The 245,458-nt window shown below is 53.2% G+C and overlaps 70 protein-coding genes across 70 annotated transcripts; 38 read left to right on the forward strand and 32 right to left on the reverse strand.

Annotated features, from left to right (window-relative positions):
* Positions 1–398: 398 nt before the first annotated feature.
* BU26DRAFT_135194 (kinase-like protein) lies at positions 399–1,725 on the forward strand. The gene has a single exon (XM_033819736.1). The coding sequence runs from the start codon at positions 664–666 to the stop codon at positions 1,426–1,428; it is 765 nt and encodes a 254-aa protein (XP_033689243.1). The 5' UTR covers positions 399–663; the 3' UTR covers positions 1,429–1,725.
* BU26DRAFT_514209 (uncharacterized protein) lies at positions 1,399–1,788 on the forward strand. The gene has a single exon (XM_033827785.1). The coding sequence runs from the start codon at positions 1,550–1,552 to the stop codon at positions 1,751–1,753; it is 204 nt and encodes a 67-aa protein (XP_033689244.1). The 5' UTR covers positions 1,399–1,549; the 3' UTR covers positions 1,754–1,788.
* A 3,625-nt stretch (positions 1,789–5,413) lies between these two features.
* On the reverse strand, positions 5,414–6,308 carry BU26DRAFT_401806 (uncharacterized protein; the record flags this gene model as incomplete). The annotated part of the gene is made up of 2 exons (XM_033822807.1): positions 5,414–5,776; positions 5,841–6,308. Coding segments are annotated over 2 exons (831 nt in total), but the record flags the coding sequence as incomplete, so codon positions are not given.
* A 2,342-nt stretch (positions 6,309–8,650) lies between these two features.
* Positions 8,651–10,798, reverse strand: BU26DRAFT_600019 (uncharacterized protein). The gene is made up of 2 exons (XM_033835141.1): positions 9,142–10,798; positions 8,651–9,071 (listed from the first exon to the last, which is right to left on the reverse strand). The coding sequence occupies exons 1-2, from the start codon at positions 10,789–10,791 to the stop codon at positions 8,868–8,870; spliced, it is 1,854 nt and encodes a 617-aa protein (XP_033689246.1). The 5' UTR covers positions 10,792–10,798; the 3' UTR covers positions 8,651–8,867.
* Positions 10,799–14,564: 3,766 nt separating this feature from the next.
* BU26DRAFT_558951 (uncharacterized protein) lies at positions 14,565–15,428 on the reverse strand (the record flags this gene model as incomplete). Its single annotated transcript, XM_033832627.1, has 1 exon — positions 14,565–15,428. One exon carries the CDS (start codon positions 15,426–15,428, stop codon positions 14,565–14,567), a length of 864 nt encoding a protein of 287 aa, XP_033689247.1.
* A 1,657-nt stretch (positions 15,429–17,085) lies between these two features.
* On the reverse strand, positions 17,086–18,784 carry BU26DRAFT_514217 (uncharacterized protein). The gene is made up of 2 exons (XM_033827786.1): positions 18,755–18,784; positions 17,086–18,692 (listed from the first exon to the last, which is right to left on the reverse strand). Exon 2 carries the CDS (start codon positions 18,305–18,307, stop codon positions 17,243–17,245), a length of 1,065 nt encoding a protein of 354 aa, XP_033689248.1. The 5' UTR covers positions 18,308–18,692; positions 18,755–18,784; the 3' UTR covers positions 17,086–17,242.
* A 1,691-nt stretch (positions 18,785–20,475) lies between these two features.
* BU26DRAFT_558953 (uncharacterized protein) lies at positions 20,476–21,109 on the reverse strand (the record flags this gene model as incomplete). The annotated part of the gene is made up of 3 exons (XM_033832628.1): positions 20,476–20,720; positions 20,779–20,863; positions 20,933–21,109. The coding sequence occupies 3 exons, from the start codon at positions 21,107–21,109 to the stop codon at positions 20,476–20,478; spliced, it is 507 nt and encodes a 168-aa protein (XP_033689249.1).
* Positions 21,110–22,466: 1,357 nt separating this feature from the next.
* BU26DRAFT_500036 (uncharacterized protein) lies at positions 22,467–22,949 on the forward strand (the record flags this gene model as incomplete). The annotated part of the gene is made up of 1 exon (XM_033826462.1): positions 22,467–22,949. One exon carries the CDS (start codon positions 22,467–22,469, stop codon positions 22,947–22,949), a length of 483 nt encoding a protein of 160 aa, XP_033689250.1.
* An 849-nt stretch (positions 22,950–23,798) lies between these two features.
* Positions 23,799–24,622, forward strand: BU26DRAFT_135285 (uncharacterized protein). The gene has a single exon (XM_033819738.1). It carries the CDS (start codon positions 23,915–23,917, stop codon positions 24,515–24,517), a length of 603 nt encoding a protein of 200 aa, XP_033689251.1. The 5' UTR covers positions 23,799–23,914; the 3' UTR covers positions 24,518–24,622.
* Positions 24,623–25,079, reverse strand: BU26DRAFT_135284 (uncharacterized protein). The gene is made up of 2 exons (XM_033819737.1): positions 24,964–25,079; positions 24,623–24,912 (listed from the first exon to the last, which is right to left on the reverse strand). The coding sequence occupies exons 1-2, from the start codon at positions 24,993–24,995 to the stop codon at positions 24,729–24,731; spliced, it is 216 nt and encodes a 71-aa protein (XP_033689252.1). The 5' UTR covers positions 24,996–25,079; the 3' UTR covers positions 24,623–24,728.
* A 2,600-nt stretch (positions 25,080–27,679) lies between these two features.
* Positions 27,680–28,490, forward strand: BU26DRAFT_500038 (uncharacterized protein; the record flags this gene model as incomplete). The annotated part of the gene is made up of 2 exons (XM_033826463.1): positions 27,680–28,141; positions 28,194–28,490. The coding sequence occupies 2 exons, from the start codon at positions 27,680–27,682 to the stop codon at positions 28,488–28,490; spliced, it is 759 nt and encodes a 252-aa protein (XP_033689253.1).
* Positions 28,491–29,305: 815 nt separating this feature from the next.
* BU26DRAFT_500039 (uncharacterized protein) lies at positions 29,306–30,662 on the reverse strand (the record flags this gene model as incomplete). The annotated part of the gene is made up of 3 exons (XM_033826464.1): positions 29,306–29,994; positions 30,046–30,339; positions 30,392–30,662. The coding sequence occupies 3 exons, from the start codon at positions 30,660–30,662 to the stop codon at positions 29,306–29,308; spliced, it is 1,254 nt and encodes a 417-aa protein (XP_033689254.1).
* A 222-nt stretch (positions 30,663–30,884) lies between these two features.
* Positions 30,885–32,135, reverse strand: BU26DRAFT_558955 (uncharacterized protein; the record flags this gene model as incomplete). Its single annotated transcript, XM_033832629.1, has 1 exon — positions 30,885–32,135. One exon carries the CDS (start codon positions 32,133–32,135, stop codon positions 30,885–30,887), a length of 1,251 nt encoding a protein of 416 aa, XP_033689255.1.
* A 1,289-nt stretch (positions 32,136–33,424) lies between these two features.
* BU26DRAFT_582722 (uncharacterized protein) lies at positions 33,425–34,268 on the reverse strand (the record flags this gene model as incomplete). Its single annotated transcript, XM_033834535.1, has 3 exons — positions 33,425–33,671; positions 33,734–34,041; positions 34,110–34,268. 3 exons carry the CDS (start codon positions 34,266–34,268, stop codon positions 33,533–33,535), a joined length of 606 nt encoding a protein of 201 aa, XP_033689256.1. The 3' UTR covers positions 33,425–33,532.
* Positions 34,269–35,296: 1,028 nt separating this feature from the next.
* Positions 35,297–36,383, forward strand: BU26DRAFT_600024 (uncharacterized protein; the record flags this gene model as incomplete). The annotated part of the gene is made up of 2 exons (XM_033835142.1): positions 35,297–35,698; positions 36,105–36,383. 2 exons carry the CDS (start codon positions 35,297–35,299, stop codon positions 36,324–36,326), a joined length of 624 nt encoding a protein of 207 aa, XP_033689257.1. The 3' UTR covers positions 36,327–36,383.
* A 1,533-nt stretch (positions 36,384–37,916) lies between these two features.
* Positions 37,917–38,396, forward strand: BU26DRAFT_558958 (uncharacterized protein; the record flags this gene model as incomplete). Its single annotated transcript, XM_033832630.1, has 1 exon — positions 37,917–38,396. One exon carries the CDS (start codon positions 37,917–37,919, stop codon positions 38,394–38,396), a length of 480 nt encoding a protein of 159 aa, XP_033689258.1.
* A 605-nt stretch (positions 38,397–39,001) lies between these two features.
* BU26DRAFT_415965 (uncharacterized protein) lies at positions 39,002–40,179 on the forward strand (the record flags this gene model as incomplete). Its single annotated transcript, XM_033823139.1, has 2 exons — positions 39,002–39,591; positions 39,645–40,179. The coding sequence occupies 2 exons, from the start codon at positions 39,002–39,004 to the stop codon at positions 40,177–40,179; spliced, it is 1,125 nt and encodes a 374-aa protein (XP_033689259.1).
* Positions 40,180–47,906: 7,727 nt separating this feature from the next.
* On the forward strand, positions 47,907–49,856 carry BU26DRAFT_500044 (uncharacterized protein; the record flags this gene model as incomplete). The annotated part of the gene is made up of 3 exons (XM_033826465.1): positions 47,907–47,995; positions 48,106–48,156; positions 48,479–49,856. The coding sequence occupies 3 exons, from the start codon at positions 47,907–47,909 to the stop codon at positions 49,854–49,856; spliced, it is 1,518 nt and encodes a 505-aa protein (XP_033689260.1).
* Positions 49,857–50,254: 398 nt separating this feature from the next.
* BU26DRAFT_558961 (uncharacterized protein) lies at positions 50,255–51,688 on the reverse strand (the record flags this gene model as incomplete). Its single annotated transcript, XM_033832631.1, has 1 exon — positions 50,255–51,688. The coding sequence occupies one exon, from the start codon at positions 51,686–51,688 to the stop codon at positions 50,255–50,257; it is 1,434 nt and encodes a 477-aa protein (XP_033689261.1).
* A 2,723-nt stretch (positions 51,689–54,411) lies between these two features.
* On the reverse strand, positions 54,412–55,874 carry BU26DRAFT_546572 (NAD(P)-binding protein). Its single transcript, XM_033831846.1, has 3 exons — positions 55,655–55,874; positions 54,960–55,562; positions 54,412–54,913 (listed from the first exon to the last, which is right to left on the reverse strand). The coding sequence occupies exons 1-3, from the start codon at positions 55,826–55,828 to the stop codon at positions 54,803–54,805; spliced, it is 888 nt and encodes a 295-aa protein (XP_033689262.1). The 5' UTR covers positions 55,829–55,874; the 3' UTR covers positions 54,412–54,802.
* Positions 55,875–60,039: 4,165 nt separating this feature from the next.
* On the forward strand, positions 60,040–63,594 carry BU26DRAFT_514223 (uncharacterized protein). Its single transcript, XM_033827787.1, has 3 exons — positions 60,040–60,289; positions 60,369–60,841; positions 60,919–63,594. Exons 2-3 carry the CDS (start codon positions 60,396–60,398, stop codon positions 63,329–63,331), a joined length of 2,859 nt encoding a protein of 952 aa, XP_033689263.1. The 5' UTR covers positions 60,040–60,289; positions 60,369–60,395; the 3' UTR covers positions 63,332–63,594.
* Positions 63,595–64,132: 538 nt separating this feature from the next.
* Positions 64,133–66,402, forward strand: BU26DRAFT_558964 (uncharacterized protein; the record flags this gene model as incomplete). Its single annotated transcript, XM_033832632.1, has 3 exons — positions 64,133–64,251; positions 65,181–65,727; positions 65,779–66,402. The coding sequence occupies 3 exons, from the start codon at positions 64,133–64,135 to the stop codon at positions 66,400–66,402; spliced, it is 1,290 nt and encodes a 429-aa protein (XP_033689264.1).
* A 6,099-nt stretch (positions 66,403–72,501) lies between these two features.
* Positions 72,502–74,718, reverse strand: BU26DRAFT_500048 (uncharacterized protein; the record flags this gene model as incomplete). Its single annotated transcript, XM_033826466.1, has 7 exons — positions 72,502–72,865; positions 73,111–73,177; positions 73,638–73,798; positions 73,843–73,962; positions 74,018–74,329; positions 74,364–74,578; positions 74,665–74,718. The coding sequence occupies 7 exons, from the start codon at positions 74,716–74,718 to the stop codon at positions 72,502–72,504; spliced, it is 1,293 nt and encodes a 430-aa protein (XP_033689265.1).
* A 5,064-nt stretch (positions 74,719–79,782) lies between these two features.
* BU26DRAFT_135448 (uncharacterized protein) lies at positions 79,783–80,662 on the reverse strand. The gene has a single exon (XM_033819740.1). It carries the CDS (start codon positions 80,478–80,480, stop codon positions 79,896–79,898), a length of 585 nt encoding a protein of 194 aa, XP_033689266.1. The 5' UTR covers positions 80,481–80,662; the 3' UTR covers positions 79,783–79,895.
* BU26DRAFT_135423 (uncharacterized protein) lies at positions 80,608–81,483 on the forward strand. The gene has a single exon (XM_033819739.1). It carries the CDS (start codon positions 80,845–80,847, stop codon positions 81,292–81,294), a length of 450 nt encoding a protein of 149 aa, XP_033689267.1. The 5' UTR covers positions 80,608–80,844; the 3' UTR covers positions 81,295–81,483.
* A 190-nt stretch (positions 81,484–81,673) lies between these two features.
* BU26DRAFT_500050 (uncharacterized protein) lies at positions 81,674–85,708 on the reverse strand (the record flags this gene model as incomplete). Its single annotated transcript, XM_033826467.1, has 7 exons — positions 81,674–82,461; positions 82,715–83,219; positions 83,398–83,727; positions 84,005–84,252; positions 84,432–84,914; positions 84,964–85,559; positions 85,698–85,708. The coding sequence occupies 7 exons, from the start codon at positions 85,706–85,708 to the stop codon at positions 81,674–81,676; spliced, it is 2,961 nt and encodes a 986-aa protein (XP_033689268.1).
* A 1,416-nt stretch (positions 85,709–87,124) lies between these two features.
* BU26DRAFT_514228 (uncharacterized protein) lies at positions 87,125–88,403 on the forward strand. Its single transcript, XM_033827788.1, has 2 exons — positions 87,125–87,607; positions 87,692–88,403. Exons 1-2 carry the CDS (start codon positions 87,286–87,288, stop codon positions 88,294–88,296), a joined length of 927 nt encoding a protein of 308 aa, XP_033689269.1. The 5' UTR covers positions 87,125–87,285; the 3' UTR covers positions 88,297–88,403.
* Positions 88,404–92,476: 4,073 nt separating this feature from the next.
* BU26DRAFT_558971 (uncharacterized protein) lies at positions 92,477–93,004 on the forward strand (the record flags this gene model as incomplete). The annotated part of the gene is made up of 2 exons (XM_033832633.1): positions 92,477–92,745; positions 92,794–93,004. The coding sequence occupies 2 exons, from the start codon at positions 92,477–92,479 to the stop codon at positions 93,002–93,004; spliced, it is 480 nt and encodes a 159-aa protein (XP_033689270.1).
* Positions 93,005–97,833: 4,829 nt separating this feature from the next.
* Positions 97,834–98,464, reverse strand: BU26DRAFT_558974 (uncharacterized protein; the record flags this gene model as incomplete). Its single annotated transcript, XM_033832634.1, has 2 exons — positions 97,834–97,947; positions 98,003–98,464. The coding sequence occupies 2 exons, from the start codon at positions 98,462–98,464 to the stop codon at positions 97,834–97,836; spliced, it is 576 nt and encodes a 191-aa protein (XP_033689271.1).
* Positions 98,465–100,340: 1,876 nt separating this feature from the next.
* Positions 100,341–101,107, reverse strand: BU26DRAFT_514233 (uncharacterized protein). The gene has a single exon (XM_033827789.1). The coding sequence runs from the start codon at positions 100,945–100,947 to the stop codon at positions 100,474–100,476; it is 474 nt and encodes a 157-aa protein (XP_033689272.1). The 5' UTR covers positions 100,948–101,107; the 3' UTR covers positions 100,341–100,473.
* A 100-nt stretch (positions 101,108–101,207) lies between these two features.
* BU26DRAFT_135666 (uncharacterized protein) lies at positions 101,208–102,216 on the forward strand. Its single transcript, XM_033819742.1, has one exon. It carries the CDS (start codon positions 101,356–101,358, stop codon positions 101,860–101,862), a length of 507 nt encoding a protein of 168 aa, XP_033689273.1. The 5' UTR covers positions 101,208–101,355; the 3' UTR covers positions 101,863–102,216.
* A 2,133-nt stretch (positions 102,217–104,349) lies between these two features.
* BU26DRAFT_582730 (uncharacterized protein) lies at positions 104,350–104,813 on the forward strand (the record flags this gene model as incomplete). The annotated part of the gene is made up of 1 exon (XM_033834536.1): positions 104,350–104,813. A coding segment is annotated over one exon (464 nt), but the record flags the coding sequence as incomplete, so codon positions are not given.
* A 1,100-nt stretch (positions 104,814–105,913) lies between these two features.
* On the forward strand, positions 105,914–106,311 carry BU26DRAFT_380685 (uncharacterized protein; the record flags this gene model as incomplete). Its single annotated transcript, XM_033822571.1, has 2 exons — positions 105,914–106,139; positions 106,190–106,311. Coding segments are annotated over 2 exons (348 nt in total), but the record flags the coding sequence as incomplete, so codon positions are not given.
* Positions 106,312–110,490: 4,179 nt separating this feature from the next.
* Positions 110,491–111,709, forward strand: BU26DRAFT_500054 (uncharacterized protein; the record flags this gene model as incomplete). Its single annotated transcript, XM_033826468.1, has 4 exons — positions 110,491–110,712; positions 110,796–110,903; positions 110,953–111,229; positions 111,309–111,709. 4 exons carry the CDS (start codon positions 110,491–110,493, stop codon positions 111,707–111,709), a joined length of 1,008 nt encoding a protein of 335 aa, XP_033689276.1.
* A 1,948-nt stretch (positions 111,710–113,657) lies between these two features.
* On the forward strand, positions 113,658–118,044 carry BU26DRAFT_558977 (uncharacterized protein; the record flags this gene model as incomplete). The annotated part of the gene is made up of 4 exons (XM_033832635.1): positions 113,658–114,752; positions 116,380–116,957; positions 117,195–117,471; positions 117,574–118,044. 4 exons carry the CDS (start codon positions 113,658–113,660, stop codon positions 118,042–118,044), a joined length of 2,421 nt encoding a protein of 806 aa, XP_033689277.1.
* Positions 118,045–118,963: 919 nt separating this feature from the next.
* Positions 118,964–119,310, forward strand: BU26DRAFT_558978 (uncharacterized protein; the record flags this gene model as incomplete). The annotated part of the gene is made up of 2 exons (XM_033832636.1): positions 118,964–118,981; positions 119,035–119,310. 2 exons carry the CDS (start codon positions 118,964–118,966, stop codon positions 119,308–119,310), a joined length of 294 nt encoding a protein of 97 aa, XP_033689278.1.
* Positions 119,311–119,914: 604 nt separating this feature from the next.
* BU26DRAFT_558979 (uncharacterized protein) lies at positions 119,915–120,310 on the forward strand (the record flags this gene model as incomplete). Its single annotated transcript, XM_033832637.1, has 1 exon — positions 119,915–120,310. The coding sequence occupies one exon, from the start codon at positions 119,915–119,917 to the stop codon at positions 120,308–120,310; it is 396 nt and encodes a 131-aa protein (XP_033689279.1).
* Positions 120,311–123,343: 3,033 nt separating this feature from the next.
* On the forward strand, positions 123,344–123,849 carry BU26DRAFT_582734 (uncharacterized protein; the record flags this gene model as incomplete). The annotated part of the gene is made up of 1 exon (XM_033834537.1): positions 123,344–123,849. Exon 1 carries the CDS (start codon positions 123,448–123,450, stop codon positions 123,847–123,849), a length of 402 nt encoding a protein of 133 aa, XP_033689280.1. The 5' UTR covers positions 123,344–123,447.
* A 415-nt stretch (positions 123,850–124,264) lies between these two features.
* Positions 124,265–125,090, forward strand: BU26DRAFT_135713 (uncharacterized protein). The gene is made up of 2 exons (XM_033819743.1): positions 124,265–124,418; positions 124,474–125,090. Exons 1-2 carry the CDS (start codon positions 124,375–124,377, stop codon positions 124,967–124,969), a joined length of 540 nt encoding a protein of 179 aa, XP_033689281.1. The 5' UTR covers positions 124,265–124,374; the 3' UTR covers positions 124,970–125,090.
* A 40-nt stretch (positions 125,091–125,130) lies between these two features.
* Positions 125,131–125,978, forward strand: BU26DRAFT_500060 (uncharacterized protein; the record flags this gene model as incomplete). Its single annotated transcript, XM_033826469.1, has 4 exons — positions 125,131–125,204; positions 125,352–125,449; positions 125,517–125,603; positions 125,656–125,978. The coding sequence occupies 4 exons, from the start codon at positions 125,131–125,133 to the stop codon at positions 125,976–125,978; spliced, it is 582 nt and encodes a 193-aa protein (XP_033689282.1).
* A 1,514-nt stretch (positions 125,979–127,492) lies between these two features.
* Positions 127,493–128,564, reverse strand: BU26DRAFT_135729 (uncharacterized protein). Its single transcript, XM_033819744.1, has one exon. The coding sequence runs from the start codon at positions 128,288–128,290 to the stop codon at positions 127,646–127,648; it is 645 nt and encodes a 214-aa protein (XP_033689283.1). The 5' UTR covers positions 128,291–128,564; the 3' UTR covers positions 127,493–127,645.
* A 669-nt stretch (positions 128,565–129,233) lies between these two features.
* Positions 129,234–130,123, forward strand: BU26DRAFT_500061 (uncharacterized protein; the record flags this gene model as incomplete). Its single annotated transcript, XM_033826470.1, has 3 exons — positions 129,234–129,444; positions 129,497–129,864; positions 129,968–130,123. 3 exons carry the CDS (start codon positions 129,234–129,236, stop codon positions 130,121–130,123), a joined length of 735 nt encoding a protein of 244 aa, XP_033689284.1.
* A 1,477-nt stretch (positions 130,124–131,600) lies between these two features.
* Positions 131,601–132,555, reverse strand: BU26DRAFT_135774 (uncharacterized protein). Its single transcript, XM_033819745.1, has one exon. The coding sequence runs from the start codon at positions 132,381–132,383 to the stop codon at positions 131,829–131,831; it is 555 nt and encodes a 184-aa protein (XP_033689285.1). The 5' UTR covers positions 132,384–132,555; the 3' UTR covers positions 131,601–131,828.
* Positions 132,556–133,716: 1,161 nt separating this feature from the next.
* BU26DRAFT_582742 (uncharacterized protein) lies at positions 133,717–134,634 on the forward strand (the record flags this gene model as incomplete). Its single annotated transcript, XM_033834538.1, has 1 exon — positions 133,717–134,634. The coding sequence occupies exon 1, from the start codon at positions 133,783–133,785 to the stop codon at positions 134,632–134,634; it is 852 nt and encodes a 283-aa protein (XP_033689286.1). The 5' UTR covers positions 133,717–133,782.
* Positions 134,635–137,082: 2,448 nt separating this feature from the next.
* On the forward strand, positions 137,083–138,614 carry BU26DRAFT_514239 (uncharacterized protein). The gene is made up of 2 exons (XM_033827790.1): positions 137,083–137,867; positions 137,914–138,614. Exons 1-2 carry the CDS (start codon positions 137,116–137,118, stop codon positions 138,416–138,418), a joined length of 1,257 nt encoding a protein of 418 aa, XP_033689287.1. The 5' UTR covers positions 137,083–137,115; the 3' UTR covers positions 138,419–138,614.
* A 1,178-nt stretch (positions 138,615–139,792) lies between these two features.
* BU26DRAFT_135813 (uncharacterized protein) lies at positions 139,793–141,420 on the forward strand. The gene is made up of 5 exons (XM_033819746.1): positions 139,793–140,164; positions 140,214–140,499; positions 140,546–140,943; positions 141,035–141,333; positions 141,392–141,420. Exons 1-4 carry the CDS (start codon positions 139,993–139,995, stop codon positions 141,238–141,240), a joined length of 1,062 nt encoding a protein of 353 aa, XP_033689288.1. The 5' UTR covers positions 139,793–139,992; the 3' UTR covers positions 141,241–141,333; positions 141,392–141,420.
* Positions 141,421–141,447: 27 nt separating this feature from the next.
* BU26DRAFT_558984 (uncharacterized protein) lies at positions 141,448–142,914 on the reverse strand (the record flags this gene model as incomplete). Its single annotated transcript, XM_033832638.1, has 1 exon — positions 141,448–142,914. The coding sequence occupies one exon, from the start codon at positions 142,912–142,914 to the stop codon at positions 141,448–141,450; it is 1,467 nt and encodes a 488-aa protein (XP_033689289.1).
* A 1,335-nt stretch (positions 142,915–144,249) lies between these two features.
* On the forward strand, positions 144,250–145,737 carry BU26DRAFT_558985 (uncharacterized protein; the record flags this gene model as incomplete). The annotated part of the gene is made up of 3 exons (XM_033832639.1): positions 144,250–144,463; positions 144,520–144,891; positions 144,956–145,737. 3 exons carry the CDS (start codon positions 144,250–144,252, stop codon positions 145,735–145,737), a joined length of 1,368 nt encoding a protein of 455 aa, XP_033689290.1.
* Positions 145,738–149,842: 4,105 nt separating this feature from the next.
* BU26DRAFT_500067 (uncharacterized protein) lies at positions 149,843–150,319 on the forward strand (the record flags this gene model as incomplete). Its single annotated transcript, XM_033826471.1, has 1 exon — positions 149,843–150,319. The coding sequence occupies one exon, from the start codon at positions 149,843–149,845 to the stop codon at positions 150,317–150,319; it is 477 nt and encodes a 158-aa protein (XP_033689291.1).
* Positions 150,320–151,930: 1,611 nt separating this feature from the next.
* Positions 151,931–152,539, reverse strand: BU26DRAFT_558987 (uncharacterized protein; the record flags this gene model as incomplete). Its single annotated transcript, XM_033832640.1, has 1 exon — positions 151,931–152,539. The coding sequence occupies one exon, from the start codon at positions 152,537–152,539 to the stop codon at positions 151,931–151,933; it is 609 nt and encodes a 202-aa protein (XP_033689292.1).
* A 3,958-nt stretch (positions 152,540–156,497) lies between these two features.
* BU26DRAFT_135828 (uncharacterized protein) lies at positions 156,498–157,477 on the reverse strand. Its single transcript, XM_033819747.1, has one exon. It carries the CDS (start codon positions 157,143–157,145, stop codon positions 156,582–156,584), a length of 564 nt encoding a protein of 187 aa, XP_033689293.1. The 5' UTR covers positions 157,146–157,477; the 3' UTR covers positions 156,498–156,581.
* On the reverse strand, positions 157,250–158,790 carry BU26DRAFT_135832 (uncharacterized protein). Its single transcript, XM_033819748.1, has 2 exons — positions 157,850–158,790; positions 157,250–157,800 (listed from the first exon to the last, which is right to left on the reverse strand). Exons 1-2 carry the CDS (start codon positions 158,675–158,677, stop codon positions 157,354–157,356), a joined length of 1,275 nt encoding a protein of 424 aa, XP_033689294.1. The 5' UTR covers positions 158,678–158,790; the 3' UTR covers positions 157,250–157,353.
* A 3,578-nt stretch (positions 158,791–162,368) lies between these two features.
* BU26DRAFT_558989 (uncharacterized protein) lies at positions 162,369–162,875 on the forward strand (the record flags this gene model as incomplete). The annotated part of the gene is made up of 1 exon (XM_033832641.1): positions 162,369–162,875. One exon carries the CDS (start codon positions 162,369–162,371, stop codon positions 162,873–162,875), a length of 507 nt encoding a protein of 168 aa, XP_033689295.1.
* A 2,016-nt stretch (positions 162,876–164,891) lies between these two features.
* BU26DRAFT_582773 (uncharacterized protein) lies at positions 164,892–165,788 on the forward strand (the record flags this gene model as incomplete). Its single annotated transcript, XM_033834539.1, has 3 exons — positions 164,892–164,894; positions 164,969–165,311; positions 165,685–165,788. 3 exons carry the CDS (start codon positions 164,892–164,894, stop codon positions 165,786–165,788), a joined length of 450 nt encoding a protein of 149 aa, XP_033689296.1.
* A 236-nt stretch (positions 165,789–166,024) lies between these two features.
* Positions 166,025–167,033, reverse strand: BU26DRAFT_500071 (uncharacterized protein; the record flags this gene model as incomplete). The annotated part of the gene is made up of 2 exons (XM_033826472.1): positions 166,025–166,392; positions 166,451–167,033. 2 exons carry the CDS (start codon positions 167,031–167,033, stop codon positions 166,025–166,027), a joined length of 951 nt encoding a protein of 316 aa, XP_033689297.1.
* Positions 167,034–169,420: 2,387 nt separating this feature from the next.
* Positions 169,421–170,428, reverse strand: BU26DRAFT_135886 (uncharacterized protein). Its single transcript, XM_033819749.1, has 2 exons — positions 170,011–170,428; positions 169,421–169,835 (listed from the first exon to the last, which is right to left on the reverse strand). Exons 1-2 carry the CDS (start codon positions 170,336–170,338, stop codon positions 169,519–169,521), a joined length of 645 nt encoding a protein of 214 aa, XP_033689298.1. The 5' UTR covers positions 170,339–170,428; the 3' UTR covers positions 169,421–169,518.
* An 8,189-nt stretch (positions 170,429–178,617) lies between these two features.
* On the reverse strand, positions 178,618–179,828 carry BU26DRAFT_558992 (uncharacterized protein; the record flags this gene model as incomplete). Its single annotated transcript, XM_033832642.1, has 2 exons — positions 178,618–179,024; positions 179,078–179,828. 2 exons carry the CDS (start codon positions 179,826–179,828, stop codon positions 178,618–178,620), a joined length of 1,158 nt encoding a protein of 385 aa, XP_033689299.1.
* Positions 179,829–182,020: 2,192 nt separating this feature from the next.
* On the reverse strand, positions 182,021–183,498 carry BU26DRAFT_546587 (uncharacterized protein; the record flags this gene model as incomplete). The annotated part of the gene is made up of 2 exons (XM_033831847.1): positions 182,021–182,700; positions 182,751–183,498. The coding sequence occupies 2 exons, from the start codon at positions 183,496–183,498 to the stop codon at positions 182,021–182,023; spliced, it is 1,428 nt and encodes a 475-aa protein (XP_033689300.1).
* A 439-nt stretch (positions 183,499–183,937) lies between these two features.
* BU26DRAFT_514245 (uncharacterized protein) lies at positions 183,938–184,639 on the reverse strand. Its single transcript, XM_033827791.1, has 2 exons — positions 184,306–184,639; positions 183,938–184,260 (listed from the first exon to the last, which is right to left on the reverse strand). Exons 1-2 carry the CDS (start codon positions 184,597–184,599, stop codon positions 183,964–183,966), a joined length of 591 nt encoding a protein of 196 aa, XP_033689301.1. The 5' UTR covers positions 184,600–184,639; the 3' UTR covers positions 183,938–183,963.
* A 7,766-nt stretch (positions 184,640–192,405) lies between these two features.
* Positions 192,406–193,014, forward strand: BU26DRAFT_558994 (uncharacterized protein; the record flags this gene model as incomplete). Its single annotated transcript, XM_033832643.1, has 3 exons — positions 192,406–192,637; positions 192,698–192,845; positions 192,897–193,014. 3 exons carry the CDS (start codon positions 192,406–192,408, stop codon positions 193,012–193,014), a joined length of 498 nt encoding a protein of 165 aa, XP_033689302.1.
* A 2,190-nt stretch (positions 193,015–195,204) lies between these two features.
* On the reverse strand, positions 195,205–196,945 carry BU26DRAFT_546589 (uncharacterized protein; the record flags this gene model as incomplete). The annotated part of the gene is made up of 3 exons (XM_033831848.1): positions 196,027–196,945; positions 195,660–195,759; positions 195,205–195,525 (listed from the first exon to the last, which is right to left on the reverse strand). Exons 1-3 carry the CDS (start codon positions 196,938–196,940, stop codon positions 195,205–195,207), a joined length of 1,335 nt encoding a protein of 444 aa, XP_033689303.1. The 5' UTR covers positions 196,941–196,945.
* Positions 196,946–201,182: 4,237 nt separating this feature from the next.
* Positions 201,183–202,816, reverse strand: BU26DRAFT_558997 (uncharacterized protein; the record flags this gene model as incomplete). The annotated part of the gene is made up of 2 exons (XM_033832644.1): positions 201,183–201,928; positions 201,991–202,816. The coding sequence occupies 2 exons, from the start codon at positions 202,814–202,816 to the stop codon at positions 201,183–201,185; spliced, it is 1,572 nt and encodes a 523-aa protein (XP_033689304.1).
* A 3,453-nt stretch (positions 202,817–206,269) lies between these two features.
* On the reverse strand, positions 206,270–207,565 carry BU26DRAFT_558998 (uncharacterized protein; the record flags this gene model as incomplete). Its single annotated transcript, XM_033832645.1, has 1 exon — positions 206,270–207,565. One exon carries the CDS (start codon positions 207,563–207,565, stop codon positions 206,270–206,272), a length of 1,296 nt encoding a protein of 431 aa, XP_033689305.1.
* A 6,705-nt stretch (positions 207,566–214,270) lies between these two features.
* Positions 214,271–214,670, forward strand: BU26DRAFT_514247 (uncharacterized protein). The gene has a single exon (XM_033827792.1). It carries the CDS (start codon positions 214,313–214,315, stop codon positions 214,571–214,573), a length of 261 nt encoding a protein of 86 aa, XP_033689306.1. The 5' UTR covers positions 214,271–214,312; the 3' UTR covers positions 214,574–214,670.
* A 2,851-nt stretch (positions 214,671–217,521) lies between these two features.
* BU26DRAFT_600048 (uncharacterized protein) lies at positions 217,522–218,260 on the forward strand (the record flags this gene model as incomplete). The annotated part of the gene is made up of 2 exons (XM_033835143.1): positions 217,522–217,770; positions 217,901–218,260. 2 exons carry the CDS (start codon positions 217,522–217,524, stop codon positions 218,141–218,143), a joined length of 492 nt encoding a protein of 163 aa, XP_033689307.1. The 3' UTR covers positions 218,144–218,260.
* Positions 218,261–219,704: 1,444 nt separating this feature from the next.
* BU26DRAFT_559000 (uncharacterized protein) lies at positions 219,705–221,157 on the forward strand (the record flags this gene model as incomplete). The annotated part of the gene is made up of 3 exons (XM_033832646.1): positions 219,705–219,783; positions 220,281–220,839; positions 220,899–221,157. 3 exons carry the CDS (start codon positions 219,705–219,707, stop codon positions 221,155–221,157), a joined length of 897 nt encoding a protein of 298 aa, XP_033689308.1.
* A 489-nt stretch (positions 221,158–221,646) lies between these two features.
* BU26DRAFT_582785 (uncharacterized protein) lies at positions 221,647–223,258 on the forward strand (the record flags this gene model as incomplete). The annotated part of the gene is made up of 2 exons (XM_033834540.1): positions 221,647–221,807; positions 221,871–223,258. Exons 1-2 carry the CDS (start codon positions 221,654–221,656, stop codon positions 223,256–223,258), a joined length of 1,542 nt encoding a protein of 513 aa, XP_033689309.1. The 5' UTR covers positions 221,647–221,653.
* Positions 223,259–226,340: 3,082 nt separating this feature from the next.
* On the reverse strand, positions 226,341–228,637 carry BU26DRAFT_582787 (uncharacterized protein; the record flags this gene model as incomplete). The annotated part of the gene is made up of 5 exons (XM_033834541.1): positions 226,341–226,993; positions 227,235–227,552; positions 227,740–228,056; positions 228,124–228,372; positions 228,560–228,637. The coding sequence occupies 5 exons, from the start codon at positions 228,635–228,637 to the stop codon at positions 226,411–226,413; spliced, it is 1,545 nt and encodes a 514-aa protein (XP_033689310.1). The 3' UTR covers positions 226,341–226,410.
* Positions 228,638–236,467: 7,830 nt separating this feature from the next.
* Positions 236,468–236,997, reverse strand: BU26DRAFT_600049 (uncharacterized protein; the record flags this gene model as incomplete). The annotated part of the gene is made up of 2 exons (XM_033835144.1): positions 236,468–236,580; positions 236,640–236,997. 2 exons carry the CDS (start codon positions 236,995–236,997, stop codon positions 236,468–236,470), a joined length of 471 nt encoding a protein of 156 aa, XP_033689311.1.
* Positions 236,998–237,988: 991 nt separating this feature from the next.
* BU26DRAFT_410465 (uncharacterized protein) lies at positions 237,989–238,659 on the forward strand (the record flags this gene model as incomplete). The annotated part of the gene is made up of 3 exons (XM_033822932.1): positions 237,989–238,111; positions 238,166–238,341; positions 238,392–238,659. Coding segments are annotated over 3 exons (567 nt in total), but the record flags the coding sequence as incomplete, so codon positions are not given.
* Positions 238,660–245,458: the final 6,799 nt, after the last annotated feature.

Raw genomic sequence — 245,458 nt, forward strand, 5'->3', positions numbered from 1 at the left:
CTTCGCCCCTCCGATGCGCGCACACTCCTCCCGCGACGTTCAACTCCGCCGTCACCCTGAGCGAGCCTCTCCCCAAACCCCTCCTTCGTCCCGAAAACGTTGCACCGCCAACTGCTCCAACCTACGCATAAGAACATGAGTCGCCGTTTGCCATGGCGGAAAGACAACAAAGTTGTCCGACCCAGGAAGCTCGTCGCAGTGAAAACAACGTCCTATCGGAGGAGGGCTATTTGGAGGAGAATGCTGCTTTAGAAGGCAAAACAAAGCGAGCGCAGCCACGCTGGATCTAGCTGCATTCTAAGCTGTAGCGGTGCGGAGAGTAAGCTGCGCGATGCTTCTTACGGCCTTATAGTCTCCAGATTGGCATTTTTCGCGACCTTAGTGCAAGCTGAGGGTTCAATTCACAATACATCATGCTCAAGTATAATAGCGGGGCAATGCAGATTCTGGAATTGCGATATGTTTAGTCCGCCTGTACCGCTTCGACTAATCTAAGCTCCTACCGACAGTGGAGAGCTCGCTAGGAGAACGGGCAAATTGACTGCGATCCCCTAAGGCCGAGTGCTTCTCAACTCTACGTTTGAGTAGCAGTGCTAGTTCTAGCCATTATTAAAACACCTATGCAACGATACAAGACGAGTTTGTTCCGGTGAGCAACCCCTCATGCCAAGACGAGTTGTTCCGGTGAGCAACATCCTGACACGCGACGTTCTTGCATTCTCCCGTCTCCTAGCCTCGCCCTGTCATCGCAGTCACCGTCGTCCACTACATGGTTTCCGTCAACCGTATCCTTCGCTCCCACCGCATCATTTCCATCAATCGCATCCTCGCTACTGCCCTTATCGTCAAAGGCGCCGCCGCATCTTCTCAGCCAACGTTCCCCGCCCCAACCGGAAGCCATCCAGACGTCTTCATGATATCCCAACAACTATGAATGATCACCAATCTCTACCAAGGGACTGGGACCAGCGAATTCTTGGCGTCGGAGGTTCTGCTATTGTGTCTTTGCACGATGACACCACTGTGCTGAAGGGCTATGTTGCGTGGCTAGATGGCCGAATAGCTGCCTCCTTTGAAGAGTGTAGCGCGTCGAAGCTCTCGCTGGACCGGGAACGCCAAGTTTTCGAAAGATTGGGGTCACACGAAAACATTTTGCGATATTATGGCCTGGTCGAAGTTCAACAAAGCATACACTCCCTCCGTCTAGAGCGGGCATTACACGGCAACCTCCGATCTTTCATTCGAGTAAACGACCCAGTCCCATTGCCACAGCGGCTCACGTGGGTTGCAGACCTCGCGGCGGGCCTCGCATACATACACTCTAAAAAGGTGTTCCACTGTGATTTTAGTTGTCGCAATGTTTTCTTAACAGGAGAGAATGCTGTTAAAATAGGCGACTTTGGGGGGGGGGGGGGCAAAATTGGATGACCAAGAGCCCTATGCCGCTGAAGAGCCTTGGTATGAGCTACCTCTCCGTGGGAGATCCTGGGAAGGGAGACCTTATATCAAACGAGAGCTTTTTGCTCTAGGTTGCGCTATATACGAGATTATGGCGTGGAAGAAGCCGTTTAACGAGTTAAATAGTGAAGAGGTGGAGAGGTGCTTTGCTCGGGAAGAGTTCCCCGATATTCGCAATGTATCTTGTGCTAGCGTCGTTCAGAAGTGTTGGGATGAGGAATTCGAAAGTTCGGAAGATGTAATGCTCGCTTTACAAGCTGTACCAGGTCCTGCGATAGATACTGTGAATCCATAAAGCTTATCATGGTTGAGGGTCATTTACAACCAAGATTCATTAAAGACAAATCTCCAAAGACAAAACGAAAATGTGTACGTCTTCCTAGATTCCTAACTCAGCGTATTCGTTGCATGAGTTCTTGCTTTCGGTGGTGTTGATACCAATTTCGCTCTGCACCCTCTTAAGTCTCTTCCAGCTCTCTCTCACGCATACGGCGACGGACGGTGTATGGAGACAGCAATTACCGTGCCTCTAGCATTTCCGCATCTCCGGAAGCGAAGAAAGCTCAAAGAGAGGCAAACACGAATACTCGAGCTTTAAACCTGGAAGAAGACGCCTGCGATAACGCTGGCGACGTCGGCGCCAGCATTGGGATATTAGAGGGTGAAGGCGTTGTTTTTGAGCCACATGCCTGCGTTTCAAGTCCGCGACGTCCGGAATGGGGATAACGAGAAAGTCTCCAGAGGCATGGAATGTGGGGCCACAGCTTTTCCGACGAATAAGAACTCCCTAGATGGCCGCGATAAAGGATGGAAAGTGAAAGTAGACGAATGTTCAGAAAAGTCGAGACAGATATCCGGCCAACAAGCTTCCAGAGAATCCATGGTCCAATTTCGAGGTGCATGGCGCGACCGGGGCACCAAGAGACGACGGGGCGCATGTGAGTTCCAACCGCATGGCATTACTTCACACTGCTACGCGAGGGAGTGACCGACTGCGTGGGCAGGTGGATTCCCAATGTAGGAGCATCTGGGATCGTGATATCAACCGGCGGAACGAGTTTGTACCGCCGGATATTAGTTTGCGAGGGTGGTCTCGATGCAAGCATGAGGCTATTAGTGTCCCTGGTGGCGTGCGAAAGGTGGCAGATCAAGCTGGTTCTGTGGTACGCTAACAAATTCATTTCGGAATAAGGAAGCAGCACCGACTCGGCCTCGTGCATGACGGTTGAAGTATACAATTTACGTGAAGGAGTATGCTCATCTGCGTATCATCAGCCTCAATATCGCCTTGCAATGCTAGAAGATCAAGCACGTACCATTATCCACTCCCTCGCCATCAAGCCTTCAGCGCTTCCTTCAGACCCAGCCATGCCAAATCCCGCTGAAGCGTCAATAGCATACCTCTCCGACGCTCCGCTGTGTATCACTCGCCATCTCCTTGCTAGCCATGATGAGGTCGAGTAGACGCAGCCCGGAGGTAGACGTATGCCAGAGATACACGTATGCCGCAAGTCCAGCAGCGACCTGGGCAGGATCCGTTTTCTCTTTGGCACTTCCGTCGTTGGGTGAGTAGCTCCCGAAACACTTGGCGGAGGGAGGTTTGCTTCGACTCAATTCGATATTGCGCCGAGACTCCGTGCGCGCGCAGATACCTGCCTGCCTGCTATAAGAACGATCTTGACCCTGGAGTACAAACGCCATATCAGGTTAGGCGGATTCCTTCCACGCGAGTGGAGTGGCGAATTAGAGTAAGTGGTCTGGATATACGGAGTTCCACGGCCTTTTCCTTAACTGGTAGAAGACACCTTCGCCTGGCTCTGCCTTAGTCGAGAGGGGGATAATTACTAAGATGGGAGAAGAACCGTCCGTCCGTCCGTCTGTTGCACGGTGCACCCACTTCCTAGCGTTAAGCTGCGTGTTTGTCGTTAGGTCGAGTGTGGAGCATGAGTTGTCGTTATGGAGTAGTTAAGTTAACTTCGCACCGATGTGGGACGAGGATGCTGGAAAGAGTGCTTGGACGGGGAGAGTGTTAACCGCGAGAACGAGTACGACGAGAAACAGTGCGGCGAGAAATGCAGAGACAACTTTCCACGCAAGACGAATCGGTCCGTCCGGACTGGCAAAGACCCCGACAGGCACTGAAGCAGAGCAGCAACGCAGCTCTTCTCTCGCGTCTTTCACGTCTGTCCCTTAGCACGCCTTCCCCACAAACCCGCAAACCCGCAATCAACGAACACCTTTCGATTGTCTCCGAGCTTCTCCACTGCAGTAACTCCAGTTCCCTCCCTCCTGCTGTAACGTTGACGTTACCGTTGCATATAGAAGGGAGAGACGAGAAGAGAAGGGAAGGGAAGAGAATACGTACGCCATTTTGAAGTTCGTTTTCGTACTCATATCAGACGGATGCAGAAGTCTCAATTTGCTTTAGCCGATGCTTGAAGGGCCGTGTGCTGACTGGATTAGACTAAACTGGGCCATGAATGAGGGCGTCGCGTCAACGAGCGTCGATGAAGCCGTCCGTCAGCGCTCAGCTCAGTGCCTGCCAGGGTGGCGTGCAATGCCAAAGTCCGACCAAGGAAGGCTCTCGGTTGAAGCCTCAGTTGTGTTCCTCCTCGTCTCTTTCTTCTCTTCACTGCGGCCGCGATTCCCAATCGCAATCCGGCAATACTGGAGCTACTTGAGTGTACCGGCCGCTTGTCAGTGAGATCGGTGGGTGACCTGACCACCATCGCATACATACCCGCCCAAGCATAACATGGCCGCAAGACAGACGGTACAACAAAGCAGACAGACTTCCCAGCAGTGCTCTTGCCTCCCAGAACATCCTAAGGTCGTTGGCTGAGCAATGCATAACACGCGTGGCTTTCGAAAGACAAAAGGAAAGGCATGTGAATTGAGCTTTCTCAACCACGGGTCTTGGAGCGGGGGCGATTCTGTGACCGTGCCATGCTAGACCTGGGGACGCCGGAGAGGAACTGTTTACAGGGTAAGCGCGTGATGCCGTATGTCTTGGACGTCTGAAGAGTATGCGGCGCAAATTGAGCTGGGTACTCATCTTTCTATTCGAGAGGTACCGGTGCTGCTAAACCACTACAGTGCCCGTCCATCGCCGACTCTTGCACCTGCAATGAACAACTCTCTATGCCCTAGCTCTGCTGCTCGACGAGTACTGTGCTTCCTCCCCCCAGCCATCCCAGTGTCCCCAGACCTACTACAACTCTCGCCAATTCCGTTCTGCCACCATCCACATTGTCGCAAACGACGATGAAAAGCCGCTCTCTAATAGTGCGGCTGTCGTCGTCGTTAGAGAAGCTCGTAGCCGGAGGGCCAATATATCAGTTGAGGCGAGACAGCGATCGATGCGGCGAGCCTGAAGCCCGAGTCCGGCGCTTCCACCTTGGACGACGGCTTGTCCTAACTCTTCCTTTGAGCGCGCAACATCCATTATCACGCCGCATCCCGCCATAGCAGGAGGTCTCGGACGGCCCTGCGCTCGTGCCTCAGGGGAAAGCCCGGCCGGACTCGCTCTGGCGTGTAGACCTGACCACGGACGGAGGCGATGTGTAATGTGAAAGCTGGTGGAGAGGCGGTTTGCTCGTCGAAGCTGGCGAGACGTTGGTGTCGATGCCTTGATAGCATTGCTCCACAATCTCCATCCTAGCTCCTGACTTCTTGATGATGCCACCCTCAAGTGCTGAACCGATGGCGACGGTGCCGTTATCAAATTCTGCCCAAGCCAAGCTCACTCGTTGAATCCACTGTCCGACTTGGATTCACTGTCCGATTCAAGTTTCGGCCGTTTCTTCGACGGCTCCGAGGCCGTAGACTGGGGATATCGAGGGGTATCAAACTGGAAGGGCGGCGTAGCGGCAGAGGACCCCCCGAGCGACATGGTCTCGGCAGTATGCGCAAGGGGATAGGGGTATGACTTGGTGCGAGCTTTGGCGAATAGTGGGAGGGCCTTCTTGATCGAGTCGAGCCGCTCCGTGACGGCAGAGTTGACGATGTTGCGGAGAAAGCCCCGTGCCTTGCAGACATCATCCTCCTTCCTCAGCGAGAAGTCGTCCACATGCTCCATGTAGTGTTGTGCGCCTTCACGCCAATGGACCCAGAGCTGGGCGAATTCCAGGTCGCTCAGCCACGAGAAGTGGCACGCCTCCAGCACAGACGGGGTGCGATTGTAGGCGACGCGGTAGAGGTCCCAGAGGCAGTTGACGATAACGGCGCCGTCGCGGGCGGCTTGGTTCTGGGCGTCGTGCAGGTTCTCGTTGGCACCGGGCACCTTCCACTGGGCGGTGAGGAAGGGGAAATACATGTGCTAGGTGAGGCAGTAACTAGGCGGTGTTAGCACTAGCTGCAGCTATCAACGGGGGGCGCGCGACGTGCCTGTCGAGGATGCTCTCCTGCTCTGGGCTGAAAGGCGCGGAGCAGCGAGGCATGGCCTTGTTGGCATCGCTCTGCCTGATATAGCCAATACACGTGTCTGGGCGCGGCTGCGACAGATTGCCCCAGGTCTTCTTGATGTCCTTGCTCGGGGCGGGAGGGAGGAAGAAGCGATTCAGGTTGATTTCGTTCTTGGACACGATGAGCTCGACCGGCGCCACCCTGTCGTCCATTTCGGCGGCGCCCACGAAGAGCAGGTATGGGGCGAGCTTCTGGACGCCAGTGTGCTCATTCTGGCTCGCGGCGAATCGCCTGCGCGCAACCGCCTCCTTGGAGTTGGGCGAGACGGGGACATCGGGGTTGCGTGGCCGGCGCACGACATTGCTGACGTGCGCGCCGAGCTCGGCAGGCAGCGGCTGGGCGGTGTCGACGGCGATGCGGTATGCCTCGAGCTTGTTGCGCTTGTCGAGGGAGTTGTCGGTGCGCGTTGGCGACGGTGGCCGCGAGCTGCTCATGGCTTCGAGGTGGCTGAGGTTGGCGGCGGTGAGCGGCGCGGGGGTCGGCTGCGCGGCAGACGCACAGCTTTCCGAGAGGGCGCGCTTGCGCTTGGGCATGAAGTCGAGGATGCGGCGCGAGGCGAGGGCGAAAGAGGCGGGGATGTGGATGAGGATGAGGACTGGTGATGTTATGTTGTGGTTGTGCCAAGAGATCGGAGATCGGCCCTACCAGCAGCCGTTCCGTCCCGTCTCCCGTGCGCCGACCCAGCCGCCAAGCTCCAACGCCAAAAGTCCAATGCGCAACAACACGGTGAGCCTTTTGCGAGAATATTCTGCTGAAATCTGCTGACCGCGAAATACGTCTTCGTCCGTAGTGCAGCGATGGCGATTCGAGACAAGGTGGAGTCTCAACTTGGCGTGCTTGATGTAGCGGAGCGTATTCTCACGGTAGGGGTTCGTATGGCATGCGGAGGCGGCCAGCAGCGAGCCACTTTCGGTCGACGTACGGACCGGAGAAGTTCTTTCTGAAGCATGCTGTCGCTATGAAAATGATATGGTCCGTATGTAAGGCGGCGCTCGGTCTGCTCGGCTATGCTGATCCTCCTTATTGCGAAGGGGGCGTCGAACCTGACGGTAGCCATGAGTACGTAGATGGTCATGTGTAAGCTCATGAAGGTGGTGTCAGGCCCAACCCAAGGTGTAGTAGAGGAGTGATTGTGTCCTGCTGAATGCCCTGCGAGCCCAAACGTAAGCATGAATTGGGACTACAACCGGGAGAGGGAGGTGGCGTCATGGTCGGAGATCGCGAGGAAGTCAAGAATTTCGCACGGCCATGGAAGCCACAGCTGGCGCAGATAGATGGGAGGGATTGAGGTTGGCAGACGAGGATGTGTGGGCCAAGTGGCAGGCAGGGGTTTCGAGGGCACGTCAGCCGGGGCTCTGGCGTTGAGAGAAAGTCTCGTTCCTTTTCTAGTCTACATCGAGATCGCCAGCGTGCTAGTAAGCGCCTGCAAGATCATCGATTATTATGCAGGTAGACAAGACCACGGTTAATGCGGACACTGACCCTGATAGTTGGTTACTAACAACAGTGCTGGCACGAGCCCGAATACCTACGAGACCACGGACGATACAGGAGCGTAGACTGCAGACTGCAGTGCAATATGCTGCAGATTACCGACGTTCCGAGCAGCCCCTGCGCGGACTGACGCTTCGGACTTCCCCATTGTCCAACGGCTACGGCGAGATGAATCGACGCCCTGGAGAAGAGAAGACATGGCTCCCGAACATGATAGAAACCTGTCATGTGCCGCGGCTGCATGCGGCCTGTACGTACGCGCGTCTGATGTGCCGTCCAGGTGAAATAGATCCGGAGGGTCTGTGCGATCGGTCATCGGTCCAGTTCATTCCAGACGACTCGATCTAATGGCAGCTGGTGGGTGCAAGTGCGGTGCCTTTCCTGGGCGGGCGTAGGACGCTGAGATGTTTTGCTAGGATGGTAGGTATGAACTACTCGGACAAACCAGACGGAGTGTAAATCGAGAGTAAACGCCGGAAGTCCAAGGTGATCACTGAGGGCAGTGACAGGTTCCGATGGGGGTCGCCAGTCGACCCAGAGGAGGCCGACGATGAGGGCGAGGAGCGCCGATGAGAAGGCCGGGGAAAATCGAAGTTCCGAGGGCTCGCTGAGCAAGGAGCCATCGCACCGAAAAAGGCCGTTATCTACGCCCACGGTGGAAGCGGTGATACGTGTCTAGAACGGTTACTGCTTTCACTCATGTGCTCCTTTGGTACTGCTCGAGCGTGCCGTTGACTATCCGCCAGTCCTCACTCTTCGGGCAGAGATGGGCAACTCCGATGTGGTAGGGATGATTGCGGTGGGGCCCGTGTAGACGACCGGACGGGGCCCCAGGTGAGAGGGTCGTGATTGAGATCATTCTGCAGGTAGGCGCCTTCAAGCCATCCGTCCGCCGCCTCGTCCCCAGCCAATTTCGACGTATATCAAGCGCATGATCTGAGAATCTCGACGGAGGCCTACTTAACGCGGCCAGTGGTATCCTACAGGTCAGAGTGTGTGAGTTTGGAGAACTTACTTACTTTATGTAAAGAGGCGAATAGAGAATGTTACAGGTGAGCATACTCGGTCGCCAGGAAACTTGTCGCCCAGGCGGGCGGTGGGCAATCCAAAGGCGCGCTATTCCTATTTCGGACTAAGAACAGCGGCATGAGGTCCCTGAATCTGCCCTCCCACACGCATAATCACGCGGAAAAATAGCATTCGGGTAACTGCAAATTACTAAATAGCCTATAATAGGCATCCAAGGGCTGGGAGTGACGGTTCTTACAGCACCATCTGGAAAGAAGAATAGGAGTACCATGCATACCTCACACTGCAGCCACCCCAGCGATACCATCGGTTCAAAGCGCGTCGAGACAAGAGCCGGATAAAAGACATGTTCGAGTTGCAGTACTCTACGTGGAATGTGATTTTTAGCTTGTCCACGTGCAAGCAGCTCATTCTACTTGAGTCTACTTCTCTTCCCTTCTCTTCGGTGCCTTTCTCGTCGCTGCCCTTTCCTTCGGTGACCTTCCCTTTGCTAGATTTTTCTTCGCTGCTGCTGCTGCTGCTGCTGCTGCTCTCTTCTCTTCCGCTGCTGCTCTTTTCCGCTCCGCCGCTGCCCTCTTCTCCTTCGCTGCTGTCGCCTTTGCCCCTGCTACTAACTGCTGAAAGTCCTGTCACGAGACGAATTAGCATGTGATTCTTAAGGCGATCTGTATGACAGCCACCGACAGAGTAACATACCCTTACACCCTCGCGAAACCTCTCCACAGGTTCCGTGCCGCCCAACTGCTCGCTCAGCCCTCTCTTCACCTTGTCCTGAACTAATGCGGCAACGGCGTTCACCCACTGTGGTGCGTACTCGACTACCTCTTCGTTGGTACTGTCATTGTTCTCATATTGGCTGATAACCACGCGAATCCAGGAGTCGATGTCGGACCAGCGCAGGAAGTGGCCGCCAATAACGAATGTCGGCTTATGGGCAAGTCGAAAGACAAAGTGAATAGTCCCAGCTGCGAAACAGACAGTCTGCCCGGGGTATACCACCTTGTACCGTAGCTTTGTGGAGACGTGGCCGCCGAACTGGCCCCTGAAGGTAGCATTTTGGGTGATCCATTCGCGCCGCTCTTCCTCGGTGGGGTTTGAGATCCATCCAAAGCCGACAGGACTAGATCCGGGTTGGACGGTGAGCCAGGAGTTGTATCCCATGGCATCTGTGTGGGTGATCGTGTACATGTCGCCCCAGGCAAGCAAAATCCACTCCTCCTTCTCCGTCCAGAGTCTCCACTCTTCTACCGACGATGAGCTTCTCCCTGCAGTCCGGCGCGAAGTGACAAAGTCGCGGATGCAACTGAGCAGGGCACAATTGGGTCCGGTTAGAAAGGCCGGCAGGGCATTCTTGAGCGGTGACGCCATGTCTAAGCAATTGAACTCGCTTTGACCATTTTTGGGTTCGCAAAAATGCTCCTTGACCTCTTGGAGCGTCCAGATTTCAGCAGAAAATTGCCCCACCTTCAATGAAGGATTCTGAACACTTACTTCCCGATCTTCCAGGCAACCAAAGCGGTCGAATAGCTCGGTGAAGGGCTGACCATCTCCTTCCTGCCACTGAAAGTTTTGTTGTCCGTGTGTAACAATTGGCCCACGAAGACGGTTCCGTGACTCCAGAAGTTCTTTCGCTTCAGCCCCAGTGAGGTAATAGATTTCCGGTTCAGGGCCCGAAGTCTTCGGGAGCGTGCTCAATTCCAGTAAGTCTCTCATAATCTTGTTATTCATCCTCCCAAACGTAGCTGACTCCAGTGGAGGTCCTGATGAGGTTGCTCCTTTCAACCCCAGCCGGCCCCGGATCCGGACCACAGCTTGCTCTTTGAAGTCCTGCTCTTGTTCGGCACAATGATCTGGAGGAGTGTGGTCGTTGCGGCTGGCAACGTGCGAAGGGTGTACACGTCGGACTTTGCGCAGAGGCATGGCACCATCAAGATCGTCAAGCGTCCGCTTTGCAGATGTAACAGGGGCGTTGGCTAAATGTCCGATCGCTTGCATGGCGAGTTGCTGAGTATGCTGTGGACAAAGTTGCGGGATGAGATGTTGCAGGTTCTCCAGGAATTCGGGGCTTGGGCTCCAATTTTCCATCAAGCGTCGAGCGGCGGGCGTGCAGGAGCATGGCTGTGGATCGGCTGCGTCCTGCTCAACGTGGGCGGTGTGTTCTGAGGCCCTGGCGGTGATGCCCTTCGGAGAATTCCTAGTGGTTTTGGATGGCGGGGATGGGCCGGACGATGGCGCTCGCTTCGCGGAACTGCGGGCGGGCTCTGTGGGTGCTGATTGTCTTTGATGGGACACAATGTCCTGTGCGTGCCGGGAAGCTCGGCTGGCGGTTTTGCTAGTGGCGGCCATGGTTGGCGGAGGGTCGAGGCGGAGGGTTGACCTGTAGGGCTGCAGGTCTTCGCTCGCGAATGCCCGCCAAGCCTTAAGCGAAGCCGCTATTTATCACCCCTGGAGTCCTGCGTCACGACACAACTACCACCAACACTTCTAGTACCGGCGTGGGGGAGGAGCCGTGGTGCGTACTTAGGCACCCCAGGGATGCTCGACATGGCTGACAATGCAGCAGAACAATTCGCCGTCCGTCTCGAACATGTTACACCTGGCAGCCCGGCGCTCGCTGTCCGTGTTGAGCCTCCGCCCGCGTTCCGCATCCTCGACTCCTTCCACTCTGACCATAGCACAACGTAGAGCGTGGGTGAGGGTACTGCTCGCCTCTATACATGGCATTTGGTAGCCGGGGGTCGCCCCCGTTGGTTCCTGCTCTACCGCGCTGGCCAGGTATGGACTGCCTCCGCTACCCGGGCCGAGCCCAGCAAGCCGTACGTTCTCACGCCCGTTGCCGCGATTCTCGACCGCCGTCGCTCTTCCTCACTGGAGGAGTGCACCTATAGCTTAACAAGACTCTGCGGTATCACTCCCCGTCTCGTCAGGTTACCTTGGAACCTCCTCTCCATCTTCAAATCTCACACTCTCTCGCTCTTGGGCGCACGGCACGTCTTTGCGTCGTCGTCGAATACTAGAGACCTCCGGTCGACATCGCTGTGTGGACTTCCGTCATGGGCGACAGGGGACCCGCTATCGTTTGTAGACATAGAGGACCGCGCTTTACGGCTTGTAGACTAAGCATTAGAGGGACCTAGTGAAATGCTGCTGTACCACATCCGATCTGCAGCCCCTGACTGCCAGCAACACCATGCCCCAGCGAGAAGCGAGGAGAACTCAAGTTCGTTGATACGGGTCGGGTGCGAAACGAAACGTGGTCGCGACATATGATTGGACAGAACCGTCTATCGTCGTGGATGGATCGCTCGTTGTGGTGCCTAGAAATTAGGGTTTCTGCTTTTCCCGGGGCATGGTAGATACACCGTAATTCTTACTTCCTATTGGCTGGCGAAACTTCAATTGGCGTGGTAATCCTACTTGGATTACTCTTTTCATGCCCTACTCTGGGCGGGAATATGCTCGATGCGGCGCAGTGCTGGCGGAGGGGCGGAAAGGTAAGTGTGAGTGTAAGGGTGTTCGTCTCTGTGGGGGAGTGTTGACTGCGAATTAGAATTACACGCTCGTGACGGGGCTATGAGATTGGCCAAAGCCAAGGTTTCAATTTCAGTTTGTGGGTCCAATACGCTAGATACGCCAGAGACGACGGATCGAGGACAGGTATATACTAGGTACGGGATGTGAGTTCGCCGCACCCAGAGGTCTGTGGCAATGAGATCGTGTTGGCAGGAAGACTAAAAGGGAGGGATTTAAGCACAACCAGCGATCACGCATTGCGCATTGTAGAGGGGTTTTCACATCCTACTACGAATTGGCAGCAGCGCTCGCAGTCCTACGTCGTCCGGCGTTGTTGTCCTGACTTGTCGATAACCGCTGAAGGTATGGCAAAGCGGCTCAGATCTAGAAGACAGTGGAGTAGCTCTTGTATTCGTGACAAAATGGACGAGAAACGCGGGGGATAGGTGATGCGGTCTGGGTAGCGAGTTTTGTGGTTGAGCTCGGCGATATGGGCGTGTCAAGGGAAGGAGAAGGGGGAAGTAGAGGTCGTGGGGGTAGTCTACTGTGTGATGGGGTCGCTCGATTTACGAGGTTATGCTGGCTCTCCTTGAGCTTTGCCATAACGACTATCGGGCTCGATGCAACGTGTATAGAAATAACGCTGAAAAGCCAGAGCACGTTAACGAGATTGCCAAGGGCGCTATTCCCCGTTTGGGAAAGCCCCGCGTTTCGCTTCGGCCTATCTACGCTTCAATCCGCTTCGTACTCTGAGTTCCCCATCTCCATTGTCTCTGTCGCTATTCAGTGTAGCTGCCTCTCAAAGCCCTCACTTCTCTAACCTGGCTTGTCTCTTTCCTCAAACTCTTTATGCTCAGCCCCTCTGCCTATCTGTACCAGAAATTTCTTCGCCGTCTCCACCCGTATAGCACATTCTATGTATGTCTTTTTATTGTTGATGCTGACGAAGACAAAGCAGAGCGGCAAAGAGCAGTCAAAGAGCGGCGGAGAGCACTCAAAGAGTTTCACCATGTCCGGACATCGGGATCGGGGGAGGGTCGTGGCTCGTCGCATACAACGCTCACGGCCAATCGGGGCGGCGTTTCGCGATATGGAGTGTGTGGCAACGAGAGAATTTTACGGCAATTCTCTTTGCCGTTGTACGGCCCAGCGAAGGCGTTGAAACAGCACATCGTCGTCTTGTATGCTTCCGGATGGCCAGTTAGGCTGATTTGTGCAGTCATCGCAACGAATTGCACTGACGATCTCCGCGCAGTCTTCCCATAGTCGTGGTTCCTCATGCCGTGGGCCATATTCTAGCTCGATATAGCCCCAGAGAACTGAACATGTTGGGCAAGCCCCTTTCCTCTTCGCATGCTGATCCACTGCTCCTGCAAGATGATCCTCCATGATGCGTGGTTTCTTGGGAAGCGCAGCTAGATCAGTGCTGTTCAGCCGCTTTTCCTTCAATAGATCCAATTTCCCAACCTCTTCAGCTTCGAGTCGGAATTTATGTCCGCTGGGTATGCGACGCGATCGTATCTCTTTGAGCTTCTTATTAACGTCTTTCATTCCGAAATCTGGCGCCGTCCCGCCGGTTACACCGCATGACGCACACAGGACAACGGTAAGTGGGCGACAGGGTCTCCCTTTGATTGGTTCGGGAAGATCGTCGTTTAGCTTGTCCAGCCTCTTTCGGATGCTTTTGCCGAGTGCTTCCCGAACCGCTTCGAACGTTTTCTCTCCAGAATACTCCGTAACAATTTCTGTTCGTAGTTAGCAAGCAATCTCTCTCGTATCTCTCATGACTTACCGTTTTGGCAGACCCAAAGAGACATCTCAACAAGGATTTCGTAAAGGGTCTGTGTCGGGATGACCGCCGGTGATGATTCACCCCCTTGTTCAACCCCCTCTTGCTTGCACAGCGTTTCAAGCTTCGGTCCAGTGTCTTGCAAAGCCACTTCAATATCCAAAATCGAGATTGTATTCCCGGTCTTTTCGTCGGTGTGGGATGTGCCCACGTTTTCTGCCCTGGCGTATTTGCTAATCTCTTGGGTGATAGGCTTGATGAAGGTCCGTACTTCCCAATCGGCTCTCGAGAGCAATCGCTTTCGTACTAGCACCGTCAGCTTGATAATAATGGGATAAGCCTCTGAACCTTACGTGATATTAGCAGCCCAGGGGCTAACGCCAACATACGGGAAAATGCATCCAGACTTTCCCGGACCAATCGCACCCAGTCAACCAGTGGTCCAAGTCTCCCCGGGATCAATGTCATCATTGTCTTCTTGGAAATGGTCTTTGAATTGAATGAGTATGATGCCTTCCGTCCCGTTGTAGTGCGGCGCAGTTCAAATGTGAAAGATGTGTTCCATTGTGTCCAAAGCAGAGACTGCCCCTGTGCAGCCATCCTAGAGATGTCGCAAAGAACGACGAGAGCGCAGTGTGAACGGTCAAGCGCAAGCTACTATGACATTTGTAGACGATCTCACATACTTGTTTGCCTTAACATGCGGTTTGGCTACCCAAGCAAATAGCACTTGCTGCAGTATCCTTTGTCCTTGTCTTATCTACCTCTGAGCCAAATGCTCTCCACGCAAATAGCACTTGCATCCCTTTCCTTCGCCTCAGATCCAAATGCTCTCATCATCTGTGAACACGCGGTAGACCTTGAACACTCCTTTCCGAGAATCAAACTTCCGAGACTCTGCCTTCCGAGCGCCCGTCTCATACGTATTGCCTGGTAAGCGAGAGCTGGTAATGCAGCTGTAGCCGGAGCCCGTAGATCCAGAGAGATCCTTGATGACTTGATGTCGAATCGATTCGTCGCAATCATCCTCGATGCCCTCAACCATGGTGGGATCGAGGTACCAAACACCCTCAGGCTCGGTAGTCTTCGCATCGATCTTCACGAACACAATAATTCTCGTGGGGTGCCAATTCTCCTCAGCCGTTGTCGACTGCTCAATGTAACCACATTGGTTGCCATACAATGTTGGGGTCATGGCTATATCATTTTTGTCCACAAGAGCGAAGACATCTCGATTAAGAGGTAGCGCGCCGTCTACGTCCGCTCCCTTTTGTTCGCAAGAAACGGGTGCGAGCCAGTCCTTGGCAGCCCAAGGAAGACCCTGTAAGGACTCGGCATCCGGCTCGGGGTATTCAGGGTATTCGAAATTGTTCATGTGGAAAACAATCCGGTACCATGCGCTCCCTATCCTTCCAAGGTCGAACGTAAACCCAGGGTTAAAGAGGTAACAGAGAAGCCAGTCAGAGAGCGGTTTGTTTTGATCTTCCTTGAGACGGTTGAAAATCATTTTGGATATTTTATCGCGAGGGCTGCTTCCTTCGGGTTCCTCCGCCTTGGTAGTGATCGAGATATCGGGCGGTGTGCTGTTCACATCATTGTGAACGTCGCAGAGTTCTAGGTTGCGTTCGTCGCGTAGGTTGCGCAAAGCCTGAGGCTGTGGAACCGCCTGAGGTAACGGCATGTCTTTGTCTGGATGAAGGACGCGCTCCGAGACGTAGAGAGGCGTCAGGTCAACTGGTGGGGGTGGGGACGTCCGGACAGTAGTGGTAGTGATGGATATGCGCAGTCTGTGCGTTGCGGGGAAGGGAAGGTTATGTTAGGTAGAGCGGTATATATAAGTTTATGCAAGCTAGCATCGACAAAGCAAACTGCGATAGTGCACGATGCTAAAACCTGTGCTGCGTTGTGCCGTAGACGCAAACATTGTGTACGGCGCCAAAGCCGGATGTTGAGTTGAAGTCCGCTCAGTGCCCCTCGAGCTTCTTCTCTTTGTATCCGGAGCCAAAGGATGCAATCCTTCCGCTCTTTCAGTTATGACGCCTTTATATATCCGCTAACACTTTGCCTCGATTAGTATCGAGTGGAAGAATGCATCCGCATATGCTCAGTGGCCCTCGAGCTTCTCCTTCCTGACTCGGCGGGTGTACACCCACAGCGATGCACCCAAGTCACCCTTTCGACTCTACCGGCGCCTTTTCTCGCAGCCGCCAAGAAAACAAGCGTCGAGACCACCTCACCACAACCGTCAAACGATCCTATCCCAAACTACCCATCTCAAACCACTCACCCCTATCGGCGTCCGTCGACATTACCGCCGTGCTTCGCGAGCCTGTCGTCAGCCATCGTCGTCTCCATCCGGCCGACCAGCAGTCCCCCATCCAGCCGCCGCATCCCAAGCATGGACAAAACGGGCCTTTGATCTTTCTTAGTCGTCGTACTTTCTCTATCAATTCCTCTTTCTTTATTAGTGTACTGATCTTTATCGATGCATTGTTCTTATTCTTTACCATTATCCCTCCCTTCATCTTCATAATCCTTTCCACAGCTAATAAGACTACTATTCTTTCTCTTCATTACCGCTTTCTTCTATACTATCGGGTCTTGAGTCAGGATCGCGTACGTATTCTCTTCTCTTTAATGCGGAGCACCGAGGATAGGGTTGTTGCCGTAAAATTCTCGACTCCTGCATCGTGCCCGAATCCTAGTGGTAGAACCGCACATAGTGCATGCCCATGTGCCCATTAGCGCAGCGCCTCGTAGTCCTGCTCCAATTTGTTATGAGCCTGTTGTAGTCTCGCGTAATCTTGGATGTCGCACTGTGGCTTCGAATCGCTGGCCGGGTGGGCGGGATTGAGGTTGAAATCGTCGTATCGACAGTCTTGCATTGTTGAATTGTGCTATATTTGGGCTGTTCGCGTGAGAGAATAACTGGAGGAGCAATAGAGCCGCTGCAAGAGATTTCAGAGGTATCGTGTTGCTGGCGATGGGACCCGACAGCTTCATGAGCTGACCAATCGGAGATCGCATAGCTCCGTGTGAATGCTACGTCACGTGATGACAACATACTTACAGAGCAAACACACACCCCCTAGAACAATTAGGCAGATATATCGCCCTTTGGCATCCAATTAGAAGCGAAATGCAATAATACAACTTGTGCAAGGCCGAATACGCAACCTGCGCCGCAGCATACCTACCCCTGACTTTTCTGTTAAATCTTTCGCAACATTCGAGGTGTATTCTGTGTCAAAGATAATACAGTCACTGAAAGAGAGCAGAAGGAACCCGATGTGAAATGGGCTATTGCCGCAAGCTTGATTGGTTACTACAACCGTTTCCTCATCTGGGACTGCAGTAAGAATTGCACCGCCCCACGCGATCCGTGTCGCTCCCTTACGATTCCTTGCTCCCATTCGCGCCTGCATTCGATACCAAGAGCCTCCTTCCATCTATCAGAAGGCCATTATCGTGCAGGAGCCTCAATGCCCTGCCTGCTTACGTAGTAGAAGGCGGCAGAAAGCTGTACTTAATGCGGCGGTTCGAGGGCTCCTTTAGCTGCTCGTCTTTCTCCCGAATAGCTTCAACTTCCGTGAGAAGTCCTGCCAAGGTAGAGTGCGGAATCGATATTTCCACATTATCCGCGGAGTCGAGCTCTAGCGCGCCGGCGGGACACAGATCAGAGAGCTTGAGCCGGAACGCCCCGGGCTCGACTTGCCCATCACTGCTGCGGAAGGAGGTTAGGGGAGTAGGTTGAACGTCGACACGCACCCTGCCCTGCTCCTCGTACTTGCGGACCCTGTATATCTGGTACATGGCCTTCTTGGACTGGGGCGGGCCATAATGGAGTTTCCAGACAATGATGGTGTTGATATTGCCTTCGTACATCGTGACCCAATGCTTCACCTTGTCTTCAATGCTGTCAAGTTGCTGGGAATATGCGGTCTCGCTGACTACGCAAGGGCACCAAGAGGCGTTTATGTTAGAGTAGATTGAGCGATCGGGGCACAGCTTTCCTTTTGTACGCGGACCCGGCCGAGTAACACCGCCCCCGCCATTAAAGTTCAACGTGCGGAAGAGGTCGTGCGCGACGGAGGTTTCTGGGAGCTCCTGGATGGTTTGCGTTGTTGCGTCTTTGAGCGCGTCCATGCTTATATTGATCCATGTTTCGTGCGGAATAGTGGCCATCTTGATAATGAGCTGGCATGTAGTCGCGAGCCAGGAACAGCGGAGCTTGTCGTAGACCCAACCGTGCAAGCCTGTATCAGCTTTGATAGCAGTCTCGAACGCGTCGTATTCGTCAGATGTAAGCGGGATAATGATATCTTCGGCAGGGCTGTCGTAGGTGCCGTCACGCAGCTGGCGGATGAGGTTCAGTAGATTTTCAACCGCCGTGGTGGGGTGCTGAGGTTGGGAGAGAGAAAGTCGGCGAGGTGGGGAGAGAGACAGAGGGCTTGGCGGGTCTACTACGGTGCACGCTCCAGGCTCCGAGTGAACGGGTGCCCCTCCGGAAAGCTGATTCTGCATCTTCAGAGAACTGCTTTCGTCGCGATAATGGGTCATGGAGACAGATCAAGTTTCGCGGTGAAATTCAGGTCATCCAGGAAGGGTGTGTGGGCCCTGGTTGCTGCGCCGACTGCTTCCGGAGCCCCCTCTTGCTTCTCCTTTGTATGGAGAAATGATATCGAAGCCGGCTTTCAAAGAAATCGCCCTTGATTTGCTGTGCTAGTTACTTCCTTGCACCTCCTCTTGCCTGCCTTAGCTGTCAGGTGTAACCTCGCAATATAGGAGTACTGGTCTTCGATGACGGTAGCGTCCAGGTTGCTTCATCCACTGCGAGCGACGCGTCTTGCTTGCCCTTACTATCAGAAACGATATGGGATTTGTCTTCTAAGATGGGCACCTCAGCAGTAGAAAGGCTTTAGCGTGACTCGTGGACTGGGCACTTCTAATGAGTGAGGGTTAGCATGGACTCGAAGATATCGCACCGAATATATGGGCGCACTCAACTTGGATGTAGGGGCTGAGCAGGCTCAACAGTAGTGGTTGCAGTATCTGTGTGGGGCGTTAGAGGCAAAGCAAAATACGATATAGCGTAAGCGAGCGGGGCGCGCACGGTCCATGACAGGCTTGGCAAAATGTAATCTTGGCTTGGGCTACATTGCACGGTCTATTGCTCTGAAGAAACAAGAGGGCTTAAACTAGAGTAATGCCACGCCTTTAATCTAGCTCTTTAACATTCTTACTAAAGACAAGGCTATATCCGAGTCCAAGTCCTGCCGCATGATAAAGTTTAGTGGCTAGTGAATTATACTAAACTAAGTCTCTAGTGTTAGAGTACAATCGCCAAGCTTCCTAATCGGGCACTAGCGCCACTGGCGCTACAGAGATTTCTTCGATTTCTCGGAGCTATATACACTTAATACAATACACCTTATCCTAATATGCTATATTCCTTAATTTTCTACTTCAATATCTAGTACTGTATCCTTAGGCTAAAGTTGGCCAGTTAATTGATAGCTCTACCACGGATCGTTTAGATCGAGAGAGCTAAGGTTTCCTACCACTCTATTCAGCTTTGACTGGTTCCTAGCCGAGAGCCCTGCACTACCGGAGGTGTAAATTTGGACCAGCCGTTGGGATTCCTAATAGGATAACTGATATAGCTAGAGTTACGCAGTTGCGGTATAGAATAGGATGGCCATGAAGTTAGTGTATAACTGGATCACGGCCCTTAACGAATGTCTGGGACAAGAACTATTATCACGATAGCGATAGCGATAGCGATAGCGACAAATCTGTGAATAGAAGGCAGGCATGCAGGTGCTTAATAGGGTTTGTAGTGCCGTTACAACGGAAGAGTTCTTCGACGTTTACTAAAATTGCGGTTTATCTAATGCTGAGCAAGAGACGCAATTAACGTAGGTTTGAATAAAACTACCCTACATCGTGGGCACTAGCTTCGGGCTCGAAAACAAATCTGCCGTTTGTCCGTTCTTCTCAACTCGAAACTCGAATAGCCTTTCGAGAGGTGGTGGTCGGGGGGTAGAATCTTAGAGCGTTATGAATTGAACTTTATACCTTAGGGCTGATGCATTAAGCCCTATACTTGAGCATGCACCAAGCAATAGCATAGTGGTGAACGGCAGAGCACAATTCCCCGAGATATGCGTTTTCCATCGGCTTTGGTAGTAGCCGCTGGGGCATGTACCCGTACGTTATGAAATATAACTTTACAGTGGTTAGGATTTCGTCTCAAAGTAACTAAAGGAAGAAAGAAAGAAACAATCAACCTGGCTACCATTGTTCACTTATGTAATAGATTGACCGAGTCCTTGCATAGACTTGAAGCCACTTTACCACGCATTAGTTAACACCTCAACTCTAAATCTCGTCTCCTATCCAATATCAAGTATACAGACGCCCTCTTTCCAAGGTCGTTCTAACATCAGACATGCGCGAACATCGTGACAATACAATAAGGGAGTTAGAGACATCTACTTGTTCACACGCCTCACGCTTCCCTTTGAGCATTGAGAACACGGGCACGGTCCTGGACTCGACCCACGAACTCCAATCGCCAAGTTAACCAAGTGATCGCAGCTGCCTCAAGTCCAAACGGCGAGCAAAATCTTTAAAACAACCAGAGTAGATTCGATAACGTGCCTATCCATTCCTTCTAGGACTCCCTTGCACCACCCTTACTGCTACCCCGCGTCCTACCCCACCCCCTACCACGAGCTGCCCCGGCCCCTCGCCCCCTTTCTGACCCCAGAGACCGCCGACCTGGGACAGGAGCGTTTCCGCGCGTCGAGATCGGATTTCTCAAAGATAGAGGAGAAGGCGATCCAAGCTTTCGGGATAACTGCAAGGGCGAATTTCCCGCCAGAGAGGGCGACGGTGTCAGGGATCTGCGAGCGACCGACGTGGGCGTAGATGCGGATGCAGATCCGATCTTCGGTCGGTTCGTCACGGGCTTCGGCAGATCAAGCAAGTCGCAGAGGTAGTCGAGGGAGCGCTGGTTGGTCTGGAACGTATTCGGACCTCGCTGAAGATGGTGGTGAAGAAGATGAAGCGACGACGCGGATCTGGGAGGGCGGGCTTGAGAGCCTGGCAGAGCTAGAAGAGGGTGTGGTTAGCCAGGAATTGGTGGATGAGACGACACCTTGCTGCTCACGGGATGCATACCTTGGCCTGGGAGAACAGTGACTCGACCTTCGAAAACGCTGCCTCGGCCTTTGCTATCTGCCCAGGTCGAAAATGAGTGATGCGGCGACTGATGTGGTAGAACAAACGCCAACCCGAAGCGACAAGGCGCCGAGCGGTGGTCGATGCATGCTGCTCTTGCTGCCTGGCTTGGGCCATGAGATGTCCGTTATGCGTATCGGTGGCATATAAGATAGGTTTCAGGGATGAGGTAGGCTGGGCCGATGCACATGGTGTAGGAGTGTGACGGCACATTGTAACCAAAGACGCCTGATGCCGACAGTGTTGATGCGCGATGACAGGACGCAATCCATAAGCCCGATGCTCACGGGGTACTCGCACGGCGGCGGTAAAATTCGATGAGCTCAATCGCCCAGCATAGATGGGAGATGGCAGAACGAGATGATCGAGCGAGGTGCTCGTAGGTACGGTGCACAAGAGAAAGATGAGCCCGACGAGCCTAATTCCGATAGCGTAGATGCATAATGGTAGGACAAGATTGATGAGCGCGATGTTTGACGCTGGCTTGCGACGATAGAGGAGAGGGGTAAGCCTAGTAGTCAGTATTGACGCTTGACGGCAAGTGGAGGTGGCTAGACCTAGCGCGCATTTTCAAGCGGGAGGCCGGATGGGACAATGCTCGCGGTGGTGAAACGCAATAGCGCATGGCGTTGACGACTAATCCAATAGTTGAGGTATTCGTGCGGGTTAAGGAACGAGACGAAAGAGTTCGGTGCTCAGCGTCCACGCCGATAGCGGATGAGATGATTGAGTCCGGGCCCATTGTTTACGATGAAGGCGGATCACACTGGCCAACCTGTTGCTTGTGGCGTTGAAGCGCGACAGCGGATAAGGGCGACGAGCCCGACGCTCAATGTGGGCGCGTGACGGTGGAAGAGATTGTTGAGTCCCGTGTTCGCAGTTTCGAAGCGCGAAGGACCGCGTATCGGAGTGGGGAGGGTACTCGCTCTCAGTGAGACCGCAGAATGGAGCCAAACAGACCGGACCGGCTGCATCGGGGGCGTGGCAACTCATTCAGACGAGAAAATACCTTCGATCAGTGATGGCGTCTCGGGCTTCGTGCTCTTACGCCTAATGTCGGAAAATGACGCCGCATCTTCGCGGCGTTTTTGGCGTGTCGTGCGCAGGGACGGCAGGAGAGGGAGGCTGAAAAGCCAGCTCCTGCTTTGATCCAGCGATGTTCCTCTCAAGCAGTCGGTGGTCCATTTCATGTTCTTGCGTATCTGGGCACCTGCAGCTGGGCTTTTTGGGCAACGGGCATCATAGCGCCCAGGACGCCTGCATCAGCCGACCAGTTTCAACACTTAGATGCAGGACAGATGACGCGGATCTCGCTGACATGATCGCTAGATAAGGTCCTGAAGGCCTCTGAGGTACAATGAGGAGATGAGCTCCGCCATTCTCAGTCGCCTGCTTGGTTGGTAAGACCTCATACACATTCGAACCCTTGCCCTGTTGGGAGTTAAGGAGGCTTTGAACAAGGGGACGTGAAACGATGTCTTCTGTTCCTAGGATTGTGCGGCGCCACTGGTTTTTCTTTTCGTTGCGGAAGGCAACAGACACGGGCCTCTGTTGTCCCTCTCAAGGAGCTGGAATCGAGCGCGTGTATCCTCCGCTTCCTGGCCTTGGGAGGATGAGGCGGATTCAGAGGAGAACGTCTCCGCCCGCAAGCACACCGTTGACAACGAGAAAGGCGAGCTTCCGCGCGGGGCAGGGCAAGCATCAGGGCGCAGCGGTTTCGAGCGCAATCGCTGGCGAACGATACAATCAAGGCGTCACCGTAAACGAGGATCCTCCGAGGGGAGCAGCGCTGAAGCTACTGCTGTTTGGTAGCCAAGTGCTACAAGTGGGATCCGCTAAGATTGGTGGCCCAAGCCTTGTTCTCCAGCCGAAGGATGCTGCAAACACAGGGATGGAAGAGATGGACCAAACGAGAAGGTGCGTAGCGAAAGCACATGCTACGGAAAGAGGCGCATAGTAGGAAAGCTGACACCGCTTCTCTGTTCCCCTGGTAGTTGATGGTGCACTTCCAGCAGGCGGCGTCCAATCGTGCGTTGATGCCCTCCTTAATTCGTCAAAGAACCAAAGGCGTACCGAACTTGGCCGTCTCCGCCTGACTCGTCAAGCTCGGAAACAGCGTGCTCGGCTAGCCCGACGGCTGGCGTGAGAAAGTTGCCCTTCGGATTAGAAAGTTGGATCTCGCTCGGCGATCCTTTGCGGTAATTCTCCAACAATACGGAGGAAGGCCAGCGCGGTGGTACGCGTGCTGCTCAGCAGCATGGAGCGGGGCGGAGCAACCTAGAAAGGCATTCAGTTCTTTGCACGCGAGCAATCGAGCACTAGCGGCCGACGAGAGAAGTTATACTTATTGTGAAATGCACAGGGCCGTTGCACTTTACTAACGGCTGTCGAGATATCATTCCAAACTCCGACGTGGCTTGCCGTACGCGTCCCGGAAGAGGGGAAGAGAATAGCAGGGAGAAATAGTGAGGAAATAGAGAATAAAAGCGAGTGCCGTGAATTGGGAGTGGCATCTATAAGGAGATGCTCAAAAACGCTGGGATTTATCTCCAAATGCGCTCTGGTTGATCAAAAGCTCCACAACAGCTCCTGAGTGAAAAAGAAAGCCCAAGGCATGTCTAGCTGAGACTGCGCATGCGGTCTTTGACCTTGCACATGCTCTCGAAGCTATAGGAATCTCCGCTCGGCGCCACGCATCGCACAGGCAGCCCGCGGGATTGAGACTACGCTAGATCGACCGTTCGAGCAGCCCGACTCCGTTCTCATGGGGACTTTAGATCAACGTGGGGGAAAGGCGGAGGTGAGTCGCTCTCCCGCAGCGTCCACAGCAGCGTAAGCTAGTTGGGCTCGAGCCGAGAATACCTGCCAACACAGTACTCACGCCTTCAACTAACGCTCCCACGCGACACCGCGCGCCAAAACATGGGCATTACTGCGCCGGCCAAAGTTCTAGAAGTCGAAGTAGTCGCCGATGGCGCGCCCGAGGCGATTCTTGACGTCTGCATGGGCAACTTCGGTTTCGTCGCGGGTCGATGGTCCCATCTGCTCCATGGCAAGTACGAGGTCCGTTTCGATCTTGGTGATGCATTCTTGCCACTCATAGCCTTTGGCGTCCGTCTTGGACTTGAGGTCAGATGCCGGGATGCTGTTGAGAACGCCCTGGGTCTCATGGACCGTGGTGATGATGGACCGCAAGCTCGAAAAGAGATCGTCAACGCCATGCTTGTTCTGTCGTCCAATCAAAACAGGAAACGGGCTATTAAGTCCGATAACGCGGAAACAGTAGATGTATCTGCGATAGGCTGTGCACTGCGGGTGGATGGATTTAAACAGGCTGAGAACAGGGGAAATCTTCCTGAGGTTGGGATGGATGCGCACGTGAGAGCGTGCACCCCGCAATCCATTTTGGGAAATCAGCTGCCCCCGCGCCCGCGAAAAATTGCTGCAGCCACGCATCGAATGGGGCGAAATGGAGACCGGTGCGCCCAATGCACGCTGGGCAGAAAAGAAATAGCCAGAGGTTGATGATAGACGTTGCCTGCCGTTTGCATTGACCTAGGCATGACCCTCAAGAACGACTCAGGCTGGGATCCTGTGAGCCGCGTTCCGCGGCGTCCCCGATGGCCTCGTATGCAGGCGAAGGAACGCGTCCGAAGGAACAGCTCCGAGCATAAGCCTGGGTCCCACCACCCCCCATATCTATTCAGCTGGCCGATGTCCATGGGGCCAGAAAGCCTCACCGGCGCGCGGGGATCGTAGTGAAGCATCGCGTCGGACATGAATTGCCAGAGGCAGTAATCGCAGCGAGGGGAGAAGCGCATTGGAGAGGGATCCCAGCAAGAAGAAGGGTCCGCATCGAAGGGGAGAAGGAGCATCGACACCCGCCTGTATTCACAAGGTGGGCAGACTGCCAGACCGTGCTGTTGTTATTAGCAATCAGTCGTCCCAGGGAGAGGTGTGAGTTAGTGTACGTCGTTTTCAGTGCTTCCGCCGTCGACGCCATGCGCCGGTCTATTCGCCTCCGGCGTGGAGGCGCGGCTTCGAATCTTGCTGATGGAAAATGTATGCGAGGGATGTGGACTCCAGGGCTGCCGTGGCAATCTGATGTCATGGCAGCATGGCAAGGAACGGCAACCGCCAAGATCTATCGTATGCATAAATCCGTGGAAATCTTTGAACCCCCTCATTTTCAAGAAAAGACGCCTTTGTCTGCAAAGTTCTCTTCAACGCTTTGAAGAATTCTCTTCAAAATTTGAAGGATTGCTCTTCAAGTTATAGAGGAGTCCTTTAAATTTTGAAAAGAAAATACGCAAGTATAAGAAACTTTGCATTTTCTCTTCAATAACAAGCTATTTTTTCTTCAAATTTTGAAGAACTCTCCTCCATATACTGAAGAATGAACCTTCAAATTTTGAAGAGAATCTGAGGGGTGGTGTTTTGTGCATCCTTTATGAAGAGGGTTTCTTCATTTCTTTGAATTTCTCTTCAACGCTTTAAAGGATTTTCTTGAAAATTTCAAGAACTCTTCTTCATAACTTGGAGAATTCTCCTTCAAAATTTGAAGAAAAGATATCAAAGCTTGAAGAAGTTGATCTTTCACGGCGCGCGCAAAATCGTGAGGAAGCCGCCAAGATTTCCACGGATTTATGCATACGATAGATTGGCTCGCGCTTGGGCCATTTCAACCTTTCGTCGTCCCAACGCACCAAGCTTTGCAGCCATCACCACACTCGTGGTGCTCCAACCCTAACCCTTTGCCATCTTAATTGCGCCTGTTTTGCAGCATCTCCGCCGCCCAGGTTGAAGTACGATGAGGTGCTCGCTTTCCGTAGTGCCCCGGTCAACAGCCGGCAGCGTCTTCGCCGGGCTGCCCAGTTTAGCTTTAGTTTGCTCCCACGGTCATACGCGTACCTCTCCCCAAAGCGCGTATTCTACAAGATGTCAGGAACGGAGAGGGCGGGAAAAGCCTGAACGAGAAGCTTGACCGAGACTGGACCGGGGTATCCTCCAGCAGCAATCTGTAAGGCGTTTCCTGGCGTCACGCCAATCAAGGTCATCGTTGGCTTGGACATGCTGCACACTTCTGAGCATTTGCCTGCCAGCAGGTCGACAATGGGTTGGCCCTCCTTCCGCCGCATTCCCCGGGCCGTACTCACGCGTCAGCAGATTGGATCGTGCCATTAGGCGTCGAAGCGCATCTACGTCTCCCGAAGCACATCGTACAGATGCTCCGCTGCCCTGTCTGGCAGCAGCGTGGTCCGCCATGACCTCAGATCCCAGAAGCATTTGAAGTGTCGCCGGGGCCGTCGCACAACGGATACACGCGGGACCCAGTAGGCGTCAAGGGGCTCCGTGGCACTAAGGAACGTGTAGGCGTGCGTGGGCCAGGCGTTGACAGCGGAATAGCCTGGCGGGCATCCGCGATAACGTTCTGGACAAGGTGGACGGCTTTGGGAGATAGCCAGATGATGGCGAGGCCAGCGGCGCGGCGACTCACCTGCAATCCGGTGCGCATTTTGGCCCTCGACGCCGGCGGCGATGGATCAAGCGCCACGAGGCCACACAGCGCTTCTACTTCGAGCCCCTTCTACAACCGCGAGCGGTACGCGCGCCTCGTCCGACTGGTTGATCGTTTGCCTGGCAGCTGCTCTTCCTCAGCTGACTAGCTTTCGTTACATTTGTTACTTTTCTCATCTCCGCTATATTACTAGTACCGCGCGAATGTTTACGATATTGCTCACCGGCCGGTCGAGCTGACTGGAAGGATGAATCACAGTGTTCGCTGCACGCTCACTGCCCCCCAGCTTACCCATTGAAGGCATTCGTATGGCGCCGGACCGGATATGAAGTCCTGGTGAAGCTCGGTCTCAATACAGGTCTTACGCCACGCTAGCCAAGCAAGGCCTCTTGAATTCCTAACCATGAGAATTCTCAACTAGGGCATGGAAATCCAGCAGAGGTAGCCTTCAACCCCACGCTCACTCGGCACTCGGGCTTACCCAGACGTTCAGTCCTCTTATTGCATTACGATAGCCCTGAGTCGCTTCCACTCTGTACTTACCCCCTCCCACTCCTGTTCCGTCTCGCAATACTTCTCATCCGCCTCCTTCTCATTCCGCCTTGCCGCCGCTAGCTGAGCCCGCTTCGCCTCCAGGTCCTGCTTCTTCTGCTCGACCTCAGTCTTGACCTTCTCATTCCGCTCGACGAGCTGGGCATGGTTCAAATATTCAACGCCGAACCTTGCCTGCATCTACTTGAACATCTTGGCACCCTCGTCAGCCTCATCGATAACGTCCTACAAAAGCGCAAGGGATTTCGCGATTTGTTTGACTGTAATCGGTGGTTCGACGGCCATAGGTTTGGCAATGTTGTCTTGGGTTGATTTGACTTCTGCACGCGCCGTCTTGAGTGTCTTTCTTGGCTAATGCAACCGCCGATTGAAGGGTCCGCTTCCGCGATCAAAGGTTAAGTGCCAGCTCTGCCGTCGAGACATCAGGAGGCAATACATAGCCACCCTGTATCCCAACTTTCGACGAAGATGGTGCGGAGAAGGGCGAATGCTGGCCAGAGTCTTGAAGGGCGCCGTGCATGGTGGTACCCAGATTGAGCGAGTTGGAGGAGATGGAAGTGATGTAGCTCGGCTCGCTATGTACATATGCGGAGGCAAATGACGATGTAGTATCGTGGATGGATAGCACTTGTGCGGAGTCTCCAGAGGGTTCGACTGAGAGCCGATGGCGCTTGGGTTCGCGGCGAAGGGAGACGTTGGCGAATGCAGTTGGAGAGATAGTGGCTGTTAAGGCTGCGTTTAGGCATTTTAGCACGCTGGCTGCGCTCTGTGCCAGAGGAAGTGTACACTACCCGTTCGGAGTTTCCCTCATTGTTGATGCTGCTATCGTCGTAGTCGTCGTCATCCATGCTGGGGAGCTCGGTGTGAAAATTGCGTCCGTAAGGTTCACCGAACGAGTCTGGTTCAATACTAGGCCCTTACCTAGCAGCTTTAGCTTCCTGCGGATCTCTTCATCTGGCTCTTCTAAATCTTCTGGAGGCTCAAATGGCATATCTCCGTCGTCTGCCTTTGGCTCCTCACTACCCGATGCATGTTCGCCTCCAGCTCCTGCTCTCGCAGCTCGCACGGAAGCGAGTGGGGTATGTTCCTTGTGTTCCTGTTTCTCCTCGCTAGGCGATGTGTCTTGCGTAGAGCGCGGCGAAAGGCGATAGAAGGCGTGCTGGAGGTCCGAGACCTGAAGGTACCGTTTATTCGCTTGCGGCGGCGAATTCGTCGAGAGTCGACCAGCGGGATATCTGTGAAGGCTTCTCAAGGAGTCCGTGGCTTGGGGACAACATGCTCCGGTTCGGCAACCAGTGCCGGCGTGCGCTTTCCGTATCTACGGAGGGACGCTGCGAAAGGAGAGGCCGCACAAAGGCGCCGATTTCTGGCGAGGAAGGCATGGGGCAGCTTCGGAAGGATCCATGGACAGCATACTGCTGTCAATGACGAGGAGCAGCAGCTGCCAAGTGCTACGGCGGGGCTAGTGGGGGTTGAGGTGGCCAGACTGGTTTGGATCGCGGCTGGTCGACTTAGCCCTACTGTCAAAGTTAATCACAATCGCCATCGCTGAGAGCTTGAGGCGCAGATGGAGACATAGGCCCAGATGCAGATGTGTCTTACTTGTTAGATTTAGTAAGGCAAGTTACGCTCAGCTCGTTTGTGCCGCGCCCCTCCGTCCTCGTGCGATGTATTACCATACAGTGCCCAAAGAAACGAGGGGCTGGCGGCTGATAGAGTGGTTTCAATGGGTATATCCCAGGCGAGGGGGTGACTATGACGAGAGCAGAAGATTTAGCAGGAAATGGCGAGTGACGCCCGAATGACCGGAGAAGCGCAAACTGCGCATGACCTTCAAGAATAAGGACAATTTTGCCAAAAGAGAGAAGGCGTAACACGACCAGCAAGAGGTAGTTTAGACTAAGCAAGTAGCGGCTCACGGACAGCAGGCGGGAGCGCTACAATTTCTGGTCACGAACCGGGACATCTGGGAATGGAATCGCTGCGCTAAAAGATGCATGCTTACCAGCACCCAGAGATGCAGCGCCTGAAAATGAAGAGAATCTTACTTGAAGGAGAGTTGCATGAAAGGAATCGCGGGATCGCCTTTCTTGCCTGCTAGTCGAAGAAGCGCCGTACAATACAACCGTTCTACCCCTCATACCCCTGCACATTCCCCGCTTGCATGTCATTAGGAAGGGCCCCTAGCATCCTGTCGCACTCTTTCCACCACTTTCTCTTTCCCTCGAAGCTTTCGCCTTTGATTACACCCATCTTCTCCACAGCTTCCGCCACTTCGTCCCCAGTGTTGGTGAGAGCAGTGTTGTAGCAATCTGCGCTCGCTTTCGAGCCCGAACGACTTGAACAATCTGTCGATAAAGCGCATCACCTTCGCGTATGTCTACCTTGTCCTGCTCGTGCGCGTCGCAACGGAATGAAACCGGGCATTCTGCGCAGACACCAGGCGGCATAGGATTTTGATGCGGTTGTTCATCATGATCTTCAAGCTCGATATAGCCGAGGACTCTTCTGCATGTCGGACATGGGCCCTTTCGTTTTGTGTCTTGATCGATTGCCCCTGCAACGTGTTGCCGCATGAAACGTGGTGGTCTGAATTCTGCATCTAGATGCTTGAGAATTTTTTCGGCATCACCGTCGGCGCTGAACTCCTCGTATTCTCTTGGATCTGGGGTGTTTTTCGGGGTACGTTTGTCCCAGATGAGTTTGAGCAAGGCACCAACAGGTTTCGTAGCTGAAGTATCATTTCGCGCAACCGGTTTTGTCCCGCCTGTGATGCCGCACCGCACGCACAGGACCACCGTCGATGGTCGATAAACATCCTTGTTGTGGGGGTTGTGTCCATTTAGGACATTGAGCTCATCACGGATACTCCTCGCGAGCCGCTTTCTAACGGTATCAAAGTCCTTCTGCGCTGGAGGGTGCTTGACGAGTTCTAGAAAACCATAAGCTTTTTTTCCTGGACAGAAACATTGGATGAGCGTACCGTTTTGGCATTTCCAGACACAGGCTTCGACGAGAACTTCGTACGGCGTTTGCGTAGGCACCTTTAGTGCACTTGTAGAATCAGCTCCAGGCCATCTTGAAAACTCCGAGGTCGTAGCCGCGAGCCGGTCTTTTATGTCTTGGATGGTTCCATCCACGGATGTGTTTTTGGCCGCTGGCAGTCCCCCAAGCCCGAGCGAGACTTCCGTTTCAACGATCTCTTTAATATCCACGAGTAATGGCCGAATAATCTTCTCCAGCTCCCACTCGCATCGCTTATAGAACCTTTCTCGCACTGTAATTAAAGTTAGCAAGATTAGACGGATGCTGGAAAGAACTAATCTTACGCGTTGCTATCATTGGCATGTCATTGTGGAACATGTTGTTGAAAGTCGATGTCCCCTTCTCAATTCCTTCTAGCCTGCCGTCGAGACACCTAAGTTGTCTAGGGATTGCGGCATGTATAGTGCTTTCGCCAGCTGGTTGCGAGTTCCAGAACCAGCGCCCGTCTCTTTCGGAAAGCTCAAGTTGAAGTGACTGCTCCGGCCATGTGGTCCAAAGTAGCTCATTCTCGGTATCACGAACACGCCCGTACTTGCGAAGAACGGATCTCATCATGCTATGCTCGGAGATGCTCCAATAACGCGAAAGGATTCAATTTCATTTATGTAGATTTTATCCCCAGCCTGTAAGTTTGCTCGTGTACAAAGAGACTAGGTTTGCACCCTGCAACATACTGCTTGGAGCACGTTCTATTCAATTCTGCAACACAGGGTCCGCACTATCACAATCAATGTAAGCGTTTCCATGATACAAACATGGTGCGCAAGGTTCCCGAGTCTATTGCTCCTCTACCCAAATACGCTCATCATCCGTAAACACCCGATAGGCCTTGTACGTGCCTACATGTCCCTCCTCATGGTCGTGAGGCAAGCCAGCACCAGTATTATGGCCATCACTTTCATCCCTTGGCTCGCATAGACCTAGCATTGCCCGTGTATTGTCACCCCCCTCCTTGTAGTCGCATATGGCAGAAAGGTCGATACAGAAGAGTCCATCTGACTTGGTCGTATCAGGATTTATCTTGAGGAAGACGATGATTCCAGTAGGACTCCACTCGGTATGAACTTCTTCGCTGTCCTTGGTGGGTGAGAAGACGTTGTCGTCAGTAGGCCGCACCTCAATGTAGCCAAGCTGGAGACCAAACAAGGTACTATCCGAAGGCCCATTGATCTTCTTGAGCGCAAATATATCTCGATCAAATATCATCCTGTCATGCGTGTTCTGACTATGGTCTCCGTCTGCTGGTGCTAACCACACTTTTGCTGCTGGAGGCAAACCATCATCCGGGGCGTCGAAAGCGTAGTCTGCGGTTTCATAGAGATTGTCCTCGTGGAACGCAATTCGGTACTGCAAGTCCTTACTCCGGGGAAGAGTGAAGAATATGTATTCGTCAAACAGCCATGATAGACAACCCCACTCAAACAGCTTTTTCTCGAAGGCCTTCTTGATTGTGTCGATGAACAAGTCGCGCCGCATTTCCTGGGGTCGTTTTGGCTTAAGGCCCTCTCGCATTTGGTTCTCGTTCTCCATTTCGCACCATTTCGCCAGCAGTGCTTTCCTTCCAGAGCACCATTTCGCTAGCAGTGCTTTCATTCCTGAAGGTTCCTTTTGCTCTTCCAAGCGTGGCTTGAAATACTCGCTACACAGCTCCCAAAATGCGGTCCAGCAGGCAACCCATTCGGATGCGTTCCATTCCTCTTCCAAGCGTGGCTTGAAATACTCGCTACACAGCTCCCGAAATGCGGTCCAGCAGGCAACCCATTCGGATTCGTTCTGTGGGCAGGTGGTTATTGCTGCCGGCGCAACTTGCTTGAATCCCTCGTAGAAGAAGCCTCGTTCTTCGTCAATTTTCTTGAAGATCTTAAGGTAGCTTGCTTCCAAGTGAGGCTTCCAATCCTGGTAGTCCTCGGGCTTTTGGTCGGTTTCCTGGTTGGCCTCGGCGCTTTGGGCGGCTGATATCCTACTGTCGAAAATAAGATGAGATATCTCCACGATGGACGGAACTCGTCGAGGAGCTGATTGAGACATGGCGGGGCTGCTGAAAAGAGAGCTTCGAAGAGTCGAGGGAGTGAAGGTTGTTCTCTGAGTAGAGGTTGAGCCTGGAGTTTGCGGTGGGCTCTTGGATGAAGCGCTGCTTGACTGGGATGGAGGGTAGAAATAGCCTTTTGTACTCTCCGAGTCAAGACTAGGCCTCGGCTGGAGGCTTTTTACTAGAGGAAGTGATTGTATCTAATCCGTGCGCACCGCTCGAGCTGTCTGGAGTGAAGCTCAGCAACCGATTGCGGGATATGTTAAATACTCGAGTAAAGCAAGGCGATATTCAGAGGAGCGTTGTACACAAACTTAGAAACAAAGAACATGATTCCTCGACAATCCCATGCACAACTGCAACGACGATTCACGTACGGCCATCAATGCGCTTCGCTTCATGCTTGTTCGGCAAAAGAAGTCCAGCCGTGGATTTTTCGGTTGCCTGTTTTTGCGCTTTATCCTATCTGCTCGACTCCTACTCGAGCATCACTTTCGCGATCAAACTCGAGACGAGAAATTATTGTGGCCAATCGGAGAGCTCACATCAGCTCTCCAGCCAGCCAGAGCTTACCCATCCACAACTACTCCCCACGTGGGCAATCTCTGAGCAGCTCTAGTGGGACCGATCTCCTCCACCAATCCCTCCTGGGCTGATGTCGAGGCCTCGTTACCAACCGCCAACTGGAGCCCTACTCCGCGCTTCCCCATGCGCAGAATTCTTCTTGCGCACCACATTCTTCTTTATTCTCGTGCTCGCGCGCTCAGAGACAAAATGCATTGTGGCTCTACTAGCCAATCTCCTCCTGTAGCAGGCCAGTGAGAGTAAGAGGACGGATGGGGCGCCGATGAAGCACTGATTGGGGACAACGTTCTCGAGCCTAGGTTGGAGTACCTGAGCTAGCACATGGACTTCCAGGCCAGCGCGCGATGGAATGAGCCCAGACGCCAGCCTCGAACGCTCCTCGGAGCCGCCCTCGACGACCCCGAAGCATGGAATTCTTAGCGCTCGCCGAGTGTGTAGCACTATGGCATGCACCTGGTTTGACGAATTCTGAAGCTGAGCTAGGTGTTGAGGATCGTGCTTGGGAAGAGTATATAGGCGTCATTTATACCTCCACTAACCATACCTCCTACGCCATCGAAACGGCTTCGGCTCATAGTGATATGGAAAGACGGAATGGCCATGCCGCGGGTGCTGCTCGAACAGATGGGCAGAAAAGAATTTGCCTTCTCGTTACCCTACTTTTCTTTTTCTCTTATCCTTTGTCCTTCCGAAGCGTGGCGCACGGCCGGCTTGCGCTACGAGACATGCCCACTCACCCTCCACCAGGGCAGCTCACCACTTCACCGTCTCAGCCTCTTCATATTCCAGCTGTAAAAGATGGCCGCTTGCGCTAGCTCTGCCTCACCATGGCAGCCGCCCAGTCAAAGCGACCCGCGCCCGCACCTGGGCATGAGCTCTCCTCGCCGCGCAAGCGCCGGGTAACGTGACCGGCCGGCGCAAGGCAGGACTGGGACCTGCTGAGTGCTTTGCTAGAGGACCGCCAGGTAGGTTACCGCTCTGACCGGAAGTTCAGCACATCATGCTAACGGACCACAGCGGCTCTTCCTGGCCGAGAACAGGGACACCGACGGCAGAGTCGAGATCACCCCCAACACGGCCGAGAACTTCCGCTTTCTGGTCCCTTTCTTCGCCCCAACTGCAGAGCATGCGGGAGACGAGCGGAACGCGTGGCCTAAGTCGACGCCTGAAACGCCGCCTGAGCTTCCCTCCGACAACCTCCCGACGACGCGGCGCATCGCTCCCGCGCACTCGCTCCGGCCGTCGCGGCACGCATCCATTTAGGTGCGCCTCGCCGCGCTTACGGAGGGTCGGCTTGCTGGTGACCCTCACGTCCCGAACCTGCTCAATCACGAGCCTGAGGCTTTCTTTGCCGCCCGCGCTCTGTCCCCTCCCCCTGGCCCACTCACGTGCTGCAAGGCCGCAGCATTGAACCTGGCGTCCGGCGCGTCGTCATGGCGTCGGTGAGGCATACCGTGGCCGAGAGGTTCAAGCCCTCGCAGCGGGAGCAGTCCGCATCGCGCTCTCGCAGGCACTAGCACGGCGATCCAATTCACTGACCACGCCATGTGCTCATTCGGAGGCTTCGCTATCCCTTTATTCGCAATTGCAGCGTTTTCAGGATTCAATTCGACGACTATACCATCTGCTCATTCGAAGGCTTCTCAATAGGATGCTCTATGACGTGACGATTCACAGATTCATTGCCTTCATCGCCTGCTCATTCAACGGCTCCTGGCCTGCCTACTGGATTCGAAAGCTTTACGATTCACTCGTTCAACGGCATGATGATCATGCATCTGAAGGCTTCCGACGTTCACCCCTTTGTACGCTCACTTGGTTCCTTGTTTCCAAGTACTGGACGACTTGTTCTGGGCGACGGAGAGGGCATAAGCTCTACTGCAGGTTAGGATTTGATCAATTTTATACATGTCCGCTCGCGCGCTACCGACCCTGGGCCTTATTATCGATCCAGAGTTTCATCGTGGTGAAGAGCATTGAAAGAATCACCTCTATACAGGACTCGTGCTGCGTTCTCAACGTCTGCGGTGGAACGTAACACCGCGCGCACATACGCAATATCAGCCTCGCACCAAAATAATTGACCTTTTTTCCAGCAGCTCTCTGAACTCCACATGATAGCGCAGACATTTTTTTTCATCGCAAACTTGTTGACAGCTGGGCAGCCACACTCACCGAAAAGATCTCCCACTGCATCTCTTCTTTCCCCCTTCCTCATACGCGGGCTTCCTCTGTCTCCGCGCGATCGCATCAGATTCAACAGCTGCCCAATGGCAGCGTCCTCGCAATGGGGCGGTTTGGTATGGGTCGCTTTTATTTCCGTCATTTTCCCTTGCGATGTGAAAAAAGAACGTTCACTAACCTTCGGTCTGCTTCGTAGAACGAAAAAGCCCCAGCCCCCAAGGCCATTCACCACGACGTCTACGCACATCGCCGCTCAAACGCTAGGTTGTCGTAGATTTAGAACGCGGCTTTACCGGCTTCGCCACGCCAGACGCCGTGACTCCGAATATTGGGACAAGGGTGCATGGGAACATACAACGCGCAGTCGAGAGGCAGAGAGCGACATGGAATCATGCCGGAGTACATGATAGCGCGGACGGACTGCCAGCAGTGCACGGACAACGCGGAGGGGATGCTCGGATGGAGGAGGTCAACGACTCTACCTCATCAAGAGCTTTCGCCGGCACCTCAGCGAGGAGTTTTGTGGCAAACTGGCCCTCGCTCGGCATCCCCCAGTAGCACCTGTCGGGGCGAATTGCAGGCCGCTTATCGGAATCTGGAGGAACCACACCCCAATAGGCCCCCGGACGCCTCACTGTCTCCGGAGATCATCCAGCTTTTCGTAGACACTGAGACGCTTTACGAGAATCTGCAATCGCCTCGCCCGAGACAGGCCGAGCAGTGGACTTCGGCGCTGCGCACACTGTCAACCAACCTCAATATAGTCATGAACCGGGGAAGGTTTGGTTCGTGCGTGAGTGTCTTCCGGGCCCTCGGGCTATACGTTGCGGGGCTGGAGGCGAGGGTAGCGTCAGGATATGCAGCAAGAGGCGAAGACGTGCTGTGGCATTGCACACGCTGCTAGGCAAGTTCGACACTTTCTCGAGCGAGACGCGAGAGAAGCGGCATGTGGCGTACAACGGCATTGTAGACGTCAGGGCCAATCTCTAGAGGCTTTCAGAAGGCCAGACCTTTGTCTACGACGCTGTCGTCAAACAGCGCCAGCAACTTGGCCATGTCCGCCCTGAGGTTATCTGCAGCCGACATGACGCTGCGGAGCGTTCGCGCCACCTTTACGACCAAACGGTTGAGCAGGGCCGCAGCCTATATGACCGCACTCTGGTGCCCGAAGAGCAAGTCGCTATCTGTACGAACAGCAGGTTGAAGAAGCGCACCGCACACAGCAGTCCATCTCCACCATCCACGACCGCTGGCTCCACTCGCAAGCCGCCTACGCCCGCGACAGCGACTCAAACCCGCGTGCGCTTCTCGGCGACGACTTTGAGGCCCGCCTCACCAACGACATATCGGCTGCCCTGAGCTCGACGCTCAACTCTATCATCGCATCCAACCTCGGCCTCCTCCGCAGAAGCGAGCTCTAGACCTGGTTTTCCTACCAGCCACTCGCACAGTTTTAGACCGCCCTCGACGAGCTCAAGAAGACAGCCCACGCCAACGTCCTCAAAATCAAGCAGAGCAATGCCAAACTGCCCGATCCCAACCTTGCGCTCACCAGGCCCTCCGAAAAGCCGCCCAACTCTCAGACGTCCAGTCCCACCTCGCAGACGTCAACGCCCCGCTTTCCAGCACAGCGGCTGCGCTGCAGACCGCGACCGTCGAGCGCGACGCGGCGAAGGTGTCTTCGGAAGAATAATGAAGGGAGAAATGGAAGGGAGCTTCCATGGATGAATGGGTGGATGGGGATGGAAGAAAGAGCAAGGCGGAAATGGCAATGGGTTACGGAGATGGCCACGGAGATGGAACACAGAGGATGGGATGCATTATGGGAGTCGATGCGGATGCGAGGCGGCACAATAATAGCTGCACGCGTTTCTCCGTTTCTCCTGTACTGCGTGTGGGTCGCGTAGCATGCATATGCTTGCTTCTACCAATACACAGGCCGACAAATAGCCAACGCCGCCAGCCATGTTGCCCACTTGTCCATTGCGGACCCCGTCGCCAGGCTAGTATGCGTCCATGTTAAACGGAGCGGACGGCGGGGTCGTCGCGGACGGGGAAGCGCGAAGGCCGATGGACGGGATCCGCATAGTGGGCTCGGATGCACCGGGCACAGTAGACATGTCCTGCGAAGCGTGCGTGAGAAGCAGCGAAAGAGGAGTGGGCGCGGCCTGGCGATGTACCGAAGTCATGGACAACCACCTCCACCTGCATGTTGGCAGCCATGTGGGCAGACGCGGAGGCGGGCGAGGGCGCCGTGTGCTGCGGCTTCTTCTGGCAGGCATGGTATTCTAGCAGCGGGGTCGGGGGGCGTCAGAGCCATGCTCGCTGCAGTCGCCCGCCGGCATGAAGAGGCAGCGACCGCAGTACGTCTGGAGGGCGGCCAGTGGTGTCAGCGGTGTCAGTCGTGGCAGCGGGCCACGACCAGGGCAGAGGGAGACATATGCAACGGTAGCTGCGGAACAGATGACGCTCGGTGAAGCGTCCATGACCCGCACCGAGCGTGCCAGCACGAGCTGCACTCGGCGGCGTCGAAATACGCGTTGGAGAAGAGACGAGCAGCGGCCGTGGTATAACCCAGCGCCAAGCAAGGTGAGCCAGGGGAAGGCAGGGAAAGGGGATTGTTGAGCGCATCGCGACGGTACCAAGATGGGACGCTGCGTGCGCCTGTCTCCTGGTTCTCCTGCTTATCTATCGCCCTCCCAATGCGTCCACGGTGCGCGAGAGGTTGCTTTGCCTCTTCCAAGGGCATGCAGCGCCCGCTGTTTGTGCGTTTCTGCTGTAGACGATGCTGTCTTTTTAATTCCATGTCCTTCGTTCAAGCTCCCTTGTCTGCTCCACTACTCTGTCGCCGTTTTCCTTCCGCACAACTTCAAATTTCTTCAATTTTTCCAACGTCTCCGTCAATATCTCCCGGCTTCCGCAGTCAGACGCGCCGCGCCTCGAGCTCACGCTCTCGATCGCGCCCCTATTGTTGCGGCGCAGATCTATACCTCCAACGCTGCCGCGGGACAATGCTTCTGAACGAGCAGTGCCATCGTACTGCCACTATCTCGCTACGGGCGCCGGTTCTGACGACGGGACTCGCTGGCTGTTGCATATTCATCAAGAGGACGAGTTTCGGGGAGCTCGCGTCCACTTTGTTGAAGAGGTCATTATTACCCCAGGCAGTAGAACTGTTTAAGTGCAGTCCCGCGCTAAAGAACGGGCTGAGCCCCCTACTACGCTTACCGCTCAAGAAAGGCAACGACTCCGTCGACGACGACAACGAGGAAGCAGTCGTCCTAGCGTCCAGGCCCGTCTCCCGAAACTTCCCTGTGCGGCCTATTCGACTCACGCTTAAACCTGGTCGCAAGCAGACGACCCCAGTCTCCATGCCACGACGCACGGGAGCATCGAACCCTCGTCGCACCGTCGATCCTGACGTCTCTGCGCAAGAACGCTACATATTCAGGCCTTCGGATTGTGGAGGCGCTAGGCCTTCCTGGGCTTAGACACTCCAGCAGACAACACCGAAACCTCAGACAATCGCGTCACGCATCGCTCACATGAACCAATGTTCTGGAAATTATATTAGTGTGAGATGATGCTGAAGGTTTATCCGGGAAGCGTGTCGTCCCAACAAGAGCAAGAGAACAGGGGTTGAGATTCGACCACAGCCGCAGCTCCATAATTCCGTTATCGGACACCGCGCACTTGCGTACACAGCTGGCGAGCCATCTACGCCACATGCCCATTACGCCCTACTGCGAATTTGGCTGCCTGGCATTCCCTCCCGACATGAGGGCCGGCGAAGTGTGGGAGATCATGCATCATCTGGTGGGGTAGCAGGGTTGCCACGTGGTCGACGCCTTGGCATCGGTTGCTGCTCAGAAAAAAACAACAACGAACAACAACAAACAACAACGCGGCCGGATCACACATCACCAACACCGCCGCTCCCATCGTCGTTGCTCGCGCATCGCATCGCAGCCCATCACACATGAACATCGCCGTCTGGATTGACAACGTCGATACGCCTCCGGCTGCCCAGGCGCCTCCCGTCGTCCCATTCGATAACGACAAGGAAAACGCGCGCCCCGTCAAGACCAAGCGCCTTATGAACCACGATGCAGACATCACGCCCCGTCCCAACAAGCGCCGGCGGGATTTCGATGGCGCTCCCCACTTCGCACCTCCATCCCCTGCCCCTCCATCAGAATCGTCCTCCGTCTCCGCCTCCGCCTCCGACGTTTCGCTCGAATCGCACCAGAGCGGTCGTCTGAGCCCGACCAAGCAGCTGATGATGCTCGAAGACCTCGAGGAGGACCCCGTTGTCTTCTGCAGCTTCGACGATACCATATACGAAGAGCCTGCAGATGTTTTCGCCATGCGCTGCGCTGCGCAGCGCTTCGCCGATGGGGTGGGCATACTTGGGTATGATCAGGATAGCCTGCGCCTCGCTACCGCGGAGCTCTCCCAGATGGATCAAACGCGCCTTGGCTTTCCTTGGGCTATTGATCCGCATCGCAATACCATCGGCACGACGCCTGATATCGCCGCGGTTCAGACGCTTGTGCACATGGCGCGCAGGCGCGATCGCAACACGAGCACGTCCGAGGATCAGTGGAACGCGAAGGTGCAGCTCCCGCTGCTGGAGCTCGCTCTTTCGACGAGCAAGCACAAGGAGCAGCTCACCATTGAGAACGTGTTAGTTTTCTCCGCCGTCCCGCAACTACGTAGTATGTACTAACGACCACCAGTAAAACAGCCAAGATCGAGCCCAAATCTCTCGCCCGCGACACCCTCCCCCGCCGCGTCGTCGACTACGTAATTGCTCTCGAGCAGACCGAGCACACTGGCCGAGCCTGGGGCCGCCTGCGAAAGCACCCCGAGGCCAAGATCAAGTCATGGAACCACACAAGCACGGCGCGCCGCACACCCTTCGCCGTCAACATTGAGACGAAGAGCCCGACGAAGGCGTGGACCGACGGAAAGCCCCAGATCGCCATCTGGACAGACGCCTGGTTCAAGCGGCTCTCGTTCATCGGGAGCCCTGGGGAGCTCTGGCCGGCGGTGCCGCTGCTCATTGCCCAGGGCCATGAATGGCACCTGCTAGTCGTCTCCAAGAGCAGCGTGCAGATCACGATATGGGAGCAGGTTGCGATTGGGAGTACGCGCACGTGCTTCGATGCGCTGAAGGTGGTTGCCGTCCTCCATTGGCTGATGGAATGGGCTGAGACGGTCTGGCGGCCCTGGCTTCTTGCCCTGGCAGACCAACCTAACATAGGCGGCTGAGGTTCGAGAAGCGTTCGTGTTTCCGACCTACCGCAATACTACAAAGGCGATTCATTTAAGTCGAGAACGAGGAAAAGACGGCGCTGAACGATGCGGCAGGCATTCGATGGCAGTTTTGGAGGAGCCCCCGCCGATACCGAGCCGCGAGACTCCTCGACAACCCGCTCCATTAGGCCCGTTCCCTCTCAGACAAAGCGGGCAATATCTCGCCATGAGGCAACCTCCCCGTTCCGATCGTACCTATCCACCTCGCCGTCCCTCCATCAGCACCCGCAACCCACAACGGTGGAACCTCATCCCAGACATCTCGCCACGCCCACGAATTCGACGGACGCGCAGAAGACAACTATCCGTCCCATAGCTGCTCAACGAGGCTACACGCGCATCATCGCGATTCCACAACTGGCTAGCTCAGGCACAACGAGGGGCGGAAGGAGATGGTGGACAGAATTGCAGGGTACCGTGTACGGAGAGTGGGCGGACCCCTTGCAAAACAATAACAGGCACGGAGCGAAGAGTCGAGACAGAACGGACACGCGGGATGCGAATGTCAGCAGCACCAAGCTATCCGTCGATGGCTAAGCCAGAGAGGAAAGGAGTTGAAGTTGGAGAGCCGCGAGGTGTTCTAATGAACGAGAAGCTGGAGGCGCGTGAGGTAGTTGGACTGCGCTGGGGCTGCGTTGGATGAAGCTTTGGTTGGGGAATGTCCCGGCATATCGATACATCTGTGTGCGGGATGAGATGGTACTCGCAGCATTCCATTCAATGCAAAGCCCTTGGATGGAGCACGTCTACACCCCTTCCTCTCTTTCTTGCTTAAACTTTGAGTACTAGCAATCGATGATGCAGGGTTGCTTCTCGTTGTCTATTGGTGATTGGAAAAATCCAAGTGCGGCTTTAAATCCCCGCTCCAACAGCGAGGCTTAGATCCTCAAGAGGCCTAAACAAAAAAAATAAGCTATTCCAAACCCCCATAGACCGGAGGTAGTAGACAACACCTCCCTCCGCCTAGTTACAGCATTCATAAACCATAAATCTTACAAATCGCCTTCCAACTTCTTTAACCCATCATTACCGCACTTCCAAGATTTGAAACGAAGAAATGTTTGCTCTCTGCTAGCTATTTAAAGAGTAGAGCACCGCTGAAATCCTGCTGGCGGAAAAGTCTGATGAACGAGCTTTCTGGAGACGGATAAAAGGATGAAAGGATGTTGAATGGCGGCGATGGAGCGGGGAGAAGAGCGAGGATCGGTACGCTGCTAGACGCAGTGTTTTGAGACGCTGGATGCGATGGGGTGGATGGGGGAGGAGTTGGATTGAGCGAGCTCTAGTTTTGACTTATGAGGGGATTGGGGGGTACGCTCTTGTTTTGGCATATGAGGGAAAGGGGATTGAGGGTGGGTGTATCAGTTGGTTGGAAGGCGAAGGCGATGTAGGGCTGGCTGGCTGGAAGATGGATTGTGTGGAGGTTCCTGGGATAGGGGGGAGGGAAGAAAAGGAAATGCTTAGGATGCGGTAGGGGCTCGAAAAATATTAGCCAGTAGCGCGGCACGTTTAAGTACTTCATCCACTGACTGTAAGAATGCAAGCCGTGGGTTCGACACCTGCATAATAGCTACGTTGTGCGGCAACGTGAATATTACTCTATCTAAGTGCACGCTAGAGTTTCCAACCAAGGTTGAATTTCTATTGCCCTTTAGAAAGTCGTTTCAGGGATAGAACTCAAGCGGGGGCAAATGTCTAGTGCACTACACCTCGCTAGAGACGAGATCCCCCACTTCATTTACGAATATAACCGGGCATCAAACCCTTTCGTAGTGTCGAGTATAATAGCATCTTCGACATATTTAACTCCAAAGTTGTTAGTGGTCTCCTATGTACGCATGCGTTCTGAAATATACGGAGGGACATGAAAATCGGCAGAGCGATGTCGGAAGCCGACAGGGTTAACAGGACTGAGGGAGTTAGGCAGGTAATAGATTGGCCCGTCCATCCTGCTTGAAGGTAGTCCAGAATGGTGGAAACTTGTGAAGAGTCTTGATACTTTGAAAGCATGTGCGAGTCCGACATAGTTACTGAGATTGGTGAATTTCGAAAAGTGGAGATGAGCAAGAAGCTCCGGATGATGCAAGCTTATATTGGGCACTAGGAACAGGGATTAAATATGCGAGGTGTGCATGCGCCCTGTCTAGTCTTGTAATTGAGGGGTGAGGTTAAGTCATAAATGCCGCAATCCTACATTTCCGCGTCGATATCTTGTTGCAGGCGGAGTGGAGTCCTCAATACCAAGTGATGCTAGGGCCGGAATGGGTAGCGGGTTAGTCGTAATTGCAGTCGTGACCGCGGTGGTCTAGCGCTGAGTAAACCAGCCCGACGCCTCGGAAACGGGACATGGGAGTTGAATCAGTATAATGGTGGCCTGATTCATGCGACGTAGTGCCTAATTGCGGCAGGTTGGGGTGCATCGGCGCTCTGGTGTTCCCAGTGTGCTTCAGTGACCGATGGCAATTCTGCAACCACCCCTCTGGGCATTGAATAGACTAGAACATGCAAGACAACTCATCAAAACTTCCGCGCAGCGTTCTTTCAGTAATGGAGGCATGAAGTCTTGAGATGCTGAAGTTTGTCGCGAAATATGATCATCGCGGACCAGTCCTAAGCGCCAGTGGGGCGATGCCATTTGACACGGCGTTTCGGACGAGATTTTTTGACGCAGTGAATTTGGTGAGCCAATTCTTGCAAACCTGCTGCTTGATTTACGAGCATCCGGCCATCTTTCCGAGATTTTGATAATGGGTGGAAAGAGTTGCGACCCCTGGAGAGGCCAAAGGTCCACGAAGACGCAGTAACGGAGCAGAAATCTCTTACTAAGGATACGATAGGCTTCTTTCCTGGCGAGTATAACGAAGTCTTTTACCTACAGTGGTACCGGACCGAAGTGCTATGAAAGAGTGGCCCCACCCACACTTCCTTGTTCCTCTTCCTCATCTTCTTTTCAATTTTCTCTCGTTCCATTCGCATGGCTTCGTGTACAGTATCTTCAAGCTTCCAATTTCCTATACTTCTAACGCCCAGATGGATAGACAGGGTATCACGATCCCGTCGCAAGCTGGCTGAACTGCTGACTCCTTGTCAGCTACATATTCACTGAGCTTCTATTGAAGATACCCAATATCAGTAGTGGTGAGCCCTTCGTCTTTTTGACGTGATGAGAGGATCGCATCGCTGTAACGATTCCTAACATTTGATGGGGAGTTGGAGGTCCATATGGGTACCCTGTTATGGCAGTCTCGTTGCGCCAGTGGTAAGCATCTCACACCAGGATACGTTCAAATATCCATAACAGGTCAGTCTCCGCATCTTCCGCTCACTACAGCTCCTAGCAGAGGAATAGGCAACAATCCAGCGGCATGAATAACTGGGTAAAAAGGAATGCGGTGACCGTTTCGAACATCAGCTGGATGTAGGGAGTAGAGATACGGAAGGTTGGTGCAAACGGATATGTGCCTAAAGCATGGCCCTTCACGGACCTAGGAGGATGTGAAGTGCGGAGCGCCGCATACCCCTTATTGCCCGTCAGATGAGACTTCCTATAATGCCAATTGGAGCACAGTCCACGAAATTCGCAGATGTGGAATACCACGCAGAGCAGCAGTGTCTGGGATAGAACGGGGCTCAGTTGTTATTAGGGATAACCCCTTAGTGACAGAGTAGTGTCGCGGTCGTAGAATGTAGAACTGGGTCTGTCAGCAGTAGCGCCAACAGCGACGTTCCGAAAGATGATTCTACAACGCAAGGCAGAATCCGTCGACAGCCGACACGTCTCATTGTGCCCTTGAAGGCGGCTTCTTTACAGTTAGGCGCCGCTAACTGGACACTGTGGCCTGCCAGGGACTGGAGGCAGGCGTCCCCACGAGTTCTCCAAATCGGCAATCGAAGCGAAACGGCAACCTACAGGCTTCGACTCGGCCTTAGCGAGTGCATCTAGGATGCCCGCCACTCAAAGTCCAGCTTGGTAGGCGAGAAATCGATGGTTGGCGGCCTGCGCATGCCAGATTGTTGTGAAGACCGATAGAGAAATCCACGCCGTCGAGACCTGACAGCTCGACACTCGTCTCTGGTCTGATCTTAGCTCGTCAAACCTTGCAGCATGTCGAGCACGGAGTAGGCGGCGCAGTTGGGCAGAGAATTAGGGGGTTAATAATGACTCGAACGGGAGTATCGCGCAGGGAGTCGCATTCTAGACATCTAAAAGAGAGGATCACTTCATCCGAATGCACGCAAACGAGCATGTTCGTGATTATCGGTGTGCGCCTAGGTTTTACAGCATTGGGAGCTTTGCTTAAGGCGCTAGGGAAGGCGCCTTTACTACGTTACGATCTTATCTCGTGTGCTTGTACGAATGGCTCGACTCCTAGATGCAACTGCTTCTTCTCCTTGCAAGCGATCGCCAATGCGCCTATAAATGGCTGTGATTGCGCTAATACTGTATGCGAGAAGTCTAGCACTTGGGTTATACAATTTAACGTGAGCGAAACTCCTGAGACTAAATACGGTTCGAATTTCTAGAGGCCCTAACCGTCCGGCCACACCGATGGACGCATGGAGGTAGTCTAAAGATAGTAGGATTACCAGTCTCGTCGCGTTCGATGAGCTTCAAACCCTCCTAACGTTGAAATCCTGCCAGTGCCTGCTCGGGATAGGACTCCGGCTTCGATTTGTTGATTGACATGGTTCGGTCCTGGGATTTTCCGGGTAGGTCCAGTGTGCTTTGTGCAGTTCCCGCCTTCTCATAACTCTTGACTGACCATTTGGACTTCGGGAAGGAGAAAAACACCGAGACAGACCTGGACCAGAGCGATGAGCTCGATGTCGATTCCCAAAACTTCCAAGAGGGTACGGTTACCCAGCATGTCAATAACAGGGCGTCTTATACTCCAGCCGCATCATGCCGATGTCAGAAACATGAATGCCTTGGGGGCAAGAAATGCCAACGCAGTGGCAACCCGTTCGGCTGCAATTTCGTAACAGACCGCACTCGTCGCGCCAACAGGTCTCTTTCACGAAAAACGGCACGTCCCTCAGGACGCCGCGGCGCAAGCGGTGCGGGATCATTAGAAAGAGGGATGCGGGGTTCGCTGGCTCTTTTCCGGAGACGTATAGCTGGCATGTTTCTTCTCAGTAATCTTGCATGACGGAATCCTTTAGTAGAGTCATCTGTTCTTCTCATATAAGCTGGTTGATTTAGGAGATAGAAATTTCGCGGGCCCACCTGCTAGGTTTAATGCAATGACTGAACGAAGTAAGATCCAAAAATAGGGCCGTACGAGCCTGACATGAACTAGTCGAACTCGCCATACGTCAGTAGAAATGGTATATGGCCAAGCCTACAGAGCTCGTCCTGTGGCTGGCGAAGAACCTAATACGAACAACCTCGCTGAGAATTCGTAAAGGAGCAACCTGTAGTTCAAGATTAGCATTGCCTAAAGCCCTAGATCTGTACTTCATGACCCATAGTCCACCTTGTTACCATGCAGTGGCAAATGGCCCATCTCTGCAGATAGTTCGTGCGATGGCACTCTCGGATTTCCTCGTCGGGATCGCTACGATATCGGGAGTTATCGAAACAATGAGCATGTCGGTGTGGAACCAATAGTCTCAGACTTCGGCCGAAGACTCCCAAGCGGACGGTGGCAGCCAGCGGTGTACTGCGAAATCGACACCTAGTGCATCGCCGAACTTTCGCTCCGAGTAAGCAACTGTCCGGAACGGTATCACAATCGCGACGGCTTCAAATGGCACGTCGCAAGCGAGAAAGGCTGATTCGAAATGGGTTCCAAGGATCGAGAAGTTGCACACTTTAGCTGGTATTCAGCGGCGGGAACCCAGACCATCCTATCGTCCTACCCACAACCGCTCGCTCGATTTCGTTCGTCAGCCCAAAGAGGAAAAGCCAGTGCTGTTGGGGTATTGCCTGAAAAGGGGGATGGAGGAGAGGCGGACGTCAATCAGGGAACAGTGAGAGAATTTGCTGGTGCCATGGTTGATTTGGGTATTTTTGAATGCGAGTAACTGGGTGGAATTAGCACGAGAGTACTTGAAGCGCGCAGTGCTTTCGGTCGAATATTATCGCGACTGACTCCGGATTAACCGGTATAGATGTACTCCGCCCCGTTCACAGTATGCGAGCACATAGCAGGCACTGATGAACGGGGCGCGAGACATTTGCTGGCGGCAGATGGATGACGATATTGAGCGAGCGAGCCCAAATCATGGAATGGTAATGGCCCGTTCGGACTTAGAATTGCAAAGCTTGATGATGACTATTCATAGAGAACTCGAGCGGTTGAGTATACCGCCCGTCCTCCTAAATTCTGAGAAGCGGTAAGACTACCTGCGGAGTGGTAGTCTGTCGAGCGAGATGCCTGCTTCATAGGGTCTCCAAGCTATTGTTAGATAACTCGCTCTCACCATTGAATATCGGTCTTTGACCTGAAGCGCCGTACACTTTACACGCCGTTACTACGGCAAGTGACAAGATGCAAAACACAGTATTCGACTACGGATACGAAGGGTTCCTCATTCCGAAGATGTGTAATGTCGTATTCGTCCACGAGCGTATCGAATCTGTCATTTTGAATATAACAATGCCGCAATTGTATGCAAGTACGAAGAGCTCACTGAGGGGGAAGTGCGTAGCCTTGGAGAGTGTAGGGTGATGTGAAATTTCGTTGATTCGATCGGGCTCAAGTTCAACTGCCAGGCTCCACACCATCGCGATTTTCCGATTATGTAATGCTGAAATCCCACCGGCTGGACAGGTAAGGAGGTGTGGGTCGAAGCCTGCCATGCAGGTTGATACCGCATACATGCTGAGTAGGGCACCCTTCGGGCATGATATTCCCCCACCTCTTTTCGTGAAGCGCAACGGCGGGACACAATTGCAAAACGTAGCTGTCTGGGGCATGCGCCGCGCGAGAGTAAGACCCTTTGGGCGTTGGACGACGGCGTTGTTATCATGCAGGCGGCGCTAGAGGACTGACCTGGCCTTGTCCTACTCTCTCGGCGTGTGTCTGGGGTGCTCTGATACTAACGGAGTTGCGGAAGAGCGCGGGCGTGAGGGCGTTGCACGTGGACCGGCATGGGGCAATCCTTTAATAGCCATAGACCAATAACATCGTTCGGTGCTACTTGAGCCATATGTGAGACGGTGCGCGGATACAGAAAGCAAGCTGTGTTCTGTTTCCACTCGCCATCATGGCCATCTGGAAGCTGGATGACAACGGCATCGGGCTGCGAATATTGGACGTCGAAACGTCGCTCGCGCGCTCGGACGAGATCGCCAATCGACGAATCGTGCGCTTCTTATCGCGACTCTTGACGAACAAGATAGCTTGCTCCTGTAGGATATAGGTCTTCTGATGCCGGACGGAGCCTCTGGAAAGAATAGTCTCTGCATATATATGGAAGGTCGAAGTTGATCGGACGACGTGAAGTAACTTTACCGTGGGCTCGTCATGGGCAAATTTGGGGTAAAACAAGCCGAACATGATGCCAATTTGCTGCTCTTTCTTCTATGTCGATCGCGTCGCGTTGTCCATATACGCAAGGCCTTGAAGGGTGACATCGTGAAGCTGGTTCGCCAATTGCGGGCTCACAGCGGCGGTCCGGATGGAGCGCAATGACGCACGGGAGACACGGAGAAGCTGGAGATCGACGTGGACAAGATGCCGAAGTATAGTCCCCGCGCAAAATTGTTGTCCGAGGATAGTTGTGATGACGAGATAGTGAGCGCTGATGAAGTGACGTCTTCCAGGTGAGGTTCGATATCGACGCCACCGCCACATGCACTAGCCACGCTCTACGCCCAAACAGGCAATCCGTTGCCCCATGCCAGCTGAGCACATGAGATACTTATTTCCACAGCGCCGAACTCCATGTTACAAACCCGTTGAGGAACTTGCTTCAGCCTTTGATGTAGGTGCATCCTCTATCCGAAGTATACGTCGCCGTTGAAAATTACCTGAGCATCCTGCAATGGGGAAATTGGAACATCCCTGCGGAACCGAGGAATAATTTTAGAAACCTGTTCGTGAACAGGGGATGCGTCGAGCCGAGCCGAGAGATCGATGCACCCCAACTTTCGGAATCTCGCTTTCACGCATTCCACACTGCATGAGCGCAACTTCCCTTTATTGACAACAACAAAACGTGCGATCCCACCCTGTTGACCCGTAGCAAGTGGAAAACTGGATTTCTCTTTCCTATCATACGGCAAGAAGTTACTGTGTTGTAGCAGTTCAAGTTCGAAAGGGCTCCAAGGGTTCACATCTCGCCAAGCCGCTAATAATAGCCGAGGTTCATCCGTCGTCAGGACTCGAACGTCAGCACCGACCTCATCATCGTCGCATCAACGTCCGCCTTCCGGCCCATCGTCCGTCTTCTCGACCTCCCCTATGCAACGCAAGCGCGCCCGATCCGAATCCGACGCCGACTCTCTGCGCCCCCCCAAGAAGCAGAAGCCGGCGGCCTCCCCGCTCCCGCCCCAGCCCCTCACGCGCGAGAACCTCCGGCGCTGGGAGCAGCTCTCGAATACCAGCTCTGAACCCGCTACCTCTCCCATGCCCCCGTCGTCCGCATCCAGCACCGGCCCCTACGACGAAGACGACCGCCTTCATGCATACGGTATACGCGTCAACTCTACAGCCGCCTTTCCACAACTCCTCCGCGAACACATTGACACCGTCATAAAGAAGCAGCGGGAGAGCACCCGTTCTCCGGCTGCGAAGAATGCTGCGCGCGCGCAGGCACGAGCGGAGAATGCGAACGAGTCTACGGGAATCGGCATAATGGTGAACAACCTCCTGTTCTGCGGCGAAGCGGACGGCGGCGAGAAATACATCGAGCGCGTATCAGAGGCCCTTCTGAACCGCAAGTATCTTCCTCCGGCACCCGAGCCGTTCATCGCGAATCAGTACGGCGCCCTCACGCAACCGAAACCAGATACCGCCATGGGGTATATAACTACAAGGGACGCGCAGGCTGGGGGCGTGGAGTCGCCATTGAGCGCTGGGGAAGAGGTGGTGGTGCTCAAGGATCCGCTTCTTACCGGGCTCCACTTCCCCTTCCTGACGTGCCAGTGGAAGAGCGCGAAAGGGAGCCAGGGCCATTGGCACGCGCAGCGGCAGAGTGCGCGCGATGGCACGGCGATCGTCAATTACCTGCACACCTTCTACACCGATGCCGGGGTTACTCCGTCGGTCGTGGACACGTGTCATTGGTCGTTGACATGCGACATGCATTCCGCCGTCCTGTGCGTGCACTGGCGCACCGAAGCTGACGGGAGCGCCGTGTACCACATGCGAAGAGTGCAGCAGGAGTTCCTGAGCGCCATCGAAGACGAGGAGAATACCGGTATAGCCTGTCTGCGGCATCGGCTGCGCAGCGTGCTCGACTACGCTCTTGGCCCGCGCCTCACCAGGATCCGCGACGCTATCCCCCGGCTCAAGGAGGCAAAGACGCGGAAGCGTACGACCCGAACACCGTCTACGCGCTCGAAACCGTCTCAGCCACTGGGAGACCCCGAATGCCCACCGCCATCGGACCCAGGATATGGTGGTAGTCTGCCTCCTCCATCGCCGACATGTTCCCCGGAGCCGAAACGTGCCAGACCTTGACCATAGGAGGGATCGCAAACACCATTGACACGAACACACGCCCAGCTTCTCCCGACCGCCATAGAAAGATCCAGCGGCGCCTAGTCGCATGGCTCGCCCGAACCCCTCGCCGATTGAGTCCCGCTGCAAGCCCTCCGCAGACGTGGCCTCGGCTTTTCCTCGGTAAAAACGGGAGGGACCCGCTCCCGCTGATGACAATCCGACCTCGGACTATGTCAGACCCAGGAAGCGGGGTTTCGAAGCTCAGATGCCCTATGGCACGACACACTCCGGCGGGAAGACAAGGGCATCGGGCACCGTAACCCCGCGCTCCTTCGCGACAACAGCTCACACATCTGATGCTCCCATGGGCGGCGAGTGCAGCGCAACCGTTGAGGCAGGAGGAAAGCGCCGGTGGTCTATTCAATTGAAAAACTATCAATGAATCCAGAACGCCAACGATATTCCCCAACAAATGCCATGAACGTGACGCCTTCCTTGAGCTGATTTGTGTTTATGCCATACCTGACCACAGTCTCACCATGACTAGACTGCAACCCAATGTTGTCTACGTGGTGCGCCGATACAATTCCTCCAATGATATCGCCAATGGTCGCAGACAGTGGTAGGACGGCCACACGTTTCAATTCTTGCACCTTAATTTCGGAGAGGAGCGAAAGCGGATCCGCATGAGAGACTCCCGGACAACCTTCTACTGCATCCTCAACTGCATCCTCAACTGCATCCCGAAATTCTGTATGTCGAGTTATATCTCTTCCGAAGAAATCCGTCAGAGCGCATGAGACGTTCTCCAACTCTTTCTGCAATTCCAACCTGCCCGCTGCTATCAGCCTTTTCATCTCATACGCAAGCATGATCAATCCCGATGCAGGGACAGAGTGGGAAAGAAGAAGATCCGGTTGAGTTAAGGTCTCCTCTCGAACAAGAACTGATGGTACATGATTGTTTGCGGACAAGAGCATGAGCAGAGCCCAGGAGTAACTTGTGAAGGAAGTCGTTATAACTCTCCGTTCAAAGTTCATAATATTGGACAAGATCGCTACTCGATCCGAGACGACCCGGCTGTCACAACTTTCCAGATCGAGAAAAATTTGGTGAAGGTGAAGGTTACGAATACTGTCGATCTCTCGTCCTCGATCCGTGCCCAGGCTCATACTTTCGAAAGTTTCGAAGACTCTGTCGAATGAAGTCCCGGAAAAGATGGGACCACTAAGGACCTGCGCGGCTTCATGGAGTGCGTTTAGGGATTCGTATACGGAGTTCTTGACCGAGGTATCTTCCTGGAATCCTTGACCCAGTTTGAGCTCAGAGAGGTACCACCTCAACATAGCTGCGATTGAACAGACCGATCCAACGTACAAGGGATAATCTTCTCCAACAAGCTCTATACCAAACGCACTGCGGAACGTTTTCAGCCCCTCAGTCGACAATGGTATAAGAAGATGCATGTCCATATTCGCCGAATGTCTTTCCTGGTAAACCCACGCCCTTGTGAACCAGCGATCTCTCCGGATAGCTCTTAGCAACCGAGTTAAGCATCGTATTTCTCGTTGAATTGACTTCAGCCCATATCCAGCAAGGACGCTTCTTCTGTAGTCGGCAAACTTTGGATCGGCTTGAAGTTGATACAATTCGAGGCTGAGTAGTCTATCGGCTTGGCTTGCAGACAGCTGGAAGCTTAGAAGGCCAAGTTTGAATTCCGCCTGGTGGAAAATGATGTGGTTGCACTGCAGATGGGTTTGAATATCGACAGGATCGTCCTGGTTCACACATTCTTGATCGATCCAAATGAGCGATGTCCCCTGAGAAATCGCAAACGCGATCGCCCTCATCAGAACTTTGGCGGGACATCGAGGAGCCCTAGGAGGATTGCCGCGTTGTCTGACCAGGATTGCGGGCGAGTGCAGGGACCGCTCGTCCGCGTTCGAGCCGAAACTGGTGAATGATTCCCAGCAATAAGAGACGACAACGTATCTTCTTTCTCCAGGATGGTCCCCTTTTTCTGTCAGTTCGCAGGTGACCTCTGGGTATAAGTCGCTGTATTGTTTCAAATGGGGTATCTTGAGGAAGCGGAGATTCGTGTGTGTTTCCTGGGAGATAACATGGTTCGAAAATCAGCCAAACGTTGAGGGATTATCCTTTAGATCTATGTGTATGTCCGCTATTGTGAGATCGATATCTCGCTGCATATTTGATGTCGTGATGTTGATAATTGAATGTGGCAATTTGTTTTCTCCTTTCAAATGTTTTGTGGATGTGAGCTGTTGCTAAGCGAATATTTAGCGTGCTATTAGTATCCCTCACCTCATATTTTCCAGCACGGTAGGTTTTCCGGCACAGGGGAAGGGACGTTAGTAACAAGGCAGAATACACTTTTCGCCAGAATATGAGGCTATAATCCAAACGGTGTAAATTATATTTTAGAGCAGTGCAAGTGATAGCGACGTTCAAGAGGATGCTTGGGGAGGAGCATGCGCACAAGCTGACCAGCATGAGCAACCTGGCGCCCGGGCGTCGACGTACCCACGGCTAGTGGAAGGCGGAAGTGACACCGATGCAAGTGATAGAGACCAGAACGAGGGTGCTTGAGGCCGAGCATCTAGGCACTTTGATGGCTATGGGTAATCTTGCGTTCACGCTTAAGTCCCAAAACCGCGACGAGGCCGCGCCGTTGATGGAAGCATACTTGCAGTTGCTCAAACGGATCCGCCAACCAGTATTATTACCTAAAATTGAGCTGCAGTCACTGGGAAACGTATGCTCTAGCTATACAAGTCCGCGCAGCTCTCGCGTATGGTGTGGTTGTGAATGGGCAGCGGTTAGGTTGCCAGATGCTTGATGTAGGCGGCAATTGAACGATGTTTCGATAACTCCGATAACTCCGGCGTGTGCCCGGCCCGCTGCCAACAAGGCTTCTGCAGCTGCTGCAACGCCCGTCCCATCGCGATATTTTTACCTGGAATTGCGCTAGGATTGCTTGGGGATGTGTGCGACGGCCCTACAAAGCCGTGCAGCCGTCGCGCAGGGCTTGGTTGTGGGTGGGCGAGCGATGCGATGCCCTGCGATCACTGAGGCGGGTCGGAGTTCCAGCCCGCCTTCGGCCACCGCGGAGACTGTCGCAAGCAAGGCGATGAGGGTGCAGGTCATTAGGCGTTCTGAATAACATCTATAAGAACGGTCGAAACTGAGTTATCACTTGGTGCACTGATCTCTAGCTTACCGAACATGTGGTGTAGAACTAGGTGGAGGAAGAGAAGAAAGATAAAAACGGCGGCAGCAGAAGTTTCATACTGTACCTGGACCGAAGTCGCAAATCCCAATGCTCGCAAATCCCGACGCTTGAAGCTCTTCAGGATCTTCCCTGAGGCTACTTGAGCACAGTTACTTCGTCTCCATAGGACTGTTCCCTGTGGTTGTTTCATCGCCGTTGGTGACGGTTCGGAACGTTGTCACCGCGCCATCGGTCCCGTCACCCAGTATCTTGCGAGCGCTCGGGCGTGTGTCTTCATCACCGCCAACGTTTTCTCCATTCACGTTCTCACCCACAGCGTCTGCCTCATCCTCCTCTGCCATCCACATCCCTAGCCTCTCCAGCGGTCCCAGCATCCGGACTCGTCCATTCAGTCTCGGAAGCTGTGAAGTCCCACAACATCTTAACGAGCAAACGGGTAGCGTGTAGAGGTCGACCTGGAACTCGCCGTCTATAATACCGTCAATATATGAGACGCTTCACTCCACGCTCGGCATCGTTCTTGGTGTAGATCTCGCGGCATGCATCCTCATCACTGGCAACGTTTCTTCTTTGTTCACGTTCTCTCCCACAGCGTCTGCCTCATCCTCCTCTGAGCCGTCCGCGTCCCCAGCCCTTCCGGCTAGACGGCGTAGAACGGACGTACCTCGTCAAACTTAAATGTGTGCGCGGATCATGTACCGCTCAACCGGCGAAATTGGTCCACGGCATTGGGTTCGGCGGACCGTTCGAGCGCTTCGGCTGTGGAGCAGGACGGCGAGGGGATTGGGGACCATGTATGTCCAGTCGTTGAGGGCGCTTCCTAACTGCTAAACGTCAGACACAACTTTACGGCCTCAGGCGAGCATCCGCAGCCCACGTACCTTATAGCCAAATGACGGAAATGCCAAGGCGCCGGCACGAAGTTACCCGGCTCTCATCGAACTTCAGGCCGAACACTCAATCTTTTTCGAGAAAACCCCACAGCACCGAGCACCAGTGCGCTCGCAAGCGACAGGTCTCTCCCTGTCTGTCTGTCTCTCCATCTCCCTCTCGGTCAAAACGGACGCTAACCGATGTTGCAAGCTGCCAATCGTGCCCACCGCCGATTTTGAATGCGCTGAGGGCGGGGCAACAGCCCAGCTCTACGCGCGCGCCGCTAATTTCGCTCTCGTCTCGAACAATGGAACCCAATTGGGATTCGTATTCTGCTGCCGGTCTAACCGACTTTTTGGCCCTTTTTGGTACCTTGTCGCGTTGTCACGTGCACTCGCGTGTGGCCGATGGCCTACAGCCTTGCTATTTTTTCCATGAGCAACGCCCTATGATGAATGAAAAGGCGCCTTGTGGTGTAAATGCCAGAAGTTTACACCTTGAACAACACCACAGACGCACAAACCGAGAAGTCTCTCGGCTTACCGCTCTTAATGAACGTGAATATCATCTGCGTGAGGAGCTTCTGGCCATGGTCATGATCCAATGGCCGGACACTAGCCCCAGTGCTTCAGGATTCCTCGTACTGCGCATGACAGATAGAAGGGCCGCCAAAGCTCTCCGTGGCATGTTCACCTGTGGTATTTCATGAGCCATGCGTTGTCTTTCCCGCGCGAATACAGAAATTCTTCCGAGCTATGTGTGGTCCCTCTGACAACTTCTCATTCCAGCCTCATTCCTCATCAACGATAGGTGATATGAAACAACCACGCCATTGTGATGCTTAGTAAGAGCCTGGCTTAGTAGAGACCATTCCACCATCTGTGAGCAATACGCAACCGTTAATATAGGCACCTGCCCGAGACGCCAAAAACAGCAGAACTCCTGCGATATCCTAGAAAGAGTTAGCCTTAGTGTATTTAGTTGGAATGCACACGCACCTCGTCATCGCCAGCTCGAGTAGCAGGCAGCCACGAGGCCGGGTAACTACCTGGAAGCTTAGGATCCGGATCCCGTGGGAAATCGTTCTCGTTGATCTCAGTAAGGAACAAGCCCGGAGCAATAGAGTTGGCTCGAATGCCGTATTTCGCAAACGCCGTTGCGATATTCTTCGTCAGATTAATGAGCGCAGATTTGCTTGCATTATACATGTAGGCGGGTTCTTCACCGCGCCACAGGGCGCTAGAGCTGCTGTTCGTGATGAACTGGCTTTGGACGAGTCCTTTCCATTTACTGTCAGGGTGCTCGTTACCAGCGCCCAGCAGTTTCAGAAAAGCAATGAAGGTGAAGTATGATCCGGCGATATTGGTAGCAAGGCAGTTGTCTGCGTCCTCCCACGTCGTCTTCTCCCACAAGTCTTGCGCCACTTGTTCCACCGTCGTACCTTCCGGGCGCGGAATCAGACCAGTGGCCTTGCAGAGCACGCCTGCGTTGGCAATGAGGAGGTTGATGAATGGTGTTTGTTTCTCGATTTGTGCTGCGGCAGCTTGCAGAGACTCTTTCTTGCTGCAGTCGCATACGATAGGAATGAGGGTTTTGTTTTTCTAGACACTCATTAGATCACGAAATGGAAAGGTTCCCTCAGCAATGTTAAGGAAAAATGGGTTTCTGGTAGAGCTAGTAAGGGGATACGCACCGCAGCGGCTGCAACCTCTTTTAACTTGTTTTCTCGGCGACCCAGAATGAAGACCTTGGCAGCGCCATTTTGATCAAGAGCATGAGCCCAAGTGACGCCAATACCAGAGCTGCCGCCGGTGATTATGGCGACCATGCCATTGACGTTAAAGAGCGAAGCAGCGTCGAGACCCATGTTGTATTCACGTGTGTAGCTGAGTGAGACACCAAAAAGCTTAAAACCTAAGAGCACCAAGATATAAGGCCAAGGTTCTGGGACAATAACGATAAATTCCCGATATCTCGTCCCGTGGTTAGCGCCGCATGCCATAAGATAATCATGCAAGTAGAGGCTATAATGGGGAAGTAACGGGTGGCTGAAAAGCTGGGGCACCGCTCATTGGACCGTGGAAGCGTCCCTTGCATCTTGCTTTGAAATCATATCATGCTTTTCGGTCCTCCGAATACACCGAGTTCCCGTACGCAACAGGCTCCCACCTGTTGTACTGCTCATTGGACCATGAAAGCGTCCCTTGCATCTTGCTTTGAAATCATGTCATGGTGACAGGCGGCGTAGCATATCTCCGGGTGACGGAATAGTGGTCAAAGACGGCCTGCAAAGCTGAGTCGAGTCCTTCTCGGTGATTTGAGCGTTTATGTGATCAAGCGCTATGCCCATCTCTGGGTGATGGAATACTTCCTGAGCGGCATCTGGTGATGGAAGTCAGCGGTAGCCCGGGCCAAGTTCCGTGACACCTACCTAGGCCTCCTGCCTATTCGATCTCAATCTTCCTGAGGGACGCACTGCTCGATTGTACCGTCTGGAGGTATTGAAAGGTCAGGCGCGCAGCACACCAGAGACACCAGCTATTGTCACTCGGAGCTTCGGGCCTTCAAAAGAATAGAAGCGACATTGGATTGCGACCAGAAAGACGTCGCACCGGGTGGGACAACTCAGGTTTGTAACGCTGAGGTAATGCCGTAGAGGCGGCGCCCTGGGGGTGTGTATGGTGGTTGTGGGTGGACATGGAAAAAAAGATGACGCCGAAAACCTCCGAAGTTCAAAGATCACGGACTGCCTACTTGGGGGTTAGCGTTTCGCTTATGGGCCAATTACAGCCAGAGCACCAACCACAGCCAATTTCACCGATTACGCCCATGCCCAAGTGCGTTCCAATATGCTTCCATCGGACTTGACTTGGAGCGGTTGAATTCCCCGTAATGATAGCGCGGCGGTGGGAAATTTGTGGTTGCCAAATGATGCGAGCTCAGACGACTGAACGATTCGATTCCTAGTGGTGGTGGTGCTGTGGCTGACCAATCAGAAAGCTAGAACTCGAATCTGGGTCACGATGAAGAACACCCCGGGTGCGGTGTAAAGTACTGCTTCGTTAGATAGACACTGGAAGATTCGAGTACCCCTGCTACCACGAAATCGCCCACCCCATATTTGATGGTCTCGATGACCTAAGTCAACTAAACCTCCGAGCCCGAACGAGTTCCGGAGTCCAGACATGATCTACATCTTCAAAAAAGTGACTCGATGACATCGCTCAGATACGTCACTCATGTTCGGCCGCAGACAGAAGAGGGGAATAGGGACGATGGTAATGAGTCCAGAGAGCGTGCGCCTGATAGAACGCAGGAGAGACGGCTACGTCCGGCAGTGGGATGGCTCTGGGGTGGCCGCAGCGTCGGCGATGATATGGTCAAAGGAGCAGTAAGAAGCGGAAAAAGCTTCGGCGTCAGCACTGTCGTCTAATGGCGCTGACTCTGTTGGCGATAATTCGGAATAGTCGCTCGTGGCAAGGGTAGTGTCAGGCGCATCAAGGGCGTCGTGGAAGTCGCGAGCAGACTCTTCATCTCTCTCTCTCTCTCTCTCTCTCTCTCTCTCTCTCTCTCTCTCTCTCTCTCTCTCTGTCGTCCTCAGCCGGGGCTGGCTCGTTGGGGAATAGAGGGGATAGCAGTCTGCATAAGCCGCCGATTTCGGGCGCCTGAACCGTGTTGTGGAAGCTCTGCGCGGACGTGCTTTCTGGGCATCTCTTTCTGGTCCTTCTTATAGACCTGCCCTTGGACATGTAATTCGGTTTCAAGACAATGAAACCAAAGAAAAGCACGCACGGGATAAAGTCTGAACTGGATGTTTCAGTGTTGCGGTGCTAGTGTCAGCGTAAGTCTGGTGACAGCATCGGGTGCTTGCGCCAAAGGAGTGGCCAGACGCCCTTCCGTCCAGTGCTGCGGTAAAGAGTCCACACCGCGTTCACGGATGGCCCTTTTCCTTATTCTCTACGGGCTAGAGCCACGAGTATGACCCTTGGCGCATCGCTGCCGGAGGAGGCGAAGAACTTCCGAAGTGACAGTCTCGCATCCGGCCATCTGAGCAGCAGAACGGGGTCGGCATGATGTGCACACCCATCACGCTTCAAGGCAATCCCCCTACCAAACAAATTGGTTTGCTTGGAAGGTCTAGGTGATGGTAGCAGTACGAGCGACGTGGAATCGCTTTTGGGAAGCAAAAAGCGAACACTCCGAACATCTGTCTTTCTGACGTATTAGTGCTTTATCCAACCTGTTGATTAAATGTTAGTTTAGGATTGCGATGTGCAGAATAGCATTGCCTGCTTAAGCTTGTAATGCACTATGCATCACGGCATACTGTCGTGAAGTCGGCGGAGTTGAATTATCACTCAACTACGCAAGGTAGGGAATACGCACTTCGAGTAGAGCGCAAGCTGCAAGATATGGGACGCCTGTTGGAGTTGTACGGTTTCAGCGAATGCCATCTCCATAATTGGCTTGAAGGGGAGTAAATCGAGGTGCGTTTGCAGAACGGGGCTCTCCATCCATGTCGCCGAATAATTGATTCTTGGTGACTCTCAGCGAACGAGACGTAAGAAAATAAATAAGACTTATATTTTGTTACCGTTGAAGGGCTGTTGTTGGCGAGATTCTACAATTAAGTAGCTGGAGGCAACACAGCTCACATCAGCCTATGTCGCACGGGATGTGTACCCCGGAATCTCCCAATTTGAGCAATACGCTCGAGTACGGAGATGGATGTAATGCTGGGTTGCGGCGTTCATGACTTCATTGCGATTCGACACCCTGCTCCTGCCAGCTCTCCGCGAACGCGCAACAGCAGCTATCGCGCTCTCGACGTGCTCAAATTCGCTGGCTTCGAGCGCGCTCTGGACTCTGCGTAAGAGAATAAGCTCCCGAGACAGTGGACGAACAGACAGCTGGGGTGGAGTGAGAATGGTGTATGGTGTCGTTCAGTTTGTGACGGCCCCTGAGGGGTCGAGCTAACGCAAGTTGGCTAGCGCCGCCAGAAAGCTGGGAGGCCGGGATCAGAGCCAGCACGTAAAGGAACAGATAAAATGCGTTTTAGAAGGAGAATTGAACCTCAAGGAGATAGCTGAGGGTCTAGAGGATAGGATTAGAGAGTTAGGAATCTGGGTGGAGCCGCGCCATGTAATTGGGCGTGTGAGAGCCGAAGGCAGCGCTGGGATCTAACCGCGCAGCCGCGGACCGCCTGCTGCACGGCCTGCTTGACCGCACTCTGCAAGCAAATGATCGTTCCAGATTTGTCGAAATTCATCCGAGAGCCAGGAGTATTGTCCTGAAGGTACGAAGTGTCAAGAGTGTCGCATATCGGAGATAGGGGCTCACTACAGGTCTCTAATTGGTCAGATATGCTGACGCAGCGCGCTAGCCACCCGCGCCATGTTCGCGAACTTACTCACGTATACGATGTACCCGGAAGCACATTGTGCAAGCGAGTGTAGTAGACATAGGCGAATATTCGAAGCTGCTGAGCGCGCGGGGCCCCCTCAACGCAGCGGTGCACGAAGGGGGCAACGCCAACAGCACATTCATGGCGAGCCCCGTATGGCTGACTCAACCGCTTAGCGAGATTTTCGCAGGAAGCAAATCGGCGATCACATCTGCACGACAATACAAATCCGGCGAAGGGCACCTGCATGTCGTGGTGCGTGAACGCACTCGACCCAATTATCTGTCGGTCCTTGAGGCCCATGACCAGATGGGTTTTGCAAGAGAAATAAGCTGGTCTCCATTGACCAACTGGAGTGGTCCGGGCGCCTTATCTATGGGTCCGTTCCCCGATCATACAGTGTAGCTGGAATGCAATGTGGGACTTTGTTTGCCAACCACCAAAGGCGCCTTGCAGACCGGTCAACCTGTAGACAAATCGATTGACGAGAGCTCAAGCCAACCTGCAGCCACAGCACAGGAGCTGAAAGCTGGCTAGCTGGATCAACTCACAGTGCTCAGAAGGATGGAAGAAGCGAGGGTGGGCGCTTGTTCATGCCCACCGGTTGTGTTTGGAGCTCGAGTTTTAATAATTGAGCTGCTTCCCTGTCTACAATCATCTCAAATAAATAAAGATTAACGGCGAGGGAGCCAAGCCCACCCACAAGGCTTTGAGCCGTCTCGCCCTGTTCTTCTTGTCGCCTATCCTGTCTTACCTAATACCTACCCAACCGACGGAGGTACCTCCACAACACACCCGGGTGCCTTTACTTTTTGAGAAGAGCAGATTTACAAGACTCTTACTCCAGAACCTTGCCTAGGTGCATGCATTTACATACCTACATTAGGTAGATAAGTACTCAAATCATCGTTATTAGAGGCTGAAGTAAGTGTATCCTGATGCTCGTTGCCTAGATACCTAGGAACCTACCTCCCTGTAGCTGTGACTGACAGTCCAGAACAAGTCCTTGGTCTCTTTCGGCATCGTAGGCATGGACCCACTGAGCATTCTTGGCGTGGCATCAGCCGTTGTTGCCTTCGTCGAGTTCACAAAAAAGCTCGCCACGAAAACCATTGAAGTGAGATCTACCGCCAAGGGTCAGCCTGCCAACGTCATGAGGCTAGCTCAATTGGCCGACGACCTCACAACGGTTGCCTCCACTGCCCGCGACAAGGTCAAGAACCTCAGCTCGAGTTATCCGCGCCATGCAGAAGCGCTGGAAAAGCTCACGGTGGAATGCAGCGAGGTGGAGGCCAAGCTCAAGACTGGACTGAATAAACTGACGGCGACGCCTACAAACAACACGTTCAAGGCCATGACGTCACAACTTGGGGTCGCCATTCGTAGCATTTGGTCGGCGGAGGAATTCAAGGAATGGAGTCGCCAGCTCGACAGCATCCGCGATCAAGTCACAATGAATGTCTTGATATGTGTTTGGTAAGATCAACGGACATCCCGCTCTTGTGTCCTTACTCTTCTGGGGCGGAATGCTGACTACGGCACACTGGCGCTAGGGATGAGATCAAGAAGACCGGAGACAAAACCGAGCGCATCCTGCAAATTGTTGCCCGCATCCAAATCGCAACAGACAGGCCGAAAAATAACTTTGAAGACGGCAACACAGGCGGACATTTGTCAGAAACCTCACGCAAGGCCAAGATGGAAGAGGCCATCTGGGCGTCGACGGATCTGATCGATCTGCAATCAGATTCCGACCCGTCGCCGCCACCATATACACTGACAGTCCCACCAGAGGGGTTGGGAGTCTATAAAAAGGGGGACAAGAGGCATTTTGCGAACAAAATCCTTCGCAGTCTTCGCTTCGAGGAGATGAAGGACCGCGCAAATCAAATTGAGTCGGCATTTCCCAAGACGTTTCAGTGGCTCTTTGACAAGGACGACAAGGGGCCGGAGAATGGAAAAGGCAGGCTGGCTATGAGTTTTCGGGAATGGCTGGTATCCCAGGAAAAGTCCATCTTCTGGGTTACCGGAGTACCGGCGTCAGGCAAAAGTACTCTGATGAAGTTTCTCACCACACACCAGTCCCTCCTCGACCGACTCAGGGAGTGGGCAGGCGAACGCGTTCGTATCGCCGAGTTCTACTTCTGGAACCCAGGTTCCAAGATCCAGAAGTCACGTAATGGTCTCTTGCGGTCGTTGCTCTACCAACTCCTTTCCCTGCACCCTGAACTTGCAGAGGCTGTTGCGCCTAGACGTCGACTCTTCTTTGACATTGCCCCTGACAACGCCGAAGCACCGCTGTGGGAGTGGACGGAGCTTCGTGAATGCATTTTCCGGGTTGCCTCCCTCCTGCGGACCAGCGGCTGGCGCCTTGCTCTGTTCATTGATGGCCTCGACGAATACGAGGGCTTCGTCGAGGGCTTACCCGAGGACAGAACGGCTTCGCACCGGACCACCGATGAGATGCTCGAGGTTCTTATAGACCTCCACAACAAGTACGACGTGAAGCTCTGTGTGTCTAGCAGGCCATTGAACTACTTTCGAGACAAATTCCGCGGCTGCCGCTCAATTGCCATGCAGGACCTCACGCAACCCGACATCGATCACTATGTCGAGGAGCGTCTCCGGAACTGCCCAGGGATCCAGGACCTCCGTGATGTGGAAGGACAAAATGTTGACGAGCTGATCAGTGAACTGAAAACTAAGGCCTGCGGCGTATTTTTGTGGGTTGTTCTCGTCGTCGAACAGCTCACTCAGAGGAGCAGGGACGGAGCCACCATACAAGAGCTGCGAAATGTGGTTAGGGACTTGCCTCAAGACCTGAGCAAGCTGTATGACACCATACAAGGCCAAATCGGGCCCGAGAAAGAGTGCACTGCGTCCAAGTTGTACCAGCTCATCATGGCATGGAAAGGGACATGGAGTGGCCAGATGGAGGCCACCTTTCTCTGGCTCGCCTACAGCCATGATGCACAAGAGAATGAAAATTCATACGACGGCTACTTTGATCCTGAGATGGAGCAAAGCATTACAAAAAACACCGAGAGACTTCTGCAGGGACACACTAGAGGCATTCTTCAGGTTTCTACTCCCGGACCCACCGGCGGCCCGCACACGATCGATTTCCTCCACAAGACAGCCTATGAATGGCTTCGGGAAATCAACTGGCAGAAGGTCATTGGGAATGGGCCCCGGGACTATCAGCCCTTGCTGTGTATTCTCGATGTTTTGGTCCACCACACGCATACCCTCGAGACCAAGCATTCTGTCCTGAAGCAGTGTCTCAGTCGCATCTTCATGCTTGCCGGCGAAGTTCAAGAAGACAATAACCCGGCCACTAGATCCAAGCTAGTCTCTATCATCGATAGAGTCAAGCCCAGACACCTGTGGGATATGGGAATTGAGAGTCTCTTCTTTCTGACGGCCGTCTCAACCGCTAACAAGATCATTGCCCCTGAGCTGGCCACCATGACCTGGGCAGCCGCATGGGCATGCCATCCTTATCTCCAAGGCAAGCTGGAGGCCGACCCTTCCATCCCCGTTGGGCAGCAGAGCAAGGGCTTCGCCTTTAAACAATGGTTCACAAAGAGCGCCCCTCAGACGCAGGTCTCTCTACTCGATGCAGCAATCTTCGGATTTAAGCACCGCCGCGCGGGTCTTCACTGGTACATCGATGTGAGGAAGCTGAGCGTCTGGCAAGCGTTCCAGCGGCTGGAGACTGTCAAGGTCCTCCTGCAACAAGGAGCAAAGATCGACAACCGCACACGAACAGCACTCAAGTCCATGACGAAAGAGATGCCCCCAGATAGCGTCGATGTGAAATACCTCAACCTACTCATCAACATCTCTGGACGCCATAACTTCTTGGACTCATTCGACGCCGAAAGGCGCAAGGTCTTCTCGGATGACCTGGTGGCCAAATCACATAAGGACTCGATGTTCCCCGAGTACAAAATTCATGTGTGAGAGGAGGATAGTTTAGAGGTCAGGTGGCCAAGAGGACAGGGCCCGCTAGTAACTTGGAACATTTTCTGGAAACTAACTATCGATGTTTGCTCTCTATTCGTTCATTAATAGCCCTATGCCTAGGGACGTGGAGTCTATGCACTGAGTTGCGGTTAAGATTGCTAATGCGGTTATGTGCTATAATTAGATGCCTGTGCACGCAGTTCTGGCCTTTAAAGCCTCGACTACGGACGAGAGAATGTACGTATGTTTATAAGAATTAATCCACTCCAGATATTCGCCAAATACCAGGAAAAGTTGTTGTTTTGCATTTCTGTCGGGGGCGTCGATGTGGTTTTGTTCAACTTCATTATCAAGTTGGAACATTTGCCTTGACACGAAGTCACTCTGCAGATCTGCAACGCTATTAGTGCTACACTCTCTACTCCAAGCCAGCAGATTTAAAAGCCTCAGGCAGAATAACACCTCTTAAACTGAGGCCGAGTCGATACACGAGCCGTGGGCTGCAGTGCGAAACCCGTCAATGGGCACAAGATACTCCCACCTCAATACCAAGGACAAAGATACGAATGAGTGATGTGGGGGTGGACATCTGATAAGCTCGGACGATCGCGAACATAGCCCGGGCAGCAGCATCGTCAGTCAGCCTTTCGGCCCGCCACATCCCCAGCCGACCCAAATATCACAGCCCACCGGAAGCTCTAATCTCGACCGCCTGGCTACAAAGGTTTCATCGAGGTCTATCGTCTAGGCCTTCTAGAGCCGTCGTCAACCCGCAGCAGCCACTCCAGCTCTTGGCCCATGTCGCCCATCGATAACATCGTCGATCGGTTTGATCGAAGCGAAGTCCCCCTCTACGCTACAGCCTTCATACCCATGCGGAGCCTGTCCCAGATCCGCGCCAAAATGCTGACTCTTTGGTACTTTCTCTATCACATACATCGCGTGCCTGCTGACTGGTATAGATCATCGTGCTCGGGCAACCGATGTCCTTCCACAATTTCTCACATCTACCTTCGACCCATCGATACGAAGATTTCCGGCCTGCGCAATCTCGGCTGGCACTCCCTCTACATTCCACAACGCATTCAACGGCACCCGTATCGAGACAAATCGCGCTCATCCGAACATCGTACCTTCGCTGAGGCTGTAAAACTTCTTACAAATACTTGGCGCCTCCTTTTGGACAACTGGTCTTTTGCACATATTAGGACACACATCGGAGAATCTTGGGGTAGGGCATCTAGGCCCTTGGGATAGCACACGAGATGCTCGCTGTCTCGCTCAGCGAGCGGCGAGTCGTCTATACCAAGGATCCGTGGCAAGGGCAGATTATCCATGCACCCTCAAATCAACCGGCGTCTAAATCTGGTTGGCACAAGTAGCGCAATTTGACTCTCCGCCGTTCGACGTCCTGTCCCGGCGGATGAACTGGGAAACTGCTCGGTGGGAAAAAGCCTGCTGCGGCTCACGTTAGAGAATTAGGAAGTTGCAAAGTCGGAATCGCTATCGCCAGCGCTTCGGCTTTCATTCAAAAATGAGTAATGTCCATCGGCTTCGAGCTTTCACACTGGCCAATTCCTCTTGGTAATTGGGGAAGGTGCCGCGGGTGTCACAGTCTCGGGCTTCGACGAGCATCTACACTGGCGGCGGCCGTACTCGGTACATTGGCGAGTGCGACTTTGGTGACTGCACTGCGGGTTTTTATATGTAACGTTGCGGAAATCTAGTGTGGCAAGGAGCGCGCGCTCACTAACCCGAGCCTTGAAAATCTTCGAGAAGAAAAATCGATTTGGGAAAGCAGTCAGTACACCTTCCTAGTTAGCGGTCGCCCCTACAAACTGCCCAGGTGCTACCAATCTGCGGAGATCTCACATACTATCCACAACCTCACCTTCCCGAAGGACAAGCACTTGAGAATTACGAATTCCTTCAACAGCTTCGACACTGCTCGTACCAGATTCCTACAGTACTTCACCATTGGTTCGAATCCGGAAATCCAGTACCAGAACTGGCACCGAACACCTACTGGCAAGAACTCTTCGCCAACCCACATAATGACGGGTCGAGAATTCCTTAATCGCTTCCAACGGCGACGGCCAGCTATAAACCGCAAAGGTTTTAAATTCTGCAACTTTCTCAGCATCTCCGGGGCAGCTCTAAATGCCGAGGTACCAGAACTATACTTTATCAGATCGCTCAAGTACACACTCTTCGTGACGCTGCAACGGGAACTGCGCGCCAGGGTAAATGCCATGCGAGAAACCCCTCTGGGGAAGGAATACAGAAAAGCGCGTCTTCGAGACATCGACATGGAGGCTTGCTTTCGCTGGGTCCTTTACGGGGAGCGATACTCATACTCAGGCTGGCACCTAGACGTCCTTAACGGAACCTGGGTCGTTGTGGTTACTGGAATGCGCGCGTGGTTCATATACACGGGGCCCTAGACAGAGAAAGAACAGACAGAACTCGCATGCGATGGCCTGTTCTGGAAGCTCCCGCTCAACACGGTGCAGGTTATTCTTCTACTCTCTGGCGATACCCTGATTATGCGACCTGGCTACCCTGTCGTTTATGCGGTTCTTACATTGGACGATTCATTAGCCGCTGGAGGTATGCTCTGGGCCAGTGACTCAGTGTCCCGCATCATGGTCAACATGAAGTACGTCGTCGAGAACACCGAAGTCACGAACGAAGACATCCCACAGCAACTGCCAGAGTACCTCGACGCGTTACAACAGCGCGTTCAGAAATACAAGGCCGCCAAATCAGGACCGAAGAAGGGGAAAGCTCGAAAGGCCGAGCTCGCGCTACCTTTGGACCTCATGGCGCTCCCCTCCTTCTCAGAACAGGATCAGCAGAGCCTGAGCGAGCTGGTTACGTTCCTCAAGGACAAGGACATCCTCTCATGCAAATGCTCAGGCGCGTGCGTGACAAACGTTGAAGAGCGGGAACAAGAGGAGGACCCTCTATGTCCTTGTTGGAGGGGGTCGGCCGTGCATCACCGCGGATGTACAATATGGTGTAATCATGAGGGGTATTATGGCGACCCGCCAGCTTGTGCGGAGTAGCAGCACATCACCCGACATTCTTCTCACGCCAAAGTATCATCGTTCCGACACCGATGTCTTCGATATTGCGTCTCTCCATTTCTTCGTCGCGTGTTTAACGACTTCGACTACGGCAGGACACCCGTATCCGGAACGGAGATCCAGTGTGAAGGCTTATAAGAGGCTCCAGGCGCCCTCGCGGACAAAGGTATGCATAGAATAATCCTTGCAATCTCCTTCAACATTAATAACTCTAACGGATAGTTCAGGCCCGTAAACCCGCGTTCCCCAAAACTCCTCGTCCCGCTCCGATTCCGTTTTTCGCGCGCATGGTTCTCAAGGTTGCCGTGGGAGCAAGCGCTTCAAGAAGATGGAATCAGATATCCCATGCTCGAGCATACCGCTCGTTTTTCAGAGTGCGCCTCTACCTACTAAAGCCAGTCTTAAATATATCTTGGAGCGCCACGATATACTAGCATGGTTGCGGTCTGAGCCACAAGCCCAGCTATTAGATAAGTGATATCGGATTACATGCGCCCCGACCGCGGTTCCTCACTAGATAGCTGCAACAGCGCGGAATGAAGCCCTTAGCCATAATACACATTAAAACTAAGAACGGGATGATGTTTGTGTCTATAAGCATCAAGAGCCATTCATTCTATTCTAGTCTGCGTGCATTCTCAACCAGCTCCAAAAATACAGCCGGAAAATCGTACGTTTAGATGGTTTTCGATTCCACTGATTTCGCCGAGTTGAGATCCCCGACTGGCTACCACTACTATTTCCCAACTACACAAGTAAGCCAAGATAAAACGTACGTATAATCCACAACGTGTTTTTGAATCCAGCTCCCAAAAGCGCAGCTAGAAATTCGTGCGTTCCGATGGTTTTCGATCCTACTAATTGGATCCCGCATCGATCAACCAATTCCGGAAAACCTGTTTTTCCTTGTACTACCGCCCTGTTGTAGTTTATTTAGAAGAACTATGTATAATAACCGCACATCGAAGATCCTAGAAATAAGTAAGTAGCTACATGTACGCAGATCTCTAAAGCTCATCGATCAGTCATCGGAGAGACTCTGCAAACGTCACTCATCAGGCTACGCACACAAATACGCAGGGACCAGTCGGCTCGTTGCTCAGATATGCACCCCCTTTCTACTCGTACGGTATAGCGAGCGTCTTAAACGGCTGGGAGCGCTAGACCGCCTTGGTACGTGGTCTTGGAGCAAGGCTCCCGGCTTTGCGGGAATAATGGAAACATTCTAGACGGAGGACCTCCTAGAATAAGTTACTGGAAGGAGTGTTCAGAAGGCGCTAGAGAAGTGGAAGTGGACTTTGAAAAGGGAGTTACTTGCTTGCTTGTAGCCCCGGATCCGCTTCCATCAACGACGAGTATATACCGACGAGGATGAGGACCGTGTACTTGATGCGAGGAGTAGCGAGGACGCTATTACGCAGTGATCCGGTTAGGTGGCGGATTGCAAGAAAAGGAGAACGCGCGCCGCCAGTGTACCCTTGACGGGCCTATCGAACCAGGCTCGGTGAATGTGCAAACAGTAAGCTTTTCTATTTTCCCACGCTACTTCACTACTTACATACCCGCTACCCTTTTTCTCTCAACCACGTAGCCTCAGAGCATCTCACCTTACAGTTCTATTAAAAGCAAGCTAATCCTGCCACTGAACCGCCTTCTCGCTACGTACGGCACCCTTTCCGGATCCGTCAATGACACACGAAAGAGCACTCTACCCACCGCATACGCGGCCGGCCACCACGTCTCGCTTCATATTCTACTCCCCTTCTCTAAACCAGACAAGACACGGCGTAGCAGCAAAATCTCCCCGTCCATCCTTCTCGAGACGTAGGAACTTCCTCCGTAGCTCCCACGACTACCTCACTCATGCCTCTACCCCTTCCCCACTTGCCCATTTACCGCACCGATGGAATTCCTCTCGAGTTTTACATCAACTAGACCAGTGCAGGGTACGGCGAATTCTACGACTACGATTATATCCGGAGCAAAAGGATCCAATCCTTCTGCTCTTTCAGTTATGACGCCTTATATATTCGCTAACAGATTACGATTACGACTACACCCGCATTCATTCCCCTCACAGGTAGATTAAGTGTTTCACGTATAGGCTTTTCCCCACGTATCTATCCATGGCGAGACGAGACGAAACAAGTCCACCATGCGTTGTGAAAGCCGCAGGTGGCACAACCAGTTAGACCGCATACAGCATCGGTTGAAACTATGTGCAGAACCATCCTACCGCACTCTGGTATATGGCGGTCGGATTTGGTTCACGCCTTCCGATTCCAACTGTGGAACATCTGGCTTGCGGGAAACGGAGCGAGTACGCGCAGCCGATGCGAAGAAGGGATGAGACGGGAGTGACAGCTTCTCTCCCCTCTCTTCCCGAAACCAGCACCACCGCCACCACCACGACGCAGAACCTTCCGAAACCCCCTAATACTACATCTCCTCACCACCGACACTATCGCTGCTATATACTCGCTCGCAAGCTCCAATACATAGCCCTTCACCTATCCCTCTCCGCTCCGCTCCGTCTCCCCTCGCGAAATCGTCAACATTAACACACTCTCAGTACTCTCTATATCAGCCGCGAGATAGTTCCTAGAGTCTGCTGCACATCCCGCTTTTTCGAGCGTCGTCGTCGCTAGCGCGGAAAGGAAAAGACGGACTGAAATGCATATCTGGAAGTCTTCCTTCTAATGACTTCTTCGGTGCTTTTGACGCTTGTCCGAGTACGTTCCTACCTTCCCCAAAAATCCTCATCCCCATCTCCATTTCCACCCCCATCTCCGTACCGTCATCCACACCCAGCGTAACTAACTAGCCCTACGTACGTAGCACAAGCCCACGTCGCCTCATGTGCGATCGTGATCGTACCCCTAGACTCCACAAACCGATGACGATGCTGACGCCGGAACCTTTCAAAGAGCGGTTTATAATGCGATTCGCTGCTCAAGGCTATCTGTTGATAGGAGCGGAAGACGCGCGATTGATCGATCGAAGCAGCGCCGACTATTTCGCTGGGCCACGGATAAGCGCTGGACTTGACAACTCGGCGCGGGGGGATGCATTTGCACAGCCGGAAAGTGTAATGTGAATCCGTTGGTTGGTAATACGAGGGACTCTACGAACCGTTCAACGTTTCTCAAGTACCTCCTCTCAGGACTACCCAAACCACCAGCACGGCGTGGAGACTAGTCTAAGCAATTGAACTCTGTACAATACAGTACGAAGCATTTCTCTATACTGACGTCTTGGAACCCACCCCACCCTACCCTCGCAGCTCGACGCAGCCTGATGCAGCCCGACGCAGCACCGGCCCGGCTAAAATGGATTAGCAACATAATTCAATCCTATCCCGAAGACATGTCATGTCCATCCAAACCCCAGCCAGAGCCCGTTTCAAACTTTCCATACAGTAGATAAAGACCAAAGGGGTGGGAACGCGGATTCGAGCGCGCTACAGGCGTGGATGGGCTCTACGAAGTATTAAAGGAAGAAGAACGCGGATAAGAAGATAGAGAGAAGAGCGAAGAAGGACCAGCTCCATTCTGAGGACGACGTTGTACCCAGCCAGCTGCTCGAGAAAGCAAGAGCAGGAGGTAGCTGTTCGATCGAGGGGATAATGTAATAGAGCCTACGACATGATGAAGGCGCTTAATGGTGCCGTTGTTGCCGCGGGAGTGGGAGCGAGGATCTCAGATGCTGGCTCAACGACGCATGGGTGGAACCTTCAGCGAGCGAGCAGCCAGCTCGGGTACGTATCGACGTCGTTTTGTTTCAGGGGAGGCTTGTGCTGCTGCTACGCCCTGGCTCGTTCGTCTCCTATCTTGTCCCCGCTGAGAATTATCGCAGCCTTGCTTGCTCTTGCTCTGACTGCAGAGTATAGGGGAATGCAGCAGGTAGGAAGTTCAGATCAGAGAACGACGGCAGCGGGGTTTGTATGACATTCCACACTCCTTGCTCGTTGTCCGCAGATTTGGTCCCTTTCCTCTTCTACCCGCAAATGCATCTATAACTTCGCCAACACCTCCCATGACTGTCTATCAATAGACGCAATAAGCTGAGAAGGAAGGCGGAAAGGTGCAGCGGAAGAGAAAGTGTTGAGCAGGTAGGTAGGTGGCTGATGTGGTAGGGTTCGCGAGTCCCGAGACGAGAGGGGGGGAAGGGAAGGCGCCGAGAGGATCGAATCGAGCTCGTACGAGTGTATCCTCCGTCTCTGCCGGCGCTGGGGATTCTAGCAAGCCTTGGAACCACCCTTATACACTACACCTTTGCCGCACCCTCTTTTCTCTACTCCTACCTCCCTCCCTCCTGTATTCCGTCTCTAAAGTAAGAATCCAGTCCCTTCTCCTATACTTTCTTTTCTATACCCGTCCGATCTGGTTCGACATCCGCTTTTATATACATCTATCCTTTCTTTCTACTCTAGCTAGATTGCCTAGAACGCCTTCTCGTTACCGACCGACCTTTCAGTCTGCTCTTGTTCGTTCGTTCGATGGTGACAGGCTTTGCTTTCGATGGTTTAGAAAAGGGTGGGGCGAGAAGTTATCATTCAGGTTTAGTAATGTAGTTACAGAAGAGAGTGTCTAGGAGCAAGGGAGGAGGCCAGAGTTGACGTGCGCGTTAAGTGTAAGTATGAAAGATGCTGCTATTAGGGCTACGGCTTCGGCTGCACGCATGCGCAGCTCATAATAAATGCCCGGTATGTCAAGCCAACAAGATATAATCTGAGAGTGTATGAACAACGTCTATGGTGCTGGAGCGCACGTTGTGTTCGATGAACCCAAGAGGCCGAAATGCGGTACCAAGGCCCAAGCCAGGGCGTGATGAGATGCGGTTCCATCGTCAGATCTGAAGTTGCGGACCAAAGATAGAAGCATTGCCGCTGGTCGCGATGAGATGGGTTCAGGGCCGACATGCGTCGGAGGGAGACGTCGAAGCCGAAGTAGAGCGAGCAGTCCGCGACACAGATCCGTTCGACAAGTTCTTCACCTCGGGGAGATGTACAACCGCACACCACGACAGCTAGCCGTTTGCCTGCCCGGTCACCATGATTGCAAGGAATCCGGTGTCCGCTTGTCGAAGTTGTTTCCGTGGATCTCGCCGCCATCCTGGAAATATTTTCCTCGGAGATCCTCCCACGCTAGTGATTCTTGTGCTGTGAGGAAGTTAGGGTTGTTGGCTGTATCTAAGTATCCTCTCCAGAGAGTCGCTACCCATGCATGCTGTACGTAGGCGGACAAGCGCATCGGCGACGTGAACTATACCCCTTACATGGATGTGAAGCTTATCTTAACCGTTCTATCGTTCGCACTGCAGCAGGCCACTGGATCTTTCTTGGTCTAATTTTCCTTGCTGGCGGTATCGAGAATGGCAAGGGCGGAGCACTAACGCTGTACGAAGGGGCGGTTGCGCGAGGGCGCCAATGGGATGAGGCCTGCTTGGTGAGGTCGATGTTCACGGGCTCTTGATGCGGTGCAGCGAAGCGAGGATGCGGGAGCGTCTTGTCGTCTTCCTCAAAGCGTCAGCGTCGCCAGCCGCTTCGATGAAGGTGGCCATGGTCCCTCCCGAAACGCCCTGCAAGCAGAAGGCGAGTTTGAGTAGCGATGCCCTTGGCAGGTTTGTAGGCGCCGATCCTATCGAAGAATTGAGAAGTCGGGCACGGGGTGAAAGCCTAGGGCCGCGGAAAGACATCTCTTTGGGACTGAGGATATCCGACATTGCAATCGTCCGCATTGGCACTGCCGGGATTGAGTTCGGCTCCCACAGGATCTATGGAGCCGAGGTTGTTGCCACCAGAGTGTAGGACGGAGATGCTCCACCACAACTTGTTCTTCCGAGATCGAGAGCAAGGGTGTATTTTGATAAGATGCTTAGTGTCCGCCGCCCAAATACGCGTGCCGTAATGAATGTACGGTTGTCTCAATATTGGAGGCTTCGGGCGCGGGACAGAGAGGTTGCCGATGGTAGAAGGGATTCGTTCGGATCGCCTGAACCCAGCGGAGAATATCAGCCTTGGTCGAGAAGTCTGTCGAGCTTGTGAAGCAATCTTCTGAACTCGGGCGCGCTGACGAGTCAATACATGACTCCCTTCGTAGCCGATTCCATCAACTGCCATCCCAGAGCGTGTGTGACCCCGCCGTGAGATGTCACGCAACTAGTCGCCATCGTTGTTGGCGCTCGGCCGCTTGTGCTGTCGCAAGACTTGTTATTGTATTGCCGGGAGTGCGGCTGGTTTGACGAGAGGACGGGATGGCAGCCAAGGGAGGGCTTGAGAGGTCCGACGAGATGCGCGACGGTGGTATAGGCATTCTGCGGCGCCCTGGGCGGTATTAGATGAGTACGAGTTGCAGCATTTTGTGGGGTAGAGACAGCGTGGCTGCGAGGGTGAGCTGGGGATGAGTTGCGCTGTTGCGACACTTCTCGTGGTGTTGGAAAACTACAAGCTTAGTCAGCACTTGGCTCTACACAGTACACATAACCCGCCCTCGCTTTTCCCAATCGACTTTCATCCTGGGTCCAATTGACGAACCATCCTCGCCCGGCTACTCGATGCGATATCCACCTTTACTCGCCGCAGCTGCATTTCACGCCGTGGCTCTCCTTGCGAGGTAGCCGTTCCTGACGACGACATGGCGAGCCTGGATCCCGCGAGTCGTCTTCCTGTCCGCTTACACGACTCACAGCACCTCCACCATAACGGTGACGCGCGAGAAGCCGCCTTCAGCCTCTCCGTCGTAACGCTCCCGTTCTACCGCCAATGTGTCGCGTAGCTGTGGCACACCCTCCCATCGCCCGACATCGGCTCGTTTCGCAACGCGATATATACTGCTGGAGATATGGTTGAGGCGCGGGACACGCATGGTTGCGGAGCTTCGCAGCGTGTGGGTTTTGCTCTGCGCACCCATTGAAGAGCGCAATAATGGGTGTCCAGGGGCGTGAGTGGTTGAGCGGCTCCAGCTTCGTGCGAGAGTCTTGGCCGCTGTCTGGTCATCGCTGTCTGGCCTCATCGCTGTCTGGCCCTCACTGTCTGCCCCTCACCATCCGCCATCCTCATCCATCGCCCCCATCCGTCAGCCGATCAGACCACTGAGCGACGAGGCGTCAAAAGAACCTGTTTGGACAAGGTTCCCGACCTTGAAGAGATGCATGCAGTCCTTCTCCATGGTGCCGGTTTACGCCAGCAACACGCCATCCGCAATCGACCTTACGGACGACAATTCGGAACACTCCTTCAGCCAGCCTAGCAATACGCCTTGAGGCACAATCGACCCCACCGATGAGCATGAGGTAGATTCGTCCTGCTACAAGCGCTGCTGGGGCTGCAACCGAGTTCTCGACGGTGCGCAGAAGAGGCGTACGTGGTGGACGTCTGCGAGGCTGTAAGTCACATCCCCATCATCTCCCTCTACTCACTGACAGCCTAGCTCTTCTTCCAGCACTGCAAGGTCGATTGCGCCACGCACACCTGTTCCGCACACCCACTCTCGGCGAGCAATCAAGCCACCGTCTCCGACACATGAACTTCGCGGCTTTCTGGGGAGACAGGTTAGATACCAAGCTGCTTAGCATATAGCGCTGCTGGACATACTGAGCTGCTTGACATGCAGCGCCGCTCCACTTGCGTGCCGCTCGATGTACCACACTCCTCGACGTACCACACTGCTCGACGTACCACGTTGCTTGACGTACCACGTTGCTCGACATACTGCGCTGATCAGCATACCGCGCGGTCATCTGGTTAGGGAGGATGCAGCTTGTGCAGACGAAAGCCGGCATAACAACTTGGTGGAGGCTGCTATAAGCAGTTGCCGGGATTGAAGGCTCGAGTTTCCCCGTCATTGCAGATTCCATGTATCCGGAGCTGCGGAAGCTTCCTCGCGGGTGCCGAGGGAGGTCTCGGCTGTCGATAGAGAGGCCTAACCATCAACCCTTACACTCGAGCCGCCGAACCCACTCCCTTCGCCGTTGCTTTCGTGCTGTCGGCTGATTGGGCCTTTCTTGTCCTCGATTCGTGGTACCTGAATCCGGTCTCGCCGCTTTGGCGTTTCCGCAATTTGGCGTTTCTGCGCTTCTTATCCCTGGCCTTCTTCGTGCTTTTGTTTGCCTTCTTCTGACGTGCTGCCTCGATCTTCCGCTTCTTGCTCGTAGACTGATTGACGTCGTCAGTGTTTGCAAGAAGCGAGCGAATCTCAAGATTTGGCACAGCCCTTGAGGCAGCTTCTTGATAGAACTTACTAATTCCACGTTCTTCTCCGCTTCTTCCTCCGTCTCTCCCGTGCTCTGCTCCATCTTGCTAGGCTCGTCTCTATCTCCCTACTCTTTATCTCTCCTGCTTTCTAGCCCTTACTTTCTTAGCCTCCTCTGAGCTCGCGTAGTCGCTTGATTTTTTGCCGCTGGTCACTTTGATGCGCTGGGTTGGGCTATATTGAAGAGTATAGATTATGATCTGTATTTGCCAGCGTCTTGTGTAGAAAATAAGAGAAGCGTTTTTGGTGTATTACGCGCCGCAGTTAGGTATCAATAATATTCAAGCGGTCCGTAGAATATCTCCTTTCATTCAACTTCCAGGGCACTTCACCACCACATGCGAACGCGCCGGCTCAACGTGTCAGACAATAGCAATTTCCTCCCCGGCCTACGCGTGCTTTTCTGCCTCACTCCTACTCTTCGCAGAAACTAAAATCTATATCAGAATCTCGCACTGCGATATCTGCGGCACTCACATCCACGCTTAACGATGCCTTCCCTATGACTCCGGGCTCGGCAATCCTCTAGAGTGCCCAAGCGTTCCTAGAACTTATATCAAGAACTTCGCAGCTCGCAACGACATGGTCGGTCTATGGCGCGAAACCTCTGGTCCATCTATGCGGCTGAGCGCTGATTTTTCCTACAACGTCTGCAGGATTTACGTCGAAAGGGTGGCTGATAAGAGCAGAAGGTACAAGGAGAGCACGACTGAAGAGGATAGAAGGCGCGAGGAAGGGATATGCGCGTTGGAGAGGAGACGAGGCACCAGGAGACAAGACGTTGGTATATGTGCCAAAGTGCTATGCATAGTAGCACCTGGCCGGCTCTCCTCTCGCTTTCTCCACCATAGCCTGCAGAGGCTTGGGACTCTGCTGCCAGCTAAATTACAGCCGTGTTTGGTTTGCAGACGAACGCAGCGTACTAGGATACGCATCCAGCCCCCCCTTAACCCCTCTATCCGCAGCTGGATAGGGACAGACTCCCGTGCAGACCCCGCCTCGTAACACAAAGGTTGCGAAAGATTTCTGTCTTCTGGACTAGGCTCAATAAAGTCCTGGCGCTCACATTGGGATTCTGTCCTCGACCTCTGGAGTAGACGCCGTCGCAGTATAACGTATCATCTAGCTAGGCTTCGCAGCAGCTACCTTTATCGCCTAGCCCGTACGACGGCTCGTCCGCAGCCCGTCCGCGTTCTGGACTCCACGGCCTTCTCGATCCCCGGTCCCCACGACGATAACCTCCGGTCTTCGCCCCCGGTGATGCCACCTCGTGGTTGAGCAGCGTCGCCACTCACCGGCCTTCGCAAGGCACTACTGCAGCCAAAGCGAAAGAAGTGGCAGAATGAGAAGGAGGACGACTACGTACCGCCCCCGCCCAAACCCACACAAGGAACTCGGAGACCGTGCGCTAGAAGAAGCGGAGAGAGCAAAAGAGGGCGGAGAAGGAGAACGGTTCGGATCCTCCGGATCAGCCCTGAAGAACGGCGCTTGCCACACTTTTATTTCGCCGTTTCCACGGTTCAGGGTCTGTTTTACGTCGCTGGCACATATACATCTCTCTAGCCTACGACTACTCGTCCTCGCTGAGACTTGTTGTGCTTGGCGGAAATGCACTGTCTTTCGTGATAGCCTGGGTTAGGGTTCCTCATGATCGCTATTCATTGTCGCGGAAAATAAAAACACCAGCCGCACGAAATTGCAAAACAACGCTCCTCGACGGATGGCCGAAAGCTCTCGCGCATTCTCCTTCTTGCAGCAGCCAGCTCGGCGCTTCGCAGCCGCATTGGCACCACAGCTTCATGGCCCAACCCGATCGCGACCGCAACGATTTCCAACAGCATCTATTGGCTCGCTAGCATACCCAGCTGCCAGGCCACCGGGCCGCCCCTGCAGGCGCTTGCGGAACCAGCGCCGTGGTCGCGGCACCGCTAGATGCCGGCCACAACGCGCGCCCCGCTACGGCTTTGTTTATCCGTCCAACTCCACATTCGCCCGGGGCGCTCAACAACTCCACGCCATCTGGAGCATCCTCAGCGGCCCCAACCGTCCATTCGAGAGCGCTTCTCCCTGCTGTCATCGTCCGACGAGCCCCACCACCTAACCGCAAATCATCAACACGTGATGCGCCCTGTCACGGCCTGTATACATTTCTTGCGCTACACGAGGAGAGGATGGCGGCACCAGTGGTGGTCAGCACGGACGTGAGCCCAGTCAAGTACAATGGCAACGAACCGACGGCAGCTCACAAGGCCGAGACTCAGAGGCCTGCTCTGCAGAACCGTTGTGGTAGGACCCGGCAGACCACCCCCGACGACCCAGACTGGCCCCCTTCAATCGCATCATAGAGGATAGCTACAACAAGCTTTCGACGCAGTCTCAGCAATGCACGGGACCCTGCTATTCATCAAGCACCTACATGCGATAGTCAATTCCAGGCCGAACTACTTCCAGACCGACGCACGCTACGAGAAAGAAGAAGGGCGCAATGACGATGCTAGATTCGACATGAAGTGAGCAGCTGCACGCTTTGCGCATCCTGAGGTCGCTGATACGATTACAGCCGCAAAGCCTGACTACAACGCGAGTGGGGTGGCAAGATCACGTTGACGCACTGGGTGACATGCTGGGTGTGTGCACAGGGATGTCGTGCGATAGACCGCCTGCGTACGTTTGCTCCCGCGCGCACAGTTACAGAATCCCCAGCGCAACAAGTAGGTCGAGATGCGTTAGAAGACGGGTCCGCTAGATGCGCCAGAAGCTTACCGTGTGGGACATCACCAACCCTACGCTGGACAACGCCATCGAAGCCGTGTGCGGAATGGCGTCTGGGGAGGAATAGTTGTACTGGAATGTTTTGATGGGTCTGTTATTGCTTGTTATGAATCGATAAGGTAGGTGATACACGATGTCCCTTGTGGTACTTGAGGTCTGCCGTGGGCACTGCTATACGTAGTTTAAAGGTCTGCTCCCATCCAGCGAGTAATAGCAGCCCCCGTTCGACATTCGACTATAGCATTTTGCCGGCTAGAGGCAAGCCGCAGCTGGAAGTCGAGCAAATGTTCACCCCTCGTAGGACGGCTTGAAGGATGCAGGAATTCCTTTTGACTGAAGGAGCTGCTCGTTTCAAGATCAGACCTTATGGTATGGTCCAAGTATGTAATAATCGAAACGACGGGCTGATTGAGAGCAGTATCGAGATAGTGCCATACAGCGGCGACGGCCAGGACGCATTGGGAGCAAACTAGGCATCCCGAGCATGACCGACCGGAAGCTCGCGGGGCATTCGAGCCTCGCAAGGTTAAGGTAACCGGGTCCGCAAAGGCTGTGGAGCAGACTGGAGCATGCATCCTAGAGTGGTAGTGGAGTGAATTTCTCCATTCTACCGGGCTTCATAGGTATGTATTAGGCGACTGGGAGCAGTCGATCAGTAGCCAGGGAGCTGACTAGTATTCAGACACCGAAACGATGGGAAGAAGTGAAGAACGAAGTAAAGAGAGCGTTTGAGATAATCTGACTTGTTGCGGCAAAGGATGCTTAGCCAGGCAGTGTACCGCCTCTAAGATTATCGTATGAAGACACGAGTCCAGCGATCTAAAATTTGATTAGTGTGGGATGATTACCCGCCTGCGCGATGGCGTCGAAGATATGGGGAAGAAAGGGGAAGGACAAGAGGCATCTGGAAGGACTACTCATACCCCTCAGTAGATCAAGAATCTGAGCGAGTCCCGGATTCTCAGGGAGCCATGCGGTGGGATCCAACGGTGTCGGAAGGGGAGAAGGGGTTAGTGAGAAGTGGGTCACGTAGCGCAGTACTCGCATCGCCGCGGGCTTTGCGAACTGTTCTACTACAAGTTTGAAAAGGAGATTTACCAGGGAATTCTAGAGATGCGCAATTCCAATCATACCGCATGCTGACTATGCCGTAGCACTGCTCGACTCACGGCGAAGTCCTTTAATCGTTTCCCATTCAGCCTCTTCTGTTGCTGCGAGATAGTCGCCGACCCGACGGGCGCGCCCAATCGGCGGTGAACGCGAGCCGCCTTAGGACCAGGTTCGTTGTCTGGGGCGAGCTTTGCGACCCTGCGAGCGGCGCTCGGAGGACGGTGAATGACGGCTGAGCTGTGGTCTTCGCCGGGGCCGCCTTCGACACCACCAGACTGCTGCCAATGCGATGGCCTTCCATCCTCAGCGAATCTACCCAACAACTGCGGAAGGGATTTCGCGCATTTAGGATGTTCGAGATGGGGCTAGACACCTGGACCTTCATGGGCGGACTATACGTTTGGCAAGGAGCATGATCAAACATTACAGATGGCTGTAGTCTCTCCCCTCCAAGGCCCGATCTCAGCTCCATCATTTGATCTTTTGCGTTGGATGAACTTCCTGATGTGACCACAATCTTCAGCCAAAGGGCAGATAGAGGGAATCATCAAGACCTTTTAGCTGGAAGGCTGTCCGCGAATGCCGCGGCATTCCGGGACGCCTTCTGAGAGTGTCGAAAGTTCACGAAGCCCCCACGGATAACCATTGCATCATTCCAGGACTTCCCTGACCCAATCTCTCCCACTTCGATCCCAAAACCCGCGTCATCCTCATACTGCTGGCCCTGCTTCAGGTCGACCGCACAACGGGCCAGCGAGTTCCTCACCCTATTGGGCTGGGGATCTGAATGTCTGTGCTTACGCAACGCTGGTTGCTCCGAAACTAACGCCTCTGAGTGTCTCTGGTTCATCTCCTGGCTGTGCCTTGGCCGGATTCTCTGGTGAGTTGTCGAATGACTCCGCTCTGCCGCTTGTGCGGATGATAGGAGGTTGGCCTATAAGGAGGGAAGGATGGTTGGCGCGACTCCCCGCGATCCGTCCATCTCAAGTGGCTTTCTGGCCTTGGAGATTCTTGGGTCGTGTCTTCCGATGAACTGGCGGCGCCGGTTCTTTCTGCGTGGCGTGCCTGGAGCTCGGTTGCGAGGCGTTTCGTTGCGGGGGTTTGAGTGTTGATCCTCCTCGTTGCCGTCGCCGGAAAAGCTGGATTCTGGGCTGACGCGGGAGATGTGGGGTTGTGGGAGCATTGAGAGGATGTCTCTTGGTGGCTTGATCAAGGTGGAATGGCCTTGTTGCGAGTTTCGTCGGTGATTGAGGAAGGTGGCTCCTCGTGCTTTGCGGTGTCCGATTTGCTGCTTTCTCTCTTCAGACGGTCGACGGCGCGTTTCGAGGAGAGGTGACGTTAATGTGTCTTCCAACGCGTTGTCTTTGTCATTGTCCGTGGCCCCGTCTTGCTTGGCGGAGCTTGTGAAGACTGCTTCGTCCGTCTCTTGCGCTCCCTTGAGAGGTCTTCTGATCTTTTTCGGGCGTCACTGGAGCCTGATGTCGACGCTTTCCTCTTTGGCAGAGCTTCCGAAACCCGGCTTCTCCGCTCTCGATCTTCTCCTCCGCTTTCTTCTCGACCCCTGCTGTCAGACGTCCTGAGATCGCGAATGATGTCGTTGTCTCTCCCTCGCTCTCGCCACTTCCCCTGTGAGCACTGTTTCACGCTCTTCCTCGCTTCTTCGCCTCCTGATCCGCCGCCTCCGCTGACGTGCTCCCACCCTTTCTCTTCCTCTTGCCCCTCTTTGCTGACCATTGCTACGCGTCGCGTCCTCCGCTGCCTTCGCTCTACGCGTCGAACTCGTCTTTCTCGTGTTCGTCGGCGCCCTGTCCATCCCTCTCCGGCCTTACGTATGCGCCGCTGTCGCCCCCGGGGGGTGGGGTGGGGTGGGGGGAGAAGATTCCGCAGCAGGCGGGCGTGAATGAATAGGGCGGGACGGATCATTTGCAGGATGTGCGTGGTGGAAGATAGGGATGATGTGGATTTGCGGGTGAAGACGTAGTTTAGGGATTTCTTCGCAAATCAAGAGGGCATTTTTCGGCCCGGAATCACGCGCCTTTCGTTGTTGATGGGGGGACCTTGGGATACCGTGCAGTCCTCATGATGCCGTCTGCGTGGGTAATTGGAGGACGATGCTTGTCTGATGCGATCCTGGATGCTCCCGGGATGCCTGCCTCTTGCCTCTCACATTGCTCCTTGGTCTTGCCCTCGTCCTCGATGACAATGACTTTGTCCTCTCCTCGTTGCTCTATTTGGAGTTGCCTTTTGATTTTGTCTCCGCCCTGTCCGACACTGCTGCCGCCGCCTCATGGGCTTCCGTTTGACGCGGCCCTCTTCGCGTTGTTCGTGGTCTCTGACGGCTTCGCCCTTGACTGCCCCGCGACGACCACGCTGCCGCCCGTATCACCGCCTAGATTCCGGGCGACGTCAAGCGCAGGTTTGTGTTGATATAGTGATTATGGACTGCTTGGTGGAGCATGGTGAGTTGGGATGGAAGGATGGTGTGGGATTGCCGGAGGTTCTAGAAAGCGGCCGGGGAGGTGAGTCCGACCTGAGCCTGGGCGGAGGATGGCGGATTGGACGCATCGGTCCCTGCTTGATGTGGTGGAGGAATTGCGAGGTCGATGCCGCGGTGTGGAGTCGGTTGTGCTGGTGTCGATGTGGGATGGGATCATCTGCATGTCCCCTTGATGCTCGATCGCGTCTCGCGCGAGTCGGGCGTTTCGGAGAAGGCGAGTGGCGTTGCGACGCTCCTTGAACTCGTGCTGGACTTGATGGAGGCCTTGGTCGTGGTGAGAGCTGCTGTTGAAGTTGTCACTGAAGTCGGAAATGTGTAATCGATTGTGAGCCGAGCTGTGGGCGCTGTCCGAGTGTGCTTGGAGATTGCCCTTGAGAGTGAATGAATGGGCGTCGATGCGGGAATGCGGGTCGGTGATGACGTGCGTAGCTGCCGTAGCGACTCCATAGGCTAGAGAACGAGACTCTGAATGAAAGGTGTTTGGGAGGCTTGCAACGGCGTCCGGCCGACGTTGGCGGTTGTGGATTGCGCGTTAATGTGCTCCGAGATCGTGGATTCCGCTGCGGAGGTTGGTCAGGAAGGTCATGACGAAAGTCCATGCTTGTGCTGGGACTGCGTTTCAGTGCGGATCCCATTGATGGCGAGCGTAGTGTTGCGGCCTGCTGAGAGATAATGTCCTTGATGCCGCGAGTAGAGGGGTGCCGTTGAATGAACGTGAAGCTCTTGGACGGGATGTAGTGGAGCCGTTGGGTCTGCTTGGATGGCCTAGGAAGATGACGCCGTAGGTCTGCCATGCGTCGTGGTGCCTGTTGTGCGTTGGATCGGTGAGGGATGCAGGGCGGTTGTTACTTCTCTTCTGCTCGGTTCGCGCGGACTGTGTCTGATCCTCTGTGGGGTCCGTTGAGGTCTTCGTGTGCTCGTTCTGGACCTCGAGAGCCGCTCGGAGATTTGCGTTCTCTAGTTTGAGAGCCTGTCTGGTAGTGCCGGCTTGTAGCGGCTTCCATGTGTGCTGTCTGCGGCTCTCGCGCTTGGATGTGATGCGCGTCTTTGGCAGGGTCGTCGAGCGGACAGGGGGCCCGTCACGCTGAGCTCGAAAGGTGTCTGTGAGACTGATTCGCGGAGCCGTGCGAGTACGGTGAAGGAGGATGACTGGCCTTTGAACATTGGCGGCTTGGCCAGTGGTCGACCTAGGACTTTTACTTGATGGCCACGGAGGCTTGGCTGTTGAGGGAGCCCCCTCTTGAGGACGGCCGCACCTTGCCGCACTGATCTGGCTTTGGATCGTGCTTTCGTGTCGGCTTGCGCGTCGTCGTCGTTGTCGACGTGGAGAGCGCCGTTCGTCGTGCGTTCGTCCGGCTGCGTTCGTGATCAAATCGCCCTTGAGGAGTCTGACTGTGCTTTGCTGACCTGCAGGAAGGGTCCGCATGGGGGGCCTTCGATGTCAAGCTCGCGGAGACCTCCTTGTGGGCTTTCCAATTGCCTTCGGACGCTCTGAGCGCGACCTCGGGTTCCTGAAGATTGCGCCGCTCGCTGCTTGGTCAGAGCCCTCTCGTTTCGAAATGACCTTCTTCGTCTACCTCGTGGATCTATGCCTGCGGCGCGAAGAGCGTGCGCAAGTTCCTGGGCAGTTTGAACATTGCCATGACGAATGCTTCCGTACTGTTGGATGATCCTTCGTCCTCATCGCCGTTGAGGATGTTGTCTGGGATGTGGGGTATTGGTGCGTGCTGATGAGCGCTGATGGGGTAGATGCTTCCTGTGTTTGGCTCTGAACGCCTTAAGCCTTTCGACACGTATGACTTGCCGCGTGGGCTCAATTGGGTTGTGATGAGAACGTGGCGATTTGCCCTTGCCGCCGAAGGGGCGACCGGGCTTTCCTCCGTGTTCTGAGCACAGTGTCTACCGCATTGGGAATCTCGCCGCGGGTGGCGTCGAGTCTGAATGCGTGATGCTTTGTCCACCGTGGCGGCGCTGAGCGCCTCTTCATGGCACTGAGTGATGTGAAGGGTCCGATGGCGTGAGCGTGGTTGGCTTGCGGAACATTGTATTGACAGCTGCGTTGGGCGATTTGCGCGCGTGCTGCCTTCCTTGGTTTGCTGCGTGATCGAACATGGCTGAGGAGGCGTGGTGATCCGCGTTGGCGCCAGTGTGCCGACGAGCGAGATCTGGAAGCGGGATGCGTGCTAGAAACCGTGCCGCTAATGAGATTAGGGTGGGAGGTTGATAAAGGAGGCAGGCGTGGCTTCGTGCTGAGTTGTTGTCGTCGCTGAAGCAGTGATTTGCGTCGTCGGCGCGCCTGAGAGGAGCGTGAGCGGAGTCGATGTTAACAAGAAGGTGGCTCACTGGTGAGCGTTTTCGGGATCTGGTGTTCTGGATCCGCCGGATCCTGGCTGCTTTTGGCAACGCGTCTGGGCTTCGAGCGTTGCATTGTGGTGTGGTGTGATGTGAAACATGGTATCCGCGTTTCTGGTGAAGATGGTTTAGGCTCCGAGGATGAGGGCTTTGATCGAGGATGCGGTGAGACTCGTTAACGATTGCGCGACCGGCGGCGTCGGGGAGGCGACTGCTGATGGCGCGCTGGCGAGGCGAAGGAATCCGGCGGCGAGGCTGGGACACGATGGGAGTGGTGCTTGGCCCGAGCATTGCGCGAGTGTGATCATCGTGGTCAATGTCCTGTGGTGTGGTGTCGGACGGTGATTATGATCCTGAAGAATGGAGTTTGACTGGATGCCGTTTCGCGACGCGTGCGTGTTCTCGGAGTTCTGTGAGATGAACGCGGAGTAGTGTGATGTTTGACTTTCGTGTTGCTTTGATGTGACTCTGGTTTGGCCAGTGCACGGTGTGCGAGGTTGTTTGCTCGCTTGCCGTTTGCTCGCTTGCCGATGTGTTGGATCTGAAGGTGGGCCACTGTCGAGCGCGGTCGGAAGGCCTCGACCTACTTCGAACTGACTGCCTGCACATGCCAGTGCCGCGGAATGCAGAAAATCAGCGATGGGCTGAGGAAAAGGTGGACCCGGGGTGTTGGCGTGTGTGCGGAACCGCCGAAGGCGCTGCCGGCGGGGAGGTGGAGGGGTGCTGGGAGGGTGCTGGGATTTGTTCTTGAGGATGCCGACGAGGCGTTTGCCTGGGGGATGTTGGTGAGGGAATGCGAGGGAAACGGGCGTTGGTTCGTTCGCGGTTCTTCCGCGTGTGTTAACCCTGGCGCTGTGGTTTCAGATGACGAACTCTCCTCAAGATCCTAGGTGGAGCGTTGTTGCCGGTTGTGTCGTGCGAGACTCGCTGAAAGTGATTCCTTTAAAGGAATCCGCGAGCGAGAAGTGGTTTTTGCAAGTGACGTGGGGTTGTTCGAGTGGCCGTTGGCGAGCGTGCGTGCTGACCTGCCAGAATAGAGGTTATGATGCATGTCTGACTGGTGAATGTTGGTTCGGTGCAGGGGAGCGGGTATGAAGCGGCATTGCCGCTTGAGCAGTGGCGAAGAATCGGAGACGTGCCGCGAGAGCGCGGCTGCTGTGGTGAGCTTGGGCGATTGACGATCGTGGGAGGATTGGGTTCTCCTGGTGCTCTGGATGCGACGGTTTGTGCGCGTTGTTGACGGTTGTGCGTGGGTGTTGTTCTTGTGATGTTGATCGGTGCTGCGCCTGTGTTGGGGGTGCTTCGAACTTTGGAGGCCTGGCTGCTAGAAGTTGAGTGCGCAGTTCTGGAGTCTTCCGCGAGATTGCGAGCCGCTTCCGCGGATTGTCCTCTTTGACGTGCGCGGCTTCGTGCGGTGTTGCTAAGGGATGTTGAGTGGAAGAGCAGCCGCGTTCCTGCGTGATGAATGGAGACGAAGATTGTGGTTGGAGGAACGCGGCGCGATGCTTCTGAGAGGCGACGCGGTGTGAAACTTTATTGACTTCCCCTCTCCTGGACCCCGAATGTTGACGAGATGACGTGGGAGATGGGATGGCATGCCCTGCCTTGTCGCGACCTGGGCCCGACTGCCTCTATCCGCAGAGGGCTCTATAGAGGTCGTCGTCGAGGCGTCGCGATGGCGTTTCGGGGGCTTTGGAGCGCTGGAGCTCGGCCGGGTGGCCGTCGAATGTTGGGAGATGTGGCGTGTGTTGATAAGGTTGGCTTGTGGTTTCCGTTTTCGTATGCGTTCGAGGAAGGAGCGGAGATGGTCTGCGATGACGGCGCTGTCTCGAGCGGCTTGTAACAAGGCCCGCTCGTGTGTCTGGCTGGCGTTGGCACTCTTCTGTCGCGCGGTGAGGAAAGGGAAGTGTGCGACAGGTTGCGGCAGGAGCCTGCTCCTTGTTGGCTCAGAGAGCAGAAGACAGCGGAAGACAGCGGAAGCGGGGAAGCGGGAAGCAAACGCGTTGGGGGTGGTCTGCTCGTCTGGGGCGAGGGGCGCTGATGCGCGGAAGTTGTGTCCGAACGCTGTGTGGGTTTGGGCCTGAGGAAGGGCCCGCCGGCCGATGCTATGCGCGAGCGGAGGCGAGTCTCCAGCGGAGAATGGCAGGATTTGTCTGCAATACAGCCATTCTTGCCTGCCACTTTTCCGCAATGCCGGAAGCAGGGCATCCACAGGTTGATGTGTGCGTCCATTTCACGCCCTCAGCGAGCAGTGCCGCCTTCACTGACACCGGGCCACGCTGCGGCTTTACCCAGTAAACATGTTGTTGTAGTTCTACCAGAACCAGTGTTTGGTCCTTGTGCGACCGAGTTGGGATCCATTGATAGTGCCCATGTAGCCCCGGACCTGGGCAAGGGAGACGATGAGGCCGTTAGCTAATCGAGGCCCTGAACTCTCGGGGGTGAGGGGTTCCAGGGGCTCCGGCTTGTGGGTCGTTGCGAGGTGGGCAGGCTGCTAAGCAGATAGACAGGCGGGCATGCTATTCAAGGACGCAACAAATCGTAGCGGAGATTGTCTACGCGCCCGGTATATTCGTCGCGCATGCGTTTAGGGGCATGGACGAGGAGGAAAGAAAAGGTGCTTATAATGGTGATGTGGTGGCGGCTATGACGCCCATGCTTAAATTTTGGACTCAAAATAAGGCGGGGTCGGAGCGCCGGTGACTAAGCGGCTAACACGTGACTATCTACGTTGTCCATTACGGAATTCAGTTTGTGCAAGATGGGGAACAATTTTTACAGTTATGGGAATACGCCAAATTCTGCATCAGACTGTGCTGCGTGCTTCTAGGTTGAGCGGCATACAGGGGAGATGGCATGGTCTGATCAAGGGCCTGGTTTTGGAGGAACTCAGCCTTCGGCGCGGCGACAGCTAGTAGAGTCAGTCTCCAATTTCTGGACCGGGAACAGGGGAGGTGATCCTTGTTCTGAGGTTGAGCTCGGTGAGTAGCATTCGTTGTGGGGTATGGGACGGTGAAGCGGACGGGCGTACTGCTCGAGGATAAGCATACTACTCGAGCGCAAGCGTACTATCCGAGGATAAGCACACTACTCGAGCGCAAGCGTACTGCTCGAGGAAGAACCTTAGGTTGCAATTAAATCCGTGTTGGCGCATACATAAAGAGTCCAGAGCTGATATTAAACATGTTCAAGATGACGCGATCGTAATGTAGGGTTCTCTTCTGCAACGGCTAGAAATGCAATTTCATACAGTCTAGCGGAACTAAAACTGAGGTGCGCCGGAGACAATCCATCTTCGCTTGAAGGCAGTATAGCACGACCAGCTTTCGCCACGTCGGCTTGCTGCATGACTGTTTAGGGCGCCGATCAAGCAGAGCTAGGAGGAAGAGGCCGTCGGGACTATTGCGATAGTTCACGTGGGTTCTCGTTTTGAGGCTTGCTGCATTATGCAGCACAATGCTAGTAAGTTTGTGCCTTCGGAATGCACAATACGCCAAGTTTGCTTGCAGACTGCACCGCCATTCCTTTCACAGAGACCCCCGGAGCAGTGAATCAATTCGCTCGACCTCATCAATCAGAAGACACGAGCACGCTAGTCCACCGACGTCCAGATGATGCTCCTAACTGTTGGAGTACAATCGCCAAGCTTCCTAATCGGGCACTAGCGCCACAGAGATTTCGTCGATTTCTCGGAGCTATATACACTCAATACAATACCCCCCACCCCAATATGCTGTATTCCTCAATTGCCTACTTCAACACTAACAACACCCCCAGCGACGTGCCCTTACACCGCGCACTCCCAGGCTTCACAATGGAGTAACGAGAGCCCAGACCGATGGTTTAAAAAGCATTTGTTCCTCCGCATCTTCAAATACCATGCAATCTAGCACAACTCTGACTGACTTGTCTCCAGGCTCTAGCACCCTATCGACAACTCCGGCATCGATACTCCCATCTCCCGACTCTGGTTACGCTCAATTAGGAACCCAGACATCAATGGCGGTGGAATCAATTCCCTTGCATGTCGCTGAGGAGCTCCGTTATAACTCTCCAACTCCAACTCCCATGCCAACGACCTCCGAAGCCGAGGACAAATCGCCCTATAATATGGTTCCCAAAGAGGACACGAAGAGGCCTGTGTTTGAAAGCACTCAAATGGAGGAAGACAAGGTTCAGCAGTCGCCAGACCTTACAGAGAGTATGTATGCCCACATTCGAGACCTACGAGAAAGGGAGCTGGGTAAGTGGGAGCTCTGGGAGTTCTACGATACTAATTTTATAGATGATCTCGATCTCGGCTGCATCGGGGACTCGAAGTATCGACTTCGTTTTCACAATGACCAATACAATGACGAGGACGAGGATTGGGATTACTATGATTTGCACTACGGTGAGCCTTCAGCTGCCATCCATTGGCTAACACCACTTCAAGAGGTGCAGTTTTTGGAAGAGCGAGGGCCGGCTTTGCCCCGTACATTCTTCGCTCTTACAGAAAAAGGCACCCAGGATATGCTGTACGGCCATCAATTCGCTTACCTTGAGCAACTAAGCAAAGAGCAGGAATGGTGTAATACGGGGGTTATCGTCTTTATAAAGATTAATCCCTACACTCTTAAGTCTGAGGGTTGCTGGTACATTGACCCCTCGGCAGTCTCTGGCTCTAACATCAAAGACGAGGCAGATCAAGAAGTTAAGCAGCAAACGCTACGAAACCTCAATCCATCCAGCGATGTTAGCTGCGGCTGCATCGAAACCTCAGTACCGCTTGGGAACACAGAAGCGGTTATCATGAACGGCAAGAAGAAGAGCTACAAGGGAGCTACGTTCACCGTGGACCGTGTGCACGCAGACCGTTCACAGGAGACGATCTGGGTTTTCAAGAGTTAGCCTGGGGAGAGGCGTCTTGCATGCAGATTGGTTCAGCCAAACTTTGTCTTAGCAAACGGTTGTGAAATTTAGAAAGCAAATACCATGCCGCCTGTACTTATGCTCCTGTAGTTCGTCTCTTTATTTCCCTCTTCAGCAGTGGGCTGTACCGGCTCTTCAAAGGGCGTATTGACTTTACTGTTTAGCTCTTCATTTCCCAACCCAAATGGCTTCAGCGTACGATCCTTTGCTTTGGGTAATACCACCGGAATGGCCACAACTCGTACTGGGGAGCTCAGTGGATGGTCATCGCCAACACACATGGAATCATAAACACATATCCTCCGAGGAAATGGAAGACCGACTCGTCCATATCCACAAAACCTTATATGACTGGCTGCAAGTAGTCAACCACAGCCTGGATTCATTCAGCGCCATAACCACTGCGGACGGCACACTACTCCCAAGGCCATGTAAGAAGGTTACGACCCATCCAATTACTAGCTCTGACTGCAACAGTACAAGAACGATTCTTCTCGAGGCTTAACTGGGAGGTCCACAAACTCATCACACCCGTTGCAGATGCCATCGTCAAATATTCCCAGGCCGAACCACCTGAGGTTGAGTTCTCCAAAAAAAGCGTAAATATCACTACTTCGGATATCGGGGACAGGGTGAACGGTGTGAAGAACCGACTGGAGAAGGAGGGCAGAGAATACTGGCTTTCACAGTTGCCATGCGTTCCAGCGCAAACACCCTACGAAGTCCTCATTGAGATGATCGTTTGGCTTTGCCAAAACGGTATGGCCTGAGAGAAGAAGCCGGGCACAAGATCTTGCTAACAAAAGGCAGAGGTGGTTACGAGCAACCCAACGGACAAGTCATTCGAGGCTATTCAGGACGCCCTTCGTCGTAGCTTTTCAAGAAAAAAAAGCCAGCTCAGCTTCCCCCAGAAGCACCTGGGCCAAATCTGTCGACCACTCACTTTTGCTATGTGTCTATCGTGCGGCCTTACAGGCGAGACAGCGCCCAAGTTCGATTCGCTGGAGTTCGCGTCCTTCTTCCGTACGCTGTGGGGTGGCCGGATTCCCAAGGAGGGTGAATTCAGACCCTTAGACGAAAAGAACCGGACGCCGCTGTTAGAGAAGGAAGAGCTCAGTGAAGAGCAGCTAGCGGAGCTCCCCACCCACCCTCGACACATGAAGGATCACCTTGGACAGGCAGTAGGCTATAAGGGGGAGCCAAAAGGAGCTTGTCCAACGTGCTGGGTTACCTGGGGCTATATCGAGCTGACACCTACTGACCGGCACAAAAATCCTATGCCCAAGGGAAAATGCGCGGAGGTCGTGCTTGCAGTTCGTTGCTTTAAACGAATTGGCGAGGTGGGATGGCCAATAGGGAAATTGGAGGATAATGGTATATTGTTTCAGAGGCTGAAACATTGTGTAAATACTACACCTAATTAGATAGCTGGAAGAGCGGGAGGTTGAAGGGTTTAGAAGTGAGTGGAACGAGAGAGGCGATGCTGGTGGCAATGCAGAGGGGTAAAGAAGAAGAGGAGGGGTTTGATATGCAGGCACACAGGTGCCGAATGTACCAACATGAGAGCCAGGGAGGGCAGGGGTCAGCAGGATAGGGTACACCTTGAAGGCTTGCGCACTCTTGTCGTCGTTGTTGTTGAATCATTGAATTGACCTAGCTCTGAGAGCTATGCAAGTATTCTACAATATTCCTGCAGGGCAGATGAATGAAAACCACGCGAAGTGTGCGCACTCTTGGCGCTCTGCATACCAGTTTAACATCAGGACGTCTTTGCCGTCTTTCGCTAGTCTCTGTTGAAGTAGGAAATTGAGGAATACAGCATATTGGGGTGAGGTGTATTGTATTGAGTGTATATAGCTCCGAGAAATCGAAGAAATCTCTGTGGCGCCAGTGGCGCTAGTGCCCGATTAGGAAGCTTGGCGATTGTACTCCAACAGTCTCCGCATCTTTGCGCTTTCACGCCCGTCAATATCGCTCGTTTCTTTCCATCTGCAGAGTAACTGCAGCCACTTCTTTCACGATATCCGCGGTTCCCTTGGCCGCTCTCATTCTTTATAGCGGCGGGTCAACTAGACCTTGGCTCCTTTACATACAACCGCGCCCACAATTACCAATTACCCATAGCGTCGCAACCACATGCTGGTAGCAGCTCATGGGCCGCTCCCGCACTCACAGTCTATAATACAAATGATGGACCGGGATCCAAAACCAAGTGAGCCAGTACGCTCCATTAATCCCGAGCTCGCCATCTCACCCGGGAGGGACGTGTCGCAGAGGCGAATGCGGTGGCGATATCGGCAGAGAGATATGGCCTAGTTTGCAGAGCCGCTTAACGGAGTTGGTGTGGTGCGTGCTGATTGTTTTAATAGCTCATCCCTCTCCACAGTCGCTGAAGACGCCGTCGTATCTGCCACTAAGGAGGAGTTTGTACCCTGCCAGCTTGCTACGATAACTGCGAATGATCGCTCGCCTGCGCTAAGGAGACGGTTGGTGTTTCCCAGGGTGCAGTAGAGATTCGTAAGGGTGGTGTTAAACCATGTAGAATGGTCGAAAGAGATGCCCGTTTCTATTTTGCCTCCATAAACCGAGCACGCGGTTCCCAGCTCTACTTCGCATACGTACCTTCGCTGCTGCCGAAGCCACTTCCAGGCCAACCATCCAGCACAAAGAGGCATGCGACTTCCTCCACAAGTCCCGCCTCCACATCGCCAGCGCCTCCTTTGCTGGCAACACGGTCCGTTTCGCCCTCAACGACACCAACCGAGCATTCCTGCACTCGCAGAAAGCCGCTACGAAAGTGATCCATGAGAATGTACATGTACGCACACAGCGACATAGAGACTTCAGCGCGTAGGGGCTTCCAAGCGTCTGCACAAGGCTGGTTCTCCCGTGTAGGTAAATGCAAGAAGGGCGTGGTGGAAACAAACTTGTAAGCATTGTCTACCAAGCAGGTTGAGCGGAAGATTGGCTACTACGAGGAAATTGATACCGAGGTTGTAAGCTATCTCGACGAGGCGATACTGCGGCTATTTGCTGTGCTGGGCTGCTGGAGTGGGTGTTGGGCAAAGTGGCACGTGACTGACGCTGTATCGGCCGACTCCGCCGCCGCCCGTGTCTTCTCCCCATATCCATCCCCGTCGCCATTATCGTCTGCCTTGAACAGCACCCTATCAACCCTCTCCCATTTCTCTTTCAGATCAGGGTCGTATAAACAAGAGCGGAGAACTTGCTGGGGTAGGCGGCGAAGAGAACAAAGATATGGCAGGCGGGAGTTAAACAGAAACACACTAGAGCGTTCTTGTTCTAGCGAACTTCGCTAAGCATCAGATCTGTGCCTCGCCCGCATCACCACTACTTTTCCACAACGCGTATACAGTATGAGCAAAGAGCGCCCTCTCACGCTACTGGGTGCACAGGCATACACGGGGCGGAGGACGCGGAGTGAAGAGAAGGGCCAAGGTCTCGACCTTTCTCCGTCCGTCGGCACCCTGGCGGAATTCTGCGGCAGCGAAGCATGCCCGTCGCAACTCCTACGTGTTATGCACCGCCGGGTACGTGAGCGCAGCCATTGCACAATTTTCGCCCTCGTCGCAATGACGGCGGCGCTCGACGGCGCTCGACAGCTGCGTCACGTCTTTGTCAGCAGCTGCGCCGCCCGCTTTTCTGGTTGCTTCACGCCGCTGCAGAACACCACCACCGCCACCAACACCACCGCCACCATCATGGCCTCGTCCACCGCTCCCGTCACCTCTCCAGTTGCCTTGACATGCCACGAGCGGCTACAATGACGGCGATCCTCTATGGGGTCTCCACTACCACCGCTTTGGCTCTGCGCCGCCTGACCTCCAGCTTCAACTGCCAGACCCTGCTGCCCCAGCCTAGAGCGGCGCCTGCGCCCTCACGGACCACGATTCTCTAGCGCTGGATACAATTCTACAGTGAGCAGCCCTCATCCTTCTCTCCGTCCACCGCTGACCTCCCCAACGGATGCCTTCGGTCCCACATGCCCGCCCGCGTTCCTCTTCTACCCGTCCTACGCCGCCGCGCTCAACCTCCTCATCCTGTCCGCGTCTCTCTCCGCTCTCACCACCTCCGCGCGCTCAGTCACGACTGCGTATCGCGGTCAGCTGCTCTGCTACAGCGCCGTGCATAACAAGGCATGGCGCCACCGGACCTGACCGCGGATTACAAACTCTACCTCACGCAACGTACGCTGCCGTGCGAGGCAAAGCTCAACGCTATTCGACTTGAGTGGCTGAGTATGAGAGACTTCCCGGGCGATTCGTGCGTGGTAGATAAGGCGAGGTGGTTAGCAGACCAGAGGGGGAAGAGGCTACGGGGGGTGATTGAAGTGTGGAGGACCCTGCCCAATTCCCCTCCTCTTCTGCCAAACCCAACACTTCTTTCCTCTTTCCCCGTTGGCCTCTGGTACGCCCACCGTCTTCCTTTCTCATGGCACCATGACTAACAAACTAGCCAGCGAAGCCCCAACCATCCTCAGCTTTACCCCGCTCCTACACCCCCGGACGCCAACCGCAAGGTCGCCAAATTGCAGTCCCAGCTGCAAAGAGCAACCGCCCTAAACGCCGACCTTCGACGGCAGCTCGCCCAGGCACTGAAGAAGGATGAACTCACCAACATCTACACCCGCATCGGCTGCCTCCAGTACGAGCTCTTCCACGCCTAGACCTTCATCCCCTTCCCCAACCCCTCTCGTCCCCCTCCTCCCGCGAAGAGCTCGGCGACCTAGCCTCCATCTAATCCTCGCTCTCCTCCCGCATCCGCGCCTCCCTCCGCCTCGCCACCATTCTGCGCTCCGCCGGCGAAGACGTCGACAGCAGGGCGACACGGGCTACAGGCTTGAATTTTGTGCTCGATCCGCTCTTCATCGAGCATCGAGCATAGGGCCACGCGGCCAGCGACTCTAGACGGTGCGCTGGCACGCGAGGTGTTTGCGTTGGAGAAGAAGGTGTGGGGGTATGGATATCCAGACTGTGATTCTACCCAGGATATTGTGGTCAGGTATCGGGGGTACGGCCGATGCGATTTGAGCCACTATGGATGGGCGCTTGTCATGGACCCTGAGCCGTGTCGTTGGGAGTGGACGTGGCAGGATGCGGATGACGACGAGCAGCTGGATGAGAGGGCCCGGGATGGCGATGGGGATGCGAGGGCTGGTCCGTCGATGCCGCTGTCGCCGCAGCATGCCACCACAATCATCGCAGCCGAGGATGCGCCTGGTACCAGTTCTTTGACGCCGCCGCCACCACCACCTGCAGACTTTCAGACGCGCCCGCTACAGAAGACGTCCTAGCAGCAGCTATTGCAGACGTCAAACTCGCACGCCTTGCCGCAGTCGCCGAGCCGCTGCACATGCTGTAGAAACACCAACAACTAATTCAACAACAGGACCCGCAAGCGCTCGTTGACACAGCCGTGAAGCAGATCGTCGAGCGCATCGCCGCCTTGCTGGACGACGGCAGACAGGAGAAGAAGCGGCTAGCCAGCCTGCGGCTACACTGAGAGAGAATCTGTCGTTGGGGAAGAAGGATGGTGCTGGTGGTTCATAGGCGGGCGGGGGCAGGGCGACTACGGCGGCTTTCCTTCGCTTCGCTTCGCAACTGGATAAGCCTCAGGTGTTGGAGGGTGTGGGAATCTTCAGCCCCACCCTCGATGATGGACGCATGAACCGCGGGTACCTTCCTATGATGACATCGACGGTAAGATTAAGCACACGTGCCAAACTCACGCCGCGACTAACGTCTCACAGTACATCTGCGACTCATCACCCACGGCCACGCATATCTCCTCGTTGCTCACCAGTCCTCCCACACCACTTGACTGGCTTGCCTTCTTCGTGGTCTTCCACAAGCGCTTCCAACATCCTCAACTACACCTGAACCAGCTATTCTAGGCTGACTGAACTTCAGCGGAGTAGTGCGCTAGGCAGATCGCGCTCTCAATACTGTATACAATGAGGTAATGACATGCAGATCCTTTGTTGGATCGCTGGCTAACTGCAAGGGTAGATAATTGCGGCGAACGTAGTGTACATGGGCTGATCTAATTCACAGCGGAGAGGGCGCCCTGTCGCATGCCTTCGGGAAGCCAGCCGGACGCATTATATTCGGAATGATACGAGAGCAGCCTGCCGTTTAGCGACAATACAGGATAGATTCAATCTGGGAGCTTCACTACATTCTCTGAGTCTTATTTGCGACTGGTGCGTCGTGATCTTTCAAGTAATAGGATGCCGACTGACCATCCCGACCCCTTTTGTACCCCCGCCTGCGTCACCTGCGGCGTGCGCGCCAACCTAGTGCTTTTGCTAACGGACGCCTGGTTGCTATTTCAGTCGATGAGCTCAGCATCGATGATTTGCATGAGGAAAGTCCAAGAGGCAACGCTCAATTTTCGTCTCACACGTAAGTCTACAGCTCAATCTTTGCTGGAACGGAGATCGGTGTCGCCTGTATCCTTGGAGAAGAAGTGCATTCGCCTGCTCGAAGACAAGATTAAACAGCTCGAGAAGGACCTTGCCACAAAGAAGGAGTTTACCACACCTAGTGTACGTATAGAGGGGAAGTGACTCCTCCCTCTGGAACCAGTAATCACGCCCACTAATCCTACACCGTCAAAGGCGGCAAAGACTACAAAGACCCCCATTCGCGGAGCGAGAACCATGGAATCGTTGAGCTGGATGCGGAGGACACACCGAGCCAATGCGCGCCGCCGCTGCTTTTCACTTAGATGCGGTATCGGGCTGATGCGGCGCGTTGGTTTTGCGGGGAAGAGAGAGGTCGGACTGGCACCCACCTTGTCGGAGTCTTGCAGACGAAGCACTCCGTATCATCCTCTGGCGGCGCCTGCTTGTTCGCGACTGAGATAGGATAATGGCGGATTCGTATTCGATTAAGTGCGGACACCTGTGCAGCGCATACATCGCTGCATCCCAGCGGAGTAATCGCAGCCTCTGCTTCGAGAAAAAGCCGGTTTTGCAGCCTGCTCGCACGCAGAATCATTCCCGACTCCTCGATCTGGCTGGCAGCCCAGACCATCGAAACGCCGGGCGGTCTGGGCCGGCGCGTAAAGACGGGACGGCCCGTTAAGATAGTCCTGACAGATTCCCGAGATCGCCAGGCGCAGCGAGGCTGACATGCGCAACGGTGCCGTTCGTTTTCCTCCAGTCGTCTCCCACCACAACACCATCATCAGCGCACACAGTGGCGAGATTTTCGGGAGCGAAAAGTCGCGCACCTTCTCCTGCCAGTCAGGCCGGTTCCTTCCCGGGTGCCGTGCACCTTTGCCGGAGCGATCGTCTGCGAAGCCTCCAGCCAGTCTTGGCTAACTATTTTCGTCGGAGCGACACCTCGCGATGCAGGCATGTCTGCGTAGCGATACGGGCATGCACGGCGAGAGTTCGGATATTCAGAACGCAGAAGGCTTCTCGGACAGCGAATGCGTGGCGCTAACCTCAGGCTCGAGGCCGTGCGAGATTGGGTGGCGTTTAAGCGGAATCACGTGCAAGATGTGTGGGATCGCCTGAGGCCGTCGTCCATTGTCAGTTGAGATAGCAGAGGTAGAGGCAGGCGATGAGAAGGAGGGGAGTTGCGGGTTCGGGAGGAAGTAGAAGCGTAATATGGTCCTTGAGGGCGCCGCTATAAATGGGCTCAAGCAGGTGACGGATCTCAGGGATCATGCGGCGTTGTCAGGTGAGGCAGTGTGACTTGATCGAACGCAGTCCTTGAGAAGAAGATTCAGGCGACTACAGAGTTAATCTAGACTGAGGAAGGTGACCTCACCATTCCCGCGGATGTTTCTACCAAGTTCGACCAATGGTACGGGATGTCTGGATCCAACAGGCCAGAGTAACCAGCCGAGGGGTTGTCTTTCGCCCTATACATGCATGGCGCGATAGTACAAGCGTCGCCGCCAGAGAAAAATACTTCTGGGGAAGATTAGCGCCGTGAGCCGACTCTTGGATATGACTCGATAAAGACGCCTCTCGAGCGGCTTCCAGCCATAAGCTCCTCTGCCAAAAACCCAGAACGGGCCAAACCCAGAGACAATGTCGCGGAACCAAAGATCCAATCAACGTCACTACCGACCATCGGGCTCTACAATCCTTCATAACAAGCAAGCGGCTGAACCGTCAACAAGCCTGATGGGCAGAATTCCTCGCTGGCGTTGTCCTCTTCGCTAGTCAGGTACATCATCAGAGCCAAGTCACTTACCGTTTCGACGAGATCTCTATCGATCGCTATGGCCAAGTATATAGCTTGGTGTATACCCCTTTTTTGTGTGGATCAGCTCGAACGTCGCGATTTGTCTACCACAAGCTGAAGCTGCCCGGCCATCGGCATAATCGCATCAAAGAGAACAAGATAAACTGTTTAACCACCTCTGACGCGGCTACAACAGCGGCAGAGACTTTCCCGCTCGTAGACGCTGCTCCCCTCTGCCCAATCGTAACCTCTCGGGACGTGAGTATAACGTATACTGACACAGTCGTGAGAACGCATTGTTCTAATTCGAGTCGTGAAGCAACCAGCGTCGTGAGGATATGGTCGACGCGATGGAAGAACGTCGCCTGAATTGTGCGGAGTATCAAACGACCGCGAAGAATCGCCTCTATGCGTGTATGGCGTGAATTGGAATGGCGCCGCCGCGAGGAGCGTGCCCCTTACTAACAGCACGGGCGCCATGAATAACTCCTGTAGCGGAGGAGACCTCGAAGCTGCGGGTCTCTTGTTCTCTATATAGGGTTCAGTAGCGTTGGAAGACTCATAGAGGGTGTTCCGGAGAAAGATCTTCGGTCTCCTATGCTAGAACAGATTCGAGTTTGTAGCTGTCAGCTCTACATTATTAGACTCTCTGTTTTAGCTACTGCGCGAAGATAATTCTTTATAAGAGATAGGCCCGTCCTTGAACCGCACTTCTTCGTGATCCTAGACTTACACTTGATTCTATTGCAGTCCACGTGCAGCCGCGAGAACAGCTCCTTCGGCATGTATCCTGTCAGCGTCGATGCTCGTGTCGTCGACTGGCTCCTTGGCCTTCATTGACTTATTGTAGTAGTTGAGCAGGGACATGTGCCTGAGCTGCAACACCCCCGCGATACTATAGCTGCACATGACCTTGCGGCTCTGCCCGCCGAAGCACTCGAACTCAAGCACCCTCCTGTTACAGAAGACGAACTCTTCCGGCAGCACGTGGCTAACCCACCGCGTCGCGATGGCGTACAACATACGAAGGTCAACCAACACCGACTCCGTGAACATCCGCAAGAGCTTCAACTACGATCTAAAGCCCATAGCAGCCTCCTACGCGACAGTAGAGTGAAGTACACGTTCGACGAGAGGAGGCTAGGAAACGTGAACGTCGGTATCTTTTAGCAGCCGCGAGACGAACGACGAGTTGATTGATAGGCTTGAACGCATGCCACCACGTTTGCGGGCGCGCTCGGTGCGACCCCAAGAAGTATTCTGGCAGCGCGCCGTCGGTCTAGACTCTGTGCTAAATGATGTCTGTCTGCGCGATGTTAATCAGGATTGACTGGAAGGAGATCAAGTCCAGCGACACGAACAAGTTGCCGAGCGGAGACGAGGACGTTTCAAGCTCGCTGTAATGCTGAGGTGCTTGTATGCGTGTTTCTCGATAGCTGGGCTCTTTCTAGGGGCCGTACGCGATTATGCGGCTCGGCATGATATTGGGCACATGCATAATTGTAAGACAGGGCATGCCTACGATTGGCTCCACGGCATCTGCTAGAGCTGCCGGTCGTGTACGCGGACGTGGGCCTCGACGCGGTTACATGCCCGTTGGCAATGGCATGTATCAGCGCCGCATCAACATCGCGAGGCGCGGCTCGAACCATAAGATGAACCCGGCGATGGAGATGATGGTGAGGAGTTTGCAGATTCCCGGGCATAGTTGAGTAGCTGTTCGACGTCGGCAACGGGATCAGGAAGGTGAACATCAGCTCCGGGCCAGGCACGGAGAGGTAGGTCAAAGTGAGTATGGAAGACGCTCTAAACTTTGTCACCAGCATGCTGAACAACGACGTGGAGACGAACCCATACGCGAGGTTGAACATGGACGCCACCGAGGAGGCGAGGGGCGAGATGACGATGACCCCATTCTTCATGGCGCAGAAGGACAGCACGACTGGCACCAGCAGTGGTGTGAACAGATCCGAGAAAACTAGAATGGACTAACTCGGGGGCATTGAGTTGCATAAGGCTAGCATCGGTAGGGGAGCAGGAGCACAATCCAGCCCACTCTCGCAGCATCTCGACATCTCCGTGTGAACGTTGGGCTCTTGATCCAGTTCGGGATCGGAAAGAGCTGCGATCGCGAATGAGCTGCTGGGGCGGCTCTTATGCATATGTTGGGACTATGTGGTGATTGGGCCGAGGCCGTGTTGTCTTTACTGTAGAGAGTTGGAGCAGACGTAGGAGCTGCGTGTCGTGAAATTCATCGCCTCCATGCCTGGAACCGCAACCCGATTTTGCACTCTGATGTCGCGGACAAGTTGTTTACACCTGCCACTACATATCAGCGGACGACTCCTCTTCCTCAACATCAAAGACGTGTGAAATACCTGTGCAGAGCTGCCTTGGTCGCAACCCTCCTGAAACGCTCAATTCTAACGTCGGCGCTTTGCACGATCACGTCCGAGAACGGGGATATCAGGATGAAGGGTTAGAGCGACGGCTGGTAGTCGCAGCCCATGCTGCATAGGTCTGAGCAAGACTGTCTAATAATCAGTTTTCGGAGAGAATCTAGATAGGACGCGTGAGGCTTACCACAGTCGATCCAGGATGGCCTAGTGTAATGTTTGATGTACGATAATCCTGCCGGCATGATAGCTGCCTTTACGAGATGCTGGTAGCCGGGAGTTGCGTCTGGTGGGTAAATGTTCACCTGTAGCCCTGCATGTTGTTCAAAAGCTGGACGTTCCATTACCTTGCGACAAAGGAAAAGCCGGGGACTTTTTGTGCCGCTCTCGTTCCTCGAACAAGACCTAAGAGCGTAGATGCAGGAGACTTCAGAGGTACAAAAGACTGGGCCGACTTCAATGATACCGAGGGAAAATGTGTGGAAGTTCTCAAACAGAAACGTCGAGACCTCGCTGTTTCTCATGTAACATCGCCATCATAATTCGGCATCGTGCAGTCTGACGTAGGTTCCCTCTTCGCACTAAAAGCGGGCCTCTTGGTAGTCGCGCATGTTTCGCCCGATGCGGCGCGCGGTAGTATGTTGTGGGATCCGTAGCGAAAGATTTACGTTTGGGTGCCTAGCGCCGGACCCTGTGCGAATGTCGGATGGCCAAAGAACGAGGGAACCAGACAGATGAGCCCGTAAGTTTCACAGCGGGGCGCCTGTCGATGCAACGATCTGGCGCTACGTGAAGATCAGAAGAGTGGACGACGACGTCGACGTACATGCAGGTTTCGGGACAACGTAATCCCACGCTATCAACGCCGCCGTCTAATTTCCGCCCGCGAACGCATTGTAGGCTGAGCTTCATGTCCCAATCACGATTGCGTACTCCAGCGAGTTAGAAAAGCTATCTTTCTTACTATTAGTAGAGGCCTGCGGAACGACATTATCTGCTGCGTTCTCATCCGGACGAGGCCTACTGCGCTACAGGACAAGTTATCCCTCCGGAAATTGGCACCGTAGGCCCAGCTCTATGCCACGATTAAAATCGCGTACTTCAGAGCATTAAAAAACGTATCTTGCCCGTCGAGTCGCAGTGGTGGGTCTGCCGTGCTCTCGCCTTCCGAGGTCTGCTACGGGATGACGTAATCCCTCCCGACCTTAACACCACCCACTCTTACTCCGATTCAAGATTTTGACCCGATGAATGCATTGTAGCCCGAGCTTTATAGTTTAGGAGAAATCGCATACTCCGGAGCATCGGTAAACGTAATTTCACGTTCGTTGCGGTACTTTATTGCCCGCGCTCTCTCATCCCGACGAGAGTGGGCGCTCGGCCTCAGCACGCGCCCTCACGCCAAACAAACAAGCCAATTCCGCATTAGCACGCCAGTCAACAACAAGCCATGCAGGCATCGACTATACGGAAAACCCCGCCGAAGTCGCCGCCAAAGCCTAAGCAGCGCCTTTCGCAGCGGACTCTGCGCCTTTTTATATGCGCGCTCGCCAACGACACATTCGAGGGACGATATCGCCACACGCTTCCCGACTAGCGCCGACAAGCTCGAGGACGAGATCACGGCTGTCATAGATCAACTTGAAGCGGACCGCGCTATTTTGAATGCCCAACTTCATCTGGCCAGGGCAGCCGAAGTTGCGGGAGCGAAGTCCCGGGTCCTGGAACAAGCCGGGTACCATTTCGACGGGGAACGCGCGGAGGCGGTGCTTGAGCGGGAGGAACAGAAGAAGAGCAGCGTGCAAGCGGAACTTCAGCGCTTCCAGGATGCGGTTAAGAAGAGGAAAGAGACGAGTGAGACGCGGTCGGGCGCGCTGATTGAGGAGACGCAGCATGGGAACTGGTGGAACAGGATTGGGAGTTTCAACCGCTTTTCCGAACGGGCCGCCTGGTGCTGTAGCAACTGTGGTGGCTGGGGGCGGATTGGAAGGGCGAGGACTAATGTTCATCCGCTATGAAAGAGGAGAAAGTTTAGGCCCAGCGCCTGCGAACGGTAGGTTAGCATGGTTGGACCCTTGCGTAGCCCGCTTGTCGGAGATGCGGGGAATCGAGCGGGCTTTCGCACCGGTGTCCAGCGTTCAAATGCGACTACACCTTCAAATGGAACGATAAAGCTCGGGCGAGCTCCTGCGAAATCTATACCTAGGTAGATTCGGGGATGTGTTATGCGCGGGCCAGCGGGGGTGGCGTTGGCTTGGCGGAATCAGCCTCGCCGCTTCGCGCTGTCAGCGAGCACCACCAGCACCACCAACACCATCCCGCGAACCGGGTCGGCTTGCTCTACGCCCAGACGATCCCTCCCGATCTCTTGATGATCACGCGCTTGGGCGGCCGGCGTCGGATGAAGATAATGCTCGATGATACTGAGGAGAGGTCGGGACGTTGCGGGTCCCCTTACGTCCGTGCCGCAGCTATGCTTATCGCGTAACTTCGCTATATCTTCTCCTTTAACACGGCTCCTCTTTCTTCTCTTTCCCGTACCTCTCTCTACATCTCCATCTCTATTCTTGTATTCGTCTTCACCGTTATTGCCCTCCCTCATGTGCTTCTTCTTGTTCTGCTTCTCTGTCCGCTTGGCAGCCTCCTGCTTCTTCTTCTTCCACTGCTCAATCTCCCACCAATCCGTTTTAAAATACATCCAACTCTTGATTCCGTGCTGTGTGACGGAGGACCGCAGGCCGGTTGCGATGTTAGCTCTGTTCTCTATCCTGTCGACGATGTACGAGAAGAGGCCGGTGAGGAAGGATCCCTGTGCGTTTGCTGAGACTTCAGTCCGCGGGGCTGGAGTGGACGACTGGGATGAGACTGTGGATGGAGCTGGAGTGGGCGGTGAAGGAACCCCTGCCTCACTATGGGCATTCTGATCTGGAGGGTCGCATAGAGATAGGCTGGAGTCGAAGGACTGGCTTGCTAGTGCTCTTGGTTTTCATTTCGAGCGGAAAACGTAGCGAAAGTGAGACGACGATCTGGTGTAGACTTCTGCGCTAGCAAGAGCGTACCCAGCTGGCGCTGAACCTGATTCGGGGAGTTCTGGGGATTGATGGCGCGACTACGATCTCCATCTTGTAGATACTGCGCACGCTGGGCCTGTAGATCGGGAAGAGGGTTGGCGAGATCGGAATAACGAGGTACAGCGGCAGCACGACCACACCCTTCTGGCTGTCATCGCCGGGCATTCACAGCAGCGCCCGTCTAGTCTCGCTGATAATTTCGGGCATCACGATGAGAATATTGAGGAACCAGACGCTGGCTTTCCTAGTACTACTGAATATTCGCAGAAGCCTGTAAGACAGCTGGGTCAGCATCCAGAGGAGCCAGGCTAGTCACCCGTGTTGTTGGTGGTCGCAGAGCAGGATGCCAGGGATTGAAAGGTCGCTTGGAACTCGCCACGAGAGTATCTGGATGGCGTCGGCCTTGCGGTGGGACCGAGGGAAGAGGCCGTCTTGTTGCCGCGGCTGAAGGGTGTTGTTTGACTGTTACAGATTTTAGCGACAGAGGGATCCGGAAGGTAATGGGGTAAGCTCACCAGGGCATGAGACGGAGCTGGCGGAGCTGGCGGGCGCACCGCCGTAGAGTAGTCAGATTCCTGCTGATCTGAGCGCCGGGATACAGAGCCAGCGCGACGGCGGCGGCGAGGCGCTCCATCACAGTGCTGACAACCCATGCTGGCCTCGGACTAAGTTGGGTTGTGAGACGAGGGGATGAGGTTGGGTGCCCAAATGGCAGTGTGAAGAGTGGATGATTCGAGAAACAAGATGTGAGAAGGAAGAGGCTGGCGCAGTTTTTTTCGATCAGTTTTCGATAGTCACGATTAAGCCAGTCCGACAAGGCGTGAAAGCAAGCGTGAAAGCACGCGGGGACGCGAGCAAATCGTACCTCACCAGACTGCGAATCGCTGCCGGTGGGACTCTAGAGAACGTAAGGATAAAGCTGACATTGGCGCCGTCGTAGATAGCGACGCTTCCCGAGCGACTCCATCCCTTCTTCCTCTGCCATCCGAAGCGTCCCCGGTGCCACAGGCAACACTACGTCAACCGTGCCTTTAGGCTGCCCGCTTATTGCGCTCTGTACTAGCCGCCGTCGTGTTCGCATGCTTCGTTGGCGGGAACTGCTCGATGCGCCGACGACGAGCCCACGATGCCCGCATCCATATCACAGCCGCTGATACGACTGCGCTTCAAGAGCTTTGCGCGTATCTGTGAGGATGCTATGCACGAGGAGAACAAGGTGTGGTCGCTCGGACATACAATACTACAAACGTTCTAGACTTCGCAGAAGGTGGCTGCGCTGCCGGGGCAGAAGATCTGCTGGTAGGAATAAAACTCGGAGCTCAGCACGAAGGGATGCCAGTGCAGCAGAATGCGAGAGACCGCGTGTCTGGTCTAGCACTTGTGCGGCCGCGGGTCTGGAGGTCTGGAGGAGCATCCAGCATTCAGGGAAGGCGCGCTGTAAGTATCTTTAGACCCTATGATTGGATGAAGCACGCAGCTGATTGAGCAGACCAACAGTCGAAGTCGCATAATTGATGGGTTCCGCGAATCTAGGCCCGACGCACGGCACTACGTCGACGAACAACGAATGATGACCGTGGCACGGGAGGGTAGGGCTTTTCCGAACACCACTCCGCACCATCCTCGTCGCAACACTCTCTACGTTCTGCTGGTGCCCGGGCCAGAAGCCGAGGCTCGGAATAGGGCTGTTCCAAGTCCGACCCCACCCCTTTCTTTACCCACCGCCTTTACCTTCATATTCTCGCCTCTCCTTATGCTGACGCTTGAATCTTCCCTCGTTCATATTCTCCCTCGTTCATAGGTGTAGAGATCATGATAGTCGCTTTTGGTAATCCCTCTCCGTATATAGCTGACCGTTTCGGCACTGCGAGAGCTCGATCGGACGACTTCTCAACCGTCTTGGCCAGCGCCTCTGGATACCACAACCCCATGTTACTTTTCGGCCTCTCTTCCCTCTGCTAAATCTCTTCAGCGGGTCCAAGACCCCAAGATGCGCCCTTCGCGAGCCTATAAATCCAGCACCAAATCATCCGCAGAGAGCAGCCCATATAATCGAAACTTCGACTAGCCCTTACGTATATCCGCGTCTTCAGCCCTCGATATGAATACCCTACTGGTTCAATGCCCTAGCAGGTGCAGAACTTGCAAGAGATTAGGGAGCGGCTACGGCGCCGGTCGGCTTCTCTCTCCTCTCTACTTTTGGCGATGTACAGTTCGATCTCTTTCAACAAGACCAGGTCTACAGCGACAAGGAGGGCAACACCGCAGACGCAACTCTCAGCTGGTTGGAAGGAACGGTGACCGATAGGAGAACATGTGGAGTGCAGACACCCTTCCTGAACTTCACCAAACGCCGTGCCAGATCTATACTACAGAGCATACCCGGAACAGATTAAGCCAGCCATCCAAGATCAGCTTTTGGAGCTCATCGGGCTGTCGACTGAGAATAGTCTCCCGGTGACCCCAAACACGTTTCTAGCCGTGAAAGAGGTGGACGGAACGCCCGCTGTTGCTAAACGGCAAGCTGCATACGATGCCGCCCTTGGGGCCAGAGCCATACAAGCCCTTGAATCCTTTGGCCGACCCCACCCGACCTTTGATACACGCCTCAAAGCCATATCTTCCACATATGTCGATGGAAAGCTGGCTCTATTCGACACCCATGTGCTGTCTCCTATGTCACCACGCGGCTCGCGGCATTCGCGAGCGACAGGGACGTTGGAGCATGCCGCACCGGGCTTGCATTATTTCGAAATGCGATGTCCTGGGCTAAAGAACTTCGAGATTCTGCAATCCGAGCAGCCACCTAACAGCTCGCGCTAGGTCCGCTATTGCCTACGCTCCAACATTGCGAGTGAAGCCAGGAGTCCGACACATTAACTAATAAGCTGGAACGAAGGTTCCTGGGCCCTACTAAGCAGGCAGACCCGAATGCGAGATCAGGGAAGAAGTTCAGCAAATCAGACGCTGCCGTTGGGGGATAACAATTTGTCCAGAAGTACTTGAAGATGATGGCATGGATCGGCGGCTTCACGGATGATTATACTAGGGAACATGGACCCGCTATCTATTCGAGTGGAAAGAAGAGCTGGACACCGATGCACAGGGCAGCGCTAATGAACCGTGAATGCATCAATTGCATCGAATCTGAGCTAGTAACCCTGTGGTGCAGGCGCTCCAGGAGCTTGAGCAGGTAAGCCATGGCTGCGAACCGTACAAGCCAATCATAGTGATGGAACGCTCGAGGCTAAGGATCTTTGCTCGCTGGTAGGCCTCTTGGGTTCCCTACCAACTCTCTTGGCCGGTACGCATTTGCTTTCGAGTGCCTTCCAGATTGCTAAAACTTCGGCTCTCATTCCTAAGCATACGAGTTGACTTATACAATTCCTGCATATGCTTCCCCAGGTGACGACAAGCGTGGTGGTAGTAAATAGTGACCTGGTCCGTTTCTCGAGCTATCGAGAACAATGGGTGAAAAAGAGTTTTATAAAATAGGACTGGTCCTGTCCTATGCTCCTAAGTAGAAGGGGGTCGACACTGATTCCATACGTTCTAGTTATATAGTAACAATGAGGGAATATTAAGATAACATCAATGGGTAGTTAGAGTGACTCGAAAAACTATGAATGTAACTCAATGCGTTGGAATATAGTGTGAGCTAGTAAATTACAAGCAGGGCAGTGAACGACTCCACCACTCCGGGGTACGCTCATTATCACACAGGGCACGCGCCGCACTTTCTGCCTTATATTGCTTAATCGATTTGTTCCTTTAACTACATACTACTCGACACCCAGCAGCAACCTATCAAGACTCAGTTGACTCGAACCTTCCAATGCTGCGCAGCATAGGTCACCATATCTCGCGTCCACGTGTCCCTATCCCTCGATCCAGACTTTGGTGCCGTCTATACCACGAGGCTTCAGCACACTTTCAGACAATCGACATCCATGGGCGACTAGATGAAGGCGAAGTGCCTGTCGATATTGACCCCGAGGACGCACTTGTTTCAATCCCACCCGAGGTGGGTGAGAGCCTTGGTGTAGCCTGTGCGCTGCAGCAAGCGCTTGTGGCAAGCTCAGATATCCAACCATTAGTGTACCGCCACGCCACCCGGTCTTTCACTCCACGTAACGCAATGTCCCACCCTGTAAATAAGTTTCATACTAACTCGACCAAGTCTCAACTCCGTTACCACGCTTGACCATTGCCGAAAGCCTTCCTCCCCAGACGAATGGGACAACCAGCCCGGCCACGCTGTATTTGTTTGGCTTTTCGCATTCATTCACTTTAAATGGAACATCCGGAGGTATTTCAATGCTCTATAACGAGAACTACTACCACTTTCGGCTAACCTTGATGATAGATGAATTCGAGAGGCATCTCCGAGAAGTATGGTACGATATGAACCCTAAGCTAAAACGCGGAGTATACCACCGCCAAGAGGGGTCATAGATGCAACCAAGAGCATTCGATGCTCTTCCAGAAGATTCACTGAAGCGACCAAGTTTGCTTTGCTGGAAGTTTGCTAGTAATGCCGCGGTAAATCTAGCTGTTTACTAGCAATGAATAATAATTATCGAACATTCCTTCCAGCACCCTATAGCAAGCATCAAGGAAGTTAAATAGAATTCTTTCCCCTTGCCAAAGTTGTGTCTCTCTAGTCCGCAAGTCAAGACTGCAACCATGCCAACCACTGCTTTCTTCCCCGCAAGCAGCAATGATCGCATATCCCCAACGAGGGCGACGGGATGAGGCCGACAGCTGTCTGCCTGGGATGAACCTGGCCGAGGACGCAGGGCGACGGCCGCAGCTGTCGGCAGGAGAATGTCTCGGTCATCGGAGACTGGTTCTTCATGATCTCCCCTGCACCACTCGCCGACATCTGTCCATTTTCCAGTTGGAATCGACTTCGTAGGCCCGAATACGCCCCCGATGCTATCCTTCGCTCTGTGCATCGGCTTGCAGCCGACTTGACGCCGCCGAATAGCTGCCCAACCAACGTCGGCGTTCGCCAATGCTCGCCGCGCCAGCAAACACCCAACGCTCTCGCCAGACCTTTTCAGATGCCGACAATCGAGATTTAGCCCTCCATGCTTTGCATCTGTTACTATGGCTACCGTCTGACACAGGACACGTCAAATGCGGCGCAAATCGACTCAGCGGTTCTGGACAACCGACTCCGCGCCCGGAGCTTTCGAGCGATGGCGCACGCGCCTAACACGAATGTCGGCACCACCCGTGCAGCGCAACCATCGAGACCGAGCCCTCCAAACTTCGAATCCGTGATCAGAGCCGACATTCGCTCTCATCAGCATCGAATTCGGCGAAATTGCGCTGCGCGGTCATCGATCGGAGCCCTTGGTGTGCGGGCCGCAGCTTTTGGGGGATCGCCCAGACAGCCCGTCGCGAACACGGGCAATCTAAAACGACGCATGGGCATAACAAAGTCCCTGGAGAAGATCCCATCGCTGGGGAAGAGCCAGTTTTGATCCAGCTTTTTGGAGGATATTGTTAGCTTCCATGATTGGTATCGCGAGGCTTAGTCCTGCGCTGACCACTTCTTCAACTGGCGTTCCACTGACCCTCTCCATCCGAACTTCGCGAACACTTCCTCGACCAACCGCGCGGTTCCCCTTCTCCCAAGCTCTATAAGTCCTTTCTCGTTAGGCCCGTAACTCCCTTCTTAGACAGAAGCACACATCCTTCGGCGATCACAGGCCATGGTAACCTTCGCTCATCGAGCTATAGAACTGCTCACCCAACGGGGTACGGGAATACTTCCTAGAGTGGCTTCTTGGATCCCCCGCTGACGGGCAATTTGTTAACTTGGCCTAGCTCTATCGCTACACGCCTCGATAATGAGCGAGGATGTACAGTTTGGCTCGACGGACGGAGTCCCTACGACTTAAACATGCCGCCGTATTTTCGTCCTCAAACAAGCGCAAGCCTTTCTCCGGAAGTTCTGGGTTTTCAAAGGACACCAATCAGAATTGCACCACAGTAAGAGTAACCTTGCACTCCGCCAACCATGTCACCAGCATTTCGACACCTCATGGGCTCATCACCAACCAGGGCAACCGCTTTCTCTTACCAGACGTCTGTCCACAAGACCATCCTGCGTCGCCACGGCACGCGCGGCTCCGGTTTTGTGCAAAGTCTTAGGTGGGGTCCAAGGTGCTTTGGTTCCTGGTGTACATCCGATGCCGGGCTTGGAGTGGAGGCAAGACGTGTTTGAAGCAAGGAGTAGTTTGATGAAGTCGAGATCAATTTTGGTATTGGCTACCAAATGATTGAGGAACCACACTTTCGTCTGACCGATCTGCACAGCTCTGGTTTTAGTGATCGAAACTGCGTAGACATGCACGACTCGCCACGCGGGCGACGGTCGGATGGCGGAGCTGAGTACGTAGGTGCATATACGAGCAGCAATTCCCTCCAGGGCTCCGACCCTTCTCTCTAGTAACAATGCGCCAGTTTTGACCTACGCGGAATCCATGCAATCCATATCTTCACTCCTCCCTATTCTCCACATTGAGCAAACGACACATAGCCTGGCCTCCATCACGCCCAACAAGAGATTCCTGCGTTTCCCAGGACCAGCGCTTCGGTCTCAGTACCCTGCAACGTTACTTACCTGGTGGTGTCGCTATGTAACACGAGGTGTTCAGCAGCTTTACCCTCACAACACTTCGAAGTTTGTTTCCTGCGAAATGTCGCGATCGCTTCGCGGCCGGAAGATTATATACGCTTCATTCCCCGACGTCCTTCCGTCCTTCAATGGAGGTGGTACCCTCATACAGCGAGGTACTCGCACGTCCGTGTGGCAGCCAAGTAACCTCTCCCGACACCGGCTGTCAGGGACTGCTGTCTAGTCAACGCCAGCGACACATGATGTTTTCTCTCAGATGCTCGGTCTTTCCATATTATGTTTCTACAGTGCGAGGCATCTTGGCAAGACTCCTTCGTTTTGCTAACTGGGTGGAGCTCGCTTAGGATCTGTTGTTGCAGTTTGGTGGCGTTCCGCACCTTTTCAAGTGGCTGGCTGCCGCTACGGGCTGCGAGTCGACCGCTTGCTGCTGATTCTTCTCAAGCCCCTGACACCGAATCCTTGGGGGATTAAAGGAACCAGGGATCTGGACATTTAACAAGCCGAAGAAGGTAGTACTGGCGGTGGCGGAGATTCTCCAGGTTGACCAGGGGCCCAGGAATCCACCGAGGGGCTGTTCTCGGCGCTCCGGAAGGCTGCCGTTTGGGATGATGAAGGCTACTTCATTCCAGAGACTCCAGCCGAACGGACGCGGGCGCCAGAATTATCGCTTTCGAGGTACGCTCGGGTTTGGGCGTTAGCATCAACGAGCGATTCCCGTTCCGCGATAGGCCATCCTTCCAGTGCTGAGAGATACCCCTCCGGACCACTGGCATGGGTCGCCGATTGTTTCATCAAGCCAGCTTCCTTTCAAAAATACTGACGAAGCCCCTCATCAGGAAGACGGTGATGGAGACCAAGACAATCCAGGCGAGGAGCAGATGCCACTTCCTTCAATCAACAAGAATTTAACGCGTGCATGGAGTCCTGTCGTGACAGCTTCAAAGACGACTTGAGCTAAGGCAGCTTCACACCGTTGGCCAGAAGTGGACCCGACCTTCACTGCCCTCCCGCTTCCCAATCCGGTTGACGAGCACTATTACTTTGATCCAGGTCCATACCAGCCAGAGATACTTCCCGTGAGCCAGGGCGTGGACTCGGTCTCGCTTAGAGAAGTTCGTGCCTCTCACGACTACACGGCGCGAATCTAAAACGTCCGTGCATGGATCTTCGGCGGCACCAACGAGGAAACACGATGAAGAATGCCCAGATCTGAAAGCTGGTGCTCTGAGGAAGCTGACCAGAACGTTGTCAAGCCCACCAGTGGATACTTAAGCTTGCAACCACTATCACAATTTGGACCAGATGTGCGGTTCTCGTACCCTATCGCCCAGATGGCGATGATATCACTGTCCGTCACTTGTTGCAGTATGAGGCGACGCCCCATTAAATGGCGACGTGGTGATCGGAGCTATGCATGCTGTCCCTGGATCGTGTTAGCGTAGACTGCTGTGTCACGCTGCGGCCCAGGCGGCGCCTCTGATTGGCGTACTGCAGAGCCGAGAAAGTGACCCATCGCATTCTCGCGGGTTGCGACGTGACGGGCGCCCTTTCTGAGCAAGACGAAACTAGTTTTCCTGCACTCCTCCGCGGAGACCCGGTGCCTAAAATCGCAAGTTTGCTGAGGCGGTCTGCACACGTCACCCTCGTGGGTTCGCGTTTTCGCCCATACGACCTCTGCTGCTTACCTTTTGAACGGCCACGCAGGACCCTAGGAGACTCAATCCGTAAGTTCGCGCGTAGCCAGGCTTACATCAACACTACCCTGTTACGTTGGCTGCTGCCAAATGTCATTGGGTGTGCACAATCCGCCGCTGTGTCAACGTGGAAACATGTACTCAAAAACCGCCTATACACAAGGCCACAACAATACCTCTCTGTCTAACGGAGCTCGTGCTGGCGGAGCGTCATCACTAGGCGCACCACTGGAGGGCTTTGTGGATTACGTGCCTGACCTGTTACGCCGTCGCACCCATCCGCAGGAACCGGCGCGCAGGCGGCCACGGGCTAGAGCGGTTCTTGACCCGGCCACTCGGATGCGTACGGCGTTGGCTGTAAGTTCCTGCCTAGGTGTTTGAAGTGATGCTCCAGTGAGGTGCCTTGGTAGCAAGCAGAGCTAACTGCTGAGGGCATTTAGTGCAGCCGTTGTAGGAAGATGAAGATTCGGTGCCAGGTGGACCCCGTGATAAGCTCCACTTGCTTGAGCTGCCACAAGGCTGGCATCCATAGTTGTGAATACTACCGAGTACGTCGTTCGCCACGGGTTTTGAGGCATCCATTGCTAAGCAACGCAGGTGGGATCAGGAGATGCCCCCAAGGTCCTCCAGAGGATGCGTCCGGCTCAAAGTACGGCGCATACTTCCATGAACGGGTCTGCCTCCAGCGAATATCACCACGCCCGCGCCCTCCGCTGCCCAATCGCTGCTTCTGCGAGCTCTCATCTCTCTGGCCCGTCTGGTGATGCATTTTCGCACCCTGGAGTGGCGCACCTGCCCAGTGCAGATGTCAGCTGGGCCGCCGCCGAGTTCCCCGTAGACGAAACCGCCGCGAGGCGCTGGAACCAGCCGCACAGTAAACACTCAACGACAATGCCTGCAGCGGATCATCCGCCTCTAGCGTGCACTGGCCTCGTGCTTGAGGTTGGTTCCAGCCGGCCCGCCCAGCCGTTCCGAGCACTGCCACTGCCATCGCCACTTCGCCCAGCGCGGTCGTGTATACCACGGATCCAAGAAGGTGCAGTCATCGGCAGACACCTCCCAATGCCGCAGCCCAACTTGGCATCCGTTTCGACCAGTCAACATTCTCACGACGAAGGAGCCCGAGACGAGCACTTCCGCAATTGGCGTGCGTATCTCATTCCACGGTGATACTCCTGAGGTTCTGCTGAGCATGGGCGTGTATTTGAGTGCTGAAGCCCAACGCCGACTCTATGCTAGACTCTTCGGCGTCCAGGCCCGAACGCAAAATACCGAGATCGATTTCATCGATGACGTTGGTGATAATGTAGGTGAGAGAGCTGATTACCAAGGTGCTGCAAAGTTCGTCGGTTAGTAGAAAGGGGAAGAGAGGTAGTAATCGTTTTCCATAACTTCTACGAATGCCGAGTGTTCGATGGTGTTGACGGGCTGCAACGATAAATTCTGGTAGGGAATCAGGAGCTCACTCGCAGAGGAGCGCCACTGTCTAAGATAGCGTGAGATTGATATCCCACCGCCTCCTCACTCTGAGAAATCTCTTCTTCTTGAAACCAGCCGCCGACCCGCGCACTGAACTACCGGAAAACCTCCTTGGGAATTGCGGAAATTTGAGATTGGTGGCTTTGAAGCCGTCGCACCCCTAGACAACATCATCCGGAAGAGTTACTCCTACCAAGACCATGCCTATCACTTATGGGATCACTTGGAAAGCGAAGTATGACCATAGAGACGAACTGATCGCCACAGCTATCGTCCGGGACAAAGCCGCCCCCAAAGGCCTTCCACGACCTCTCTGAGCATCATATCATGGCGGTGACGCTGGTGGGCATGACGGCAGGCTCTGCAGCGAGCTTTGACTGACCAGGGTGTCTTAAGTCAGCATTATCATGAATTATATCCACGGAAGCTGTTTCATCGGGTGAGTAGATACAAATAAAGATAAAATATCCCAGGCATATATTGTTACGGCAAAGGGGCTGCGGAACGGTGCGCAGCGGGCCTGCGGCCGGTAGAAGCTAAGAAGAGGTGGAAGCAGCGAGGATGTGGAGAGGTCGAGCGTATTGGGAGAAGTGGTGGGAGAGGAGAGTGAGGAGACGGCAGTGTTGCATACTTGGGAAGCACCTAGCAGTGGTGGCTAGATCGGGTAAGTGGATGTGAATGGCGGGAGGGATATTAAGGAAGCCGCCCGGAACGTGGTTTGCCATATTGTTGGATGTAATGAGGACAGCTATGCTGTAGACGCGGATGCATTACTCGACTGAACTTTGATGAGTTATTTACTTTAGAGTATGTCAGCTAAGAGATCGCAAGTGAGTAAACGCTGAACGAGGAAGAAAACTTACGGTATCATACCTCATTATGCGCACTCTTACTGTTTCCTTCTACTTGTTCTCTCCTCTCAAATTCAAAGTCTTCGTAACCCTCCTCCCCACCGTCCCGCTCCGCCCATCACTTCCTCATCCCTTTGCAAACCCAATCTCGGCGATAAATACCGTCCACCTCAACGGCATCTAGCCTGAAACGCATAGTCGCCACTAATGGTCGATTATCCTGTGGGAGCTATTTACAGAGGTATTTTGACGCCCACAACCGTCCCGTAATCACTCAATCACTGGCCATCAAGACGCTGAAGCAGTTGGGCTCCAAAGCAAAATATTCACCCTCCCACTCCGACATGCAAAGAATGGAAGTCCTAAGCCGACCCGTCTCTTATCACCTACAGAATCTCACCACTTCCCACCAAGAAGGCGATATCGGCAAAGAAATCTCTTTAGAATGAGTGTATTTGCAAAGATCCCATCCTTTCACCATGGTCTGGGAACGCCTGTCCTTACCCGCCGGGCGACAGTTACACGGCGAAGCATGATCTTGTTCAGGTGAGTTCTTCTCGTGGGAGCAGTGGAGTGAATTGGAGGCATGCAGTTCACGCTTTGAGGAAGATAGCGAGGGCTCATGACTTGAATGTTAACAATATGTCACGTGACCCTTAGTTATACCCCATGACCTGGCGCCTGCCCGGCCACCTCAACTCCCTGTACATAGACACTACTCATACTCATACTCATACAATGCATACGGTTGACCTATACACACTGTCACACAATATAATATAGGGTTGAAGGTAGTATGTAACCACAGCGTTAGTAGCTGCACGTGCAACTTACTGCTCCTGCAGCTACCTATTTATACTATAATGAGTGCTCTAAGCCTAAATCTACACTGCGTCGATTCAGCTCAACCCCGTTCCCAAAGCCTTACAGAGATTTTCGAGGGTTTCTTTGTCCCCAAAGTCCAACACCAACATGGCAGAAGCCGACACACAAGACTGTCTCGATTCTATTCATAGAGATAGTCCCTGTTCTTGCCATCGCAGGAGTATTCCCGTCCCTTCTCGTGGCCAGCAAACAAGCAATCAGGAGTTAAAGCCTGCTTGCATGAAAGACAAAGCTTGCTCACCTCTAGCAAGTTCCAATGGAGGTCCGCAAGCACTCACTGATGAGATAAAAGTCCCCGCGACCGATCCCGCATTCATTTCAGCCCTCTGGAGAGCAGTCAACCCGGACTTGTTCAACTGCGTTGCCATGGAGGACCCCATGCAGTTGTTACTCTGCACTCCCTCGGACGTGGCTACTAGGAATGCCTTCAACTCTTACGGCATTCCCATGCAACCGGATCTTTCTATTGATTCCACGAGCCCGCCAACAACCCTAGCCCTGCAAGATTACCAATCCGCGTTCCCTGACATGGAGTGGGTCGACCCAGCCAAGGCCAGCGCAATCAGCAGTGCATTGCAAGACCTGAATGCGACGCCCACCACCCAAAAATACCTGCTCTTCGACCATATTTTCCGCTCGTCCTTGAGTGGAACAGTTCGCGTCCACGAGCCAGAGATCAAGCCAATCGGAATCTACGGGGACGTGACCCTAGGAAAGTACCTATCTGCGCTTCCTAGCATGGTCTTCCCAGCTCGCGCCAACCTCCTCACGGACAGGATCCAGTCAATGCCACTGGGAGCCAGTGGGAGGGGAGGTAGTGGCGAACTTCAAGTCTATACCGATATCCACCCACAGTGTGTGTACTACATCAGAGCCGAGCTACTGGGACAGTTACCAACACAACGTCTTCCTGCCTACCGGATCACCCATTTCCTACCGTACTTCACAATCGAGATAGACTGGGAAACCCACGATCACGCGAAGCCCTTCCCGAAGATGGCACTCTTTGCTGCCACTGCAATCTACAATCGTTGGTTCCTGTCCAAGGAGGCGAAGTGCAAGCAGATGGATCAGGTGCAGCACGATCAAGTGCGACACTGGAGCATGGTTGTTACCCGAGGCCAGTGGACGCTGTACTGCGCGAAACCAAAAGGTGCCGTTCGCTGGGAAGGCTGCAAGATCGTATCGGTGGCAACGGGTGGTATGTCAACAGCTGGAGTGGCAAGCATGATTGATTGCGTCAACGGAGTGCACCACTGGGCTGTGCAAGAATATGTCCAGGCGTGCCAGCAGGACTTGAGGAATTGGCAGTAACAGATGAGCAGTAAGCGAGACAAGGCAGACTGGTAGATCATATGTAGACCGGATTGGAGGTGTAACCTAGCACTCTAGAAGGCACAACATCGCCTGTTGCCAATGCTACCTCTTCAGTTATGACCCATAATTTTGTGCTTCTTCGGCTACTGGAACCCCGTCTCCATCCCGGCAGTTCCCCTGGTCGCATCTTCCGCATCCCAAGCAATTTCACGAAAACACGCAGCTCTTCTTCATGCGAAGTTACGTGAAGGGTAGACCACTGTCAAGAGAAACGCCAGCATGGGACCATATTGCTCTATTATAGGAGGGTAATCAGGGGCTTTTCCTGCTCCTTACTAGTGGGCAACCTTCTTACCAGCTTCAGTAGAGATGAAATGTGAATCCTATCTCCTCGGCTTAAGTACAAGCAGCCAGTCTCACATTTCATTCGTCTCAAGATGCTCTAGATTCCGGCGTAGCGCAAGCATAGCCACCTCATGGATGCCGCTTGCTGCCACGGCCCCTTAGGACGTGACCAATATGTGTCCTTCGCAGGTATTTACATCGTGTTTTCGTCGCACGCCTCATGCTGATTAATTGACCAATCAAATCACTTCCTGCAGGTTACTTCTGCCTTTTACTTCTGCACGTCACTCTGCACCAATTAAATCACTTCTGGCGCGTCACTTCTGCACCAATCAATCCACTTCTGTGCGCACGCGCCCCTCCGTTCTGGCCAGAAGTGTCCCGCGCTAGACCTAGATAGGCAGGCTGTAGCATCTCCATCTTCATTGTGGCTTTCCGTCGCTGGCTTCTTCTTTACAGTTAGTTTCAAGCCTGCCCCGGCCGCGTGGTTGGCAGCAGCCCGCAAGCGGACCTGGAAACAGCCGCACCACCTCCGTCGGCTTTCTATTTCGCGCTCCGCCACCACCCTGGCTTCCCTTGGTCGAGGCAAGCGACGTGGAGAAGAGTAAGTGGCTTCATCTGAGACTAGTTCCACGAAAATCCCATGTGTTTATAATAAGCCATGCCTGTGCCGAGCGAGAGCAGCATAGATGCTCTACCCAAACATGCATTAGTTCCTTCCCGGACCTATCTTATCCCTTATTTGCAGCACTCCATATGGAGCCGCTGTGGCCTTTTATCTGAGACCAGTTTTGCGGAATTCCCGTGCGTTTACAACAAGTTATGCCTGTCCTGAGTAAGAGCAACGCAGATGCTTCACCCAAACATGCCTCTATCGGTTTCTGGACCCACTCCGTCCTCTCCGGATCCAGCCTGGAAACGGCCCGTCTTTTCCATTCAAGCTCGCTGTTACCAGAGTGCACCCTGTACATGTCGAGATAAGCGAACCTTCCACGAATAGCTTAGCGCCGAGGCCTATCCGGCTTCGCTCGCAGGCGCGGGGCGGCGCAACTACTCTTCATCCCCAACACCACCACCACCCTCTCTCGACTCGCCGACAGCTTTCCGATAGCCGATCAGACATTCATCGACATGCTCGCATAATTAGGAGGACGAGCGAGCATTCTGGACTCCCGCTATCTGGCTGGGCGTCCAGCACCACTATGACGGCGAGTTTGATGAGTTCCGCAACGTCTCCGGCGCACCAGAGGAAGCATATGATACCAGCGACTTGCGAGCCCTCAGCTCTACGGGGCGCGTTTACTTCAATTTTCAGCAGACATGGCAAACTCGAGACGATGAATTTTTCGATCGGCTCTACGATGCAGCATCCTATCTCCAGACAGACCCGTCCACACGCCATGTGCAAATCTTCGCAAACACCGCGGAAAACGCAGATCCCGACTGTCTCTCTCTCTCTCTCGACGAGTTTTCGCACGCGATTGACAGGCTTTCTCTGTACCCACCCCCCGAGCACGCATACTTTCCGGCACAGTCTGAAGGAGCACGCTGCGGGCAAACACAGAATCAGTTCGGGCGAGCTCGAGACCTTCCCAGTCGACATGTGGAGGCCACAGACTACGTCGTCTTCTATATCTTGGGCGCGTACGCGGCAAGCGTCGTCGAGCTCGGTACTACCTCCACCGAAACGTGGCAAGGTCGCGCCAGGACCTGCGCGTCACAAGAGTGTGCAGGAAGTTGACCTTCGAAGGACCGTGGACCTGTTGTTATCACCAGACTACCCCGCTTGTCGCAACTCCTTCGTGCGGCGCTTTCGCTACTCTGACACAGCCCATGATGTATGGTACTCTTCTAGGTTCACCTTCTTCCAATACGACTCTGGCCTGTTCCGCTGCTTATCCGGCCATTCGACCAATCCTTCCAGACACCAGACCATATTATGCCATGTCACTTTCGACATAGGCGAAGCGTCGTCCTCTCCCTGGCCGCCGACCATTCATACGTCGCGTGGTATAGAGACCTTACCATTGGCTTCACGCTCGTCCTCGGCATCTACGACTTGGCACACATTGTCTTTGATGGACGCAATCTCTTCCAGTGTTCTACCCTGACTGCTGACGGATCTGTTGCATTGGCGGCGGCAGGCCGGGATCTGCTCGTTGCGCGCCGCCGCCGTTCGAAGAGGTCTGACACTATCCGTTTGGGCTCGCTAGGCACTATCTCGTCCCAGGTGCAAGAGGTATGCCAGTGGGTGGTCCAGCAGTCTCACCCTGGGCGGCGTTACCTGTGCCATATCTGTTACCCGGGCGACGTCGCCCCCCCAACTGCCTTCTGAATCCAGACAAGGGACGCGTTGAAGCTTGCGACCTCCACATCTCTCGTAATGCCTGCCTTGGATAGGGTGCAGTTCAATCGCCAACTGGCAAAGTATGCGGGATGGCCTGGGTATAGGGCCACGCCGATTCTCCTCAGCCACGTGCTTTACTTGTGCCGGGCTTCATTGGCCCCTAGCGCGCGGCGCCGCGGGCTCCCGATTGCGATTCGATTTTCAGATGCCGTCGACGAAGTCGGTATTGAAATCTATGCGGTTTATTTCGACTCGTGCAACCCAATCAACCTCCTGCCACCCATAGACATCCTCGAAGCGGGTTATTTCCGTGTACTAGCTGCCCCTGTTTCGGAGACGCTGCACATCGGTTACGGATTCGGAAAGGGAGTACGCGTCACCGCAATCCAGGAGATCGAGGTCGGGACAGTAAACGTTGAGTTCGGCGGTCTGGACGACAGAACAAGAGCTTGGGCGGATTCGTAGTCTACAACGTGTCAATGGCTGCGGGCTTCCCTTCACGGATAACCCTCTTACCAATTTTGAAGAGCCTCACCATCCACGACATTGGCAGGGTCCCCAAAGTCAGAACACGGTGATACGAACGATGCCGAACTCGAGAAATCAGAAATGTCGTCAAAACCACCCATTCCGATACCGGCCAGTAGCAGCCAATGCCGAAAAAGGAGGCGATACGGATGAAGATGAGGTACGATTCATTGTTGGAGAGTTCCTGCCATACTCATTCGCATGCGCCAACCGTCGATCTGAACTCTTTTCTGTCACGGCATAGCGCGTAAGACGACCAAACTCTAGCTCCCATTCGCCCCGGTCTTCGCTACAGAGCGCTCCAGTACGGTGGTAGACAAGCTCGTGGCCCCATGTATGTGGCCCAGCCATCGCAATGACGCAAGCTAATTAATTCAGGACTCAGACTCGCCTTCGCTGTCGCTGTGCACCCCGAGCGCAGCGGTCGCGTTCGGGAGCGCCGTCAAACTGCACTCCGAGCGTCTCATCGTCCTATCGCGATCGCTGACCACGGCCAGTGAACTAGTCCTAGTTCTTGCGGGTTACCAAGCGGCGCGGTTGATACGAAGCCCTGGCTCAGGAATTACACCGTCGAAACGATACTGCATTTGCATAGCTAGAGCAGGGATATCGCTATTTCTAGGCCAGAGACAAATGTCGCTAGATCAGAGAGCCGGCCGGCAGCCACCTTATGTTGACGGCCACTGGATGCGTTGCCGTCGCGGAAATTGCCGCATATGCTGCTGTTGTCAATCGACGATGTGCTCTCGCGCTCCGGGCTGGCCGGGCCGCTTTGACGCGATATGAAAGCCCTCCTGCAAGTCTTCCTTGGATGTATCATGACAGGCCATAGAGCCTTGGGTTCCTTATCAAGACCATGATCCCGAACCAGAATGTCCGCGAACTACAACCCACTGTTGAAAGGACCTCACTGACTGTATACTCTAGTCATACTGCGCCGCATTCCGCGGGTTCCAGGAGAGTTGGCATCCTGACTACTTGAGATGCAACGGCTTCACCAGCGAAAGCGGCGCCCTATCCGCATACCTAGTCAGCCTCGAGACCAAACAAGTCTACGACAGATTCTACAAGGATTCATACTGTCTAGAGAACTACCCCATAAAACCCATGTCGGCGCACCAACAGCACACCTTTGGCCCGACTGCAAATGCAGGCGGCCCGTCGCCCTCGCCAACCAGATCTACCACGTCGTCGTCCCTGTAGCCTGGTAGGGTGCTCCTTCACAGACACTCGCAGAGCTTGCATCCTTCCCGCCTGTGCGACTGCTCCATCACGGCGCGCAACGCGGAGGCTGGGAACGAGAACACCTACCTCCAAATCTGGATCGTTGTTACCATACGACTTTAACGAAGGACTGGGATTCGAAGAAGCTATGGTTGCAGAATGAGATGAACTCAGCTTTGGACAGGAAGATGAGTAATCTTTCGAGGGGGAAAGCGGTGGTCTCGGCGCAGAGCGGGTAGGGGGTGGGGCGGACCATGATGCCCAGGAGAGGGATAGGGTTGTGGATAAATGTGAAAGAGTGCCAGGAAGAGAGGGCGGTAGGTATGGGAGGGCGGGGCAGGATAGGATATAATTAGTGTGAGCCAGGAAAAATGTTTAGAAGTCTCTCCACACAATGAACACAATCCCTATGCCGCAGAGTCACATCTTAAAACGCGGTATTGTTGGCATATAACGGTGGATACGCTTACAATGTCGACTTATGAAGTGGTGCATAAATTAGGGAAGTATTACTCTTCTAATTGCTTCTCCAGGCTTACCTTTGCGCATCCGTTCTAGTACAAAAGACTATCGAACATCTAAGATGAGTTCAAGCCACCAGCAGCAGAGCGAGCCTTGCGGGGAGATGGACAGCGCGACACTTATTAGAAAACTCACAACGCAGCTCCGCCAGGTTACCAACTTATGCACCAGCCTAGGCGGCCAGCTCGAGGCCGAGAAAGAGAAGCATCAGCGGGAGAAAGACGAATGGCTAAAGAAGGAGAAAGCATACCAGGACGAATCAGGGAAGCAACGACGCGTTATCCAAGCGCTGAGTAAGTCTGTTGCGGATTATGGTGCTACCGCTATCCTGTCTGAGGAGGTTGTCGCCCTCCGAACCTCCGTGCTCGAACAAAGTAGAAATCTGCAGGCTCTGTTCACCGCAATGCGCGAAGAATTGGAAAGTGAAGAAGCAAAAGATCATTCTTCTGCTTTGTAAAACTGTTTAGTATATGTACTCAGAGCAGGGCGCCTCTGCTGCAACAGAAAGGTAAAACTAACATATAATAAGAGAAGCATTCCTAGTCCCGTAGGCAGCTTCTTTTACTACAACATTTCATTCTACGCTGGCGTGATGTAAGCGCGCTCCTCGGCGAGAAAGGCCATGAAGCTGTCGTGCGCCTTAGCGAGAAACTGGAGCGTAGTCTCGTAAAGAAGAGAGAGCAAAGAATATGTGCTTTATTCGTTCGCGGTAAAGATGTGTATTTAATAAAGTAATATATTGCGCTCCAGGCCAAGAGGCTGAAACGGTAAAAGTCGGAGCACAAAAAGAGAGTAATCCTTGGCTAATCGGCTTCACTCCACCTGCGACAGCTCTCACAAATAGAGCCTATGCTTCCACTCCAACGGCAGCAACTCTCGCGCTGCATTCGCACCTGCGTTCTCCATCGCAAATTCCCGCGGTCGGTCCCTCTCGTATCGATTCCACCGCTTTGCCTGCACTCGCGCCGCGCCCAAACGTCCAGCCGTCGCCGCACCACCACGCCCTCAGCGCGCGGCACCACTCGCCACGTGGCAAAAATATACTCGAGTGCTCCAGCAGCATGTTTACCGCGAGAGCGTGCTCGAAGTGTAGGGAGAATGCTAGCGGTCTGAGGCCACGCGTCAATGCTAAGGGCGTGTAGAGATACAACAGGGCGGGGATCATGAACGCAGAGACGAGGTCCAGGAGCGAGCCAAAGGCTGTATTTCTGGGGCTTGTTAGCATTGAGGTTGGGAATATAAAAGGGTGAGGGCATGAATACGTGCCGAAATACAGCGAGAAGGGTTTGAACAGGAGCCAGTTCATGACAGTACTGACAAATTATATAGGCATATGGTTGCCTATCACCAACACGGTCGGAGCCGGTGCAAGGGTGGGGTGAGCGCTGGCACAGTCGCTACCATGGTTTTGGTGACGCTCGTTCGCATGATCGATCCAGTGTCCACCCGGTGGTGGTGAGGTTAAGCGCAGGCACCGTCTTCTCTCTCTTGATGCTGGCCATCGCCGTCTTTCCAACTGTCCGAGACGCCGCTCTGTACTTGATTGTGCCGCACATCTTAGAGAATAGAAGAGATATTTTGGCCGTGGGGCGGCGGCGAGGAAGATGCTGCGGACCCCTTTGCAGACCCGCTATTCTTCGCATGCATCCATAATGTTTGCTGTCGATAAAGATAATGTGTTGGAACCAGGGGGATGTAGACAGTTTCTAAGCGGCCAATTCGAACAGCACTGTCAATTAGGTATTGCCATGAATGGCCAAGATTAGATACCTGCACTCGTTGCTTTTGCTCCATCGCAGATGTGGGGTTGAATATTAAGATGTCTCGTGATGGATCGCTTGATAGGGATGTCTCTAATAGAAATGGAGAAAAGGAAGCGCGGAGGAAATAGGAAGAGAAGAGAAGTATGAGAGAGGATAAGACGGGATGGGCCGGAAGAAAATGGTTACGTTATCGATCGATAATCAATTCTGGAATCAAGCAATATTCGTCGATTGGAATCAAAGGAGGTCGGCCCGTTGTTCTCCGGCGATGCCCGCATTAGCACTTTGCGCACGTCGGCCACCACACTAAGCAGGCCGCTCAGCGCTTTTTTGATCTCGATGCATTCTTTCTTGGCTTGCTCTTGGGCTTGCACGTTTACGTATAAAAGAGTCGTCGCGGTTGCGGTTTCAAGCGAGGGGAGAGCTTCGGCGCCCGCGGGGTCAACGAGGTGCATTGCATATGCCAGGTATAAGTATCAGCGGCTGGGGTATTAGTAGTAGTGACGACGTAGAGCGTGAAGACATGGTTGCTACGGGATGAGGAAGCCTTTGTGCCGCAGGTGAAGAAGATGCGGCTGGCGCGTTTTGAGGGCAGGCGAAGCCCAACCTCGTATGCGGCGAGGGTTTCTTTGGCACTCGCGAAAGGGTACGGGGGCGCTTTGGGCACCTTTTGTTGTCGGGTTGCTTGGAATGCAGCAACCATTGGTTCGTGGTGGAGTCCATGCGGACTGCGGCGCTGGTGTGGCTGGCATTTGACATGTCAGTTATCGAGGACTCACGCGTCAAGCTGCCTGCCATTTCTTTAACGGATCGTTACCGCGGTGAACAATTACAACCCTACACCGTACATACACACATTAAGATCAACATAGCTCACCTTCAAACTCTTACATACGAGCGAAGTCTAAACAATTCCCTAGGGCTGGCAGCAGAGGATGAGCAAGGTCGTCTACTCCACTCTTCAAGCCTGGTGCAAACCGAGTAGATATCATGCCGTCGAATTCGCTACCAAGCATGAACAAAACCCACAAACGAGCTTCCTCTGTTCGGGCCTTGGAATCTAAACGTCAACATCATGACATTATCCAGGAGATATCACCCAAGGCTAGACAAAGTGCCTGGCCAACGCTGCGACCGTATCTTGACAGGGACTGGGGGCCCCATCCGACCACCCGCTAGAGTGTGTTGACCCATGCGCCGTACACCGCAGAAGTTCCGTGTCTGCCAGCGGCCTGCGAAGGGTGAGGAGTGACACCTTTTACCCGTCCCGTTCCCATGGATTGAAGCAAGGAGTGTAGCAGCACCAACAGATTTCCTTTCCTCTACGCTGTTGCTGCGGACGCACACGTTTTCGTGCCCCTGTACTGCAAATGCTGAGATTCTACTCTAGGATAACAACGAGATTGGAGGTGCTGTAGGCGCTGTTGACGCTGTTGGCACCTTCAAGCCCAGTCTCGCGGAGCAGGCCTTGTGGGAACTGCGAGACGAAGATTAAGCGCGACGGTATTGGAGATAGGTCGTTAGGACGGGAGCTATGCCCTATCCGCCTTCTGCCTGGTTATTCACGACAAACAGCAACCATTTGATGGACGTGGGCTTGCCGTCAGTTGGTATAGCAACCTCGCAGTCCACTAATGCCTCCGTCTTGATCGTGCGATAACGGCGGAGATGCTAGCACGACATGGAGAAGAATTGAAGGCTTGACACTTTCGAAGGCGACCCATACTGCATGCAGCGCTTCAGTGGAATCTACACTAAAGCTTTCACTACCTATTGCGAGAGGATTCACTACAGTAATCTTCCGTGGAGCGAGGCGCATCCGTAATACGTTATGTTGCACCGAGCCAAAACACAGCTCTGGATGCTTGAGAGCCTGGCTGCCTTCAAGCTCCTCGTCATATCTGTGCGCCCGACTTTGAAAGAGATCTGCCAGTGCACCGCCACATGGCTGCATCCAATCACAGCCCTGCGCGGCTTTCCAGCCCCAGCGATCCTGATGTTCGCGCTAAATCTTAGTGCCCTTGGCAGTGGCCCAATGCAGTGCAGGGCTTGCCCAGACGGCATCTTTCCGCCCAGATTGAACCCGACTGCCGTGGTCAACGAAACACGATCCCGTCTCCCGTCCGACGCAAACGACGCCTGTTATTTCCACCGCTATGCCTCCCGTCGCGCGCCGCATGCTGCGGAGACGGATACCGATGCTTCCGTCGGGATCATGTGGAGAGGCCCCTGAGTTGGAAGTGGGAACCCGCTCTGCTATAAATGCGGTGACAGGTGCCACGTCACTACGATTGGGAGCTTGCTCTGCTGTTGTAGGGTCATCTCATTGTCTCCTTCTTCCTCCCCCACTCATCTTCCTTCTTGGCGTCCGGCCGTGCTTCGTCTTCGTCCTCGTCTTCGTCTTCGTCTTCGTCCTCGTCTTCGTCTTCGTCCTCGTCTTCGTCTTCGTCCTCGTCTTCGTCTTCGTCTTCGTCTTCTTCATGTTCATGTCTTCTTTTCCCGCCTTCTCTCGTTCAGGGCTGGATGCAACTCAGTAGCGAACACTATATATTCCAATGCCGTCTACATCATCTCCGGGACGGCAGTTCGCCGGCATTGCATCACCAGCGAATGAAACCATTTCCAAGTCCGAGGATGAAGCCGACGGCAGCCTTTCGAACACTATGAATGGGCCCTCTCCCAACGCCACGTATGGAGCCAATGTTAGTCTGGGAAAGAAGAAGGCAAGCGATGGGACTTCGTCTGCCAGCAGTTCACAATGCGCGCTCCTTCTGGGTCTGTCGAAGGTCCCTTTCCGATGTCGTACGGTTTACCCCTTCACCACGGTTCTATCAACGTTGCTGACTCGGAGCTCCAGCTTAAGAAACCCTTTCCTGCCCGCAAATCCGCCCGCACTTCCGCTCCGATATCCTATATATATTTCCGTCCAGTATCAATCGGCAGAGTCTACTACATCTCAGCGAATGCAACCTAGCGTTCATTGCTCCAGGGACATTGCCTCACGAGCGGATCGCGCAGAGCCCTTCTGCTGGGCTGGATGCCGTCATCTAATGGTAGGTGACCGCAACCTATCTCGACTACGTCTACGCACTCAGCTTCGACTGCCTCGTCAACATCCGCATCGACTCTGCTCGCGTCTGGGTCAAACAAACTCGGCCACTACTACACCACTTCTATATATACATGGAGCCTCCATCATTGTCCAACTCACCAGGGCAGTTGACCACCAGAGGGCTGCTATCGAAGGATATATCAATTCCGCTCCGGTAAATCAGACCACTGCCATACAGGGCCAAGTCACGACCACTGAGGCCCCCGGTCCCTCTGTCCAGTGGAAGGGTCTCACTTACTAAGTCGCGGATATCCCTGAGAAAACGGAAGTTCCTCAAGCGGCTTGGCTTCACAGGCTCCGTGGACGCAGATCGTCCTTCATATCCACTGCTTGATTGTGCGATGAGCAGTCAGGCATCGCTCTCGGAACCTTCAGCAAGTTTCGGAAGCTGATGGGAACGACATGCCCCAATATGAGGACAGCAACGCGAACGGGCTTACAGGAAGGCAGCCCTGCCCTTATATATATACCTACGCGTAAGCAAGTCCCACGAATTCATAGCCTAACAACTGACCCGAAGCATTAGTCCGTTTCTAACCCTCACATCTCCGAGTCTGACGTCTCGAGTCTCGTTCCGATGAAGGAGACGCCTTGCTCGATCTTGCAATGTAGAAGCTGAGTAGCAACACTGGTCGGAACAAGGGCAAGAGCAAGCTAGTTGCTTCGTGGCGAGAACCGAGCGCGCTGCACGAAAGCGCCAAACGCGACGGATATAATAGCAGTAAGTTAGCGCCGCTTTGCTGTTGCATCTTTCGAACTTTGTGCTAACCGCTCACTCGTGTTTGTAGCTGCAACTACTACCTCTGAGACCGCTTCGCGCTCATCCGCGACTAAGCGCCAACCTTCCAGCGGCGGATATGCGAACAAAGGAGGACGTGCGAAAGGACGATCCCAGATATATATATACATATACTATCACCATCACAGCTGTGCTTACATCTCTGACCTCCTCAATCCGTATCTCGGATAAGTTCAGCCAGAAGCATCGCAATCCCCCGGCATCTGCGCCTCTCATTCTACCCCTGCCTAATTCGACGGCTCCATCTCCCCACAGGATGGTCAGGACCTACCACTGCCACGGTCCGCCCGGCCCTGCTCTTATATATATACTTCGCCAGACGGCCTCATGCCATGCAGGCTCCGGTCCGCGTCGTCGTGACAAGGCCTTCTTGCCAAAACACGTTCGAGGCTATGTTTCTCGGGGCAGCCTTGTCACTCCCGTCATCTATATATTCTGTTCGCTATACTAATATATACCGTGCGCGAGACCGCTGGCAGACAGTCCTGAGCATATTGTTGGCTGCTCAGCACGTAGCCACGTACGCGAAGATCCTAGGAAACGAAACCATCCTTGCAGTCCAAGCAACACCAGCAAAAACCTCTAACCCCAACTCCCGTGCCAGGGCCTCTGAATACAGGGATCTCCATTTCAACTACATCACTGAGCTCTCTGCCGGCCATCGCTGAAAGACATGAGGTATAGCTCCAAAGCACAATCCCGCCAGCCCCAAAGCAACGGTATCGCTACAAGCAAACACACCTCAAGCATCCCAGTCAAAACGACCGCTCCCATCACCCACCGCGACTGCTCGTCTTTGACCCTATGGCCCCAGAGGATCGAGGCCTGCTAGGACCGCTGTTGGTAGCCCCCGCCAAATACCTAAGAGTCTGGCAAGATCAGCTCACCCCCTTCAAGGGCAATGTGAGCAAGAAGAGCCACCAAGGGGAGCGCGAATTGGGGGCGCTCTTAGTGCTGCATATACTACGTCGTAGAGGCAGGCCGGCCGATGCTCTACGACAATGTCGACAACTCCGTGTAGTGCCGAAGCCTATTTAACTCCACGTCTCTCAGGCCGGTCTCAACATACCGTCATCTATACATTCCGTTCGCATCCCGATATATACTCGTGTGCAAAACGGCTGGCATGCACTACTAGCTGCTGCTCAGGGCGCATAAGCCAGCGCCGCTCCACCGGTTTAGAAGACCGCCCATGCCCGCATTAGATTCTTTGACATGTTCGAGACTACATCGGAGACTCAGTTCGACAAACTAAAATCGAGGGAATGAAGATCTCGACAACCTCAGACCAAGAGTCTGACGATACCGAGGAGCCAACAAGCGGCTGAGAGCAGGGCTTTGCTACTGCTGTATCTTTCTGCTCTACCTCGCCAGGAACTCTTACATACACACCCGCAACACCAACACCATCCTACTCACGATGATCTCATCCATCCTCTCTAATCTGCCGAACCGCTCGCCGCCCTCAAACCCCAATCCCTCACCGGGTGCGTCGGCGAAGTGTTATGGCCTAGCTTTTTGTTTCAACCTTTTGAACGTGAGCTCACTACCGGCCTTCTTCAAACCCCCGACTTGTGGATCTGATTTAGTTGCATCAACTTCCTTCCAAGAAACTGCAAGCCGATTCACCAATCTTAAGGCCGTAAAGAACGAACTCTCAAGACTCTTGGAGCAAGGCCGTGCCCTCTTCATGCTGGCTTTCGACCTGACGTCGACATACCTATGGCCGCGTACTATAAATACACGGGGGCTCCATCATTCTCTCCAGATCCTATGTCCAATTAGAGAGTCTCAGCCCTGTACATCCAGGTGACGCGCGAAGGCCGTTTCGAAACCCTTTATGTTCGCTGGAGGATCGCGCATTCCATTTCAAAGCATTAGAGCCCCGACCCTAGGAGAGATTGATAGTCACCCAGTGCTCAGGGTAGTCCTCGTCTGTCGCCTTACCAGCACCGTTTTCGCCATTCCCTGCATCCTTGGTGTCATCCTCGACCCGCTCATCCCAGTGCTTCTCCTCCGGCGGCAGTATGCCAAATTCACGCTTACAAGCCTCGAAGGCCTTGCTCCACTTGCGCATAGATTCGCGTGGCTCGGTGTTCTAGGTTTCCAGCAGACGCACTATACAAGGACACAGGAGCAAGACGTGTTCAAAGCCTGCCTCCTTGCCCCAACCACTCGCGATCTACTGCTTCTTTTGCTTAGCTGAGCCGTCGCCCTTGAGAGGATACGCGTATGTGAGGCGCAGCTTGAGCGTTGCCAGGTCGAGTGACAAATGACACCCTGTCGATCCATCCCAGTTCTTTTTCGCCAGAGGGCTAAGAAGGAGAAGGGAAGATACAACGGTCGTTCGTATAATTGGAGGGCAATACGTGGATGAGGAGGCTGGATTCCGGCTGCAGCAGGGTGACACTGATGAAGGAATGCGAAAGAGGGGAATGTGTGGAAGTTGTGGCGACGATATGAGATTGCGTTGACATCTTGCAGCGTGTGCGGAAGCGTGTGGAGTCTCCAGTGAGGTCGGGTGTTACACCTGGGCATCTGGTCTGCGTCGGGATTGGGCGATGAAACCCACTGTGCCGGGACGAAGTGGATGTATGCCGAAGCACAGTACCCTGCAGCGCATTTCACCGCTGATTGCCCGTCGCTGGGACGATGTGAATGCATGCTGCAGCCCATGTCCCGCTTGCTAGGTGTGGCTGCGCCGGGACGTTGTGAATGCATGCAGGCACACAGCAATCTGCAGCGCCTTTCACCGCCGGTCATGAACGCGTGAGCTTTCAGAGAGCACTCGGTTACTATTCACGGCCCAAGGGTGCTTGACTCCCACATGCCCACCAACGCGCTCGTCTTCTGGCTCACTGACCATGACCACGACAACCAATCATGAGTTGGGCTCAACGAAAATGACTAGTCTAGCATAGAAGAATAGGTGCAGTGGCTCGCAGAGACACGGGTCGCCATCCCGATCAGCCTTGTTGTCCTTGCGTTGGCCATAGCTCTGCTATGGTTCTACCGATAGCGTTATCGACAAGCACTGTGAGTACATCCGATCACTAGAGAAACCCTTCTCCTTCTCATTTCTGACTAGTTTAGGCCTGGAGAACGCAAATGCGTCGACGAACTGGATTCGGCTCATCAAGTCCGTCTCTCGATTTTCCTTGCCCTGCCTGATATCCATGCTCTTCTGCGTCGGTGTGTTGTTATTCCTGGCCGTCCTCTTACACAAGAGCTGGAACCACCTACCTCCCAGGCTTTGAGGCGGCTTCAGCGGGAGCGGCGCATGGGTCACGGATAATGCGGGCATGTGGATCTGCTGGATAACATTCTGCCGGTCAGCCGTTAGCCGTCCGTCTGCGCTATTCCTTCATTAACTGCCTGGACCAAACTACCAAATCGCCTAGTGACTGCGTCCCGCCGCTCCTCCTTCTCGAGCTAAAAGACGAGGTGCAGAAATGAATTGACAACACGGTCAAGGAGCTGCGTAAATCAGAACTCTCAAGAGCAGACGCTATTGCGGACGGGTTCAAGCAAATAGTGCCCCCGGGAAGGCTTTACTAGGCAGCATCAACGGCATTGTTAGGGCATATGGAGCACTGAAAGTTCTGGATCAGAAGGAGCCGGCATTCACGTCCCAGGCACCCTTCACTATGACATAAGCACATGGGCTGCGACTGTGTCGGCGGACACTCTTGCGCATCACGCCGATATGCTCCCAGTACTACGCGACAAAGCAGTGAAGGACGCAGAGACAGCAACCTCTACTAGACCAGACCGGCGTCCGTCGACCAGCAACCATATCCCCCGCAACACCACCGACGCCTTCGTCAACGAGCACAACAAACCACCCTCAACCTCGGACAGGGGCTCGCCGAGTACGGATACGCAGCTCAAAATGTCGCCAACGCCATCCGCTGGACGTGGGAGCAAGAGTCGCAGCTAACAGCTCGCCTGCGCTATACATGGCAAAAGCTTCATTCATCATGGGACTGCAGTGCCAGCAAGCTCGCCACACCCGAGCAGAACAACTAAGTCATGGTCATACTCAAGTTTCTCCAGCGGGTAGAGAGGTCTGCCAGGACCTGGAGCAGGGACCCCGACGAGCAGCTGCACGAAGTAGACAAGACGACCGACTATCTGGCCAAGCTGACCTCTGCGCATCTATGTTCAGAGAGGTGCGCCAGTCAGCCAGCCGACCAAACTTCGTCTTCCAGAGTCGCTGGCGTTATCGAGCGCCGGCCTTTAATGAATCAGCCTTGAATGCATCGTCGTCCGACGACAAGTTTCAGGCGTGGCTGGATGTGAGGGGGTTTATGCCCAAATCCGCGGATCGACTTGGGGTACGTTTCGGAAAACATGGGTGAAGAGAAGGATACGCTTAGGAAACGTGGGAGGGTGGCGATTAGGAGGTGGAAGACTCTGCAACTTTGGATCCGATGACAGTGTGGCAGAATAGCGCTTCCTCTTCCGCTCGCTGACACTTCGAGCCCATTCTCCACACCTATTATCGATGTTATCTCGCCGCAAACGAGTTTGGCGTGCGCTGACGCGCTCCGCATCTTCTACGGTGAAACTGAATGGACCATTTGTTCCATCTAGAAGTCGCCAAGCATAAAGCGGCACCAGCGAAAAGAATACGTTTGAGCCCGAAGCTTACAGCAGTAGAGGATCACATACAGCATCCCGGTGTGGGTGTTGTGGAAACACCCAAGAAACTCGTGAACAGTTTCAAGGAGTGGTGGCGGGATCACGAGGGAATATATAGCTGTCAGTGCCCCAGGGCAGTGGCGGGAGCGAGTTGCATATTAAGAAGTCCGCCACCCGTCGAAGATGTCATGGGAACTACCAACAGCTTCTGCGGTTACAGGCCTGACACAGCAGACCAACATTCAGGCCTTCCTAGCCACCAGAACCACTCCGCTTTGCTATCGTCGGCATGCTCAAGGCTATCAGAGCAGTTCCAAGCCACTTACAGCAAGCTTCGTCCCACCACAGACAACGCCAACACCATGCAGGTTGAAGTTTCCCTGCTGAAATAAGACAGGGTGGCACACAGCGCAAGAAGACTTTCCAAGGCGAGCATGGGCGGCGGCTAGCACGGAATATTGCAGCATTGAAGGCCGGGATTGAATGAGAAGAGGGGGAGGAAGACAAAGAAAGGGAAACCACAATTGTCCAGGTCGTGCCCCGTTAGGAACGTCATCTCTCCACCCATTTTACTACCTTATAGCCCTGCATACGTCTTCCCTCAGTCAACCTGTGGCTCCCGCTCCGGGCCATAGAGCTTGAGATCCGAAAGGCGATTTCAAAGCTCAAGCATGTCGGCGTTTGGTGAGAGATATGTGTCGTGCTAGTAGGTTTAAGGGCAGAGAGGCGATTGAGGAGGGAGGTAAGCTTCGAGAAGTGTGAAGAGAGGGTTTTCAAGTACTGATGGAGCGATGGAGCGACGCGTTGGATGAGATATCTGGCGCGTGGCATCGAATGAGTTATGAGAAGGAAGCGGAACTGTGGGCGCCGCGGAAGGATCATCAAATGGATCTAGAACCCAAATTGGCGTTGAGACTGCAGGTGGTGGTGGTGGTTGCGCATGAGTGGTTTAGATATCTAACAGCTGCCTCTCCCATCCAGCCGATCGTCGTACGCGAAAACACCAAAGATCCTGACATCGAAGAAAAAAATCCTGCCCTGCTCTCGGCGAATCCATGCAGAACTAAGGACACCCGCGCAAACTCCCACACCCGGGGCGAGATGAGACGCATGTCAGGCCATGGAAGCGACGATGAGCTTGAGCTAGCCCCAGGTGTAGTCTCCAAGAATCTAGACCACCCTTCCGCTATCTCACCCTGATCCTCCCCATCGTCGTCTTGCGCACGGACCTTCCATTGTGCCTCGATGCTCGCCTCCTCCTGCTTGGCCACCACGAAGTCCTCCTCGGCCTTGGAGATATTGCTCTCGACGTTCTTGAGCAACAGCAAGCAGTTTTAAAGGGTCGAGATGGCGGTCGCGTCTTGCTTAAGCTTCTCTTGCAACGCGTCCGTCTTCAGCTCGACGAAAGCATTAAACAGTTCGCCGTATGTCCGACCCGCTTCCTCCATAACGCTTTTGAGAGAGGCCGATTTGCGACGCATAGAAATGGCCTCCAACACAGCGTCCTCATCAGGGTTTTCCACGCCGAGTTCTTTGAATTTCGATACCGTCGTTCGCTTAGCGCGAAGAGCACTCTTGGTTAGCTCTTGCGATTCGCAGTCTTTCTTTAGTCTGACGTCGGAGCCTCTTAACCAGACCGAGCGCCTTCGCAGCACACTTAAAGTTGGCTGGGGCCGATACGCCACCGGAGTCCGAGGGAGAGAAAGGAGAAAACAGTCGACCAGTTGCGTGAGTCGATCGCCTGACCGGACTGTGCGCCTTCGCCGCCGCCTTGGACATCTTCTCGCATCCGTCTCCGCTTGTACAAATTTCCATGACGCTGTATCCTGCCAATTTGAAGGCAGCTAGGGCCGATATGCTGTTGGAATTCGAGAGCGTGAAGGGAGAGAGTCGACCGGTTGCGGGAGTTCACAGCTGAGACTGGGCGGCGGACGTCAGCGTGAATATAGAAGGTGGCGCGGTATCCAGGGTGGAGATGGTGGAAACGGCGGACGTCGGTGTAAAGATGGAAGGCAGAGCGGTGTATGGGGTGGAGGCAATCGAAACAGCGGAGGCGATTAGGAAAATTGACGTGTGGTCGGTCTGCAGAGTGCGCCAAATTCGTCGGTGAAAGCTGCGGAGTGGTCGAGTTTGCTATGTGAAAGAGTAATGCGTCGAATTCGTCGGTGAAAGCTGCGGAGCAGTTCCACAGCCACATCAGAAGCAGCTTCATGACGGAGTGGTCTCGACATGAAGCTTTCGAGCTCTTTATCTAGTAACCTACGCACACCCTCTCGTCCTCGCGCTGCACATATAACGCCGCGCTGGACAGCAACCAGAACAGTGTGCGCCATTTTGCCAGCATACTCAGCGACAGAGAGGTAGCTTCTCCAGACCATTCCTCCACGTTCGCGCTGACAGGACGACCAGGTCTAGCCTTGCCGCTTGGCTCACCCGCGCACACACGACGCCAGCCAGGACCATCAAGCTCCCACGCAGTTCTTATCAACGACTTGAGCCCACTTGAGCCCACCTTTTCTCGGCCGCGAACATGAAGAATAAGACCTACCCAGTGAAGGCAGACAGAGAAACCATCTCTGGCCATGCAAGCGTGCTACAAGACCCGCTGAGGAGCTCACCTCCGCCGACCTGCGCCTCCATCGCTCATGGCTCCAACGGTCCCCTTGAGACGTTCTTCGCCGGCGCCACAAGGCTTGGCCTGGATACTAGGTCCAGTGCATCTTCAGTCCATACCAGTTCTCGCAAAGCCTGTCATGGCAATGAAACCGCCAGCGCGCTCGGTCAATAAACTGCAGTCGACTGCTAGGGACCGCGACCATTTCTACGAGACGTATTTTCTCGGCGCTGCCGGCATTTCCTGAGCTCCATGGCCTCCTCTACATCCCTCTTATCCGAGAACTCCTTTTCACTGTGGAAAGCCAAGTGTTAAGTGGATGGTTCCATCTCGCAAAAGTGTTTACAGAACACTGGCTCAGCAAGGACATCGACAATGTGCAAGAAGGGAGTGGAGCATTTGCGGGGTAGGGATAGGCATTTACGGTTGGGACGGAGAAATTCATTGAGTGGTTGGTGGGGTGGGGGAACTGGAAGAACAATAGCATGGGAGAGGAGGCTAAAACTGAGGACTTGTGCAGTGGACTAGGGGGAAGGGGGTGCCGTTCGCGCCGTGGGCATTGTTCAGGGTTCATGTAAGTTGAAGAGAGCTGGGACAGGACAAGGTCAGCGGCGCACGTCGGCTAGGCGAACTTCCCTCTCGTGGCCGTTGTTGGACCGTCGTATCGTTGCCATTGTGCGTTGTACACCTCACTTACCCTTGTCTTGTTTCTGCATCGCAACCTGCACAATGGAGGTTTCCTCCACTCCACCTCCTTTATTGTACTGCACAACTCCTTTATCCTGTATTCCGTCCCCTCGTATACGAATGCACAACTATCTTCACCCTCCATTTACACCGCTCTCTGCTCGTGCCAAAGGAAAGTATAAAACTATGGCTAAGATCTCTTCTCTTTTCTCCCAGACCCACAGATCATTCTCCTGAGAGGCTTCCGGTAAGCCCCTATCACGCCCTACACCACCGTTACTGCAGCTTCCACTTCGATCTTTCGACGAAAATGGCTCCCCAAGAAGTCCTCGTCTTAAATTTACCTATCCGCATGCCCTCTAGCACTCCTCCATCAACTCCCGAGAGCCCCGAGATTGCGGCGTTGAAGCAACAAGTCGCTGATCTGCAGAATCAACTTACTGAACGGGGGAATCAACTCCAACAAAAAGAGGAAGAGATTAGCAAGTTGACTGCTGATTTCAAGGATGCAAAGCATCACATTGGGTGTCTGCAGATTGAACTCGCTCACTCTCAGAAGTGTGTGCCCCCGAGGTTAGATATGGATCCGCCCCAGCAAGACCATTTTAGAGGCGGAGTTGAGACGCTCACCCCCGCGGCAGATGCGCAAAAGTGTGAGGAAAAGGGTGATAGGATAAAAGCGCTTGCTAAATTCGAAGCCTCGGTGCACCATGCAATCACGCACCATCTAGAGGACATTGGATATTTCTGTGAGTACATAGCTCAAGACATAGGCGCCGTAGTGGAAAATGTTATTAATTGCATGGCCCCGTCTCTCAAGGAGAAGCATGCAGAACCTTCCACTAACCTTGATAAAACGAAGCAAGACCAAGCGCAAGATGCTGAAGCTATCTTAGATGCCGTCGTAGAGAACATTGGGGTATATCCAAAACTTCTCCCCCAAGAATTCGCCGCTGAAAACCTGGACTTGGTGGTAAACAAGATCGTTGAGCGGCTTACTTCAGTGCAGGAGGAGAAGCATGAAGAAACGATAAGCGCAATTTTGGATGCTCTGCCGAAGAAGCAGCATTTGTGCGATGTATTGAAGGATAAAATCCGCTTTAGGAAGAAGTATGAGCCAATCGGGGTTGGCATGGGGGTAGATTATATTGAATCTAATTGAAAAACTTGAATAGTGTTGCGATAAAGCAAATCGCATTCTCTAGCAAGCTTTAGCATTCTATTGTTGGCTCAGATTGCGACCCTTTCCGTTCTTTGGAGGATGCTCGGAGGTCCTCCGTTGCGGCAGTAGTCCATGGATGAGCGTACCTCGAGTCGTTTCTCGGGCTTTGAAAGAACACCTGGCAGCATTCCTGGTTGGTTGTTCTTTGTAGTATGTGTGATTAGGCTAGTCTAATTAATAACCAGGCGGCTGCTCCACACGATTAGGAAATGTCTCCCCTGACACTCGCTGCTTACTCCTTGGGATTATTCAAAATCTTGGAAAGCTCAAATCGTAACAAGGGTATAAAGCCACCATCGGCGACAATAATACCTCAGCTTAAACCCATCTGTTCTTACTCCTCTTTCCTCTATCCTCCGTACACTTTATCTTCCTAAATTCGCAATTAACTATTTCCAGGACAGAGTGCCCGCCATCTAAAGCCCCACGCTATTTCAGTGAGACGTCCTACTATCCCGCATATCTCTTCCCTTCTGCGCCCTCAAATAAAGCGTTAGTCCTCGCCCACTTCCTCGAAATTGACCTCCAGAGAGACCCGCACCTTATTCCTACCCCTTGCGGTCTCCCACCTGATGAAGAGTACCTACCCGCCTCATCCACGTTACAGCTGAGCTGTTGATATCTGTCATATCGCCCGCTCGATGCCCATTCACTGATCCTGCAAACGACTAATTTCCGACAAACTTTCCACACCGCTGCTAAATCGCACAGATCTTCATCTGGACCTCTAGAAGGGAAAGACTAAATAGGGGCGATCTCCCACTTCTATTACGCCTTCCCCTGCCTTTAGATACATTGGCGGCACTCTCATTCTCACACAGCACCTTCACCGCAGCAGCCTGGCTCCAGAGAATTATCGCAAAAATAGTGCATTCGACGGCCAACCTCAGCATCGCTGAGCCCGCTCCCTTCGAGCCGCCGCTGTATCGGAAGCAGAAGTCAGCCTCTCTCCGCGCCCCGACGAGCTTCGCCTCTTCTCGTCTTCCTTTTCTTTGTCTCCCCAATGCCCGTCTCTGCCTCCCGGCTGGAGCGTAATCCTTTCCTTCAACTCTTGATTCTGCGCCGTCACTTGTTCCACCCTCACTACCTTTTCCTCTACCTCATATCCGACATGATTTCTTGCATCCAGTAGCCTTCAATTTTCGTCATCGCTCGCTACAGCCGTGTCTCCGAAGCTCCTCAACCTCGGTGCTCTGCTCCCCTACAGCGCTAATTCTGCGTTTCGCCGCTGCGAGCATCTCTTTGAATCATGTGACTTTCCGCAAGGTTTCGGTTGCAAGGATGTCCTAGTTTGCTTTCCAGTCCGCGTCGTCGGTGGTCGATGTCGTGTGCAGCAGGCGCGGTTGCGGTGCCGGCTTCTCATAGCCAGTGTGGGGAATTGGGACGCGGCTGAGATATAAAGGACAGCTGAGTGGAGGCCGTAAATGTTTACAACATGTTGAGTCAGTGCGAGGTTCGTTTGGCGCGCTTGGTGCGTTCATCTGACATGTGGACACAGCACGGCATTTTCGTCGGGTCAATTGATGGAAGCCTACATCGTCGCGGCCTTGATGCATTCGCCGGAGCTGGAGGAACCATGTTGGGCCACGGTATTGTTGTATACTCTGTATTACGAAAAGGGATTTAAACGAGAAGCAACACGTACTGTCGCAACAACCTCAACAAACTTTGCTCTGCTTGTCTATTCTGGTTAGTTTTGGATGGGGACGCTACATTAGATCTAGGGATTACGCTGCGTTCGCTAGCAAGATGCACTCTTTCGTCGTTCCAGCTGGCTAATCAGATCCACGTCACCCTGACTAATTCCTCCGCGAATTTCTCCGACGCATAGATGTCCGGTACTAGGGTTTCTTGCCAAAACGGTAGGTCGGAGCGATTTTCCGGGAGGCACAAAAACGTCAACTATCCTGTACATTAGAACTTTTCTTGACCCGTGACACATCCCCCATCCTTTCACTCCAGGCACCGCTCTTCGATGGTCACCGCTCATATTCTACTAGAAACCCGCGCCTGAAGCGGCGTTCCAGCCGGCGGTGATGATGATTGGCGCTAGCGCCGATGAATCTGCAATGCCCTGAGCGCCTCCTGTGGGGTAAATTGGCTGGTAACTGTGAGGCTGAAGAGGGTTGGTGCAGAGTATCGCTGTACATCCTGGATGGTCCCACAACACGGGTCAAACGGAGGTTTCGCCTTGAACGAAACACAGTAGTAACCAGCTAAGAGGAATTGCCGAGCAGCGACAATATTCGCGGCGAACTGCTCGCGAGGGCGTGCTCGTCGAGTTGACCCGTCGGTCGGAATGCGGTGCAGCTTTACCGGGATCCGTTAGCGCGCCAAGACCAAAACAACGTGGGCACCCGAGCGACCCACTCCATCTCATCGCATCCCATCACATCGCCATCTAGCGCACGCCGACCTCCCATGAGCCCCGCAAGCCTTGCCGAAATCTCTGTCTGGATTGACGCTGTCGATTCAATCCCGCAAGACGTGCCCTACACCCCGACTGATCGCTTTGCGCACGACAATTACGAGAACCCGCGACCGGCGAAGAAGCGACGCATCATGGACGCCAGCTACGGCGACGACTTGGAGACGCCCCGTCCGCCCAAACGAAGCCGCGATGTCGCTGCCGGTCCGCGTATTCTCCCTCCTTCGCTGCATCAGTTCGAGCCTCCCTCGCCGCGCAGAACCGAACCCGACGCCGCCGTCTCTGACACCGTCTCCCTCGAATCACACAACAGCGGGCGGCTGAGCCCGACGAAGCAGCTGCAGGCTCTGGAGGACTCGGAGAACTCGCTTGTCTTCTGCAACTTTCACGATCATGAAGAGAACGAAGAATGCGTGGATGTTATGAGAATGCGGGACATGATAAGGGAGTTTGCAGACGGCATCGGCATCCTTGGGTATGATGACCTGGAGGAGGTAATTCCCTTGATATTGGGCGCAGAATGCAAACGCTTCCGGTATTCGTGGGCGAACGACCCAGGGCAGCGCCTATTGTACGGCTCGATGCCCTCGATGCGGCGCCTGCAAGAGCTTGTGACGGCTGGGTGGCGGCATGATCGGGGTACGGGGACCTCGGAGGACGATTGGAACGCTAACGTTCAGTACCCTCTCATCAAGCTTGCACACAAAACCAGCAAGTATGCGGGTCAGCTTGCCGTCCATGGCGTGTATGTCGGATCTCCCCCTTCGGTTCTCCAGCTAACGCGCCGATAGGAAAACCGTCAAGCTCGATCCTCCGTGGCTTGCCCGCACCACCGAAGGCCTCCCGAAACACGTCATCGACTACATCGTCACGCTTAAACCCGATACCCCCGCAAAGCAAGCCTGGCGCGAGCTCACCCCGCTTTCGCAAGCCAAGGTGAAGTCCTGGAACCACATCACACGCGACCCTGTCCGCAGCCACCCCATCGCCATCAACATCGAGACAAAGGGCCCCAACAAGTCGTGGACAGACGGCAAGCCGCAGATCGCTATATGGACCGATGCCTGGCTCAATCGCCTGTCGTATCTTCCGAGCGTGCCAACTGCGGCATCCTGCCCTGCGATCCCCCTGCTGATCGCCCAGGGACACGACTGGCATCTCCTCATCATCTCGCGGACGGAGGAGAAGACGACTATCTGGGAACAGGTTGCTGTGGGCAGTACACGGACCTGCTTTGATGCGATGAAGGTGGTGGCTGTGCTGCATTGGTGCATGTGGTGGGCGGAGACAGTGTAGCGGCCATGGTTTGCATCCTTGATAGCGTAGTAGAGGTGCGGCGAATGAATGGTCCTAACTACACGATATCCGCAATGTGTATTGCATTTCCCTACTAGCAATGTGACCTGCAGTATTCACCGCGTAGTCCCAGCATGGTGTATACACCACTTCCGCATTGTGAAGAGTAGGTCCGGAACGTCCAGGTCCAAAAGAGAGTATGTAGTAAGTGTAGTGTGTCCTCCTCACTATTTGCATCCGCATCTTTAGACTCTCTAGCCTATCTCATACCGTTCGCTGTGATGCAAGTTGAAGCTGGATGTACACCGTGATGGCGTAACACCTCGCCCTCGAGCGAGATACCACTCGCTCAGAACATCTGAGGCCTCGTGAACTCCACATGTCATTAATAATTCATAATTGAATTCCATGGTCGCACACTTCCTTCGTGTTCAGGAGCGTCGCGCTCCCGCCCCGGGTACAGCACAGAGCGGGGAAGTGAACTGGCTCGATCTGGGTGCTCGACGTTTAGGAGTGGGTTTCAAGGTTCAGCTTGGATATTCCCTGATATTAGCGTGCTCGCTTTCAACTGCGCGCCAAGGCGATCCCGGCTTCAGTGCCTTCTCCTCCCTAGAGAAGCTTCTACAAATCTCGCTCTTGCTTTAAGCGCTCGATTGGCAAGTTTCTAACGGGAGCCTCGTTGTGCAAGCCTAGCGCCACACCGTAGTATATTTTGCTTATGCATTCTGGAGAGGCTCGGACAAGGATGCTGTGCACGGGGGAGGAGGCTTGGTTGTTGGCACCAGTGTTGATTGGGTGGAGATGTCGCCACCATTGAGGGATCGCTTCGCCCTTGCGTGGTACCCGAATAATTCTCCGATTTAGCCTGGCGCTACGCCCTGTGACAAATCTGACGTGCGCTCTGCTCCTCACCACTCTTCCTCCATCCTCCTCTCTCTCGTCGTCCATCGCTACCCATCACCTGTCGTCGCTGCACTGTATCCGCGCCTCCGCTCACGCTCTTTATTAATAGATACGCAGCCTACACAAGATGCCCGCCCTCCAAGCTGTCCTCTGCACGAACACGCGCCCGTCGCAAATGGCGCTCGCCGTTGATTCTCGCTGTCACGACAGCGAGCGCCCGTCGAGGCTTCATGCCGGCAACTCAGATTCGAACCGGCGTTCGCTTACCTAAGCGCACAAACAGTTTTGCTGCTGCGCGCGCTGGCAACGCGCTATCCCACGACACCCAACTCCCCCCTCGTCTATCCATCTCGATGCATCCTCAATCCGTCGCTCCTCCCATCACGCGTTAGCCCTGATCGATCGGCAACGTTCCCGCTGGCTGCTTTCCATTTCGGCTTCCCGGCTGCTCGTCTGCTGCTCGGTGATCCCGTTTGTCACGACACCAGCCCCTCCTCCTACCCTCGCGCGACGCGTCTCGGCCTCTGCTTCATTATTTGCCCTTTGCCCTGCCCGAGCAGGCGCTGACTACAACAACACCACGTCGTGACAACCCCGCGGGCTGAGTCCTTAGCACCCACACCCTCCCTTCTACGCATGCGCGACACACCAGCGGTCACACTCTAGAAGACATGGCATCGAGCCTTGCAGAGGCCGCACAGGGCCAATATCCAGCGGAGGAGGTTACGGAACTTGAGGAGCGGGATGAGGAGAATGCTGAGCAGGAAGACTACACTGACGACGAGGGCGAGGGCGAGGGCGAGGAGGGAATACCTATTGCTAATCTGAAAGCTGCTCGCCCTCGTATGAGCTCACTCCCAGTTTTCGTGCTTTAGCTAATGACAGCTTGTAGCCGCGTTCCGCTGCCACTCAATAAGTTCCAACGGTGCCCAGCCGTTCAAGTTCAGAGTCTCCCTAACTCGCTCTTCCCGCCGTGCTGGTCGGCCTCGATGGGCAATCCTCCCGCGTCTCAACTCGGAATGCATCGCGCCCCGTACGTTCGTCAGAATCGGCTCCTTTGTGAACATTGTGAGCATTGTCGATGGCGCCCGCCAGGTGGATCCCGCCCTAGTCCTGGAGATGCGAGAGCTCGAGGGAATGACGTGGCTCCACATTGCGTGGACGTACGATATTGACGAGTATGTTGGCGCGGAAGCCCTGCCAGATGTGGACCTGACGACAAAGACGCACGTGCTTTCGTCGCACACGCAAGTTGTGGCTTTGGAGACCGTCTCTAGCCTCTGCACAGGGGAAATGGTGGTCTCCGACTGGGTCCTCACCCTCTCAGGCCGCACCGGCTGCTGCGTCACCGCATGCAGGGCTAACCGTGCTGGCTGCGACCTCAGCGTTGCTCTCCGCCAACACAACCAATTGCCGCGCAGCCAGTGAGAGAAAAGAGGCGCATCCTGTGGTGGTATGGTGGTGTGGCTGTTGCGGGGTCTTCACACTCCTGCGACGGCTTGCGGTTTGGCAGATGACGGAAGGATGTAGCTGTGGCAGATGTGGCGGAGACAAAATATCACGGGAGTCTATGCTTAGGTTGCGCTATCGGGTCTATGACAATTCTTTTCTTTTCCCCATTAGTACGTACTCGGTGCACTGCAATCTCGCATGTTCTTCTGCGGCGCGCAACAGCGAGAGTTGGTGCATTCTCTAACCCCGCCTTCCCTCCAGAATCGCCCGGCGGGCCCTACCTCCCGCTCCCATCCCAACGACAAAAGGCCTTTCAGAACCAGACCGAAATGCGCACTCGCGAATTCTGCTCAAAATGGCTCCATGACTCCTGTCTCGCGAAAAATGCCGTCATTGAGCATGCAAATCATCGCCTACCCAAAGGAAGAGACAGCAGCGAAGCCCCGCTTGACCTTATCACATACTAGGGGCAACGATGCGAGGGAGTATGAACGACTTTAATAGTCGTGTTCCTTCGCGTTCCAGTACATGTAATAATAAAAAGGGTTAGGTTACCGAACGTAGATCATCCATTCCCGCTATGGACCCTAGACTATCTCTGACAAAGGGCAACCGCAGCACAAGACTGTCTACATATGGGCCTAACCTGACCCATCCATCAATTCTAACCCCTGTTAATTACTACCTAGCCGGAGGAGGCCACCGTAGTTTGCATCTGCGCGATACGAGACGAATTTACCGAGAGTGATGGTTGGCCCGCAATCCTTTCTATGTTCCGGTAGGGCACCTCTCCAGAGCACCGTGTGAAGCTGAAGATCATCCAAGATAGCCTTCTCCTCGCTGGCAGTATCCTTATTGTTAAGATCCTCGAATGCGAAGGGATTGATAACGCATAGGCCGTCCCGTCCTAGTGAGCGGCAGGGCAGCCGGTGCTGCGGGTACTGTCCAGGATTAATCGTGCCAACACCCCTAAGAGCTACCGCGATGTTGGACTCGGACCATTTTCCACTGTGGGAGCAGTACTCGATATAGCCTAGCTGCAGACCGGCGAACTTGGGATTGCCATCCTTGTCCTCAATTATGAAGAAGGCTTGGAAATCGGCGCGTGTTGACTCGTCCTCGTATTCGTCGTCGGAATCCTCCTTGGGCGCTACGTAGGTGGTGTCCAATGGAGTGAGCCACTTCTTTGTATAATTGCCGTTTAGTTTGAGGCGGTACTCAAATAGAATTCCTTTCCCGAGATGTGGCTGAGCTTTTGCTCCAAAGAAATAGAAGAGGGCGTGCCAATCGATAATCTCTCTGCCACGGGTATTGTCAATAGTCCCCAAGAGCGACTGTTCATTAAGTTTAAACGTCTCTGGGAGCGTCGGCACGCACTCCTCCGGATCGTCATGCTCCAGCTCAACCCATTTGCTCAACAGTTGGTGCCGAGCATCATTAGGTTCTCGGCTATCCTTCCCACAGCCGACAAGCGCTACCTCGAGAGGAACGAGGCAAGCGCAGCATAATGCGTCGAAAGTCTCCCAAGGAAGTGCATTTGAGTCACTGGTGTGAACCGACTCGTAGGCTTTCTGGCAGTACTCTTGCATGCCCTTGAGGTCCGAGTTAAGTTTCGTCAAGATCCACCCCTGGAGATCTGCCCAAACGCGCTCGCCCGACTCCTGAAAGCGGGCCCAGTCTTCTTCGCCATAAATATCGGGGGCAAGTTCCTTATGAGCCTTCTCATATGAGAGTTTGTTCCACTGAGTCATCTTGCTAAGCAAAGGCTGTAGCTGGCCCCATTGAGCAGGAGCATTCTGGCTTAGGAAAGGTTTCAAGGTGTCGGCGTCTCTACGTGCCGCCTTTAGCAGCACGGCGACGTTCCAAGGTTCGAAGTCGTCGAGCTGATCGAGAAGTGTTGTCGTCTCTTCCTCGGTAGGCTCGATGTGGGCGCTGTACGCGGTGGAAATAGTATCTGATGAGACCTCATTGGCGTCTGGGGAGTGTTTTGCCATAGGCGGGGTCCTACTGCCGATTCCCGCTCCATCCGCGGATCCAGTCTCGAGTTTGGGGTGCAAGGCGACCGGGTTGTGAGCTGCGGAAGATCGACTCTTGTTGTCCTTCCCCATCCGTTTGCGATTTGCGCGCCGGTTCTTCCTCATGATTCGTCCTCGACTTATGGTCCTGGCGACTCCTGCTTTGAATCTGGGGTTGGTAGTGACAGACCTTAGCGTGCAACAGTAGACGCAGATTCTTTGCAACCTACGTATTCACGGTTTATTATCGCTAGAGTTATCGCTCTTTAGGATAGTAGCTTAGGTGCAGTTGTGTTGAAGGTGAGGAAAGTATTATATAATGAACAGGTGTGCTGTGGGCAAACGCTATCTAGGTGAGAGCAAGCTACAAACTACGATTGTCGTATCTTTTGAGTCACCGATGTTGGTGCACCGGCCACGTAGTCCGGTGACTCAAAAAATACGACAATCTTCGTAGGCAAACGCGGGGGCGCGCCAGTGACGCGTGCGGCGCACGTGAATGCACTAGCAGGCCCAGCCGGGTTAGACATGGTCGCAGAACTGGCTCTAAGTGTGCGTTCGCTACACATGGCTAGAATGAGACGGACTCAAGAAGCGGTCTCAAAGATGAACTGGACGAGCAGGCGGTTCTCCTGATGTTGCAGCATTTGAAACGTAATAGTGTGCGCAACTTGCCTGCGCATTGTGCACTCTAAGAATACAGGTCTCTTAATGGTCATCTCTGACTGGCACAAGATACTTTCTGATTCTGTCTTTCTACGCTGTTGGTAATTGCTAATTATAAGTTCTACAGGTCATTAGCGATGGTAAGAGGCGCCTCCAATGGCTACACGTTAAACCAGCTCTGGGAGAGATACGCGGATCGGCCACGAATACCCACCTAAATCCCAGCACGTGCCAATGCACTCTGGAATCCCAAGAAAGCATCAGCATTGGGAGTTACTTCTTGGTATACATGAGCTGAGCCCCACAAACATGTCAAAAACAGTCCCGCTTACCATTTGTAGTTGCATGATTGATCCCCATTATACTCATCTTCTGCTCTCCCATGTCCACAACCATCACAGAACGAACTGTCGTATTGTGCCGCCTAAGCAAACGAATTAACAGGGAGGCTTTTCTTTGATGACATCGGGCAGATGCCTTCTGCCCTGGAGTTCATGCATGATCGTAGTGTCAGGGATCGCGGCATCAAGGCCGAAAAAGCTGCTATGGTCAGCACAATACCAGCCAAGGTCCATCTTACGGAGCTTGGCCTTGCGAAAGACAGAAAAGGACATAAACTAAGTAGACAGCGCCATTTAGAAGGTTCAGTCGTGTGTTGCTTGCTGAGCCTACAAACGGCATGCTAACGTTTGCCATGCCATTATATCAACCGTCCTTCCTTAGAGACACAGGAAGAAGTATCTGATCCCGTTCCAGACTCTCCTCGAAAGGATGAGCCTGGATTCCCCTACTACGATGGTCACTCAGGACTGGGGTGAAGTGGCGTTTGTTCTTGACCAGCCCGCAGGAACTAGCAATCTACTACTTAACAGCCAGAACATGACTTTCAACGCCGGCAGGAAAGCTATTGGGGGTCGTCTCATCAATATCGCTGGTTGGATACGCAATGCCCACCACCAGCTCCATGCTTTTAAGCAAATGTTTCTCATGGGTACCGAGCGTTTTGGTGGTGAGTAAACCCTTCCTTTCCGACTCTTTTCCGAGAATGCTCATGTAACCCTGCAGATGTCAAACATCGCTTCCTTCATCGAGTGAGATGGGAAATCGAGCAACTCTACCTTGCCCCACTCTATAAGATCAAAGAGCAAATCAACAGCGGCGCTCTCACCATGGGATCATACACGGTAATTTTCTTCCCGGAAGGCTGTCAACTCTACGGGGAGACAGAATGGAAACTTCTACCACTCCTTCGAAAGATACGGGGCCGTGCACTTAAGCTGCTTAGGCGGTGGGCTAAGATAAGCAAAATGGCTTCAGCCCAAGACATCAACGTGACGGATATGTATGTTGAGCTTGGAACACCAATCCCCGTTCAGGGTTGCATGGAGTTGCTATTGGAATTATCGTGCCTCGAGTTTCGAGCGGTTGGCTACAAGTGTATGATCCTCCCTTCAAATTCTCCTAATACGTGCTGGAAATAAGTAGCTAATGCGTTTTATAGCCTCACGTCTAGGCGATGGGACGATAGCGTCGACTTTAGATACGAAGAGAACTATGAAAGACGGTTGGAAACGGATCCGGTGCTACCTGGAAAAATTCCCAAACGGGACGATCAAGACTCTCAAGGACTTCGTAAAGCCTATCGACACCATTGAAGAGCTAGAGGGAGACGATCGCCTCTTCGAGCAACGCCCTTACCAGCCATTCGTGACGCATGTGTGCTTCCTTTGTGGGACTGCCGGAGCAACGATGGAACGCATCAAATTCGCGGAGTTCAAGAAGTGCCTACTACATATTCGGAAGCAGAGGGTACCTGAAGAGGGATGGATCTCCCGCGAATGCAGGCGAATCCACACAACTGCAACAGAAACGCCTCTCCCAGACCAGCAACGATTCGAGCGCAACGAAGTTGTACTGAGTCCCGTACTCAGCATGCGCTGTCATATAGGGCAGGCTTTCGACTATCTGCTCAATCCAGTGTCGGGTTGCAAGATTTGTCGGGTTGTGCGGGGTTATCCTGAAGTCATCACCAATGGTCACAATGCATACGGGAAGAGCTCCGGGGCCGTCAACTGTGCTGAGTACGCTACAGCGCCGCGTTGCAAAAATATGGAGGTCCATGTTATTGGTCCAACAGATCCAAGTGGAATCTGTACAGTGTCGACGCTGCGAAGGTTCCTCACCCAGTTTCGTCACTCCATCAACTGGTCGTTGAAGACAGGGAAAGGATATGGACAAAGACATGAATGGAAAGGCCCAAGGGAGGTTACCTGGCAGGGATAAGGGAACTGTAGGGCTGCGAACTTACGGGTACGGCCTTGACAGCGCAGAGCATGGCTATGGACAAGCGGGAAGGAAAATCGAAACATGTCCACTAACAAGGGCGAGATTTGTGACAGAGAATACCAGGGGTCTTTGCGGTTCAGGGAGGGGACGAGTTCCCGGAGGAAGGCTTGAGCCGCATGTGTCGAAAGCTGAGTAGAGACTTGCGAGAGGCACGAATCCAGTTGCGGTTACTTTAGGCGTTTGTATGACGTCTTATAGGTCAGAAAGAGAGTGGTTACTTCGCCTCCCCAATGTCCGAAAATTCCTAGACGTTTTCAGTGCTAGCGATGGTATGAGCCTTTCGACTTCACCTATCTACCTCTCACATAACTCGTCTGCAAAGTACATAATAATGGCTGAAACCACCAGCTACATATCCAAGCGCACTAAGAACGTACGACCGCTTCTGCCTCTTTTCTGTCCCACCGCATGACGAACAACTCGGGATGCGCGCAGGGCTTTGTTGCGCGAGCGATGATGGGCGATACGATGACGCTGAGCGCGTACGAGTACTGGAACGAGGGAAGCTGGTAGAAGAAGCCCTACACTCCAAGGCGGGTTCGAGCGGTGCGATGTTGGCGAAGGCATTATTATCCTAGTTTGACTTCCTCCATACATCCAGCGACGTTGGAACATGATGCTAGAATGTTGCATTTCATGAACGAAGTGGCGAAAAGGTTAAAGGAATGCCGTCAAAGCTTTTAGACAGTCGCTGGATGAAGCGGTAGAGAAATATGCGGTGTGCAGTGATCTGTGGTCGCTCCAACCTCCATCATTCCATGCAGCCCTGCCCGGTGTTTGATGCATTCTAAAGTTGCGGCGGGAGGTGGACTTGAGTGTGGTCAGGTCGTAGAGATGAAGCGCCGTAAACGCAGTGGTATTGATCTGATCTATTGGGGAACTGCAGCAACGGCTCGACCGGAGCAGGCCGAACGATGCACCAATGGCGGAAGACTCGTGCCACACACAGAAGTTCTGACAAGAGCCAGTTGGAGGAAGACACTCCGAATCTCTGAAGCCGTCCTCCTGTCGCGCCGAGCGCCCTCCTTCCCGGCGTATGCACTCCCGTACACTGCGGCTAGACTCGTCATAGACGCACAAACAGCCAACCGTCCGTACCCGCGTCCCTTGTTCGATATCGTTTACGCTAAAAAGAGCGCCATGGCCGCGTTGTACCAACCCCAGCACTTGTCGTGTTCGTGAACGATATGGTTGTGGATGCAGAGTATACATGGCTTAGCATGGTTCTGCTAGCAATGCGGTGGATGGACTGACTCCTCGTGCTGGCGTGTTAGCGTGTAAACGATTAAAAGTGAAGAGAGCAGAAGTATACGCCGAGCATGGTAGCGTGCCATGATATGATGGTCCTCAAATGGGCTGGCGAAGTCTCATGGGTAGCTCAGCTGCACCTCCATGATAGAAGAGCTGCCCGGTCGATCATGAGTTTATCCCACTGCCAGGTCTTGCGTCCCTGTCAACGTGACAGCGAATGGGGGTCGATAAGATGTACCGGTGCGGCGGCCTCAGATCCTCTTCGAAGTGAGGACCACTGCGACTTTGATGACCTGTATTTCCGGCCTTAGCTCTCCATTGACGAAGGGGCTGCGATCGCGTCATATAAGATTCGTATTGAATGAGTTGTTCCTCCGGTTAAAGCGGCTGTGATTGCGCATAGTGAGGTTGGTCACTGCTATGGATTTGGACCTCTGTCGAGGATTCGACAACGACTAGGTTTTTGAAGAGAAGCCGGTATATAGGAGAGGAGTGGTAAATAAATGGATCCTCCGCACGCAAAATGATGACAGCAATGAGAATGCAGAACGAAACGGGGTTTCCACATGCCAAGGGCGCTCAACACGTTAAAAAGCGAAGAAAACCCGTGCCATTATGCGGATTCCGGGCAGCCGTGCGCGCTGCGTGCCCCTAACTGCCAAGCCGCTCAACGCCGCAGAACATGGCAGCCAGAAGATTCAGTCCTCCATTAACTGACCATTTCTTATAATCCTTCGAAGCACCTCGAATGACAAGCGAAAGCAGGGCGAACCCCAGGATACGGCGCGGTCGTTACCAGGGAGAGCCTGGGCAAAAAGGTGATTGGAATATCGCGACATAGGGGCAGGGAACTACAGCGTAGAGCATGGTTACTAAAGTATGCGTGCTCACTTCATCGTGGTGGCTCGAACGGAGCAACGTCTTTTGTTTGTACTACAAGCCGGCTCCTTCTCCGTTTCCTGTACCTCTACGCACCTTTCCCTAACACTTCAGCCTATCCTCCTCTACCCTTTTCTACTTCGTTTACCGGACATACACACAATGTAAAGTCGAATTTCAGCTGCAGCACCAGCATGAGGTAAAATAAGGGCAGAAGCATAGAGGCCAAAAGTAAGTACGGGCCCTCCCTCGGTCCCTGGTGAGAATAAGAGCTGACTGCGGTGAGGAAGGTTGCCAGGTCAATCAGCTGGATGATTGGTACGGATATTTTGGATCGCGGCGGCACATCGATACTTAGGTATGTGCTTCAGCGGCGACGATAACGAAGGAAGGTCAACAAGGGGACAACTTACGCGAGACAAACAAGCCGGGCGAAACCATTCGCGATTCCGAAGGGTAGTCCACGGGGAGGGGACGACATGGAGCATACAAGCATGTTGTTTCAGGATAGCAGTGGGCTGCAAAAGGGCTGACACGAGTAGATGTGGCTAGTGGCTGGCGCCTTTGACGGCAGCTACGCACTCTTCTTGTTTCTTTCTCCACTAAAAGCAGGTATCAAAGATACGAATGCCGCGAACTGGGCAACAACGTACTTCCACAATAATAGTAAGTGAGGCATCAGCTTAGGCGAATAACGCGCGATCGATCGATTGGAATCAGCAGCAGGGTCATGACGCTATGGTCCGTTTCCCACTTTGAAGTTTGTCTCTTACTCTTAAAACCAAAATGGATACACTGGAAGTCATATTTCCTGGAGGAAAGCGGGCCACGCTCTTTACGTAAAAGGACATCTCTATACCTCTCCTCGTTCCAGATCTGTTATGCATCGTTGAAGTCACGCTCAGAAGACTTATAGCGGCTCCTATCTTAGCGTGGTATAGATTAGTTGGTCTACAGATCTCTCATTTCTGCTGGTTCTATCTCGATCCAATTGCGCTCACAAGAGCGAGAATCAATATGCTCTCATTCGCCATACAATGGGGCAGATGACACGCAATAAGATACACAGCCTACATTCTTTGCATATGCACTTACTCCAGGCCGGAGATATACCAATCCACCGCTGCTGTAACACTCTTGACAGCCTGGCTTCCTTGGCGGTGGCATCGAACTCTCGAAAAGCTAGCCATCCTCGAGGACTTGGAGTCCAGTAGAGGACATGGAATTGAGATCGTACCACCCGTCCAAAGCCAATCAACCTCATTCGTCACCTCTCCAGTCACTCGGCAACTTCTGCTACCAAGAGTCCGAGAACCCGAGGATCCCTTCGATGTTAATGTACGCTAAGTATCCCTCATGGTGTTCTACTTCTTCCATTCCCGACACGTGGCGAATTCGAGAGGGCGGCCAGACACTTGTTCCCTCAGTCCGGAGCTGTTACTCTACAATGGTGATATTATCCCACACTATGAGCTAATCCCTAAGTTCTCGACAATCTCGTTTCACAATGCTTGCCCGTGGTTTCTTTAGCCTACAAGCTTGTCCTTAAGCCTTCCACAACCTCAATTTAAAATGCTTGTCACCTGGCCCAGGAGCTGTACCTGCACAAGGTCGATATCATTACACTATTTGCTTTCCCTCTATCAACATGATTGCACAATCCGTCCACACAGGCATGTATATAATACCACCCAGTAAGCATCTCCCACTTCCTCCCATCCGCACAACACACACACACACACACACACACACACACACACACACACACACACACACAACTACAGCGACGAAGATTCAATCTCAAATCGCCCCAATACCAATCAAGCGCACAACGTTGAAGTTGAAGTCTACAAGGTCGATAATGCAGTACGAGTACACAACGACGACCTCGGAAGCCTTGGTCGAGCGGACCATGGACGTCATCTGCCTCCTCGTGTTCGCCTTTATGCCCATCTGCCTCGCTATCGGCATGTACGCTCGGGGCCGGAAGATCGAGCGTCTCTGTGCTGAACTAACAGCTGGTGAAGCACTACGCGATGCAGTCACCGCTGCAGAGAAGCGCGATGAGAAGATCAAGGAGCTCCGCCACAAGCTCGCGGCTTCCGAGGACCAGGACCAGGACAAGGATGCAACGATCAAGGCTCTCGGCGCCCAGGTGACAGCCTCCGAGAATAATGATAAGCGCATTGAGGCCCTCGAAGCAGCGCTTGCGGCTGCGAAGTGGAAGAACAAGCCTGATATGGGTATTGTGAAGACGATAGTGGATGTGCTGGAGAACGAGTGGCAGATTCCGACTGGTCTTCAGTCCCCACTTGCCGTTGTCAACGGCAAGTGGACAGTCCGCGGTTTCCTGTGTTACCGCTCAGATAGGCCGGCTTGGTATCAGTAGATTCAACTACTGAGTCTAGGAGGAAGTGGGAGTGGAACGAGATGGTAGGCTCCTCGGCACGGGTCCAATCTTGTGAATATGGTAGCTATCTACCTGCAGTCCATGGGTGTAAAATCTACATTAGAGATTCTTATAGAGAGAATTAGTTTATATTAGACTATACTCTATAGGCACGTATAAGAATATTTAGATAAATATGTTAGAGTTATAAGAAGCTGTAATGTATGTAAAGAACTACGCTGACGGTATAAGCGGGTTAGATGGAAATACTAGGTGGGTAGCACGTGTTTCGTGGGCTCGGCGCGCTAGGGGGATCCCTCAGGGGTGAATCGGAACTCGTAGTCTGGGCTGCGAGATGTACAGACTCAGCAAATTTAGTAAATATTGGATGTGTTCGCAGTCAGGGCGCCGCGGATATTTGGCGTCCAGTGTGAAGTGAATTGGGCCTGCCGCACGTGCATCGAATGCACTGGCTCTCTCGGAGGGGGATATGAGCGCGGAGTTGGAGGCGAATAAATGAGTCGTTGGTTGTCTATCGATCTCAGCCGTTGGATCGCAAAACCAATGCGCGAGAAGGTGTAATGTTGCTGACAGCCTGCAGAAACGAGGAATGAAGCGCACGATGTCGATCTCTACAGTGTCTACCGAGACCTCGATAATGAGCACATTCTGCAGAGATCGCTCGTGATACAGTTCGAAGTTCATGAGGGGCAGCCCCATCTGCCTATTTTGGCTTAGTCTTCACTTCTGGCATAGAGCTGGCACACTTCTGGCCAGAACCAACGCACTTCTGGCCGGACAAGAACCCCGGCGTTGCGAGTTACATAACTATTGTGCTTCACACAGCACGGAAAAAATTCCGCTATACCCTAAATGAGGAGTTCGAAATAGAGACTCCTTTAAATCTACGCATGATCTTAATGAGGAGAACTCGAGAAGTGATGGCTTACTCTTGAATGGCCACTATGCGTGATCTTCTGGAGCCGCTAAAGTGGAGGGTAACTTTCCCGAAGCGGACGCTGGTCTCTGTCGATGAGCTGGCGACTATCGTCGGACATGGCGGAACTGGGTACGATCGACTTGAGTGTGGTTTACCTTCACAAACATTATACGTAGCAGGGGGAGCCTCTCGTCGACTCCTGGATGATGACTTCGGTCGATAGCATCAAAATTTCCGGAGCCAGGGGCCTATCAAAGTGGCACAAACAACGGACAGGAGTTTTGAAGGGAGGTAAGGTAATCAAGCAATAACCACTGCTCTAAGTGAGCTTCTCTCAATTCACTTTATTTCCAGTCTGGATTCGACAGTATCAGTTGATACTATTTGCTGGGAAGCTGCCGCCAAAAGCTTGGTATTATTGTGATCTCCCGTCTCCCGTCTAGAAGCGGACGTCTCGACGGTGACTGTATATTGAAGAGGAATAGACAAGGTGGTAAGCCTCATGATAATGCTCAAGAATTTGGATTGGGCTAGGTTGGTGGCTTTCCGATGTTGGATGTCATGAATGAGTTCGTCACTATCCTGAGTTAGGATATCTCGTCATACTATATCCATATCATTAGAGCTACTCCGTACACGTAGGTTTCTCACTTAACTTTGCTCGCAGCGCCTCACAAAGGCGCCGAACGAAGCACGCGCAAAACGGTCGAGGTCTTTCCACTAATATAGGAATCTGCCACCAGAGCGGCAATGCTCTCCACCGACGGAGACAGTGTAATTGTGTCCTTCTCGGGACCCTCCCCAACAATGCAAAAGCTGCAACGCTCTCCGGGTTTCCCTAGCATCAGGCGAAGGGTCGTCTTCGTATCAGCCCATTTATCTCGGGGCTTACCACGCACGCGTGATAGCACCCTTCCAATCAGGAAAGCGGTACTGGTACTCGGGGCCTCGGGTTCCTTGACCTCGGGGATGTCTGCCAGAGGCGAAGTGGGACCATGACTGATGTCCATGGGGTTGCAATAGAGAATCAGCTCCTGTTCTTCTGCGCTGTCTCCAATTCCGGGCTGAAGGGCATAGTCCAAAGCATCGTCGTGGCCGATGGGCATTTTGCTGTACGAGCTGAGGGCTACAGTAATGCGGACCGCGTTGCGTTCAATGTAGGCGCGGTTGCAGCTGCGAGAAGAGTCGATCAGCCTGCGCAGCCTCGGCTCGCACCAGCACTCCTTTTGCTTCGCGCGGAGCGTGTCCAGTTTCTTTCCTAGTTGGAGGGCTGCGTCCATGGTGGCATTCGATGGAGAGCTGACAGGCATGCCGCTTTGAATATCCATCACTGGGAATGGAAGATCGACGAAGTTGGCTGTGAGTACCGAAAGGCGTTTCCTTGGGCTGCAGCGAGGATGAGCGAGGATGAAGTGGGTGGGTTGTCTTTGTAGTGAGGACGTGCTCGGTGGGTGGCGGGGCTCCCACACGAGCCATCTGGGGATAGGCGACCTCGGGACGCGGGCATGCTTTCCCTGAGTCGAGTCACGTTTCCACAAATTACGCTTCAACACGCACCGGCAATCCGAAGAGCCAACGCAACCTGAAGATTGCCCTCTACCTAGCCAACTCGACCCGTTGAGTGCACTCGATGGTCTCCACATCTTAATAGTTCAACACCTCGGCACCCTCAGCACACTCGACAGACTGAGAAACCATCAAGCGTGGTCGCTATCTCGTGTACGGTGGTAGGCGGACATCATCTCCGTAGCGGCCTGCCGCACATTTCCTGCGCTTCGTCAAGCCAGACGCCCGCCGTTGAGTACTGTCCTCTAGTGCCAGGTTCCAAGTCATCTTTGTTGGCATAGGTAACAGCTTGAAACATGGTGGGTTAATAGGCTGGCCTAATGCAGAGATCAGATCCAGAGGGGAGAAGGAAGCGGCCCGTCTTCCTACCGCCTGTGCACAACAAGCTGTAATATTTGCCCTTCCGAGCTCTGGGTATAAGCTGGACTGCATGGCCTTCGCCATCCCATTTTCCAGGGCAGTCAGGTCAGTGATAGCGGGAGCCACGGTTTTCACATCCCTCCATACTATCTTCAGGAAAAAGAGTTAAACAGGCCGCCGCCCAAAGCCTGCATCGGGACCCCTTAATCTTAAAGAATAACAACCTAATAAGGGAGACAGAGTCCCCTTATTTATTTACGCCCCCTCCTCAAATCTGGAAGAGTTGTAATGGCCGTACTTAGGCTTATGTGTTGCCAGGGGCTTCTGCAATGCCCCTTCGAAGATTACGAATTAAGCCTATATGCGCTAGGGCCGATATTGAGCCTACGGAGATAGGCGGAAGCAGTTGTACGAAAGGGACTAGGGGTTATTTAGGTTTGGGCTGCTAGGACTTATAGCTAATAAACCTTCTACCCTCCTACTTCTTATAACACTAATCGTAACGCGCACGTCGATGCTCCTCTAGCAGCGCTAGGCAGCCAAATACGTATAGGCGGGAGAACTTCGTATTCTAGACAGCTAGAGTCCCGGTCGCTGTCCTAATACAATAAATGTTTCTATTCTTGTGCAAAGGCTCGTGGCCGTACATTTTCCATGCCAGAATTCTCGCCAGTAAGGTTGATTATTAATAGACGGAGCCTAGGGTACATGATATAGCGACGCTTCGCCCTTTTATATAAATTTATTCTCTCGTTTAAGCCGTTGTAGTACTTTAGCTAGAGGACGCCATCGCCCCATGCGGAGAATCCCTTTACGCCTGTAGCGGGCATCGATCCTACAACCATGCTTGCGCTCGACTCTGAGCTAGAGTGCAGCCTCGAGTGGATTACCCAATCGTTCTAACACCAATCTCTCCCAATCTGCTTTGTCGTTCCGCTTCTTCTCCCCCTTGCCAAGCCCCGCTATTACAATCTATAAATACCTCTATCAAACGCATTACTAGCACATACGACCATAGGATCAGGAAAATACCGCATCCCGTCTGCTCTGCATACGTCAAGCCTGATACCGGCGGATTAGTAGTTAGGTGGGTGACCACTAGCGAATACCCGGCTGTTGTATGTTTTTGCATTTTTTTTTTGCATCTTCCGGCGTTCTTGTCTTGAGAACTCAATTGAGGTACATGTATTTCAGATTTACTGCTACTGTCGATCTTTGTTCGGTACAAGTTTCTCTTTGAGGACTTCTCCGCAGTTGCGTTATTCTCGAAGACTAAGAGCGAAGCATAGCCAGCATCCGCCATACATCTACTCCGCACGAGGCCCCTAAATGGTCGAGCGACTCGCTCTGCAAGGCTAGTCATCTCTGACTCTTCTATCCAGGCTGGCGGGATGTACGTACTTGGATATGTCTGCGGAACTCTTACTCTTCTCTCGCCGCCCAAATGTTGAGACGTAAGTGAATAGATGGTTTTGTGTAGATTATTCCTAACCTTGCATTAGTACAAGCAATAAAGCACATCCTTGATGCGAATGCGGTCCACATATGCTTGGCGCATCAAGCTCAGCAGTCTCACCTGCTGTGACCCCAGCCCCGACAAAACTCTCCTCAGATGACCTCTATCGCCCTCTCACGGGCCTAACCCGCTCCCGTTTTAATCCAAGACCCTATCGGAAAAGCAGTTCGTCAGCTAAAATGGCAAGAGGACGCTCTAGATCGTCCTCGTGCTTATGGTGATCTCCTCAGCCGCCTTCGCTGCCTATCGTGGCGCGTCCCCGTTGTACGCCGATCGTATCCGCCAAAGCTTAGGTTGACTGCAGGCTCAAGATCGCAGACGTAAGAGTCAAAGCATACAAATTTAATCGCAACACAGCCTACTTATCCCGCGAGAGGTCCGACCCGTCTTGTCCACCTATGATCGCTCCGGCCTCTGAAGCCTACCGGCCTGATAATCTCAATCGCATCCGGCGCCCTACGAACTCGTGCGTTGATCGCTCTATAGAATCTTCTAGCACGCATAGGATAAAAGGGCCAGGTACGAAAGCCTTCCGCAAGTTGTATAGGCTGCAGGCGCATCGGGTCTACATTAAGAGGTTAGTATACCGGGGTTTCCGCTAAAACGAGCAGCAGCCAGATCGTCGTTTGCTTCAGGCCTGCCCACCCTCATGACATCTACGTCGCTCTTCTATTACGAAAGATATGCAATATCGTAGTCAAGTAGCAGACTGAACAACAGCCTTCCCGGCAATTCCGTCAAAAGTCTCGCCGGTCGGACCAGAGACAAGCATGAAGATTTCCGCCCCAGCTCCTCTCGCCACGATGTTTTAGCTCCCTTCGCACGCATTCCCATATATGATCATCAACACCGCACTCTCGACAAGAGTCCTGTCGGCGCCACCCCTCCGTTGCCATCATCCGCAATGCCCCACACGAAATCTCAAAACAGTCTCGACACCTTAGCCGTTCTGTCCTTTTCTCGCCCCTGCTCCTAATCCCAGTCCCACTCACACCTCTATTCCCCTTTCCCCCCGCTTCAAACCCCTCCTAAGCACCTCCTTCGCCTAAACCGCAAACAGCCTGCGGAGTCCTCTTTACATTAGAATCCACGATCCGCAGCGTACGTCAGTAGCGACGTCGGAAAGATATCAATCCCAAGAGAGAAGAAGACGGCGTCTCAGACGGGGCTGCGCAAAAGAAGAAACAGGGCAAGGGGAGGAAGAGGAGTGATACTGTAGCGGCGTTGGCCCCGCATTCGGAGTCGGCGCCGCGGGCGGTCGATCAGCGATCATCCGGCTGCATCTGTCATTAGTCCACTTGACAAAACTGCACAACTCCACCTCAACATCATCCCTTGTCCGGTCTTTCTGCAAAGCAAGGATCTGGAAGAGGTGTTTGACACAGGGAGGTAGGTGATGGTGCGCGGTGGGAGAAGGGCGGGATCAGCAGCCCGAGCGCCCGATGATGACGCGCAGCCCTGATCCCGACCGCCTGGTCACCCCACGTGGCTGCGGGGTAAGAACCTTGCGACCGCCCGGCCTGCTGGAATCCCAGCGCCTTGGTGCCGAGGGATCTACAGGGGTAATCTTCAGGCTTGCTATTGGCTGATTGTCCATGCAGAGGTCGACACAGCACCACAGTCGACTCTCCACAACACTCATTCAACAGATTAGGAGCACAAGAACCCAAGCCGCGCCGATCCTAATTCTCTCCAAAGGCCGCAGGAGCTAGCAGAATTCCGCCTCATCCTCATCGACACGAGGAGCTGCGCGATAACAAGCCGAGCCGAGCTCAAGTACATACAAGGCAGAAGAACTCCACGCTTTCCGCCGGGGATGAATTCCGGCGAGACCTACTTACTAATAAGCGACTTCTGGGCCCCGAACGTGCGGGCAGGTCTTAGAACTCGTCTCTTGAAATATTTTGCCAGCCAGTCATTGGGAAAACAGCCTTCACGAGGACTCTGGCCACATATATACCAAAATGCGGCATGGGGATATCGACTTCCCGCATACGTTCCTTCCTGGGGTTGCAGTGGAGGCATGGGCTGGATGCCGAGGCACATTCATATCTAAGACTAGCTCCGCTATTTAGAGTTGGGAGAGGAAAGAAAGGATATCGGGACTCAATCTGTTGGCTCGCGTTGGATGGGATAGGACGGGGAGGGTTGAAGTCAACAGTGGAGGAAGGACTGGGCTCGCTCTGGTCGCGGCAGAGGGGAATGTTGATGGGGGACTGATGGGCGGGAAGGTGGCTGTGCGTGCGGTTATGGAGCACATTCAGCTCAGGTTTCGGGAAGACAGTTGCGTTGAGGATAATGGCTAGGTACTTTCCGGCCTTCGCCAAGGGATGACGAGTAGGTAGTTCAGTGTGGCAGATGAAGATCTCAAGACAAATCCAATCCAGCGCACCATGGCACCGCACAGATGACGCAGGCACTCCGGAGAGCGGAGTGCAACCCATCTTCCTCGCCAGCAATACCACTCTCCACAGAGGTCCCCAACTCCTATCTCATAGCACTGCGGCCAACCCATGTATCGTCGCATGTTCGATGGTTCGCTTCTGGCTTCCACGCGCGCCAGTTCCGGTGCTCTGACTGAGGCGTGTTGTTGAGATATTAGTGGTAGTGGTGCTTGCGGTGGGAGTTCTCGTCGCTACGAGCAACAAACGCTCATCCAGAAGGTGCTGGTGCTCGCTTCTTCGCGTCGCGGGAGTGAGACTCGCGCTGAGGAAGCTCTTTCGAAACCCTGGCTGAATATGCCCGATCTCCGCGGTTCACACGCTCCGCCGCACGCTCCTCGTCCTTCCGGATCGCGGCCTCAGCCTCGGCCCCAAGCTGAGGGGGCGGAGACTCGGACAGAGGGCGCTTCCTGAACCCTTTCGGCAGTTCGTCCATCGCGAGAGAGGCGCCACCTGTCTTGGCCTCATCCGTGTCCGCCTGGTCCTTCTCTGCTGTGCTGAGGAGCGCACAGAGGCGCGCCATCGGGATCGAGAAATGTACGTCTTCGCAGGCGTCGCCCGTGAGCATCTGGTCGGCCGTTCGTTTGGTCGCGAAGTCGCGGAGCGCCAGGGTGAGCGGGCTGTGGTCCATAGGCTTCCCATCTTCACCGCGGAACTCCTGTGGTCGATTAGTGTATGATGTGGATTTCAGTAGCAGCGGGACCTACTCGGTCGTGAACCTGTGTGTCCAGTATCAGCTCCTTGGTGCTGTCGTCGACCTTGATGCGCCACACGGAGAAGGTGGCCTTGCGACTCGAACGTTGCTTGATGTCGATGCCTACTACTACCTGCACGCTCGTGTTGGACTCCATGAGATAGTTGTAGGCGAGCCGACGCAGCGCTTTTCCTGACCGGCTGTAGGCGACTTCGATGATGACGCTGGGTAAGGCGTCGCGGCGGTGGCGGAAGACAATGTCGGGCGTGTATGTAACGAGCTTTTTCCCCGGCGGAAACTCGTACGTTGGCGACCCGGTGTCCTTGCGAACCTCCTTGACAAACTCCTTCATATCATCGCGTGTCCCCTCCTTCTGCTCGACCTCGTTGAGCCAGGCGACGATCTCGTTCTTTAAACCCGCGCGGAACGATTCGTGTGCCGCGCTAACCATCCGGATCTCCAGTCTACCCCCTTGCCCGTGATAGTCGTATCGCACCTTGTCCTCGACAAAGCCGCGCAGCTCAACATCTCGTTCCAGCCGCCGCAGGACCTCTTCGTACTCGCCGGCGGCAAGCTCGAAACGATTGCACGCCCGCCCGCTCTCGCTCGCTCGCCGTCGGCCGTATTGGAGATCGCGCAAGTACTCGATGACAATGCGTGCCTGCGCGGAACCCTTGCCGTCGGCGGTTGTGGGTGGTGTAGGCGGTCCGGCGAAAGGCGCACCCTCCGCTGGGGAGACGGCGTCGACGCTGGACGGCGACAGCGACAGCGAGGGCGAGGGCGGCGTGACGTTTCTAAGGGCGCGGGTATCGGAGCGTGGCGTCTGCAATGAGGGAGGCATGGAGATGCGAGATGGTGGAGGAAGTGGGAGTTACCGAAGACGGGAGTCGGAGATCTTGAACGTGGTGATGCCGTGGATGCTGAGGCGTTCGGAATTTTGGTCGTGAGGCCTCCAACCGGCCTGAAGTCTTAAACGGGTGTACCGAGAGAAGAAGAGATGTACCCATGAAGAAACTAGAAGGCCATGTGTTGATGCTGTGTGCGGTACCATTGTTCGACGTCGATGAACTAATCGAGCTCGGCGAAGGCAGCGGCGAGACTGAATACCCTTAAATCGAAATTATGGTGCCATGCACTGTAGTAGGGAAGTTCAGCCTACCTAGGCTGAAGATTCGGCGATCCAGGAGGTTTTACAAGTGCGGCCCGCAAATGACGCTAGTCCCAAATGGGATGGCTCATCTCTCTCGTCACTCGTGGCGCAGAAAAGTGTGGGCACGCGCAATCCGTACCAGGCCTTGATTTAGCACCTTGTGCTTGCAGTGAAGCAGTGGCTGAAGAGATCGCGACTGGCTGATATAAGACATCTTCGTCCTTGGCTGCCAGGCACGGCGACACAATCGACGGCGTTCCAGGGGACATCGGCCAATCGCTCGCTCACTATGCACGATAAGACGATGCAATGGAGACTCTCGCAAGAGATATTCTGAATGGAAAAGCGTAGGAGCCTCTAAAAATACCTCGTGTTTGACGCCTTCTCCTTTGTTGCCGGATATGGTTACTACTTCACGTGACCTGGTCATGTATATATATAGCCATATTTCTCGTATTCTCAATCAATAAACTCATGTCTCGATACTCTGCAATTCACCCAACATCCTATAGTGGAAGGGGCATCTTCTTCAGATGTCAAAACTTCTCGATCGATTGCCCTTTTATATTGAATGCTCTCGAATGAAAGGTTTGGAATGTTGAAGGGTTACCCTTTTACGAAGGTGAGTTTTGTGGGTAATGCTAGCATGTTTTCGATCTTGTGAAGCTCCGTCGTACGGCAATCTAGCGCAGTGTTGAACACCCGAATATCAAATTACGGGAAAGCGAGCGTTCAGAAGATGGAACGTGGAAGCTGTTGGTGTGCTCTTGTCCGTGGGCGTTTCATCTATGGAGTGGCGCAGCCCAAGGGAGAGCCTGGCGTTCTAATTTGGTTCCATTGTGAGTTGCGGCGGAAATTGAGGTGGCGTATGGGGCAGGCGAATAGGAAACAATTGATAGATGACTGCAGGATCTGATTGATGCTAACAAGAATCTTCCCCTGATAGTTGATATTGGTGGCCGAGTGTTGCATCTAGGGTGGCGGTGCAGCTGGCTCGTGTGCCTACCTACAGCGTCTGATCCATGAGATAAGCGGCGAGTTGATATATCTGCGCATGGTAGTCGGAAAGATACTGAAGTCATGCCGGACGAAAGTCGCCTGACAAGAACCTTGAGGCGTAAAAACACGTATCGGGTGAGGCGCCGGGCTATCGCAAAAGAACGCAAGCTTCGGTAGGCTGGGAAAGTTGGTTCAGAGGCCACGGCGATGTTACAAGAACGGAAAGCAGAGCAGTGCGATGAGAATTTGTAGCCACGTATTCCGAGATCGTGATGAGCAGCTAGGGTGGTGGTGTTTGTTAATACCAAGGCCTGCTCCAAATGGTTACGCTCGGGCTGCGCCTGCTCCGAAAGAGTTCTGTGAACTTTTGGAAAGTTCTCAGAACTTTTGAAACACCGTTGCGAACCCTCCTTCAACGCATTCCGCCCCGCCATTATCCACTCTGCAGCCGCCCTAGAAAGCATTCGCATAACCGTTAAGCAAGTCAGGCTAGCAATGCATTTGTTTCTTCACTATAAAAAGAACTAACCTTGCTTCAGCACCTCCCGCACCAGTGTTTGCAATGACGACGCCTCTGGATCAAGGCGCGAAAAACGCAGGAGACGCCTGGTGTAATACAGTACTAAGCCAAAAGTCTGTTCGCAGCAGGGGTTAGCGAGCTTGGCGGAACATTCACACCCTGAGTTCAACCACCCATAACTCCACCCCTAATAGTCATAAATAGATAATTAAGAGCTCGTTTTATTCGCAGGAGCTTAATACCTCGTTTAGTAACCATGCGCACGTCGTACAGCGCGTAGGCGTCGCGGCATAGAGAGGATAAGCTTGCGAATTAATGAATCGGGTATCCTCCGCCATGCCACCTTCAGAGCCTCACAAAATCGATCCTAGTCCTCCTGACCCCTCCCAATAGTGGCCATATTAGGATAAAGCTTGTGTACTATCCTTTTCAATGCCCACCACATATGCTCGATAGGGTTGAGGTCCAGTAAGTATGGGGGGAAATCGACGACCCTGATGTGGTGGCTTTCCAGGAAATCGCGAGTTGCTTGCGCAGTGTGTATACGCGCGTTATCCTGTAAGAATCGCTGGCCGGCGTGATAATTACGCAGGAGACCTTCGCGGAGAGCCTAAGTATAACTCTATGCTAAGTATCCATTGTGACGAGCTTCTGGATCGCGTTCTATAATAACTAGGGGGCTCCGGCGTATTCTCCCCCTCTTATCGATCCATATTAACGCCCACACCATCTGCGCGGGCGGTCGGCTTGTTGTATGCTCCTCAACTATCTCATGTCGATATTTCTTATATAGGTATCGAAAACACTATTCGCGGTTGCCCCCAGAGCCCAATTAAACCAAGTACTTATCTGAGAAGCGCAGAGGGGTCCTTCTAAAGTTAAAATGCCGCCATATACGTTCCCATTAAACTCTTAACTAGGCGGTAGCCCTGTTAATCTTAGGTTGGCGCACCAATCTAAACTTCTTAAGGCCCTCTGCCCTTAACGCCCGATAGGCAGTTTTCCTTAACACCCGCCCAGTAAGCCCTGCCTCTGCCAACAGCGGTAAGTACTCAATTTTCGGCGTTTTTCGAGCGTAACGGTACAGCTGTCGAATATCGCGACGCGATAGCTTATAGGGGCGCCCCGATCGATGGCGGCTTTCGCAGGTGCCAGTTGTGAGAAATTGATTGATAGTCTTCTGTACGCAGCGCGTCGTGCAGCTAAATTCTTTAGCCAGCTCTCTGGTCGTAACACCAGCCTCCCACTTCGAAATAATCGACTCCCGCTGTTGCACAGTTAATTTGGCATGCCGGCGACGATTATGCGAAATTTCCTGGCCAAAAGAACGTATTGTTGGTGGCATTGGGTGGTGTTGAAGGTGAGGTGGCTTTTTTGGGTGGGACGCGTTGACGCGCTACGCGAACAGACTTTTGGCTTGGCACTGTAAAAGTAACCACTGTGCCCATTAGAGCTTTCGGCGCGTTCAAAGATGGCAGGAGGAAAGCGGTCTGCAACCGCTGTCTGGAAATCAAGAAAGCGAAGGAACTAGCAAAATCTCAAGCAGAGAACAACAAGGACTCCGCCAACTCCACTCACTCTTCGTAGCAAAGTTTAGTTCTATTCTATACCTCGTCGTAGGCCCCAAGCATCCAGAAGGCACATACCCAGTGCATACCGCACTACATCGATCGCGATGGACATCCAAGATCCGACTGTCCACCTTGGTTTAACGTCAAACACGTCAAGGAGTTAAAGAGGACCTATGGACGCGGCTTCGCCGATGCCGAAGACTGCCAATCACCTCACCCTCATCGCTGGCTTTGCTAGAGTGTGGTATTGATGGAATACCTCAAAGACAATCATGCCTGTCATTTGGAATACATGTCAACACTCCAAGCTTTCCATGACTGGTTCCTGAGGAACCAAGACAAGCTTCCGGTGCTGGTCTATCTCGAGTTATCCGCGTGTGATAATCCTAACAGTATTGCTGCTGCCTGCAACAGACTAGAAGTTGATCTGGACCATCCCTCCAAAGGAGCTTTTTATCCGAGCCGATGCGAAGTTCTCTCATACTATACCCGATCTGAGGATGTTCTAGTTCTCAATGAGATTGCCAGGGAGATGGGAACCTTCCGGCCGCGGACGTGTCAACCAGGAAAACGCTGCCAGCAGGATCCAGGCAAAGTTACCGTGTCAAAGCGCAGCAATAGCTGTAAAAGCGAGCATGTCCGACTCCTGGATCCAGACGACAATCCGCCATGCCACTTCCCGTTGACAGTTCAGGGTTACACACTCATTCATGAGGAGTATGTTGACATGCTCCAAACCTTTGGTGAGTTTCGGATATTCCTTGCAGTCGACCATTCAGCCCCTTCCAAGGACCTCTGAGTCGAACACGTTATCCTCACAAAGCCCATGACCTGGCGAGAACCAAAAGTTCCAAAGAAGTCGCAACCGTCGCAAGGGAGCACGATGCACTCTAAAAAGAGGAAAGCATTGGAGATAGAAGAAGAGGATGAGGTAGAAGAATACACGCACTGCGAGCAGGTCTCCAGAACGGATTGAAGAAGGTGGAAGGACTTTCCAGACCTAAACTATGACAAGCTCGTTGAGTTTGCGACCAATGTCTACCGGCGACTACAACACAGCGGCAATCGGGGTCTCAGCTCCCTTCATGTTGGCGCTCGGCTGGACATTGGAATAGCCCCGACTAGAGATGGTTTCTTTGTTAATAAGATAACAAGATGGTACAGCGCCCACTTCTTCTCTTAGACACCCTGGGAAAGTCTTCGGACTAACTTTGCAGCATCTACCCGAATGTTTTTGGGCATAGTCAGAGCCGGGCCGAGGGATATGGAGACGCGCGTTCATGATAGCGATGAATCGGGCGGATCAAGGCTCGGTTATAGTACATGCGTGGGTGTGGGTGTGTGGATGCGGGTGAGTGCGTGTAAGTTTTCCATTATGGCCATGCACCCTGAGCGTCAGCGCTAGGGTGCGTCAGCTCAGTACACCCTGCTTCATTACGCTTTATCCAGTCTAAAAGCCGACCGTGGGACCTGCTCGCCCGTTGCCCGACGCCGTGCTTGACGAGACAAATCAAGGAAAGTACTATGTTACCGCATTGTATTGGGATCTGAGGGATGGGAGAGCTGAATATCTTTCAGAGGCCTCGTGTCTGCAGGGCAGTCCCGGCGTCGTGCTTGATCGGCAGCGCACTAACCGAGGCACGTTCGAGCTAGCGCGCCGTGTGATCGTTTAGGAGGTATGAAACCTTCAACCCTCAACCCTCTCCGCTCGTTTGTTCGTCCGCTCGTTCACTTTTTCTTCTGTGCATGTTGGGTCTTGATAGCTTGACTGTAGCCGTCCAGTATCCCTCGCAAATTCGATGGTGGCTCTAACTACGTCGAAGTCTGGCTTCCATCGCCGTATCAGTCCGTCGCCTCTTGTCTGCTCAGATAGTCTCCCAGCGCGCACGACAGGCCTCCAACTCGCTCTCCGTTCCTCAACCTCCATTTCGTTCTATCTCCGCAAGAGCACCACACAGACTCAAGACCCCATACCAGAAGAAAACTTTCCGCACCGCTTCCGACAACTTGCCAGATCAAAGAAACTCAAAGCCCACCTCCACGGAACGAACTATCCTTCTAGCAAGCTTCCTCTCTAGTGCCCCTGCTGCGCTGAGCCGACTGATTCCGCTTTTCGACAGCCGTCTCATCTCCTTTCTGGAGTGCTTGCGCTCTAGCTTCGTCTCTTGACCTTGTATCATGCCGCAACGTTGTCTATTGTGCTACCAAGTTTCCATTGATGACGATGAAGATATAAACCACGCCAGAACACACTCTCATCTCTACTTGATAGCGATGGAAATGTGAAACATGCTGAGAACATACACTTATGTCTAACCAAGCATTCCAAACCCCTCTGACACTTTCCCTAGCTTATATATTGAGCCGATATCACGATCGCCGGACTGTTTCCAGACTACCATGATGCAGAAAGACACGTCTGTTCCGTATTTTCTGGCGCGAATCTGGACGTTAACTCTGAACACCAAATCAAACATATCTACCCCAGACAATACGGTCCAGACGAACCATCCATCGATCCATTCCAATATTCCCTCCATTAGAGCGCAAGGAAAGCTCACACACCAACTGGAGCCTCCCTCCTTCTCATTTGAGCCGAAATTCGGCTAAGACCCGAAACCGCAAGTGGGTTGTCCAGACAGCGTGGAACCAGGTGTGACAGCTCAAGTCTCCTTCTTGGTCAGTGAGCTCGGTGCCTCTGGAGGATGCTAAGTTAGTGCTGGGAGAGCGTTATACCGGCTCTGAGGCCTTCGGGGGGGTATTTCTTATACGACAAGCTTAGGCTCGGAGTAGCTCGGATCAAAGACCAGAACGCATGGTGAGCCTGAAGTTGAGGGGTTTGGCCTGGAGAGGCGGCGAGATAGTTTACAAACTCTTCACTGCGGTTTTTAGGTGCACTATCCTCCAGACAACGAAGGCGTAGCCCAGCCCCAAAGACATCCGCGTGCAGATGAGATACCCCACCCCTCATCCACCCTCCGGACACCGCCCATGGTAATCAAAGAACATATCTGGGCAATTCTTCGACCACTGGACCGAAGCACAAGTCTCATACATCACCAGTCCGCTAGCAGGCGTTCCCCGATCCAGCTTAACCAGCGCGCGTGCGGAGTACGGTGTGTCGAAATCCCTCCGCTTTTCGCCATGGCAGGCGCGCCCCCGGTGTCGGCCTTCCGACACTGCGTATTTTGCGGTGTATCTGAGCCCGCATGCGCATCTCACTGCGTCGTTGGGGGTAAGAGTGAGACCGGGCGGGACGTTGCATACGGCGTTTGCGCCGACGGTTGCCTCGCGGGCGTATGAGACTTCTACTCCGAAGTGGAGGCCGACGGAAACCGCACGCGCTCTGCAGCAGGGAAGTTAGACGCGGATTGTGTTGTGTCTGGGACGAGAGACCTACAAATCTCCCCCGATGTCGATGCCGGTGCTGAATGAAATTGTTCTGCCTTCTGTTGTCTCCACGACGAGACTCGAGGCTGTGCGGTTAGCGTGCTCTTCCCGTTTAACATGATCCTGTTGTATGAGGAGACTCACGTGGTTCAACGTGGACACCAGACACCATGTGCAGCTCTTCCTCCACTCTCCAGCTCTTACTATCGGTTTCATAGTGCTCCGAAGGCACGCAACAGGGAGGTTCGCAGCAGAGGCCTTCACTCCGGGGACAGACGACGGGGGCCCCAGTAGGGCTTATAGTGCACAATATGGAGAGTAATAGGGTAAAGTGCATTGTGGAGGATGAAAGTGAGCAACAATAAAGGGATTATAGAGAGTGGGAGAAAATAGAGCGACAGGAGGATGCAGTAATAACTGTAAGAATAGCGGCGGCAAGACCATTATGAACTTTTCATGGATTCTCTCTTATCACGTCGTTCGTGTCCCGCCACGATGTATCCATCATCCTCCAAGCCTCCTGGGTCAGACCATGACCCGTCACATTCCCCTTACCAGCTAAAGAGTCCATGAAAGAGCGACGGCAAAGCATACCAAAAGTAGACGAGTGAAGGGTAAGTACGTTGCCTCACCTCGAGAGGTCGGAACTTGAGCCGGTGCGGGATGACTGCCCTGGGTAACATTTCTACCCGTGCGGAGACACATTATGTGAACCTGTGCCCACTTTGTGTCATCCCGTAAGCCCTTATGGCCTGGCACAAAGAGAACGGTGATGATTGGCTCAATGAGCGTTGTGAGGTTGTTGTATGCCGCGAGGTCGGTAGAGTTGTATGATGACTGACCCCAGGTATAAACAGATCGAGTCAGGTTGCTTGGACCCGGTTCGATAGGGCACCTAGCGTGCATCAGTGGAGAGCCTGCCCATACTATCATGAGTGGAATGTGAGCTGGCAAATTCAATAACTGAATGGTTGGGATGCTTACAGAAGGGCTCAATCCACCAGTCTGCGCCAACCTCGTCCTTGCATTCCGACATCTCACTGAAGTCTAGCATATTCCGCAGTGGGTCGCAGACTCGGTCGGGTTGTACACTGTCAGATTCGCTGAATTGATTGTGGAAAACGCGCCCCTTGGCGGCGTTCAGCAACATCTCTTGACACCTAGGAGCAAGGGCGCTGTTGCAGAATCCCGATACAGCGTCGCTTCCGACAACATCTTGCCCAGCAACCCTGCTGCGATGCGAAATGCCGTGCAAAATAGCACCGCACCCGAGATACGCCTTTTCCGTGACCAGGTCGGCCTCAGGCTCGATGGTTAGGCGGAGATGCTGTTCAAGGTCCGTGGAGTTGTGGTCATCGACTGGGTATGACTTGGTGATGAGAGTCCACGTCCAAGTCCCAGATCCATTACTGAAAATGTTCGTTGGAGTCTGGAAGGGATTTTCCAGCGTAATGTGATCGGTAGCGTTGATACCGCGGATGTCGGCGTTGCACGGATACAGCGCGCCATGGGCCAGAACGCCCGACAGTACAAGCAGGCAAGGTGCACGGAAGCACCAGAGAAGCATGGTAGCCGCAGGGAGATTGTACTGAGGTGAGGTGAGGAGGTGTCCGAGAGCCTGTCGCAGGGGAACAGGATGGATAGAGAGAGAGAGTGTGTGTGTGTGAGCAATGGAATGGGGTGCAGGTGGACAGTGAAAGAGACTTTGGGAAGTGGGGTAAGTCGATGCGACGTGGGTGCAACAGGTGGACCGTGGACCGTTACCAACTCATCACATGCTACGTAGTACGGCGCAGCAAACCCGCTGAGTGTCACGAATGACCGAAAGACGTTGCTAATGACGTCAACCCTTGCCGCGGTGCGTGAAGTTCGGGAAAATACCCTTGGATGGCATGTATCTCCACCATCGAGCTCGGGGGTGCCGCTCGCGGCTCTGAACGGAGGTATGTTCGTTACCTGCGTGAATCTTGCCTCTCTCGCGGATCCCAACACGCGCACATGCGCTACATCAATGACAATCCTGCTAACCGAGACTGAAACGGAGGCGGGCGGGTGGTGCGGCGGCCGACTGTGTGCATCGGCTGTACTGCCGCCGCACCGTCGCCTACACCTTCAACAAAACTGAACAGTCCCGCTTACCAATTGTCGCGCTTTACTGCGTAACTGCTGAACTCTAACAATACAAGCCGAAAATGTAAGAGGATTATAAGATTCACAGTTACGGCACCGCATCAGCCGACTGTCGGAAATCTTCTGGAGGGCATTGTCTTCGCATGTTGCCTTCTGCTGCTCCGCCGTCTCACACCGGTGCTAGACTCGTCGCGCATTCCGGGCTCCTTCTGGTCTGGCACCGCGCGGGGCGATTGGCAATTGAGCTGGAGCCGCACGAGCACGCTGTCCATTACCTGTACGAGTTGCAGTTGTTCCAATAGCCATCAACAATCTCATGAGTAGAAGCATTTCGCGGATCCCCCACCGCCGTTGGAAATTGCCGGTCTTGGAGTGGAAATACTCGAGTGGCAGTAATGGTAGACTGTTGGCCCGGCGTGTCTCGTACGGAGTCAGTCGCTGTTGCTTGATGTCTCTGCGGATGAGCTCGTGGCGTCTCGCTTCACAGCCGCACTGCGCAAATATTCTTGACCGCGGTGAATTGGGTCCGGAGTCCGGATGTAGTTGGGATCATTCCTGCCGTGGTGTGTTCCGTGGTTCATTGAATCAAGTAATTCAGAGGATCTGTAGCTGGGGCTTGGTGCTCGGCGACAAGTCCGATGCGGCGGCCATTCCGCATCACCTTAGACATCGATGTGCCCTTTCCCTAGGATATGCTTTTTCGTAGATAAGCGGATGTAGAGCCAGTGAACACACTATGAGCCTTTGGAGATTAAGGACAATCTAAGGATGTCATTTTGGGACCTGGGGGTGGTTCGACAGCCGTAGAGGTCCTGTGCGAAATGCGCAAAACGCGGTTATGATGGTGGCCCAAACCAGGTGAAGATAAAAGCTCGGAGAGCGCGCGGTTCCCAAGAAGGAGCAAGTATTGTCTCACTCACAGGGCAACCCGGGAGGAGTGTACGTGCTGGCAGAATTCGAAGACGGCTACCGGATTCAGGCTTTGGGTGTGACTGTGCACGACCCAGTGACCAGATGTTGACGGGTTGGCTGCATCGTGGTGGGAACTTCGAGGATGACGATTAAGCTATCCTCGTGGAAGACGTGATAGTTCTGATTGAAAGGAGAATGTGGATATCTCGTTGCTTGTTGATGTTTCCAGGCTCATAGAGGGTGGTACGTTCCCCGTTGAGCAGCTCCAGAGGCCCAAGGTTGATGTCCGGATGATACAATAGCTCGCAAGCTATCTGGAGTAACAGTCCACCGCCATACAACAGCTTACAGATCCAAGACACTCCTCTAATCCGTGCCAGGTACGGATAGGCACGGATAGGTACCTGCTCGGAACTTCATGTCCATCGATCGTCAGAGTGTACGTTCACCCTGAACCCGGGGCAATGGCTGTTGGGATCACATTCCTGCGCCGAATATGCACGCTCAGGGGGATAGAAATGTGCTGCAGGTTGGTCCTCTGCTCCGAATGTTGTTGACGAGTATTCTCCGTCCATCTCGGCCCTGCGGTGGCGGTCCCGTTTGCGGACGGCATTCCGGTAAGGAAGACGATGCAACCAGTAGACTAGCAAGCCCGACCAAGACTAGGACCGGGGCATGTGCAGTCAGACGAGCCATTAGCGTGGTTGTCTTTGAAGGGGAAGTCATGTCCCTATCGGGCGTTCGTCCACGGTCCATAGAATGAACAGTTCGCCAGTCGCACACAGTTGCAGAGACCGCTGGCGTCGTGTTATTCGCTGGCGGCAGGCTTGTGCGTGATTGATTGCGTACTTGCTCGGTAGAACTCACAGCTCTGAGAGCCAGCCTCAGGGCTGCCCAACCCGCCGCCGAGAGTAGCGGGTCCGAAAGGAATCGAATCTCCTTCCTGCTCCGAGAACACCGGACGCTCTTCGACAGCAGCATGGCTTGTTAACCCGCAATTGCAATTTGGATCATGGCCAATCCAGCTGCGCGGAGGGTATACATACAACTGTGCACGTTGGGGGGACGGGAGGAACATGCTGCGCAATCCGATCTCGCAAAACCAACACCAGATTGCCATGAAATTGGAGTTTACTAGGAGTATAGATGGGGAGGTGCTGCATTCGAGTGTGCTGTATAAGAGTCATAGTTAGCATTTGTTGTACAGTGAGGGAGATGCTTATTGCTATACAGCAATGACTTATATTCCACCCGTTCAAGGCTCCGCCCGGGACCGATTTTAGCACGTGGTCGAGATACAGAAACTCGCGCGTTGGCGAATCCTTCGCTGCAATCCCGTTTTCGATCAGCTCGCACGGAAGCAATATGAAATGGGTTGGAAGATTGTACTGGTCGAGATTGAAGTTCGATGCGGAGAACGTCGTGAGGGAAAGAAGGCTGACGCATGCGGGGAATGTCAAACTATCGAAATCTTGATACTAACTGACGAAAGCGAGACATACTGAAAGGAAACGATATCCGTCCCCTGTACCTTCGAATTCTTCTTCCCGATGTCCTCAGCCCTACCCAAGTTGCTCGAGCGTCATATGCACAGCCACATGTCGAAATGTACCCCGCTGTTCTCCGGGTGCAAAGGCAACAGCAGGAGCTGGAAATAGCGATGCTGAGCACACGAGGCTGAGATTGCGCAGAGTCCCGAGGCGCTGGAGTGAACGGGAAATGGAGTTGACAGGAATGAAGCAGAAGAATCGGGGAAATGCGCAGGGAGGGGCGGGGAGCCTGTGCAGGTTGAGGGCGCTGGAGCGCGAAATTTAACGTGAGTATGTGCATTTTGCTGTAAGCAACGCAAGCATAGCGATGTAATAAAGCACTACAAATGTGGCGTAAGTACAATTCGATGTGAGGAAACTTGGATGTAAGTTCAGCCCTGGAGACAAGGGAAGCGGCGTGTTCGGGAAAAAAAAAGCCGCTTTTCCTAGAAGGAATAAGCGCCACCGCTAAGCCTTATCGAGGAGATGACGACACATTCTCTTCACGTCCTCTCTTCCACCCACAGCCTGCATGTCCATCAATATTCAATGCGTCTTTGCTCCGGATTCGCTCCTGGTGGTTCCTTGGACCCCGATCGGACGCCGTTGAAAACGAATTGACCCACGCCGCGTCGCGAAACGCGTTGATATCGAGCGCGCGCTTCATCTCCTCACTTTTAACCCCACCGTTTGCCATCGTATGAACGCGAACAGGTGAGTTCTCAGAGCACTGCTCCTGTCATTGTTGGCCACCTCCGACGGCCCAAAAGATTCCTGGGCTCTTTGGCTGTTTGGCCACAACCCACCACGCCTTTCCAAGAGTATTGCCGCAGGCAGTCTTCAGCGGCGGAGGTTTCAGGGTCGAGGGCAATCGGCGAATGGATACTAACGGCACGGGATCTTAGTCTTCCATCCCACGCATCGAACCTCGATTGGTACCCCAGCGCGGCATGCAGCCGATGGAAATGGCTTCAAACCAGCCCCGATGGGTATCGGAGCCACCCGGCCGTCGATGAAAGGCGATGGCTGGGTTCCAACTCGATGAGGCCGGTGTCCGATTGCCTGGGTTCGTGACTGCTCCGCCATGTTGGGTGGGGGTAATATCGGGCCACCATCGTTTCAACGACATCTCAGTCTGGGCAGCCGAACTAGATGGTATTGCAAGAATCCGGGGAAGCACAACGCGGTCGAGGAGAAGGAAGAGCACAAAGACTAACAATCACCGGAAGCCACAGGCGAGCCGTCTGGCCCGTAGTCCTAGGAGCATATACGTTTTACGCACTCCACCCGCAACGCCTTAAGAACCAGAAGGGGACCCCAAGGAAGAATGTCCTTTGTGTATCTCACAGCTCGGATTGCCGGGCTCACATCGTCGGCGATAGTTCGAGTAGAACCCTTGATAACCCTTTCCAAAGCTGAGGCGGACATTGTTGGACCTCCAGTTCAAATCGTAGATGCAGTGTTTGCGCTAATCAAGCCTCTTCTACCCCAGGTACAACTCTCCGAAGTCATGTACTTTGGCAAGCGCTAACCCAATAGCAGGACCTTCGCACTGTTCCGAGCTACAAGAAGGTCATTTCAGAGAGAGTCTACGGGACGACCGATATTGCGACGAGCCCTTGAGGCCCCCATACAGCGGCTCCTAGAGCGCGATGGAGAAGGCGAACGGGGAACAGATACAGAAATCGTTAACACCGAGGCTCCCAACGAACGCCGGAGTAAAAAGCGAAGTCCATGGCGCATACTTTCAGGACCGGCGGTCATCCATTGAAGTCCCGAAGAGTTATCCAATCCGCCGCGCAGAAGCCGAATGAGCCATGCTCAGACGTCGCGGACTCGCCTTCATTCTCATGCCGGAATAGCTGCTAACGTTCACGCCCACCATTCCAGGAAGCACTCGCAACCCGATACACCCGGGCACGGCTTCTTGAAAAAGAAGGCCTCGAACAAGGCGCTAGAGATCAAGTTCCTGCGAGGCGCTTCCACCGGCATGACCTTTCCAAGTTCAATCGATCCATCCAGGCTCTCCTTACCAAGGTGTCGATTATGAAGCTCTTCTCGGACCCGCGCCTCACCATGTAGACGCCCATGCGCAATGGCAATCCGGATTTTGCGCAAGAAGTCTGGCGCTACCTCCTTGAACACCCGTTGCCGCAGCGTTCTAGAACCTTCGTCAACGTCGATTTACACCTTAAAGAACAGCATTCGCATCCCTGCCGCTTTAAAGAAGACAAAGCACTTCGTGGGCTTCGTGAGCCGTCAGTGCTCGAGAAGCGGAGACGTGTCCGAGAGTAATCGGGCGCCGTACTCTACGTATTTCTCAGATCAGAAAGGCCACGAGCTGTATAGGGAGCGGGCTCGCGCTAAGGATCGCATCCGAAACTATTTTCGTCCGTGTTAACCAAGCTTTCGACGTTTGTGGTAAGGGACCGTTCGACCTTTACGGTGCTAGCTCAGAAGCGAGAGGAATATAACGAGCTTTGTCCCTTCTGATACGGCAATAAGCTTCTTCGTATCAACGGCGTCTAATAATAGTGGACGCGACGCTCTCAACGGGAGGCGTGAGCCACGCCCTAAACCTCTAACGTAAGAGCAATCAAGCCTACATAGGGTCCACAACGTCGCTAACCTTCGAAAGGAGGACCGTTCTATGGAACGAATGTGCATCGGAGAGTTCGACAGTCCGAATGGAGGCCCCTGCGGTACTCCCTCCTTTGCCTCACCTCTAGGGTCTCGCTCCATCCTCCTTCACGTATGCCCCCCTCACGTGTCCTTTCTTCTCTAACTCCCTTTCTCCTTAATACGAACTTCAGCCACCGGTTGCTAGCGGCAGGTGTGGTAGCGATCTTCAAAAAGATAGAAAGTGATGCCAATTCAGGGAGTAGTGTGATTTCTCGACGCCTCCCAGACGCAGGCCATCTGCCACCGTATCGCCGGTCAAGAACCCCCGAATTGCATGCCTTCAACCCGCAGTGCGTCTGATAAAGAACCCGAAAATACCGTGCCCCATCGACAGACCGGGATTGACGGGAACGGAAGGCCCCGCGCTTGCTGCTCCGTGTTGCCATGTCGCCAACTAAGTCTGAGAGTCTGTTAATTCAACGTTCTCTCGGAAGTCGAACAATCCCACACAATCGACGATAATCTGATAAGCTGATGGCATACCTGAATTATAAGTCGCGGCGCGCTTCGAGAATCTCTACTAGCATGGCCGTCTGCATCGATTTATAGCTCCGGTAGTGAACTATGGACTCGTTGCAAGGTGCGTTCAGATGCCGACGACTGCGAAGAGATATAGGACGATACGCTGGAGGGTGAGGCGACTGGGTATCACCAGGCCTGGATGGATTCAATGAATGATCCGACACTCAAGTGGGCTGCGCAACAGGGAGCCTGGATGGATTCAATGAACAACCCGACCGCGCATTGGGCTCCGCAACAGGGAGCCTGGATAGCTTCTATGCACTATCCGACCGTGAATTTAGCTCCGCAACAGGGAACCTGGATGGATTCAATGAGCAATACAACTGTGAAATGGGTTGCGCAACAGGGAGCATGGATGGCTTCAACGCACCATCCAGTCGTCATGCGGGCAAGCAGCGTCATCGCGCCACGCCAACCAAATATGGCACTCTCTGACAAGAATCTATGCGATCGTGGCTTCGCGATTAAGCAGCTGCACGAGAGCAATCGAGAGCCCGATTCGGATCGATACTGACTCCTCAGATAATACTTTGACGTACGTCGAAGACCGGCACTACCTTACTGGCCTGACTGAGCAGGGTGCCAATAACTCCGGAAACCACCCGCCGCCCCTGCCTGTGCTCTGCCGAATATTCGAACATCGTAACGCACCGTAGTGGTTCGAAAAGCATATGGAGCGCTGCCTGCAGGAACACAACGCTAACACGCCACTGGGATGAAGCAGATATTTACAGCGACGATTATTAGAAGCGACGTCGAAGACCGGGACAACCCAACCAAAAGAATGGAACACATCTGCGACTTCTACGAGTATGTGCTCGGATATTACCGCTTCTAGTCCGTCAGCGATAAGGGCATCCACCCTCTGCCACTTATACATCATCGCAATGACCGTCCCCGCTCCTCGCCGCCAACACCGACTTCCTCGCCATCTGCTTCCAGCACATACTTACCCGGACGCAGCCCCTTACCGCGTGCCTGAGTCGAGGCAACAAACCCGCTCGTCATGGCATCCGATCCCGGTGAACGTCGAAAGATGCCACTACAATAAACGTTGAAAGATTCGTGGCCTTTTCACGTGCGCAGCGATTTGAGCAGAAGTTGGACTTCGCAGAAGCAGCAGCAATGGATCCGTGGCTATGGCTGAGGAAGGAGCTCTAAGCGCTGGTTCTATGGCTTCAGCGCTGTAAAAGACTGCGAACGGGAGCAACCTAAAATTGTGAGACTTCACTGGAGAATATCGTCCGTGAGCCATTTTAAACCGTAGTGGAGCGCGTTGAGGCGGGCTCGCATGCCGTCAACCCGCGATAGCTCATCGGTATCCCGATTGAGGGCGTCCGCGTCGCCGCCGGCGCTGTCAGGCTGGCCCTCTTTGGCAGCTTTTGTCTTCCAAATTCGTTCCTTAGATGGGGACGGAGCTGCGCCGTGTCGATTTCTTAGACCGTTTGGCAGTGCGCCGTCGACGACGGGACCGTGTTCACTCGCCAGCGGTCAGGCTCCGGAGCGCAAACGCGTCGATACGGGCACGCTGAACTGTTGTACACATTGAATCCAGATCTAGACGCGGATCCAGATCCAGACCCAGATACCTCACTCCAGCCCCCTGCATGCATTGCATGCACGTCAGTCGCGCAATCTAATCCCTCCATCCGCGACCAACAAACGAAGAACAACGCTCTTCTATACAATACAAGTCAGGTCTATGCAGATGAAAACCAAGATCAGTATGTCGCGCGCCGGAGCTTGAAAAAACGACACGGTGTGAAAATCTGCCAACGCGCAGACGGACACAGCCATGCCCAGCGGCGAGGCATTTGGGATAAAATTACCGCCTGCGGAGTAGAGATGGCGAATGCCATGTAGTCTGGCGAGTGTCTGGTTCTGCAAAGTAAAGTTAGTGTAGAATTGGACTGCGTTACTGGATCGTGCGGAGTTTGGAGTGTGGATAAGGAGGATGATGTAAAGCCGTCTGTTCGTTCTCTTTGTTTGTGCAGCTGCTTGCCTGGGGGCTTTGGGTATGATGGGATCATCCAATAGCGCAGGGTGCGTGGACGAAAGGAGCGAGGCGTGGAGAATAGCACTACTGTCTTGTAACCGCTTTGCTTATTCTAAGAATAGCATGATAGCTATACGCGTTAGCATACGGTCTATTAAACAGGCGAGCAAACCGGATCAACTTACGAATTGGATATCTGCCCAGCAATCCGCCCTCATCGCATGGAAGTGTATTCCCGACGCTTGAATAAATGTGCGTTCGATCGCGGCGTGGGCACAAAAGCCCTATTTTGAGCAACCAGACCAGTTTAAGCTAGCGGGACGCAGACTTCCTATGCGATGAGAAACCGGCGGCCACTCCACTTGGCGATGAGCAGAAGCCGGATACAGTTTCCTTGGGCCTGGACAAGCGGGTTGTGAGAATCTCCTCCACGGTGTTGTCTCGTACGCACATGAGCCCGACGGACGACTCTGGGCTTGCTCCAGTCCACGGGCGATAATGTGCTCTCTTTTCTAGCGCGGCGGGTTGAGGTGCTAGCGCCTAACAGATAGGAATGCTGGCTATATTTCGTTTGCGGGGGATCAGAGATATTCCAGCGAGAGTGGAGTCCATTTGCGAGGTAATGATTGACCCCGCGGTGCTTACAGCAAAGTGTATGGACCCCAAGGAAACGATTCGGCTTCTAAGCGAGCCGGCGACGCGCTGCGTCAACAGTTCGATGTCTAGGGCGTTGATCGCCTGCGGTGGGCCTATTCAGTAGATTGAAAGGCTCTCCCGGGACGGAGTGAAACTGCGGGCAGACTGAAGTAAATACGGGTTATTCAACTACAGAGTGGAAAGAGCTGACGGAGCTGGTGGCCGTAGGCCCTGTTAAAGATAGTTTACTTGTTCGGTCGCCTGCGGTAAGCCTTCTTAGTGGGTTGGATGTTAGCGGGCAGTAAAGCGATTCTAAAGAGTAGATGAAGAGGACCGATGAAAAAAAAAAGGAACGAGGAGAGCTGCTGATGGGGTTCTGGGGGAAGTCGCCCTCCCCGTTCGGCTGTCGCCGGTGCTGGGCCATTTTAGTAGATCAAACGATGGTGGGTAAAAGCAATTTTGAAAGAGCATAGGAGAAGGAGGACTGATGAAGGAAAAGGAGCCTGCAGAGCCTGCCAACGGGGATTCCAGTGGAAGTCGTCTTTCCCGTTCAGCGGTGGCTCTGCCGAGCCATTGCGGAGGGTCGGTGCGTCGAAGAAAGTAAAACGAATGTGCTAAATGCTGTTTTAGCAAGAAAGAACAGTTCTGCGAAGCTGGAAAAAGCCTCGTAATGCGATTTTCTGTGTTGCAAGCTACGGAGATGCCGGGAATGAAGCCTTTGGGTGTGATGTGGGAAATTCTGGAGCGGGGATGTGAAATTTGAAAACTGAGGTGCTGAATTCGGCGGCTGTTTTCGCATCTGGAGTCTTGATATGATACAGAGTTCGCTGCAGACCTCCTCTGTCGGCCCTGCTCTCGCGGTTGATAGTAGAAGGCGCTGAACCAAAGCTGAACTGGCCGCAGACCCCTTCGCCGGCCATGCGGTCGCGGTTGATGCTAGAAGGCGCTAGGTCAAAGCCGAGCTCGTGTGGAACTCTTCATTGGCCCTGCGCTCATGTTAAGGCTAGAGGGTGCTGGGCCAAAGTCGAGCTCGTGCGGACCTCTTCATCAGCCCTGCGCTCGCTGTCTAAGGCTCGATGGCGCGCCCGGTCGACGTTGAACTCGCTTTGGACCTCTTCGCCGGCTCTACGCTCGCTGTCTAAGGCTAGATGGCGCGCCAGGTCAACGTCGAACTCGCAGGCATCCAAGCTTGACACGCCATCGACCGCAGCGCCGGGCGACAATCGGGGTCTACGCTGGCGCGACCGTCTTTCTGAAGGTTAGCGATAGAGCTACGTCTATACACGCGGGTTATGTAAGAGCTATAGTCTCTAGGAATTTTAAAGGGATCGTGCAGCAGAGACGAACTGCCCTCCACGAGAGCTTGCGGGGAGGGTCTGGTGGCCTTGCCTAACTTCGATGATTAGTCATCAAGGTCGTCGCGGAACATTATCCCGACCAGCCAGCCTCAATGACCGCGCACCGTCGCTACTCCGCCACCTAATACTAGAAATCTCTACGCCGATATCACCGTCAGCGACTACGAACCCGCACGCCTGAACAAAGTTCCGGACGAGCGCCGCTGGACCTCGCACGTCAACGGGCTCCGAGCCGAATAGGTGGCGGAACCTGCGCGGGGGCGGTAAGCGGTGCTTGCGCCTCATATGCTGCTATTTAAGGCTAACCGTGTCAGGCTTCCTACCGCTCAGGGGGAGGGGACTGATGTCGTGTATGCAGTGGGCTTCCTGTTCGCCACAAGTATATCTATCGCCTCGACGACGCTCTCCGGCGTTGTCTATCATTCCAAGGATTAAGTTGGATATTCTTATCTCCCTAATCGCGTTCACGATTGGTGAAGGGGTGCCCATTGTCGCGGAGAGGTCTATGCACACGAATCGCCCTTCCCCTCCACACCAGTAGTCCTTCCACGCGATACTTGATGGCACTGCCCTCAAAGCTGCTCCTGATAGGAGACGAGGGTTCAGCTCAGCCTCTGTTATATCAGTGCCATCCCCGACACCGCGAGCTTGTCATGAAGATGGTTCAGCAACACCTAAAAGGATAGCCACAGGCGACATTTGCTTTAGAAGCTCTTTTCGCGGATGCAGCAGTCATTGCGATGGCGGCTTTCAGTAGAAGAAAGAGGGTTGTTGGAGCGGAAGAAAGGCGGAGTCGAGCACCACCACCCAAAAGGAAGTGTTACCGAATATATAAGGCATCATAACTGAAGAGCAGAAGGATTGGACGATCCTTTTGCCCAATAGGAAGTCAGGTGCCGCCAGGTAAGAGAGGAAGAGGTGTGAAAGAACAGGCACTACGGCTGCGGAAGAAACAACGTAGTCAGGAGGAGGGGAGTGCAGAAAGGCGAGAAAAGGCAAGATAGACAGACTCAAATGGCCCTGTTAGATTAGGAGAAGATAATTGCAGTCTAGCCGCTAGGCCGCCTTCGTATCTAATTTCCTCCCAAAAACCCCCGCATCGCCACCCCTGAAGTACCCGTTTCTGCTCCTAGTTCCTCTCCATCATACCCACCACCTGCTCTATCATGATCCAAGCGTCGACCCTGTCTTTAATGACAGACTCTCGATGTCCTTCTTGCAACCATCAGCGCACTCCGTTAATCCCCAGTAGTAAATATCGTTGATGGCATCCCTTAACAAATTGATATTTGCAAGGGGTCCTTCAAGAGCGTTCTCGATCGTGCAACCCGTCCATGCTTTGCCTGTCACCGAGGCCGTTGGTCCTGATGTGGGTTTGCGCACCGGTTAGGTCACGTATAGCGCCCACCTCGATCGGGATACTTCTACGCTCCAATGGCAAATCGGCTTCTCTTCGCTCGCGGAAGCCTGCTTCTTCGTCGTCTCCTTGCGTGGGCTTATGGCCTTGGTTACCGCGTCAAGTGACCGGGAGAATGATGATTGATTCTTCCTGAGCCTGTCGATGGACTTGAGAGCGGACTCTCGCAAGAGCCAGCGATTGTAGACCATGATTGTCGCCGAGACAGCGAGCTTGCGGAAGGCCACCACCTCGGCGTAACGCGCATGCTGGAACTTTACGCTGAGATACGGGCAGAAGCGGCGTGAGTCCGCTACAGGGACTAAGCCACGGATTGGGAGCCCGGTGGTGAAGATATTGGTGTCGAGGAATACGTGCATGCGAGCCGCATCGTTTGCTTGGACGGGGGAAGTCCGTTCTTGGTGATGTTGTCGTTGGGAACCTCAGTACCGTAGCCACCATTACCCTGTATGCTGCTGCCGTCCCGCGCCGAGCGTCCGGTCCTTGAAGCGGCCGAAACCACTCTGTGTGGCTTTTCGCAGTGAATGTGGGAAATGGTAGGTGGGAACATGAAGAGATGGGGCTGCTGGACATCGGCACATGCTTTTGGAGGAACGTGCTTGACTGCAGCCAATTCTTGGGTGAGGGTGCGGATAGGTCCAGGATTACCAGTAGCATAGGCAATGCCCGGGCGGAATATAGTTTCATACACGAAGGCTTCGAAGTCAGCATCTGTGGCTGCTTCATTGCTGGCGGTCTGGAGTGCTGTTCCGAGGTTGGGAAATTCGTCGGGATCAAGCCAGAGATCTAGGTTGGGATACGCTTGCTTGTAATGTGCAAAGCGATGTGCGCTTGGTTGGTGACTTGCTCGGATGGGTAGGAGTCTATCCAGTGTATGCGGTTCAATGGTAAATGTCTCGGGGAAGCCACGTTCGTGTGAGGATTCTGCCATGATATTGGCAGGCTCGGCGGCCTTGGTGCCGGTATTGGAGTCCATCCATTGGCGCTGACTCTGAAGTACAAGGTCCCAGAGTTCTGCAATGAAGGAGGCGTCCGTTTCGGCTACTTCTTCCACTTCTAAGTTGGCGTTGGGGAGGGCGTGGTTATAAGTAGCATGATGGCCATTGTTTATGGATTGCAATTGTTGGATTGCTGGATGTTTCTGGGTTAGTGTACTTAGGTTTGGAAGCCAGGAGTACATGTTAGAACTTATTCACTTGTTCACGCATAGAGTCTGACCCAGCCGACCACAAACGTACAATGGTATCTGAGGGTGTTTGCCTCGAAAGAGTGCTGGAGTTAGGGAAATGATCGGTTTGAAGGACCTTGGTCTTGTTATTAGAGTAGCGGCCATCTTGTAGTGGCGTGTTGGTAGAGGAAGACTCAACGCGATGATTCGGCGCCATTGATAGATGAGATTGATTCGACAGCGGAGAATGCTTGAGGCCGAAGTGTAAGGCCGGACGAGGTCTTTATACTAAGGAATAGTTGGGCGTATTCCCCGCTTAGACACAGGTTGTATACCAAGCAACGAAGTAGATTACGTAATAGACCGGATATAGTGCTAAGAAGAGAAAAGGAGTAGCATAGGTGGACGCCCTTGGAACAAACATTGCTGTTCACCATCTGTAGGCACTCGATTATTTACAACTGCCTTGGGACAGTCGAGCAATTGGCACGATTTTCGGAAAGTCTGCACTCAGCGTTCCTGTCTTGCCCTATCTTGTAATCGTGCTGAACAAGATAGTATCTTTAGCTTCTTAATTCTTCATCCAATCACCGCTTTAGGCGGCCCACAAACTTCCACCATACTCACGCTTCCAATTTCTTTAGGTGCAACCATGCAGGCTCCCCGTCAGACTTAACCCCCCATGGTTCTGCTGCGCCATCCGACCAACCGGGCCGTATCTTTATACCTTCAGTCGATTCCCAGGACCCTCCCGAACATCAGGATTTGGATGACCATGCTCTCAACTGGTTTGCATTATTATCCTTCCACCACGGTCCATACTCCATTCACCGGCATCATCATCGCAACTGATGTACAGCCAGCCCATCGCCCTGAATGTACAACCTGGACTCTGTTGTTTCCTAAGTTGAAGCGCCTTTGCGATTGGGGCAAGATGTGCGAAGCTGCCCTTCCAAAAGAAACAGACCTGCAACTGCAAAGCGCGATGCGTTGGTTCTTGTAGTTGCAAGAAGGCTCAGGAGCACTGCGGCCCAAACTGCTAAAAGGGAGTGGCTTGCGGGAATTACGAAGACGGACTTGTCAAGGAACGCTGAACTTGAGGCACAGGGTCGGCAGAAGAAAAGGAGATTGAGGAACTGAAGAAAAGGCTTCAGAGCTAGCAAGGGTAGACAGGGACACAGTAACGTCGCTAGATAATTGCACGCCTGTATTGGGAAAAGGTTTCTCATGCTGATTTTTCATATATGGTGCGCATACTCAGCATGCTATTGCACAAATGTAATTTTCTCCAGGTGAAAACGGTGCGGCAGGCAAAGATGCAGGACTTGCGCTCCTTGCAAACATTACGGCACAATAAACAGGGTCTAGGGCAAAAACGGAAGGACAAGGCCCAAAAAGGACAGAAAGACGGTTGAGAAGATGCTAATGTAGGGAAGAGAGGCCTGGGAGGAGGATGGTGTGAAGAGACGCACAACATAGAACCTAAAACATCTCTCAAAGTAGATTATAACAGCACCACCTAGAGAAAAACGCTGTGGTCGATGACGGCAAACTGAACCAGAACACGCCGCTATGCTACTGACTGGTAGGTCTATAATGGCGGGCGGGTCCTCAAATGACCCCAGTGATGCCTGAATCAAAGCTAATACGAACAATATCTGTGCCAAACTGCCTTGATGGGAGGATGCTGATCTGGCCACGTCAGCTAATGTGCACGGCATAGTTGAGAAACCGGCTCGCCCAGGCATGGCAGGCGCAGCACGTCCATATAGGCCGTTATCGTACCTTGCTCTTTGTTATTCTTTTCCACGACTGTCTGGCACCACGCCGCAAACCTGTAGCAAGACCAATCATCGCGGTACCTGTGGCTGTCTTCCCAGCTTCTACCAACCCCTTTCTTTCAGGGAAAGTGGCAAGTATTGAGACATGAGTTGATTGATTGAGAATACGAGAAATATGGGGATATATACATGACTTGGTCACGTGAAGTAGTAACCATATCCGGCAACACTTCGGCCCCATTTACTCCGCTGATAATTAACGATGGGGGGGGGGGGTTGAAACCCGGTCGTTCCCAAAGTCCTAGAATCCCCCAAACAGAGCAAGCAAATCCTCCCAATAGGTGCCAGCCATGTCTGCCGTGGACGTCGATATTTCAGACTCCGCCGTCAAGCCTTCAACTGACCTCATTGCATCCTCAGAGATCACCGCCGCATGTGCAAGACGCCTCGCCGCTTGTGCCAGGTGCCCCGTCGCACTCCGTTCGCTTGGGGACGTAGGTATAGGGTTATAAGTGTTGCAAGGGACTCGGCACAACCGCAGGGATATTTTCCTTGACGGTCCCAACCAAATGACAGCACCTTAAACTCGCCCCAGCCGTCGTACTCTCTGAAATTATGCAGCGCCCGGCAACGCCAGCAACAAGGCACCCTTTTCATAGAAGGGTTAAAGGCAAAGCAATACACCTTTGGGTGCCTTAGGACATCGTTTTTGCGGCTCTTGCGCTGCGAAACGATTCGCTTCCGGCATATTCTCTGTGCTTTTGTGAGAACTTTGTCGATGACCTCGGGCTCCTCGATCCGCTTCCGGTACCTCCTCCATATTTCTGTCTGTTTGTTGTGGAGGTACTTGATCACGAATCGTAGTTCTTGTTGTTGGAGTTCCTTATTTGCCCTTTCCATCATTCTAGCGAATCGCCGTCGACCTACGTTTGCGTCTCGGAGTTCTCGCTGCTTTCTAGCATAATAAGGGTTGTCGTTCCGGGGACTCGTATACGCGAGGAACCAATATCCGCTGAAAGGGAATAGAGCATATGTTGCAGGCATGCCATTATGACCGTTCCACTTAGGCTCAAACTCTATGCCCAATTTTCTCATGTAGTCATCTGTCAGGTTCGATTAATTATCTACACAGACTGTGTTCGGCTAGGCTTACAGGTGAAGTTTTCAGCGAACTCTTCGGGTGATTTGAACATGGTCGCCGCAATTAGATTGAACAATATCCCACGTGGCTCGCTGGCAGGGACGTATGACTTTGGCGTGCTGCTCCACCCATGTGCACCGATGTATTGGTCAAGACGCGCAAACGTCTCCGCTACCAAGGTCGTTCTCTCCTCGTGCCCTCTGTTAAGAGACGTGGAATCCGCATCGTCTTCGCTTTCGCCGAATTCAACATGAAGACCATGGTCGCTGTCGTCGTTGCGATTAGGTTCAGGGACATGGATATAATCGTTGTCTTCGTCTTCGCTGCGGCTGCTTGAATTGAAATCGGAGACGCTTGTGACGTGCCAGCTGTCGGTGTCGGACCCGGAATCATCCGCGCTTCCAAGGTGTTCCCCGCTGTCGGAGTTTGGCCCAGAATCAACTTCGCTCTCCCAGCCGTCGTTGTCGGTATCTGTCGGATCCCGGGGGCTCCAAGACTGTCGTGCAAGCCACAGGTGATATTCAAACGCCTCTCGAAACTGGACGCGGAGATCCCGAATTATCGGGTCTGAGTCAGCCCACGGCACTGGTGTAAACGTTTTGGACTCTTGCGCATGCGTAAAGCTGTCAAAAGCCCGACCCGTCGTAATCAGTGCCGCTAGAATAGGCTCTATATTAGCATTGCGAGATTGCTCTTGCTCCTCAGGCGTAATATCGTCTGCGGGCCGCGGGACGCGGTTGCGGTACTTCAACCCCCCCATAGTTGAATTGGGAATGCCTGCAAGTAATTGTTTAGTGCAGCATAGAGCGACCAAAGGAGATATTGAGCGGCGCTAGTGCGCCAGCGCGATTTCTCATTGGCCAGCATTGAACCCCACCGGCGCAACATATTGCCCGTGCGCAACCCAGTCACGGACTTACTAACAGAGTTATGTAGGGAATGATTTCTTACATATTTTGCGCGTTCGTTTACTCAAGACATTCATCCAACACTCGGGAGGCATGCGGGAGCAGGATGCACACACCATTTCGCGGGGTACTGAATGTGCACCCAATTCAGCTGCGGCAATAGAGCTAAGGAAATCTTCGGTTTACGTCAGATACGAACAATAGATGAATGCGTTTCCTACGCTACACCTTTCGGGGGGCTCATACCTTATCGCTCCGGGTTACCTCATCAAACAGGGGAAAACTGGTCCTCCCATCACAAGACCCTCCTCCTCCGTTCATTCGCGGCGGAGCATCAGCTCAGTCTCAGCTCCACCATTGATATACGCATCCTCCGATAGTTCACTAACATCTTTCGCTAGACAAGTCGCTTTAAACTGCCCTTTCTGCTCGCCTTTCTCCAGTTTCCAGAAGCCTCCGCCTGCATCATCGAGTAGCTGGAGGCACAGCCGAGCCTTGGTCTTGGTCCAGTTCTTGACTTCGCCCCGAGGGCTTGACTCCATCTTTCCAAGGCAAACGAAAGTAACAATGGTACTTGAGGGTGAGTTGTTGAGGATGGGCGTATTTGGGGCGACCTATGCTTAGTTAGCTAAGAACACAGAAAGGTCGTTGTGACAGACCTCGAAGGAGAGAAAGAGCTTGTCGAGTTGTTTCTTCGAGACGCGATCAGTGCCCGGCTGCAGCGAGTATTCCAGGTGTTCATCGTGGCCAATATGCATGCGGCATCGCTGTCCATACATGTCCAAGATATCAGCGATTTCCTTAACAGATTGTTTTGCCTTGTAAGCTTTTAGCTTGCTTAGAGCGTTAAGTTGCTCTCGCAATTTTGGTTCGTTGAATAGTGCTTCTTCTCTGGCCCGCAAGTCCTGATACGATTGCTCCAACCGCTCGCGCGCTTCTTGACTCAGCGACATACTAGTGAAGATAGACTCGAGGTTGATGGAGATGGATGAGTTGCGAGCACTACCTAAAGGATAGGGTCTTTTCTTTATGAGGTCGAAGAAGATTTCAAGAGCACGGACCAGTGCGATTCCCTCGAGGGATTAGCGTGGCATTAGCGCCGGCTCAGCCGGGCCACTCGCTTCGAGTCTTCAAAATGGCTAGACTCCTTACCCTCTTCCCCTATTCCGTCTATCGACGAGCGCAAGCATAGGATTAGTAAGCTACACTGTGTTAAAAGTCAAGTTGGCGGCCTTCTCTGATAGCTTATACCTACTCTCTCTAAGTTACAATCTCGCGGTGCGGCACTTTGCGGGAGTGACGCAGAGCCGCTACAGCAGCAGCACAACAAGACTCGAGGCTTCCAAATCAACCTGCCCGACTCGAGATGATGTCATTGGGCAGAATTTGCAATAGCGGTGGCTGACTGTGCCTTATGATTTACTTTCTGCCAAACACAGTGCTGAGTAGCCTCTTGCTGGCGGATATAAGGAATCATAACTTCAAGAGCAGAAGGATTGGCGCGATCCTTTTGCTTCCAAACCTCTTTTTTTCGTTGACAACGCGACGCAAAAGACGTAGAAGGGCGTCTGTTTCCATGGCTTCCGGTCCCGCGAGCTTTAACGAGTACCAAAAGGTGCTTTAGCTTCAGCAAGTAGCATGGATGTGTCCTCCAGGTCCGCCAATAGGGCCGTTATACGCATCGCGACCACGTGATCGAATGCTTGCTATCCTGCAGCATGGCGGCTATTTGGGAGGCTCTCCAGGCCTCTCTGGATTACGGCTCCCACCTACTGATGGTAAATCCCCTGAAGCCGGAGTTCCTTTGCCCCAATCCCCGAGTAGCACCTCGATCAGAAAGTCGAAGCTTCCCCGCGTCGTGTCCTGAGGTGAAGGTTCCTCGAGGAGAAGCGATGCAATCGAGGTGAAGCGTATGCTGAACTGAAGGGTACCATGGAGACCCGTATAGAAGACCAGTTCTTCCTACGCTTCTGGCACAAGCGTACAATCGTTGAATGGACAAAGGTTAGGGTTTATTGCGCTCGTGACGAATGCGAACGAGTTTAGCGTCAAGTACGACGTCGTCCCATCCTCCAACAATCCGTGAACATCCGCTAGCCCAGAGTCTCATTCGCCAGCGTGAAACAGCATGATTCCCGCCGGTCGTTGGAGGCTATCGAGACTACAAAGAGTTCGCAACCCGCTATGGATCAGACCCAGTTGGCTGGATGGTCATCGCTCACATCTTGCGCGATAAGTGAATCTACCGTCTACCGAAGAGCTTCCATAGAAGATAGGGGTGGCAAATGTTTGTATGGTACCACGTCTTAGCACTGTCCTCACCGGAGCCGCTTGGGGTGGCGGCGCTGGCGCTGGAGAGGCCACTGGTCGCGGTCGCGGTTGAGCTCACGCCCGCGAAGGTAGTTGGAGACGGCAGGGCAGACGTTGAAACCGCAGGCGGGAGCATATCGAACGAGGTAGCGGCCGACTCGCCGCCCCAGCGGGTTACCTGGAAGTCCGAAGATGGGGGATCTAAGGACTTCACACTATGTCCGACGAAGAGAGGAAGTGCCAACCACGCATATTGAAGGTACTGGAACTGTCCTCGACATGGCTGGTGTGGAGGTTGGAGAAGAATAAAGGAACATGTGGCTAGCACCCCCACATGCGCGTGTATAACAAGTCTTAAGCTACCGCCTCTTCCCCCATCCGTGTCCGGTAAGCGGTGACAATCATCACGCGTCCTTTAGCGTGAATAGCTATCCCTGTACTGGAATGCCTCCTCTTATCGCTCATCTTATGAGGATCACCAAGTGGGGAAGGAGGTGGTTGCAAAATCACCACGGGAGTCCTTCGCAACGGGGCGAGCGGTCGTTCACCGGATCGCGCGCTCTGTGCTCGACTTAGCCGGAGCGCAACAGTAGAGCCCAATGCTGCGATGCAGTCGAGCTTCTCCTCCATCCTGCAGGCGATTTCTCTCCCTGATACGTGTTAAACACCAAATGAGCTCCATGGGAGGGATGTACTGTCCCATCACAGTCGAGAAGGTTGTTTAGCTTCTTGTTCTTTTCCTGCTTAGCTCCAGGGCGGTTCGGCGGAGCTGCTCGTACGATCCCGGGGGCTAGGAGGTACCAAACAAAGGATCGAATGGCAAATTTAGTAGCGCAGGTGCCTTGCCACGCCCAGGGAACCTTCATTCCCATCAAATCCAGCTCGTCCAATTCCAGACAGCAGCAATCCGAGAAAGACCGCAATGAGAGCTTCGATGAATTATGCAATTGATCAGGGTGTAGTGTCATCTGGCCTCAAGGCCATCAGGACTGCGCATTGCGAGGAGATCTGTCTCTAGCCAGTCCGTGGGGGGAACGGTTGAAAGTCGGCGCTATGAATAGGGTTGGCAAATCACCCTGCGCATTATGGCGGGACCTGCGTCTGCCTCCGCCTGTACGCTGAAGGAGACGGTGTACGTATTCGGTAGGGGTAGTTTGCCAGCGTGTGTGCACCATGGGTACACATCAGGTAATGCCCGGTCCGGTTTTGGGAACGATAGTAGGTCAGTCTTCCTACGACGGCCCCGACTCTTCCCTGGGCATCGGGTTGCCAGGGATTGTTGGTTCTAGCTATGGTATGTATAGCTTGTTGTCGAATGCAGTGCGCGGGAAGGCAGGCTGTGGCAGGATAGTGCAAGGGAGAGCGGGGCCTCTGCACGCGGCGGGAAAGAGAGGAGCGCATTAGGTCCGAGCCCAGGAGACATCCAACTTGATGAGTGCATCCTTGAACCGACAAAGCCCGGGAAGTGAGCGCGAGCACGCATGCTTCTTCACAAGGCCGGATCAATGTTGCGTGTCCCTCCTTGCAATGTTTATCCCACCCAGCGCTTGCTCACGGCCATGGACCAACAGCTCGTAGAGCGATAGTTGGTATGCCGATCGCGAGGGAAGCAGCGGGCTGCAGCCGCTGGTAAGGTCGTTGTGTTCTTTGGACCCGTGAGACTTTTTTTCCGTCGCTCTTTGTAGTGCTCATCCCCATTCTATCTCCGCTACGGGCAATGGATGGGAGCGACTTCGCCGCTCGAATCTGACCATGCTGCGCCATGTAGGCAGTAGGTATAGAGAATTGCCGCGCACTGTAAGCTTTGTCTTTCTCGTCGGAGTTGAGCCGCTGCAGGATAACTGGCGAGCTTCCGTTTTGACGCATTCGTGGATCAGGCTGGCCTTGTTGAATCGCAACGATCTTCCACTTTGCGCTTCTCCTTGGAATATAGGAGCCGCCGGTCGCCCAAATCTTTCCCGAAGTCATCCTAATAGAGGGGCATCCTATTCTCAAATTGGAGACGTCGGCATCCAATTGTGGGCGCAAGAAAATGTTCGAGCCATGTAGAGCTGGTGGGCTCTTAGAGAGAAGAGCGTCGCATTTCGCAGTGTAGACTTCTTGAAAAGTCTAGTTCGAAATCTAGAGACCCCTCGCCATTATGGACGAAGGCACGCCGAGATGAGCAGCAGGTTTCTGCTGCCGGGGATGACGCGCGTCGTGAGCGCTCAGGACTGCACAGCATGCGGAGAAGTATAAAAGGAGGGTGGAAATCAGTTAGTCGGAGTCTCATCCGGCCCACCAGAGCTCTCTGGTATGCAACACTACATGCAGAGGTTGGTTAGCCACGTCGTGTGGTCAACCACGTATGCTTGGCTTTGCATGTCCCCGGAAATCCATCGATACATTCCGCCAAAAGGCGGAAACCTTAGCTCTTGCACGCTACGTCGTATCCCGCCGTCTTCCTTGATGCCGTGGAAGTTGTCGCGCCTGAGCCGCGCTCCTCATCCTCGACGTGTTGATGTCCTTGATGGGTTTCGGGGAATTATGGACACTCCCGGCTCCTCTCTTCCTCCCTCCTGTTTCATCTCCCCCTTCTTTTTCCTCCCTTCTCCTCCTCCCGGCTCCTCCTCCCGCAATGCCTCTCTTCCATGCACAACCCGACCGACATAGAGCTTTGTTCCATTCCTTACTGTAGCTAAAACTAGCGTTCCAAAATTCCTTTTAAACGTAGACCTTTAAGGAGTATAGGTCGGCGAATAATTAGTGCGGCTTCAGATGGAAGCCGGGAACCCCAAAGCCAGGGTCGTACTATTTCTCTTCGGCATACGGGTAACGGCGTCGTTGCCACTGCATCCTCAGCACTCCTTAGGCATGGCGAGTCCACCTTGTGTGGGTTTTAATCCAAGGAAGTTAACAGGGTCAGACAATAATATAACGACGGAGAGAACCGTACCGAGATGTTCCAGGACACCGGAGACGGAAACGAGGGACGGTAAGCGTCGGATAGAAGGAGTGGAAGTTGCCGATGGAGGGGACCCAGGATGAGCCATTGTGGTCCTAGAGAAGTGTCTAGATGGGCGAAGATAAGGTTCGAATAGGCTATGCATCTCAAGGCCGTTGATATACGCTGCTGTGACGACGAGGCTGAGACAGAAAAGGGGGCGGACGAGGAGGAGCCTGAAGCACATTGCATGCCACCACCCACCCGGCCAGACGTACCGATTAATCATGTCCTCTTCCTGGCTCTCCGTTCTCGAAAGCCGATATGCGCCTAAACACCTCCATGAGGAAGGCTCTCAGCCCACCCTTCCGCCAGCGAAGCGCATAGTTCCCTCTCTTGCTCCCATCAAGTCATTCGATCCACTTGCGCGGCGTCTCGACGGTCTGTCCGGGCGCTGTGCGTCCCTATAGCGGAGACGATGAAGGGAAAGGGGTGTGATCCATGAAGGCCAGGTGCACCAGGAACCGTGGAATCCTGCACCGCGCGGGGGTGGCGCTGCCCAGGTGGTAGTGATGGACAATGCGAACCGAACGAAGCCTGAACCGAACGACCGCCAGCATCTATCCATGACTTGCGGAGTGTCGTCGCCTCTCAGCTTCCTTCCGCCAACCATTTAGATGCGGCATTTACAGCCTCGTCAATGCTGAGCATGCTCAAAGACTCTACGCCGGTGGGTTACTTCGCCCTTGTGCAGCCAGTCCATCCACAAGACGAAGTATGGTCATCATCCATGGATCCGAACCAACACCCAAATCCCTGCATCGAGGCTATGGTGTCCCAATCTTCCCAGACACACGTCCTGCACCTTTGCAAATGCAAAGAGTTATATCTTCTCTTTACCCGCCTCGTAGCGGCCTGGTTCTAAGGGGAATTTTCTATTTTGGAAAAAGTTCGCGAACCTTCGCGCAGCCGGCAACCACGATGAGTTGCCCGCAACGCATCGTTTCGCGACATTATTATTTCCTTCTTTCTCGATCCCGCTCTCGACGCAACACGCGCATCCATGCGCAGGCTGCAAGCCCAACATGTCAAGTTGACAATGCGCGCTTTTTCCCGAGGGCTTTCGGGTCACGAACGCCGCAGTAGCTAGCTATGGCCAGCCTCGGCTGTGAACGGGAACCCCTCCGCTCCGAATAATTCCACCGCTCTCCCCATCTCTCTCCCCGCTCCGAGACCCGAGACGAGCGCTATCATCCGCAGCAGCACCCCCAGCCGCAAAGCACGGCTCCGCAATATACTCGCACCCCTCCAACATACCACGCGGTACGTTTTTCAACGCGCGCACCCAAACTTTCGATTAAAAATAATTCAGCAGGCAGACTACGACTCTGCGTACGAATACGAATGATGACGTACCGCGAAGCATCTCACACTTTGCGCGCACGAGCAATGCAGAACCCCTCAATCTAAGCCGCGATGGTCCTGCAACTCCGAATCCGCCGCTCCTTCTAACACAAGCCACAAGCCAACTCCAAAAACAAAGAACTCCCCTCCGCCTATCCCACTGACAAGAACCTGGCTTACACATAACTCCCCATCCCCATTAATCCAACCACACCACATCACCACTCTTAGCTCGCATCGCGCACCGCACAGGCCTTTCCCGCGATTCCGGCTCGGTCCGGAATCCTTCGTAAAAATGCTAGGGCTTACAGGGGCTGAATGCCGAGGCGTTGGAACTTCGGTTATTGGCTGGGCTGGAAGGAACGAACTCCACCAACCGACCACCTGAAGACTTCAACCTCCAATTGTGTACTGTAGAGACGATTTGTTGGCTGCGAAGGGGAGGGGATGATGCGTGTCGACGCGATAGTCGATGGCGACGAGGTTTGCGATTACGACGTCGGCTTTCTGGTTGGCATTGATAACTCTCGCCCACAGTTTATTTTGGGAGCAAGCGGGGCAGGCTGTTTCTTGCAAGATTGATTCGATTCATCTGAGGAGGGAAGGATGCGCGCGGGATGAGTCGGGGAGACAATGAGCACGTTGGTTTTTCGAATGGGGGCAGCGACACCAGCGTTCTCTGTTCTGGACCGTAGAGGTGGCGATCCTCCGTATTCCGTAGTCTACCTGCAAATCGGCAAAGGCCATGAAGTTGACCTCAACCCTTTCCTACGAGGACACGTAGCCTGGAAAGCCGATAACCAAACATGAAAGCTGAGCAGCATCCAACGCTCCTCTTCGGATTATTCTGAGCAGCTACGACGTTGTCTTTACGTTGGGACGTGATCGATGAGGCGGAACATCGCGTTCGGTAACATTTAGACGTGTGGCGGGCCGGGTTCGCAGGTGGGGGTGTGGGAGCCGCAGTTCGTGCACGAGGTTCGGAAGAGTAATAGAAGGCGACGGAGCCTTTGGCGTGAATGCGCAGAGGCTGGGTCATGTTAGCTTGCGTCGTATTAAGCGAAACAGGATACATACGTGCAGACTACCGGCATATCTTTGTTGTGTTCAGACATACAGAATATCTGCGGAAGTTTGGTCGGTTGCAATGTCAAGTAGATCGACTGCGAAGAAGCTCCTGGTAGGGTAGGGGTATGGTTTAGATGGCAATTGACTGCTCAGCACCCTCGAGCACATGCCAATGGTGCCAGCGCGCTGTAGGACGGGGGCGCCATGGTCGTGAAAGGCGGGCACGTCCCTCGAAAGGGTGCGGGTTGTGAGGGACGACGGGCCGTGAGAAAAGAGAGCGCGTCGTGAATAGAATTCGTAGAGAACCGCCTCTTCAGTCGGCGCAATAGGCAAGGAGCCAACTGCGAAAGAAAGGATAGTAGGTCGTAACTGGTAGTGGAGTAATGAGATGCAGGGATGTTCATTCGCGACGACACGCCGTGAGTTGCTGGAAGCGCCGTCGAGCTGACGGAAGCGCCAAGGCCTCGCCAGCGCTTGCAGCTCGCACCCCCACCCTTCTCGACCGTGTACTATCTTCGACCTCGCTAGCTTCTATGGCCCTTTCATCGCTCTACTTAGCGTCACGGGTACGATTAACGCATTTACCATGTTGCCGTATTTCCTGCGTCTAAAACCTTCCGCCTGTGTGATTGTTTGCTCTCCATGCGCATTCATGTAGACCGCATCCTCATATTGTACCTATGAGTTCCGATCCATCTCATATCGCGTCCTATAATCCACAGCCCCAATTACAACCCTTCCTATTCGCCTCCAATAGCGGCCATCCAGGACCAGGATCTGAACCTCCGGTAGCTAAAGGCTGAGATGCGCCGACAAGGCATCTCCGAAGCAGGTATTGATATGGGCAGCAAAGCCAGGATTCGAACAGCATTCAGAAACCTTCACTCGCAGCTATTCGGCTCACTTCCTCCGCCCGGACCGCTTGTCAATCTATCTCGCACCCTCTGCCGCCGCCACCTCCCAATCCCACCGAACATTCGCCCTGCGCCCCAACTTCTCCTGGGAGGATATACGACTGGCTGAATCAACGCTGCCAACTCGTTATTGGCACAACATGAGGATCGGTCTGATCGCGGTTCAGGAGACCAAGCCGGTCGGGCTGTCGGCCATCAACGACGGCGTGGCCACCAGCACTGCCATGGATCTCTCCGCTTTCGATGAGGCTGGTATGAAATGGTCGTGTGACATGCCCGCGTTCGCAACTGTGGACACGTTATTATGTACACCTATGGATATCATTGTGGACATGGTGCTGGGCGTCGAGGAGGTCGCGAATACGAACATTGGTATGCCGGCCACTAGAATCAGGATGATGCACCTACACAAAGTGCTCATCGTGCTGTAAGTGATGGTGAAAGACCTGGGCATGTTTATGTCAGCAATTATAAGCAAGAACTTGAACTCCTGCTTGATCAAAATCCGACCAACCCGTGGACCAAGCAGCTACTCGTCTTCGACTTCGGAACTTGATTACGGTCATCGACATAGGCAGAGGTACGTACGACACCACCCACGGGTCCACCAGTACAAATAGGGATACCACAGCCCCTCTGTCGGTCGCAGCGAGTCCACCTCCAACAACGTTGCATTCGACTCCTTCTCAGTGGCAAATAACCATGGGTCGGAGTGCATAATATCTGTCCCGTCCTCGGCAGCGCCGTAATTCCCGCATCGCCCAGGCTGCAATCATCGCCATGCACCCAGACGTGCCAGACTTTTGTCTGAATTGCGAGTCGTGCGCAACGGCGATGTCCTCGCTGGCCAAGCCAAGATCAATCCCACAGTTTACTTGCGCATACCGAAGTTCGTTGATTGGGATTCCGCTACGCATCGGAATGGTGAGGTGGCATCTGTGTAATCGACGTTGCGATTCTTGGGAGGGGTATTCGAGTGCGTTCTGCGTGCTTGATGGCAGCGCCAAAAATTGGACTGGATAGGCACGGGTTGGGCTGGTAAGCAAAACACCAATGGTGTACGCCTTCCAGATCGGTGGGGAATGGCCACGCGGTCTGGATCGCCACCGGAAGAGTCAATGCTGCGATGCACACGGTTGAGGCCGACGTGTTCGTCCCAAGTTCTGGACTGCGCTCCGCGAGGTTGGCGATGTTGAATGCGGTTGGGAAGCTGAAGACGTCGGTGCGATAGGTGACACTAACGACCATGGTATCCTTCATAGCTGCGGAATGTGAACCTTCGTGAATGAGCTGTTCGTCATTCGCAAACGTGGAGTCTTCCACCACACATCCAGCAACCAGACATGACAATTCCAAATGCTATCTCTTTTATGCAAAGACGTTGACATGCGAACCCTTCTCCAACTTGAATGACGAGCAACGAGCTGCTCGTGACTGGTTCCTCGGTTGGTCGAGCCATCGCTGCACATATTCGCAAAATGCGAGTATGTTGTGAATCAGACAAAGAGTTCTCTCGTTCTCAGTGTAAACACCATGGTGGCTTTTCCGAGCAAGACAAGTCTAGTTCGATTCCGCTCCATTCACGGTATAGTCGTTTCCCTGTCCACACGATACCTCGGATTTCGTCTTTCGGTAAGGGCTCCGCACACAAAGAACACGCATGAGAAGATATGTTCGTCAACGAACCTGCTACCCTCCATACTCTCCATGACTGGATTTGGCTACCAGATCGGCAGGAGAAAATGATCGTGGCGGTTAGCTTTGAGGGCGGAGACTTTCGCGATTTCGACGGCGGTGCTGCAAAATTGGCGCGTGCTTATGAGGAGGGGGAGTTTGGGGAGAGTAGTTGATGAGATTACCGCTACGGGGCGGGGCTAATAGCTGCCACTCGAGAAAAGCCACCAGAGGCTCCTAGCGAGGAGAACTTGAAGCCGCAGTGCTTGGAAGTCGCCATACAAGGTCAAAGGCAGTCTACAAAGATGCCTGCGATGCCGTTGTCTTTTGGAACAACACCACAATAGCTGAGGCGCAGTAATCATCCTACATGGCAACGGCGAGTGTATTCTGAACATCCCTCATCTAAGCTGGAAGGGTATTCCAGTTGCAACGATGAAATCGGGCCGAAGTATCCTTAACCGCTTGACAATGACCTGAAAACGCCCGACTCTTGCACTTTGCTAGATCACCTTGGCAACCAATTGCCCATTTGTAAATAAGGCGGGTAAGATGCCCTACGACTTAGCCTCTCAGATGTAAGCGCTCTTGTGATAAGCCCGGTTTGTCTTCCAGGCAGCCGTCGTGCTCAGCATCGTATTCATCGGGTCTCGTGTTGTACAGCTCCTGCACATACCGAGAAAGAGGTGCCATATACCGTCACTTGGCTGTCGGAGGGAGTGGGTTTGGATGGACTTGAGGAGTAGCTGGGTGTGCAACGCGTCGTGGACCATACTGCTCCGCCTTGCAGATCTTGGGCGACATGTCGAAGGGAGTGCCCAGGTAGGTGGATGCGACCTTGGGAAGTCGTGTAATTGGAGAACCTCGGAAAGGCTGAGTGTAGTAGGCTGTGCTGCGGTTCATCAAGGTCTTATCCATAAGTACACTTAGGAAGATGTCGAGCAGGAATGGCCGCTCATAACAAACTGGACTAACCTCCAGAGGAGCAACAGATGACACAACAGCGCATGCCAAGGGTGAGAAGCGCCAGGCGATGACCGTGGAGCGCTCGGAGATCAAGAACGGATCCTGATCGTGGCACTTGAGGGAGCCAAGTCGCCGATGGCATCAAGATTGACGACAAGGTTAGCACCGACCGCACGTTCCCCGCTGGTGTCTTGGACATATGTTAGTTTATTAGATCGAGACGGCGGTAATTACCGTGTGCGCACGCGTAAGTCCTGAAAAACTTGACGGTGGGGCGTAGCTACGGCAGGACGGCTAGTCTATGGGCCCGAAGAACAGTACCATAGCTTCATCTGCAACACCGAACTCTGCGCCCAAAAAGCAACCACGCTCGCATCGATTCTCGCCGCTTGGCCCGCTTTTCGCCTCTCCTCTGCCCCAGGACTGGCGCGGGCGGTTTCCTCAGTAGCAGTGATCGCCGTTGACAATGGCGAATGCGAGAACGCGGAGGTGTTGTATGTTTTTACGGCGAATGGAGAGACGACGGCGGGAGTACCTGAGAGAATTTCTGGGCTTGAAGTAGACAAGGTGGGAGTGGAGGAGAGAGAGAGGGTGGATGATGCGGAACCACAGGGCGAAGACTTCCGAGCGACGAGCATGAACCAATGCTATGATCGAGATGGACGGATTGAGGACGGAGCGGAGGAGATCGCCGAAACCCCCAGGGACCCCAAACAACCGCGTATCCAAATTCGTTCAGATGCAGGGAGCACACCATGACGTCCGGATCGGCGCTGATGCCAATGGGATGCCCAGAAACTGAGTGACGCTCGCTGTAGTGCCGTGCACCGTGGTGGTCGTCCTTACGATGAGGCCTCCAGATATCGTAGCTGCTGTTATGTCACACAAAGCATTGCAAATTAGGGTGGTCGGCTACATGTTCGAGGACACTGAACAATGCGAGGGCAATGGGGAAAAAAACCGTGGTCGGAGAAGTTTCTAGACAGGAAGACTGAGGGAATTCGATTTCATCCAGAACTAGCAATTTGCCAGCCCATCAACCCTCGACCCAGTTTCCAACGACAGTCCTGCGTTTCTGTTTTGCGTCCCCAAACTTCCGTACTCTCGAGCTTCCACCTCACTCCCAGATCTCATCTTTTGGTAATCTCGTCTGAGTCTCTTCCACACGCTCCGGACTTGCAATCTCCTGCCTTTGTCCATCTGGGCATCCACCTCCTCTTGCGACTCCAGGGCTCTCGACTCTCTCTCCTTGTGCCCCCGGGCTCTCCACCTCATTTGTGATTCCAAGCTCTCCACCCCCTGCTCTTGTGGCTCTGGGGTCTCCGCTTCCTGCTCCTGTACCTCTAGGTTCTCCATCTCCCCCCCTTGTAACGCCGGGGATCTCGAGCTTCTCCTCTTGTGACCTCCCAGTCTCTACTTCCTCGCATCCTGGAATCTTGCAGGTATGTTCTCGTGCATCTCTACTATGACCTTCTCGCGCACGCTCTGGTGTCTCTTCATCCTGTCTCCGCTTCTTCTTCCTTGCATCTTCCTCCATGTCCGTGTCTCCTTCGGCATTCGGGCGCTTGCGCGTAGTACCCATTGTTTTCGTGGCTTCAACCAGTGTAGGTGGGAAGGGCGCCGGGGGCGTCGTAGCATGCGTCTCTACAGACTCAAAGCGTCGCGGAGTCGAGGCACCAGAGCTGCTGGGCGTCGGCGCAACCATCGTGTATATGAATTCGCGCAGGTGCAGCTCCTCCTTGCTCTGATGCTGGGCGCGCAGCTCGGGCGGGGTATGTGCAGGGCGGGATTCCTTAGCCTCGTCGCCGTAGAGCTGAGGGCGCATGATGATTTGTTCCTGCAGCAGACGCAACGCCTCAACGAGATCTTCGTAGAAGGTGCGGTTGAAGTAGGCCTGGGAGGGTAAGGCCGGTGTTGAGCCGCCAGAGACGAGATATTGCCCGTGGGTGGCGACAACATCGTGAAGCGGCCCGTACTGGTCCTCGTAGAAGTCCTCCAGAGCCTGTCGTTGCGGAGTAGAAAGATGTAGGGACATGCCAGTTGGTGTGGAGGGGTGTCGACGTACGAGGTCGGCAAAATTTCCAGATATTGCAGGTGCCGACCGCGGCACGTGATAGCGCGTCTACCCCGCGTCGTGCATCTCGTACACGCTTCCAGCTCGCTCGCCGAGCACCACACAACATCAACCTCAACACTCAAGCAAAAAATTCAAACATGACGGACACGCAGGGGCGGGTGGCGCCCTGGGCGGGCGTGGACGATACGCAAGTCGCGACTCCAGGTTCAGATGTCTTACTCGCAAATGCTCAGCAGCAACTGACGGCCAGCGATACCGTGTTTACGAAACTGACGCCCGTGAACGAACACAGCAGCCATAATTGCGTTCCACAATGTCGTCGAGGCCACGCAACAGCAAACACGCACTTTGCGCGCCATCCGGGCGTGCATGCGGATTGATCCCGAGCCTCAACACCACCCCGAAGTTAGCCGCGTTCTCCAGCACGGCAGCTTCGATTACGAAAGCGCCAGCTCACCCGTCGAGCCGCCGGATTCCGATCCCGAAGTTCCCGCTTAAAAGCAGGTGTGGCACGGATGCTACATCTTCGACTTGGACAGCCGCAGCCGCGGCCTTACCGAGAAATCTCCGTGGCACGGCAGATGTAGAAGCCTCTTCTTCAGCGAGCGGCTCTACGGGAGGATTCTTAATTCTAAACCGCAACCAGAATCAAACGTAGGGGGGAGCAAAGGACCCTAAGAGAAGCGCCAACGCAGACGTTAACAGCATTCTATTCCAAGATATTAGGTAGTAGCTGCTCAAGCGCATGCCCGATGTGTAGACCTTAGGTAATTCAAGGTGTGGGTTCAAGCAGGGGTCTATCGGCATTGGGAAAAAGGATCAACTTATTAATATGGAGCAGCAACGTATCTTATTCTTCCTCTTCGCGGCGGCTCGCGGCCTGTAGGACTAAGCAGACTTACGACCCGTGTAGAGCCATCCCTAAGGTAGCAACGCGAGGACGGGAAGAAGTTCCGGCGTTCCTAAGCTAATGACAGCTTTCTCATAACCCCGCCAGAATACAGTCAATTGATAATGCGGATGCAGTTTAATTCCAGACCTACCATCCGAAGGCGTCTGAGGGACTTGAAAAGAACGTCGAGACACGGAAATATAAGGTGCGCAACAGAGTACAGGTTAGTCAATACGAGACGATCCAGATAAACCAGACGAGCTTACGGAACTCCGATACGGCGTTTCCAAACGGGAACGCCAATGCAGGCATCGGTGTATCAAGGCAAGACAAGGGTAATCTGATATAGAAAGGTGATGATATCATGGATTGAAGGCCAACGTAGGTCATTATCGTAGATAGAGATGCGTCTAATTCTTCGTGGCATTAGAGGCTCGTCTTTGTCACTTCTTAGGTGGACAAACCACCAGTCAGGATCATGGGCCATCGGAGGTCTAGGACGTCGAGAACCTCCCGTTCGGCGCTCCTCGGTCGCTCCATCAGCGTCTCAACTCGGGGAGGAACTCACAAGATCTCGGCAGCGTATGTAGCATTTCTTTCCCTGCGCTCAACCTTGAAAGAAGTTTATGCGTTGCTCTGGTGCGTCTTCCTCCAGTCCAGTTACTTATTTTCGTAGAGGCGGCGGGCATGCAAACAGGCGCAGATGACGCAAACCAGCTCAGGAACCAGCTCAGGAACAGTGGGACCGAGTGCTGAGGAGAAGCCTGAGAGGAGAATGAAAGTCGGTGGCATTTTAAGATAGGGCGAATTGCTCATTAGAAGCGTTGGCGTCGGCATCGACATCACTTACGAATGCCTTTTTTTTTTGGCTTGAAATCATTGAATTGACCTAGCGTCTTAAAAGCTATGCAACTATTCCACATTTCTTCCTGCAGGGCAGATGAAGCAAAACCACGCGAAGTGATGAAAAACCTCCCTCTTTTTGCCTTTGTTCTTCAAATTTGAAACTGCATTATGTAAGGAGCGGGTCGCTACCCCTCATCATGTTGATCTGCATGTCCATCTTTGCCTTTTGAAGAAGGATCCTTGTCCAGCAACGAAAATTCTGCAGCGTTTTACGAATGCCGCCGAAGAGCTTAATCGTCCGAAGTACTAGCTCCTTTAAAGTGAACAGAGCCAAGATTCCATCTCTTAGACTCGTGTCCTTTTCTCTTCCTATACACCTACCTCTACCTCTACTTCCTATCCGTCTCGTTCCCATCCAGGCTCTTTTCGGTTTCTAACCTTCTAGCCTCAAGTGCGTATCATTGGGGAATACACTTTCCCCGAGGCGCTCTTACTAAGAGATGCTTGCGCGAAACACAGTTTTCTATAGTTCCGCCTGAAGGAGCCGGCGTAGGAGTCATGTCCATGGTGGCGGGATCAGGAAGGGAATGCAATTTGGCAGTGAAAGTGTTGCGAACAGCATGGTGCGCAGGCGTCCGCGAATAGTCCGTGTATCGCGTCATATAGCTGCTCTCGAGCAAACCGTAGGACACCGTGACGTCGCTGCCGTCGATGATGAAGTTCGTTGGTGCATTGGAGGCCTTCCGCACAGAGATAGCTACTTAGGTCGAGGCGTGGGATCCGCACACGCGATTCTAGTCGTCGGAAGGAAGTGTCAACGCAAAGCCCGAGTACGTTTCATTCCTTCCTGTGCCTGCCACCCAGGAAAAGGTGTAAGGTTTCGAAATAGAATGACAGGCTTCACTATTCTGTCCATGCTCGATCGAAGCGTGCCAGACCCGCTTGGCTACAGCAAATCACAGCATGATGGGGCTGGAACAGTGTGTGAAGAGGTCTCCCAGGATGGAGATACGGCTAGTTGGACCGTCTGTTGTCGTTGAATTTGTGAAATGGAGGCTGCTCTATACTTTTCCTGGCATGCGTAATGACACCGGTAAAGTCTAGGCTTTCCAACACCTAGGCGGATATCAATATACACTATGCCTCTGAATAGAATAGTCCACACAACGATCGCGTCTGACGGCAGCATTTGAGATGGATTGTGGCGGTTGCCTATTTTCTTTTTAGTGGCGCAGATTATTATAGGATTGTTCACTGAACATTCAGATAGCTAGTTTGCTCACTGGCACTCTATGCGTCCGCTTTTGGACACTATTGCAACAACTACTTAACGAATATAAAGTTGCGAGAGTGAAGGACTTCGAACACTTCACACACATACCTCTACAACCAGAGCTTCTTCCACGCCGACGGCGAACACATTCGCTGCCTACAATCCCCGCTAGGGATCGAGCGAGGTCGAATGTCTAACGCAACGAGGGGCTCGAACGGCTACCTCGTCCATCTATCGATTACGAGGTTGCTCCTGCATGTATCAAGGGCTGAAGTCGACAAGATAATCCGGGTAAGTGATAGACCCGTGAGGCGAGTGGTCGTATATTCTACAAAGTGAAGCGGGCCGACATAGTTGGAGCAGGTTATCTTCCGCACACTTCTACCCTCACTATTTTCAGGCACCGGATACCGCATACACGGATCTCAAGCCTAACACGCGTACGGCCGAGTCGACGGTGTGTATTGCTATCTAGGCACCACTTTGGAATGCTCACCCCAATCTGATGGAGACCGTCTCCTTGTCCAGGTCCGTCGCCCCCCTCAAGACCTCCTTCCTCACTCGATTCGCCGAGCTTTCTTTGACGACGTACCCTTACTTCCCTTCCCGAACATTAAAAAGGCTCTAGCGGGGGCAAAATAGGCTCTAGCGGGGGCAAAATAGGCCCTAGTCTACATTCGGCTAAGCCTAGGTCTGGCTAATAATGGTAGGTACAACGTTAGCTTTGGGCTCTTCCTCCGGACCATGATAGCGCTCTCATGAGCTATCGACCTTAGGCAGTCAAACAATTCATTCCAATGACGAGAGCACGAGCACGGTATCCCCTGCTGGCCCAATTTTACTATTTCCCTGCAAGACAAGTGCACCCACCGCTGCTCCCTGCCAGACGACATTATATAAGCTGGAAGCAGGAGATATGTACGAGCGAAAAGGCCGAACGGGTCGCTCAATGCAAGGAGCGGCGCAGGCAAAAAAGGCATCGAAGATAATGAAGAATGCAACATAAGACGCAGAACCAAGCACACCTCCTGGCCAATCCCCTAAATACCACACTGCTCTCTCCCAAAACGATAACGGCTCTCGTATCTACATTGATATCGGCCTAAGCAAGCAAGTCGGCACAAGTTTCGCCAGAATCTGCCACCCAAAACGTACTCGCCCCGCTGCTCGGTCCATTTGGGAGCCCGGTCTAGGGAACATGCGTGAGCAAGTCCTTGCCGCGGTGCTTGCAGTTCTCGTGGTATCTATCCCCCTCCAGTCGCTCCCTGATCAGCTGGAAGAGGCTCTCCACCGTCTTCAGGGTGGTCGGGTCTCCGGTAAGCCGATTCAGCTGGCCTAATTTGGATATGCCCTGTTGTGAGCTGATGACCCTGGGACATATCAGTTGCAGAGCCTGCCTAACCTCCTCTTTTCGCTGTGGCGGTCCCTCCCCCTCCAGCTTCTCCTGTTGGGTGTTGGCTGCTCTGTTGGTTTTCCTTCGCTTGGCCTTGGATGCTGCACTGCGGCTCGAAGTACGTTTGGTGTTTTTTGTAGTGGCGGGTTCCGGCATTGCGCCCTTCCCGTCCCAGATCCCTAGCGCCATCAGAAGGCATTGCGCCAGTACCACTACCTCTTGGATATATGCCTGGGTTTGGCCGACCTTACAGGCTGTAAATCGAGCGGCAAGCTCCAGCCCTTCAGTAGTACTCCAAGTACTACCCACCACGATGCTGCTTTCCAGTGCATACGTGGCATGAAGCCAGCCTTCCGAGATATATATAGCGTTTCCCGTGCGAGTAGCAAAGTAATATCCTTCATCGAGCTTCCCAAGAAGGTCCGTGACGGCATTCAGAGGTGTGGAGCATTTGAGGAACGCAGTGGTATTAGCTGGAGTTGGTGGCCAGAAAAGCCGAAGTTTAAGCCCGAAGTTTGCAGCCTGCACGATCTGCGCGCTATCTAGATGGATGTTAGACCACTACTCGCGACCGCGCGGAGTTCTTTCACATGGGGGGACTTACTAACATGTATATCGACGCCGGTGCCTTCGAAGGAAAAATTGGCATCTAGGGGCTGAGGGGCAGCCCATTTTTGTGGCCTCCATCGTCGCACCTCATCCGGTACCCTAAAGCCAATGTCTCCGATGCGATCGAGTATTACACGTAGAGCAAGGACTCCCGGTTTTCCCGGCTGAGGGTTCTTGAAAGTATCCACACAGCGTTGGTTGACTGCCTGCACATTCGTCTTGTCGAATTCGATTTCAAGGTTGTGGATACCGTCTCGCTGCTCGTATCGCGCGCCGGCGCGTTGGCCACTCGGCTTGTGCAGGAGCTGCTCAAGCATGCCATTAATAGCACCGTCTTTCACACACCTGCTCGGCCGGACAACGGGATATCCTGGGTCCAACTCCGATGCACGCCGCAGACCAACTATGTTCTGCAACTTGGCCATACCATGCTCAAGCCGAGGTAGATACAGTTGAAAGCTGGGATACATATTGGGGCCGAGGAGCTTAGATGGTATATCCTTCAAATAAGGCTTCGCCTCTGGCGCCGGTGATGGGGAGGCATGGGAAGCGTCTAGGGTGTGGTATCTCGTCTCGTTCTGGCGGCTCGGTGTCTGGAAATTTTGGGGTGGGCTTATGGCGCGGCCGTCTTCCTGAGGGTGTACGGAGGGCAGGCGCGTTGGCGGAGGCGGGGGGCGTAGGTCCGTATTGTAGTAGGTTGTTGTCTGCCACTGTGGCGTTGGAGTTGAAGTTTGCGGACGCTTTGCGCGGCTGTCCTCGTAGAGATGCGCTGTTTGGGCTTGTGGGGCAACCCACCACACCCAATTCATATCTGGAGGCATAGCGGGGAGCAGGAGGGAGTCTCAAGGCTGCGCCACCCGCTGGATTGAAAAGGTTTGCGGATGCCGAAGGTGCGTTCATGGCATGATGTGGGGGATATGGGGGAAAATGAGCGCTCACGAGGGGTGACGGTAATGCCGGGTAAGGTGGATTGGAGTCTGTCAGTGCTAAGGTAGGCGGATACACGATAGGAAGACCAGAAGAGGGCGGAAGAGGCGCGGGAGCTTGCCATGGTGCGCTCAGAGCGACACTGTTCGCATTGAAATTGAACTAATTGAACGCGTAGGTGTGATACTGCTGCTGCTGCGGCGGCGGCTGCGGCTGCGGCGGTGGTGGTGGTAGGGTAGAGGGTGTCATGCTTGGAGTTGAGGGGCGACGTAGTCTGCACAGCCTAGAGCTCTGGTGCTCCTCAACCGCGCGTTTATCCCCGCGAAAGAGGAGCTTATAGCAGAGCGGGCAGATCGAGAAATCATGCATTGTCGCTCTCTCCTGAATATCGGGATGTGGTTGCGAGATGGGGAGTCGATTCGCAGCTGTTGGGTTGAGTGCCGTAGAACTAGTCGCGACGTCGCAGGCAGGGACATACGGGAGCATGAAAAAAGTCCCCGCAGCGCTGCGCAGTGCCTCGATCGACTGTTTTCACTCGCTCGACCATTTTCACTTTCTCAACCCAGTATGCTCGTTGCGGCCCAAACAACAGCGGGCCGGGAAGAAGAGCCGTCATAATTCCTAACTCGTGGTTGGTGTTGTGGAGTAGTCGAGGTATACCGCAGACAACGGTGGGATAGCCAGGTTCGGGACACCTTAATATGCTGATTGGGTAGATGTGGTTCCTGCGACGCCATGCCACATTCCTCTCTTCAGAACACGCTACGGTCAGATGAGAGCTTCTTGAATGGAGGCATTAGAGATTACCTAGGTACGAGAGTGTGAATGCTGTGCGTCATGCGGAGACTGCCCTTTGCAGTCCATCCCGTCTCTTGTTCTTCATCAGCGTCTTAAGGCCACCCCCATCCTCATCTCCAGCACCTTGCCTCTCTTTCTGTGCACGGAATTCGCACTTGGCGTAGACGTAATCGCAAACGACAGCATAGCCCAGGGCTGGGTCTCCGGGTTTGTCATCTAGGTATCCACCTTAGTGGCCTGGGGCAAGCCGCGCCTCCACAACCGGTGCAGGAAAAAAATGACGGCTCTTTCTAATCCGGAAGGGGCCGTGCTAAGCATGTGCCTCGCCCATGTATAGAGTTCGGCGGTGATGGAGGAAGAAGCGGAGGAGCAGGGGCACTTGCTGGCGGATGAAAGGCATGGTCCTAACGATAAGATAACGGTGCTGACTAAGGAAGGCAGTTTGCTGGTCCGGGGTTTCGGCGACCACCCCACCAAGTCATCCACACATCACATCTCTTCAATGGCGACTCCCGATCTCAACTTCTGCACCGTCTCGTTTTGCTTGGCCTTCCTGTGCATCTGCCGGTCCGCTTCCTAGGGAGAACATGCTGTGGAAAGAGGTACGTGCACCCGTGACGCAAGGAACGTGGGCACCGATGTCTGCCGGAGGAAGTGTCCTTCGCGATACCTAGAATGTGAGCGAGAAGAAGAAGGATAGAGAGGTGAATTGATGTGGGTAATGAGTAGACCCGCTCGGAAGAGGTACGACGACACGATAGTGAGCATCGTAAGCGTCGTCTTCAGCCTCGAGCAACAGCGTCTCCCCTACCCTATTAGTCGGACAAGAATGGGATTCTCTCCTCGGAACATGACTGCGAGACCTTGACAGTATCCAGAGCGACGGAAACTGTCGCCGTTCCAGATTGCTCACGTCGAAGGCGTATTCCACAGGCCACAGGGATGCTGGTTGGGGAAGCAGCGGAGGAGACATGTCGACCAATTTCTAGCCCAAACAAGCTCTCTGGCTGTCGCAGCGTGTTCGCCGAGCATGAAACTAGCAGCAAAACCCGTTCCTATGTTCCGAAACGAGGTCCGCAGGCTCCACTGAGCATGCATCAGTAATCCAGCCAGCATTAGGAGGAGCTTCACGGTCTTCTTCGTCGACACCTATCTATTTCAAGAGACGGGTCAGCATATTGCAGGGTTTAACTTATGCGGACACTAAAAAGCTAAGCAGCAGCCTGCATAGCGAAGCGGAAGACACGCAGGCGCAATCGCCGGCAAAACGCTTCGTGTCGTTCTGGTCAGCTTGCCCGTTCAGTAACGATCGTGTACCACTGTGGGAAGACAGGAATGGGGATAATGTTGAGGGGCGAGGGCTGGGTGCACCAGCAGCTGTTACCGTCACTATGAAAGTGCAAATCTGCGAAGATGTGAAGCTATCTGGGCTTGGCTCACTACGGATTGATGTCACTGCTAAGATCGGGGAGCCGTTACTTGGATTGGACTTGGCGGCAGGTAGGCACGCGTTGTCGCTGCCAGTCGTTCTGGACCTATGTTCGCATTGAGGTTCGCGGCTTACTTCTGTAGGCATCTTCGGCTGGCACAAGCCGTCAAGCCAGCAGGCATTGGTTTTGAGGTCGAAGTCCCAAATCACACGGGCGTTGGCAATAGCTCTGATGTCCCTACCCCACCTGAGCAAGCATCACCGACATAGCGTCGCTGCCTGGCCGTCTAGAAGCGTTTCCGATTCAGACGGAGGAAGCTGTCGCCGAAGATGAGAGCGGAAATTGGCGGATTCTCGTCGACGCCAGGTCTCAATACGATTATCTGCGAGACACGCGGTCCGTGAAGAGTCTCTAAGGGCCTTTGACAAAGGCCTGTGACTTCAACGCAGGTCGGGTTAAGACTTGGAAGCCAGGTTCTCGGGCTTGCAAACTGCAATGTCGCATGGGTTGTGGCGGCGTAGGTGAGAAGAAGGCCAGGAGTACGTACTTATAGAGAATGCGTGGGAAGGGTGGTCTATGGGAGCCGTGTGTGGACGATTGGGGAAATTTGTGGTGAGGAGGTCGTGGTGAAAGCCACTGTGCGAGGTGCGAGTTGGCAACAGCAGGCCGGTAAGCCTTTGCCTCTGGCTCGACCGGCTGCCGTCTTCGTAAGTCATCTCCAGGGCTCCAATGCGAGCTGGCCAAGCTGCCGTATTCGCCTTCCAAGTCGCTCATCAATCACCGACTGAGACTTGACCGAACCAGTTCAGACCCAGCGCTTTGGAGGGAGACGCCGCCTACGTCACGGCCACGAAGAGTCGCGCAAACAAAAATTGGATGGTGAGCTCACGTCTGTAGGTCTTTCCTGAGATAACCGCTGCGGAGTAGTGATCGGTTGGGAGACAGCGAGGGACATCGCAAGGGGCATGTTTGACCCACAAGGGCAGCGGCTTGTTATGGGAGAAGCGCTGATGGCTAAGGGGGACTCTCGCTTCCACTTCATCATGAACAATCAATATATCCTTAGTTCCCGTGGCCCGTTTCTCTGCAGAGACGCCTCCCTTTACATGCTAGTCTACCTCATCTGCCTCCACTACCTCGTCTTCCACGTCTACCTTTATCGACCTCATCCGCATCATCAGCCTCGTCCGCATCATGTACCTCCTTGTCCGTGTCCTCGTCTGTGTCCTTGTCCGTCTCTTCGTCAGTCTCATCATCCAACCCTTCAACCGTCTCGTTACCAGTCCTGTCACCCACTCTCAAACGCCTATCGTCCTCCTCATATCGCTCCGCCTCATCTATAATCCCCAGAAGCCTCCTATGCGAGATCTTAATGTCGAAGTCGGGACATGGTGGCGGAACAAAATCTGCCAACTTCAGACAAATGAACCCCTCGTGTACAGTCCCGTTGCATTGGCGCACAACCGTGATTGGCGTCTCGGTAGGATCAACGGCGGTGTCAGTCTGGCGTGGACGGTGGATCCAGTAGTACACCTTGCGCCTGCATGTCGGCTCGTTTGGGACACGACTCGACGCAGGGAAATCGGCACACATTTGGTCGTCCCAGGACTCAATCTTGATGCAAAGAACAGCCTGCACTTGACCCTTGGAGAGCTTGATCCATTTGGTGCCCTTTTCGCAGAGGTCGGATTCCATCTGCGAGACACCGACTTCCATGGTGACGGTGGGGAATTTCCGCCCAAGGCAAAGAAAAGAGCCGTCAGGGGTTAGCAGGCTCTTTCGCTTTGAGGTATGGGGGAAAGTAACGGTGCTCTTGGATCCAGCGCATGGTTTGACGATGTTACCAGAGTCGAAGAAGGGCTTAGCTTCCGAGTGCAGTGTCTGCTCGATCTCCCTCTCGAGTCCGCGGGACGACATGGCATGGAGGCGAGTCTCCATCATGATAAGGAGGCTGTTGTCGTCTTCGGTGTAGTTGGCGCGCAGTTTGTCCTGGGTCCAGCGATGGAGCTCGGGATCCGCGGCAATGTGAGCTTCCAGGGTCGCGAATTCGCTGGGAGAAAGTGTGATGCTGAAGTACTCACAAGAGTGGGAGCAGTGGAACGTGCCCGTGGAAAGCTGGTAGATAAAGCGGAGAGCTTCGTCGATGGGAGACGAGGAATCTAGGGAAGGAAGTTGGATTTGACCGTGTGCAGATGGAGAAGCGAGAAAGGTGTGCATGCCGTGTTTTGGTTCTGGTGGCTGCGTGAAATGGTCGCCGTGGTGTAGGCTCTGAACATGTTGATCTGCATCCGAAATTGGAATTGGGTCGCCCTGGTGAATTTCCGGATAATTCTCTCCCGCCTTCACCATTGTGCCGCCGACGACTTTGTCTGGAGACTGGGTTGAAATTCTGCGCTTGTCATCGCTGTCCTGCATTACCGTTGAGGTTGTGTTGAGATCGGGTTTCCGAGTCGAGGTCGCAATTGGGTCGCAATTGGGTCGCAGCGGGACGGACTGTAGAGTACCTAGGTAGAGAGTACGAGGTTAGAATTGCCTTATAGAGACATTGACCACCTCGGCATTTCGACACGTGATATACACACGGACCGAGATATGCATACTGTGAGGATAGGTGAAGCGGTAAATGACGTCAAGGTCATCACCAAGGACTTGCGCATTTATGAGACTCGAAGCAACAGCGACGTGCTGGGTTGGAAAGACCAGAGGACCACTCCAGCCGATGACTCGAAGGGAACCTCGGCCAGCCTAACCCAAGCATCCAGAATCAACAAGACATCGTCTTCCTCTCGCACTCTAACCTTATATCTGAGTAATTCAATCTGGGCTCCTTTCCCAGAGCCGTACCCTATCCTCGCTTTTCGAGGCTCGTCCCGAGTCCCCGGACGGTAAGCTGCTGGGGAGACAGGAATCGTGCGCGTCGACCGATCGAAGATAAACCTCCATGGCATCGTTCTCTTCCAGCGCTCCGAGAAGATTTGCTGCGCTGTTCTTATCGTTCTTTGTACCCTCAAACATCTCGTCCTGTCCTAGGCTGATTCACATTTATCGGGTGAATTGCAGAGTATTGAGACATGAGTTGATTGATTGAGAATACGAGAAATATGGCTATATATATACATGACCAGGTCACGTGAAGTAGTAACTATATCCGGCAACACACCCCCCTAGCTTAGAGTGTATACAGAAAGCTGTCTAAGAAGGTAAGGCTTTTAACTATACCTAAAAAGGTAATTAATAATTATCTTCTATAAATACACTCCTTAGTACTATAGTATTCTATAAGAGCTACCTCTCTTATAAGAGAACTCTGTAGAGTTAAAAGAGAAGTATAGAAAGTAGAGAGATAAGAGATCTATGTATAAGGCTGTGCCTATTTCTAATTAGAAAGTCTAATATAGGTTCTAGAGGTTAGGTTTAGATAGTAGAGCGTTTAAGTATTTAAGTAATAGTGTAATATCTTTCTACTACTAACCTTTATAGCTTCTACGTAGGTAAAAAGAGAAATAGAGTAATAGTAAAGACGTAAATTAAACTTAAGAGTAGAGAGTAAAAAGAAAGAACACCTTATTTAATAGCTTTTAGAGTATTTTTATAGTTACTATAGCTCTCTATAGCTTATAGCAACCTTGTAGAGTATTTTATTAAGACTAAGCTTATTATAATAAATATAGCCTAATAATTTTATAGTTAATCTAAAGAATTATAATAAACGTAGCCTAATAAGATATAATAGAATTACGTATAAAACTAGTATATATACGCGTTAAAACTAATAGAAAATAGTTAAATAAGTATAGTAGGCGCTTCTATAGTAGAGCTAGAAGTAAAATAAAAGTAAATAGTTACCTTAGAGGTTCTAAAATACTAGCAAATTAGGTATATATTACTTAGATTAGGTTTACTATCTAATCTAGTACTAGCGTAAGAGGTTCTTAGGTAACTTCTACTACTCTACTAAGAATAGTAAAAGCTTTAACTTGCTAGAAATATTCTTAAGCTCTAGCTATTAAATAAAGTAGGCGTGTTTCTAAGGTAATAGAACCTTTATAAGTCTATTAGCTAGTATTTAACTTATAGAAATCTATTTAATATTAATTCTTTAGTTCTTAACTTTCTAGCAGAGCTATATTTAGTATATATTAACGTGTTTAAGCTTTATCTAAAGCTTCTCTATAGTTTTAGTTACTATATCTATAGTCTACTAATTATTATACTAAAGCTTTAGTTTAATATTAAGGTTTAGCTTTAGGTAGTAGAAAAGTAGGTTCTACTACTCTATTTCTAAAGCTATCTTTAAAAGCGCTAGAAGCTCTACCTTAGTTATTAATTTAGTTACTATCTATTATTTTGTAGCTTTCTAATCTATAGGTAATCTATATAGCTTAAAGATATAGCCTTTAGAGCTTACTCTAGTATCTAGATTATTACTAAATAAAGTATCTAAGGCTCTATAGAAGATAGGCTCTTTAAAATCTACCTTCTAGAAGTATTTCTTCTTTATAGTATATTATAATACTTTAAGCATAAGAGTTTTTAACTCTATAAGGTATTACTATACGTGTATAGCGGCGTAAAGATATTATTAACCTAGGTTAATTAAGTATTAAGCTAATACTAAGTAAGCTCTTAATATATCTAGACGTATAAAGTAGAAAATATATACTAGCAAGCTAACTAGCTACTAGAAAAGCTTTATCTACTCTCTATTAGGTGCCTCTATAGATTTTACAAGGTCGTTCTTCTTTATAGAGAATTGTAAATACTTAGTACCTAGTTTTAGAAGTAGATTAAACTTATTAGCAACCTTATTAATAAAGAAATTCTAAATTAGCTAGGTTAACGCTATTTCTATGTCTCTTACAACTCGTATACCTAGAAACTAATTAAGTTAACCTATCTTTCTAATCTTATACTTTTTAAGTAGGCGGCGTTTAAACTCTGCGTAAACGTCTATATTATCTAGGTAGATAAGTACAATAATATTATTAATAAAGAAGAAGACTATAAGCTTATCGCTACTCTATAGACATAGTATAATACTTATTTTAATAAGTTCTAACTTCTTAAGAGTCTCTGTAAGGTTCTTATACTATAGTAGAGGTGCTTTCTTTAGCCTATATAGAGCTTAATACAGCTCTAAAAGCTTGCTAAACTAACTAGTAAAACCTTCTAGAGTATAGTAGTAGAGCTTTTATAAAAGCTTTACGTTTAGAAAGGCGTTTATAGCGTTGTACTAATATATTAGTAATCTAAAGGTAGTTACTATAGCTACTAGAGCTTAAAAGGTTCTTACTACTAAGGTAGTAGTATAGGTATCGCCCTATTATATTTAAAGGTTTTTTTAAACTACTAGATAAGCTTTACACTTAAGTAGATATCTATCTTTATTAAATTTATATAATAATACTTATATAAGTAGAAGGTACTCTACTATAGTTAACGCTAGCGTTACTAACGTCTTCTTAAAGTACTCTTTCTTAAAGTAGTTACTAAACTTCTTCTATATAGTCTCTTTAAACTTAGCTTTAAATATATAGCCTTTAATATTCTTATAACGCTTAGGTAGAGGTAGTATCTAATTATAGTAGTATTTTAACCTTATAGGCTCTTTATTAACTCTTAATTTATTAATATAGCTTACTAAAGCTATAAATACGTAGTTATACAAGTTTATTAATAGTATTAAGTTAAATATTTAAGCTTTCTTTTATGCTTTAATTACGCTAGCTATATATTTAGGCCTTAAGAGAGAGTATCTATAGCGTCTACTCTATATTATATTACTTAGGTCTTTAGAATTAAGGTTTTAACGTAGTAGAGTATTATTCTAGTGCCTATCTAGTATATATTTAGAGTCTTCTATAGCTCTAAGAGGTCTTTATAGTAATTTAGCTTAAATAGTAGATAAGCTTATCTTAGAAAGGTTAGTCTCTCTTAACGCGCCTCTTAAGCTCTCTTTATATAGAGTAGAGTGTCTTAACAACGCTAGAGTAATTAAGTAACTCTTTAGAGACTTATTACGCTTCTTAGCTTATTATTACTTCTTCTAAATTTATATTTCTAGGTTTTCTTCTACTAATTCTTTAGCTAGTATGTGTTGCTCTAGTGTTAAGGTCTATTTATCTAAAGTTATATTAAATAGACGTAATTAGCTCTATAGTAGTAGATCTTTAATCTCTACTATAAGCTCTTTATAAGAGATATTATACACCTTAATATTAATTATATTAACTACTAGAGACTTTCTATATTTACTACTATTATTCTTATATAGCTTGTTATATATAAATAAGACGTCTTAAGTTTAAATAACTTTATTCTTTAAGAGTATCTAGATTCTAAAGATATTTAAGAAGTTCTATTCTAGTAGGTATCTAATATAAGTACGTACTTCTAGTTTATTAGCTTTCTTAAAGTTCTTTCTATAAACATACGCTTAACAGCTAATAGAGGCGTAATAAGCTACTAATAGTTTATAACCTATTACTACCTTATATAGAGTTTTCTAGCTATTTAATTTAATTAGCGTAGTATTAAGAATCTAAATAGCTATAATAAATAGCTCTAAAGCTAGCTTCTTAGATAATCTAGCTATAATTCTTATTACTTAGCTTTTTATAATTATCACGTCTCTAGCTTTCTCTATATAACTATTCTACTTAGGCATCTTAGGTAAGCTAGACTTATATTTAATACCTAATTTAATATAGATCTTAGTAAGCTTATTACTAAAACTCTTCTTATTATTAGTTCTAAGTATAATAACTAAGTACTTAAATTAACGCTATAGTTTAGTAATTATTCTACGTATAGTAGATATTAATACTACTCTACTTTTTATAAGTAACGTACGTTCTTTATACTAGTCTAAGAATTTATTAATTACGTAGAGTCTCTACTTATTCTTATTAAAATAGGTTTCTTCTATTAGTAGTAGTTAAACTAAATCTATCTCTATTTAGTAGAAGAAACGCTTTATAGGCGTTAATCTAGGTCTCTAGAAGACTTAATAATTTATTTTTAACTATATATAGGTATTATAGTTCTTCTAGTTAACTAGAGGTATATTCTTCTTAAGCTTAAAGCTAGTAATAGCCTCTTTTAGATACGTAATAGCTTTCTTATTTAGGTATACCTATAGTTAATAGGCCTTAGCTCTAGTAGTAATTATTACTAGTTATAAATTCTTTAATAGTTAATATACTATTATAAATATAGTAAATATTTTCTATAGATTAGAGTAGCTATTTTTGTCTATATTAAGTAGCTAGTATCTCTATTTATACTCTAAGTTATAGACTATATTACTAGGCTTATTCTTATATAGAATGTTTCTACTAGAGTTAAAGTAGATTTTAATATCTTAAGAGCGCGTAAGCTCTATAATATTTATAAAGAAGCTCTCTACTAACGCTATATAGATAAGACGTATTAGAGTTAGTTCTAATAGAGTATTAGTCTAGAGAATTACCTCTCTTTAAGCTTTAACTCTTATAGCTTGCTCTCTAGCGTATATAATAACGTTTAAGTTAGCTTCTACTATCTTTTTCTAGCCCTAATTCTCTAAGTTATAGATGTAAATATTAGAGCTAGAGTTATAGATCTACCTATTAATAAGGTATAGAGCTATTAGAACTATCTTCTAAGTTTCTAAAACCTTAACTATTATACTAAAGAAGTAGAATATAGAGTTAGTAGAAGAAGTACTACTTATTAGCTTATTATTATTAAAGCTTAGTAGAGTAGTACTCGCTTTTAGCGTAGGTTTATTTTGCTATTTAGAGAACTAATTAGTAGCTTATTTAAGCTTCTTAGCCTACTTCTTTTTCTTCTTTTTCTTATTAAACTTAGCCTAAATTTCTAGAATAGGCTTCTAGCTAGTTAGATAGATCTTTAGGTTAACGTAAAAGTACTAGCTAAACTAGTAGCAATGCCTATAGAAGTACTCTAGTATCTCTTCTTAAAACTTACTACGTCTCTAGCTCTAGTTCTATTATTATAGTGCTATACCTAGTATTATATACGTCTCTAGGCTAGCTATAATAGGTTTAGTAGCTTTCTATAGCTATCTAAACTCTACTACTAGGTCTAGTACTATAGAAGCTTAATTTTCTAGCTAGGTAAATAGCTACGTAATTCTAAGCGTAGAGTACGCTTTATTAATTAGTTAAAGAGCCTTAAGTAGCTTTCTCTAGGCTTATATACTCTATACGTCTAGTATATTAAGTTTAGCTATATAGTTAGTAATCTAAATCTATTTATTAAGCTAGTTATCTAGTTTATTACCTCTCTAGGTCTTCTAAACTTTCTTATACTATTCTAGTAGTACGTCTTAACGTAATACGTTAGTTATTATAACCTATTTCTTTAAGCTTATAAGCCTCTTATAGACTATATTCTTATCTATAATATATAGTATAAGGTAGGTATTAATTATTATAGTAATATATACTAATACTTCTCTTAGACCTTTCTATATAAGAAGGTACTTCTTAAAGTTCTTCTTATACCTTTCTTTCTAGTTCTAGTACTCTAACTTTTTATTAGCGTTAAGGTTCTCTATCTTTATAGCTTCTTACTTAATTATTAATAGCATTAGACGTTTAGGCTTCTTCTAAATTCTCTTACGTTTTATCTCTTTTAGATCTAGGTTATAGTAGGCCTAAACTCTATATTATATAGCCTTTTTCTTTATAAGAAACTTCTAGTAAGGCTAATTCTATAGTATACTAAGTATTTTAATAGCTTTTGTAACATTAGTAATAGTAATAGTATTCTCTATTATAGAAATTATAGTACGTAGAGCTAATTTAATTATATATAGCGTATTTCTAGAGTAACTCTAGAATCTGTTAGTAATAACGAGGTGTATAAGTTAGTAACTTTATCTTCTAATTATATTAAATAAACTTAGCAGGTTTAATTTATAGTAGTAGGTAAATCTAGGCTTATAACTATTAGGTAAATTATAGAGTATTAAGACATAAGTTAATTAATTAAGAATACGAGAAATATAGCTATATATATACATGACCAGGTCACGTGAAGTAGTAACCATATCCGGCAACAACATTCGACCATCTGTCGAACGACCTCGTTCCGCTTGGTGTTCTCCATCTTGCCCTTCATGAACACCAACAGCCCTCCCCCAGCGACGGGGCGATGAGGGCAACCGCTATCATATCGACTTCGGCCCAGCCCACCTGCACCCAAGCCCGTGGTCAACAAGGCTTTCCCACTCATCAACGACGCCGCATTGCCTTGTGTGACCATGTGGGTATCGGTGTCCTCCTGCCCATGGCTTTGAAGCGCATGCTGCCCTTGTCGACATTGTCCATCTCGTTCTACTGTCCCCATCTCCGTCTCCGTTGTGTCTCCATTCCCATCGTCACCTTTGGTCACCTTTGGCCTCCTTTTCGGTGATGCCGCGCTGGACGTCGAATCAGTTACGTAGGTGGAGACGAGGGCGAAGGGGATGAGGATGCGGTTGATGAAGCTGGGGGACATTGTGTTACGGCGGAAGGCGGTATGCTTGCGTCTGCGTGCTGGTTAGCCAAATAGTGACGTCCTGTAGGCGCCGTAGTCACCGACCTTCTTGCCACTCGACACCAACGTCCCTCCCCTGGGTTGACGAAATGAAGGGCCCCCTCGAGGTGCTTTCCAAGCACGTCCATCAACATTAGAGCGTGCTCTACTACAAATCCATGCCGATATGCCCGGCGAGGAAGCCATCGACATGGCCCTCAAACGCGTGGCCGTGGAAGCTGCGAAACGCACTGTGCGCTCCAGAAATTCACCTTAGTGCGGAACGAGGACCAGGTCGTCTCGCGCAGAAGAACGGGACGGCCACGCAGCAAGCCTCGTCGAAGCACATAAAGGCAGGCCGGGACGCGCAGGTGCGCAGCCTCGCCAATAGCACCAACATCGTGCTCGATCATGGCCGCGCCGCCGCCGTAGCTCTTCAAAGCTCTCTTATAGTACTGCACGCGCCCCATCGTAGCCCGCGAAATCGCCGCCAGTGTCTGGATCGAGCGCGGTGGGAAACACGGCGCAACAGTGCCCCTCTGAAGCTTCCCAAGGCATTCGCGATGGCGTGTGTGGGACTTTGGCGCGCGGCCACACGGACGGTCTACTCACGGCGCTGACTCAGATCTTGTCGCCGTGCGGTGGTTCTGGCTGGATATCGGTGGGTTTCGCGAGGACGCGGCGTGGATTGATGCGTTTCTCGACGTTGGCATGGTGGTGCATGGTGGATGGTAGTGTGCGGAATCGGCAGACGGGCAGCGCGAGGTATTGTCGGACTGGCAGCTCAAGTAGTAATTTTCGGATGGGTAGCGCAAAGAAGAATTGTCGGATGAGCAGAGGAAGGAATAATTGACGAGCGGAGGTTGTGTGCAATGGTTGTTAGGTTTCGCTTACGTAACATCTCCTCGGCGAATCGAACCAGGACCACCTCGTTTCCCCTTCCCGATCTAGCGTCGCCTTCTGTCTCCCACGACGATTGCTCTCTTCTCTCTTCCGTAGACTTCCTGTCTAGTATGAAGGAGACCAGGCTGCGCAGCACAACGGTACTGTCGTCGTAGCTCGTCTTCGGGGCCGTGGCGAGCTGCCACCGACATCCGCCTCTCTACCGTCCCGCCGCGCTGCCAGCCCGCCATTGCATCCCTCCTGGTGCCGACTCCGCCTTCAACTTTTCGTTCCGCTGTATTTGGCCGTCCCGCTCGTTCTCCAGTGCCTTGATTTTGCCGTTGGGACTTTGGCTTCGCTGCCTCGCTGTTGACGCCCGCCAGCAGCTCCGTGACCGGAGCGGCTGACCGCATCGCCGAACCGTTGTATCCTTTTCATACTCAACCTGCGGCTCTTCCTTTGCCTTCTCTCTGCGTCTCTGCTTCTTCTTGGTACGAAATTCTTGTCTTTCGCCGTTTTGAGCTCCTACGGATCCTTTCACTTTTATCTTTGATGCCCCTCTTCCGGAATACGAGCTTCTTGACCTGACGGCCAACCTTTCCGGTCTCTTCTCGTCGACGTCGCTCCTTTCTCCAGCGTCTTGGTACGCGCTTCCAGGCGTGCGCGCGACTTGCTTGGCTTATCTCTCTCGTGCTCGATGACCGCTAGCGAAGCCGTCGTGTTGGTCTTCTCAGTTTTCCAACTATGAGAAGCCCAGCGATTACCCCGTCTGCCGTCCGGTTACTGAGCGGGTGTTGAGTGAAAAGGTTCGGCGAGTGTGGAAGTAATGATATGCTGCATACACATACCTGACCTCAGTACTGTTCTTCAGTGTTACTGCCTCTCCCGTCAGTCTCCGTATATGGCTCATTAGATCTACCACCACTTTGATCTACGGCGACCCCGCCATCCTCTCCACATCTTTAGGCGGCATCATTGTCGCCGCAACTACCGCGCACGCTTTTCCTGCTCGGGTGACATGAACTCCAACAACAGCGTCTTCAGGTCCGCATACCGTCTCCTGAGCGCCGTGGCCTCCACTTAGGCTGCAGAAAACTTGGTCTGCGGCTCTAAACTGCTCCTGCTGCGCTGCAAGGTACTTGGTAAGGCAGTGCACGTTCTTCTCGCGTGGCTGACGCACTGGAGGCACGATGTATACAGCAGAGTGTGCGGCGCGTCTTGGAGGGGAACATGTTGAGTGAGTGGGATACGCTCGCACAGGGGAATTCAGATTAGATCAAGCGCGAGCGGAGTGTGACAGGCTGCGAGAAGACGGAAGGGTGTGGGGATCGGCCTAGGTTGATGTCGGAATGGGGATTGTTTTTACTGGGAGTTCGACGAGGAGGAGGAGAGCCTGGATGGTGGGAGGGTCTATGGTGCTGATTATACAGCCGCCCGACAAAGGGCAGGTAGGTGGATGGATGGATGGATGGGATCAGAGGGTAAGGACAAGCTAACATCCAGAGCTACCCACAAGCACTGTATTCTCGACTGAAGAGCAGTCGCTGGATGAACGAAAACTTGATTAAGGGTTTTTTGTGGGTAGGTGGCCGGATCTGCATTTGCGCCCCATTGCCTTACGTTATTCGAGGAGATGCTCGCCGTTTCGACGCTTCCGTTTGGTTCCAACTACATACAGCGTATTCCACCCCTCTTTTACTCGTAACGCTAATTCCTAGTAGGCTCCCCTGCCATCGGTGTTCCTGTGTTACTTTAAAACACAAGCTGCAGCCCTCTGCACACGTGGCACCTTAACACGCACAACATTTCCCCTATACTATCCATATTCATGACGGGCGAGCGGGCCGGTATACCTCCCTTGCAGTCTCTAAAATACTATGTTCGCGCTCTGCTCACATGCTGGGCGCGGTGGGTCCATCCCGAGCTCTTGAAGGATGTACCCGATTACTTATAGGATACTTGCTATGGCACAGTTGCTTACGGTACAATTATTTATAGTACATTTACCTACGGTACACCCACTCAAGAAGGCAATTCCCCATCCACCACCCGCAGAGGATGCGGAAAGAAACCTAGAAGCAGAAGAAGGCTCCACCTGTAGCACAAGCTACCAAATCTACGAGAAGTCCAAAGCGTGCCCCATCGTCGACTCTAACTTGGAGTCCGAAAAAGATGCCAATGCGGAAGCTGAAGTTGTCCCTGCCAGCAACGCAGTCGGTTTTTGCCAGCGAAATCTTTTTCGACCTTCTCCTGCTCTACCTCGCCGACATAACGTCTCTTAAGCTAGGCAAATAGGATGCGTGCAACACCATTCTCTTACACGTGTTCCAGCTGCATTAGCAGGTCACGGAGCTGGTCCACCGCCTCAGCACCACTGCTCCCGCCATCCTGGACATTACGCTCCTTGCACCAAGCATAGGCGCCTTTATTGATTACCAGCAGTCCCCCGGCGGCCCATGTATGGAGGAGCGCCTGCAGTACCAGATTCGCGCTGCCATTGGCACCAACCTGCTCATGCTCGACTACGTCTTTGTCCCGCTGAACGCGTCGCTCCCGTCCCCGTCGCAGGCCAGAAGACAAAGATGAAGATGAATATTGAATCCCAGCTCAAGGAAGGCGGAGAACACTGGAACTTCCCGCTTGTCCGCATCGTCGCGCACCGTGCTGGGGACTTCGACGCCACTGCCTATGCCAACATTCCCTAGACGCAGCGCTTCCTCGACCGTCTGCGCTGCCACTGGCCCTCTTCCCAATCCTCCTCCTCCCTGTTCGCTCTCGTCTCGCAGGAAGCCCTGGACATTCATCCGTGCCACGCCCGCCGACAACCCGCAAGAAGACGGCGATGGCAACTGCGGGCCGTCGTGTGCAGGCTGTTGCGCGCCATGGTGGTGCGGCCATACGAGGTATGGACGAGGTTCGGAGGGGTTAGGGGAGGCGAGGATGTGTGGTGTTTCGGAGGCATCGTCGGCGGGGGATATGTGCGAGAGGTTTCGTGTGGTGGCGGGGGAGCTAGTGGATCTAGGGACCGTATCGAATGTGGGCCGAGAAGAATTTGCCGTTCTGTTGAAGGAGAAAGAGCGTCGTAAATAGTGAGGGTGGGTAGGGTTGGAGCCCCATACGAACGAGCCGAGTTCTATCCCATCCACCCAGCACCTCCATCTATCTGCTATATCCCACCCAACAACCCTACTCAGCCTAGTTCCCGCATAAATCAGCTCAGTCACATACCGCTACCCGGGAAAAAGCGATGCCAACCACACAGTCTACTTCTTGTTGTCTTCAACACGCTACCTTGTTCCCCGCCCTCTACCTCCTCCCCCACCTCCTCTCTTCTACCATGTTTCGAGTATGCGAATCGTACCAGAGCCTCCAGACCATGTTTACGGCATTATCGAAGATGGAATTGCGCATGCGATCTGGTGGAACTATTGGGATCTGCAACCCATGTCCAGTCTCGCTATAACGGAACCGCAGCTACGAAGAAGCAGCAGAAGGGACATACCTGCGTTCTAGCCCGGAAGAGGAAATGGGAAGGAGGATACCCCTTCATCGCAGATGCGTTGGAATGTCTCCTGGTTCATCTCATATGGGAGCCTCCTAGGGTTTGCTGGAGGATTGTTTTCATTCGGTTGTTGCATTTCTGACTTCGAAGGTGATCTTCTCTTGGGAGCTGAGATGCCAGGCTTGACGGCTGCACGTACGGATCCTCGCTCAGTTGGGGCTCCGTCTATGGTGCATAACGGCAGGCATACAGTTGAGAATCGGCGTGGTCAAGATGCTGGTCGATTCGTTGAGGGCGCCCCAGAGACGAAGGCAGATTTTGGAATCAGAAGGTGGGATAAAAAGGGATACCTGTCAAATTGTGCATGTTACCAGCATGCGACACGATCGGAGTGGAATCAAGGGGGTAGTACGCACGGGATGGAATGCGAGCGCTGCCCCATCCGCCATGCTCGATCGAAACGCCGCGACAAGGCTTCGCAGCCGTTACCCGATGCCACCGCCTGAATCTCGTGCCTATCTTCGTCCGCTCTGATTTTCTCCGCCACATTGACTGGACCGGGGCTGCGGACGTCGTTCCGCGTAGAAAAGCAAGACGTGGGATTGTGACGTGTCAACTAGCTGAAGGCTAAGTATGTCGCACAGCATGAACCTGTCCAGCGATACCGCTCGGACAGACACGCTACATACTTGGTACAACCCAATGACGGACTTGTACCACGGTGGTTTGTGGCATCGTCGCACCCACAAAGGAGGCCCGTTTGATGGCAATTTCGGGACATTTTTGGTGAAATGAAGAAAGCTATGGCTGCGGCACTTTTTAGCCTTTCCAGGACAGCTGCCCAGCTAAGGATTGATGTGAAGCTAGTGATCGGTGAATCACCGAAAGAACTGTACCTCCTTGTTCTCAACATCCACGACTTTTCGATGGTTCCAATCTCTGTTGCCCATACCCCCTAACCTTCAGAGAGTCTTCAGGGATACAGCGGCGGCATTGTGCAGGTTGCCGCCCATATCATGGAGTGGTAGGGATCGCGGGAAGCATCCGAAACAAGATGGAGAGTCTTCCATGTCGCGTTTGCAGCGTTGTATTTCCTGCAAACGCTCTCCTCTCGTCACTTAAGCCTTCTCCCATCAGGTTTTCTCTATCTCCAAAGCTGCTGAGATGGTCGACACAGGCAGCAAAGCGCACAAATGGAGCTTGAGCTCCTCAGCCCTTGAGAGGGCCGGTTCAACCTCAACGCCGCCGCCAATTTCATCAAGAAGAAGATTAAATTCGCGACCAAGCCCAAAATCCGGACCTACACGGCACCAGAGGATGAAGACACCAGCCCCTCAGCTTTACCGGATGCCGAATCCGATCCTCGACTGACAGTTCTCGCCAATGCCAGGCGACTTCGCCACTCTGTCAATATCTGGATTGATTGCCTTATCAAGGAAACTGGGCAAGGTGACACACCTACTTTACCACCGGCCCTGAGTATCTCCGAGAAGATTCCATCATATATATCGCCAACTGCTCTCGACGACCTCTCCGATCAGCGCATCCGCGGGACTTTTGTCACGCACAAGACTACCGAATCACGCTTGAGAAACAGCTCCACGAAGCCCAATCTGAGATTGTCAGTCTGCACGAGCTGCACGCCCGCTTTCTTCACGTCTTGTGCCCAACTCTGCAACCATACGAGACCGCGACCCGGGACCAGGATCATCAAAGTCCAAGCTGTGGAGAGGCGTCTTCGCGTCCACAAAGCGACGCACTTCCGGTCGCTCATCTGCCGGTGCCACGAGACAACGGCTCTGCAGATTCCCATCCAGAGCACATGAATTCCTCTACCAGCTGGGCCGAGCCTGAACACTTTGTTCAGGGTATGGAAGCCGACCATCATCAGCAGCAGCATACGGATCCCGTTGTGTCCACTCCTGGCTCAAACCTATCTCAGGGCTCTCGCCTTGATCAGCTGATGCTGCCTCCGCTTCCTCTTCAACAGCAGCAAACTGACGACGCTGCAAATCTTTCCTGGATTACGCTTCAGCGCTACACGGACAGTCTTGGTGTTCTGGATGACGACATCCTCGCCGATGCTCCCCTCCGCTGATGGAGAGCGCACTAATCGGGTTGGAATGAATGAAAGGACACTATCCATCATACTCGTGGTCCTCGACTTTTGAGGGGGAGTCTAATGGGAGGAAGATTCAAGAACAATGCCATAATGCGATATTATGCCTCGATCGCGGCGGAGTCGGCCGGCTGGAATGTTGGACGAGGGAGATTACTGGCAGTGATGGCGAGGAAGCGTCGTGCTTTCCAACCAAGAAAAATGCAGGGCGGGATCTCGCACCGTGGGGGTTTTAGAATGCTCTACACCTGGTACAGCTACGGCTGTTTGGTGAATATGCGAGCGCTTGCATATCCTCCTCATCAGCATTACATTATCCCGTCACTACAGCATTAATCAGCACGGTACCCTTTGCTTACTTTCTTCTATATTAAGACCTCGCCCCAAGCCCTCTCTATCTTTAGCCCATTGGCGCTCTTCAACTCGGAATCAACCTGCCAACCAACACTACTGTTCCCGAACTTTCGCGTTTGAGATGCTACCAATGGATAACCGCCGCTCTAAGGGCAAGACCATTTATCTTGCATCGAGTCAGGACCCTTCCCCTAATGCTTTTTCGAGGCTGCTATCCCCTAATCGACCCGGATGGTCATGGGGTGCTAGGTCAAACTCTGGACATACACAAGACAGTATGTTTGTTATTTGCACATCAATCAATCACGGTTTGGAACAATGCTGACGCAGCCACAAAGGACTTCGGCAGGACCAAACTGCAAACACTAACCATGCTACTTATAATAGCTGCCACTCTAGCCTTGATATCGAACAAGAAGTAGCTGAAGCGGATCCTTCTTTCATATCAGATCTGTGGCACACCGTGCTCCAGAGTACCCGCTCCTCCATGGATACTTCACGTGGTGATCGCCCCATTCCTCAACTGGATATTGTGGCTGAAGCCTTACGTTGCAATGGCTTCCCTCAAACCGCTGGCACCGCTTCGACAAGCCTTCTGGACAGGCTCATTCCATTCCGCACGATTCTCGCATCCGCTACAGACCGCTTTCAACATTACAAGGAAGACTATGCTCACCTGGATCTCTGGACTGACCCCGGCAGGGCCACTGAACTGGAATCCGCACTTGGGGCCATGCTCACGAGCGCAGCTACAGACGCTGAGCGTTACGCTTACTTCATGGAAGCCCTTGTTCGTGCCGGCTTCGCCCGCAAGCCTTGCTCTCACGAAAAGCGTGGACCTATTCGCGCCGTCTCCCAGAAACTGAATGCTGCTCGTCCCCACAATCCGAATCTGGCTATCCCGAAAATCCCGAATGCGCCCCATATCTTCCTCTTCCCGCCTACCAGCCTCTGGGGAACGTCAACTCTGAAGAAATTTCAGTCCGTGCCGCCGGCTCTACAAACTGCGAACGTTGCCCGCGTGCAGAACGACTCCTCTTCTCTCAACGAGGCACCACCTGCGGTCGATGCCATGGCTACGCCGAACAACACCCACGAGATCAAGCTATCATGTGTCTACTACCTCGACACTAATATCTTCACGGACGGGCTCCCCGTCCACAGCTACGTCCCCGTATTCTCCTCCAGCCGCTTCTGCCCATATCTCAGCGTTGAATTCGAGCACGCCCACGAAGGCGTTTCGGATGCGCCTGCGGCGGCAGCCCTCCAAAAACTCGCCATTTCATCAACAATCATGGTATACAACCGTTGGGCTTTGCGAAGCTGCGCCGCACGCGTTACGGTGTCCGCCTCATCGAAGAAATCCTCTTGGCTGGACAACATTGCCCTCACTCCTAAGAAGAGTAGCAGAAATGCCAAGGAGAAGAAGACGGAAGAGAGAGAGGTCGCACTCTGTCATTGGAGCGTGCTAATTTCACACGACGGCTGGGGACTGTACGTAACGACGCCCAAGGAGGAAACAGGCTTATCAACGACATCAGCATTGACGACCAATGTGTGGAAGGGCTGTGTCATGGATAAGGTTGCCTGTGGCAGCTTTGCGAACATGCAAGCGCTAATTACTTCAATCAACGACATCCATTATTGGGCGCTGACGGACTGGGCTGCAGCCTGCATCAAGGATATCCGGAGCCTAGGTTATAGGCATTCTTCTTCTTCTAGGTAATCCCGGAAGGTAGGGGGAGCTGTCACTGAGGGTTTTCAAGAGGATGTTTGGAGTATTCGGCTATATCCTCTCTGTTTGAGGCGGAAGACTGCGCCGTTGGTGATGCGTCTCTGGATTGCGGTGTCAGGGATTGCAGTATCAGGGAATGGGCTGCTTCTATTTTCTCGAGGCTGCGTAGTAAAATGAAAGACCATTTCCTTAGTTTGAATGCACAGCTGCGTTTCTGCTGAATGTGGAAGTTCATTCTACTTTTTATCTCCTAGGCTCAGCACTCAACGTTACGTCTCGGGAATTGTGCCCGCCGGGTTTCAAATTATGGTATCTTGAGTCGGCCGGTACTAACAAACGGGAATGACGGCGGCCGAAGGACACGCTCGGCCTTTGTGTGCCGCCTACCCCTCGTCGGCCTGGAAGAGAGACATCTACTTGCATATCATCAGCATACAGATCGCCATTTAAGACATAATGCCTTTTAGGGGAAGTAGCAAGTATTGAGACATGAGTTGATTGATTGAGAATACGAGAAATATGGCTATATATATATATATGACCAGGTCACGTGAAGGAGTAACCATATCCGGCAACAATACTGGTGCGGGAAAACAACGGGATACCTGCAGAAGTCGCCATTTCGATGCGCAGACGGATTCCTTGCCCCTATCGAGCCAGAAGGCGCTAACAGAATAGTAATAATAGGATAGCTGGACGAGAAAACACGGCGAGATACTCGCTCAACTAGTCGAAAATCTTGCCGCTAACTTTCTTAGCACGGCTCACCCATCTTCCCAAAGCTGCTCACCTATCACACCATTCCTGCGCCGTTACTAAGAATTACCCGGGAGATCTTCTCCCACGGGTAATTTCCAGTCATCCAGCACGGCGCAAGCACGACAATATAAGCCGCTGATCTGAACCTGGCCCATCTTCTCAGCCGCCTAGGCCAGACCGACTTCGGCCGCTCGCCGGTTTCCGGCCGCTGGGTAGCGGGCTGCTGCCTGACCTGTCCCGGTCTGTCGTTCCAGTCGTCCGGCTCTATATTCCGCTCTCCAGTGCCCATTCACTGAGCCACACCCCTACGGCAAGGCATTTCCTCCACCGCTCGCGCAGCCGAAGCCGCGCATCGTACTGAGCGTAGAGGCGGAGAATATTTGCGCGTGCTAGAGACCTAGTTAAGAATGGTGGCGTCGGCCGGTCCCGCTTCGGGTTGTATAGCGGGTGGCGCTGGCTGATGGTTGGTGGTGACTGACGAGGCTTTGCTGCTCAGGTTCTGGCTGTAGATGAGAATGCGGACATGATGCTTGTACGAAAACATACACTCGCCGTAACGGACGTTGTCCATAGCTCCACCCCAGATATCTGGCCCTCCACGCATGCATGTATCCACCTTCAACTCACATTATCACTCAACCCCAAAACACCAGGGATCCATCCCACTTGTGGATGGGGTGAGTGCAAATCGTGGCTTTGGAGGTGGTGAGGAATGCTCGGGGAGGCGATTGTGAGCTACGCCGCGCTTTCATCTTCACCCTTACCTCGCTCGTGCTTGACGCCCACACTGTCGCCGCGGACAGGCTACTCCATCTCGCATTGTCATATCTTTTCAGTGCTGCTGCTGCTGCTGCTCTCCTCGTCATCGGAGCCGATTACCGACTCGAGCCCATCGTTCCGCAGCCGGCGCCGCCTGCAATGCCCAAGGGCTGAGCGCTTGGGCTTGTGATACCTGCCGCAGCCACCACTCCAGATGCATTGCGCTCTCGATTTTCCTGCCGGAGCATCAGTTGACTCAGCCGGGGGCGGGAGTCATGATAGTGACAACGATGTCGGGAGCAGTCTTCCTGAAAGTGTTCAAAGCACGACGAAGGATAAATTTAACATGAAAATGAGGTGAAAGAACAAAATAGATGCTCCTGGGTACGAGCGGTTGATTGGCCGGATTTCCGAAGAAGAAGCTGATTAGGGGGTAGGGGAGCGAGGCTCAGCTGCCCACCGGGTCCGGCAAACCAAACGAAAGCAGCCAGAGAACAAGATGAGAGAACCTCCTTGTGGATGATCGCGGAGAAAGCAATATGCTGTAGGAGGCTACGAAGCAGTGTAAGAAATAGTAAGAAAATAGCCACAAAAAGATGGTTTAATATGCCGACGTTGAATGCAGCGTGTCGTCTCGGATGTTAGAATCTTAACAGTGAAGTGCATTCAGAGATTTTCTCATCCACCAAGCCTCGCGGCGTTATCTTGAGCTTCTAATTTTTGTTCGCCACCCCTTCAGCACGTCTTAAGCTTCGCGATATCTCGGTCTCTTTCAACTCATCTTGAGCTTCCCACCGTCTCTTCACCTCTTCGATGAGGCCACCGAATCCGTTGCCAACCACCAAGTCCCACGAGCCCAGAAAATCCCGCGCCTCCAAGTTCCCCGGATACCTAAGTCAGAACACCCCAGGACCTCGCTCGTCCCACATGGCGCGGAACATCCTCACCGTAAACGAAGAAGACGGGCCTCCCCCTTCCGCTGACACCGAAAACGAAAACAACACCGACGTCGACGATGACAAACCCGCCAGCAGTAACGCCTGCAGCAACACCTCTTACAAACTATACAAACGCGCCGTCCCCTAAGAAAGGACTTCCGCTTCACGTAACAGCCCCAGTGCCTATACGGCTGTCCGCTTTTTCTCTCCGATCATAAACGCGAACGACGCGCTATCCGCACCGGTCCGCTACATGACAGATTTGAAGGCGCAGCTCGCCCCGCTCCGCGGGAGAGAAGCACAAGACGAGGCCACGTTGGCGAGGGGGGGGGAGCTGGAGCTGGGCGCGAGATGGAGCGTAGGTGGGAGAGGCGATGGGATGCTCGTGGGGCTGTTGGAGAGGCTGACCGTGCTGGGCAGTGTTTTGGCGCGGGTTATAAAAGAGATAGGTGTCTGCCGGTGGTTGATGCTGGAATTCCCCCGTCAAGGTTAGGATCGCGCATTTGCGGAGACCTATGCTGGGAAGGACGCGTGGCGCGAGGAGAGAGAGAGAGATGTGATTTCGAATGAATGGGAACAAAACGAAGCGAGGGAGGTTCCGCCCCAAATGATACTTGTTCAGATCGAATGACGGTGTGAATACAATATGTGTTGATGACCACGGTTATCTTCAGTTCATTCCTGTTCCTAGCGACCCGTGATGTTCTTCTGCCCCGCAAGAAGTTCTTGGGTCGGCCTTTTGTGTCTCGAGATCGTAGTGGCTCGGCCGGATCTGCTATTCTGGTCTCCATGTTGGCTTCTCGTGGGGTTCTTGGATCGGGTTCCTCTGGTCGCTACTTGACGTCCGTGATGCGAGCCGAACTGCGCGGCCATTGGGGCGCGGATTCCTGATCTCCTCTTCTCTGTCCATACAGGAGGATGATCGGTTACTGCCCTCGTGGCGGCCTGCAACCGGATTCCGAGGACCGCCGGAGAGAATCGTGCTTTCTGGAGTTGGCATGCCCTTCGGTTGTCCCACAGAGGATCGTTGAGGGGTTGGTGAGATGGAGGTGTGAGTGCCGAGTGCTGCTGTTCTGCCGGTTTTAGCGTTGTAGGATCGTGGAGTAGGCGACGTCGCGATAGAATGTCGCGCTCTCGGCTGAGGTGGCCGTTGAAGCGGCATTCGGGAGTAGGCGAGCGCTGAAGGTGATGGAGAGCGACGTTCAACGTCCACGACAGGGCATATCTATGGTAAGATACGCCGGTGCCGTGGGGAGCCGACAAGTGGACGCTAAGACCCGGTATTATGGAGGTCTCCTATAAGTTTCCCCAAAGACGTCTCGGTTGAAGGCTGAAGTCCAGCATGAAGGATGGTACTGCAGGTGGAGGATTGGCTCGAAGCTGCGTAGGTGCCGAGCTGACAGAGCGTAATTAGAAGAGCGCCGAATTGGTCCCGTCCCGTCGTGCGAGCGGGCCGAGTCCTCTAGGTGAATAGCGATATCGTTCAGTGTAGACCCATTAATGGCAAGAACCAAGAACGTCCATTACGCGAGACTGGCGCCGTGGGAGGCGGGGGAGAGTCCTCGATCCGGGATTTGGGAATGGGTGTAGAGACGAAGAGACGGTGCCGCGAGGTAGAGCGGCGATAGAGAAAGCGCCGACGAGCTGGCGGAGGGTTTACGCCGGGCCGTGACAGACTTGAAGCGTATTTAGAAGAGGTACGATGCTCCGTAAGGTGCGGTGGGAAGTTGTGAGCGTGTCGGAGCTGGTGATGGTGCTGTCTTATGGGCTCAATGCGCTCGATAATCGTCGATCGACTCGAGCGGGTTCTATGTGGTCTAGACGAAAGTCTGGAGTCGTTTGGGCAGTGTGGTATGCGTAAGCGCAAGCAGCGTCAACAACTGATATCCGCAAATATCTCCGTAGAGTTGACTTGCAAGGGCTTATGGTATGCCAACCGTAAGTAAAATGCGGTGTGCTCTGGGCCGGAAAGCCTGTTGGGGCGGAGACCAAGGTGAGTGCAGAAAAGCTGAATACCGCAGGTGAATTCCAGATCTAAGACAAATGCCAATGACGCCTAGGGTGGGTTTCGTTGGCAGAGTGTAGGGTGGTTGGCGTCCAGCGTATGCGTTGGGGCGGATTGCGATGTAGTCCGGAAACGTAGCGTATCCGTCAATAGCCCGCTTGCTATTGTTACCACGATCCTCCCCATTCTCAGCGAGAGTCCGATCATCTTCTCTGTCCTCAGCATGAATTTCCTTATCGATGATGCGCTCATCGACAGCTTTGACGTCACGCTGCTCAGGCATAACCTCAACTATCTCGTCCCGACTGAGCGCCATAGGCACGCATAGCTTTAGCAGCATAAAAGCTGGCGAACTGGCTGACTTGGCAGCCCTCATCTGATTATGCTTATCAAACCTCTCTAGCAGAAACGAGAGCGATCGATAGTGCTCTGTAGAGATAATAGCCTGAAGCTTGGCGGTGCCAGCCTACGTCGTGCCCTGCCAAGGGTGATTTCGGCGAAGCGGACGGCGAATAGTTGGTGGTGCGCTGTGGGGAAGGTTGGTGATACGCAAGGGCCGCGGATTGAAGCACATGGGTGAGTAGAAACGACGTGGTCGCAATCGTAACGAGGTGGAGAGCACCAGACGTACTAGCTGGGTGGACCTTGGGATAGAAGTGGGCATGACTGTGATGGTATCAAGAGGCCGTGGACATGTCGAAGCCAAATATGGTATGTAGAACTCGCGAAGGTGCCCAATAGCAGTATTGATGTATTACTACCTATAACGGGCGCTAAGTATTGCGTGACGAAGTGCGGTTGGTGAGGATCGCAGGCAGTTGGCGAACTGACATGGGGAACGTAGGGGACCAGATTGCGACATTCCGCCCAGATGCCGAGGGGAATGCAGCGCGATGGTGACATAATCATGGTGTCGATGTCTGCTTCCAAGGTTGGAATCCGAACGCGTGCGATAGACAAAGATAGGCACGGCAACGAAGTAGGTTGACGATTCCGTTGTGGATAACTCCGATAACTCCGAGGACGGGCTCGATCCTGGCCTAGCGCCGGGCCGTTAAATCTCGCCCTCTCTATGCCCTCAAGCTATCTTGACACTAAACAAGTCAGGCTCTCTCCAACGGCAGTCCTCCTTCGGCCTGTTCGTTCTGGTCGCTTTGACCAACTCTATCCATCACCTACTGAAATTCTCACGCTTCTCGACACCCATTTCACATGACCCCGTGCGGTCACTCTTGGCCCCGCCCAGCTACGAAGGAGTCACGTAATTCGCTGGCTCTGCATGGTTGGCATGATACGGGGCGGTTCAGCCCTTGCGCAGAGACTATGGATAACAGATTTTGGCTTCCCAGCGCAACGGCGTCAGGAGCTCTGAGGCGGGGGCATTCGGCGAAGGAACGAATACCAACGCAACGGCGCAACAATCAGAGGTATGAAGATTACTGACGTACGAAAACAATAACCCATGGCTGACCTTCTTGACCTAGATAGACGTCGTCGTTCTCTCAGTTACACAGCTGCTTGTTGAAGTTCTCCACATTTCCGCGAGCGAAACACCTGGGCCGTTGTCCCAGCTCCCTCAACGTCCTTCCACGAAAACCCTTCTCCGAACATGTTCCGAGATGCACCGTCTTATCTCCCCGGGTATACACATACAAGACAGTTGTGGTAGGCATGGTTGCATACTAAGCGGTTCTCCTCGCGGGCTTGTGTCGCTAGCTGCGGACTGGAAATACAAGGTACGATTGACATGAGCGTGTTTCCTAACCTGATGATCTGGCTAACGGTCACGGCATCCATAGCCTCCTGCAGACTTCCGCCGTTACTTACTCGCCTACTTGCCCACCAACCGCTATTAAAGCCGACGAGTACACCGATGAGGAAGCCGCACACGATTACCAACCGACGAGCCCCGGACGATGAGGCGACGACTGACCACGCAAATGACAGTACATCCCCGGTCTTCGAGGCAGATGGAAGCTCTTTCGCCGTCTCGAATTCTGCAACGCGCCGGCGCCCTCAAAGCCCGCGCGTGCCGTCCATTGGTGCAGAAGCGGTATATCTTCGGGGATGAGCACATACACGCAATGTGGTTGACAAGAAGGGCAGAAGAAGGAGTAGGCAGAATCAAGTTGGAGATCGAGGCAGTATGGACACCGCTGGAGGTTGATTCCCACTCTTCGTCTATGGTTGTATAACTAAATTCTATTACCTTCAAAGTAACTTTCCTACTTTCACCTCCGTCTCCTTGACTCCCTTGACCGGGCCCTCGACCCGCCATACCCCACCCCTTCGATCCTCCTATCCCCTTTGTCATCTCGGGCGGTCTTCTATCAGGATACAAGAAAGGGAAAGAAAGAGGGAGAGGGTACGCAAGCTACGTGGCCCCGTCCGCGAACACAGTCACCTATGGTAACCACATCCTCATCCTCACCTATGGAGACCTCGGGTACCTCGTCCTGTCCACCATAATCCGGTCCGTCTCTACTGATTGGTTCATCGCTTTCCCCCGCGATGATAAGGCGAGAGTTTGCAGAATTCATTGCGGACTTTAGTCCCCACCCGAATGGGACCCAGCGTCGATTGAGCCTTATCGCAAGTCAGTGTTGACAGTAACATTATGGACGTCTAGCCCTCGCGCTACACTAACAAGGCGCACTCAAAGTACGGATCAGGACCTAGGACTCGATTTGGAGTATACCGACTATGGCCGCCTCCTGCTCTCCTACTCTCGTCACCCGCAATCACCCCATGAAACGGGCACACTTTTTTCAAGAGATGTTGAACTGCTTGTTCTCACGTCTACACTTTCTCTACCAGCAGAAATGACCGCCTTTGAGCTCCACCTATGGGAGAAGAAGAGTGACGGAAATGGGACGACTGAAAGATGCGTTTGGCTAGGAAGTTTCGCAGTGGAGATATTCGCATTTAGGATTATTCCGACCCCGAAGATAGCCGCCTATCCTGTTGGGAAAGTATCAGCAAAGCATAAGAGCATTGGTGGTTCCAGGGCGCCTTTACCGAAGGCGGGGGAGTTATTCGCATGTAACATCATTCCCAAAGCTCCCCACCGAGCCTGCCAGTCCTTCTGCCAGACGACATAAGCGAGCGACGAATGCGCTCCGACGGGTCGCGTACGAGTTTCATGTGCACGAGAGAACTGTACCACAGCGCCCGAGCCGAAGCCTGATTCGAACACTGCGAGGTGCTACCCTGCTTCTCATCTCCAAGACCGAAATCCACCCACTCGAGGTTACTATAGAGATCTTCTTCTCGCTCTCTTCAGCGCGCCGACAAAGTCCCGATGCCCATGTCGCTATATGTTTCTTTCTCGCACTTGGATACCAGCAAAGCAAAAGCTACGACAGGAGACCTAGATGTAATTCCACGAGCAGCGGGAGCTGGGGGCGGATCGGCACGCCTGATGAGACTAGCATTAATATCTTGCACTTCCACACAGTGACTAAGCTGGATGGATGTGCCCACAATGGCGAACGCATCGTCATAATAAGAGACGCTGCATCACCAGTCTTCCAAAACACAGATCCTCCCACCACGTTGCCATCGGTCCCTCTGAGAAGGACATCACCACCTTTCCCAGTAGCCCCTGGAATCCTAGAACAAAGACGAGCCTAGTCGACGTTATCGCGCGGTCCAGGTTGAAGGATACACAACCTTTGGCCAACACCTCTATTCAGGGTAAGGCTACCGTCACCACGTACAGGCTTCTGTCACATTTCTAGAGAATAATCCAAAGTAGAGCTGTGTGCTTGAGGAGCAGAACCTGGCGAAAGAGGCTGATCGAGGCTCGTCGGGCACGGCGTCGAGCTATGCGCGCAAGAATACCAGCGGCATGGTTTCTAGCGCGTGCAGGCTTTCCAAGAAGACGTCGCAGCGCGATGAGATATACAAGAACAGCGGCGCTTCCGGATATTGATTCTAATCGGACTCACCAACGACCCAGTCATGGCTGAGAGACCCAAGCCGCGACAACTCTTCCAGGAACGCACTGTGCTTGCCCTATCACAAATTATCAGCGTTGTTGAGATCCGGAGCGGAACATCCAACTGACGAATTCTATAACAACGACCAGGACGACGGCAGTAGTTGAAAAGTAGTATCCTTCCGTTCCTTCGCCGCCGTCTTGTGGCGGCGTTCGATAACCTTGTCGCGCTGAAAATTCAGTGCAGTGACTTCAGGATGCTCGGATATTCCCTTCTCTACCCGGCCATTAGAGGTGGTCTTGTTTCTCGATCACCAAGCGAGGTGTTCTTCTGAATTAACGCTATTAGAGAGGCCGTGGAGAGCCTCATCATGGCCGTTGTACACCTCGCCAAAAGCGTCTGCACAACAGAGCAGGAGAAGGCGATTCCTACAGCGGCGATGCTCTCGTCGCGGGGCCGCTGTAGCTTGGAAGAAGCTATACGCGCGAGCTTGGCGAGATCTATGGACTCGAGGAAGGGCTCGAGGTCGACAAACTGGCGATGCGGAGTGAAGATCCATAACGTCCCTTAAATCGAGATTTACGTTTCCAGATTCTGCGGTACCGATTCAAGCCAGTCGTCCGTCCTACCTCTTCCGTGGGCTAAACCTGCTATTCGAGCATTCCCAACGCTGCGTCGATTGCGACGGTGCTTGCGTTAGAGATCGTTTTGTCGGTGCGATCCCAACAAACCTATCTTCTTGGGGTATTATACAAATCAACGACTCCCTATCGCTTTTCTAGTGATAGCTTCACCTGGTTAATATGTTTGGCTGGATGAGCGGACCTGTGTCTGAGGTTGCGGACTGGTGGGAAGGGGTCCTGTTGGATGTTGGTTGAATGAGGATGAATCTGAAGAAAGGTTGGGTTTTGAGCGCGATGATACTATCTGGGACCCACTTCAGGGCACGAGGCTCTCCCGATAGTGCTCTCGCGCCGCAACCTCCGGCGTACGCTTGCGGAAGCTCGAAACGCGCGACTCGTCCGGGGCCTTTTCTTTCGCGCGAACGTCAGACTTCGGGAATATCGTCTTCACCCTCCGCATCGTGTTAAAAATCTAATAGGCCGCGGCGAGCAAGCGCTACAACTGGCTGATACCTTCTCAGCGAGCCGGCTTCGTGTTGCGCATGTGCAGCATCCAAAGCACCACTGGGAGTAGCAGGCGTTTAATAGACTCTGGCCCCGAGCGCGCTTCTACGGTTGCTAGATACGTCCTTCTCCATGGAAGAAGCTTCCAGGCCGCGACGGCCACCACTGAGACGTGTTCCCGTAGGTGCAACGTCGCTGAATCCGCCAGCCCGCCGAACAACTTCGGCTAATTCGCTCGCTCTCTGACCCAATCATATATGACTTCCTCGCGACCAAGTGCGTCAGGACACGTCCCGGGCTATACGACGGCTCTGTCCTGACGGACCGCGGCCGCTTCTCGCCCCCGAAGCCAGACGCCTCGCGCCAATCCTTCCCGCCGTAGAACGCTTTCTCAATCAAAAAATTCTATTCAACACCTAAACAACCCTCCTTCAAAGAACAGAGAAGAACCATTCTACAAACCAAGACGTCTTCAAGCTCAAGAAACATCTTCCGCCAACGAACGAAGAATACGCCTCCAATCTTCAAGAACGGCTGAGGGGAAGTGTTGATAGGGGACACGTACTTACTCCCTTCGGTTATTCTTGGAGAGCGTATATATGCCCGGGGTTTTTTTATTTGAGCGATAGGACGGGTCTTCTTCGCCTCGGTCCTCTACGATCTCTGAGTACTGTTTTACTGAGATTGTCTGGAGTGAGGAGGCGAGCACGGGCTGGGTCGCGCGGAGGATGGGGATGAGCCGGAACGACAACGACGCGCCTGGGCGGCTAGAGGGATGGTGTGGCGAGCGAGCTGGAGGGAGTATGAATGGACGTGATCGGATGGGTGTGACGCTGTATTCTAAGTCTGCGGATTCTTTGAATGGTTTTAGACAGCTGAGGATGAGGCTGGGAGGATGAACTAGAGGAGTTTGTCGAGGGTGACGAAAGAGGGGGAGACAGTTGTGAACGCCCGACGCGCCGACCACGTACACTTCGTCGGTAAGCATAGTGACTGCGCAACTCTTCTGGCACGGGCTGTGGCAGATGTAGCTTGTCGTATCGATGTCGTATCTCGCGTGTGATGGGCTTTTGCTATCTTTTTGGAAGGCTGATCCTCATCTTGCTACGGATTCTGGGGTTGGGCATGGTGAGAGATGATGAGGTTGTACCATAACCGCGAGTGATAAAGAGAAGTAGAAGCCTCCAGCAGAGTTGATGCTTCAGCCGGACTTATAGAGGAAGGATAATGAACAGTTGAGCCATATAAGACAACAGTACTGTTAACTCCCTCAGCAGAGATACCGCAGCTCCAGCGTAAACGCGCGCCGCCCGCCCATGAGCACTTCCCAACGCGGCCGCGGAACGTAGGTGACGTTCTCAGCGGTCAAGTAAGAGCGAGGACGGCTCGGTCTTTTTATCCGGGGGGAGAGCAGTTGGGCACAGTGAACCTTGGAAGTGACGGCTTTGACGGCGACACAATAATGGCTCGGTGATGCGACAGCGGGATGAGGCTAGTTGAGGAGTCAGATGTTTACGACCGTGAATATTTCATGACCGTGGATTTTCATGACCGTGGAGATTCATGACCGTGGAGATTCATGACCGTGGGGATTCATGACCGTGGATACGGCAACGGAGATGGTAGCTCCAACTGCAAGCCTTATTCCACAGCATCCGTCTCCTCAATACTCACGATCAAGAATATAAGATACTCGGAATAGCTACTGTCTCCTTCGGTCTATTGATGAACTTCCCCTGCGGCTTGTTGTCATTTTCGGTAAGTGAGGATGCTAGTGATGGGCGGAGTTCTACGTTTCTCTTTTTGAGGTTCGATTTCGTAGCTCGCTCTGAGCTCGAGCTTCGAAGTGAGGGAGGGTTATGAAAGCGCATCAGTATGGAAATACACCATGAGGTGTGGGAATAATGTATGATTGGCTTGTCGATCTGGGGGTTTCCAGATGGTGATGCTATTGTCCGCGCAGCGCCCGAGATTGGCACTAGCATGTTGGCGTGCATCACGCAACCCCGGAAGTCTCGGGGACTGTAAGGGGTCGATACGGTGAATAGGTTTGCGTGACGAGGTCTTACAAACCACGCTCCCGCTATGCACTGGACCTATCATTGAATCATGTCCGATTCGACGGGCAAGACTCTCAGAGGCCGTGCATGTGGCGCATCTGAGTGAGTAGTTGTGGTTCAGGGGGCGCATCAAAGGTAGCAGACATGGGCATCAATATGGTGTTCGTCGGAGCTGGTACGTTGGCGAGAAAGATACTAGCTCTCTAGCGGGCCCTGGGGGCTGTAGCCTGTCCAACAAAGCCGGCATTGTTCTCCTGCGAAGACTATTCAGCCCCTGCGCCGCTTGAGGATCCAGTTACACGCCATCCAATCCAGGCCGGTGTATTGGTTTGGCAGTCTGGCCGACGTGAGCGATATCGACGAGTACCCGCAGTTCCTCGAGCGCCATACCGCCCCCATTACCAACCCTACTGCCCCCTCCGGAAAGAGTTGGATCGGTGGATTATGACGTGCCTACCGAATTCCCAAGGACCTTCCCCGACATCACCTCCGGAACCGCATTTCAGAGCCTGGAGGCCTTCAGAGGGCTATCGACGGTTGTTGGAATTCCGACGTTCCAACGGTGTATTTCTGAGCCTGGAGACCTTCAGATACCTATCCACAGTTGAGAGGACTCAGAATGGCAAACACCGTATTTCGGTGCCTGGAGGCCTTCAGTGCTGTTTACTCATGCCCGATAGTTCACTGAACGCGTTCGGGACCCCATCCCGAGGTCTCTTTGCGACCTGGCTGCGCGGTCTGCGTTTTCGGGGTTAAGAGAAATATCGAGCCAACTCTCGTCAAAGCCCTCGGGAAGTTCCACCCATTCGACAAAGATACAAGATCAACGAGGTTGCCCACCGCGAGCCCAACTGAGGTTCGAAACACGTCGTTCGGCGGGACTACCTTGGATGGAGAAGGATGAACATGTATGACTGGAGTTGCGGTTTATCTCTACCTCCGCTCGTCGCGCATGCGTAGATACTGACTGTCAGTGCTGCAGGCTCTTGAAACGCGGCTGCCCCCTCGTGTTCATGATCAGCCAGTCGAAGAGCTCCTCCAGCTCCTGACTGTGTCTCCGCATTAGTTACTGTGGAGATGGGGGAGCTCTCCGAACATACCCCCGAAGAGGGGTCCGCCTCGTAGTGGCTGCAGCCACTGCAAAGGTGACCAGCGTTCTGTGGTAGCTCCGGCTGCAGAGGCTCTCAGGCGGCCGCAGTTGCTGAATACGTTGCTCCGTGATCGCGGTACGTTCATCCCGTTTTCCAGTTGAATCAATTATCACGTCACTCACATCTTGGGAGCTCTTCATCTTTGGGTTGATCAAATTGGCACTGGTTACACACATCTAATATGCTAATTCCCGTCTATAGCCTGGAACCAACACACATTACAAACCAGCCAACGCAAGCACCTAGGAAGTATCGACACCCATATCGCATCCAACCGTTTCTGTATCCTGAAGACTCGTAAGACACCGTGCTCTAGTCTCGTGCACCGACACTCTTCAATGGCCGCTAGTCTGTCGGGAACGGTGGAAGTCCACTGCCGCTGCAGTTACCTGAGCGAGATATCTGTACCCAAGGGGTGTCGGTTATTTACGTGCTGATACACAAGGGAACACCAAATTACTTACGCGATGAAGATCAAAGCACCAAAAGCAACCACCGCGGCGCCGAGCGCCTTGGAGACTCCCTCGATGTAGTCTTGCTTATAGTCGGCCTTGATGTTGGTCTGGTAGCAGACTGCAACTCGTCAGCAGCGAATCGAGACTCCTCGATGATGTGCGGCGTTAAGCTCATACCCTCATACCACGGATTGTCCGGGTTATCGTGCGCCTGCAGGTGGCATTGCCCCCAGATTGCGATCATGACGAGCCACGCTGTCGCCAAGAGCGAGGACACGATGACGGCGTACAGAGCGCGGACTCCACTGGCCACGTGAAGCGCCATATTGAAGAGGCCGGCGACAATGGTAATCACGGGCAGGATGCTGTACTCCGGGATTATCGTTGTCCTTGATGGTCGGGTGTTGTTGACGTCGCCGCCATAGACGGGTGCGTTCCAGAGCTGGATTGCGTACTTTATCGCGAGACCGAGTGTGACGCATGCCAGTGCGACGATTGCCGCTTCGATGGAGAAGGCCAGCTTGCGACGGTACATGGTTGTATTGGCGGGAAGTCAAAGATCGAGAGTGATTGTGCGAAGGTCAAAAGGTATGGCGTGGTGGTGGAAGGGCGTGATATGCAGGTATTTCTACGTGGGGAAGGTGAAGGAGGCGCAGGGAGTTGGTGACACGCAAACGCCTTGACCAACGCGGAGTACCCGATAATTGAAAACTTCACCGGCGCTTCGCTTCGGTTTGTTTCACCCGTTAGTTTTCCCATTATTTCACCCGCCAATTGTTTCATCCGTCAGTTGCGTATCGTCTTTAGCTGCCAACTCTTCCATGGCTTCACCCGTCTGCGCTCAACTCCTCGACTGCTCGACCCGTCGATGTCTCCATGGCTGCACCCGCCAATTTTCAAATGGCCACACCCGTCAATTCTTCGACAGCTCAACCCGTCGGCTTCCCCATGGCTTCACCCGCCAATTCTTCAATGTCTTCACCGGTCGATGACTCCAATGCGCTTCTTTGGTAGGCAGCCTGTAATTCCTGGCCCCAGGAAAGCTACATCTTTCACGCCTCCTCCAATCCACTTGTCGTCCGGAGCCTTCTCTTCATATCCTACATCCAACACTTCGGTCAAATACCTCCCAGAATATTTTCAGAACCTGCCTTGAACATGTGTCACTCCATCCTTACCACCTGGTTGGTCATTGTTTTGACCCTCATTACTCCTTCCATCGTCGCATCAACAACTACCACCAATCGAAACAAACCCCCGCTACTAAAAAATCCTAGCCGCCTCATCCCCCCACTTCCAGTGAGGCCGAGCTACGTCGATCCGCGCGCTTTTCACGGAAGTCGTTTTGACTTCTTCGATGAGATTGCGGCGCGATTCGGCTTCATTGATGATGGAAAGAACCCAGCCGTGGTCCATTCGCCAGTGTTTCTTTACGGCCGGTCAGCAAGAAACATGGTAATCTTCTCTCCATCTTGCAGCAAATGCCGACGTCTCTTAAACCAGAAGAAGCTGACACGTAACAGGACCCATGTTATGCCGAAGGTGCTACGAATGGGCATGGCGGGCCTAATCCAGGCGCTGACTCTCCCAGAGGGCCTCCTTCCATCAATCCTGGGCAGGACTGCACAGATCCTGGACCGTATTATGGGGTGTGTGCAGGGCGAGATATCTGAATCTGCGGTGGGAATGCTAACGTTGCAAAGGATTATTCTCCGGGAAACCCTTTTCCCGTCTACGTCTCGGCCACCTGGTGTCCGGATCAGCAGGAATGGCGCCTTACTTTTGACGTGTACTATGTGCATGATGGCAACCTGAGCGCTGGACATCCGCATGACTGGGAGGGGATCATCGTTGTATTCAGGAAAGATCCTGGCGCTCGGTAAGTTGGGGCATGGCATCAGGTCCGAGGTGCGCTAACGGCCTTTTCAGTGGCGAAGACTGGTGGGTCGCTTCGGGGGTGATTTTCAATCGTCATCACTGGCATGATTACTACGACTGGGCAGACGTGAACACAGTCTCTGGGCTTGACGATGTTCGAGCTGACGTTCTCGGAAGTGGCAAGAATCACCCCAAGGTCTACGTCGGACTGTATTCCCACAGCGCATATCGATCCAAGTGCGACATAGGCTGCGGCAATTTGGTCAACACGGGCCCCTTAGTTTGGAATGAGTACCGTTCCAGTGATTGGTTCCGGTTGGTGCAGGCGTCAGACCTGACACTGTACAGTGACCTACCGGAGGCATGGGGCACTGATACCAAGCTTGGTTGGGCTGGGTTGAACCATCCTTGGAAGGCCAAGCGGGAGTGTTGCAGGTGGGAGGTACAGGATGGCCGTAAGGCTGAAGGATCCCAGAAAACCCCTCACAAGATTCCACCGCCGTGCCGCCGCGACGCCGCCTGTCGTCAACTGAATGTGACCGAGCCATCGGAAGAGTGATGAAGTGCAGCAAGAGAGAGAAGAAGAAGAAGTGGCTACAAGGAGTCAGAACCTCGCTCAACAAAATGGCGCACTGGTATCCCCACTCACCTTGGTAATATATGAGCCTTTTTCTCGTTCTATCTGATCGGCTTGGTTGTTGTAATGTATCCTTTTCAGTTCGAGCTGTCAAAAGTGTTCCTGGCCAACGTCGCTTCTCGATTTCCAAGGTTTCACCACCTCAATGGTTCTATTGAAGATTACAGAACAGGCTACCAATAAAGCGGTATTAAAATGCAGATCGTTGAGGCTATTAGTGATGATCTCCATAACTACGGCTTCTCCGTGCCACTTCTTCTTCAAAATGGGCTACGCGAGCATACTAAATGATGACGAAGCGAAAAGAATATCCGTCTCGGAGCAGCTAGGAGACGGGCCCCCGGATATAGGTTACTGTACGACTGGAGGCGACTCTGTGTAGCGATAGAGGTATACCGGTACTGAGGCTGCGTTTGCTCAATTCTGAGACATGGATTCCGGGGAGGGTCGCGTGCTCTGCGGTTATCGGAGTAGAACGGGGAGTGCCGACAGTAGTACCAGAGAGACGGGGCACTAGGAGCCTAAGAGCGGCGAAACAAGAGAGAAAGGGCTCCCGGGGCTACGACAGCGAGATGGAGAGGGCAGGTCCAATAATGGCGAGGGTAAGACAGAGACCGACCGGAGCAGTCCAATCGTCTGCGGGGTGTGAAAGCGAGATAGATAGAGAGTGTAGGTTCAAAACAAAAAGGAGTAAGACAGACTGGAGGCAGTCCAACGGTTGGGGAATTGTGAGAGTGAAATGGAACAGGAGACCCCCAGTACATACCTCAGAGCTCACCACGTCGGGTTTTAAAGTTGGCCAGTCCTATACCTGCATATTTCTTCCTCAACATGTTGAATCGTGGTAGACATCCAAGTGAAGAAACCCTCTACGCCTTCCGTCCTGCTCACCCATGAGTATCAGAATGGTCGACTGGTCTCCACCACGCTGGCGTTGGGTTCCGCGTCTAGAAGTATACGTAACCACGGGCAGCCACAGAACGCTTACGGACGCAGGAAAAGGCAGCCCTGAGCATGAATTCGCCTAAAGGGATGACACCGAAGGGTAAGGGGAGGAACTTGCTGTAGGAAGGATAAGAAACAAAGGGACAGGCTAGTCGCTCGGGAGAAGGGCAAAGGGGCCGAATGGGCATTCTGCAAAAGCATTACAATCGATGGAAAATGAGGCTTGGATGTTGAGAAGGGTTTGCGGATGGGGCACTCCGATACTGGAAAAGATAGCTTGCACTGCAACTGGTAAGCAAAGCGCTTGGTAGATGATCACCGCGCGGGAAGCCAATAAACACACTCCGATCGTAGTACACAAGCGGATGTCTTGGTGGCATCCGTGCCCTCTTGCGCGACCGCTTTGCCGTTATTCTTCTTCGGTGTCTGCTACCGTGGTTGATGATCTCCTCTTCCTTTTCTTAGGGATATCAGAGGCAGAACTCGACTGTGCCTGCCTGCCTGATGTACAACCAGTCCCTTTCCAATCAAGCTCGAGGTACCAAGAGTCCATCGGGGATAAGCACATCGACTCCTCAGCCGGTCCTGTGGACCACAACAACGCCGTCTCCGCATTTGTAGGAAGGGGTATCACATACCTTGATAGCCGCAGCCACGAGACGAGCTACAGCGTCGCTGACACACATCCATTTTCCTCCTCTTCACATGTTGTCGGAGCAGACTTTTGATCCTTGGCTGCAGGACCGGCTTGAACGACACCTCACCGATCCGTATTACGAAGGCACAACTGCCGACTCCTACCAGGCCTCCCTCCGAGGGATACGATTAAGGTCGCTAAGGATGCCGGAGTCCTGGGCCTTGGTGGGTATGACTGACACAGGCGGCAAGGGGATAGGAATGCTTTGCTGAGGGAGAATCGATAGTTGACGCGCCGGCTGCTGGGCTGGTGGCCTCAAAGTCGGCGGGAACGCGGGCTGCGTTACGTCCATTCGAACTGAGAGACTCCGGAACAGAGTCTGAACGCCTCTATCATGGGATCTGGATTTCCGAATCACGCCGAATGATCAGGTGGCTAAGAGGCGGAGCACACCGGTGTCTGGCCAACTGAATCGGCCCGGTTGACAGCACAACCCGTTGCCTCGCGCACTCCTCCATGCAGCCTTGAATGACGATGAGTGCAACAGCCCACAGTTGCGGGCATCGGATGACACCGCGCCGGGACTAGAAAGCGCGCGTGGTTTGTCGAATTCCGGATACACGAGCAACGTTTCGAAAGGAATGCCGTCTCTGACTAAGTCGTCCTTGACCAGGCACCACAGAGGTAGGTCAGCATTACAAGGCGGCTCTCCTCGCTTGGTTCGTCCCAGGCCTCGCCACGCCTATCCTAATGTTCGCATCCGGCCAAAACAATGATGAGGTGGGGATCTATAGCGTGGGGGTAGGCGTGACGGCGGAAAGGATGCGGTTCCAAAGCACCATCGCCGTTGACCGCGCGACCCGTGTTCTCAGGGAGTCGCAGCGCGACGCCGAACGGCGTTCTTCACGCGCTTCTGGGCGCATTCGAACAAAGAGCGGCCGAGCACGACAACTCTAAACGACAGACCCAGCCAGCAATGGCACGTACAAAGTCCGAAGAAGACCCGGCTCTTTTAAAGAATACGAAGGGGCTCAAGAGCAGCTTCTCGGAGCCGCTGCCAGATCGACGAGGCTGTCGTGAGTGGGATTATGTGAATCGAGCATGATGGGATCGGACAAGTGGATGACGAGGAGGCCGGGTGCCGCGTGGTTCAGGTTGTATTTCAGCGCAGAGCTTGGCCCTTCACGGCTTGCAGGGGATCGTTAGGGGATGCAACTGAGGGCGACGGTTTTTACATACCTGCTACATCGAAGGGCTGGTTTGCTGGTCAATCGGCAGGTGGTCTGGATCGAGGACGCGGCGTTTCGAACAGCCTCCTGGGATTGTCCGCGCGCGTGCTCCACATGTCGAGCGTTTGGGGTATTATGGGGAAGTATCGGGCACTCGCGGGTTGATGGATAGGCGGGAGGAGACCGACAGCAATACACTTTCGAGAGCCGTTCGAGGGTAGAGGTCTGGAAGGATTCATCGCTCGGCGCCGCAGACGGGAATCCCGCTCGGCGAGTCGTAGAAAGCTAGGGCGCACATAGCCCAGAATTGCCGCTTTTCTGGAGCGCATTCTATGCGGGTGGAGAGCTCGGGTGAGGTGTTGAGGATTGGTGGTGAAATGGCGATGTGCCTTAAATCCGGGGAGATGTCCTGCTTAACTCCGGGTAGCTGGTGCTTCCCCACCCCACATCCCACGCGAGCGCCCGAGCGCCGCTTCGTACACAAGCAGCGAGCATAACACGTCATTTGTTATTCTTATAAGATACTGGCACCAGTGCTGGGTCGAAAATAATATAAGGGAAATCCGCGCAAAGAGACGCTCCCTTCCAAGGTTGTCTTTGGGGATCGATAGCTTTTTCACACGCTCCAGAGTCAGAGTGCCGGTCATGAGCGCGCGAGGAGAAGAGGCTTTGAAGCCCTTGACGAAGCTGCAACATGTGAGCGGGTAGACCGACGAGTGCAATTATCGTAGTCGCTAGCTATCCAGATCGCAAGATAGCTTTTGAGACTCGTCGGCGTAGTAGTGATGTCCACACTATTATAGCATCGGAAGGTGAAACCTCTTGTTTGGGTGACAACTCATCCAAAATGGTCGTAAAGTTGGAAAATGATATTTCTGGGCATGTAAAACCTTGGAATGTTCAAGTATCACCGGTTCTGCTATACAAGAGGGGCTTCATGTACTGGACCATCTCAAGCATGGAGCTCCGGGACAGAGTAGCGCATGGGGTTGATTGAAGGGGGGATATCTACTCACCTACATTTGCACCCGGGTAACATCGGGCATTACGAGGTACTAGAGAATATGTGGCGATGGGCGATACTTAACGAGATGTTGCATGTGGATAAAACTATGACCCTTATCTAAGATAGAAGACGATCCGGCGACAAAAAGCTGGGGAAAGAAATTAGACAATGCAGGAATAAGGCTCTGCAGTGGAATTCAGGGTGCAACACCTTGCGGGCAGAAATGCGGGAGCTGGGACGTGATTTGAATGCAGCAGATTGGCATTCCCAAGACGACTACTGATGATGCTCGACCGTGATAGCCCACCTGGAGGTGCTTGCAATTACGTAGATTGTACACACGTAGTGGAATAGAATGTAAGAATGTAAGAGTAAGAAAGAGTGTCTTCCCGAGGTTGGGCATTCTGGTTTCTGGAGCTATACCCTTTTCGACTAGCTCTTAGCTAGTATCTTGGCAACGAACACCGCATCTTTGGTTGACGCGAACGAAAGTCGTAGTATCCAACATGATTGGCATAATCGACATAAGCGACGTGTTCCGATGGCCTCTCGAGCTCGTTGGGAAGAGACATCTCCGGCAACTGCTCTTGTGCTTCAACGGATCAGTTTTTCGTCCCGCCGATAATTTCGAACCGTGGGCTCACCGGGGCGTAGCGGACGATATTCATTCGTTATTTGTTAAAATTGTTGGGATCGAGATGCTGGCGAGGCTGCGACGGCCTTCCTACTACTCTAAACGATTAGACCTGCGGAATTCCGCAGTCGACGGCGGTCAGTTCGACTTAAGAATTACGAAGTCGTTCTCTGTCCTTCCTTCCGCGTAATTGCGATCGGGCGCATCCGCGCCCCAAGCGACTAGCACCAGCTCCGAGTCCGTGAGAAGTATTGTGGAGGTGATAAGGCGTAAAGGATGTATCGGAAGATGCGCCGCGTTGTCTTGACAGATGTGTAGACGGTACGACCGGCTTCCGGATCCCGATCGTTGTTGATATCTTCGCTAGATATCGATGCAAGCTTTCGAAATGACGACGGATCGTCGGGATCTGTCTGAAGTGTCACGAACGGCGTCCCGTATCTATTCAAGGCCTAGGTGTGTCGTTACGTCGGTCGTGCGCGGCGGCGGGTCTAGCTGAGCGGGGGTTGGACCGTCGCAGACGCGTTTGAATGCCCGACCGAAGTCCCAGATATGTCCAAGGGGAGGGCGGCATTCACTCAAAGAGGTGGGTATACTCACGTTCAGTACTGCGCCTGCATTCACATTATCGGGGATCTCTAACGGAAACAAGTTTAGGTTGCCATAGCACATCTGCGGTGCGGCGCCTTCGACTCTGGGATAAGCCCTCGCACGCACGATTATCTCGGGCCGTCTTCATCCTCAGGAACTCTGGACGCGTGTGCGGAAACCGTTCCGAAGTGTAAACGGACCTGCGGAGGTCTTGAAGAGGTGGAAGGAAGACGAACTTGTTCTAAAGGCCCGCTCGGGTCGAAGGCGAAATTCGACGAATTCCACACACCATATACCAAGATCGAGGCAGCTCATACGCATCTAACAGACTGGATACATACCTACACCCATAATAGTCTATTGTAGGAAGGCAGCCTATCCGCTCATGACGCCATAGGAACCACCAATTCCTGCAAGAACGACGACTGCCCCCAACTGGAGACCCAATACCATGTTTGGGCTAGAGAGGATCGTAAAGAGCAGACGCCAAGCGCCTTCATCAAAGACAATGACGCGCCTACGACACTGTGGCATCTAGGGCATGAAGCTGTGCAACTCCGACCTTCCCGAACATGGGTGCATACCTGAGCATTCACATCCGCCGACCCGCCCTTTAGCGGATCCCCGTCAACAGAACATCGAAAACTATGCCTTCGCCTTCAGCGATCAAGAAGGAGCTCGTCATCCGAATGAGAAAACATGGTCAGCGAGCTATTGAGGATGCAGATGCCGACGATTCGTTCGGTTCGCCTGCGGAGCGCGTCTCGGTGGGTACGTAGGCCGAAGTCTGCGTAGAATTGCGTTACCAAATCGGGCTGGAGCGGCACAGGCGTAATGTCGCGCGCCTTCGCGCCTCATGGCCGACAGTCCTGGGAATAGCCTTTCCTTCTCCTCTTCTCGGCTGTGGAAGCTGTGCAAGTTGTCGACGAAGCCGGCCTTAGGAAGCCATTAAGACTCTTTCTATATGCGGGCTGCTGCACACGCCGCGCCTTCTCTCCTCTCGGCGCTGCCCTAGTGATTGTTCAATGTCCGTTTTCCTCCATTGGCGTTGGATACCGCTATGTGGATCTTGCTACCGTGGGCGGTCGCGAGATGATTAGTGATATTGATCTATACTTCGAGTGTCCGCCTCGTAGATAGGCCGTTACCCCCACTGCGGACGTTTGGACGTGGCGTCGCTATCCTTGCGTCTCATCTCTGGCACTGATTCAGCGCTGGGCATCGTGTGCCGGCGATCCTCAACGGTCTCAAGATCGCGGGTCCTGTTCCCAGCGAACCGCCCACACTCAAGAGTCGTCGCCGCTTCCGGCGCCAACGGTTCTCCACCGTCACAAACCCAACCCTACCCACCGCCGTCGCAATCTCGACACGCCCAAACCTCGTCCACGGCTAGGCTTGAGACCACGCATGAGTCGGACACCCGACCGCGATACTGGCCA

The sequence above is a fragment of the Trematosphaeria pertusa genome (assembly GCF_010094035.1).
Source record: "Trematosphaeria pertusa strain CBS 122368 unplaced genomic scaffold BU26scaffold_2, whole genome shotgun sequence".
Lineage (NCBI taxonomy): Eukaryota > Fungi > Ascomycota > Dothideomycetes > Pleosporales > Trematosphaeriaceae > Trematosphaeria > Trematosphaeria pertusa.

Coding starts and splice junctions, on each gene's coding strand:
- BU26DRAFT_135194 (XM_033819736.1), top strand. CDS start 664: ATGCCAAGACGAGTTGTTCCGGTGAGCAACATCCTGACACGCGACGTT.
- BU26DRAFT_514209 (XM_033827785.1), top strand. CDS start 1,550: ATGGCGTGGAAGAAGCCGTTTAACGAGTTAAATAGTGAAGAGGTGGAG.
- BU26DRAFT_600019 (XM_033835141.1), bottom strand. CDS start 10,791: ATGGCCGCCACTAGCAAAACCGCCAGCCGAGCTTCCCGGCACGCACAG. Junction 9,072..9,141: donor GGTTTCGCGAGGGTGTAAGG/GTATGTTACTCT, acceptor GTCTCGTGACAG/GACTTTCAGCAGTTAGTAGC.
- BU26DRAFT_514217 (XM_033827786.1), bottom strand. CDS start 18,307: ATGACCCATTATCGCGACGAAAGCAGTTCTCTGAAGATGCAGAATCAG.
- BU26DRAFT_135285 (XM_033819738.1), top strand. CDS start 23,915: ATGGGCATTACTGCGCCGGCCAAAGTTCTAGAAGTCGAAGTAGTCGCC.
- BU26DRAFT_135284 (XM_033819737.1), bottom strand. CDS start 24,995: ATGGCGTCGACGGCGGAAGCACTGAAAACGAC. Junction 24,913..24,963: donor GCGGAAGCACTGAAAACGAC/GTACACTAACTC, acceptor TAATAACAACAG/CACGGTCTGGCAGTCTGCCC.
- BU26DRAFT_546572 (XM_033831846.1), bottom strand. CDS start 55,828: ATGGGTCTCGACGCTGCTTCGCTCTTTAACGTCAATGGCATGGTCGCC. Junction 55,563..55,654: donor AAGAGGTTGCAGCCGCTGCG/GTGCGTATCCCC, acceptor ATGAGTGTCTAG/AAAAACAAAACCCTCATTCC. Junction 54,914..54,959: donor CTCGAGCTGGCGATGACGAG/GTGCGTGTGCAT, acceptor AACTCTTTCTAG/GATATCGCAGGAGTTCTGCT.
- BU26DRAFT_514223 (XM_033827787.1), top strand. CDS start 60,396: ATGGACCCACTGAGCATTCTTGGCGTGGCATCAGCCGTTGTTGCCTTC. Junction 60,842..60,918: donor AATGTCTTGATATGTGTTTG/GTAAGATCAACG, acceptor CACTGGCGCTAG/GGATGAGATCAAGAAGACCG.
- BU26DRAFT_135448 (XM_033819740.1), bottom strand. CDS start 80,480: ATGATCCGTCCCGCCCTATTCATTCACGCCCGCCTGCTGCGGAATCTT.
- BU26DRAFT_135423 (XM_033819739.1), top strand. CDS start 80,845: ATGGGCTTCCGTTTGACGCGGCCCTCTTCGCGTTGTTCGTGGTCTCTG.
- BU26DRAFT_514228 (XM_033827788.1), top strand. CDS start 87,286: ATGCAATCTAGCACAACTCTGACTGACTTGTCTCCAGGCTCTAGCACC. Junction 87,608..87,691: donor GTCGCCAGACCTTACAGAGA/GTATGTATGCCC, acceptor CTAATTTTATAG/ATGATCTCGATCTCGGCTGC.
- BU26DRAFT_514233 (XM_033827789.1), bottom strand. CDS start 100,947: ATGAACATTAGTCCTCGCCCTTCCAATCCGCCCCCAGCCACCACAGTT.
- BU26DRAFT_135666 (XM_033819742.1), top strand. CDS start 101,356: ATGATACTGAGGAGAGGTCGGGACGTTGCGGGTCCCCTTACGTCCGTG.
- BU26DRAFT_135713 (XM_033819743.1), top strand. CDS start 124,375: ATGCGCGCTCCTTCTGGGTCTGTCGAAGGTCCCTTTCCGATGTC. Junction 124,419..124,473: donor GAAGGTCCCTTTCCGATGTC/GTACGGTTTACC, acceptor TCGGAGCTCCAG/CTTAAGAAACCCTTTCCTGC.
- BU26DRAFT_135729 (XM_033819744.1), bottom strand. CDS start 128,290: ATGACCGGCGGTGAAAGGCGCTGCAGATTGCTGTGTGCCTGCATGCAT.
- BU26DRAFT_135774 (XM_033819745.1), bottom strand. CDS start 132,383: ATGAAGCTGCTTCTGATGTGGCTGTGGAACTGCTCCGCAGCTTTCACC.
- BU26DRAFT_514239 (XM_033827790.1), top strand. CDS start 137,116: ATGAGCCCCGCAAGCCTTGCCGAAATCTCTGTCTGGATTGACGCTGTC. Junction 137,868..137,913: donor CAGCTTGCCGTCCATGGCGT/GTATGTCGGATC, acceptor ACGCGCCGATAG/GAAAACCGTCAAGCTCGATC.
- BU26DRAFT_135813 (XM_033819746.1), top strand. CDS start 139,993: ATGGCATCGAGCCTTGCAGAGGCCGCACAGGGCCAATATCCAGCGGAG. Junction 140,165..140,213: donor TCTGAAAGCTGCTCGCCCTC/GTATGAGCTCAC, acceptor GACAGCTTGTAG/CCGCGTTCCGCTGCCACTCA. Junction 140,944..141,034: donor TTCTTTTCTTTTCCCCATTA/GTACGTACTCGG, acceptor CCTTCCCTCCAG/AATCGCCCGGCGGGCCCTAC.
- BU26DRAFT_135828 (XM_033819747.1), bottom strand. CDS start 157,145: ATGGGTTGCACTCCGCTCTCCGGAGTGCCTGCGTCATCTGTGCGGTGC.
- BU26DRAFT_135832 (XM_033819748.1), bottom strand. CDS start 158,677: ATGCCTCCCTCATTGCAGACGCCACGCTCCGATACCCGCGCCCTTAGA. Junction 157,801..157,849: donor ACACACAGGTTCACGACCGA/GTAGGTCCCGCT, acceptor AATCGACCACAG/GAGTTCCGCGGTGAAGATGG.
- BU26DRAFT_135886 (XM_033819749.1), bottom strand. CDS start 170,338: ATGCACATACTCACGTTAAATTTCGCGCTCCAGCGCCCTCAACCTGCA. Junction 169,836..170,010: donor ACGGATATCGTTTCCTTTCA/GTATGTCTCGCT, acceptor ACGGGATTGCAG/CGAAGGATTCGCCAACGCGC.
- BU26DRAFT_514245 (XM_033827791.1), bottom strand. CDS start 184,599: ATGTCGCTGAGTCAAGAAGCGCGCGAGCGGTTGGAGCAATCGTATCAG. Junction 184,261..184,305: donor AGCTCTTTCTCTCCTTCGAG/GTCTGTCACAAC, acceptor AACTAAGCATAG/GTCGCCCCAAATACGCCCAT.
- BU26DRAFT_514247 (XM_033827792.1), top strand. CDS start 214,313: ATGAGGGCAACCGCTATCATATCGACTTCGGCCCAGCCCACCTGCACC.